This window comes from Mesoplodon bidens (assembly GCF_964165515.1).
Source record: "Mesoplodon bidens genome assembly, chromosome: 4".
In the NCBI taxonomy this organism is placed as follows: Eukaryota; Metazoa; Chordata; class Mammalia; order Artiodactyla; family Ziphiidae; genus Mesoplodon; species Mesoplodon bidens.
The window spans coordinates 111,280,922-111,517,234 of record NC_138160.1 but is presented as its reverse complement, the minus strand read 5'-3'; the positions used below and the strand labels follow the sequence as shown (position 1 = coordinate 111,517,234).

Sequence of the window (236,313 nt, the reverse complement as noted above, 5' to 3'; positions counted from 1 at the left end):
TAGTTGCAGTGCACGGGCTTAGTTGCTCCGCAGCATGTGGGATCTTCCCGGACCAGGGCTCAAACCCGTGTCCCCTGCACTGACAGGCGGGTTCTTAACCATTGCGCCACCAGGGAAGTCCTAACATATATTCTTTTGAGTTAAAGTGTAGTAACCAAAAAATATGGTATATTCTTACATTTGACCTAATCTTCACAATGACAAATTGAAATTTTCTTTAAATGCTTTCGTGAAAACAAACTGAATATCAATCATTTAAAACTAGAAGAAGCCATGTAAACTTGTCAGGAACATTGTATCTAATTAAAATTACTACTGACTTTATTATTTTATTTATTTAATTTTGGCTGCATTGGGTCTTCGTTGATGCGCATGGGCTATCTCTAGTTGCAGCAAGTAGGGGCTACTCTTTGTTGAGGTGCGCGGGCTTCTCATTGCCTTGAGAAGGCAATGAGAAAATAGCTTCTCTTGTGCGGAGCACAGGCTCTAGGCGTGCGGGCTTCAGTAGTTGTAGCACATGTAGTAGTTGTGGCTCGCAGGCTCTAGAGTGCAGGCTCAGTAGTTGTGGCGCACGGGCTTAGCTGCTCCGCGGCATGTGGCATCTTCCCAGACCAGGGCTTGAACCCGTGTCCCCTGCATTGGCAGGCAGATTCTTAACCACTGTGCCACCAGGGAAGCCCCTGACTTTAAAATTAAACAAAAAATTGGCCTGTTGGTTTGGGTTCTAATCCCGTTCTGTTCATGGATTTGCATGTCCCTTTGAGCAAGTCTGTCGTCTTCATCTGCATTGTAGGGAAGTCACCTCTTCCATCAGTCCTTAGCGCCTGCTCTGCAGCAGTGATTCAACCCTGAGTAGGCTGTTGGGAAGGTGCCTTACTCAGGTTGGGTTGATTTGGGCAGAGTTACGCTAGGAGGCAGGATTAGGCCAGGGGCTTTTTGCAGTGCCTGTTTTTATATTATTTTACATTTATCATTCTTACATTTGACTGAAGAGACTAAGTGCACTGTTTTAAAGCAGAAAGGAAGTATCAAGTATTTGGGAAGCATTTATCAGATATTTTAGAGGTTTATAATTACCTGAGTTTATATGTGCTGTCCTCTGATAAAAATTTAAAGAAATCTTGCAACATTTCTGAGAAGCATAGATTCTGCTAATGAGAAACTGAAATACAGAGAATTTAATCTGAGGTCATATAGTCTTTCCTGTCTCAGAACAGAATGTTTCCAACTAGGATGTGGTGACAGATGTGTTGTAAAGATACCTGAGATTTCTTTGTCTTTGCCATTGTAGGAGGTGTAGGGGTGGGATGGCAAGTGGGACCAAACATGAGCTGAAGGTGCACTGGGGGCTGGGGAATTGTAACTCTGAGTGAGAAGGACTTAGGCAGATAGAAAAGGGGGAAGTTGGAGACTGTAATGCTTCCTGTCCTTGCTTTATAGTGCAGACTGTAGACTTGGCCATGTTTGCTGTAGAGTTAAGATTTGAAACTTCGCTAAAGAAAAGAAAATACAGGCAATCCAAAAGAGAGTTTTAAAGAATTTTCTTTTAAATTTTTTAAAAGAAATTTTTAGCAAGAGATTTTTAAATGGATGAAATTTCCATCGATTATCTTTTCAGGAGAACTTCTGGTCTTAAAGCATATGCTTGGGTCAGGGGCTTCTTTCTTGTCAGCACTCCAGGATTTGGTCCCCTTATAACGTTTCCTTTAAAAGGGACACTCCTTTTCATAAAAGTATGAGCCTAGACCTATCCCTTCATCAGGTTGCAGACAGCTCTCTGCCCAGAGATCTGATTAGACCTCCCCTAGGTATAACTGTATTTAAGGAGAGTATTAAGTTGAAGAGGCTGAAGATTCCTTCCTTTCCAAGTGACCATTGTAACAAGGACAGTCCCAAAACATGTCTTTATATTCACCTCAACACTCAAAGTAAAATTATTGATAAAAGCAGTGTTACCTAAATTGTCTCAAAGGGAATAACATTGTTGAAGTGTTGTTGTGTAAATATAAAGAAGATATTATTTCCTCAAGAAACTTGTGATGCCACTTTTGTGTCATACATTTGCTTCCATCACTCACAAGTCAATACCCTTCACTGTTTTGGAATTAAGATGGGTCAGACTAGTCCAAAACCTGAGTTAGTTTAAAGTAGTTTTCAAACCTGGTTGCCTATTAGGAACACCTAGATAGTGTTTGGAAAGTATTAATTCCTAGACCCCACACTCAAAGATTCTTATTCAGTGACAGAAATTGGGCCAGAAAGTGCTCTTAGTTTTCAACTAGTAGCGACTCAGTTTCCCAGCATACTCCAAATCTGAATTCCTTACTCCATTCCAGGTGCTATTAAAACCAGTGCTCTTAACTTCAGTCTTTTGATGGTTTGCTGTTGTTCTGCAAAGATGGCCATATGATTGTGTGTGCCTAATGAGTATTCAGTTTTGCATAATAGAATAGTTGTCTAGCCAGATATCTTTCTTTGCCATTGGAAAGCAATCAAGTGTCTATCTTTTTAACAGCAAAATCCCCTCTTAATCCCTTAGTCCTTAGATAGATCAATTTGTTCATTTAGCAAATATTGATTGAGCACCTGTTATGTGCTGGGCACGGGTCTGGGTGCCAGGGATAAGTCAGTAAATAACACACACTTTCTCATGAAGTTTACATATTTCCTGCTGGTGGAGGAGATAGACAAAGATATTATGCTGTCAGGTTGTGGTAAGTATAATGACAAAAATTAAGGTAGGGTAAGTAGTTAAGCTACTTTTTTTAAAAAGACTTAACCATCTTTTTGTTTTCCTATAATTTAGTAAATTACTTGCATTCAGAACCATTACTCTTTTGTTTCAGATATGTGTTAATGTTGGTGAATCCTATCGTAGAGGTTGGCTTTTCTCTGAAAATAGCTATTAGAGCTCTCACTACCTCCTCACTTTTTTCAACATACCAAAGCACAATACAGGTTAGTAAAGGACAAGATAGATTTTGAAAATATGCTTAAATTTAGGTGTGTATACTTACTGTGGATATTAATATACTGTTTTTACTGTTGCTGTCTTATAAGGTCTATATTAGTAAGTTACTTTTATAGACTTAATTTTTCCTTATCAAAGATTATATAAAATTAATAAGTGTACACTAATGTAACCATCACTTAGGTCAAGTAGTAAATCATTTTCAGTAATTCAGGATCTCCACCCCTCCTCCATGTGCCCTCCTCCTGATCATAATACTCTCCCTTCTCATTTTTGTAAATTCCAACCTGATTTTCGTGAACATTTCCTTGCTCTCTTTTAATAGTTTTGTGTATGCATCCCTAAGTGATATACTTTAGTTTTGCTTGTTTGAACTTTGTGTAATTATACCCCATATTTTGTTTTGCTTTTTTTCTATCAACATTATGTTGGAGATTCATTCATGTGCTATGTAGGTGGTATTTCACTGAATGAATATACAGCAATTTACCCATTCTATAGTTGATGGACAATTGGGTTATTTCCAATTTTTGGCTAATATGAACAGTGACCATTTTTGTTCATCTTTTCTGGGTATTCTTTAGGATATATGTCAAGGAGTGGGCTTGCTATCAAAAGGTATGTTAAGTTTCAGCTTTACTAGATACTTCTTTTTCTAACTGGTTTCCCAATAGACACTTAACTGGCAGTTTGTGAGAGTTCCTGTTGCTCCACATCTTCATGAATACTTAAATGTGTTTCTTAATAGTTCTAATGAAAAAAAAAGCAGTAAAGGAAAAACCTATCCAATTCTTCAAATTTGAATGTATGCTTTAGAGAAATCACTTCCTAGAGGTAAAGTAATAGAAATAATAAAGAGTGCCTGGATTGTTCAGGCAACATCCTAAATGTTTCACATAAATTATCTCATGTAATCTTAAGAAAATTCCAAAGCAATAGGTCTTTTACTTGTTCCCATTTTACGGTTAAGGAAACTGAAGTTTAGAAATATCAAATAACTAAGTCATTTAACTAGAAATGGCCTATTAAAGACAAATACAGATGTTTGCCCCTAAAGTCCAAGCTCGTGGTCATCATGCTTTAATGCCTTTTCCCTCTTTTCAAAATATTGATGTGGCTTTGGAAACATGCTTCAAAAATGGAAGGGATAACCGTTGTGATCTTATGCAGACTTTTGAGAGGATATGTTTATACACAAAAAAATGACGGAAGTGACAATGTCACAATTGTGATCAACTGAAAATTTCTTTCCAGAGTGGCTGAGTCATAACTTCCCTGGTAAGGTTTTTGTCCTATACTTAAAAACGAAATGTGCTAATATTATGTTGTAAACTTCAAGTTTGGGCAAGGTGAATGACCAACGGAAAACAAAACCCTTATTAACATCAGCCATCATTACTAGGTGCCTGAAACGGTGAATGTTGCAGACTGAACTCTCCTTTCCCTTTTGTTACTCTAAAATATAATTTTCTTACTACCATGTCATTAAAAATTAATGTGAATAACGTCATAATCTTAAATCGCTTCGAGTTAGTGAACCATGTCAATTGCTGTAAGAAATACTAAGATGTATTCAGTGAAAAGGACATGCTTATGAGGCTCCAAAGTAAGGAACTGTGTAACCTGTACGGCTTATCTGTACGCTGACATAGGACTGTTTAGAACGATGGATTCTGGAATTCTGTCAGTGACCTTAAGGCAGAAACAGCCTCTGCAGGTGTGTGGCTGCCGCAGAGAGTAGTCGAGATGTTTTTCTTACCAAGGGACTAGTAAATAAACGTTAATTTGCCTTATTTGGCCTGTTGGGAAACAGACTAGTATGTAAAGTGTAGTGAGAGAGCGGTCACTCCTGAGCCAGGCAACCCTAAGGCCCGCTCGCTGCCTGAGAAGGGGTTGGGCGGAGGGAAGGCTGTCCTGGGCATAGGTTACGTGAACGTAGTCTAGACTGACTTCGCGAACCAGCAGTAACCCTTGAGCTGGCTGCAGGCACGGTGGCTGCCCACCCCCTGCTCAAGGCCACGAAACTTCGGTTCCTCTGCCCTGATGTCAGGGAGTCCGTCTTGGACAAGGCAGGTACTTCTCGGCGGGCCCCTTCCACAAGAGATTCGTTTTATTAGTAGACAGTGAAGAGAAGGTATGAACTTCCTTGTTTGCCGAATGGCCGCTTCTACTTCCGCACGCTCTCGGAGCGGTGTCGGAGTTGCAGAGCTGGAGCTCCGCCCCGGGCTTGGCCGTGCCCTGAGCTTCCGGATTTTGGCACAAACAGAATTCTCCACCCAGAACACCTGCCGCACGGGTTCGCGCCCCAACACACTGTTCTCGTCCAGTGGGGCACAGCGCGTTTTCAGCCCCCCCACCGGAAACTGGAGCGGCGGAAACCCCAACTCCGAGGCGGATCCTGTGACGGGCTTGGGTGATGTCTCGCGACGTTTCTTCAAATCTCACGAAGAAGGGTTGGAGGAGGCTTCACTGCACCGCCCCAGTTTTTACGTCATTGCAGAGTCACGCCCTTAGGCGCCCGTTTGCGCGCTTGCGCGTGCTGCGCACGCGCACTCGCCTTTCCTCCGCCCCCGCGCGGGCTTCCCTCTGGCCAGTCGCGCGTGGGCTGAGGCCCTGGGCGGGCCGTGTGAAGGCTTGTTTGCCAAAGCGGGGTCCCCGTCGCAGTTCGGAGCTCCCTTCTTCAGGGGAGGGGGTAAAGGGTGTAGCCCCCCTACCTAGGGTGAATGGGCTGTCGCGTGGGCTGCTAAGGGCAGGCTGGGGAGCACGGGGGCCGGGGACGCGACCATGAACTCACCCGTGGACCCCGAAGCTAGGCAGGCGCTGAAGAAGAAGCCGCCCGAGCGAACGCCCGAGGTAAGGCCAGCCGGCCCGGCGCGCCTCCCGCTGTCCAAAGGACAGCATCCCTCTGTCGGTCCGAAACTTGCGGCGACTGTCCCCTTGCCAGAGCCTCGCACCTGCTGCCAAGGTATCTGTTCTCTGAGTCCCCGGCCGGGCCCTTGTCGCGGGCGAGTGACGACCGTCTTTCCTGCTCGCTGTGCCGCCTTCCCCGCACACCCGTTCTTGCCGGTGACTTCCCAGTGTTTTCGATAAAAAAAAAAAAAAGCACCATTACTAAGTCGTATTTTCTCAGGGTAAAATGTGGGGCTCGGAATGAGATTGTCCCGTAGGTAGGTAGACTCTGAAAAATTGTAAGTGAACTATAACAGCCGTGTTATTAAGAAATAACTTCTCTTAAAGTTCTTTGAAATGCTTTTCAATTGCCTAAAGAAAGATAAAGTTTTCAAGATAGTTTAAAAGTTTGCATCCAGTCAGATGAATTCTGGTGGAGAATTATGCGTATCTGAAGATAAGTTCTGGGGAGGTAGTTTTTCAGACTGTGTCACTGGGAAATGTTACAGTATTTTGTGCTTGGATCCAAAACCTGCTGTATTGAGTTAAATGATTTTCACTTGAGCTGAAGGCTGGTGTTTGGGCAAATAACTAAAACCTGTTAACCTTGGCAATCCCTATAGAGGCTTAAATTGGGGGTGGGGGGGAGGTTTTCCTTGGTTTGGAGAAGTTTCCATAATAAGTGGTATGTTTCCTAAACCAAAAAGCAAAAACTAGCAACAATGTGAATGGATTGTTGGATTGTCTTGTGTGTAATTGCAATAAATAAAAAGAAGTGCTTTGGCTAGTTCTTCCTAAGTCACTTTTGTGTTTTTCAGATTTATAATGTTTTGCATAGTAAGTCTCAGTAATTTGGGCTGACCTTTTGTGACATGATATTAGTCAAGGTGTAATTGTAGCTGCTGGGTCAAACTTTGTTATTGGAAATCCTGATCTTTGCATAGAAACAAAGCAAATTCTACCACTTTCCACGGTCCTCTTTTTGAGACTTGCGTTTGTAATCCCATGTGTCTTAATTTTCCTCTGATAATCCTTGAGGTCATTGTGAGTTAATTGAAAGCATTCACTTTGAACAGGTGAATCTACTATAGTTTTTTTTTTTTTAATTATTTATTTATTTATGGCTGTGTTGGCTCTTCGTTTCTGTGCGAGGGCTTTCTCTAGTTGCGGCAGGTGGGGGCCCCTCCTCATCGCGGTGCACGGGCCTCTCACTATCGCGGCCTCTCGTTGCGGAGCACAGGCTCCAGACGCACAGGCTCAGTATTTGTGGCTCAGGGGGCTAGTTGCTCCGCGGCATGTGGGATCTTCCCAGACCAGGGCTCAAACCCCTGTCCCCTGCATTGGCAGGCAGATTCTCAACCACTGCGCCACCAGGGAAGCCCCTACTATAGTTTTTATATCATTAGAAAGTATCATACAAGGCTTACAATGTATAATGTAGGTTTTACTTTTAAGTATTACTTATGATAAAATCACATTTTAATGGGAAGATCCTAATTTTCTTTAATAACAGAATGATCTACTTTGAAATTGCTTATTTTTGAGCTTTAGGAAATTTTCTAAACTGTTCACAAAGTTATGGTGGCCAGTGTGTGCTGTGTAAGTACTTTATCTTGTTTTACTGGAACAGCAGCGTTGTTTAAGGAAATGCTAAACAACTGCCCACAGTACACAGACTGGAGCTCTGACATCTAGCAGCATAACTTGTTAACTGCTTGAATCACTGGCAGTGCTTTTTAAACTTTTATTTATTGATTTATTGATTGATTGATTGCCACGCCACGTGGCTTGTGGGATCTTAGTTCCCCCACCAGGGATTGAACCTGGGCCCTTGGCAGTGAAAGCGTGGAGTCCTAACTCCTGGACCGCCAGGGATGTCCCATCATTGGCAGTGCTTTTGAATGAGTGTAGAATTTGTTTGGGGTACAGAAGTATCAATAAAGAAGTGATAAATTGAATCCTAGTGTTGAGCTATTTGTGATAAATAATTTGATGAAATTCTCATAGGGTCATGTCTGCTTTCAGAAGATCCTTATTCTTTTTAGTGGACTCTTAAGGGTCTATTATAAATATATTCACTCAACAATTACTTGTTGAAAGCTTACCAGTTCAAGGCGCTATTTTGTGCACTAGGATGTATCAGTGAACAAAACAGGCATGCCCTATTGTTTACATTCTAACAGAAGGGGGAGGGGGAGTAGGCAGATAAATGTAATAAACAAGTATGTTACATAATATGTTAGCTGATAATTGCTAGTTAAAGAAAGAGCAGGATAAAGGAATTGGAAGTAAGAGACAAGGACTGGGTGCAATTTAAGGTAGTCGGTGTCCTGGTTGAGATGAATTTTGATTAAAGTCTGATTCATGTGATAGAGTTAGCCGTGGTGATATATGGGGAAATAGCTTTCCAAATAGAATAGTCATTGCAAAAGTTCTAAGATGAGAACATGTCTGGTGCATTCAAGGAATAGCAAGGAGCTCTGAGTGACTGGAGAAGAGTGGTAAGAGATGAGGTCAGAGAGGTGATGGTGGTGGTATAGGATGGAGCTTATCATGCAGGACTTTCTAAATTGTAAATTCTTTGACTTTTACTTTGAGTGAAAGAGGGTTTTGTTTTCCACCGAAATGTTTTGAAGCAGAGGAACGATGTTATCCTAGTTTTTAAAGCATCCCCTGGCTGCTTGCTGGGTTGAGAATAAACTGTGGGAGCAAGGGTAGAAAGAAACAGGAACATCAGTTAGAAGTTATCACATTAAAGCAGGGAAGAGATCATAACTCAGACTAAAGTGATAGTAATGCTGGTGGTGAGTAGTAGTCAATTAAGGAAACAGGATTTAGCCAACAGGATTTGCTAATGGATTAGATTGTGCTTTGAGGAAAAGAAAAAAATCGAAATGATTTCAAGGTTTTTGGCCTGAATAACTGGAGTGTTGGAGTTACCACTGAAGAGAGTTTGAGCTGCCATCAAAGAGACTGGGAAAGCTGCAGGAGGAGTAGTTTTGGGGAGGGGAGTGGATCAGAAATTCAGTTTTGAACATGTCACATTTGAAATGTCTGTTAGAAATGTCAAGTAAGGAGTTGCATATACAATTTATAATTATTTCTAAAGAGAAGGCTGGGTTGGAAATAGACATTTTATAGTTATTAGCTTACAGATAATGTGGAAAGTCACGAGACTAGATGAAATTACCCAAGTAGTGAGTGTACACGGGAATAAAAGAGGACCAAAGACAGTGCCCTGGGGCACTTGATCACTTACAGGGTCAGGGGAGAAGAGCAGAAACCAGCAAAGGAGAAGGCATGGGAGCAAACAGTGCAGGAGAAGAAAAACTAGGATAGAGTGGTGCTGTCCTGGAAGCTAAGCCAATAAAGTGGGTAATATAGAAGGGGATAAAGCATTCATTCAGCTTATTTTTCCTTGAATACGTACTGGATACAAAGCATTATGAAAAAATATACAAATAGATAAGAATCAGTGTCTTATAATCTTGTAATCAGACGTTTACATCATATAATTAATGAATAAAGAACTCTTCTGTTTGTTTCTGGGACAAAATTAACGGTTCTTTTATTTTGACCCATCTGTTTTCCTTACATGAAACTATCAACTCAAGCATAGTCCTAGTGAGCCAGACACTGAGAATGGAAACTTTTGTCATGTATGCCATTTAGAACTGTGTTCTTAACACAGTTTTTACTTTTCTGGCCATTTCTCCTTCTGTGTAGATTCAGCTTCCACAGCACATTTCATTGTCTTTCCTGAGCTAGTTCTCTGATTTCCTTTCCCACCTTACAAAGATCTTTTTTTTTTTTTAATGGAAAATTTTAGACTTAAATACTCTGGGGGAAGCTAAGTGCTCTAAAGCAAGAAAAGCTGTTAAGGTACTCACTTTGAGTTGTTATGCCAAAATTAAAGATGCCACAGTCAAAACTGAGACCTTGAATTTGGCTTTTTCTTAACTCAGTCCATATTCAATGCCATTCTTTCTCTGTAATCTTTCTTTTTTACCTCGGAGTGAACACCTTATTTCTCTTATATTTCTGTCTCTAAGTGCTTAATACCATGTTTTGTGCATGTTAAATGATCAATAAATATGTTAAACAGAACAAAATTTAGAATTAATTTTGTAAAGTTCTCGTGTTAAAAAGATAATACTTCTGTTCATTAGAATTGCTGATTTTGTACATCCTGGGTGGTCTCATTCTGCACCGTGACTTCAGTTAATTTTTATAGGCTGACACCTAGGTCTGTATAGCGCATGTTACCCCCTTCCATGTGCTTCAGATATATATATCTAACCAGTAAATTGTCCTCCAGGTTCTTCAATCACTAGTCTCAAATTGAAACCATCATCATTCCTCCTTTTTAATATTCTGCTGGTGACTGCCCCAGTTGCTCAATCCAGAAATTAGTGTTTTTACTCTTTTTTTTTTTTTTTTTTTTTTTTTTTTTTGCGGTACGCGGGCCTCTCACTGTTGTGGCCTCTCCCGTTGCGGAGCACAGGCTCCGGACGCGCAGGCCCAGCGGCCATGGCTCGCGGGCCCAGCGACTCCGCGGCACGCGGGATCCTCCCACACCGGGCACGAACCCGCGCCCCCTGCATCGGCAGGCGGACTCTCAACTACTGCGCCACTAGGGAAGCCCAGTGTTTCTACTCTTGATTCCCCCTGCTGTCTTCCTCTCTATATCTAACTGGTCACTAAACCTTGTTTGATTTTACATCTTGAATCTCTCTCTACCTCTTCCTATCCAGCTGTACTACCCTAGTTCACACTTTTATCGTTTCACCCCTGAATTTTTGCTTGAGTCTTTTTATTTATTGTCCTGTTATTGCTAGAGTGATCTTTCTAATACTCGGATCTGATCATCTTCTATTCTTGCTCAGAATTTAATTACTTTCCACTGCCTAGATAGGTTAGCAATATAAGTTATCATCCAGATCATTTTTGAGAATTAAAAGAGGTGGGTTAATATTTATACCAAGAAAACAGATTAAAGGTCTGTCTCCAGCAAATTGAGATGTATGGTTACCTCACGCAGATGATAACATTAATTTATCCATTCAGTTAACAGATGATATGTTAGGCACAATACTAAAAGCCAAGGTTGTAGAGAGAAATTGGACATGGTCCCTATTCCTTAGTGACTTAGGAGACTGACATGAAAACATTAGTAAAATGTTAAGGTTACTAGTGACAAAGGTACGGATAGGGCACTTTACAGCTGCAACTGGGGAAAGGACAGGCTTCTTGGAGGAGCCTTAAATTAAAGCTTAGACATCGTGAATAGCTGTCTGGATGATATCCAGAAGGGAGGTCATTCCAGGCAGAGAGCAGCAGGAGCAAAGGCACTAATGGTGACAAGCCAGGTACATTTGTAGAACAAGAAGCCAGTCTGTAAGGCTAGAGCATGCATTCCCAATGGGGATGATGTCATCCCCAAAGGGACAAAAATTGGGTCCTCTGGGGGGGGAGTGAAAAAAAAATCTTAGATATTACTGTGGTTTGTGTAGTAATATCTACACAAAACTCATCCCTACCTGACAAAGTCTTATTCCTTAATATTTAATTGGAGATGGGGTGGCAATTATGAAAAATACTCTTTGGAGGGATGTGATAATGAAAAAAGGTTGCAGAACACTGGGCTAATTAGTGTATGGGGTGTTTGTGTGTGTAAGGGGATGGTACATGGTGGTAGATGTTAAATGTTGAAGCTGGGTATAATAGTGGGATTGGATCATTTCAGGGATTTGGACTGGATGTTGTAAATAAAGGAGAACTATTGGAGGGTTTAAAGCCCAGAAATAAGATCAGTTTTACAAAGATTACTCTGTGGGCATTGTTGAAGATGTAGAGGGGGGAGCAGGGGGTGGGTCGGGAAGGGCACAGGCTGGCTACCTTAGAGGCAGTGTGGTTTACAGTAGGATGAACAAATAACATTTTGTCCAAACCACGATATTTTTCTGTGTGAAAGGCAAGACTGTTAATGATTATATCAGGATAACCGGGGAAATCAGGAGATACGGATCAGGTTATAGGAAACAAATGCAGTAGTTCAGGAGTGAGATAAGGTAGCAGAATATTTGATAGTGGAATAGTGAGGAAGTAAAATTGGCCCAACATGGTCACTGGTTGAAACGGGAATTTGTACATCCCACCAGAGTGTTTTTTTTTTTCTTTTAACTTTGAAATTGACTGTAATACACATACAGTAAAGTCCACATGCTTATAAGTATAAGCCAGCTTAATTTTCACAAATATATTTAGCTGCCCTCCAAATCATGATATAGAATATTACCAGCACTCCAGAAACTCCCCCTTTGCCCCTCCCAATCAGTACCCTTTCCCAAAGGGAAACTGTTCTGACATCTTTCACCATAAATTAGTTCTGCCTGTTTTTGAATTTCATTTGAGTGGAATCATACAGTATGTATTCTTTACAGCAACCAAGAGGACTATGAAACTATCTTGGTTCTTTGCATTTTATCTCTGGACTGGACTTTGAAGCTCCTCCCTTGGCTTTCCTTGATCTTCATGTACTTATCCTTTTTTATACCGTGACTCACCTACCCTTTTGGATTGGCCACCTCATTCTGTCCAAGCCTACTCTTGCGGTAACCGCCTCAAACCCCAGATGCTGCACTTGAGGCAAAGATATACTCTGTCCTTATATTCTTCTCAAGTGTCTGCAATCGCTCTGGGGCAAATCTGGCAAAACTTTTCTGTCTTTTCCATGTTGGGACAGACTTGGGTTGGGTCCATTCAGAGCAATGCAAAAGTTCAGATAATTTCTGAATTTCTCATTTGGGTAACTGTGTATAAGAGTACGTTATTAAAGAGCAGAATTAGGCTAGAAAGAGAATTCAGTTTTGGAAAGGGTTTGAGACTCTCTACAGGAGACACAGATAGAGATGTTCAGTAAGCATTTGGAGCTTCAGGTCAAACCAGGTTATGGGTCTGAGTTGGTCTGAGAGTCTACAGCATATGGGTCATAGGTGAAGTCATGGGATTGGTAGGAATACTCAGAGTGAGAAAACTAAGTGAGAATAGAAGGGCAGACCCTTTGGGTGCTCTAATATTAAAGGGATGGGGGAAGGAAAAGAAAACTGCCAAAGAGAATGAAAAGAAATTGTTTATAGAGGTAGAAGCAGAACAGAAAAGTGGTGTTACAGGAGGACATTTCAGAAGGAAATCCCTAATCATTAATATCAGGTACTATAGAGAGTTCAAGAAAGGTGAGGACCCATAAATTCTTCGGGTTGCGTCCATCAGAATGGTTTCAGTGGACTGAAAACAGAGCCTGACTGCAGTGGATTAAAGTGAGAATCAGACCCAAGAAAGTGAAGGCAGCAAGTGTACTGTTTGTGAGTTTGGCTCTGAGGGGAATGGGAAAGATGTAAAGTTCTCCATTATCTTCTGCCTAGCACTCTAGCCTTATCGCCCCCCACCCCCAAACACATGCATTTTAAACTACTTATATAAATATCCTAACACAGTACTTTTTAAAAAATTTTTTTATTGGAGTTAAGTTGCTTTACAGTGTTGTGTTTCTGCTGTATAGCGAAGTGAATCAGTTATATGTATACATATATCCCTTCTGTTTTAGATTTCCATCCCATTTAAGTGACCACAGAGCATTGGGTAGAGTTCCCAATGCTATATACGTAGTAGTGTATGTATGTCAATCCCAATCTCCCAGTTCATCCTACCCTCCCCCTTCCTCCCTTGGTATCCACAAGTTCTCTACATCCGTGTCTCTACTTCTGCTTTGCAAATAAGTTCATCTGTACCATTTTTCTAGATTCCACATATAAGCGATATTATACGATATTTTTTTTTCTTTCTGACTTACTCTGTATGACAGTCTCTAGGTCTATCCACGTCTCTGGAAATGGCACTATTTCATTCCTTTTTTATGGCTGAGTAATATTCCATTGTATATATGTACCACATCTTCTGTATCTTTTTTTTTTTTTTTTTTTTTGCTGTACGCGGGCCTCTCACTGCTGTGGCCTCTCCCGTTGCGGAGCACAGGCTCCGGACACACAGGCTCCGCGGCCATGGCTCGCGGGCCCAGCCGCTGCGCGGCATGTGGGATCTTCCGGGATAGGGGCACGAACCCGTGTCCCCTGCATCGGCAGGCGGACTCTCAACCACTGCGCCACCAGGGAAGCCCTTCTGTATCTTTTTGAATTATGGTTTTCTCTGGGTATGTGCCCAGGAGTGGGATTGCTGCGTTAATATGGTAGTTCTATTTTTAGTTTTTAAGGAGCCACCATACTGTTCTCCATAGTGGCTGTACCAATTTACATTCCCACCAACGGTGTAGAAGGGTTCCCTTTTCTCCACACTCTCTCCAGCATTTATTGTTTGTAGATTTTTTGATGATGGCCATTCTGCCTGGTGTGAGGTGATACTTCATAGTAGTTAAGATCAATGGAACAGGATAGAAAGTCCAGAGATAAACCCACGCACCTCTGGTCACCTAATCTATGACAAAGGAAGCAAGAATATACAGTGGAGAAAAGACAGTCTCTTCTATAAGTCGTGCTGGGAAAACTGGACAGCTACATGTAGAAGTACAAAATTAAAACACTCCCTAACACCGTACACAAAAATAAACTTAAAATGGATTAAAGACCCAAATGTAAGGCCAGACACTATAAAACTCTTAGAGGAAAACATAGGCAGAACATTCTTTGACATAAATCGCAGCCAGCAAGATCTTTTTGACCCACCTCCTAGAGTAATGAAAATTAAAAATAAATAAATGGGACCTAATTAAACTTAAAAGCTTTTTCACAGCAAAGGAAACCATAAATGAAATGAAAAGACAACCCTCAGAATGGGACAAAATATTGGCAAACGAAGAGACCGACAAGGGAATAATCTCCAAAATATACAAACAGCTCATGCAGTGCAATATCAAAAAACAACCCACTGGAAAAATGGGTGGAAGACGTAAATAGACATTTCTCCAAAGAAGACATAGAGATGGCCAACAAACACATGAAAAGATGCTTAATATCACTAATTATTAGAGAAATGTAAATATCCTAACACAGTACTTTTCAACCTGGGCTACGTATGTTTTTCAACCTGGGGAATTTTTTTTTAATGCCCAGGCCCACCCTTCATTTCTTGAATTAGAACCTTCTGGAATGGAGTGTCAAGCATTGTTATTTATAGAAGTCTCCTTAAGTAATTCTAATATATAGACAGCGATTAGAAGCATTGTCCATTGTGCCATATTCTTTCTGTGTGCTTTATATAGCGTGGGAAAGTGTTTAGGGCCCTGGAATTTGGATTTGGACAAACCTACTTCAGATCTGTGCTCTAGCACTGAGAATTTGAGTGACCCTAGGAAAGTTACCTAACTTTAAGATTGAATATCTTTGGGGGATTGTCACGTGGACTGAATGAGATAATATATGTAAGTTTTTATTTAGCAAAGTGCCAATCATAATGAGCCCTCAATAAATGTAGCCATACATATTAGTTTGCTGTTTCCTTTGTCTAGAACACCATCCTCTCACTTGACAAATCCAGACTCCTCACTGAAGTCTCATCTCCCACTCCTTCTCTGTGTCCCTTCCTCTGCCATAGCAATTACTGTACTGTGTTATGATTACTGGCATGTTTGTCTCTCTGGCTGGAGTGTAAGCTCCTTGAAGACAGTGACTATATCCTTATCTCCCAGTTTCCATCATGCAATACTTGTTACATAGTAGGTAGCCAAATATTTGTAGTGTAAATGACTTTAAAGAGAAAAGGAATCTGAAAAATACTGTTCCCCTATTTTTCTAGTAGTGATTTTTGTTGGTCTGTTACTTGAAGTGCTGGGGAGAAAAGACTGATGAAGTTTGGCACAATGGCAAAATTTGCCATTAATATCCTCTTATTAAAATATGAATAATGTACAGTTACCATAAAGAAACTATGTGTTTTACCTGGCAGTTCTTCAGAGACAATTCAGATAGAGGAACTTAAGTCATACCTTGAAACAGGAACTTCTTTTTTATATGGCTTTGAAACACATTTCCAGTTTTAACTGCAATGCCAGTTTTAACTTTTCATGTGTTTTTAACCAGGTGGCTTAAAACTTTTGCTGGGCAAATATTTTATGCTCAGCTAGATGTTAATGTAATTGCCTATTTACAATCCAGAAAAGGGTTTTGTTAAAAAACAAAAAAATAGCTTATTTTTGTTACCAAATGTTAAAGAGGGAACTTGGACTGAAAGAATGTAAACTTTAGTATTCTTGTAATTATTTGTTAATCTATTTCAGAATTTAGAGTAATGGTTTTTAAATGTACACTTGTAGAGATTTTTTCTTAATTGGCGAAAGAGCACCATTGTACTTGGAGTCGTTTTTGAGTGAGTCACTGTGTGCATCCTTGAGGGTGGCAGAACAAAGATTCTATTGTGCTTTTCTACAGCAGATGCACATTCAGAGGTTTCCTTGGAAAATAAGAGAACTTATTTATGCTTCTGGGCCCCTCTGACCTTCATTTGTAAGCTAAACTGTATAGAAAGGGAATACTAGATCTAGATGGGGCCTTTATTAGAGAGTTCTTTTGCATGACACCTCATTTTACATGTATTGGAGATTTCCAACTTGAGAAAAAAACTGTGGCCATTCAGGAGTTTAGACACCATAAAATCTTGTTTTTGAGAGATGAGGAGCTTCCCTGAGAGAGAATTCTGCAAAGAGGAGGAGCAGCCAGCCATGGTGAACTTAACTGACAATGTCATGTTCTTTGAAAGGGATGTAGGATTGTGAGCTCTGTAACATTGTAGTTATCATTTGGCTTTACCTTGAACTGGCCTGTATAAACTGAGGTCTTGCTGTAAATAAAAACTGAATGAGCCACTTTATTAAGAACTTGAGGTTATGGAGGCATAAGCAGCCCCCATGTGATGTTCACTACTACCAGACATTCTTCACTACTTTGCCCCTAACTGAAATTTTGGCAGCCTTAGGGCTTCTGGCTTTGACATGTGGCAGAGGCAGTGGGACTCGTTGGACAGGACACTTAGTACATAGCAGAAGTAGCAGCACCACCTAGCATGTATTTGTGAACGTATGTATATGTAGCTCTTCCAAAAATACTTTAGCTGATGGTTCAAGAGCTAGTGAAATGGGTTGCATACAGATAAAGGAACTGAACTTGAGAGAGGTAAAATGTCTTGCTCAAGGTCACATGATTCATCAGTCACTTCCTCAGTCCAGTAGTGCCCCACTGCTTTCTCTTTATCAGTGAACTTCAGGTTACATTTTAAGCTTTGAACTGTGTTTTTTTTACTGACATCTATATAGAGGCCTAATATTTTCCTAAGTAAATGTCTCTCATTTAATCAGGACTGTACTGTATGAAGTATAATACTTTAAGGTGCCTGTGTCAATTTAATGGAAGTTTATAATTCTCAAGTTTTATGTAGAATGAAAACAGGTGTGCTTGATATGTGATTTTTTTTTTAATACTATTCTGTTTTATAACTTGTTTTCAGAGGATGGTAGCCTGTTCTAGTTTGGTTTCTTAAAAGCATTCATTTAATATGAGAAGGCTTCATCATAGTATATTTTTTAGAAAAGAGTTTATAAGTGTCACAAGTGGCAACTGAAGTTTGGATTGCTTATGAGCTCCTTAAATGACTCTCTGAGGCAGAGTTGAACGCATACTTTTTTTGTGGAAGACTGCCTGATGAATGTTTGTGTGGTAAATATTTTTAGAGTCCTGTTTTTAAGTGCTAGGGATAAAAGATTAAAGTTCTTAGGGGAGGAGATGGGCAAGTACACAGACAAAATACAGCCTGTTTAAGTACTGTGATAGTTGCACATATCAGGTGCTCAGGAGTTTTGTAGGAGGACTGTTGGGAGACAGGAGTAAAGGGTAGGCAGGTGTCATTCAAATTGTTTTAGAAAAGGGAACCCTGACATGAGTATAGATTTGAATATATAAAAGTTAGGTGACGAAGGAACAATGTGTGTTTCCTGAAAAGGGAACAGCATTTTCCAAGGCCACAAGATGAGCTGGGTATGAACGTGCAAGTTGCCTACGTAGCTGGAACATTGGGACAAGAATAAGTAGTAAAATAGGTGAGGCTGCAGGCATGGTCAAGATCCAGAACATGAAGGACTGTGTTCTCCTTGTTAAGGAGTTTGTATTTTCTTTTTAGAAAGATCACTCTGGCAGCACTCTGAAGAATGGATTACAGGGGGCCAGACTAGAGGCAAGAAGGCTGTTTTCTGTTATCCAGTAAGAAATAATGAATCCCTAAATTGCTCCAGTTGGTGAGGTGGTGAGCAGAGATGTTTAGAAAGTAGGATTGATAGATTTCTTACCAGAGCCATTGAAGGTGAGTACTGTCACCTAAATCAGGGAACCGAGGAGCAAGACACAGCTAGGGGTACAGGTAATCAGTTTAACTTTGGATATTTGCACTTGAGATGCTGAGGGGTCACCCAGGTGAAAGTGTTCAGTGTGCAGTAGAAAGTGTAGGTTGTTTATTACTTCCCATTAATTAGCTGGTATTCTGTATAGGAGAACTTGCCCCACTTGCCCCTCTCCTCCTTCTCTAAAAAAAAAAAATCACTGAATTCAAAGATTATTTTTGTATTTTTAATATTGTCATTATTCTTTTTGATTCTTAGGTTGCCCCAACTTTAGCCACTGGGAGCCCTTTTCTAAGTCAGCTCCTGTGTCCTTTTGGCATGACCCAGTAGTCTTTAAATAATACCTTACTTTCTGGCCCAAAAAGGTGTTCCAGGCTTTTACTTTCCTTACTCTACTACTGAAATCAGCCATTTATGGGGTTGGCCAAAAAGTTCATTCGGTGTTTTCCGTAAGATGGCTCGCTTAGTTGTCTTTATCTTCATGTGAAACAATCTTGTTAGATTGTATTGTGATAGCTGTCATGTCAGCGTGCATTTAAAAAAAATCAAAATTGGTGAATTTTTGTGTAGCCATTTAAATATTGAAGATGGAAGAAAAAAGCAACATTTTGGCATATTATGCTTTATTATTTAAAGAACAGTAAAAACGCAACTGAAACACAAAAAGATTTGTTCAGTGTATGGAGAAGGTGCTGTGGCTGATCGAACATGTCAAAAGTGGTTTGCAAAGTTTGGTGCTGGAGATTTCTTGCTGGACGATGCTCCACGGTCAGGTAGACCAGTTGAAGTTGATAGCGATCAAATCGAGACATTAATTGAGAACAATCAACGTTATACCACGGTGGAGATAGCCGACATATTCAAGATATCCAGATCTTAAGCACTGAAAATCATTTGCACCAGCTTGGTTATGTGAATCACTTTGATGTTCCACATATAAGTTAAGCGAAAAAAATCTTCATGACTGTATTACCGCATGCGATTCTCTACTTAAGCATAATGAAAATGTTCCGTTTTTAAAACAAATTGTGACAGGAGATGAAAAGCGGATACTGTACAATAATGTGGAGCAGAACAGATCGTGGGGCAAGCTAAATGAACCACCACCAACCACACCAGAGGCCGGTCTTCATCCAAAGAAGGTGATGTTGTGCATATGGTGGGATTGAAAGGGAGTCCTCTCTTATGAGCTCCTTCCAGGAAACCAGACGATTAATTCCAACAAGTACTGCTCCCAGTTAGACCAACTGAAAGCGGCACTCGACGAAAAGCGTCCAGAATTAGTCAACAGAAAACGCATTATCTTCCATCAGGATACCACGAGACCACATGATTTTTTTTATGACCAGGTAAGAACTGTTATAGCTTGGCTGGGAAGTTCTGATTCATCTGCCGTATTCACCAGACATGGCACCTTCAGATTTCCATTTACTTCGGTCTTTACAACATTCTCTTAATGGAAAAAATTTCCATTTCCTGGAAGACTGTAAAAGGCACCTGGAACAGTTCTTTGCTCAAAAAGATAAAAAGTTTTTGAAAGATGGAATTATGAAGTTGCCTGAAAAATGGCAGAAGGCAGTGGAACAAAACAGTGAATACATAGTTCAACAAAGTTCTTGGTGAAAATGAAAAATGTGTATTTTATTTTTACTTAAAAGCCGAAGGAACTTTTTGGCCAACCGAATATCTGAGGAACCTGGGTTCCTTTTAGTAGGAAATGGTATTTAGAATCCATGGTCTGGGCTCCATGTGTGGTAAGTGTTATATAGCCCTTTATTGCCATTTTGCAGAATATATTTACACCTTCACGGATGATAAAACCAATGGAATGGAATTCTGTGCTTAATGTATGGGCTTGTTAACTTGGAGATATTGTTGAAAATCTTTAAAATAATTGTCTGCTGAACATAATTTAACCTTTGTTTTGTAATTTTATAATACACATTTGTTACCATGTGATAGTGTCCATGCTACACATTTAATAGGTATTTTATTTTATGTTTAAAAGGAAGCAGTTTGTCATTTCTATTGTACAAAAAATAAATGTTAAGCAAATTATCCAATGTTACATGGTTAGTAACTGATAGAGGCAGAATTTGAAACCACAGCTGTCTCCACAGTCCAAGTTTTTAACCACATTGTTAGGCTGAAGGCAGCCTAATGATAATTTGGGGAAGATTCTTCAGCATAAGTTTTGATTATACAACTACAGCTGTAGAATATGTATATCTTGGGATTGAATCTGTACTAACCATAGAGATCCATCCTGAGAGTTTTATTATTGTTAAAATTGCTGGGATAACGAGTAAAATATGTTGGTTAATGAGTGTTTTAGATACTTGATGTTGTATTGAAAGTTGTATGAGATGACTTAAGCCTATCATAGGTAAGAAATAAACTGGTTTTAGACTTTGAGAAACAAAAAATTCAGAATTGCTCTAAGCATTCCACTTTGAGTTTTCCAAGTTTTGGTTGGTTTTATAAGCATGTGTAGAGCAGCAGTCAGCTGAATTGAGAGATGGAGTTGCTGAGAGAAGCGTACTGCTTGGTACAGCGTTGACGAAGGGGATAGAAATCCCAAAGTGCTTAATTAGAAGTGTATACTTAGCAGAATTATTAATTCCTCATACATACAGAGCTGCAAATATGAATTGAATATTTCATTTAACAGTGAAATTGAAAAGTCATAGAATATGCCTACAGTGAATGCATTAGGTATGGATCATTTGAAGGGCAGTTTGTAGGATGGCAGTGGTCTCACCCACCTCACCTTGCCCACCTTCACTCGTGTAACTGACTGGCTGAGAGGGTATGGCTGATATGTTTTAGGAAGCGCTGACTCATCACCACTTCCTCACCTTCTTTTTGCCCAAGTGGAACTTATTATTTTTATTCCCTAATCCTGAGTTGGTATTTGTTCTTCTAATACACCTGGATGATTTCTGCAGTATTTTGTAGTTACAGAACCAGTGGTTGATCTAGGTGTTACTGATCTGGAATGTCATAAATTCTGAGTTTTTTCATCTTCCTCATGATTTCCCTCTTTCATGTTGAGTAGAGCAGCTTTCAAGTGCACACTAAATAATTAACATCACTTTGAATATAGCATTTAATTTTTTTATTACCAAGAAATATCTGTAAGACTTCCAGTCTGCCTCTGTCAGGGTTGTTTGTTTGTTTTGGCTTTCTGTAATAGCTTTTATTGATCTTGGACATACCAAAAGCCTAACAGATAGTGCAGTACGTTTAGCCTGTCTCAGAGATAATTGGTACAGAAACCACAAGAAACCCCTTTCTTTTTTTTTTTTTCCAGGCAGGAATTAACACTTTTTTTTTTTTACATCTTTACTGGAGTATAATTGCTTTACAATGGTGTGTTAGTTTCTGCTGTATAACAGAGTGAATCAGCTATACGTATACATATATCCCCATATCCCCTCCCTCTTGCGTCTCCCTCCCACCCTCCCTATCCCACCCCTCCAGGTGGTCACAAAGCACCGAGTTGATCTCCCTGTGCTACGTGGCTGCTTCCCACTAGCTATCTATTTTACGTTTGGTAGTGTATATATGTCCATGCCACTCTCTCACTTCGTCCCAGCTTACCCTTCCCCCTCCCCGTGTCCTCAAGTCCATTCTCTACGTCTGTGTCTTTATTCCTGTCCTGCCCATAGGTTCTTCAGAACCATTTTTTTTTAAGATTCCATATATATGTGTTAGCATATGGTATTTGTTTTTCTCCTTCTGACTTACCTCACTCTGTATGACAGTCTCTAGGTCCATCCACCTCACTACAAATAACTCAATTTTGAAGAAACCCCTTTCTAAGACCAGCATTACACAGTCAACAACTATCAATACTTGCTGTCCTGCGTAAACCAAAACCTTAACCACTCACATCATATGAGAGAATTAATCAGTTTGCTACTACAACCATCCTTTGTTCTGGGAGATTATTTTCTGTCCTTTCATAAATGCTTAACATCTTGTGACCCTAAAACCAGGTGCACAGGATTTACTAGGCATCTCAGTGCTTGCGTTCCTCCTCATTAATAGGTTATCAGCCAGATAACCCGAGTGGCATAGATCCTACCAATAAGCCACTTGTTCTAAACTTTCTGTGCATCAGAACCACCTGTAGGGCTCATTAAACCACAGATAGCTAGGTCCTACTCCCAGAGATTCTGATTCACTAGGTCTGGGATGGAATCTGAGAATTTGCATTTTTGCCAAGTTCCCAAGTGATGCTGATGGTGCTACTATAAGAGTCTTTCAGGGTTGTTACTTACATGTAGTGGAACCCAATTCTGGTCAATTTAAAGAAAAGGAATTTATTAAAAGGATAGTGGGTAGCTACAGAATTGTTGGGAGTGCTGGAGAAACAGACTTGGGGCTAGACAACTATGATCCATACTCTTTATCACGTATTTGGTAAAGATACTACTGCTGCTAGCACTGAACACAGTGGATACCACAACTTGCACTGCTGAACATCTATACTGTACACTGCATGTGTTCACAGATCCTTCAACCACTAGCTGCCAAAGTGGATTCCGGATAGTTCTTCCTTCTCGGTATCACTAGATTAACAGTTTATGATGGGTATATGTGATTGGTAGTGCTTGGGTCATTTGCCTTTGCCATAGTTTTATGGAAGGTTGGAAAAGTGAAAATAGACTCAGTTTCCACCAAAACTCATTAGTTGAGGTATTTGCTAAAGAGGTATTTATTCATGGCTTGACTTCTTTGTTAGATATTGTTGACCATATGCATTAGGAGTTGACAGAGTATTGCCTGGGAACCAAATTAGCCTACCAACTATTTTATAAATAAAGGTTTATTGGAATGTGCCCACACCCATTCATTTACTTTTTTTTTTTTTTTGGTTGTTTTCATGCTACAAAGGCAAAGTGGATTAGTACTTGTGACAAAAACCATATGACCCAGAAAACCTAGAATATTTATTATCTGACCCTTTATAGAAAAGTTTGCCAACCCCGGATAGGAGTAATCCTAATACTTCTATTCAAATCCATGCAGTCACCATTTATAGATGCTGTTGGAGAACTGTGTGTAAAATGGCCAAATTGTCAAAAATTGGAGAAAAATAAAGGGCAAACTTTTAGATAATTTGAAGGACTTTTAGAATCTAAAGTGCATCACTTTGTCAGACTTTCTTCAGGCAGAGAACTGGAGAACCACGTGTATATTTCAAAACTTGTAAATTATGTTCTCACTTAGACTTTAAAATTGAAAAGTGAATTCCTAATTCTTTGTCAGCTATTCATGGCATCATCAGTGATGTACCAGAGATGTCCTCTGACTTGAAAACAGAGGAAATGCTATGACATAATTCAGTTGAGGATCTCAGGAAATTCTGGGACTCCTGGACTCTAGCCTACCCTCATTGGGCAGGTCAAGTTATGGACTTCTAATTCTGTTTGCCATGACATAACAGTTTTCAGACCTTGTTTGCCACTAAAACAAAATTGTCTTGACGTTAGAAAATAACACGCACATTTCCATGGGATAGGCATTTTGTGGGTGTCCTACCAGGTTATGATGACTCTTAATTCAAAGGGTGGGGCCCCAGCAGCTGTGTTTGTAGTATATGACTACACCTACCAACCACTGTTTTGGAAGTTCTAGCTCATGCATTAAAGCTAGAGGGAAAAAAAAAGTACGTATATACATAGATTGGGGAGGAAATACTAGTGTTCTTGTTCACAGGAGATGTTACTGTATATGTAGAAAATCCAAAAGAATCTACAAACTGTGAAATTTATTAAGGTTTATAGTATACATCTTAAACTTATCACAATCAACCTTCAAGTGATATTATACTATTTCTTATATAAGAACCATACAATACTATACTTCCATTTTTACCTTCTGGCCTTTGTGCTGTTGTGATGCATTTTACTTGTACACATAAATAAACCTCATAATACATAGTTGTCATTGTTGCTGTTTCCTGAAATAGTCAACTGTCTTTTAAATAATTAGAAAAAAGATTTATATTTACCCATGTAGTTACCATTTTCCAGTTTTCTTCATTCCTTTGTGTAGCTCCAGATTTCCATCTTGTATCGTGTTCCTCTTTTATGAATGACTTTTAACATTTTTTGTAGAGCAGGTGTGCTGGTGATTGACTGACTCAACCTTTGTATATATGAAAAATATTTTGCCTTCCTCTTTGAAAGGTATTTTTACTGGGAATAGTATTCTAGATTGATAGTTTTTTTCTTTTGTGACTTTAAAGGTGTTACTACAGTGTTGTCTGGATTGCATTGTTTCTGACTAGAAGTGTTCTGTATTCTAATGATCTCGCTGTGTAATTTATCTTCTTTCTCTAGCTGCTTTTATAATTTTATCATTTTTTAAGCAATTTGATTATGATCTTTGCTGTTGTTTATTTCATGTTTCTTGTGCTTGAGTTTTGTTGAGCTTCATGGATGTGCAAGTTTATAGTTTTTATCAAATATGGAAGATTTTCCACCATTCTCCAAATTGTTTTTTTGTTCTTTGTCTCCTTCACAGTGACTCCAGTTATACTTCTGTTAGGCCTGCTTAAAGTTGATGCCTATCTTACTGTTCACATTTTTGTGCTCTGTTCATATTTTTCCATCTTTTCTCCCTGTGTTTTATTTATTTATATTTTTAAATTGAAGTATAGTTGATTTACAATATTATGCAGTGTTAGATCATACATACAACATAGCAATTCAGTATTTTTGTAGATTATACTCCATTTAAAGTTATTATAAAATATTGGTTGTATTCCCTGTGCTGTACATTACATCTTTGTATCTTATTTATTTTATATTTAGTAGTTTGTACCTTTTAATCTCCTACCCCTATCTTGCCTCTCTCCCCACTGGTAACAACTAGTTTGTTTATATCCATGAGTCTGTTTCTGTTTTGTTATATGTATTCATTTGTTTTACTTTTTAGATTCTACATGTAAGTGATAACATGCAGTATTTGTCTTTCTCTGTCTGATTTATTTCACTAAGCATAATACCCTCCAGGTCCATCCATGTTATTACAAATGGCAAAATTTCATTCCTTTTCATGGCTGAGAAGTATTCCATTGTGTGTGTATATGTGTGTGTGTGTGAGCGCACACATACGTACACATGCTACGTCGTCTTTATCCGTTCATCTGTTGATGGAAACTTAGTTGCTTCCGTATCTTGGCTGTTGTAAATAATGCTGCTATGAACATTGGGTGCATGTACCTCTTTGAATTAGTGTTTTAATTTTCTTCAGATGTATACCTAGAAGTGGAATTGCTGGATCTTACGGTAGTTCTATTGTTAGTTTTTGAAGGAACCTCCATACTGTTTTCCATAGTGGCTGCACCAATTTATATTCCCTTTCCTTACTAGGGCTCCCTTTTTCCCACATCCTCGCCAAGATTTGTTATTTGTGATCATTCTGCTGATAGCTGTTCTGACAGGAATGAGGTGGTATATAATTATGGTTTTGATTTGCATTTCTCTGGTAATTAGTGATGTTGAGCATCTTTTCATATGCCTCTTGGCCATCTGTATATCTTCTTTGGAAAAATGTCTTTCATGTCTTTTTCTTCTGCCCATTTTCTCATTGGGTTGTTTCTTTGATACTGAATTATATGAGCTGTTTATATATTTTGGATATTAACCCCTTGTTGGTCATATCATTTGTAGATATTTTCTTTCATTCAGCAGTCAATTGTCTTTTTGTTTTGTCGATGGTTTCCTTTGCTGTGCAAAAGCTCTTATGTCTAATTAGGTCCCATTTGTTTATTTTTGCTTATGTTTCTGTTGCCTTAGGATACAAAAAAAATATTGCTGTGATTTATGTCAGAGTGTTCTGCCTATGTTCTCTTCTAGGAGTTTATGGTTTCAGGTCTTACAGTTAGGTCTTTAATCCATTTTGAGTTTATTTTTGTATATGGTGTGAGGAAATGTCCTAATCTCATTCTTTTACATGTAGCTGTCCAGTTTTCTCAGCATGACTTACTGAAGAGATTGTCTTTTCCCCATTGAATATTCTTGCCCCCTTTGACTTAGATTAATTGACCATAGGTATGTGGGTTTATTTTTGGGCTCTCTATTCCATTTCATTGATCTATGTGTCCTTTTTTTGAGCCAGTATCATCCTGTTTTGATTACTGTTACTTTATAGTATAATCTGAAGTGAGGGAGCATGATACCTCAAGCTTTGTTCTTTTTCTCAAGGTTGCTTTGGCTATTCAGGTTTTTTTGTGGTTCCATATAAGTTTTAGGATTATTTGTTCTAGTTCTGTGAAAAATGTCATCGGTATTTTGATAGGGATTGTATTAAATCTGTAGATTGCTTTGGGCAGTATGGACATTTTAACAATATTAATTTTTCCAGTCCATGAGTACAGGATATCTTTCCATTTCTTTATATCATCTTCAGTTTCCTTTATCAGTGTTATAGTTTTCAGCGTATGGGTCTTTCACCTCCTTGGTCAAGTTTATTCTTAGATATTTTATTCTTTTCATGCAGTTTCAAATGCAATTGTTTTCTTGCTTTCTCTTTCTGATAGTTCATTATTATTAGTATATAGAAAATCCACAGATTTCTGTATATTAATCTTATATTCTGCAACTCTATTGAATTCATTTATTCTAATAGTTTTTTAGTGGAAATTTTATAGAGTTTTCTATATAAAATATGACATCATCTGCAAATAGTGACAGTTTTTCTTCTCTTCCAATTTAGATGCCTTTTATGTCTTTTTTTCTTGTCTGATTGCTGTGACTACGACTTCCAGTACTATGTTAAATACAAGTGTCAGGAATTGGCATCCTTGTCCCAAGTTTCCAAGGTTCGAGAGCAGAAGTCATGAAGGTTAGGTCTGAGCTGGTTCCATTTTCTCTAAGTGTATGCTCAGCGCCCCCCCCACCCAGCAACCTCGGCATTTTCGCCCCCAGAGGGTAGCAGTGCTGGACCATGAGAGGCCAGAGTGGGCAGTCGATGTGGTTCAAGGTGCACACTGGGGCAGTCCCAGCACACTGGAGTTCCAGACTGCTTCTGATCTGCTGTCCCCACGAATGCCAGTAATGGTTGCCCTCACCCCATTCAGATGCAGTGCTGGGTCTGAGCTGGCTCTGTCTGCCACAGCTGTCTACTCTACTTGACTATGGCAGCCTTCACCCTAGTGGGGAGCTGTGCCATGGAGCAAGAGGGGCTGAAGCGGCCCTCAGCATGAGCCAGGGTGCACGTTTGGGCAGATGCAGGAAGCCAGCTAGAGTACCTGGCATTTTCAGTTGCTTTCTCCACCCTGTTTTGAGAGAAACCAAGCATGTGGGTGCTCTTCACTAGCAACGTCTAGATTTCTCACAGCCCCCTTGCTAGTCCCAGTGGTCTTCAAGTCAGCCAAGAGGACTTATCTTTCTGGTGTTGGACCCCAGGGCTGGGTTTCCTAATATGTGGTTCACACCCCTCACTGTTTGGGGAGGGTCTCTGAGCCCATGCAGTCCCCCTCCTCTGCTGTGTCCCCTCCTAGGGGCACAGGTCCTCACCTGATTGCTTCTCCTCTTTTCTTACCTGATTTCATGTGGATCTTTCATTACAGCCTTGGTTGTATAAGAGCCTTTCTGCCAGTCTCCAGTTTGTTTTCAGTGAGAGTTGCTCCACACGTACAATAGATGTATTTTTGATGTGCTCATTGGAGGAGGTGAGCTCTGAATCCTCCTACTCCACCATCTTGATCTCCTTCCCCCATGTATTTTATTTTTTATTTCTATTTTTGTGTCTTTAAGTTTTTAAATTTTTTCTTCTACAATGTCTTAATGTGCCACTTATCCCATCCAGTGTGTTTTACATCTCAGTGTTGTTTTCATCTCTGGAATTTGTTTTTAGTGCCCCTTCTTATATAGTTAATCTTTTCTATATTTTCTTGAACACATGGAATACAGTTTCAATAAGTTTTTAAATGTCTTTTTGTACTAATTCTGTTATCTGGTAATTACTGAGTTGGTTTTGATTTTTTCTCTTCTCCTTATGGGTCATTTTTCCTGTTTCTTTTCACGCCTGGTGATTTTTAATGGAGTACCAGAGATTGTGAATTTTACTTTTTTATGTGCTGGGTATATTTTATTTCCTGTAAATATTCTTCTGGGACACAGGTAATTTGGAAATCATGTGACCCTTTGGGGCTCTTTTTTGAGCTATGCTACGTAGCACCAGAGTAGCATTTAGTGCAGTGTTAATTTTGCCCAGTACTGAATCCAAAGGCTTTTGAGTACTCTACTAAATGCATTCTGAATTATGAGATTTTTCCACTCTCCCTGGTGGGAATAATAACTCTTCTGGTCCCTGTGTGAGTTTTGGGTATTGTTCCCTTTAATCCAAGAAGTTTAAACCTCAAAACTGTTGATGTTTTGGCCCAGAGAATCCTTTATTCTGGGGGCTTGTCTTGGGCATCATAGGATATTTAGTAGCATCTCTGGCTTATAGTCACATGATGCTAGTATTGCCCCGCCTTCCCCTCTGAAAATTATGACAACCCCAAATGTCTCCAGATATCACTATGTCACCCAGGGGGCAAAATCAGTCTTGATTGAGGACCACTACTCTAATCTTTTCAGATGGTTCCTTCCCTGAGTTCAGGTATTTCTTCATGTACATGGAAAGATCAGTACTCAACCTAGACTCAAGTGAGACCTTCTGTAGGTTTTCAGAACATTCTTTTCTGTGTAGTATGCGCTCTCTTTGTCCGGCTCTGCAAACTTGAGCTACCTTCTACTCTGCAGGTGGCCAGCTACTTCTTCTCAAGATACCACCAGGCAGTAAGGTGTGATAATTATATGAATCACCTAATTCGTTTCCCCTCTCTCAAATGCCACTGTCTTTTTTTCGTAATGTCTTACCTGTTGGAAAATGTTTCATTTATTTATTATGATTTTTAGTTGTTTTAGATGGAAGGTAAGTCCAGTCCCTCTTATTCCATCTTGAATGAAAGCTGAAGTCTCAAAAGTTTGTCTTTTACTTTGGAAGGGATGTTTTGTAATGCTCCTGACACTGCACCCCTGAAAACGTTAAAATGGCAAGTCTTTGAGCCCTCATAGAGTTAATATCTCACTTCCAGGAGTTCAAGTGTGTTACCCAAGACTCCAGGGTACCAGCCACTCCTTGCTCATTCTCTTGTTCATTCTGTTCAGTCAGCAAAATACATATGTATTGTGTCAGGTGGTCTAGATGGCTTCAGGTTATATTATGGTAGAGACTGAGAAAGTTGCAATAGCCCTTAGGCAAAACTGTAAGTTAATATTGTCCTGCACAACTGCCAACTGTTTCTTGTATTTTTTACTTTAGTAACTGGAATGGCAAAGAATACATTCACCAAATCAATACCTGAAGCTTAATTAATCATTCCTTCAACAATATTGTGTCTGGGACTTGCAGCTGTGCCCAGAGCTAAAATTTGGTTAAGTCTGTGACAGTCTGTAGTCATTTTCTAGGATCCGTCTGATTTTTGCAGATGATGCATGAGAAGGGCTGTCACCCCTGCATACCTTTTTTTTTTTTTTTTTTTTTTTTTTTTTGCAGTACGCAGGCCTCTCACTGTTGTGGCCTCTCCCATTGCGGAGCACAGGCTCCGGACGTGCAGGCTCAGCGGCCGTGGCTCATGGGCCTAGCCGCTCCGCGGCATGTGGGATCTTCCCAGACCAGGGCACGAACCCGTGTCCCCTGCATCGGCAGGCTCACTCTCAACCACTGCGCCACCAGGGAAGCCCATCCCCTGCATACTTTTAAGCCTTTACTGGCGGCCCTAGTCTTTGCTTCTTTGCCTCTTTGGAAAAGCAATATTGTCTTTTATTTAGTATCTTGTTCTGGGGAATGGGGCAATTTCAGAGGTTTCCACTTGACTTTTTCCACTATGACAGCTTTTACCACATAGGTTCCTTTGTGGGAGTTATTCTAACTGCCAGATAAATAAATTCTAGTTATAAACTTGGGGAGTGGAGAGAGACAAGACTATTAGGTGGGTCTGCAGGCTCAATGAGTTCACTATGAGCCAGACTTTTTCCAGGACTCTGTTTCTGACCTCAACTCAAAGTTTTGGCTAGGAGGTTGTTTCTTTTGCCCCACAGAACCTCGACTTGGATCATTCTCTTAGTTCCATTCAGCTGGTAGCTGGTCTGGTCTAAGAAGGAATCACATATCCGGTTCCTTGGTGCTGTTTCATGTGGCCTTTCTCTTTCAATGAGGCTATTTTGGGCTTCCTCACAACATTGGTACTCTCAGGGTATTTGAATCTTAGAAGTTACATGACCTCACTTTTGGCACATTCTTTTGGTCAGAACAAATCACAGGACCAACCCAGAGCCATGCGGAGGGCACCTAGATTCCTAACTTTTGATGAGGGAGTGACAAGGTCTCATTGCAAAAGAGCATATGGCATAAGACATATCATTGTAGCCCTCTCTGGAAGTACAGTTTATCATATCACTGCTCCATTTGCTGTCTTATAGAATTTTATAGACCATTTTTAGGTCTATAGACTCATTTGCTGTGGTTTCCTCTTTTAATCTATTCATTTCTTTATATATATATACTTAAAAATCTTTTTCCCCCTTATTTTGGTAAGGATTTAGCAGAGATGTGTGTGGTCATTGAATCCATCATGGTTAATTGGCAGTTGTAAGCTTTGGAATCAGAGATTATTTCTTTTTTTCTTAGAGCTTCCTTGTTGTCTTAGTAGCATATTGGAGAAAAAGGTTGTCTTATGTGTCTTTTCTTTTTTTCTCTCTGTCATTTGGTAATTCTCTTGTTATATATCAAAGAGAGTAGTGTTTGGGAGCAGTCGGTCCTGGTATAAAGGCATTACTCCTTGTAAGAGAATAAGGAGGTAAATTTTACATAGAGAATTTAAGCTTCTTTATAATCACCGTGCACCAACATTCTGTGGTAAAATACTTTTTTCTGTCAGGAATGTTCCTTGCTTCCACATTTTCCTTTTGCTATGCCATTGCTCTTAGCTGAGGTTATACTATGCTACTATACTTTATTAACCTGGGTTTATTAATATCTAATTATCTGAATGAGGGCTAGAGAAATGTTCCCCACTCCCCAGAGAGTGAACAATAGCATTGTCCCATTGGACGTCAGTTTTGTTTAGTGGTAGATTAATACCACCTTGAGTCTGTTTGAAAAGAGTTTTTTTTAGAAAATCATATTTTAAGAGGAATATTGACAAACAGAATCATCTCCAGAGGAGATCAGTTAGGATGCCTAAAGATCTGGAACCTGCAAATATTTAGACTTTGTTATCTGGAGGGAAAAAAAAAAGACTTATAAGAAGAGAAGATAACTGTTTTCAAATATTTGGAGGTCACTAAAGAAGAAAGATTGTATCTGTTTAGAAATGAAATAGACTTTTATATGAAATAATGAGTTTTTGATTTCTGGCATTGTTTGAGTGGAGGTTGTCAGCCATGCTGAGGAGGGGTTCCTGTGTGGGTTGAGGAAACTCTTCTAAACCTTTTCAGATCTATTGTAATTCAGAGATTTTGTGACTCTTCTGTAGTTAACAGTTGTGTCATAAATGGTTGTTTGCTTAAAATCAGAATTGTGGGATATCATTATATTTTAAAAAGTATATTTGAAAATTAATCTAAAATCTTTTCTGTTCTACAGGACTTAAATACTATTTATTCTTATCTTCATGGAATGGAAATATTATCAAATCTCAGGGAACATCAGCTTAGGTAAGTGTGATGCTGTATTTAAGAGCATGTGCTAAGGAGTTATTCAAATGAGTTTGGATAGATAGTTGCAGGGACCAAATCATTTAGGGGCTTTTTATAGGATATGCAAAGAAATGGGCCTTTCTCATTCCAGTTTTCCTTAGCCCTGGGACTTTGAGCAAGTCTTAACATCTAAGCTGCAGTTTTGTCTTCCATAAAATAGGGATAAAAAGATTACCTTTGTTACAGCATTTTGAGGATTAAATGAGAATATTTAAGGCAAAGTGCAGTGCTAGCTAGTGAAAACAGAACTTTCTCTTTGTAGTTTGTATTGATATTTATTGTATCAAATGCTTGAGATGGACATGGTATGATGTAGTGTTACATTAAAGTGGAAGGAGCAAGACTCTTGATTTGGCATAAGCTCCTATGGACAGTACCCATAAGCTTTCCGAACCTCATTTTTCTATTCTGTAAAATGAGTTTTCTCTCCTGCTACCTTGTATCATTGTGATTATATTTGTAAAAATACTTTTGAGTGCTATAAGCACTAACTATTATAACTTTGCATAATATTTTAATTAAACTGTGTTTTTCTTCCATGACCAGCTTACTCATCACTTTTTCTGGCTATTCTTTAAGTTTCTGGCTATGGACCAGATTCTAAATATAATTGTTTGGAATTTATTATTTTCTGTTTTCTGTGTAACATAATTTAGATATTAGTATATGTCAAGTAAGTGTATCAAGAAGAAAGAAAAAACTAGAGCATTAGTAGTAAAGTATTTTTAAATGCAAGCAAATTTATATTCAACAGATTTGTGTGTGTGTGATTATATTTTTAAACTCTAGTGAAAAATTTAGTGATAGATCTGATCATTTTCTGTTGTAATTATAACAATTTTTGAAACAATTCAAATAAAATAATTTAAAAAATTTTTACTTTTTAAAAAATATTTTAGATTAATGTCTGCAAGAGCACGCTATGAGAGATACAGTGGCAATCAAGTTCTTTTTTGGTAAGTATTTCCATAATTAGCTTAAATTAATGTTTAAAATTTAGATTGTTAGCATTGAAATTCATTTGATTCTGGAACAGTTTCTGTAGAGGAGATTGAAATATATTCCTAAACTGTGAAATATAATATACATAGGGCTCACAGAAGTTGTACAGTGCAACGAAGTTTAATAAATATGTACACCTGTGTAACTACTATGCAGTGAATATGTAGAACATATCAGCTCTTCAGAAGGCTCTAGTCAGCTGTCTTGGAAAGGTAATCTAGTTCTGATGTCTGTCACCTTAGATTAGTTTTGTCTCTGTGAATTTCATATAGATAAAATCTGTTGGTCAGGCTTTTTATACTTCACAAATGTTGGAGATTCTTCCATGTTTTTGCATTCATTCTTTTTCAGTGTTTTACAGTATACAGTTATGTGAAAATAACATAATTTGTTTATCCTTCCCACTATTAAATAATTTGGGTTGTTTCCAGTTTTTCCCTATTATGAATAGTAAGTTTCTATGACTATTTTATTCATGTGTCTTTGTACCTCTATTTACTCATTCTTCTTGGGAATATTCTTAGGAATAAAAGCATTGGAAATGCACATGCTCAAATTTAGGAGATTTTTTTAAAATAAATTTATTTATTTTATTTATTTAGTTTTGGCAGCGTTGGGTCTTCGTTGCTGAGTGCAGGCCCTCTCTAGTTGCAGCAAGCAGGGGCTACTCTTTGTTGCGGTGTGTGGGCTTCTCATTGTGGTGGCCTCTCTTTTTGCGGAGCATGGGCTCTAGACACGCGGGCTTCAGTAGTTGTGGCTCATGGTCTCTAGAGCTCAGGCCCAGTAGCTGTGGCGCACGGGCTTAGTTGCTCTGCGGCATGTGGGATCTTGCTGGACCAGGGATCGAACCCGTGTCGTCTTCATTGGCAGGCGGACTTTCAACCACTGTGCCACTAGGGAAGTCCCAGGAGATTTTAACATTAGAATCTAAAATATTTATTTCATTTTATCTCGTGATTTTGTTTTTTGTTTACCTGCTTACTAATGATGATGAATGATTTTCATGTTTTTATAGGCTATTTGGATAGCTCTTTTATGATCTCCTGATTCAAGTTTTTGACCATTTTTTAGTTGGACTATCTTATTTCTATTGATTTGTAGAAAATTTTTGTGAATTCTATATCTGAGTCCTTTGTTGGGTACATAAGTTGTGAATATCTTCTCCCACTGTGTGGCTTGCTTTTTTTACTCTATTAATGGCATCTTTTGAAGAGAAGAAATTTCTTACTTTCTCAATTTTTCCGCTTGTGATTAGTGCTTCTCATGTCCTGTTTAAAAAAACAAAATCTTTCCCTTCCTCAAGATTATGAAGATATTCTTCTCTGTTTTTCTTCCAAAAATTTTGGCAACAGTGATCTCTTTTATTATATATATGAAGCTGGTATAGAGAAATGGTATTAACTTCAGTGTTTCATTGCACCCTGCGTTTGTCATTATTTCTAAGTATTTACTGGATTCATGGATTTTAATAGCTTTATTTGTTCATTTGTTGATTCATTCACTTACTATTAAATGTTTGTCTGCTATACACTATGCTTAGCCTGTTGTAGAGTGGTGGGAAGACACGGGATTTGTCCTTATGAGTTTATTGTATAGTGGGGGAGAGAAAGTTAATTAAAATAGCTACACATATTTAAGTGCTATCAAGGAAAAGTATAGATTTATAGATAAGTGGAACAGAATTGAGAACCCATAAATAAACCCTTATATTTATAAACAGTTTCTGTGTGTGTGTTTTTTTAATGGCCTTGTAGCTGTGTAGCTAAGATGTGCACACAATGTGGGTATAACACAACTGAGTATTAAAAAGGAACCACCAGTGAACAGTTTATTTTTGATGAAGGTACTAAAGCATTTCAATTGGGAAAGCATAGTTTTTTCAACAAATGGTGCTGGGTTGATTGAGTATTTATATGCAGAAACTTAATTTAGATTTTTATCTTACACCACACACAAAAATTAATGAGATATTCACTTTACACCCATAATAGCTACAGTGGCAGGTGTGCGAAATGGGTAGAGGGGATCACCTGTATGGAAATGGATGGAAACTAAATTTTTGATAGTGAGCATGCTATAGGTTATACAGAAGTAGAAATATAATGTTGTACATATGAAACATACGTTGTAAACCAGTGTTACTTCAATTAAAAATATATTTTAAAAAGTAGCTGCAGTCAAGGGTAAAGAAGATGTGGCACATATATACAATGGAATATTGCTCAGCCATAAAAAGAAACAAAATTGAGTTATTTGTAGTGAGGTGGATGGACCCTAGAGTCTGTCGTACAGAGTGAAGTAAGTCAGAAAGAGAAAAACAAATACTGTATGCTAACACATATATGTGGAATCTAAAAAAAAAAAAAAAGGTCCTGAAGAACCTAGGGGCAGGACAGGAATAAAGATGCAGATGTAGAGAATGGACTTGAGGACATGGGAGGGGGAAGTGTATGCTGGGACGAAGTGAGAGAGTGGCATGGACATGTATACACTACCAAATGTAAAATAGATAGCTAGTGGGAAGCAGCCGCGTAGCATAGGGAGATCAGCCCGGTGCTTTGTGTCCACCTAGAGTGGTGGAATAGAGAGGGTGAGAGATGCAAGAGGGAGGAGATATGGGGAAATATGTATAGCTAATTCACTTTGTTATAAAGTGGAAACTAACACACCATTGTAAAGCAATTATACTCCAATAAAGATGTTAAAAAAAAAAGTATCTGCAGTCTAAAAGTTAGACATAACAAGTGTTGGTGAGGATATGGTGACACCTGGAATCGTCATATATTTGTGGTACAGATGTAAATATAGCCACTTTAGGAAACGGTTGGCAGTTTCTTAAAATTTTACCATATGACCCAGTAATTCCACTTTTACATATTTACCCAAGAGAAATGAAAACACGTGCAGAGACTGTACATAGATGTTCTTAGTAGCACTATTCATACTAGCCTAAAACTCGAAATAATTAAATTGTTCAGTGAATAGATAGATAAAATGCTCTGCATCTATATAGTGGAATACTATTTGGCAATAAAAGGGAATAAAATGCTGCTACACACTACAACATGGACAAACCTCAAACATATTATGCTAAACGGAAGAAGCAAGATAGAAACATCACATATTACATGATTCCATTTATACGAACTGTCCAGGAAAGACAAATCTATAGAGACAGAGCAGGTTATTGGTTACCTGGGGCAGGGATTGACTGCAAACGAGGCATAAGAGATCTCTTTGTGATGTTTGCACAGTTCTTTTCAATATCATAAAAGTCATTGAATTGTGCACTTAAAATGAGTGAGTTTGTGGTATATTGATTATACCTCAGTTAAGCTGTTTAAAAATTAATATAAAGAGTTACCCAAATCTGTATTTGGCTAATCATAAACAAAGGAATTTCTAAAAAATGAATGTGGAAGTTAATTAAGTAAAGAGTTTAAATTCAGAGATTAGTGGAAGCAGAGAAAAGAATGTGTATAGTTGATCTTAACTGGGAAGCATGATGATAGAAAGATTGAAAATAAACCACTGTGTTCAGTGCCATGAGCAGAGAGGAAGAAACAGGAAGAGAGGGGTGTGGAGAGCCAGGTGGAGACCACCTTAATAGTTTTTGTTCTTTATTTTAGGAGGAGTGTGAAGCCTTTGAAAGGAGTAAGATCTGACAAGATTAAATATGCCACTCTTCTCTAGGCTAGATTATTCTTAGATTCATTTGCTTGCAAAGAGAAAGGAGATAGCCGCATGTTAAAAGACTTTCACTTTCCTTATGTTTACTCATCAGATGCATTGCCAAACTGTGCTCTGAGAGTGGAATTCTCTGCAAAGTTTGAACAGTTTCTGATTCGTGAGCTGTCATGGCTCTCTTGGTGGTAGGAGTGAATTTCAGGATTTCTCCTCCGTTGGTAGTAGAATTTACTGACAACTTTGTGACTGTTTCAGCAAAGTGAGATAAAAATTAGAGGCTTATGGTAGCATCCAATCATAACTTTCTTCTGTCTTGATTTTGGGCAGAATTTTCTTTTACTGATTTTATTCCTTCTTGTACAAAAGTCATGTTTCAAAAGAATTAGAAAGTAAAATTTCCAAACAAAGAACCTTAAGTAGGAGATTTTCAGCCATTTGTATCTTCCTTCTGTGAAGATGGAAGGGATGGATATAAAGAACTTTAAAGTATCTTCTGGAAACTTGATGATACTTTTTTCTTATGGTAGGCAATAGGATTCACCCAGAAAGCTCATCCTGGGTGCTATGTAGAGTGGTTTGGAGGCTTAGTTTTCTGGGTGGAGGATGGTACTATTCATTGAGAACAAAAAAAATGAAGCTTGAAAGAAATGATAGGTCGATTTTGAACATGTTGAGGTTGAATTGTGTGTTAGATATACAAGCTAACATGTCAAGTCGATAGCCAGAGAGATGTACAGTTCTCCAGCTCAGAGGAAATGTTTATTTTATAAAATTAAAATTGTCTACATATTGGAATTAATTGAAGTTTTAGGTATGGTAAATTAAAAATACTTGAGAGAAAGAGAAAAAGATTAGATTATAAAGTAACATCTAACAAGATTCTCAGTTTCCATTGGAGATTTAACTGAACTAAAAATGATGATGGACTTAAGTCATCTGATATTCTTTTATCCCTCAAACACACGTAAAGTGAAAGATTGGGTAGGCATTTAATGTATTTCTGTCAATAAAATTTAAGAGAAAGAGGTAGACCCAAATTATAGTTGAACGTGAAGATGGAACATCGATAAACTTGTGAATTCCAAACATTATTGTCTTTAATATACAGTAAACTTGTAATATACATAAAAGTTACCAGAAATAGAATTTTTTAATATGCACATGTAGTACAATATTTAAGTTAATCTTCATCAAATGTGGTGATCCAGTACACAAAAATGAGGAATGGGAAGTTACTGATATAAATTAATAAGATAGAGCTAATAAACATACATTTCTGAAGCCTATATCTTAAGCTAGTGATTATGTAAGATATGAACATGGTCTGTATGAAACCTTAGGCAACAGGCAAAATTTCCAAGGAGAGTTAATTTTTAATGATTTATGATATTAGAATATTTTTCATGTTTTGTATTTTGTACTGAATCCATATACATGTGAATGTGTGTATTTATTTACTCATCTATTTACTTATTCATTTAAACAGTTCAGAAACTATTGCCAGATGTTGGTATATCCTGCTTTCTGGATCTGTGCTTATGAAAGACTCCATGGTTTTGCCTCCTTGCAGGTATGTTTACATTTGCTGCTTAGTGTATGTGGTAGGCAAAGTTACATTACAACTAGTTATTTTATTTCTTACGTTAAACTATTTTTATGTAGATGTGTATTTTCTCTTAGTAGGTGATACATTTTAGAAATGTCCTTGCTTTTTGGTACTATTTGAAGTACTTAGCAGGAATCAACTGATATTTCATATTTCTTGGGGGTATAATCTATAGTTTACACCATGGCATATTATACTGCTATTTGATCTTTAGTTGTATGTGAGATTTGATCTCATTTATCTGATGGTTTTGCATTCATTGCTGTTAGTTATAGGGAGGCAATATATCTTTATAGTTAAGAAATCGGTTTTTAGAGTAATGCGAACTAGGCTAGTATCCTGATTTTGTCACTTATTAGTTTTATGACTTTGGACAAATTATAGTTTTCTTGTATGTAAGAGGATAATAATAGAACCTATTTAAGTGCCTTATGAGGTTATAGCAAGCTACTACTCAAAGTTCTCAATGGAACTCTGTAAAAGTTGACATTCTAGAGCCAGACTGCTTGAGTTCACGTCTTTGCTCTACTGTATAATACTTCTTGGACAAATTACTTAATCCCCTTGTGCCTCGGTTTCCTCATTTGTAAAATAGGGACAATAATAAGATGTATTTCGTAGGCCAGCTTTGAGTAATAAATGAGTTTATATATATATAGAGAGAGAGTTCTTAGAACAGTGCCTGGCTGTTACAAGTAATTGTTAATTATCACCATCAGAATTATTAGGTAAAAGAAGAGTGGTGGGAAAGATGATCAGATATACTATTCTTAGAGAATTTGGTCTGTTAGTAATTCTTAAGATTTTGGGGCCTCAAATTATAATTTGGTGACATAAAAATGTAATTTTTTGGTGATTTTCCCAATAATGCTGAGAAGAGATTTTTAGGCTTTTAAGGTAAGACTTCTAATTGCAGCTAAATTAATTTAGTTGCAAAAGTATTAAATTTAAGTATCAAGGTACATTCTACTTGACAGATGGTACGAGACATCTCAGTTTTGATGCCATTTTTTTTTTTTTTTTTTTAAATTTTATTTATTTATTTATTTATGGCTGTGTTGGCTCTTCGCTTCTGTACGAGGGCCCTCTCTAGTTGTGGCAAGTGGGGGCCACTCCTCATCGCGGTGCGCAGGCCTCTCACTATCGCGGCCTCTCTTGTTGCAGAGCACAGGCTCTAGACGCGCAGGCTCAGTAATTGTGGCTCACGGGGCTAGTTGCTCCGCGGCATGTGGGATCTTCCCAGACCAGGGCTCGAACCCATGTTCCCTGCATTGGCAGGCAGATTCTCAACCACTGCGCCACCAGGGAAGCCCTGATGCCATTTTTAAAGCCATGTCTTTATTCTTAAAACTTTATATCATCAACTTTTGGTTAAATGAAATCTATACTTCTTGATTAGTAGTATAAAGCATATTGTTGACTGTTTTTACAAATGAAATACATAATAGTTCTTGGTTATTTAAGCCTTTTGGGTATTGTTCCTTTCCACTGTTTCTGAAAGTCACTTTAGTGATTTGTAATGAGTTAGCTACTGACACAGAATAAGCTGGGCTGATACTGACTACAGTTATATTTTAAGATTATTAGTATTCTTGTGAATACTTTATCACCCTTTTCTGCTGTTAGGAATAGTCAAGGACTTTATGTAGCCATTAATCAGCCACAATAATTCACCATGAGTTTGTGATCGAGACAATGAAGTTTATCTTTTAAATAATTGATAGTATGAGTTTTTTTTTGTTTTGTTTTTTCTTTTTTTGAGCTGTACCACTCAGCTTGTGGGATCTTAGTTCCCCGACCAGGGATTGAACCTAGGCCCACGGCAGTGAAAGCACCAAGTCCTAACAACTGGACTGCCAGGGAACTCCTGATAGTATGAGATTTTAAAACAATAAAGTCATGGAATGCTTTACTGTAACCATCATGAACTTCACAGCAAACATGATTGTAGAAGTCTATTTAATCGTTATTTAGAGAGCAGTTCCTAGGTAGGAGATTTATATTTTGTGTTGGAGAGATACTTGTAATAGGTTATTGTTAGGATTAAATGAGTCAATACAAATAAAATACGTAGAATAATGCTTAGCATATATTAAGCATCAAATAATTTTTGGCTTCTGTTCATTATAATAGCGTTGGGATATGATCATTATGGTAATCAACAGATATGAGCACTACCTAGTATAAGACAAGGAATAATAGTGGTTTTCTAGGTTATAAAAATACAGCCTATTTCTCTAGATATTAAGGTATTTGTTACTCCCTTATCAGTGAGTAGACAGAAACCAAACAGTAATTTGAACAGGGACAGTTTAAAGAATTATTAACTACTTTAAGAAGTTAGGTACTAAGAAGGATAAAGGAACTAAGGGAGAGAGTACCCAAGGAAGGAACAAACTTGAAAGGGGAGCCCTCTCCCCAAAACTGAAATTCAGAACTTGTTGGTGAATATGTTACTTGTAGCCCAATAGCTAATGGAGAAGTTCACTTGGTTGCCCTGGGCCAGAGCTGTCCACAGTTATTGAGTCAGGGCTGGCAGGAAGAGATCCTCTGACCAGGACTGGTAAGCAATAAAATCCTCCCTCACCCCCACCCGGCCCAGGGTGCAGATGGGCCCTGAGGCTGGAGATAGGACCTCCCTTTGCTCACATACCCCACAGAGCGAAGAATACTTTCCTACTGCGGTGTCCCTGTACTAGCACCCTTTACTGACAGAGCTTTAACATTTCCAGCTGGCCAAAGGAGAATCTTGACTAAATCCAGATGCTTTATTACAAAGTAAATTTGAAACTGAGAGCAAATACATTTGAACTTGAGAGGCAATAAATAAATGGTACAGTCCACTCTCTTGGTTACTCAGTTTTCATTCTGAACACATTTGAGCTTCCATCCAACTCTGTTTCCACCTAACAAGATGTAGCTATCATTCATATAAGTAAAGAAGTTCCTACTCTCTCCCCAAAATAAGGAGATGCACAGTTCCAACAGTCATTACTCGCTGTTTATTACATATTCCATCACAGTACTCTGAATATTCTATTAACTACAAACTACTTTGTAAAGTTCACCTCCAACAACTTATATATAAAGTAAATAGGGGGAAGAGAAGGAAGAAGAAAATGGTTAACATTTACAGAACTCCAGACATATACACAATATATAGTCCTTGTTTCTGTAACTGGTCACAAGCCCGTAGTTGGTATCTCTCGCTTCCTTTTTTTCACCACCCATTCAGTACTTCCAGCCTCAGCCAGAATTTCAGCTGTTCTGCGTTCTTTACTTGATGATGAGCACAAAACTTTCATTTCTGAAGGATCGTTAATTATCCTGCCCACCCTACCCACCCCGTCTTTGGTTGCCGTTAGTTTTCCATTAACCTTTAACAGCGGACTTGAAAGTACTACAAGGAGCCTAAATGAAACCCCTGGGCTTCAGATGTAGTTCTCCTGGCCCCCATTGTATGCAGCAACTCAGTTTCTCCTTGGTGATTGGGATCAATCACTCAGGCCAGTAGAATAACCCCTTTTCCTGCCTTTTGGTTCAGCGGCCAGGTGGAAGTCTCTAATTCAGTGGAACCGTTGCTGTGTTTCCATAGCTAGACATAATCTAAGACTAAGAATCAAAACCAGCAGAGCTCACAGTTTTAGGGAGGGGAAGTAAAAATTCTGTGAATGAATTATTAAGTATAACAGTGAGAAGAGCCGCTCCTATTTCCACGCCTTGAATATCAGACCCATGTATTCTGGCTGTTGGGGGAGACAAACCATTGCTGTACTTCTGCTGCTGCAAAATGAGTACCTTGATTGAAAATGATGCTGTCTGGAGTGCCGAGGCAATAGATAGGCATTTTGTGAGCCTGTGGATAGTGGTGCTGACAGAAGCATTATGGGCAGGAAAGGCAGATCATTTCCAGAATATATGCCTGTTCCAGTGAGGACAAATATAGTCCTTCTCCATGATAGAAAAGGTTCAGTGTAAATAATTTGCCTCTAGCTGACTAAATAGTCCTCCTGAGGAATGCTTCCATATCAGAGACTCAGTATTGGTTTCTGCTCTTGGCAGATTAGGTACCCAGCAGTAGCATTGGCCGCTGCATATTTTCCATCTCTGTCACAATAGCCACTTCATTTGTGGGCCCATTGAACAAGCACTGACTGGGGAGAAAGAGTTTGATTGACATCCATAGAGCATGTTATTTTGTTTACCTCTACAGTGGATGCCCTGTGTGCATTCACAGGGGACACAGGTATCTTCAAAGTCTGTATCCATTTTGAAAGAGGTCCTTCCATATACCTCTTCCCAGACTTCCTTGTTACCAGTCTTCCAGTCCTTTTCCTTCCAGGTCTCTGACTATCCAACCAAACCATTAGTAACTGCCCCCATGAATGTTTAGATATTGATCTAATAATTCTGGCCTCTCTCAATCCAGATAAAATGGACAGCCAAATGTATTGCTTGAAGTTCTATTCCCTAGAAGGATTTTCCTTCACTACCTTCCTTCAGGGTCACCTTTGAGTGGGGCTGTCCACTTTGGGGTAGTACTAGCATGTTGTGCAGACTCATCTGTGAAACAGGCTCAGGTTTTTTCTTCTTCAGTCACTTGGTCATAATGGACTCCCTGGGTGGGCATAGGCACAGGTTGAGGTGGAGGAGGCAATGCAACAGGAATTGGTATTGAAGGAGTCTGAGCTACCTGCTCATGCAACTTATTCTGGACCTGGGTAAACTTGATCTCTTATATACCATATTTATTTGATAATAGATTGCTACTGCTCATGCCCAACCCTTACGGCTAGCAATGCAGTTCATGATAGGAAGTTCAGGCTGCATTGTCACCTGATGTCCCATGGTTAGGCATTCAGCCTCTACCAATGCCCAGTAGCAAGCCAGAAATTGTTTCTGGAAAGTAGAATATTATTTGCAGAAGAGAACATGGATATTTCAGAAATTCTAGAGACCTGCACTGTCATTCTTATATTAGTGCTTGTCAGACACTCCCTAGAATATCACTATTTGCCGTGAACACTAAATAATCCATCATTGGATATGCTGGATCATAAGGCCCAAGTAGTAGAGTGGCTTCTACGGTGTCCTGAACTTGGCGGCAGCCTTATGGGCAACTCTGAAGATGGGTCAAAGTAGCACACTTTATGTTACCTCCAGAATCTGAGAAAACTAACCAAACATTGTGCCTCTTCTTTTGTGCTAGATGGTATGAGGTGCAGCAACTTGTATTTCACCTACACCTTGTAGGTGATATGTTGTCATGCCCCAAATTATGGAACTCCCAGAAATTTGACTGAGGGGGCAGGTCCTTGAATTTTTGTAGCATTTATCACCTAAACTCTAGTTTGCATATATTTTAATGAAGCATCTAAAGTGCAGCCCCTTATCTTGTAATGAAGTTTTATATGTAATTTAAACTAATAAAATATATTTTAGGGCTTCCCTGGTGGCGCAGTGGTTGAGAGTCCGCCTGCCGATGCAGGGGACACGGGTTCGTTCCCCGGTCTGGGAAGATCCCACATGCCGCGGAGCGGCTGGCCCCGTGAGCCATGGCCGCTGAGCCTGCGCGTCCGGAGCCTGTGCTCCGCAACGGGAGAGGCCACAACAGTGAGAGGCCCGCATACTGCAAAAAAAAAAAAAAAAAAAAAAAAAAAAAAAAATATATATATTTTACAGTTTACAATAAACAAAGGAGAAAAGGAATAAATCAAATCTGAAATATCATTGTCTTTCTTTTGAAACGGATTTAGTGTTTTCTAGAATTGAGTCCATTTTCTATTTGTCACCGTAAATTTTCAGTGTAGCTCAATAAAACAAGGACTTCATTACTGTGATTTTTATTTATTTATTTATTTTAAATAAATTTATTTTTTAAATTTTTGGCTGCGTTGGGTCTTCGTTGCTGTGTGTGGGCTTTCTCTCGTTGTGGTGGGGGGGGGCTACTCATCGTTGTGGTGCGTGGGCTTCTTGTTGCGATGGCTTCTTTTGTTGCGGAGCATGGGCTCTAGGCGCCCGGGCTTCAGTAGTTGTGGCATGCAGGCTCAGTAGTTGTGGCTCACGGGCCCTAGAGCGCCGGCTCAGTAGTTGTGGCTCATGGGCTTATTCGCTCCGCATTATGTGGGATCTTCCCGGACCAGGGCTCGAACCCGTGTCCCCTGCATTGGCAGGCAGCTTCTTAACCACTGCGCCATCAGGGAAGTCCCATACTGTGATTTTTAAATAAAATTTAATGCGTGTGTTGATTGAAACATTCATTTATGCAGCAAATAAGCATTGATCGTCATCTCCATGTAAGACACTGGCATTAAGAAAAAAAGACTGACTTAACTTGGTGGAATGGGATGACTGCTTTGTTTTTTAAAAAGGGCCCTTGTTGTGTGACACTAGAAGAAAACTTTATTGGGGAGGCAACTGTGGAAATGGATTCTACAGATAAGCAGGATTAGGTCGGCAAAGAAGGAGGGAACAGGTATTTCAGTCAGAATATCTCAAGCACTGAGAGATAATTCATTTAGAAAATATTTATTGAGTGCCTGCATGTGTCAGGCACTCTTCTGGTCATTGAGGTTGGGAAGGGTTAATCACCTTTCACCAGCACTGTAAATAGCATTGTCCTTTTTCTACAGACGTAATTTTTAGAATAATTTTTTTTGACAAAGTAATGAATTTGTACTGTTCGAAAGTCAAAACAGTATAACAAGTTGTACTTTAAGAAGTATTATTCCCACTTTTATTATTATCCATGCCATTCAACCCACCTGTGTAGAAAGCTAGCCACTTTTATTAATGTCTTACATATCTTTCTAGATATTTTAAATATATATGAACAAAAACAAATACATATTCTTATTTTTCCTATTTCTGACCCAAGTAGGAACTTTATTCAGTAGTTTTAACTCCTTTATTGTGAAATAAATGGGGGAAAGTGCAGATAACCTAAATGTACATGTTAATGCATCAGTATAAATTGAACATTTGCCTAATCACTACTCTCAGATCAAGAAATTGAAATTTGTCAGCACCCTGGAAGGATCCTTGCTTGTCGTTTCTCAAATCAACTCTCTTGCTTTCCCCTCAAAGATCATCATTTTCCTAAATCTTAATCAATCTTGAATAGCTATAGAATTTTAGCCTGAGGATATGTATTGTAGTTTAGTTTTGGTTACTTTTGAACTTAATAGGAATATACTCTTCCATTCTTTTTATATGCCTTCTTTGGCCTAATGTTATGTTTATGAGATTCATCTGTGTTATGCATGTAGTTAGTTCATTCTCATAGAGTATTTCATTGTTTCCATAGTTGAGGGCTATTAAAAGCAAAGCAGCTGTGAACATTCTTGTACATTAGATGCACATGTTACATTTCTGTAGGTATACCTATCAGAAAATTGTTGGCTTATAGGATGTGCCTGTTTTCAGCTTTAATTGTTCATTGCAAGTTGCATTCCAAAGTGGATGTACCAGTTTACACACCCAGGAGCAGTGCATGAGAATTCCTATTGTTCCACATCCTTAACAACACTTAGTATTGTCATTCTTTTTATTTTTTTTGACTGCTTAATTTCAGTTATTCTGTTGAGTGTGTTGTGTGTGTGTGTGTGTGTGTGTATGTGTGTATCTCTTAGTTTTGCTTTGCATATTACTGCTTGTTGATGAGTGAGTACATTTTCATTTAAATAACCTCTTTTGTAAAGTGCTTCTTCAAGTCTGTTCCTCATTTTTCTAATGCATTGTATTTTTGTTATTGAGATGTGGAAATTCTTTGTGTATTCTGAATAAAAATTCTTGCTTGATTATTTATATTACACATTTCTTTTCCCTACTCTGTGCCTTGTATTATTCTTTTAGTAATGTCTTTGGGTGAGCACAAGTTCTTAACTCTAAATAGAGCAATTCAGTCTTTTCCTTTTTGTCTTCTTTGCTTAAAAAATATTTCTGTAGCTGAGATCATGAAGGTATTTTCCTTTTTTACTTTCTAGAATTTTTCTCGTTTTCCTTTCACATTTAGAACTGTAGTCTACTTAGAATTGGTTTTTGAGTATGGCATAGTGTTGCATGATTTTCCATGTGGATTCCTGTATGTTCTTCTCCCACTCTCATTCAGTGCCACCTTTTTCAAAAATATCCACATATTTGTGTACCTATTTCTGGGCTCCTATTCCATTAGGTTTTGTTTATCCTGCTTGAATACCACATTGTTGTAATTATCATAGCTTTATGATGTGTCTTGAAGTTTAATAGAGAAACTATTAGTGAGAAACTGCTGAACTGTGTTTCACAGTGGTTGTACCATTCTAGACTTCTGCCAGCAATGTATAAGAGTTCTGTTCCTATTTTTACATAGTCATCAACATGTGGTGTCCTCAGTCTTAGTTTAGCTATTCTAGTCACTGTGAAGTAGTTTTAATTTTCATTTTCCTGCTCAATAATGATATTGAGCACTTTTCCTTGTGCTTATTGGCCATTGCTTGCCCTATATTCTTTTGTGAAGTATCTCTTTAAGTTTGTGTGTGTGTGTGTGCACGTGCGTGTGCCTGTTTTAAGGTTGAGTTATTGGTCTTTATTATTTTGTAGAAATCTTGGAATACATTCATGATGCAAGCTGACAGGTATTGCATGCATTTTTATCTCATTTGATTTGCGTTTTCAGTTTCTTAAGTCTGTCCTATTTAACAACTTTATTAAGGTATAATTGACATAAACTAAACTGCACATATTTAAAGTTATAATTTGATAAATTTGACATATGTATACACCGATAAAACTACCATGTCCAACCCCCTCAAAGTTTCCTCAGGTCTCTTCGTAAACCTTGCTCATCCTTCCTTGCTCTGTCCCTTCATCCCCAGAGGTCACTGAATCACTGAGATTTTTTTTGGGGGGGGGTCACTATAAATCAGTTTACATTTTTTATAATTTTATACAAGGTGAAGCATATAATATGTACTCTTCTCTGGTTTCTTACACTCAATAAAATCATGTTGAGGTTTATCCATGTTATGCATATCAATATTTAACTTTTATTGCAGTATCCTTTTTTTTTGGATATATCACTATTTGTTTAGCATTCAACTACTGGTGGACATTTAGGTTTTATCCTATTTTTAACTAGTGTTACTATGAACATTTGTGTCCAAGTCTTTATATGGACATATGCTTCCATTTCTCTTGAGTAAATTTTTAGCAATGGAATAACTGGGTTAGAAGTCTTCATGTGGACACATACTTTGATTTATTTTGAGTATATACCTAGGAATAGCTAGTGATGTAGTGGATGTTTAACCTTTTAAGAAAGTTCCATACTCTTTTCCAAAGTTGTTGTGCCACTTTATACTCCCACCAGCAGTGCATGAGAGTTCCAGCTGTTCCGCATCATATCCTTACTAACACTAGATATGGTCAGTATTTTTAAGTTAACATATCCTAATTTGTATGTGGTGATATCTGATTGTGATTTAAATTTGCATTTTCCTAAAGACTAATGATGGTGGGCATCTTTTCATGTGCTTATTTGTCAATCATATATCTTTTGTGAAGTGTCCTTTTGAATCTGGCCCATTTGGGGAAGGGTGGCTTGTGTGTGGGGGGTGTTGGGGGGTTGGCAGAGTTGTTTAATTTCTTATTTTTGAGTTTCAGAAGTTCTTTATATATGCTATATACAAGTCCTTTAACAGGTGTGTAACTTGCAAATATTTTCTGCCAGTCTGTGGATTGTGTTTTTCATCTGTTAATTGTTTTTCAAAGTGCTGAAGAACTTAATTTTGATGAAGTGCAGTTTATCAAATTTTTTTTTTCTTTAATGAACTGTGCTTTTGTTGTATGTAAGAAATCTTTTATTAACCCAAGGTCACTAAGAATTATCTTCTATAATTTCTTCTGCAAGTTTTATAGTTTTAGATTTTACTATAATCTGTTTATGTCTGTGATCTACTTAGAGCTAGTTTTTTTACATGGTGTGATATATGGGTCTAATTTCAGTTTTTTACCTATGCATATTCAATTAGTCCAGCAGTATGTGTTGACAAAACTATCCTTTCTCTGAATTACCTTTGCATATTTGTTAAAAAAATTTTTTTTGGTGTGAACTCTTTTTTTTTTGAATTTTATTTACTTTTTTATACAGCAGGTTCTTATTAGTTATCCATTTTATGCATATTAGTGTATATATGTCAATCCCAATCTCCCAGTTCATCCCACCACCAACACCACCCCCACGCCAGTTTCTCCCATTGGTGTCCATACGTTTGTTCTCTACATCTGTGTCTCTATTTCTGCCCTGCAAACCAGTGAGCTCAACTTTTTATTTTATATTTGTTTAAATTTAATTGATTTATTTTTCTACCTGGTGCCAGTACCACATTATCCTGACAACTGTACCTTTATCATAAATCACAAAATAAGGTAGTATGGGTCCTCCAACTTCGCCAAGTTGTTTTGGTTACTATAGGTTTTTTATAATTCCTTATGAATTTTGGAATCAGTTTGTTAATTAAAAAAAAAAAAAAAAGCCTGGGATTTTGTTTGGGAATGCATTGAATCTTTAGACCAGTTTGGGGAATGTTGACATTTTAACAGTCAACTCTTGAACCATGAACAAGATGCATCACTCTTATTAACTTAGGTCTTCTTAAATTTCTCATGGCAATGTTCTGTATTATTCAGTGTTCAGGTGTTGCATATGTTGATCTTATATTTTGTATCCTTACTAAATTCATATATGAGTTCCAGTAGCTGTTTTATAGGTTTTTAGGATTTTCTAAATAAGTGATTTTGTCATCTGTGAATAGACAGTTTTGCTTCTTTCTTTTCGTAATGTGAATGCCTGCCCCCTCTCCCCCACCTGTTTTCCTGCCTTGTTGCACTGGGAAGAAACTACAGTACAATGTTGAAGAGACATAGTAAAAGTAGCCATCTTTTACTTGTTCTCAGTCCAAAAGGGGAGTTGGTGATGGAAAGGTGGAAACATTGAGTTTTTCGCCAAGTATAATCATAACTCTAAAATTTTCGTAGATGTCCTTTATCTAGTTCTCTGTTTGTAATCTCTACTTTCCTGCACTCTCATCATTAGGCAACCACTGCTCTGCTTTCTGGCATATAGATCAGTTCACGTTTCCGACTATTTTATATAATTGGAATAATATGTTGTATAGTTTTTAATAGCTAAGTTGTTTTTTTGTTTGTTTGTTTTTTTGTGGTACGCGGGCCTCTCACTGTCGTGGCCTCTCCCATCGCGGAGCACAGGCTCCGGATGCGCAGGCTTAGCGGCCATGGCTCACGGGCCCAGCCGCTCCGCAGCATGTGAGATCTTCCCAGACCGGGGCACAAACCTGTGTCCCCTGCATCGGCAGGTGGACTCTCAACCACTGCACCACCAGGGAAGCCCTATAGCTAAGATTTTTCACTTAGCATAATGTTTTGGGGATTCCTTCATGTTGCTGTGTATACCAGTAGCTCATTTTGTAAATTTGCTCAGTATATTCCATTGTGTGGATATACCACAAGGTATTTATCCTTTCATCTATCGAAAGACATGAAGTTTGTTTCCAATTTTTGGCTGTTACAAATAAAGCACCTGTGAACATTTATGTACAAATCTTTGTGTGAATAGGTGCTTTTGTTTTTCTTAAGTAAATACCTAGAAGTACAGTGGCTGAGTTGTATCGTAGATATGTTTAACTTTTTAAAAAAACTGCCAAAATGTTTTGTTGAGTGGTTTTATCATTTACATTCCCACTACCAGTTTTGGAGAATTCCATTTGCTCAACATCCTCTTCAGCACTTGAAATGATAGTCAGTCTTCTAATTTTAGCTATTCTGGTGTGTATGTAATGGGATCTCATTTTGGTATAAATTTTCATTTCCATGATAACTAATCCTATTTAGCATTTTTGCATGTAGTTATTGACCACTCATGTATCTTTTGTGGAAAGTTAACTCAATTCTTTTGAGGTGGTCTTTTTATTTTTGAGTTATAGTAGTTATTTATATATCATATATAAAAGTCCTTTGTGAGTTATGTGTATTGCAGATATTTTTCCCAGATTGTGTCTTGCCTTTTTATTTTTCAGTGGTAACTTCTTAAATGTGATAAAGTCCAAAGGATGATTTTTTTCTTTTTACTTGAAGTACTTATGTGTTTTAACTAATCTTTGCCTACTCCAAGTTTGTAAATATTCTCTTTTGTATATTCCTAGTTTTCTTTTTTTTTAAATAAGAGTTTTATTTATTTATTTATTTTTGGTTGCGTTGGGTCTTTGTTGCTGAGTGTAGGCTTTCTCTAGTTGCATCAAGTGGGGGCTACTCTTCGTTGTGGTGCACGGGCTTCTCATTGCGGTGGCTTCTCTTGTTGCGGAGCACAGGCTCTAGGTGCGTGGGCTTCAGTAGTTGCGGCATGCAGACTCAGTAGTTGTGGCTCATGGGCTCTAGAGTACAGGCCCAGTAGTTGTGGTGCGCGGGCTTAGTTCCTCCGCGGCATGTGGGATCTTCCCGGACCAGAGATCGAACCCATCCATGTCCCCTGCATTGGCAGGCAGATTCTTAACCGCTGCATCATGAGGGAAGTCCCAGACAGTTTTCTTAAAATAGCTTTACTGGTGTATAATTTACATAGCATAAAATTCACCCATCGTGGGCTTCCCTGGTGGCGCAGTGGTTGAGAGTGCGCCTGCCAATGCAGGCGACACGGGTTCGTGCCCCGGTCCGGGAGGATCCCACATGCTGCGGAGCGGCTGGGCCCGTGAGCCATGGCCACTGAGCCTGAGCATCCGGAGCCTGTGCTCCACAACGGGAGAGGCCACAGCAGTGAGAGGCCTGCGTACTGCAAAAAAAAAAAAAAAAAAAAAAATTCACCCATCATAAGTTTACAGTTTAATACTTTGTAATTAATGTATACATTGGTGCACCACAGTTTTAGAAGACTTCCATTACCTGAAAAAGTTCCTCATGCTCTTTTGCAGTTAATCTGATACACTTTCTGTCTCAATATCTACCTCCTGCAAATATTTAAAAGTGGTATTTTGTTTGACTTTTTTCACTTAGCATAATGTTTTTGAGGTTTATCCCTGTTTTAGCCCATAACAGGTGTAGCTTTTCCTTTTTTAAAAATTGTTAAATTGTATTTTATTCTATAAAGTTTCACATTTTGTCTAGCCATTCATGAGAAGATGAAAATTTTGAAAATTTTTATTGTTTTATTTTAGGGGCTTTTATGAATAATGCTGCTATAAAGATGCACATACAAGGCTTTATATGGGCTGTGTATTTTTGTTTCTTTTGTAGATATCCAGGATTGGAACTGCTGTGTCATATAAATATATATTTAAGTTTTGAGGAAAGGGGCAAATTGCTTAAAAGATGACTATCATTTTACATACTGACCAGGAACATATCATGGATCTAGTTTTTCTACATCCTCTCCATCACTTGATATTGACAGCCTTTTGATTATTGCCATTCTAGTATGTGTTTAACAGTATCTCAGTGATTTTAACTTGTGTTTCAGTAGTGACTAGTATTGTTGAGGATATTTTCATGTGCTTATGAAGCATTCCTATACCTCTGTTGAAATATCTGTTCAAAGTGTTTCTCCATTTTTCGTTTATATTGTTTGTCTTATCAAGTTGTAGGAAATTTATATGCTTTGGATACAAGTTTTTTATGAGATGTATGATTTTTAATTGTTTTTTTTTGGTCTTATCAAGTTTTAAGAACTTAGATGTTTTGGATACAAGTTCTTTATCAGATGTATGATTTGTGTATATTTTTTCTGTGGCTTGTCTTTTCCTTCAGAGTATCTTTTGAAGCACAAATATTTTGCATTTTGATGAAATTCAGTTTATTGTTTTTTCTTTTGAGGATTGAGGTTTTGGTGTCATATCTACGAAATCTTTGTTTAACCTAATCCCACAATTATTTTCTCTTACGATTCTTTTCTAGAAGGTTTTCAGTTTCAGCTGTTATATTTTGGCCTGTGTCTATTATAACTTCATTTTTGGTTTTGGTTTTGGTTTTGTTTCTGTTTCTTTTTGTCTTTGCTTAAGGATAGCCAGTTGACCCAGTGCCATTTGATGAAGAGGCATTGAATTGCCTTGGTACCTTTGTTGAAAATTAGTAGACCGTATATATGTTTGTTTATTCTGAGCTAATATTTACTCTGTTCCATTTAACTATTTTTCTATCTTGGTACCAATCTGCTGTCTTAATTATTGTGGCTTGTTGTAAGTTGTCAAATCAGTATTGTAAGTCTCACAACTTTGATCATTTTTAGAATGGTTTTCATTATTTTATGTCCTTTGTTTTTCCATATAGATACAAGGATCTGCTTGTTGATTTATAAATCCTGATGGGATTTTCATAAGAAATGATTTATTGTTTATTTCAAAATAGGCTGTGTTTTTTACAGCAATTTTAGGTTTACAGCATGGAACAGAAGGTATGGAGATTTTTCATATACTCTCTGCCCCTACTCATGCATAGCCTACACCATTATGAACTTCTCTCACCAAGGTGGTACATTTGTTATGGTTGATGAACCTGTATTGCCACATCATTATCACCCAAGTACATAGTTTATGTTAGGGTTCACTCTTGGTATTGTACATTCTGTGTGTTTGGACAAATATATTTCCACCATTATATTGGGTTGGCCAAAAGTTTCATTCATTTTTTTCCCATAAGATGGCTCTAGTAGCACTTAGTTGTCTTAAACTTCATTCAAAGCAATTTTGTTAGATTGTGTGTGACAGCTGTCATGTCAGCGTGCATTTTTAAAAAACTTATCAAAATTGGTGAATTTTTGTGCAACCATTTTAATATTGAAGATGGAAGAAAAAAGCAACATTTTTGGTCATATTATGCTTTATTATTTCAAGAAAGGTAAAGATACAACTGAAACACACAAAAAGATTTGTGCAGTGTTTGGAGGAGGTGCTGTGACTGATTGAACATGTCAAAAGTGGGTTGTGAAGTTTGATGCTGGAGATTCCTTGCTGGATGATGCTCCACGGTCAGGTAGACCAGTTGAAGTTGATAGTGATCAAATCGAGACATTAATTGAGAACAGTCAACATTATACCTCGCAGGAGATAGCCAACATATTGAAAATATCCAAATCAAGTTTTGAAAATCATTTGCACCTGCTCAGTTAGGTTAATCGCTTTGATGTTTGGGTTCCACATACGTTAAGCAAAAAAACCCTTCTTGACCGTATTTCCGCCTGTGATTCTCTACTTAAACGTAATGAAAACGTTCCATTTTTAAAACACATTGTGATGGGAGATGAAAGCGGATACTGTACAATAATGTGGAACAGAAGAGATCGTGAGGCAAGCAAAATGAACCACCACCAACCACACCAAAGGCCTTTCGTCATCCAAAGAAGGTGATGTTGTGTATATGGTGGGATTGGAAAGGAGTCCTCTATTAATGAGCTCCTTCCGGAAAATGAAACGATTAATTCCAATTAGTACTGCTGCCAATTAGACCAACTGAAAGCAGCACTTGATGAAAAATGTCCAGAATTAGTCAACAGAAAACGCATAATCTTCCATCAGGATACCACAAGACAGCATGTTTTTTTTTATGACCAGGCAAGAACTGTTACAGCTTGGCAGGGAAGTTCTGATTCATCCGCTGCATTCACCAGACATGGTACCTCCTGATTTCCATTTATTTTGGTCTTTACAAAATTTTCTTAATGGAAAATATTTCCATTTCCTGGAAGACTATAAAAGGCACCTGGAACAGTTCTTTCCTCAAAAAGATAAAAAGTTTTGGGAAGATGGAATTATGAAGTTGCCTGAAAAATGTCAGAAGGTAGTGGAACAAAACAGTGAATATGTTGTTCAGTAAAGTTTTTGGCGAGAATGAAAAATGTGTCTTTTATTTTTACTTAAAAGCTGAAGGCACTTTCTGACCAACCCAATAGTATCGTGCAGAGTAGTTTCCCAGCCCTAAAATTCCTCTGCGTTCTACCTGTTAATTCCTCCCTTCCGCCAACCCCTGGCAACCACTGCCTTTTATTGTATTCATAGTTTTGCATTTTCCACAGTGTCATATAGTTGAAATCATACCCATATGTAGTGTTTTCAGATTCGGTTCTTTCACTTAGAAATATACATATAAGTTTCCTCCATGTCTTTTCATAGCTTAACAGCTCATTTCTTTTAGCACTGAATAATAGTCTGTCATCTGAATGTACCATAGTTTATTTATCCATTCACATGCTGAAGGATATCTTGGTTGCTTCCAAGTTTTTGCAGTTATGAATAAAGTTGCTGAAACATACAGGTGCAAGTGTTTCTGTGGACATAAATTTTCAACTCCTTTGGGTAAATACCCAGGGAACATAATTACTGTCATGTGGTAAGAATATTTTTAGTTGTGTAAGAAATTGCCAAGCTGTTTTCCAAGGTGGCTGTACCATTTTGCATTGTTAGCAGCAGTGAATGAGAGTTCTTGTTGATCCACATCCTAGCCAGCATTTGGTGTTGTCAGTGTTCTGGATTTTGGCCATTCTCATAAGGCGTAGTGGTATCTTGTTGCTTTAATTTGCACTTCCGTAATGACATATGATAAGGAACATTATTTCATGTGCTTACTTGTCATCTGTATATCTTCTTTGGTGGAGTGTCTGTTAAGGTCTTTGGCCCATTTTTTAATTATGTTGTTTGTTTTCTTATTGTTGTTTTAAGAGTTATTTGTATGTTTTAGATAACAGTCCTTTATAGTAAGTCCCCTACATGTGAATGAGTTCTGGTCCAAGAGTGCATTCGTAAGTCCAGTTTGTTCTTAAGTCCAACAAAGTTAGCCTAGGTACCCAACTAACACAATCAGCTATATAGTACTGTACTGTAATAGGTTTATAATACTTTTCACACAAATAATACATAAAAATCAAACACAAAAAGTAAAACATTTTTAATCTTACAGTACAGTACCTTGAAAAGTACAGTAGTACAGTACAACAGCTGGTGCTTCTTAGCAGTACCAGCTACATCACTGCTGCTTTTACACTTGCTTCTGGACATCCTGGGCTTGAAATAAAGATACTGTACTACTGTACTCTGTACGTACTGTACAGTAAAGTACACAAAAGCACAGCCACTTGTAGAGGATGCATGCACGTGACAGTGTATGCCAGACAGGTGAACTAACTTACGTGACTGGACATGCAGACACATGTTCGCATCTTTGAAAGTTCACAACTTGACGGTCCATATGTAGGAGGACTTATTGTATCAGAATTACCTTTTCAAATATTTTCTCCCAGTCTGTGGCTTGTGTTACTCTTTTAACTGTGTCTTTTGTAGAGCAGAAGTTTTTAATTTTAATGAAGTTCAGCTTCTCTATTACTACTTTATGTATCATGCCTTTAGTATTTTATTTACAAAAGTCATTGCTATAGCCAGAGTCATCTAGGTTTTCTCCTGTGTTATCTTCTAGAATTTTATAGTTTTGCATTTTCCATTTAGGTCTGTGGTCCATTTTGAGTTAATTTTTGTGAAGTGTGTGTCTAAATTATTTTTTTACATGTGGATATCCAGTTGTTTCAGCATCATTTGTTAAAAAGACTAACTTGGCTCCAGTGTGCTGCCTTTGCTCCTTTGTCGAAGATCAGTTGACTATATTTATTGAGGTTTATTCCCGGGCTCTCTATTTCTGTTCCATTTATGTATTTATTTTTTCACCATTACCACACTGTCTTGATTACTATAGCTTTGTGGTAAATCTAGAAGTCTGGTAACATCAGCCCTTTATTTTGTTCTTCTCTTTCAATGTTGTGTTGACTATTTATCCACAAAATAACTGTCTGGAATTCTGACTGGGATTGTGTTAGGTCTATAAATCAAGTGGGAAGTACTGACATCTTCACAACATTGAGTCTTCCTGTCCATGAACATGGACTATCTCTTCATTTATTTATTTCTTTGATATTTTTATCTGAGTTTTGTAATTTTTGTCATACAGATTTTATGTAGATTTTGTTAGATTTTTACCATAGTACAGTTGACCCTTGGAGAACACTGGTTTGAACTACACAGGTCCACTTACACGTAGATACTTTGCACTAAATTCTACAGTACTACAGGATTCGAGGTTGGTTGCATTAGCAGACGTGGAACTGCCGGTATGGAGGGCTGACTGTAAAATTATACTCAGATTTTTGACTGAGGAAGGTTTGGCACCCCTAACCCCTGTGTTGTTCAAGGGTCAACTATTTCATTTTGGGGGGATACTAATGCGGATGGCATTGTGTTTTTTATTTCAAATTTTACATGTTCTTGCTGGTATATAGGAAAGCAGTTAACTTTTGTATATTAACCTTGTATCCTGCAGCCGTGCTATAATGACTTATTAGTTTTAGGAGTTTTCTTGGTAAGTTTTTTCAGGTTTTCTCCATAGATGATCATGTCATCTGAGAACAAGGACAGTTTTATGTCTTCCTTCCCATCTGTATACCTTTTATTTCCTTATCTTATTATATTAGCTAGGACTTCCAATGCCATCTTGAAAACAGTGGTTGAGAGGGAGCATCATTACTAAGTTCCTGTTCTTGGTAAAGCATTGAGTTTCTCACCATTAAGTGCGATACTAGCTGTTGGTGCTTTGTTGATAGTCATTGTCAAGTTGAGGAAGTTCCCCTCCATTCCTGGTTTATTGAGAGTTTTATCATGAATGGGTGTTACTTATGGAATGGGAAGGAAGAAATAAAACTGCCTTTACCGGTTTCTGTATGTAGAAAACTTTAAGGACCTACAAACTTAACTACTAGAACTTAGAGTATATCAGGGTCACAGGATATAAGATCAATGTATAAAAACCAATTGTATTTCTTTATACTAGCAATGAATAAAATAAAAATAAAATTAAGGAAACAGTGCCATTCAGAATAGCATCAAAAAGAAAAAATATTAAGTAATTTAACAATTAATTAAAATTTCATTAATTTTATAAAGTGTAAAACTTATACAGTAAGTCTCCTACATACGAACGAGTTCCATTCTGAGAGTTTGTTTGTAAGTCCAACAAAGTTAGCCTAGGTACCCAACTAACACAGTCAGCTATATTGTACTGTACTGTAATACGTTTATAATACTTTTCACACAAATAATACACAAAAAACAAAAAATAAAACATTTTTAATTTTCAGTACAGTACCTTGAAAAGTATAGTAGTACAGTACCAGCTACATCACCGCTGCTTTTACGCCTACTTCCAGACATCCTGGGCTTGAAATAAAGATACTGTACTACTGTACTTTATACAGTACTATACAGTAAAGTACACAAAAGCACAACCACTTGTAGAGGATGCACACACATGACAGTGTATGCCAGGCATGTAAACTAACTTATGTGATTGGACATGCAAACCCATGTTCCCATCTTTGAAATTTCACAACTTGAAGGTTTGTACGTAGAGGACTTACTGTACAATGAAAAATGTAAAATATTACTAAGTGAAATTAAAGAAGATATAAATATATGTAGAAACAATCCATGTTCATACACTGGAAGATGAAATATTATTAAGTGCAAGTCTCCCCAAATTAATCTGTAGATTCAAAATATTCCTGGACTTCCAGTTTCCACTAGGCCATGTAAGAATCTTGGAAATTGCCACTCCGTCTTAATAACAAGTAAAAAGTTGAACTGAAAAATCAGTAACCTTTCTTAGATCCATAAGGTAAGTGAGGTAACAAGGGCAAACTGCTGTCCCCAAATTAGAATGACAGACAAATACAGAAAATCAAAATTTAAAGCAGCAATCTCTGAGGGAGCTAGTGCCAGGGTAGGGAAAATTGAACTGTAATTGGTTTTTTGTTTTGTTTTGTTTTGTTTTTGCGGTACGCGGTCCTCTCACTGTTGTGGGCTCTCCTGTTGCGGAGCACAGGCTCCGGACACACAGGCTCAGCGGCCATGGCTCACGGGCCCAGCTGCTCCGCGGCATGTGGGATCTTCCCGGACCAGGGCACGAACCCATGTCCCCTGCATCGGCAGGCGGACTCTCAACCATTGCGCCACCAGGGAAGCCCCAATTGAACTGTAATTGATGAACTGCTGGAAGCTCAGTATGGACTACTCTGAGAGTTAAAAAATCCAGGAAGACAGTGCCATTGAAGGGATCTCCACACTTTGAGTTTTACCTCACAGATCTCTGCCAGGTTCTCATGGTGAATAACAGAGAAAAAGCCCATGTGCTCCTGGCAGGGGGAAGGTAAAAGGAAACATTTTGAAATATGCCACAGCATTCTTCTTAAGAATGTCTGCTGTTAGGAGAAACTATTCCAGCAGAGCCTAACAGACCTGCAGAAAGGGAATACCCAACTCATGTTGACTCTAGCTTTTCGTATAAAGAAAGGGAAGTAACTCAGTGCTAGCCCACTCTAGCAATCCTGTCCCACCTAAAAGAAGGAAAGTAACTGAGAAACGTGTGAAGTTCACAATCCACAAGCAAAGGCTCACCAAAGATGAGACCTAATCATAGAACTATAAAATGCTTCCCCTTCCCTCACACCTTACTGGCATATGACTAAAGGCCTAATAACAGCAATTCTTTTTATCCAGTACATCATGTCTGACTAGCAAGAAAAAATTACAAGGACTTCTGAAGGGCAAAAAACACAGTTGGAAGAGACAGAGCAAACATAAGAATCAGAATGAGATATGGTAGAAATGAATAAAAAGAAATGCACACTGTAACCAAGTGGGATTTAACTCAGGTATACAAGGCTGGTTCAACAGTCAAAAATCAATTAATTCATCGTATCAACGGACTAAAGGAAAATCGCATAATCATATCAACAGTTATGGCTGAGATTTGAAAACTCTACTCTCAGTAAGTGATAGAATTGCTAGACTGAAAAATTAATAAAGATAAAACTTAAATATTATTAACCACTTTGATCTGATACGTAATTTTTTTTAGACTTAAGAGATCATTCTCCAATATAGAGCATATTCTAGGCCATAAAACAAGTCTCAGTAAATTAAAAAGGATTGAAATCATACAGAGTTTGTCCTCTGAGTATGTTGGAGTTGAATTATAAATATCAGAGTAGAATGTGGGAATTGAAACAGTGCCTTTGTAAATGACCCATAGGTCGGGGAAGAGTTGACAACAGAAATTAGAAAATATTTTGAAATGAATGAAGATGAACATGCATCGTAATTGATGGAATTCAACTGAAGGACCTAGAGGGAAATTTATAGCACTTTTATGAGAAACATATGGTCTCAATTCAATCATCTTAAGTTTCCAGCTTAACAATAAGAATAACAAAGTAAACTCAAAGTGAACAGAAGTAAAGTTTGAGTAGAGATCAGTGAAATAAAAAACAGAAAAACAGTAGAGGGAAATTAATGAAATGAAAAGCTAGTTCTTTGAAAAGATCAACAAAATTGTTAAACCTTGCGTTAGACTGATCTTTTAAAAAAGAAGACACAGATTATTAAAATCAGGCATTGAAAGGGGATATTACCATCCTACAGAAATTGATAGTATTGTTAGGGGATTTTATGAGCCAGTGTATACCAAAAAATAGGGCAAATCTTAAAAAGATTACTGTAAATGCACTCAAAAAGAATTAGAAACTTTGAATATACTTATAAAAAATAAAATAATTAATAATTATATATATTCCCACAGCGAAATGCCTAGGCCCAGATGGCTTTACTGCTTGTGTTTTCAAATATTTAATGAAGAAATAGGGGAAGAAAGAACATTTTCGATCTCTTTTATGAGTATAGTATTGTCCTGATGATGTAGTATCATAAGAAAACTGCAAATTGTTATTTCTCCTGAATATACATGCAGAAATCATTAACAAAATAACAGCAAATCAAATCCAGGAATATATTAAAAGTATTAGACATTGTGACCAAGTTGGGTTTATCCTAGGAGTGCAAGGAATTTTAACATCCATAAAACAATTAATGCAGTATTCTCCATTAGTAAAGAAAATAGGCAAAAACTACATAATCTTTTCAGTAAACAGAAAAACAGATTGATAAAACCCAAAACCCATTCATGATAAAATTTTTAAAATATTAGATATATGGAAGGAAGCTTCCTAACCCTTGTCTAGGACATGTACAAAAAGTCTGTTGCGATGAGAATTTTATAATTTCCATTGTTTCATTTATATTCTCTGATCCATTTCTAATTTTTGTTTATGGTATTAAGATCTTTTTTAAGATCTTTTTTTCTGTATTGATATCTGGTTGTTTCATCACCATTTATAGAAAATAATATCTTTTCCCCCATTGAATTACCTTGGCACTTTTTTCAAAAACTCAGTTGAACTTATATATATGGGTCTGATTTTGTTTTCTCTCCTGTTTTTATTGATCTATAAGTTAATCTGATGCCATACTATCTTGAGTATTCTAGCTTTATAAAAGTATATCTTGAAATATAAAATATTCCACCTTTGTTCTTGTTTTCCAGAATTGGTTTAGCTATTTTAGGTCTTTTACATTTTTATGTAAATAGAATCATCGTGTCAATTTCTCTAAGGCAACTTGTTGATTATATTGAATTTGTAGAATATTTCAGTCCATAAACAGGATATATCTTATTTTATTTGGGACATCTTTAATTTTCTTGGCAATGTTTTATAGTGTTTTAGTTGGCAGTTTTGTACAGGTCTTATGCACGTTTTGGTAAATTTATCTCAAGTTTTCTGTGTTTTTATTCTGCCTTTAATGGAATTAAAAGATTTCAGATTGTTCATTGCTATCATACAGTAAAAGGGTTAACTTTTGGATATTAAGCTTGTATCCTTCAATCTTGGTAAATTCACTTATTTCTTTCCTTTTAATACTTTACTTTGTTTCATTTTGGCCACGCCATGCTGCTTGCAGGATCTTAGTTCCCTGACCAGGGATCAACCCAGGCCACATCAGTGAAAGCACCAAGTCCTAACCACTGGACTGCCAGGGAATTCCCTAAAAACAGAATGTATAGAATTTACTTAATACACAATCATGTCATCTCCATTGCAGCTTTTCTCATGCCTTTCTTGTGTAAATTATTGTACCAGGAACTCAAATAGTTGATGAGGGAGTGTGTTTCTTTCTTTTTTTTTTTTTAATATTTATTTATTTATTGGCTGCTTCGGGTCTTAGTTGCGGCACACGGGTTTCTCTAGTTGAGGTGCGAGGGCTCAGTGGTTGTGGTGCGCAGGCTCTAGTTGTGGTGCACAAGGGAGTGTTTCTTTATATCAGTACTCTAGCTGATAAATTCAGTAGGAATATGGTATTTGTTTTTCTGTTTCTGACTTCACTCTATATGACAGGCTCTAGGTCCATCCATCTCACTGCAAATAACCCAATTTCACTTCTTTTTATGGCTGAGTAATATTCCATTGTATATATGTGCCACATCTTCTTTATCCATCTGTCTGTTGATTGACACTTAAGTTGCTTCCATGTCCTGGCTATTGTAAATAGTGCTGCAGTGAACATTGTGGTACACGACTCTTTTTGAATTATGGTTTTCTCTAGGTATATGCCCAATAGTGGGATTTCTGGGTCATATGGTAGTTCTATTTTTAGTTTTTTAAGGAACCTCCATACTGTATGCTAACACATATATATGGAATAAAAAAAAATGGTTCTGAAGAACCTAGGAGCAGGACAGGAATAAAGACACAGACGTAGAGAATGGACTTGAGGACATGAGGAGGGGGAAGGGTAAGCTGGGGCAAAGTGAGAGAGTGGCATGGACATATATACACTACCAAATGTATAATAGATAGCTAGTGGGAAGCAGCTGCATAGCACAGGGAGAGCAGATCGGTGCTTTGGCCACTTAGAGAGGTGGGATAGGGAGGGTGGGAGGGGGACGCAAGAGGGAGGAGATATGGGGATATATGTATATGTATAGCTGATTCACTTTGTTGTACAGCAGAAACTAATACACCATTGTAAAGCAATTATACTCCAATAAAGATGTTAAAAAAATTCAGTAGGAATAATTAGAATTATAAAATACCTTTTTCAGTAGCCCCTAATAACACTTTAGGTCTAGTCACTGATCAAAAATGGATGCGAAAACTAATAGATGGAAAATTGAGAGGAAACTTTATAATGGACATATCAAGTTGACACTGTCTGAAACCACTCACGATTATTTATTTATTTATTTGTTTTTGACTGCGTTGGGTTTTCGTTGCTGTGCGCGGGCTTTCTCTAGTTGTGGCCAGTCCCTGTTATTCCATCTTGAATGAAAGCAAACTTCTGCAAATTTCCTTTTCATTGTTTTATGTATTAGATGAGGTAGGAATATTTTGGGGAAAATACAAAAACAATACAGCCTACTGCTTAAGAAAAAACAGCAGTGACTTTTTTGTTATGTTCAAAAGTAAGTTCATTTGGATTTTGATTAGGATTTGGCTATAAACTAGTATTTGTATGTAACCTTATACTTTGTGGAGAATTGACATTTTTATAATATTGAGTTTCTTTGTAAGTGTATGTTTTATCACTTCTTTTATTAAGCCCTATTTTCAGTCCATCAATAAAATTGTGTAGTTGTTTTTTATAAATGACTTCTGTATTTCTTTATTAAGTTTATTTTTTTAAGTTTTGCTTGTGTTATTGGAATTTTAAAATTATTTTTGTAATAATATTAATATATTTTATAATTAGCCATGGTACTTAATTTCCATTTTGTAATATTTTAGAGTGCTTTTATAATTTCTTTTATGTACACTCTGCGTATTAAGTATGTTGACCTTCTGTGTCTCTAGTATTTTTTTCATATCCCACCTTTTAAAAAACTTCAGTTTGTCTTTTGAAATGAAAACATCAATTTTTTCCTTTATGAGTGCTTTCTTTTTTGATTTGCTTAGAAATTTTTCTCTCAGACAAATAACATGAAAGTACTCAAATTTTCTTTTAGTACTACTGCAGTTTTAATTTTTTCCAAAGAGCTAGGCAGTGGCTCCAACACTGATTTTTTTTTTTTTTTGCGGTACGCGGACCTCTCACTGCTGTGGCCTCTCCCATTGCGGAGCACAGGCTCCAGACGAGCAGGCTCAGCGGCCATGGCTCACGGGCCCAGCCGCCCCACGGCATGTGGGATCTTCCCGGACTGGGGCAGGAACCTGTGTCCCCTGCATCGGCAGGCGGACTCTCAACCACTGTGCCACCAGGGAAGCCCTCCAACACTGTTTTTTAAAAATAAACCACTTCTATATCTCACTACATTTTTTAGTATATTCAAGTGTAAGTATTTTTAAAGTTTTTTTTCTATCTGTTATCTAATATCACTCTCAAAAATTTACTTTTTAAAAATATTCCATAATTGTGGCTTCACTCTTTAGTAAGTGTGGTTTTACCTGAATTCAACACATATTAATAGATGTTCAGAATTTGGGATTAGGCAGATATCTTTTATAATCAGTTTTAGAGACTAGTTACAGGCAGAATTTTAAAAATAATTATCACACAACTGTGTATTGAGACCACTTATATATATCTTGGCAAGTAAAAGGAAGTTTTTGTTTTGTTTTTTAAAAAAATCTTATTAGTGTACCTGATAAGATCAGAATTTCTTGGTTAACATGTAGGTTTTTTTGGTTCATTTTTTCTATATTGATGCATTTTATTTATAACCTTTGCTAAAGAAATTATTTTTCTGTTTTTATAGTTTTGGTAAGCAGTTTGGAGGAAAAAGAGGATGTGATTGTCTTGTATTAGAGCCTTCAGAAATGATTGTGGTAAGAATTTTAAAGAATACTGAAATTGTTATTTGATATGCTTCATTTTCAACTTTAAATGTAGTAGGCTTTTAAACACTCAAGGAGGTTCCATTACTGTGACTTTTTAAATATTTTACTAAGTAGCATCAAACTATATACCAAGTTGGATACATTTTCATCCACTTTAAAGTTTTTTCTGATCCTTGAAAGGGATGCAATTATATATAAAATGTTGCAAATTTAGTAATTTCTTTTACTACTTCTATCAGAAATTTTAAATAAGAGCTCTGAAAGGGGATCCTGATTTTCCTATTCAATTTAGTTAATAATCTTTGAGCATCCTTGTTCTGTACCCTGGACTTGAGGGAAAGAGGTAAAAAAAAGAGATACAGTTATATCCAAGTAAGAAATGGTTTAGATCTTAATAGTTTTACTTTAAGAGTGTATTTAAGGAATAATTCTTTACTTTTTCCTGAGAAAGCTAGGTAGTTGATGTAAATATAGAAAATAAGACTTTTTTTCCTTACCATTTGAAGAATCCAGAACACAGCAAGCACCCTTTTGCCTTGTTCTGAGATGACCTTACTAGAAAATAGTTAATACTGAATGGACTCTTTGTCCTACTAGCATCTCATGTAAATGATCATGTCATCTGATTTGATTTAAACTTGAGAAACGAGGTTGAATTCTTAATGAAGTCTTTTAATATGAGGGCTCAAAACTAAACCACTTTTCCATTTCATGGTGTTACAGTCAGATTGACATCTTCAGGTAGATTCTGTTTTCTCTTCCCTAAACTGGGTCATCTACGTTATCGTGAGCTTAGTGTCCTAAATTTCATATAAACCACTGGATTTTAAGCTCCTAAAAGGCAAAGATTATTTCTTGTTCTGTTTGTGTCTTCTATAGTATTGCAGAGTGCTCTCTGCATAGTAAATATTCAGTGAATGTTATTTGTTTTCAAGTTTGTTCAAGGCTTAGACTATGTATTGTTTTACATTTACTTTCTTTAAGTGTTGGTATACATGGCATATCTGTTAAGGTCTCAGAACCCTTTCCTCTAAATAAATGCATTGAGGGACATGGCAAGAAAACTGCCTCAGGCAGTACTGTTTTCTGAGTTATTTGTCAGTTGATGTATTTTATATTTCTCATACTTTATGGGAAAAAATAGTGCTTTTGCCATAGTGTTCTCATATACAGTTGACCCTTAAACAACATGAATTTGAACTGCTCAGTACACTTACATTCAGATATTTTTCAGTAGTAAATACTACAGTACTACACAGTCTGTGGTTGGTTGAATCTATGAATACAAAGGGTGGACTATAAATTATATGTGGATTAAGCTCCATCCACCTTGTACATTGTTTTTTTGTCTTGTTTTATTGTGGTAAAATACACTTAACATGAAATTTACCATTTTAGCCATTTTTAAGTGTACAGTTTAAGATATTAAATTAATTACTAAATTTATTAACAATTAAATTAATCTTCCTCTTAGATTAAAGGGAGGAGTTGGACTTTTCTTGCCCCAAACCGGGAGTTAGCCTTTTCTGTTTCTAAAGCAGTATTTAGAAACCAAGATCTGGCAGCCAACTGTTTTCATTGCTCCAGGTGCTTCATTGCTTGTAGGGCCTTTCACTGAACAGAGCTAGAAAATATACATACATACACACATATATACACCTCTGTATTTATTTCTTTGTTTCTGTGTACCTGTGTTTAAAATCTAGAGTTTATTCTGTTTTTCTCATTTTGCTTATTTGTACCTCCTTTCACTAACAGTGAGAAACTTGGTTTCCATCATCATCAAAACATTTACTTACACCTAAGACAGTTTTAAAATTGCTTGCTCATAACAATGTAGAAAGCACTACTAGCTAGAGTATTAACATACACATATACACATATTTTAAGTGTACAATTTATTGATATTACAAATGTATGCCACTTAAAACCTTCCTCTGTCAAAATATGAAATACTTCCATCACCTACCTTATAAAGTAAGGAAATATTCAGAGAATTATAGGGACCTGGCAAAAGGACAGAGGAACCAGATTGAAGGGACTCCCATTGGCCAAATGCTGGGACAGTTTGAGAATCCAAATAAAAATGTATAGTGATTGATGGTACCCTACTGTATAATAAAGAATTTGTTAATTTCTAATGATATGAGTGAATGAAAAGGAAGAGTTCTTCCTGATAGTTAAATGCCCAACTAGTAAGTCTAGAAGGAATGATCAAGTTAGAAAATTGTTGATAAATGCCAAAACTTGTGACTAATGTTCGTTGAGAAACAGGATACTTACGTAGTCTCATTGTATCTCCCCACAAATCATTTATGAAAGGAAAAATTACCAAATTTCTGGTGGGGAAACACGGAGGAAACCACTATAACAAAAATTATTGCTACCACCATCAATATAGGCATAAAGTGATACACTACTCCTGATATGATGCACTGAGGAGGACAGAACATCACCTCTGAGATATATTCCTGCCAGAAATGCCTGCCTGCAGCTGATCAGTAGTAAATAGCTGACAAACCAAATGGAAGATATTCTAAAAATTGAGGTCCTATACTCTTTAAATATCCCAGTGTCAAGAAACATCACAGAAAGACTGAGGAACTGTTTCATACTAAAGGAGAAAAAAAAGAGATATAACTAAATACAATGCTTTTTATCTTGCATTAAATCTTGGAGGCAGGAGAGGGGAGTAACTATAAATGATAATGTTGGCACAGTTGGTGAAATTTGAACATGGACTGTGGTTTAGATAATACTGAATTTACTGATTTTGATTATTGTAGTGGGGTTATGTAAGACAAAATTCTTGTTCTTAGGAAATACATGTTGACATATTTTAGGGTCAAGAATCACTCTCTCTTCAATTTATACCCAAATGTTTTGGGAAAAAAAGTATGTGTATATACAAAATTTTTAAAATCACCCCAAATAATCACATCAAGTGTATATATTTATGATTGGTAATTTTAAAATTCCAAAACAGTATTTTATTGATGATCAGCATAGTTAAAAATGCTTTATGAGTTATAGGAGAAAATAATCTAAAATAATTTTAAGATTTTTGTTCCTGAAGTTTCTGAGGATTTTGTTTTTATTCCACCATATTGATGAATCTTGATTTTTTTCACTATTATTACATCCTTTGAAATACAAAATTGTACTGAACATTTTGTAATAGCATAAATCTTTGATACTTAAGTGTATTTTTTAGGTGAAATTATTTAGAATTCATAAAAATGCTTGGTCCAAGTATACATGTTTATAAGTAATGTTTACTATTTTGATAAGTTCTATCAAATACGTTTATTATGTATGTATTTCTACAAATTTGAGTAACCGCTGGTGATTGGGAACACCTGTTTCTAAACACCTTGCTCATCACCTGATAGGTTAGTCATCTTAATCTGACACATTATAATGAAATCTCGTTTTAAGTTACCTGTGCATGTTCTCATATGCTTTATGGAGGGTTTATATTTCTTATTATTATCCGTGTCTCTTGCCCATTTTTCTACTTGGATTATTCCTTATTTGTTCATGAGAGCTTTTTATTACTAGGTAAATGAACCCTTTTGTTATAAAAGCTGTATATCATTTTTTAACTTTAGTCTGAAGTAAATTTTATGTCAGTTATAATTTTTTTAAATCTGTTGAGTTTTTTTCCTCTTACAACTTTTTGAAGTCATGCTTATTAGAAAGACCTTCCCATGACAAGATTATTGAACTTTTAAAATCTGTATTGCTTTATAGAATTTTATTAGTTCATTGTTTTAATTAAACTTTTAAATCTTTCTTCTTCTGGGTAGCTGAAGACAGTGGTAACCACTTAACTACCTGTCTCCCAATATTTCCTCTAGAAACAGTGTAGAACTACAAGAAGGGTATAAGAAATCTATACACAAACCATGCTCACTGCATAACTTGAAGACAGAGGATACTCAAACTTGAAAATAATTGTAAATAAAAAGAGAGAAATCACCATTTCCCAGCATGTTATTTCTCACACTCCATCTCTACTCCCAACCCTTATCAAGGGTTTGTGATGAGCAAAGGCCAACCAAGCAGATCTGTAGAAAACACAGAAAATGGAAGCTAGCAAATGGACCTAGGGTTGACCTGTACTGACCTGTACTGTTGGAAAGACTAATTCCACGCTAAGTTTAAAATTAAATATGTGTGGGGCTTCCCTGGTGGCGCAGTGGTTGAGAGTCCGCTTGCTGATGCAGGGGACACGGGTTTGTGCCCCGGTCCGGGAAGATCCCACATGCCGCGGAGCGGCTGGGCCCGTGAGCCATGGCTGCTGAGCCTGTGCGTCCGGAGCCTGTGCTCCACAACCGGAGAGGCCACAGCAGTGAGAGGCCTGCGTACCGCAAAAAAAAAAAAAAAAAAAAAATTAAATATGGGTGTGTACGTATGCATATGATAGATCAGAACAGAGACTACAGTGAAGTTTTTTAATATTATGAATAATTTTCAGAGTAGTCATCTAAATGTGTAGCTTCAGGGTTAATATAAAAGGTAAAAAGGAAACAAGCTCTCTTTGGCATTTAAGAGGTGAAGAAGCAGCACGTGGGTAAGTTTTAGGTGCTTACAAGCCAAAGTGAACACAAAATCAAAGTCTTAAAACCTCTCCTTCCACTAGCAAAACAAAAAGAGAAAAGTATCTTAAAACATGTGGACTTCAAAGTATTTGGCAAAAAAGGTGCTGTTAAACTAGGAGTTTTGTAAGAAATCGTAATACCACAAAAAGGTAAAAAGGGGAACTTGATAAATCCATATGTAGGTATTATAAAAATAAAAGAAAATGAAAATTATGAGAAAAAAATTCCTCCCCACCCCAGAAAAACCATCATGCAGATGAAGAGTGTGGCCACACTCCAGAGTTAAATATATTCGATCAACCAGTTGAGGACATTGAAAAACAAAAACAAAAAATATGTAGAATCAGTAATTTAAAAACCAGGAAAAGAAAATCCGCCCCCCCCCAAAAAAAGGAGTAAAAAGAATATGAACTTAGTAAAGGAATGGAAAACAAAGAAAAAAAACATTTTAGTAATAAATAAATTATAAGGTCCCTGGGGGGGAATAGAGTCAAATGAAAATTTAATAAGGTGCATTGAAGAAAAGCAGGAAAAGAACCAAGTGAATGAAAATGACACAAGAATGAAGTAAAAGTGTCAGAATTACTGTGTTACATACTTGAAAGTCGCTAAGAGAACAGATCTTAAACCATCTCACTGCAAAAATGGTAACTGTGACGTGATGGAGATGTTAGCTAAAGTTATGGTGGTAATCATCTTGTAATACGTAAATGTGTCAACACTGTTGTATACCTTAAGCTTATACATTGTTCTGTGCAGTCTTAAAGTTGGAAAAAGTGTCAGAGAAAATAGTGGAAATTAAAGACAGGCAATGGAGGGATAACATTCATAATTTTAGAGTCCCAAGAAAGAAAAATCAGTGAAAAAGAACTAATATTTAAAGCTATATTCAAAGAAAATTCTCCAGAAATTGAAAAAGATTCTCATCTATACATTGAAAGGGTCCACTGGATACTGGGGAAAGATAAAAAAATCCTTATGCTTCCAAGCAAAAGCATTACATAACTTCTAAAGGCAAAAGAACTGCACTGGTTCAGACATTTTAAATTTCACTGAGGCAACCAAAACAAGGCAACAGTGGAGCAGCATTTAAAAAAAAAACTCCAAGAAAAAGTATGAACCAAAGTTTTTATATTCAGCCACATTCTGTTAGATATCAAGGTTGAGGAAAAACAGCTTTCAGTATGTAAGTTTTAGGGAATTAGGTACTCTTGAGCTGTTTTTTAAGGAATCTCCTGGAGGTTATTATATCCAGTTGAGAGATAACTGGGAATACCTCAGCAAAAGAAGTGAAGACGAGCATTTAAAATACATGGATGTACTGCTAAGACTAAAACAAAGGTAGGGATGTGAGGGGAAGACTACTGGACATACGTTATATGTTGTGACAAAGTAGAAATAATACAAATAAAAAAGGAAAAGGGAGAGTGAAATAGGAAAAAATAATCTTACTGATCGTTGTCTGTTGCATAAACAAAATGGAAGAGAGTTAAAATACCAATAAAAACTGCTAAATTAGATAATATCCAGTCTAACATTTGATTTTACTATATTTAAAAGCTAACAGTTTACTAGTTATTTCATGGATGTTGGCAGAAGACATGAGACCAAAACATGTCTTGGGTCAGAGACAGAGTTCCATTACTCATGGTATAGTGAGCAGCATAATAATTAGCATATTTCTGTAGGTTCCCCTTGTTCCCTAGGTCTTGTGTAGGTTATGCTGGATGGCCCAGGTGGATGCCTCACATATAGTAGGTTTGCACTGCAGCTAAGAAACACTGAGCTTGATGAATAAATATGGTGCTTTTATAGTAAGCGGGCTTTTTCTTTTTCCAGTAGGAAACATTACTTCATCCTTCAAGATTGCTTGCTACAAACACGACTCTGAGAAATGGCCCACATAATGAGTGGTTAGGATTTTCATTCTTGGCAAACCCAGCAAAATGTGTAGAAACACAAGAGGCCCAATGAAGATTCTTTGCCAACACATAGTAAAAGGGTAATAATAAGACAGGTGGACAGTAACAGGTATTGGCAAGGGTGTATAGAAATCAGTCTTCATACATTGCTGGTAGAAATGTAAAATGGTGAAACCACTTTGCAGAATAGTTTGACAACTCCTCAAACAGTTAAAAATAGAATTATCATTGACCCATCAAGTATATACCCAAGAGAATTGAAAACATTTGTTCACATAAAATCTTGAACACTAGTGTTCATAGCATTATTTATAATATCTAAAAAACTGGAAAAAACCAAATATTCATCACCTTGATAAGTGAATAGACAAAATGTTATATGTGCACATGATGCAATATTATTCTGTGGTAAAAAGGAATCTAATATCAATACATGCTACAACATGGATGAACCTTGGAAACATTATTCTAAGTAAAAGAAGCCAGACAGCAAAAGCCATATATTGTATGATTCTGTTCATATGAAATATTCAGAACAGGTAAATCCATAGAGAGAAAAAGTAGTTGCTAATGGGTGGGTATGAGGTTCCTTTTTGGGATGTTGAAAATGTTGTGGAATAGATAATGGTAATGACTGTATAACTTCGTGAGTATATCAAAAATCACTGAATTGTGTACTTTAAAAGGGTGAACTTTATGGTATGTGAATTATATCTCAATTTTTAAAAATTGTATGAGAAAAAGGAAAAGAATACAAGGGCAAAGGGCATTTAAACGGTTTAAGTACAGAAGTAATCACTAAAACAAAAATACAGGTCTTCCTAAGTACCACAAAATTTTTTTTAATTAAAAAACAAAGAATACATGTTTCTTAGAGAAATAAGTATAGTAAAATACACATAATTATAAAATGTTATCACAGAACTGAGACTGAAAATATTAGTCATACCAGTAAATGTGAATGTGCTTCATCCACGTATTATTAGGAAAAGATTCTCAATTTGGCTCACAAAAGGAGACCCAACAACTATATACTGTTTATAAGAGACACTTCTGTGATTCCTGAATCAAATGATTCAGTGGACAATGGTATATTAAACAAGTGAAAATAAAAAGGGGGCAGATACAGTAATCTTAATACCAAAGTAGAATTCAATCCAAAAAGCATTAACTGTACATAGAAGGGAGCATATTTTTGGATGCTAAAACACATGAATTTCTATGCAGCACATTACACAAACCTGTATAAAGCAAAAATTATAGGAGATTCAGTGAGACAGAAATATGCTACAAAATAGAATATAATTCTCTGTTCTTAGTATAAAATAGATCAGGTAGACAAAAAATGAGATAGAAGACCTAAACAGAATAAACAGTAAGGTGGATTTTATGAATATATGTTGTATTCTACAGCATTATACTACACCATCTCAGGTGTCCAATGCACATTCACAAAAATTGATCATATGTTCACCAAAAAAAAAAAATCAGTGATTTCCATAAAGTAGATATACTGAAAACACTTTCTGATTATATGCAATGAAACTTTACTAATAACAAAAAATATATAGGCTACACCTTAAAAATTTTAAACCTATCAAACAACTTTGTCAAAGGGTAAGTAAATACATACTGAAATTACAGAATTTGCAAAATAACAATAGTGAAAATATACTACATATCAGAATTTATGGAATACATCTAAAAGTGGTCAGAAACTAAAGAGAATAAAAAGCAGACAATACGAACAAACTCACAGGAGATCCCAATATATCAGAGATAACATATACACATTTCAGTAGATTGGAAACTATAAAATGAAAGAATTATTCCCAAATTCTACAACTAGAAACATCTATAACTGAAAATAAAATCTCAGATAGATTAAACAAGGTAAAACTTATCTGAATAGAGACTTAGGGAATTGAATGATAAGCGGGAAGAAAATAGAGTGGCCCCTTTGAACAACACTGGTTTGAACTCGGCAGGTCTTACACACAGGTTTTTTTGTTTGTTTTTTTAATATTTATTTACTTATTTGGCTGCACCAGGTCCCAGTTGCAGTATGTGGGACCTTTAGTTGCAGTATGTGGGATCTGTAGTTGCAGCATGCGAACTCTTAGTTGTGGCATGTGGGATCTAGTTCCCTGACCAGGGATTGAACCCAAGCCCTCTGCATTCGGAGCACGGAGTCTTAGCCACTGGACCACCAGGGAAGTCCCACATCCGGGTTTTTTAAAAATACGTACTACAGTACTACACGATCCACAGTTGATTGAATCTGCAGATGTGGAACTATGGATACAGAGGGCCAACTGTAAAGTTATACACACATTTTAAACTGCATGGAGGGTCAAGCACCCCTAACCCCCACATTGTTGAAGGGTCAACTGTAGACAGATCCAAGGAAAAATCAAATATGATGGAGGGTAGGAGACAGGGAATAGAGTGAAGAGGTCTTTTCTTACTTCTTCAAATTTTATTTTTTTTTTCTGGGCTGATTTCTTTTTTATTGAAGTATAGTTGATTTATAATTATGGCTGTATGGCAAAGTGACTCAGTTATACATATATGCATTCTTTTTCATACTCTTTTTCCGTTATGGTTTATCACAAGATATTGAATATAGTTCCCTGCACTGTACAGTAGGACCTTGTTGTTTATCCATTCTATATATACCCGTTTACATCTGCTAATCCCAAACTCCCAATCCATCCCTCTCCCACCACCTCCCCCTTGGCAACCACCAGTCTGTTCTCTACGTCTGCGATTCTGTTTCTCTTTCATAGATAAGTTCATTTGTGTCATATTTTAGATTCCACATATAAATGATATCATTTAGTAGTATTTGTCTTTCTCTTTCTGACTTACTTCACTTAGTATGATAATCTCTGTTTGCATCCATGTTGCTGCAAATCACATTATTTTGTTCTTTTTTATGGCCGAGTAGTATTCCATTGTATATGCATACTACATCTTCTTTATCCATTCATCTGTCAGTAGACATTTAGGTTGCTTTCATGCCTTGGCTATGGTGAATAGTGCTGCTATGAACACAGGGATGTATGTGTCTTTTTGAATTATAGTTTTGTCTGGATAGATACCCAGGAGTGGGATTGCTGGATCATATGGTAATTCTGTATTTTCTGAGGAACGACCGTGCTGTTTTCCATAGTGGTACACCAACTTAAATTCCCACCAATGTAGGCGGGTTCCTCTTTCTCTGCACCCTCTCCAGCATTTGTTATTTGTAGACTTTTTATTTTTTTTTTTGCGGTACGCGGGCCTCTCACTGCCGCGGCCTCTCCTGTTGCGGAGCACAGGCTCCGGACGCGCACGCTCAGCGGCCATGGCTCACGGGCCCAGCCGCTCCGCAGCACGTGGGATCCTCCCGGACCGGGGCACAAACCTGTGTCCCCTGCATCGGCAGGCGGGCTCTCAACCACTGCGCCACCAGGGAAGCCCTGTAGACTTTTTAATGATGACCATTCTGACTGGTGTGAGGTGGTACCTCATTGTAGTTTTGATTTGCATTTCTCTAATAATTAGCGATTTTGAGCATCTTTTCATGTGCCTGTTGGCCATCTGTATGTCTTCTTTGGAGAAATATCTCTTTAGGTCTCCTGCCCATTTTTCGATGGGTTTTTTTGTTGTTGTTGTCGAGTTGTACGAGCTGTTTGTATATTTTGGAAATTAATCCCCTGTCAGTCACATCACTTGCATATATTTTCTCCCATTCTGTATGTTGTCTTTTAGTTTTGTTTATGGTTTCCTTTGCTGTGCAAAAGCTTGTAAGTTTGATTAGGTCCCAGTTGTTTATTTTCATTTTTATTTCTATTGCCTTGGGAGACTGAGAGTGAAAAGATCTTATCTATGTGTAATTGGAGTCACAGAAGGGCAGGAGAGAATGACCGTATTATTAGAAAAGGTAAGAGAATTTTCCAGAAGTAAAAAGATGTCAACTCACAGATTTTATAGTTGGCCAAAAAGTTCATTCAGGTTTTTCTGTATGATGTTACAAACTCAAAGCAGGATAAACACAAAGAAACTTAATGCATAAACACATCATAGTAAAACTACTGAGAACCAAAAGTAAAGGGAAAGTCATAAAACTAGTAATACAGAAAAAAACCATTACTTCTAAAGGAGCAACAGTAAAACACAGCAGTAATTTTACCTTCATTAGTTAAGGAATTTAAAGATTTTCACACAAAAGCTAAGAAAATTTTTCATCAGTAGACCAGTACTCAGTTTACTAAAATAATTTTTCAGGCAGGAGAGGATCTCAGATGGAAGCACAGAGATGTGGAGCAAAGGACAATGGAAAGAATAACTATATGGGTTTATCTAAATACATGTTGACTACAGGCACACTTTGTTTTATTGCACCTTACAAATACTTTTTTTTTTGAACAAATCAAAGGTTTGTAGCAATTCTACATCAAGCAAGTCTGTTGGTGCCATTTTTTATTATTATATTTGTTACAGTGATCTCTGATGTTACTATTATAATTGTTTTGATGCATCATGAACCACACCCATATAAGATGGTCGGTAAATGTTGTATGTGTTTTGACTGCTCCACTGACTGGCTGCTCCCCCATCGCTCTTCCTATCCCAGGCTTCCCTATTCCTTGAGACACAACAGTATTGAAATTAGGCTAGTTAATAACTCTACAATGGCCTCTAAGTGCTCAAGTGAAAGGAAGAGTTGCACATCTCTCAATTTAAATCAAAAGCTAGAAATGATTAAGCTTAGTGAGGAAGGCATGTTGAAAGCTGAGATAGGCCGAAAACTAGGCCTCTTGTGCCAAACACTTAACCAAGTTGTGATTGCAAAGGATATGTTTTTGAAGGAAATTAAAAGTGTTATGACAGTGAACACACGAATGGTAAGGAAGTGAAACAGCCTTATTGCCCAAAGGGTGAAAGTTTTAGTGGTCTGGATTAGAATATCAAACCAGCCATGACATTCCCTTAAGCCAAAACCCAATCTAGTGCAAGGTCCTAATGGTCTTCAATTCTGTGAAGGCTGAAAGAAGTGAGAAAGCTGCAGAAGATAAGTTTGAAGCTAGCAGAGGTTGGTTCATGAGGTTTAAGGAAACAGCACTCTGCCTAATAGACATGTAGAGAACACTATATTCATCAGTAGTAGAATACATCTGCTTTTCAAGTGCACATGGAATATTTTTAAAAGTTGACCATAGGCAGGACATAAAGCTCAAAAAAGAAAAGATTTTAAATTTTACAATTTATAGTTTTTGACCACCATGGAATTAATTAAAAAAAAAACAATTACAAAAACATAACTGGAACAAAATGCAGCTTTTGAAATTCAGGAGTATATGTTAAATCACTTGTCAAAGAAGAGTCACTATGAAAATGAGAAAATATTTTGAACTGAATGAAGATGGCATATCAAAACATGAAATTCATTTTAAGCCTTTCTTGCTGAGCAATTTAAGCCTTAATGCTGTTAGAATGAAAGGCTGACATTAGATGAGTTAAGTATCCACATCAGGAAATTCAAAAGCAAACTATACCAACAGAAATTAGAAGCCAAGCAATAATAAAGATAAATATAAAAATCAGTGGCATGTCAAGCAAACTTAAGAAGAATCAGCAAAGGCAAAAGTTTGTTCTCAGAAAAGAATAATAAAATTGATAAATCCCTGCCAAAAATAATCAAGAATGAAACAGATACTACATAACCAATGTCAGTAGTGAGAAAGGATACAGTACTCTATGGATCTAATGAACTTTAAAAAAAGTAACAAAAGAAAGGATATTATGAAAATTTTAAATAAGTTTGAGATTTTATAGAGTCAAATTCCTTGAAATACACAGCTTACCAGAACTGGCACACACCCTCACATAAACAGAAAATCTGCACAATCCAATATATAGAAAGAAAGTGAACCTGTAATTACAGACCTTCCATTTAGAAATTCAGACCCACATGGTTTCAGTGGTGAATTTTTCCAAACATTTAAAGAAGAAATACATAAAGTCTAACTGGAAACAGAAAAAAAATTGAATATGTTCCCTTAATGAGCCCAGTTTTTTAAAATTGAGATACTAGTGACATATAACATTGTATAAGAGCCCAGTTTAATTTTGAGAGCAAAACCTAACAAGGATATTACCCAAAAGCAGTATTACTGGTCATTTTTTAAATGAAAATAGATTTTAAAATCTTCAAATATTAGGAAATCAAATCCGAGTGATATATAAAGAGGATAAAATATCATGACAAAGTTGAATTTATTTCCATAGTTGCAAGATGGTTTTAGTATTTGAAAATCAGTGTGATTCATTATATATATATATATTTTTATATAAATTTATTTATTTACTTTTGGCTCTGTTGGGTCTTCGCTGCTGCACGCAGGCTTTCTCTAGTTGCGGCGAGCGGGGTGCTACTCTTCGTTGCAGTGCGCGGGCTTCTCACTGCGGTGGCCTGTCTCTCTGGAGCACGAGCTCTAGGCGTGCAGGCTTCAGCAGTTGTGGCACGTGGGCTCAGCAGCTGTGGCCTCCGGGCTCCAGAACACAGGCTCAGCAGCTGTGGCTCACAGGCTCAGTCGCTTCGCGGCATGTGGGATCCTCCCAGACCAAGGATCAAACCTGTATCCCCTGCATTGGCAGGCGGACTCTCAACCACTGCGCCACCAGGGAAGCCGTGATTCATTATATTAATATAATTAGAGAAAGAAGTCAAATGATCATCTCTATAGATACAAAAAAAAAAAGCATTTGATAATACTCAAAACCCATTCATGAGGATTTTTAAAACTTTTAGCAAGCTAGGAAAAGAGGGAAACTTTCATAATATTATTAAAGGTATCTGCACAAACCTTACAATAAACATTGAAAACCTTTTCCAGGCATTAGGGAATATGTCAAAGCTCACTCCAAACCCAATGTCTAAAAAGTCCTATATAGTGCATTTAGGCAAGGGGAAAAAGATAGATTAGAAATGAAAATATAAAACTGTCACAAATGACGTGATGTGCATATAGAAAATCCAAAAATAACTACATGTGAACTTTTAGAATTAATAAGAAATCATTTCAGCAATGTCACTCGGTACTTGTTCATATACAGAAATCAATTGTATTTATATTTATGAGCAACAAAATGTTAGAAAAATAGAATTTAGTAAGCAAACCATTTATAAATGTCAGAAACATCCATATACATCAGAATAAATCTAACAAAAGTTATAGGAGACCCCCTACACAGAAAACCATAAAAAAATTTTGAACTCTTCCTCAGCTCTAGATCAGTTGAAAGAATCAATATTTTTAAGATATAAATTGTCTCCAAATTGATTAAAAATTAAGTGTAATCCCCATGAAAATCCCAGCAGATTTTCTTATGGAGATCAAGAAATTGACCTGTGACATAAATAAGTGTCATATAGGAGAATATATTTACAATAACTACATAAAATACTTTAGCATAAACTTAACAAATTTGCAAAGACATTGTTTTTAAATGCTCTGCAAAAATATCAAATACAGCTTGAACAAAAAATAAGATATACCATGTTCTCAACTAAGGAGTTATCATAAAGGTATTCATTTTCCTTAGATTATCTTGTGAATTTAATGAGGTTCCAATGAAAAATACCATCAGAATGGTGGTTGTTTTGTGCCTAATACATTTGGAACAGTAAAAAAAAAAAAAAAAAAGCAAGAAGAGCCCGAAAAAACTTGAGAAAGATGAGCTGCTTAGTGGAGCCAAGTAAAGTTTTAAAATACTTAAAATAATTCAAAAAGGAGAAAAATGTCTCTTTAAAAAAGTGAATTTATTATATGTAAAATTGTTGATTTAATTCTGAGGAGTTTTTATTTCTGGTGACTTTAAGAACAATTTTTATTTATTTATTTTTAAATTAATTTATTTATTTTTGCTGTGTTGGGTCTTCGTTTCTGTGCGAGGGCTTTCTCTAGTTGTGGCAAGCGGGGGCCACTCTTCATCACGGTGCGCGGGCCTCTCCCTATCGCGGCCTCTCCCGTTGCGGAGTACAGGCTCCAGACGCGCAGGCTCAGTAGTTGTGGCTCACGGACCTAGTTGCTCCACAGCATGTGGGATCTTCCCAGACCAGGGCTCGAACCCGAGTCCCCTGCGTTAGCAGGCAGATTCTCAACCGCTGCGCCAACAGGGAAACCCTATTTATTTATTTTTTGGCTGCGTTGGGTCTTCGTTGCAGTGCAGTGGCTTCTCTTGTTGTGGAGCACAGGCTCTAGGTGTGCGGGCTTCAGTATTTGTCGCTCATGGCTCAGTAGTTGTGGCTCTCAGGCTCTAGAGTGCAGGCTCAGTAGTTGTGGCGCATGAGCTTAGTTGCTTCGCGGCATGTGGGATCTTCCTGGACCAGGGATCGAATCCATGTTCCCTGCATTGGCAGGCAGATTCTTAACCACTGCGCCACCAGGGGAGCCCTCTGGTGACTTTAAAAGACAGTATTTTGTCTTTGCATTTTTAATGGGGTATCTCATGAGGACAGAAAGGGTCAGTAGTTTCATTTTTAGTAGTAATGACAGTATTTTAAAAGTTTTATGTAGACGTGTGTGTGTGTGTGTGTGTGTAGACACATTACATATACTTACATGTATGTAACTTATGTAATGATAATTAATATATACTTACATATATAATCTTGTATACATAAATCATTAGGAACCGATTATGTAGTATCAGGATGTTGGTTGTAACGTTGATACTGTTAAAGCTATTATATATGTATATATAACATACATGTGTATAGCTAACCTAAGTGTATAAAGATAAATTTTTTGTTATTAAGGTACATTTAATTTAATTGGATGTAATTAAATTTAATTTACAATGATTATAATTAATATAATGTAGTTAATAATATATGTATATATTATTGTCATTAGGAATCATTTTTCCCCAATATAAAAGAAAAAGAGTTGTACAAAATAAAAGATATTAAGTAAAACTCTAGTCCAAAATTTGAATAGGATATGTCAGCATTTGTCTTAAAAATATTTCCCAAGTTGATTCACTTTATGAAAAAAATGTATTTCTTAGGGCTATTCATTGCAAAAGCTTAGAAGCAGCAACAAAAAAGTAGTTTTAGTGATTACTAGTGTTTATAAGAGCCCAGATTATGGTGAGTAAATAGTATTTCCCCACTCAAACGATATAAGCCTCCATAAAATAATAGCTTACATCACATGTGGAGCAGGAAATGTATTAGACTAGGATTTCTTGTGTCAGAAAGCAAAGAAATATCAAAAAACTATTGGGGGTCTCTCAAAAGTTCATAACTTAAAATGGTATCTTGAGTATCAAAAAGTAGTATTAAAAATTTTTATCAGGAAAGGTTACTGAAATTGATTAAAAACTTTTTTTCTGCCTTTGTCACAGAGATCTGTGCCCTTTTCTCCTTTGGTCTTTTAATATGATTTATATTAATAGATTTTTGTAATATTAAACGACCCTTACATTCCCAGTAAATGCTCAGCCTGAGTTATTATATTTTTCTGAGTTTCTAGGCTTAATTTGATAATTGAGTTTAGGATTCTTGCATTCATTATTTCTTAGTGAGATGTTAGCTCGTAATTTAATTTCTAGTACTCTTTTGTCATCTTTGTATCTGGATTCTGTGGGCCTCAGTAGTTGAAGGCTGTTAACTAACTCTTTTTCTGCATTTGGTATAAGATTTTTTTTTTTTTAACCTGAGAAGATTCTTCTGTTTACATTCTTTGTGGTTTCTGACAGGTTTGGATTTACTTTTACTTTTTGGATTTACTTTTATGTGCTTTGTATATATTTTACTTTTTTTTCCTCTTGTTATTTTTACTCTCTCTATATAATATAGTAAGTTCTTTTTTTCCACTCTCAACTCCCTCCCCCAGTACTCCCTTAGATACTGTATTTGGTCTATTCTTTTCTTGCTAATTCCAGGTTACTTAAAAATAACCCAAGTTAATAAGTAGTAAAGTTGATAAAAGTTTAATGCTGGTCACTACATCCAAATGTAATTGCTCTTGACCAGTATTTTAGTTCTACTTACTTATTCCACAAATTTTGTCTTACTTTATTGTTTTATGCAGTTGTTGTTTGCTCAGATTTAACCATGTATTTAGCATTTCTTTGCTTTTAGTTATTTCTTGGATTTGAGACCTTACTTATGGGACAATTTGTGTTATATCTGAGGCACACTCTTTAAATTTTTCTTTAATAAAGGGGTTTTGTTGGTAAACATTTCAACTGGGTGTATTGTCCTTTTTCTTAATTCTGCCTGAAAATAGCTTTATTTTGTATTATTCTTAAGGATTGTTTTGCTATTAATGCAATTTTAGGAGAAAAATCCTTTTTTTCTCAACAGTTCGTACATTCTGTTTTGTGGCATCTGTTGTTTTTTGAGAGGTCAATTATTAATTTAATGTCCTTCCTTTATAGCTGATCTATCGTTTCCTTCTGGCTGCGTTGAAAGTCTTCCGTTTATCTTTTCTGTGTGGATTTGTAGTTGTAGTTTTTAAGTATCCTGATTTGGATTTGTTGGAGAGCTTCGGGCTGTCTTTTTTTTTTTTTTCTTCGGTACGCGGGCCTCTCACTGTCGTGGCCTCTCCTGTTGCGGAGCACAGGCTCCGGACGCACAGGCCCAGTGGCCATGGCTCACGGGCTTAGCCGCTCCGCGGCATGAGGGATCCTCCCGGACCGGGGCACAAACCGGTGTCCCCTGCATTGGCAGGCGGATGCTCAACCGGTGCGCCACCAGGGAAGCCCTGTCTTTTTTTTTTTTAACTAAAAAAATCTCATTTTCTCTTCGGACATTGTCTTCATTTTTCTATTATCATTTTCTTGAACCTTGTTTAAATATATGTTAAATATTTTCAGCTTATTCTCTATATATCTTTTTCTTAATAAATTTATTTATTTTATTTTTGGGGGCTGTGTTGGGTCTTCGTTGCTGTGCGTGGACTTTCTCTAGTTGTGGTGAGCGGGGCTACTCTTCATTGTGGTATGTGGGCCTCTCATTGTGGTGGCTTCTCTTATTGCGGAGCGTGGGCTCTAGGCACGTGGGCTTCAGTAGTTGTGGCTTGTGGGCTCTAGAGTGCAGTCTCAGTAGTTGGGGCGCATGGGCTTAGTTGCTCCAAGGCATGTGGAATCTTCCCAGACCAGGGCTTGAACCCATGTCCCCTGCATTGGCAGGCGGATTCTTAACCAATGCACCACCAGGAAAGTCCTATTCTCTATATTTCTTAAGATTTTTTTCTTGTTTTTCATTTCATCCTGACTTTGTGGTACATACTCTTTTATTTTTTTTAGCTCTGTTTTCCCAATTCACTAATCCTCTTTTTAGTTATATCTTAATACACCATTTAATTCCTTCATTTTTCTTTTTTACTTTCTCTCTCTTCCTCTCTCCCTGCCCCTCTTTCGTTTTGGGTAATTTCTGTTGACCTATGTTTAAGTTCATTGATTCTTAACTTGATTGTATCCGGTCTACTGATGAGCTCATCAAAGGCATTCTTCATCTTTAGTACCATGTTTTTTGTTTCTGACATTTTCTCTTTACTCTAATACTTTTCTTATGTCTGCTCCATCTGTCTAGTTATATTGTCCACCTTTTCCGCTGAACCATTACCATATTATAGTTGTTTTAAATTCTGTCTGATATTCATCTGGGTCATCTCTTAATTTTCAGGGATTGCTCTGTTGATTGCTTTGTCTCTTGGCAGTGGATTGGGTTTTTTTTTTTAAATCCTTTTTATTTTTATGTGAGTCGTTATTTTGTATTTGATACTAGATACTGTATGTAGAGCAATAAAGACAGAGGGTAGACAGTGTTTAGGCCTGGAGATGAACACACCTCTTCTGCTAGAATTGAGTTAGGTTTGGATTTTTGTTGTTGTTATTGGTACCTTCAGCGCACCATCAAATTCCTGTAGTGTTACTTTGTGCTTAGGGGTGGGACTGGTTTTTTGGAAGATTTTTCTAAGTGTTCCTGTTCCACCCTCAGTTTTAGGCCTTCTCTGTGCTCTTGTGTTTCAGACAGGATATATTTCCATGTTCTCATCCCTCTTTCGAAGGTAGATGGCTCTTGTTACTGTCTCTTTGCTAGCCTGGCAGTGCGGGGGGAGGGCACTTGGGGAGGAATTTTTTTTTTTTTTTTTTGTCCTCGTGAATCCTTACCTGTTTGGTTGCTATTTATAATCTCTGGCTCATTTTCAAGTTTCTTTTTGTTTAAAGTTTTTTTTTATTATAGCTTTATATTTTCTGATACTTCCAATATTGGAATATTTGCAGGTGTGATTCTGCTACCGTTTTTCTGTCCATTATTGCTCATTATGTCTCTCGTGATTGGGTTTTGTTGTTGGGGTTTTTGGTTTTTTGTTTTGGGTTTTTTGTGGGGTTTTTTTGGTATATTTGTACATGACTTCATATGTGTTGAACTTTGGGTGTGGGAATTCCTTGAGGTTTGGGTTAAAGTTGCATTCTTGCAGAGAGGTTTTAGATTTGTTTTTGCCAGTTGCATGTATGTTTTTAGTCCTGAACTTCTTTAAATTTTTTTATGTGCTTAAGGTACTATGAATTAAAACTACAGACCTGCATGAAGGATGGCTTCTGTTTTGAATTCCCTCCACCCCCAGCAGTCCTTTTCTCAGTGTTAAGCAAGTTTTCTTCCTCTCCCTTCTGCAGGATGGGCTTAAACCTTGCAGTGAGGGTGTAGCTCTTTGGAATGAGTAAGTCTCCTTTGGATTCCCTGCCTTTGTTGGATTCTCTATTTTATTTCCTATCTCTCTCATTCCCTACAACCATGAAAGTGGAAGGTCTTGTCTCTAAAGTTGAGAAATCATCTGCTAGATTGGGGCTTTGTTGCTAGCCAGCTTCCTGGCATTTTGTTTTCACTTCTTTCTTTGCATTTGGATTCCTTATTTTTCTGCCATTTCAGTATGTGTTTGTGAGGTTTCATTTTTAAAACTCACATTTCAGTTGTAATGAGCGGGAGCTTTACTAAAGGTGCTTAATCCTTTATCCATTGTTTGGTTTTTCCTTTCATTTGGTACTTTTCCCCACATTTTTAAGGCTAGAAACTCCTTTCCTAAATTTAATTTACTACTGTTTCTATTTTGAAAAACCTTTATTGTTTAAATCTCTGCTTTGAAAGATCTAAGAATATGGATATGATACTGGAATTTTACCTAAAGTAAATAATCTAGTTAATCCTGTGGGATAGGGCAGTATGAAGGAGATGAACTTCTTAGTCACTATTGTTGTTTTTTTAAAAACATTCATTCATTCATTCATTCATTCATTCATTTATTTTTGGCTGCACTGGGCCTTAGTTGTGGCAGGTGGGATCTTCGTTGCAGCATGTGGGATCTAGTTCCCCAACCAAGGATCGAACCTGGGCCCCCTGCTTTGAGAGTGCAGAGTCTTAGCCACTGGACCACCAGGGAAGTCCCCACACTTGGTTTTTGAATTGTTACTCACACACTTCTGTGTAATACTTAAGTTTTATGAGACTCTGCACCATCCGTTAACACAGAAAGAGTAGCTATGTTGTGAGCCTTAAAGGACATAAGTAATAGTTCCTGGTACTTGTCCTAGCATAGTGATTTAGAAAATACAATGGTTCTCCCATCATTTTTTAGAAAAGGAAATTGAATCTCAAGGAGGTGACACGTATTTGCTACCTATACAAAATTCTGTAGTTTTAAGTTGGAAATCAAGCCCCTGTCTCTTCTGGATTTTACTTTTCAGAAGAGTAGTATTCAGTAACTTATTCTGCCTGCCTGTATATTTCTTGAGTATCTTATACATACTTCCAAGGGCTTAAGATATTTGGGGAGAAAGAAAGAATTTAATGTAATGCCCATTTTGGCAAATGTTTTGAATAAGTGAACAAAGATGAATGTAAATACAATGCACTTCCTATACTAGGTAGCTTGTAGTGAGGTAGGCTTTTCTAATAATTATGGGCCAGTATGTTTAGTGCTATAGAAGGGGTAGAACCTACCTCTTGAGGCAGAGATAGGGTTGTTTGAACTGGGTCATGACGTATGTGTAGGATGCTGAGATGTTAGCAAAGGAGGCATGGGCTTTTAGGCAGAAATAACGCATATGTATGTAAAGGCCTGAAGGCAGTCCTGTTTACGAGAAGTCCAGGTTGTGTGCACACGGTAAAGCAGTCAAAAGGAATGTCTCTTGTGGTTATGGAAGAGATGGCGGTTGAGATGTGTCTTAAATGATTGGTAGTGTTTCAGCATATGAAGATAACATGGATAGGATAACAGAAATTGAGGAAATAAATAGTTACTTAGCAGAATGTAAGTTATTTATGTATAGGGACCCATGAATAGTCACATTGACTTGGCTGCCACTTACTCTTGAACTCTCAAACCTACAGAACAGCTTAGACATCACCTCTTTCCGAGAAATCATCAGGAAGTTGGGCTTATCTCATTAGAGCTTTTATGTGAGAGGATTTTTTGTGGGGAGGAGGATACGGGAGCGGTTTTTCCAGGCTTCCATGTATAAGATAAAGTGATAAAAATATTTTGGGAATGGAGCATGTATGACTTGGAATATCAAATATAATAGTTTAAAATTTATTTGGTAACCATTAGAGGTCCATTGTAGCATTTTGAACAGGAAACCTGACATAATGATGATGTATCTGACCATGCCTGATGGAATTGGAGAGGAACATGACAGAAGCAGCAAGTTCAGGACTGAAGTGATTAAGACTTTAATAAAGAATGGTGGTAATGGGAATGAAAGAAAAGGCATTGTGAAAGGGATTTCTAAACAAAGATTTCACAGGTTCTTAGAAATGATTGAAGATAAGATATGGAAGACAAGCAGGGGAATTGGAAATGTTGGAATTTCATACTTGGGTGACTAGGAAATTTTTGATATCAGCAAGAGATATGACATTAGCAGGAAAAGTAGTTGAGGGAAAAAGCTTGAAATTACCATTTGTTATTTATTGGATGTGAGGTTAATTATAAAGTCTACTTTAGAGCATGTCAATATTCCTTTGTAAAAGTAATTTCTAAAAATTATGTTATAATCTGTCATTAGATAGGAAAGGTAGTCTTTTTTTTTCTTCTAGTTTTATTGAGATATAATTTACATACAGCACTGTATCAGTTTAAGGCATAATGGTTTGACTTACATACATCATGAAGTGATAAATCACAGTAAGTTAGTGACCAACAATCATCTCATATAGATAGAAAATTAAAGAAATAGAAAAAAATTATTTTTCTTGTCTTGAGAACGCTTAGGATTTGCCCTCTTAACAACTTTCATATATAACATATGACAGTGTTAAGTATATTTATCATGTTGACATTACATCCCTAGTACTTATTTGTCTTATACCTGGAAGTTCGTACCTTCTGACTGCCTTCATCCAATTCCTGCTCCCCTCAGCCCCCACCTCTGGGAACCATAAATCTGATCTCTCTTTCTATAAGTTTCTTTGTTTTTGAAGTGTAATTGACCCAGTACACTATGTTAGTTCCTTTTACTTAAAGTAGTGATTTGGTATTTCTGTACATTTCAAAATGATCACCACAATAAGTCCAGTTACCATCTGTGATCATACAAAGATATTGATATTACATAACTATTGACTGTATTCCTCATGCTGTATATTTCATATCCATGACTCATTTATTTTACAGCTGGAAGTTTGCACCTGTTAATCTCCCTCACCTATTTCTTTCCTCCCCCTCCCCACCTCCCCTGGCAATGTAGTCTTGTATCAGTAGCATAGGTTTTGGAAACAGCCCTGTATGCTAGGTCACCTTTTAATAAGTATCACTGTTGTGAGACTGAAAAGTCGCTGATGTTTTTGGATTTTACTTTGTTCATGTATAAACTAGAAATAGTAATACCTGATTACAGGGCTGTTGTGTAAACTAAATAGTATAATATATATCCATGCTGTCCTATTATAAGCCCTCAATAAATGTTAGTTTTCCCTTCTTCCTTAGAAGATGCCAGCCTTATTTATTCTTGACTATTTTCACACATTAAGATGGACATCAAAAAATAATGCATAAAGCATTTTTGTTTCACGGTTTAGCAATTCACTGGTCATAACCATGATTGTTTGCTAAATAAAATATGTGTATAATCAGGCAGTTTTTAATTAGACTAACTCAGAAGTTGTAATTATTGAATGTGTAGGTGTAGTTAACAGCCTTCATTTCTGGTAAATGACTTTACTTAGAGGATGTATGTTTATGTGAGCAAGAGGGACTATTTCCTGGAAGGAAACTGTGGTCTCCAAATCTTTATAATAACGTCACCTTTAGTCTTTTTGAAGTCATGAGCATTGTCCTATACAGACTGTTTTCTTGAGGCAGTTTCGTGCAGGTAGTAAATGAAGCCTCCTTATGCGCCTGTTAAAAACTCCATAGACTGTCAGTAATATGGAAAAATTGGATGTTTAATCAGGAATGTGAACATGTGTTTCAGGTAGAGAATTCCAAAGATAATGAAGATAGTATTCTACAAAGAGAAATTCCTGCCAGACAGTCTCGACGAAGGTTTCGGAAAATTAACTGTAAAGGAGAACGCCAAACTATTACTGATGATGTGGACATTAACAGCTATCTTTCTGTGAGTATATTTAGGAACATTTCATGTGTATTTCTTAGTTCATATGCAGTATACTTAATTTACATATATATATATATATATTAACATCTTTATTGGAGTATAATTGCTTTACAATGGGGTGTTAGTTTCTGCTTTATGACAAAGTGAATCAGCTATACATATACTTATATCCCCGTATCTCCTCCCTCTTGCTTCTCCCTCCCATCCGCCTTATCCCATCTCTCTAGGTGGTCACAAAGCACTGAGCTGATCTCCCTGTGCTATGTGGCTGCTTCCCACTAGCTATCTGTTTTACATTTGGTATCATATATATGTCCATGCCACGTCCATGCCACTCTCTCACTTCATCCCAGCATACCCTTCCCCCTCGCCGTGTCCTCAAGTCCATTCTGTACGTCTGTGTCTTTATTCCTGTCCTCAGAACCTTTTTTTTTTTTTAAACATTCCATATATATGTGTTAGCATACAGTATTTGTTTTTCTCTTTCTGACTTACTTCACTCTGTATAACAGACTCTAGGTCCATTCACCTCACTACAAATGACTCAATTCTGTTTCTTTCTTTTTCTTTTTCTTTTTTTTTTTTTTTTGTGGTACGCGGGCCTCTCACTGTTGTGGCCTCTCCCGTTGCGGAGCACAGGCTCCAGACGCACAGGCTCAGCGGCCATGGCTCACGGGCCCAACTGCTCCACGGCATGTGGGATCTTCCCAGACCGGGGCATGAACCCGTGTCCCCTGCATTGGCAGGCGGACTCTCAACCACTGTGCCACTAGGGAAGCCCCGATTTTGTTTCTTTTTATGGCTGAGTCATATTCCATTGTATATTTGTGCCACATCTTCTTTATCCATTCATCTGTTGATGGACACTTACGTTGCTTCCATGACCTGGCTATTGTAAATAGAGCTGCAGTGAACATTGTGGTACATGACTCTTTGAATTATGGTTTTCTCAGGGTATATGCCCAGTAGTGGAATTGCTGGGTCATATGGCAGTTCTATTCTTAGTTTTTTTAAGGAACCTCCATACTGTTCTCCATAGTGACTGTATCAATTTATATTCCACCAACAGTGCAAGAGGGTTCCCTTTTCTCCACACCCTCTCCAGCATTTATTGTTTGTAGATTTTTTGATGATGGCCATCCTGACTGGTGTGAGGTGATACCTCATTTAGTTTGTTTTTTTTTTTTTTTCTGTACGCGGGCCTCTCACTGCTGTGGCCTCTCCCGTTGCGGAGCACAGGCTCCGGACACACAGGCTCCGCGGCCATGGCTCGCGGGCCCAGCCGCTCTGCGGCATGTGGGATCTTCCGGGATAGGGGCACGAACCCGTGACCCCTGCATCGGCAGGCGGACTCTCAACCACTGCGCCACCAGGGAAGCCCCCTCATTTAGTTTTGATTTGCATTTCTCTAATGATTAGTGATGTTGAGCATCCTTTCATGTGTTTGTTGGCAATGTGTATACCTTCTTTGGAGAAATGTCTATTTAGATCTTCCGCCCATTTTTGGATTGGGTTGTTTGTCTTTTTGATATTGAGCTGCCTGTAAATTTTGGAGAGTAATCTTTTGTCAGTTGCTTCATTTGCAAATATTTTCTCCCATTCTGAGGGTTGTCTTTTGGTCTTGTTTATGGTTTCCTTTGCTGTGCAAAAGCTTTGAAGTTTCATTAGGTCCCATTTGTCTATTTTTGTTTTTATTTCCATTTCTCTAGGAGTTGGGTCAAAAAGGATCTTGCTGTGATTTATGTCATAGACTGTTTTGTCTATATTTTCCTCTAAGAGTTTTAGAGTGTCTGGCCTTAGGTCTTTAATCCATTTGGAGTTTATTTTTGTGTATGGTGTTAGGGACTGTTCTGATTTCATTCTTTTACATGTAGCTGTCCAGTTTTCCCAGCACCACTTACTGAAGAGGCTGTCTTTTCTCCATTGTATATTCATGCATCCTTTATCAAAGATAAGGCAATCATATGTGCGTGGGTTTATTTCTGGGCTTTCTATCCTGTTCCATTGATCTATATTTCTGTTTTTGTGCCAGTGCCATACTGTCTTGATTACTGTAGCTTTGTAGTATAGTCTGAAGTCTGGGAGCCTGATTCCTCCAGCTCCATTTTTCCTTCTCAAGATTGCTTTGGCTACTTGTTGTCTTTTGTGTTTCCATACAAACTAAAATTTTTCGTTCTAGTTCTGTGAAAAATGCCATTGGTAGTTTGATAGGGATTGCAATGAATCTGTAGATTGCTTTGGGTAGTATAGTCCTTTCACAGTGTTGATTCCTCCAGTCCAAGAACATGGTATATCTCTCCATCTGTTTGTATCATCTTTAATTTCTTTTATCAGTGTCTTATAGTTTTCTGCATACAGGTCTTTTTTCTCCTTAGGTAGGTTTATTCCTAGGTATTTTATTCTTTTTGTTGCAATGGTAAATGGGAGTGTTTCCTTAATTTCTGTTTCAGATTTTTCATCATTAGTGTATAGGAATGCAAGTGATTTCTGTGAATTAATTTTGTATCCTGCTACTTTACCGGGTTCATTGATTAGCTCTAGTAGTTTTCTGGTACCATCTTTAGGATTCTCTGTGTATAGTACCATGTCATCTTCAAACAGTGAGAGCTTTACTTCTTCTTTTCCAATTTGGATTCCTTTATTTCTTTTTCTTCTCTGATTGCTGTGGCTAAAACTTCCAAACGTCTGTTGAATAATAGTGGTGAGAGTTGAAAACCTTATCTTGTTCCTGATCTTAGAGGCAATAGTTTCAGTTTTTCACCATTGAAAACGATGTTGGCTGTGGATTTGTCATATACGGCCTTTATTATGTTGAGGTAAGTTCCCTCTATGCCTGCTTTCTGGATGGTTTTTATCATAAATGGGTGTTGAATTTTGTTAAAAGCTTTTTCTGCATCTATTGAGATGATCGTATGGTTTTTCTCCTTCAATTTGTTACTATGGTGTATCACATTGATTGATATGCATATATTGAAGAATCCTTGCATTCTAGGATAAAACCCACTTGATCGTGGTGAATGATTTTTTTAATGTGCTGTTGGATTCTGTTTGCTAGTATTTTGTTGAGGATTTTTACTATGTTCATCAGTGACATTGGCCTGTAGTTTTCTTTCTTTGTGACATCTTTCTCTGGTTTGGCTATCAGGGTGATGGTAGCCTTGTAGAATGAGTTTGGGAGTGTTCCTCTCTCTGCTATATTTCGGAGGAGTTTGAGAAGGATAACTGTTAACTTGTCTCTAAATGTTTGATAGAATTCGCCTGTGAAGTCATCTGGTTCTGGGCTTTTGTTTTGTCGAAGATTTTTAATTACAGTCTCAATTTCAGTGCTTGTGATTGGTCTGCTTATATTTTGTTTCTTCTTGGTTCAATCTCGGAAGGTTGTGCTTTTTTAAGAACTTGTCCATTTCTTCCACGTTGTCCATTTTATTCGCATAGAGTTGCTTGTAGTAATCTCTCATGATCTTTTGTATTTCTGCAGTGTCAGTTGTTACTTCTCCTTTTTCATTGCTAATTCTGTTGATTTAATTCTTCTGCCTTTTTTTCTTGATGAGTCTGGCTAATGGTTTATCAATTTTGTTTATCTTCTCAAAGAACCAGCTTTTAGTTTTATTGATCTTTGCTATTTCCTTCATTTCTTTTTCATTTATTTCTGATCTGATCTTTATGATTTCTCTCCTTCTGCTAACTTTGGGGTATTTTTGTTCTTCTTTCTCTAATTGCTTTAGGTGTAAGGTTAGGTTGTTTATTTGAGATGTTTCTTGAGGTAGGATTGTATTGCTATAAACTTCCCTCTTAGAACTGCTTTTGCTGCATGCCATAGGTTTTGGGTTGTCGTGTTTCCATTGTCATTTGTTTCTAGGTAGTTTTTTATTTCCTCCTTGATTCCTTCAGTGATCTCTTGGTTATTTAGTGTATTGTTTAGCCTCCATGTGTTATATAGTTTTTACAGATTTTTTCCTTCGGTTGACATCTAGTCTCATAGCGTTGTGGTCGGAAAAGATACTTGATACGATTTCAATTTTCTTAAATTTACCAAGGCTTGATTTGTGACACAAGATATGATCTATTCCTGGAGAATGTTCCATGAGCACTTGAGAAGAAAGTATATTCTGTTGTTTTTGGATGGAATGTCCTATAAATATCAGTTAAGTCCATCTTGCTTAATGTATCATTTAAAGCTGTGTTTTCTTATTTATTTTCCTTTTGCATGATCTGTCCATTGGTGAAAGTGGGGTGTTAAAGTCCCCTACTATGATTGTGTTACTGTCGATTTCCCCTTTTATGGCTGTTAGCATTTGCCTTATGTATTGAGGTGCTCCTATGTTGGGAGCATAAAAATTTACAATTGTTATATCTTCTTGGATTTATCATTATGTGGTGTCCTCCTTTTTTCTTGTACTAGTCTTGATTTTAAAGTCTATTTTGTCCGATATGAGAATTGCTACTCCAGCTTTCTTTTGATTTCCATTTGCATGGACTACCTTTTTGCATTTCCTCACTTTCGGTCTGTATGTATCCCTAGGTCTGAAGGATGTCTCTTGTAGGCAGCATATATACAGGTCTTGTTTCTGTGCCCATTCAGCCAGTGTGTGTCTTTTGGTTGGAGCATTTAATCCATTTACATTTAAGGTAGTTATCGATCTGTATGTTCCTTTTACCATTTTCTAAATTGTTTTGGGTTTGTTATTGTAGGTGTTTTTCTTCTCTTGTGTTTCCTGCCTAGAGAAGTTCCGTTAGCATTTGTTGTAAAGCTGGTTTGGTGGTACTGAATTCTCTTAGCTTTTGAGTGTCTGTAAAGGTTTTAACTTCTCCTTCAAATCTAATGAGATCCTTGCTGGGTAGAGTAATCTTGGTTGTAGGTTTTTCCCTTTCATCTCTTTAAATATGTCCTGCCACTCCCTTCTGGCTTGCACAGTTTCTGCTGAAAGATCAGCTGTTAAACTTATGGGGATTCCCTTGTATGTTATTTGTTGTTTTTCCCTTGTTGCTTTTAGTATTTTTTCTTTTCATTTAATTTTTGATAGTTTCATTAATGTGTGTCTTGATGTGTTTCTCCTTGGATTTATCCTGTGTGGGACTCTGCTTCCTGGACTTGATTGACTCTTTCCTTTCCCATGTTCGGGAAGTTTTCAACTATAATCTCCTCACATATTTTCTCAGTCCCTTTCTTTTTCTCTTCTTTTGGGACCCCTATAATTCGAATGTTAGTGCATTTAATGTTGTCCCAGAGGTCTCTGAGACTGTCCTCAATTCTTTTCATTCTTTTTTCTTTATTCTGCTCTGCAGCTATTTCCACTGCTTTATCTTCCAGGTCACTTATCTGTTCTTCTGCCTCAGTTATTCTCCTATTGATCCCTTCTAGAGAATTTTTAATTTCAGTTGTTGTGTTGTTCATCATTGTTTGTTTGCTCTTTAGTTCTTCTGGGTCCTTGTTAAACATTTCTTGTATTTTCTCCATTCTATTTCCAATATTTTGGACCATCTTTACTATCATTACTCTGAATTATTTTTCAGGTAAACTGCCTGTTTCCTCTTCATTTGTTTGGTCTGGTGGGTTTTAACCTTGCTCCTTCATCTTCTATGTGTTTCTCTGTCTTCTCATTTTGCTTAACTTAATGTGTTTGGGGTCTCCTTTTCGCAGGTTGCAGGTTTGTAGTCCCCATTTTTTTTCGTGTCTGCTCCCAGTGGCTAAGGTTGGTTCAGTGGGTTGTGTAGGCTTCCTGGTGGAGGAGATTGGTGCCTGTGTTCTGGTGGACGAGGCTGGATCTTGTCTTCCTGGTGGGCAGGACCACGTCCGCTGGTGTGTTTTGGGGTGTCTTGACCTTATTATGATTTTAGACAGCCTCTCTGCTAATGGGTGGGGTTGTGTTTCTGTCGTGCCAGTTGTTTGGTGTAGGGTGTCCGGCACTGTAGCTTGCTGGTGGTGGAGTTGAGTTGAGTTGGGTCTCAGTGTTGAGATGGAGTACTCTGGGAGAGCTTTCGCCATTTGACATTACGTGGAGCCAGGAGTTCTCTGGTGGACCAGTGTCCTGAACTCGGCTCTCCCACCTCAGAGGCATTGGCCTGACCCCTGGCTGGAGCACCAAGACCCTGATAGCCACACGGCTCAGAAGAAAAGGGATAAAAATAGAAAGAAGGACAGAGAGAGAGAGAGAGAGAGAGAGAGAGAGAGAGAGAGAGAGAGAGAGAGAGAGAGAGAGGGAGGGAGGGAGGAAGAAAGAAAAAGAAAGAAAAGAATAAAATAGTTATTAAAATAAAAATTTTAAAGTAATTAAAGAAAAAGAAGGAGAGAAAGAAGAGAACAATGAAACTGAAAAACAAGGGAGGGAGGGAGGGAGGGTGAAAGAAAAGGAAAGAAAGAAAGAAAAGAATAAAATAAAGTTATTAAAATAAAATTTTAGGGCTTCCTTGGTGGCGCAGTGGTTGAGTCCGCCTGCCGATTCAGTGGACACAGGTTCGTGCCCTGGTCTGGGAAGATCCCACATGCCGTGGAGCGGCTGGGCCCGTGAGTCGTGGCCGCTGAGCCAGCGCGTCTGGAGCCTGTGCTCTGCAAAGGGAGAGGCCACAACAGTGAGAGGCATGCATGCATGCATGCATGCATGCATACATACATACATACATACATACATACATACATACATACATAAAATTTTAAAGTAATTTAAAAAAAGAAGGAAAGAAAGAAGAGAATAACCAAACTGAAAAACAAATCCAACAATGATAGCAAGTGCTAAAAAGTATACTAAGAAAAGGACAGACAGACAGATCCCTGGGACAGATGGTAAATGCAGTACAAAGCTATACAAACAAAATCACACAAAGAAGCATACACATACACACTCACAAAAAGAGAAAAAGGAAAAAAAAATATATATCTTTTGGGAAGTCTGAGGTCTTCTGCTTGCGTTCAGTAGGTGTTCTGTAGGAGTTGTTCCACATGTAGATGTATTTCTTATGTATTTGTGGGGAGGGAGGTGATCTCCACGTCTTACTCCTCTGCCATCTTGAAGATCTACATATATTTTTGATAATGTCAGCACTTGGGGCTCTACATGTAAAATCTGGGGCAGGTAAGTATATCTATAAAATTTTTTTAAATGCTTCTGCTATGTTGAGTTGGGTAGAAATACTTCTTCAGAAGTCTTTTTTTCTTTTTTTTTTTTTTAACACACACACTGTATTTTATTTTTAGAAGAGATAAAGTGACTCCAAGCATTGTAAATGGATGACCACAACAAAGGCAACAATGGTTGCAATTATCAAACACGAAACACACTCATACTATATCATAATATTGACTTTCAGTCCAGTAATTCTCCACTGTAACAGCTCCTTTACTTTGAAGTGAAAATTGATTTGTATAATTTTTGCCTCTGAGTCCTTGTGAGATTTTTTTTTAATTCAAACAGAAAGTAACAAAAATTATAATCATCCTCATCAGTTCACTCAGTCCCATGTAATTAGTTTTTTTTCATCTTGATCTTTTGTTAGCACTTTTATGAATTCATCAGTTTTCCATTAGAGTTCTGAAAATGCTTATTCAGTTTAGCAGTACGGTCAGTTACCAGAAACCTGTACTTGTCAGAGTCTTTTACATTAATTCCTTGAAGATGAAACCCTTTTATAGGAACATTTTTGCAAAAGCATCAGAGTACACCCAGAACTGTCTGTAAATGACAAAAGACTTAAAAATGACCACAGTTAAAGATTTGATGAAAGTTCATAATAATGCAATTGACAAGGAAATTTAGTTATTTCTGAGATATACATTTTAAAGTAATAACTAGAATTATGACTTATAACATTATACCAGAACATATAAGATTTTTAGAAATTTCATGTAATGTTTGAAACATTTATATTAACATATTTCCATACAAATAACCCAAGGAAAGTTTAGTATTAGTTGTGTTTTTTGTTTGTTTTTTTTATACTGCAAGTTCTTGTTAGTCACCAATTTTATACACATCAGTGTATACATGTCAATCCCAATCGCCCAATTCAGCACACCAGCATCCCCACCCCACCGCGGTTCCCCCCCACCCCTTGGTGTCCATACGTTCTCTACATCTGTGTCCCAACTTCTGCCCTGCAGACTGGTTCATCTGTACCATTTTTCTAGGTTCCACATACATGCGTTAATATACGATATTTGTTTTTCTCTTTCTGACTTACTTCACTCTGTATGACAGTCTCTAGATCCATCCACATCTCAACAAATGACTCAATTTCATTCTTTTTTATGGCTGAGTATTATTCCATTGCATATATGTACCACAACTTCTTTATCCATTTGTCTGTCGATGGGCATTTAGGTTGCTTCCATGACCTGGCTTTTGTAAATAGTGCTGCAATGAACATTGGGGTGCATGTGTCTTTTTGAATTATGATTTCCTCTGGGTATATGCCCAGTAGTGGGATTTCTGGATCATATGGTAATTCTATTTTTAGTTTTTTAAGGAATCTCCATACTATTCTCCATAGTGGCTGTATCAATTTACATTCCCACCAACAGTGCCAGAGGGTTCCCTTTTCTCCACACCCTCTCCAGCATTTGTTGTTTGTAGATTTTCTGATGATGCCCATTCTAACTGGTGTGAGGTGATACCTCACTGTACTTTTGACTTGCATTTCTCTAATAATTAGTGATGTGGAGCAGCTTTTCATGTGCTTCTTGGCCATCTGTATGTCTTCTTTGGAGAAATGTCTATTTAGGTGTTCTGCCTCTTCAGAAGTCTTTAATTTTGTAATTCAACTACTGAGAAGTAGAAGTAGTTGAATCAAGAAGTAAGGATAGGCTAAGAAAGAATAAATTCAGGTGTATTTTATAAGTTTTCAAAGGAGTCATGATCACCCAAAATATAAAAAGTGTCTAGAGATTGATGGCAGCCAAATTCCCAAGGGTATGTTTAGTTCTGTTGTTTGTCAGAAAGAGAAATTCATTCATTCCATGTTAGGAATAAGGAGGATTATTTAGGGAGTTGTTTGTATTAGAATAAGTGTTAAATTTAAGCAGCTCTTAGGAGTTTGTTCCATTTGCCTAATTTCATTGATTGAGCACATTCTGTTTCTGACATGAAACAATAACATATGACATGGTCCTCAAATTTTTAATTACATAAAGTTCATTTTCTGTTTTTATTATTTAATGATTTCTTTATTTTTTTGGCCATGCTATGAGGCTTGTGGGATCTTAGTTCCCTGGCCAGGGATTGAACCCAGGCCAATGGCAGTGAAAGTGCCAAGTCCTAACCACTGGAGTGTCAGGGAATTCCCACTTTTTCTTTTTATATAGTAAATTTCCCTGTCACTAATTAATTTAAGCTAATTTAAGTTTTGCCTTATTACACAAATGAAACTTGTCTATTTTTGAAAAACTAAAAGTTGGTTAGTTCCATCACTCAGTTATGTAACCACTGATGACATTTTGTATATTCTTGGATAAAATGATTTTCAACATGTAGGTAGATATGTGAGCTTTTTGGCTAACTTCATGAAGCTTAAGTATATGATCTGATTTGTAACTTTTAAAAACTTATGTATATAATGTGAACATCTTTGAATGTTACTTTTTTTTAACAACATTATTCTCAATAGTGTTGTGGTACTCCATTGTAAGAATTGCCATAATTTATTTACTCGGTTCCCAGTATTTGGTCATGTAGATTTTCCTAGTTTTTTATTTTTTTTAAATAAAGTGCTAAGTAATTTTGTGGTTATATATGCCCTTATCTTGGTTTATTTAGAAAAAATTCTAAGTTGAATTGCTTAATTAAAGTATCTTTAATTGGACTATTTGGTTCTCCTTGTATGAGGCAGAATGCATAGTTTGTGTGTGTGTATTGATTACTTGCTTACTCTAGTCTCAACTGTAGTGTGTTCTTTTCTCAAATTTTTTTACTGTCACGTTGTGAAGTCTAGAGAGATTCCGTATTTTCTCTTGGTAGCTGTGGGTTGTCCTCTCTAGGATATACTGGTTTCCTGATTGGACCAGAAAGCAATAGGCACACTGCTTGGTATTCTGTCCATTTGATGACTCTGAGTTTGGCATTTTCACATGTAAAGACTTGTTTAGCTAGTTTTAAGTGGTTATCTTACTGAATACTGTCAGAGATTTGGCAGCTCATGGGAAGGGGAGGACTAAGTTGATTCCACTTAGACAAAACTGACTTTTTAACTATTAGACTGCGTTAAAGAATGATATTTGGTCATGTTACTTGCATATGCTATTTCTTAAAGTAATAGCGTTTTGTTTTGTTTTTTTCTAAAATGGATATGTTTCAGGCAACTCAGAAAATGCAGTATTAAGACGTTTTACTTTACTTTTAAATGAAACCTATGTATCTGGCCAAATTTCTACATATTGATAGTTGATCTAGATAAGGTAGTATAGCAAAAATCTTTTTCTTTTTTTCATTTATTTTATACTATGTTAGTTTCAGGTGTACAGCAGAGTGATTCAGTTATTTTTTTCAGATTATATTCCATTATAGGTTATTACAAGATAGTGAGTATAATTCCCTGTTCTATACAGTAAATCCTGTTGCTTATCTGTTTTATGTAGAGTAGTTGTATCTGTTACTCATACTACTAATTTGTTCCTCCCTTGACCCAGGGCCCCAGCCCCTTTGGTAACCTTAAATTTGTTTTCTGTGTCTATGAGTCTGTTTCTGTTTTGCCTATAGATTCATTTGTATTATTTTTAGATTCCACATGTAAGTGATATCATTTAATATTTGTCTTTCTCTGACTTACTTCACTCAGTATAATATTCTATAGGTCCATCCCTGTTGCTGCAAATAGCAATACTTCATTCCTTTTTATGACTGAGTAATATTCTCTTTTTATATCTATCTATCTCACATCTTCTTAACCAGTCATCTGTTGATGGCTACTTGGGTTGTTTCCATGTCTTGGCTCTTGTAAGTAGTGCTGCTATGAACATTAGGGTGCATATATCTTTTAAAATTAGAGTTTTTGTCCTTTCTAGATATATGCCCAGGAGTGGGATTTCAGGATCATATGGTAGCTCTATTTTTAGTTTTTTAAGGAACCTCCATATTGTTTTCCATAGTGGCTGCACCAATTTACATTCCCACCAACTGAGTACTAGGGTTCCCTTTTCTCTACACCCTTTCCAGCATTTATTATTTGTAGACTTGTTCAGAATAGCCATTCTGACTGGTGTGAGGTGATACTTCATTGTAGTTTTTCTTTTTTTTCTTCTTCTATTTCTTTCTTTCTTTATTTTTTTTTTTGGCTGTGTTGGGTCTTTGTTGCTGCATGTGGGCTTTCTCTAGTTGCAGCAAGTGGGAGCTACCCTTTGCTGTGGTGCGCGGGCTTCTCATTGTGCTGGCTTCTCTTGTGGAGTACTGGCCCTGGGCGCTTGGGCTTCTGTAGTTGGAGCACACGAGCTCAGTAGTTGTGGCTTGCCTGCTCTAGAGCACAGGCTCAGTAGTTGTGGCACATGGGCTTAATTGCTCTGTGGCATGTGGGATCTTCCCGGACCAGGGCACAAACCTGTGTCCCCTGCATTGACAGGCGGATTCTTAACCGCTGCGCCACCAGGGAAGCCCTTCATTGTAGTTTTGATTTGCGTTTCTCTAATAATCAGCAATGTTGAGCACCTTTTCATGTGCCTGTTGGCCATCTGTATGTCTTGTTTGGAGAAATATCTGTTTAGGTTTTCTGCCCATGTTTTGATTTTTTTTTTTTCCATACTGAGTTGTATGAGCTGTTTGTATATTTTGGACATTAACCCCTTGTTGGTCACATCATTTGCAGATATTTTTCTCCCATTCCGTAAATTGTCTTTTTGTTTTGTTGATGGCTTCCTTTGCTGTGCAAAAGCTTTTGTGTTTAATTAGGTTTCATTTGTTTATTTTTGCTTTTATTTCTTTTGCCTTTGGAGTTTGATCTAAGTGAATATTGCTATGATTATGTCACAGAATGTTCTGCCTATATTCTCTTCTGGGAGTTTCATGGTGTCATGTCTTACAAGGTCTTTAAACCATTTTGAGTTAGTTTTTGCATATGATGTGAGGGAATGTTCTGATTTCACTGATATACTTGTAGCTATCCAGCTTTTCTCTTCACCTCTTGCTGAAGAGACTGTCTTTTCTCCATTGTATATTCTTGCCTCCTTTATTGTAGATTAATTGACCATAGTTGTGTGGGTTTATTTCTGGGTACTCAGTTCTGTTCCATTGATCTATATGTCTCTTTTTGTGCCAACACCATGCTGTTTTTATTACTACAGCTTTGTAGTATAGTCTGAAGTCTGGAAGGGTTATGCCTCCAGCTTTGTTCTTTTTCCTCAGGATTGCTTTGTCATTTTGCATCTTCTTTGTTTCCATATAAATTTTAGGATTATTTGTTCTAGTTCTGTGAAAAATGTCATAGGTATTTTGATAGGGATTGCATTAAATCTGTAGATTGCTTTGGATAGTATGGCCATTTTAACAGTTTTAGTTCTTCCAATCTAAGAGCACGGGATATCTTTCCATTTCTTTGTATCATCTTCAGTTTCCTTTGTCAGTGTTGTATAGTTTTCAGTGTATATGTCTTTCACCTCCTTGGTTAAGTCTTAAGTATTTTACTTTTTTTGACACGACTTTAAACAGGATTTTTTTTTAAGTTTCTGATATTTCATTATTAGCATAAAGAAATGCAACAAATTTCTGTATATTAATCTTGTATCCAGCTACCTTGCCGAATTCATTTATTAGTTATAATAGGGTTTGTGTGTGGAGAGTTCAGGGTTCTTTATAGAGAGTATCATGTCATCGGCAAATAGTGACTGTTTTACCTCTTTCCTTCCAATTTGGATACGTTTTATTTCTTTTTCTTGTCTCATTGCTGTGGCTAGGACTTCCAGTAGTATGTTGACGAGAAGGGGTGAATGGGCATCCTTGTCTTATTCCTGAATTTAGTGGGAAGGCTTTCAGCTCTTCACCGTTGAGTATGATGTTGTCTGTGGGTTTGTTGTAAATGGCTTTTATTATGTTGATATATTCCATCTGTACCCACTTTGGTGAGTTTTTTCATGAATGGATGTTGAATTTTGTCAAATGCTTTTTTTTTTTTTTTTTTTTTTGCGGTACACGGGCCTCTCACAGTTGTGGCCTCTCCCGTTGCAGAACACAGGCTCCGGACGCGCAGGCTCAGCAGCCATGGCTCACGGGCCCAGCCGCTACATGGCATGTGGGATCTTCCCAGACCGGGGCACGAACCCGTGTCCCCTGCATCGGCAGGCGGACTCCCAACCACTGCGCCACCAAGGAAGCCCGTCAAATGCTTTTTCTGCATCAATTGAGATGATCATGTGGTTTCTGTCTCTCCTTTTTTTAATGTGGTGTATCACATTGATTGATTTGTGTGTATTGAATCATCCTTGAAACCCTGGAATGAATCCAACTTGATCGTTGTGTATGATCCTTTTTATGTATTTTTGGATTTGATTTGCTAATATTTTGTTGAGGATTTTTACATTTGTATTCATCAAAGATATTGGCCTGTAATTTTCTTTTTTTATGGCGTCTGTATCTGGTTTTGAATCAGCATGACGGTGGCTTAATACAGTGAATTTGGGCATGTTCCTTCCTCTTCTGTTTTGGAATAGTTAGAGAAGGATGGGTATAAGTTCTAGTAGCAAAAATCTTAAGTAGTACTTGTGAAAACATGCAGTAGATAATTGGTTTTATGACTACTATAAGGATCTTTATTTCTTTCATTCTACTGTCTTGTTTTGTTTTTGTTTTTGTTTATTTTTGGCTGCATTGGGTCTTCATTACTGTACGCGGGCTTTCTCTAGTTGCTGTGAGCAGGGGCTACTCTTTGTTGCAGTACGCGGGCTTCTCCTTGCGGTGGTTTCTCTTGTTGCGGAGCACGGGCTCTAGGCATGCGGGCTTCAGTAGTTGTGGCTCATGGGCTCTAGAGCACAAGGTCAGTAGTTGTGGTGCACGGGCTTAGTTGCTCCGCGGCATGTAGGATCTTCCCGGACCAGGGCTCGAACCCATGTCTCCTGCATTGGCAGGCAGATTCTTAACCACTGTGCCACCAGGCAAGTCCCTCATTTTACTGTCAGCAGTTCAGAGAGATCAGGAGAATCATTACTTTAGATAGCAGTGGAAATCTGACATTTTCTTTTTTCATTTGGAACCCATCATCAACTTTTTCTTGCTAGAATGCTGAAAGTCAAAAAATTCTTAAAGATGTACAAAATATTTCATAAATGTAATTTTCTTTATCTTAATTATTATTAATCCAAACCTGTACATCAAGATTTTGTGAACATTAAAATCTTTGCATGTTTTTCAGTTACTTTCTAAGTGAATGCCTAGAACGATTGAAAAAAATGATTTATTCTTATCAAATATTTTCATAGTTTTGTCATATACATTGCTTTGTATAAAGATGAGAACCACAGTCTCAATGTGAAAGTTTTTTTTTTAATTGTTAAAAAGAGCAGTTCTACTGTATAACAGTAATAACATTCTTGAAACTCCTTTGGGTATTGCTCTCAGAGCTGGCAACAGATTTAAATGTCTTTGAATATTCTCTGTGATTTCAGAGTTTTGATCTTTGGGGAAGATGTATTTGATATTTCAAAATAGCATAAAGGTGATAGGGAGCAATATTCAGTGAATAGGATGGGTAATTAAGCCAAGTAAAAATAGTCTAGTATTTAGATGAGCCATCTGTCTAAATCCTTCCTTCACTTACTCTGTGACTGGGATATTTCACCTAAACAATCAGTGCTTTGGTTGCTTTACCTCTAAAAATTGAGGATGGTAATATTGCGTCTGCCTGTCTTCCATGATGGTTGCTGATAGAACATGTGTGCACAGTCAAGGTCTAATCAGTTAATGATATCTATAGAGTCTTCCACTCAAATGTTTGTGCCCTCCTCTCAATTTCCCCACGTCATTTCCTTAGTGTTCACTGCCATTCTTTTTAGAAATGTTGTAATAGCATCTCCCACACTCCCAGCCAGCTTTCATTGTAAAAGCAATATTTTTTCATTTTAAGAACTTTGGAGAATATTTTTAATTGAAAAGTGTTATATGATCTCTACATTTAAAAATATCTGCTTAATCATTTTATTTGATTTTAAGATTTGTGTTTCTCTTCTCTCTGATGTCTCTACTCCTTTTCCTTACATCTTATTCCTTACATCTTCCCCTATCCGTTGCCTCCAGCTAATTCATTCATTTTACTTCTGTCAGTCCTAAAAGAATCTTTTAACAATGTTACTTCTTTTTTTGTGTGTGTGTGTGTGGCATGCGGGCCTCTCACTGCTGTGGCCTCTCCCGTTGCGGAGCACAGGCTCCGGACGTGCAGGCTCAGCGGCCATGGCTCACGGGCCCAGCCGCTCCACGGCATGTGGGATCCTCCCGGACCGTGGCACGAACCCGTGTCCCGCGCATTGGCAGGCGGACTCTCAAGCACTGCGCCACCAGGGAAGCCCAGTGTTACTTCTTTTATGCTCTTAAATCTTTTCATTGCCAAACACCACCTATCAGAAATTCTGATGATCTAGCATATTTATCTGGCATATAGTCGAAACCAGTTCCGTCCAATAGAACTTGCTACAGTGATGGAAATGTTTTATGTCTGTGGTTTCCAAATGATAGTAACCAGGCACACGTGGCTACTGAGCACTTAAAATGTGGCTGGTATGACTTAAGGATTTTAATTTAAAATTAAAAATGTTAATTTAAATAATTTACATCAACTCATGGGAGGAATCTATGATTTTTTCTTGGTAGGGTTAGGTACACATCTCTACATTCCTGTAATATCCCATGCATATACCTGTGACTATTCGTTATATTACATTGTAATTTTTTATTCAAATGTCTGTCTCTCTCATCAGAGTGTACATGCCTTGAAAATGTGAACCATCATCCGTTTATCCTCAGAGCGTATTGCCTGTTAAAGAAGATAGAGTGCCTGTTTTTTTATAAGCTTGTTTAGGTTCTTGTGTAACTTTGGGCAAGTTGTGTGACATTTCTAAGTTTGTTTTATATATATAAAAGGCTCTGCTCGGTGTTTGGTGCCTTGAAAAAACATCCAGTAATGTCAGCAGCTTCTGTTCCTGTTGTTGTTATTGAAAATACTCAAAAAAAACCTTTGTTCCTCTTGCTAACAAAATAATTTTATTATTTATCTATTTCTGGTTATTAAAACGTGTTTACCACAATATGTGTATATGTTAAGATAATTGAAAAATGTAAGCTAAAGAATCAGACAAAGGGAGAATAAAGGTAGGAATGATAAAATCAAGCAGGCAACAATCAGCCAACTATGCCCTTCCCAATTTTCTTGTAGCCTATACTCACAATGGCTCACTTTAAACAAAGCAGTTTCTTTGTTCAACCCTACAAGATAAGAGTGGTTATAAAATGTATATGAAAGTCACTGAATGAGTTGCTTTACTATATATAATAATAAGTGACTAGAAGCCAGTTAAATGACAGGAGATGTCTTCCAGAAACTGATGACTGGTTTTGGAATTATTGCCTTGAAGACCTTCTTTCTTTTAGTAATTAGCAAGGTCAGTAGTTTAGCTCAGGTGTCTTAAAATGTAGTTTGCAAACAGTCTACAAGGCATGGGAAGAAAATAGTATAGTTTATATGTACTGTTATCTTTTTAAGTTTCTGTGGATTTTTGTGTGTATTTCGTAATGAACACAAAATACTTTTACTGGTAGTACATGTATTAATTTATAAATAAATTATCTTAGAAATACAGCTCAGAAATATTTAGTTTTTAAAGTATTGAGATTACATGATATATAAATCCCTTTGTCATCTGGCCCCAGTCTACCTGTTCACCCTTCTGGCCCCATAATTTTGTTGGTTGTCCCTTCCTTTGGTTCTTCTCTCTCCCTGGAAGGTTCTTGCAGGCTTCGTTACCTAATATAATTCTGTCCTTTGATGATTCAGTTTGAATCTTAACTTGCTATTTGCTCCTTTTATCCAGAATGGTCTCCTGTCATGTCCTCCTGACAAAGTCCTGCTGAATTCCTAAGAGTCCATTCATCCATGAACTCTTTGGAGAAGCCTCCCCTAACACTTCCTGTTTGTAGAGTGCTCTTCTCATTGGTCCCATAAGATGTCACACATACTTACATGCAGTGTGCTCATATAATCATGCTCTGTTCTGAAGATAGCAGAAAACAAAATTAGAAGTTTACTTAAGAATTTCTTAAATGTCTGTATTTTTTATAGAAAGTTGACTTGTGTTTTAAATAGCCTACAATGGTGAACATTTTTCATATGTAGTGAGCTGAATTTTTAATATTGGTATATACGTAAGGTTAAATGGTAAAAATAAGCCAGGACCAGTAAGGGGGAAGTGTTTTGGTTTTACAAAGGTCAGGCAACAAGTATGCCTTTATTTAACTTGAAATGCATCTCTAGATTATCAGACAACATTCATTCTTGGTCATTTTATAGAAACATTATTGATCCAAATATAAATCTGGACATTCTTTAAAGGTTTAAAAAATATTGTTGGTGTTTGGATACTTCAGTTATGAAATTATAGTTCTTCTCATTGATTTCTTCTTTCTTCTTCTGCTATATATATATTTTTAAATAAATTTATTTATTTATTTTTGGCTGTGTTGGGTCTTCGTTTCTGTGCGAGGGCTTTCTCTAGTTGTGGCAAGCGGGGGCCACTCTTCATCGCGGTGTGGGGGCCGCTCTTCATCACAGTGCATGGGCCTCTCACTGTCGCGGCCTCTCTTGTTGCAGAGCACAGGCTCCAGACGTACAGGCTCAGTAGTTGTGGCTCACGGGCCCAGTTGCTCCGTGGCATGTGGGATCTTCCCAGACCAGGGCTCGAACCCGTGTCCCCTGCATTGGCAGGCAGATTCTTAACCACTGCGCCACCAGGGAAGCCCCTTCTGCTATATTTTTGAACAACAAACAGTCTGGGTGTTTGATGTGCTGTTATTGGCTCTTAATTAGATCCCACATTCCTCAGTAGACTAAATCTTAATTTTTTTTTCTTGTTCCTTACGTCACCTATGGTGCTTTTTACATTCTCAAGCACAGGATAATCTACTACCCTTCTTCCTCTTTTTCTCCATCATAGCACCTGCACAGAAGTGGAGCCAGCCAACTCTTCCCAAGGGACACCGGGAAAGAGGGATTTCCATGGCAGCATCATGGGTCATGATTTTAAATTTGGAGGGCTTCCTTTTGCTCACCCTTCTTTACATGTATTCTTCCTACACAGTTCATTGTTCTGGCATAGTATGGCAGGTGGTAAGCATGGTGTGACACTCTAGAATCTACTGTTTCATTTTAGGCTCACAAATTACTAATGCAACAGGCATCTCTTTCTCTTTGCTTCTTCTGTGATTGTGCCTTATGTTCCCTGCTCTCCTCCAGTACTCCATGTTTTGTTTGGATTTAGCACGTACAGAGAGAGATTAAGACGTTTGTCTGTATAGCTGAGTAAGAATTCAAGTGTGGTTGCCGAAATCACCTCATGGGTCATATCTTAGTCCGTTCAGGCTGCTCTAACAAAGTACCACAGACCAAGTGGCTTATAAACAACAGAACTTTTATTTCTCACAGTTCTGTAGTCTAGAAGGCCAAGATCATGGTACCAGCAGCCAGCATGCCTCAGGTTCTGGTAAAGGCCCTCTTCTGGATTGTAGACTGCTTACCTCTTGCTGTCTGCTCACATGGTGGAAAGGACTAGGGAGCTCTGTGGAGCCTCTTTTATAAGGGCACTAATCCCAGTCATGAGAGCTCCTTCCTTATGACCTGATCACCTTCCATAGGCCCCACCTTCTAATCACCTTGGGGATTAGAATTTCAACATACGAATTTGGCAGGAACACAGACCTTCATAGCAGCATCTCAACATTTGTCTCAGGACAACCCATTTGGACTTCCAAAGAAACTAGGTGCAAATAAGTTAAATCCTTGATACGGGCAGGTTTATAAGAGCCAGATTCCTCAGTTTGATGTGATAGAGTAGACATTAAACTAGGAATCAGATGATACGCGTTCCTTTTCTATTTCAAGTGCTAATTTGCAATGTTAAGGAATATTTAAGACCCTCAGTCCCTGCATCATGTGGGGGAGTTGAACTAGCTACCAAGTCCCTTTTAACTGTGGACTGCCGACCCCCTGCTGTGTCCACATGATAGAACAGGGCTAGGAAGCTCTCTGGGGCATTTTTTATATGGGCATTTTAATCCCAGTACCAGAGCCCTCATGACCTAATCACCTCCCAAAGGCCCCACCTCCTAATACCATCATTTTGCAGTTTAGATTTTAACATAGGAATTTTGGGGGTGGTGGGGGGGACACAAACCTTCAGACCATAGCAGACCACCAGTAAGCAAATAATTTAAACATTTATTCAAGTCAAAATGGAGGAGGTGTGCACACTCTTGTTGCATATATTGTCAGAATTTCAAGTTTGGACTGCTACAGTCATAGTTACTGATTGATAAACCGTCAACAGTGTGAACTTTATTTGTGCACTTGATGGATCCTGATTATTTTTAATTATATTTTGTGTCTGATAAATACTTGTAGAATGAAAGGTTAGTGAGTAAACAATCTTTTATTACTTCTAAAGTAAAGAAGATTGTGTATCTGGAACCTTTGCCAATCTTATTTGTGTATAAGACAGTGAGTGTTGATCAGACTGCTACTGAGAAATTTGGAGGCCAGCCTCTGAGAATCTGCAGCTTTTCAGTATTGCTTGTCCTCTCACCCTATTTACAAGCCATAGTGCTCTGGACAGATATGTTCTTTATTGTGCTTTATACCTTAAAAACAGAAGAGAACTTTTCTCCTTTTATTCATGTGTGTCTAGCGTCTCCTAGGAGAATTCTTCTCCTTTGTCTTCTGGGAAATAATTTAGAATTCTCAATAGAAGGTTCTTGTACCTAGTTACAGGGTCATGAGTCCGAAAATGGACAGAGAAAAAGCAAAGGGGTGTAATTGTAAACAATCTAAGTAGGACAAATGCCTGCCTAGAGCAGATTAAAAAAATTTTTGTGTGTGGAAAAAAAATGTTCCTATAGTAATGTAGAAAAATATAGAAGAATATTAAGAAGGAAATGCTGTAATCCTCAAAACCAGAGATAGCTAATGATTTTTAAATGCATGTATCTAGATTAAATCATTGAGATCTTTTTTAATTTAGATAATGCTGAATATTTATTTATCCTGCCTTTCTACTTCTCATGCAGTTAAATTTTTCCCTGAACATTATTTTTAATATTAATATTATAACAAAGTATTCTCATGCAGCTTCCAATTTATCTCCTATTACAACTTATATGAATATATCTGTACGTGACTTTGATTTTTTTCCTTAAGATTGATCCCTAGGGTGTGAAAATTATTTTTCATAAGGTATGAAAATTATTTTTAACGCTCTACATAAGTACTGCTAACTTCTAAGTAGTCATCTTTAAAAATTGTTTTTATCATTCACTCTGTGTGAGCTTCAGGAGTGTTGGGAAGAGGGCAGGGGCATGCCCTCTGGTTGTCTGGGACGATTCTCCCTCGCTTAGACGATTCTCCCTCGCTTAAAGGTGACACTGATTCATATGGATCTGCCCAGGGAACCAGAATAGGAAAGATTTTTATCATACGTGAAACACTTTACAGAAAGCTCTTTTGAAGATCGTTTGAAACAACTCTGATAGTAATGTATATACCAGTGGCCTAAGACAGTGATTTTTGAGAGCATTCCAGTTGGAAGGGGAATAACTACTCAAACATTTCAAACAGATTAATGCTGATTGTTACTGCCTTTTAATTTGATTGGTTATCTGTTCAGTAACTAGGCATTTAGCTTTTATAGTACTAGAAAATGCACTGTTTAAAATCAGAGAAGGGATACAAAGGTAATCTCTAATATAATCCAGGAATTTACAGATGGAGACAGTATTCTCAATAGTTTAATTTTTTTAGTGAGGTTTCTTTTTTCGGTCATGTTTATATATAGATACAGGTATTTATTTTAATTATTGGGCAAATCTTGTTTTTTGTAGAGAAGAATACATTATATTAAAACTACATTAACTTTGCATATAGTATGTAGCATACTTGACTGCTTACTATATATGCAAAGTGTATTTTTTTGTTTGTGTGTGAGTGAAAAATGCTTGCTACAACTGCACTGTGTAGTGGAAAGTAGAAGCATGGTGGTGCCTTTTTATTGTTGCTTCGGTTTCACTGATTCTAATTATAGAAGCTTACATCACCTTAGTTGATGATGAAGGCTTCCCTCTTTCTCTTTGCTTTTTCTTCCTCCATCACTCCCTAAGGAAGGATCATATTTCATAGTGCATATGTGTCCCACTGGTGGCTCTGATAAGGTTTTCAACAGCGTGGTGCTGGTCATTTAGTGGACATAGATGACAGTGTGCTGAAGCACACTGTTTCTTACAGAATAGGAGGAGAGTGTTGGTACTCTGGCTTTCTTCAGAAAGACTGAGAAATAGATAGGATGCAGTTTGAAAGCAGGAATTCCTGAGGGGCACCAGTAATTAGAGTTAACCATGTCTGGTAACTACAGAGATTCATTTCAGATGTTCAAGTTAAGCAAGGGGCAGGAGGGGGGCAGGGAGTAGGAAAGCTTACTGTGATCCTTTAAAAGGGCTTGTATGTTACCTCATATATTATGGTAGTGTCATTTATTCATTCATTTTCCAAAAGGAATAAAGTGTTTTTACTATATAAATCAGTACATTTAACAGTTTATATTTTAAAGGCCAAATGCTTACAGCAAAAACACAGAAATGAGTGGCCTGTTTGTTTTATTTTGTAAAACTACATAATTTTTCTTTGGTCTCACCTCCCTTTGAGTTTGGCTTCTGTACATTGTGATTATAACATTTCACTGTGCAGATGGGGAATAAAGTGTATGACTGTGCCTGAGATTACTATAAACCTGATTTTTGTTAATGTTGGTTTTTTTGTTTTTCATAACGTCTAGAGTGTAAATTCTTTGATAACTTACCTTTATCCATGATTACCTTTTTTTTCTCCTTTTCAGTGTTGTTACCTATTGACATAAAAGGTATATTTATAGGTTAGTAACTATTAGAGCCTCATATTTGGCTTTCTATACAATATGATTTCAAATGTTCTGCTTCGTATTTTTGTTTAGAAATAGTTTATATAGTTAATGTATTTTATATTAGTTTATACAGTTTATAATGTGTTCATAAAATAATTTATAATATGAATATATAAAATTTATATCATGAATATATAAGATAATTTATAATATTTATATTGTGAATATATAAAATAATTTAATTATTAACTATATAACATTTACATTTTTATAAGACTATTTTATAATGGTTTGAAGTTTTGCGAAGGCATACATTGATTGCTTTATTCGGTAGTAGTTTGAAAGACCTTTTTAAAGCTAAAGATTTCATCAGTGTGGCTTAGCATCATGACATTTCATATGCAGGGGAAATGTATTCTTAAATGGTTATCCTGTGGTTATGATTCCTAGACAATGTGTAGATCAGGGCATTCTCCCTTTCTGCAGTTACTTCATTTGAATTGGTGAGGTAATGGAATGAGATCATGGTAAAATTTTTAAAGTAATAGAAGTGAAAAATCATTTATTCACCTAATCATATATTTTAATTATTTGATAAATTACTGACTTTTCAAAAGATGTTTATAGTTTTATTCAGTAATTGAGAGTAAGTCATTCTTACTGAAGAAACAGTGTGGTATAGTGTATCATCAGAGTGGTGGTGGGTTCACATGCTGAATATAGAATTTGGCCTGTTTGTTTCTTTCATGGTATTGTTGCACAGGGAGATTTTTCATGCCAGGCTCACCGTACAGTTGCCTAGAATGGCAGATACTATGAGATGATTGGTAGAACAAGGAAAAGGATGATGTCATCTTCACTTCCAGGCCAAACTAAAGGAAAAGAGAGTTGTTCCTTTATTGAGCTGGTGTTTACTACAGTTGTTCTAACATATGGTATTAGTGGATTGCATTTCATACACAGGGCAGAGTGTTTTTTAAAGTAGTTAAGAGATGGCTGTCTCCCTTGCTCAGCTTGAAGTCCTTTGTGTGCTATCAGCGTGATTTATAAAAAGGAGGAAAGGTGCCCTTTGATTTGGTTGTAATTTATCCTGTTGGTTCTGTACATGAATATAATTACTGTCTTGCATTGAAACTGAAATGTTCTTCCGTCACGTTAATGTTTGCATACAGGATATCTTTTAGAAATTTATCTTTAGGAAATGTTTGGCTTCATTTACATACAACGTGCCTACTATCATTTTTCTATTTTTAAAAATGAGTGTTAAAATTAGATTTTAGTTAATTTATTCTTAAATACTTAACATTTTGTTGAAATTCCAACTCATAGGTTATTTAAATTAATTGAGTTGAAAAAATACATTGGTGCTTGAAAATCAGCCTGTACATAATTTCCATGTTTTAGGGTTAGAAAACTAGAGTCATGTTTATTTGTTAGATTTAGTTTTATATTTAAATGTAAATTTTGTGTGTTCTTTTGAAATTTTTTTAGAAAACAAATAATTCTTAAGTTTTATGGAAATCCAGATTCATAAATGGTCACTTATTGTGAAAGCATGACTTGTCTTTATTTAGAATAACACCTAGTTTTACTAAAGTCAGTTCTAGTCTTATAAGTAGCAGCGTAGTTCAGATTGGCAGCATAGTGTTGTTCAGAAAGTGACTTATAGTTTGCTCAGGTGTATTGAAGAACTCTTTGTTTGTTTGCTTATTTGTTTGTTTTTGGCTAGTAACAAGGTGTTCATCTCTTGACAGTAAAGTCCTTTGTAATAACACCTGTCTCTCAGGTAATAATTTCTCTTAGGTTGCACACCTCTTCCCTCAAAATGGTGGTAGGTAAATAAAGCAAGATAGTTCAGTTATTTTGATTTATTCATTGATGTTATTCTCATAATTTTGCTGCCTGGAGTGGTATTAACTGTATTTTACCATTGGAAACTGTGTCTTACTTTGGCCATTGGGAGGCACCATTGCAGCCTTTAGTGCAAACTCTTTGTGGTAGTATCTGCACTAGATGCCTTGTGGCAGAATCTTGAAGAATAGGGTGGGTACTAGAGGAATTGTGTTTTCAGATTGGAGAAGGTGTGGCAAGAATTAAATTTTTTCTATAATTTTTATAGAAAAATATTTCCTTTTAGTTCAAGCTCAATTTGGAAGCAGGTTGAATCATTTTCTTTTCTGATTCCTTCCGAGTTTTACTTGCTTCTGGTCTCTTTCTAGGAATTTAGCCTTGGGCTGTAGGAAAGTACCATATTGCATAGATTATTCTTCCTCAGAGGGGTTGGTGAATGCCGCACGTCAGCTCTTGTGCCTGTGATTTTTTTTTTTCAGCTTTTCCTTTGGAAAATGAAATTCTGTTTCCATTTAAATGTACTATTTACATACAAATCCTAGTACCAGTTTTGATATTTTTAATGTTAATTTAGAGTGGTCTTGAAGGTTATACCTTTCAGAACAGTTATTTGATAAATAGGAAGTTTTGCAAGCAGAATACATATGTGACATCTGAGAACTAGGCTGCCTTCTGTATTTGCAATGCAAGAGTATCTTACCAGAGCTAATTATTTTCCCTTGGGAGGACAATACTGTGTTAAATTTGAATAGTAATATGGCTTCCCAAATAAAGCTGTGTATCAATGCACAGAATTAAAAATCAAAATGGATTTTTAAGACTGAAACAGAGATGCTTTAGCCAGTTTTTTTCTTACAGAATTTAGCTTGCTGACACGTTTCACGGAAGGGTGTGTGTGTGTTTTCAATAAATTGCTCTTTGGGCTACATCTGCAGATACAGTAGCCAATTGATCTAATGCAGTTTCTGAAGGCTTTCTATACAGGTGATGTCATCCTTTTAGCTCTATTCTCCTCCCACTCTCTTTCCTTCTTATTAGATATTTCATCTTACTGCAGAGCATAGAATCAATAGGAGCTTCTCCTTAGGGAGCTGCTGTGAAACAGGCAAGGACAGTAGGAATTAAAACACTAACATACAGTCTTGCTTTAGCAGAAGATGTAGTGTTTTTGTACCATATCATATATAAAATTTCAACCAGAAAGCCAGACTTAGATCCACAGTACTATCTTACTGATGCATTAGAACAAGGAGCAATGCTGCAGAGCCGTAAATAGTGCATGTGAAAAGAGAAATTTTTAATTTTTGAGATTCTCAAACATTCTACAGGACAAGCCTGTTAGAGCATATATCTTCTGACTACCACTTGCTCAATGGTTGATTTTTTTTTTTTTAAACCTCTGGTGGTTAACAATATAAAGAAGAAACTTTCATCTTAAGGATACAGTGTTCTGGTTTGCTTCTGATGCAGAAGAATTACTGCAGTGCTTACTCTACAGAATGAAATAAGTTGAAGAAAAGACAAAGCTGTCTTTGGAAAGGTTTCTCAGAATCTAGCAACACGGATTTGGTGCATGTTGCCTTATTTGCTTTGATTGATACAGTATTAACTGTTCAGTTACCACTGTGCATGTCTGTGCCAGGTGCCTGAGGAAGGATGTGTCTGTATGTTTTGAGCCAGAAATCTAAACATCTTGATTTACTGTGATTTGCTTGTTAAAAGTGAACATTTTTATGAAAAGTATTCCAGTTATTTAGAGGCTAAATTCTAAGCTATTGAAAGCTCTTGATATCAGTTTGAAAGGGATTTGGAGAAGCTGTCTTTACACTGCAATTTACACTGCAAATGGTATATGATTTATAAGAAAGAAACTTAAAAGAATTTTGTCAACATACTCATCGGTGTGGCTCTGTTTTGAAAAGGAAACTATCCTTTGCAGCTCAGGAAATGGCTTTTCTTGTTCGCTGTTATGCCAACTGTCTTCAGCCATGGGCCTCCAAAGTAAGTAATTACTTTCTTTGAGATTGATATAATCTACCTATTACATTTAAATTCTACCTATTGTGAATTGTAAATGAGCTGTATTGTACTATTATATTTTCCAAACTTTAAAAAAATAAGAACTACAAAGCAGTCTAAACTCATTCACATGGCCATTTTGTTTTTCAACTTAAAGGGATCTCTAAAATATTCTAATATACCTCTAAGAGGATTTGAAAAATACTTTCTTAATTAATCTGTAGACTTAAAATGCAATGCATTTGAAGTATACTGTTTTCAGACTGAATCATCATTTGTTTATGCCTATTTCTGTACTTCTCTGTGATCATACTCTAACTTGAATGTATTGTATTTCCTCATTTCCTTAAAGGGTTGATGTATTTGGCTATGTTAGTCTAATTTATAGTCTGTGTTATACAGCATTTAGTAAACACTTTAATTGTAACAATGACTGTTAAGATTGCTTTATGGTTGTGTTGAACTAGAGACAGGCACAATAGAAGCATCTCTTAGGATGATCCGAAATCATGTCTTTGTTTAAAGGTTGTCCTATTGATGGTGACTAAGGAAGAAATACTATGGTAGCATCATGGTGTAATGTTTTATCTGAAAGATAGCTCGTTCGATATCTCTCTTAAAGGCAGCTTCTGGAAGGACATTTAAATTCACTGTCCATTTGGCAAAGAGCTGATTGAAATGTAAAGAGATGGAAAGATGCCTAGGTACACAGTTCATTTGTACTATTATCTGGTAAGTCATGGATGGTCTCTTTAGTGCAAATGCCACCTGTGGGGCCCATGCATTGCTGAGGCTTGGCACTGAGGTTTAAAATGACACATAGAAGGGAAATGGATGAGACCAGGTGAAAAAGATTCAAACAAAAGAATGAGATATAGGGGTTATTCTTCAGAATACCTACAAAAAATAGCCTTTTGGGGTACTGGTAACCAACTTTCAGTGTAAGACTTAACAAGTATAGAAGAGGCAAAGAGCATTGTAAAGATTAGATTGTAAGGTTTCATTAAACGACACCAAATATTATCTGAACAGGATTTCATGAGTGGTACTTTACTATGTAAATTAAGTGTTTATGATAGAGTACATCTCTCCTATCGCCCCCCACCCACCTACCCCAACTCTCATGTTATTATTGATGGAATATTAACTGGATTGTGATTAAACACGTTAAACTTGTGGTTAAGTTTTCATACTTGCTACTTTTGGTTTTCTAAAACATTTTACTCATTTTTATTAATTCATGTATTTTGCCCATTCTGCTACTCAGATTCAGTACTTCTGAGTTGATTTATTTTCTTGATCAAATAAATAGTTCTAGCAACAATGTTCAAAATGCTTTCCTTTATATTTACCCTTCAAATATTTGCTTATTTGTATATAAAATAATAAATCTCAAGTCTTTTTCCCTTTAGCATTATTTGCTTTGTTTTGTTTTATTTTTTATCCTTGATACCATAAAGTTTTACCATGGATTATCTAATTTTTTGTTTTGTTTTGTTTCCCCTTTTTGGCACTTGAAAGTCTTCCTCAAGCTGAAGATTCCCATTTGTCTTCACTTGTGGGAAATTTATTATTTTTTGAAAACTGCAACTCTTTTTTCTCTTGTCACTCCATATGTTGGAACTCTAGATCTATCCATAATGTCTCTCAACATTTGTTTCATACTTTATTCTCACTCTGTGCATTCCCAGTTTGATATTCTAGCTCATTAACTAATTCTCCACTTGTGACTAATTTCTGTCCTGCTATTTACCTTTTAAATTTCTAAATTTAATTATTATGTTATTGATACCTGAAATCTCTTAAGTGATGCTTTTTTACAGCCACCCTTGTTTAATAACTTGTTTTCATTTTGTGGATGCTATTCTTTTTTCTTGATTGTCTTAGCTCTTTCTTCAAGTTCAGATTTTTCTTAGTTGAGTTTTTTGTTGTTTTCTTTCAGGGGGTTGACTTTTCTTGATTGATTCTTATTTGAGAGCTCATCATCTGGTCTGTTACAGTTGCTTGCCCCAAGTGACTGTCTACTAGATGGAGGAGGCATTACTACTTTTACTTCCATCTTCCTTAGGTAGCTCCTACAGTCACTGGTCTAGGAAGTGCTTCCATTCTCACTTTTATACACAGCTAAATCTATAGGTTATTTCTTGACCCTTCCCTAGCTTTACCTATCTGCAGCATTTGACACAGTTGATCACTTCCTCCTGCTTGACATTCTTTCTTCAGAGTAAAAGTTAACCATGACTTGCCAGACAGTATGTGATCTCTCTTCCCCTCATCTTCCCCTACACTCCTCCTTGTTACACTACTCCAACTACTCTGGTTTCCTTATGTGTCCTCAAACTTGTTAGGCACTCTTAAACTGATTTCCTGTTTTCTCAAGAATTCTATTTGCACTTTTAACAAACCCACTGTTAAGTGCAAATATTGATTGAACACTGCTCTGTGGTTTTAAAAATGTTAAAAAGTGGGGAGAAATATGTGTCTTAGAGTTAAAAAAAAAAACCTCTAATATTTATTGAGTTATTTAACAGTGCACCCCCCCCCATCCTCATCTTTCAGGAAAAATAATGAGTTAGGAATGCAATTTCCACGCGTCAGGCACAGTGCTGCTGTATATATGCAAGGCTGCTATGATTAGTTATAGCTGTTTCCTTTAGGGCTTTTGGGAAATTTAGACTGTTTCCATTAAACAGGCTCTAGACTGCTTTGGGAGCCTTAGGATCTGTTTTTAACCCTCCCTCTCACTGTCAGCTGACACTTCTTTGATATGTCACTCTGTCTAGCCCTAGAAAGTACTTTATAATTCTGGTGGCTTGCTTTTAATTTCATAAGGCCTCTATCTTCTTGTGCCTTGACGAATGTTTCCTGTCTCCCATATGTATGCTTTTCTTCCATTTCATCTTCTATGCTTCCAGAGTAATGTGTTCTAAAGGTATATTTCTTATAGTCATTTTCTTGCTTAAAACTCTTTAGTAGGTCTTTTCTAAGACAAGGAATCTAAGCATCCCAAAACGCTATGTCTGGCCCTTCATCTCTTGTGTCTTCCTATAGTATACATCTCTACCTGAGCTACACTGGTTTGCTTACTGTTTCCTGAATGCATCATGCTCATTCAAGTCTCTGGCCTAATATTGTTCAACAGAAATACAATGTGAATTACATATGTAATTTTAAACCTTCTGGTAGCCTTATTTTTTTAAAAAACTTTGTAAGGTGAAATTAATGTAATAATATATCCTGTAGAGTTTTAAAAATATGTAATAAAAATAGAGTATTAGTGAGATATTTCCTTTTTTTGTTTGTTTTTACTGAATTCAAATTTGCATTGTATACTTACAGCATGTATCAGTTTGACTAGCCACACTTCCAAGTGCTCAGTAGCCATGTGTGACTTAGGGCTACCACATTGGACATTGTGATTCTGGGTCTTTGTCAGGACTCTTCAGTACATTTAGTCTGCTCTCTACCCCTAGTGAGAATGAGATCTTTCTCTCTAAGTTGCATTTGTTATTTTATTTGTTACTTATTCTAATTTTTTATGTCTTTATTGGAGTATAATTGCTTTACAATGTGGTGTTAGTTTCTGCTGTACACAAAGTGAATCAGCTATATGTATACATATATCCCCATATGCCCTCCCTCTTGAGCATCCCTCCCACCCTCCCTATCCCACCCCTCTAGGTCATCACAAAGCATCAAGCTGATCTCCCTGTGTTATGCAGCAGCTTCCCACTAGCCATCCGTTTTACATTTGGTAGTGTACATATGTCACTGCTACACTCTCCTTCATCCCAGCTTCCCCTTACCCCACCGCGTCCTCAAGCCCATTCTCTACGTCTGCGTCTTTATTCCTGCCCTGCCACTAGGTTCATCAGTACGGTTTTTTAGATTCCATATATGTGCGTTAGCATACGGTATTTGTTTTTCTCTTTCTGCCTTACTTTAGTCTGTATGACAGACTCTAGGTCCATCCACCTCACTACAAATAACTCAATTTCATTTCTTTTTCTGGCTGAGTAATATTCCGTTGTATATATGTGCCACATCTTCTTTATCCATTCATCTGTTGATGGACATTTAGGTTGCTTCCATGTCCTGGTTACTGTAAGTAGTGCTGCAATGAACATTGTGGTACATGTATCTTTTTGAATTATTTAATTGTTTTTTAAAATCTCCCCAAACCCATGATATCTATCACTGTTATGACTAGCACCAGGTATACACTAAGTGCTCTTTATTGAGTAACTGGGAAATTAGACCACCAAGCTTGTTAGAAATTTATTTATATATATAGTTAATGGGTATGTGTTTCTGAAATGTCTTACTGTGAGTAGCATACAGGAACTTACAGACTTTGTGATGTGCCCAAAAATCATCTTTATTCTTTGATAGTTTTAAGGTTAATGGATAAGTGACTTCTGGGTAGGCACAGTTCCTCTGTATCAGGTGGCTATGCTTTAAAAAGAAAGTTCTAACAATGCAGTTTGGAATTTAATAGTGAACTTTGAGGAATGCTGTTCTGTTGGGGAATTGTGTAGTTTTTAAACATTATTTTTAGGGTTAATAATAGATATTTTTCATACTTTAGAGCCCTTTGAGTAACCTTCATTTAAATGAAATAATGCTTGGCTATGAATTATAAGGGGCAAAAAGTTTCAGATAGCAAACTTATTTAAGGATACATTTCCCTACTATCATTCTTAGTTTTGGCAGGTTATTCTTGAAGACTAAGTTTTTTAACTATGAATTAGAATCTTGAACATTTGTGTAATATTACACTTATGCTATACTTGCCTGCATTCATGCCAATTTAGATTGAAGGAGATCTCTGCCACTGCTCCCCCCCAAACTAATTGTCCTATAAATGTTTCTTGGATAGATGGATGGGTTTGTCCCAAAGCATTATTTCTTACATTGACAGGATGTTAATAAGAATATTGGGGGAAAAAGAAAATGAAAATGCTGGGTGAAACAGATTTCTTTTTTGTGGGACTTCTTGGACCCTCCATAAATATGCTTATGCTTGTTGTAAAGAGTTAAGGGGGCATATGGTATAGCATTATTTGCTAGTTTATTCAGCCGTCAACCCCCTCCCCCCAATATATCCACGAGTTTTGTCTTCTGAAACAGTATTCCGGCATATACAGTTTAGGAAATGCTACTCACCCTGAAATACTGAATGTGTCTGTGCTAAGGCTTTATCTGTTCAGGTATCCGTGGAAACCCTCCGAGTGACAGTGTTCAGAAGTCAGATATTCACTCAGTTTCTCTTTTTTGGGGGAATAAATTTATTTTATTTATTTTTGGCTACGTTGGGTCTTTCTTGCTGTGCATGGGCTTTCTCTAGTTGCGGCCAGCGGGGCTACTCTTCATTGCGGTGCGTGGGCTTCTCATTGTGATGGCTTCTCTTGTTGCGGAGCACAGGATCTAGGCACACGGGCTTCAGTAGTTGTGGCACACGGGCTCAGTAGATGTGGCTAGCGGGCTCTAGAGCTCAGGCTTAGTAGTTGTGGCACGTGGGTTTAGTTGCTTCACAGCAAGTGGGATCTTCCCAGACCATGGCTGGAACCCGTGTCCCCTGCATTGGCAGGCAGATTCTTAACCACTGCGCCGCCAGGGAAGTCCCCCACTCAGTTGTTCTTAATGAGCAGGTGTTGTATGTGGGGTAGGCATCACTATGGTAGGCTTTCATTAGGTAGTAAAAGTGAAATATAAATTATATAACAATATATTTATGTTTATGTATATAATATACAATGGGAATATAAAGAGTGTGAGTGCTGCATTCAAAGGAGTGAAGTTAAAACGCACTCCTTTTTCACTTCCCATTCATTTCTCAGCTTCCTTATGTTGGGAGCTTTTGTTGTTAATGTAATTTTATATCACTTTCTACTCTGTTTCCAGTGCTTATAAGGTAAATGTTCATTGTTGGCTCTAGTTTAAATCAAGTGTATCAGTATTTGTCATGTTCTCACAAGGCATTCTAATAAAATTCATCTTTGGATCTTAATATTTTCAACATTATAAAAAGTCAGAATGTATACTGTGTATATAGCAACCCCTAGTTGCTAAGAGGTACAGAATTTCAGCACATTCCAGTGTTTGTGGACACTTTTAAATGGGAAGGAAGAAAATTGCCCTCACATACATGTGTATATATTTGTTTTCAGTTCTGAAAATTTTCAAATAGTTTATTTTTAGAAGTAATAGGGGGATTCTTTCTCCATATGGAAGTATAACATCTCAGCTAGATATTGCAAATAAAGCTAAAATTCCTTTTGGACCACCAGCCCCGATCTTTCACCTTCACTATAGAGTGCTACTGTTGGTTATCTAGTGTATGTTCCTCCAAGTTTTTTCCCCCAAACCTAGATAATTATATACCCAGAAAATACGTGGTATTATTTTTATGTTTTTTTAAAAAATGAGTCACATCTTTCACATTTATCACGAAACTTGGTTTTTCAGTCAGTAAATCTGAGAAAACTATCTAGGTTTAAACATACAGATCTGTTTTATACCTTGAACTGTTGCATTGTAGTCCATAATGAGCTATATAACAATTTAGCTCTTCTCCCTGCGATACTTGTTTATCTTTTAAACTATTACAAACATTATAATGAATGTCCTTGTACATTCCCCCTTGTACACCTGTATGCTTCTTTAGGGTAGGTACCCAAAGAGGAGTTGTTGAGTCATAAGGTTTATATATTTTAAATGTAATAAATCTTACATTTGCTCCCTCAGAGTGGCTACTCCCCAAATCACTGTCCAGAGTAGCTGTATCAATTCATAACTCCCTTTAGCAATTTATAAAAGTATTGTTTTCCTCCATTGCCTTGCCCATACTTTGTATTATGAAATTATCTTTTTGCCAGTCTGATGGGGAAAAAAGTTATTTGTATTAATTTTTATTTCTGTGATTGCTGGCAATGTTTAGCAGTCTCTTCCAGCCGTTTTTTCTCCTGCTGCTATTACTTAAGTGGCCTCATGTTAAGATGGCAGAGCCAAGAGACCAAAGCAGCCTGGATATCTGAGTCTCTGCATGTGAAACAGTTGCCCCAAAAAGTTGCCTGGACCTATAGGGTACTTCGAGTTGGCAAAATACACACTTTGCTGGGTTAAGCCTGTGTGAGACATACAGTGTTGATCTTATGTCGCTGCCCTTCCCAGAAACCTACAGTAGTTCTCTATTGCAGGAATCAATTTCAAAATACCTAGCTTAACATTTTTTATTACGTTCTACCTCTTCTTAATACATCTCTTTCCCTTTACATGTATACATAGTCTTCAAGAAACTATGTACTTTCATAATCTGTGTCTGTATTTAAGCCATTAGCCTTCCCAGCCTCCAAATAAAACTTTGACACTAGTCTTCATGGATAGGTGAACTCCAACAGAGCTCAGAAGTTCAGGTATAGGAAATGGGTTTGGAAAATAGGAAATTTTGCCAGACCTGGTAGGCTGGAAGATGATGGGGTAAGTGAATTGAGGTTGCTGATGAAAAGTCAGCTATTAAATCCTGTCTGGGGTCAGGAAAGGAAAAAGGGCAGATGAGCTGAAAGACAGTGGAGAAGTTTTAAGAAATCAAGAATTCCTATTGGAAGAAAACCTTTTCCTTTATGTTTTCTTGGTTTTAAAGAAAATAGTAAGTACCGGGTGTTATGAACTCCCAACTTAATATCAGGAAACAACTTCGTAGGAAAGAACAACAGATTTATAGTCAGGCAGCCTAGGTTTCAGATTTCAATACCCCTGCTTCCTAGCTGTGTGACCATGGGCAACCTTTATAACTTCTCTGGGTGCTGGGTTCCTAATCTGTAAATCGGGTAAAATAATAACATCTACCTATTAATTCATTTAATTGGAGGAGCAACCCTAGCCCTAATAAGCATTAGTCCTACTACAGCCTTCATTACATTTATCATTCTTATTTTACTCGCTATTCTGGAATTTGCAGTAGCCCTTACTCAAATTAGATAATCTATATAAAAAGCATGTAGAAGGATATATTTGCTGTAGTATACCTATTTGGTAAATATAGTGAGCACTCAGATGTTAGTTTCAATCATCATCATCATTATTCCCATCAGATAGCTAGGCTGAGAGGATTCCTATATGAAGATCTAAGTTTTCTTCATGACTTAGAAATCAGATCTATATACTTTTAACTCTTTGTGTTCTCTCCACTATTAGACTGAGCTCCTTGATGGTAGGACCCATCTGTTTTCATCTTCTCTAGCAGAGTTCCTGGCATAAAGTAGAGTATAGCAGAGTACTGAAATCAGGTGAACCTGGGTTTGAATTTCAACTCCACTGCTACGTGAGTGTGAGATCTAGGGCAAATTGCTTAGTCTGATTGCCTCAGTTCTTCATCAGTAAGGTAGGGATGATAATAATAATGCTTGCCATTTAGGGTCTAGTAAGGATGACGATTACTCAGTACGTTGTAAGTATCATTCCCAAGCCAGTTTATAGATATGCTCTTGTGGCTTTGGTTCACTGTGTTACTTTTATGGTTGACCTCCTTTTCCTTGGTCTTACCTCTGTAGTAATCTTGGAATATACAATATCTTCCTCATCCCAATACCCCAACCAGACATTTGTCATTTTAAAATTATATTCAGTCTTTGCCTTTCTATTTACTTCATTACTAGATGAGATTTTTTTCTTTGTATCTAAACAGTAGACACTAAGTAAGAGGAACATCTTTGAGCTGGAACATACTCCTCTATCTTCTGTATTATTGAAACCAGTTATTGGTAGCTCTTTGATTTTCTGCTTCCTTTTTTAGTACTCATAATAGAGCTATAAAATGGCCTCTAAGTATGGCTTTAGCTTATTCCACAGGTTTTGATATATAGCATTTTAATTTTTAATCTGTTTAAATATTTTCTAATTTCTAATGTGACTTCATTGACCTGTGGGCTATTTAGAGGTTTGTTTTATAATTTCCCAAATACATAATAGTTTTCTAGTTATCTTTTTATTACTTATTTCTACCTTATTTGCACTGTAATCATAGGATAGTCTCTGTGTAATATTTTTTTCAGTTGCTCTCAAGAAATTTTATTTATTTATTAAAAAAATTTTTTTTATTAGTTTCTGCTTTATAACAAAGTGAATCAGTTATACATATACATCTGTTCCCATATCCCTTCCCTCTTGCGTCTCCCTCCCTCCCACCCTCCCTATCCCACCCCCCTCTAGGTGGTCACAAAGCACCGAGCTGATCTCCCTGTGTTATGCGGCTGCTTCCCACTAGCTATCTACCTTACGTTTGGTAGTGTATATATGTCCATGCCTCTCTCTCGCTTTGTCACAGCTTACCCTTCCCCCGTCTCTCTGTGTAATTTTAACCTTTTGAATTTTGTCGAGGCCTGCCTTACTATCAGTGTTTATAAATGTTTATGTATATACCCTAAAATAATGTATTCTATAGTTTTTTTAAATAAATTTATTTATTTTATTTATTTATTTTTGGCTGTGTTGGGTCTTTGTTGCTGCGCGTCTTCGTTGCTGGGCTTTCTCTAGTTTTGGCGAGCGAGGGCTACTCTTCGTTGAGGTGCGCGGGCTCCTCATTGCGGTGGCTTCTCTCGTGGAGCATGGGCTCTAGGCGCGCAGGCTTCAGTAGTTGCGGCACACGGGCTCGGTAGTTGTGGCTCACGGGCTCTAGAGCACAGGCTCAGTAGTTGTGACGCACGGACTTAGTTGCTCCACGGCATGTGGGATCTTCCCGGACCAGTGATTGAACCCATGTCCCCTACGTTGGCAGGCAGATTCTCAACCACTGTGCCACCATAGAAGCCCGAGAATGTATTCTATAGTTGTTGATTGCAGTGTTCTGTGTGTTGATATATACACTTCAGGTCAGATTTGTTAATTATGTTCATATCTTCTGTATCTACATTTGTTAATTTGCTTATTCTGTCCCTGAGAGATGGGTGGTAAAAGTTTCATGGCATAATTGTAGATTCATCTAGTTCTCCTTTTATTGTTGTCATTTTTTTACCTAATACAGTTTGAGGCTGTGTTACTAGGTGCAAATCTATTTAGTGTTGAACTTGTTACCATTATGAAATGTCCCCTTTTGCATCTATTAATGCCTTTGCCTCAAAGTCTACTTCATCTGACATTAATATAACTAAATAACCTTTCTTTTGGTTTGTGTTACTATTTTATATAGTCAATATTCATGTTGATTTACTCACACATTTCCAATTTTCATTGGTTTTCCTTCTTTCCTTCATCTAGAAGCTTTCATTTGGAATCATTTTCTGTCTCCCAGTGGATTTTCTTCACTGTAGATCAGCCGTGGGAGTATTTCTCTTCATTTTTGTTTCTCTGAAAATGACTGTTTTGCCCATTTTGAGGACTGTTTTTACTGGGTGTAGAATTCTAGCTCTTAGAGATAACACTCCATTGTCTTCTGGCTTCCAAGTTGAGAAGTCAGCCATCAGTTTAATTTTGCTCTTGTCAAAGCAATCTCTTTTTTTCCAGACTGCTCTTAAGACTTTTCTCTTTGTTTCTTTCCCCAACACTTCTACCCTGGTGTGCATAGGTATGGGTTGGCTTTTATTTATCTTGACAGTAATTCTTAAAGCTACTTAGTCTGTGACTTTGTATCTTTTGTTAACTTTGAAAAATGCTTAGCCATCATTTCTATGCCTTAAGTGCTGTTCTGTTTCTATGACTCCGGTTATTCAGATGTTACCTTCTCACTGTATATCCTTTGGCTCTTGGCCCTTCTCTCCTAGCTTCATTCTTTTTACTATCCATGCTTCATTCTAGATATTTTTTCAGACCAATGTTTATTTTTCTGTTTCTTTTCTTAGCTCTGTCAAATTTGTTACAGAATCCATCTGTTTACTTTCTTTTTTAAAAGTATTTATTTATTTATTTTTAATACCTTTATTGGAGTATAACTGCTTTACAGTGGTGTGTTAGTTTCTCCTTTATAACAAAGTAAATCAACTATACGTATACATATATCCCCATATCTCCTCCCTGTTGCATCTCCCTCCCACCCTCCCTATCCCACCCCTCTAGGTGGTCAAGAAGCACCTAGCTGATATCCCTGCGCTATGCAGCTTCTTCCCACTAGCTATCTATTTTACAGTTGGTAGTGTATATATGTCCATGCCACTCTCTCACTTCGTCCCAGCATACACTTCCCCCTCCCCATGTCCTCAAGTCCATTCTCTACATCTGCATCTTTATTCCTGTCCTGGCCCTAGGTTGTTCTTTTTTTATTTTTTAATTCCATATATATGTGTTAGCATATGGTATTTGTTTTTCTCTTTCTGACTTACTTCACTCTGTATGACAAACTCTAGGTCCATCCACCTCACTACAAATAACTCAATTTCGTTTCTTTTTATGACTGAGTAATATTCCATTGTATATATGTGCCACATCTTCTTTATCCATCTGTCTGTTGATGGACACTTAGGTTGCTTCCATGTCCTGGCTATTGTAAATAGTGCTGCAGTGAACATTGTGGTACATGACTCTTTTTGAATTATGGTTTTCTGAGGGTATATGCCCAGTAGTGGGATTGCTGGGTCATAAGGTAGTTCTATTTTTAGTTTTTTAAGGAACCCTCCATACTGTTCTCCATAGTGACTGTATCAACTTACATTCCCACCAACAGTGCAAAAGGGTTCCCATTTCTCCATACCCTCTGCAGCATTTATTGTTTGTAGATTTTTTTGATGATAGCCATTCTGACTGGTGTGAGGTGATACCTCATTGTAGTTTTGATTTGCATCTCTCTAATGATTAGTGATGTTGAGCATTCTTTCATGTGTTTGTTGGCAATCTGTATATCTTCTTTGGAGAAATGTCTATTTAGGTCTTCTGCCCATTTTTGGATTGGGTTGTTTGTTTTTTTTATATTGAGCTGCATGAGCTGCTTGTATATTTTGGAGATTAATCCTTTGTCAGTTGTTTTGCTTGCAAATATTTTCTCCCATTCTGAGGGTTGTCTTTTCGTCTTGTTTATGGTTTCCTTTGCTGTGCAAAAGCTTTTAAGTTTATTTAGGTCCCATTTGTTTATTTTGGTTTTATTTCCATTTCTGTAGGAGGTGGGTCAAAAAAGATGTTGCTGTTATTTATGTCAAAGAGTGTTCTTCCTATGTTTTTTCCTCTAAGTGTCTGGCCTTACATTTAGGTCTTTAATCCATTTTGAGTTGATTTTTGTGTATGGTGTTAGGGAGTGTTCTAATTTTATTCTTCTACGTGTAGCTGTCCAGTTTTCCCAGCACCGCTTATTGAAGAGGCTGTCTTTTCTCCATTGTATATTCTTGCCTCCTTTGTCAAAGATGAGGTGACCATATGAGCATGAGTTTATCTCTGGGCTTTCTATCCTGTTTTTTTGCTAAAATTCTTAGTGTTGTCTTTCTCTGTGCATGTCATGATCAATAAACTGGACGAAATATGGCCAGTGAGCTGTATGACTTGTGAGCTAAGAATGACTTTTACATTTTTAAAAGGTTATTTAAAAATTTTTTCAAAGAAAAAAAAAGTAATACCATAGAGATTGTATGTGTCCTGCAAAAGCCTAAAGTGTATACTCTTTGGTCCTGTGAGGAAAATGTTTTCCAACCACTGGTATAAATTAAATATAGTTATTTTAGAATCTGTATCTGATAACTCCATTTTTGGGAAGTTTTTCTTCACTGGTTTCTAGAGTTTATTATTTCCCTTAGTTTTCATGAATGCCATCTTGTCTTGTAATGTGCCTGGTTTTATTTGAGCAATGGATATTGTGTATGAAATTTTTTTTTAGTATTTTGAGGCCTAGGATGATTTGTTTTTTTTTCTGTGGTGAAGTTTTGTGTTTGCTTTCAGAAGCTGACTGGAAGCATTAGTAATCCTGTATAACTTTAATCCAAAATCAGGGATTGAGATGATTCTAAAATGAGCATCAGTTTACTTTTGGATCACACTTATTTACTAGGGTATAATGTACTTTCCAGGGTCCAAATCCAAAGCATGGCCCTTCCATGCTAGGCCTTGGAATATAACTTTTGTCTCTCTAACCAGGGGCTATCAGAAGTGCTTCTCAACCTGTTTGCCTTCTCTTTAGGAATCAGAAAATACTCTTAAGAGAAAAGCACCTTCAAGGATCAGATTGTGTGTGTTACTGTTTTTCTGTATATCTGAGTTACAGGATTCGTCTGAATTACCTATCCCAGCAGGGGAAGTTTGTGATGTAGTTTTTTTCATGTAAATTTTTATAATTACCATGACTTCCTCTTGAGATAATATAATTCAGGCTTGGACGTTTTCTCCTTTAGAGTATATTTAGTTTCCACTGTTATGCATGTGTTTCTATAACATTTTCCTATAATAAAGTAATGTGAAACCCTGCTCTAAAAAGTAAATAGATTTCTCTCAGTAGTCCTGAATAGCTAGTTGCAGAGAAATTATTTGGAATATACATCATCATATTGCCTTTGTAAAATTTTCTCTCACCGCTTTGGAGCACAGTGGTTTGTATCTTGTCTCAATTCCTGTAGCATTTATTTTGTAAAATTTTTTTAAGTTATATGGTGTGAATTATATTGTACAACTTGTATCACTGACCATATTAAAGATGAGGTGGTGGAATCATTTCCTTCTGCATCTCTTTTATCCATATACCTAGCATAGACGTTCATTAAATAATTATGATTACTAACAGATTTTTTAGGGGCCAACTATAAGCTAATACAATATTAAATGAAAAGAGGCTTACTAAATTTTTGGAATATTGAATGCAGTCAACTGTTAGTTTTCTTAAGTCTTCGTGCCAGATGCTGTACTTTAATCCAAGATTTTGCTGTTTTGTTCTGAATTTAGCAACCATTTTGTGTTAGTGAGGTGTGTGTTGTGTGTGTATCTGTGTGTGTGTATGAGAGAGAGAGAGAGAGAGAGAAGGGAAGGAGGGAGGGAGCGAGCGAGCATTCCTACCTTTTACAGTAGCAACAGCTGATATTTTTATTTGAGGAAAGGCCAGTTTTTTCCTCTGAAATACCATTATTCATGGTAATGTCTTTTGAAAACTGCTAAGTGGGCTTCCACTGTAGGCTTGCCTAAAAGTCAGAATGCTGATTTGGTTCTTATCACTTTCTAAGATTTTTCCCAAGAATGGAGAATTTAGATTAGAAATTAGGTTGCACAGAAATGTACGTAAAACAAAATGTTGTTGCAGAAGTTACAGTGTGTCAAGAACTCTTTAAAGGTAATGCTTGATATTCAGATTATCTTAAATTATTTTTTCTTTTTCAGCTTCCAGCCGATCTTACCAAGATGCACATTGCAGACAACCCTCATCCACAGGTGACTCATGTGTCTTCTAGTCAGTCTGGTTGTAGCATTGCCAGTGACTCTGGGAGCAGCAGTTTATCAGATATCTATCAGGTAATACATTAGGAGTTTGTTCGCTGTGCATATGCCTTTTTTTATTCTGCCAAATACCTTGTGCATGTGCCTTAGGTGGTCATGTATCTTTTAACTAGGGTGTGAAATTTAGACATAAGGTCTTTGAGAAACTATGCTTTGTTTACTGTGTCAAATTTACAAGCCTAATGAAAGAGGTGATCTATCTTTTGAGAGTGATTAAATATGGTCCAGCAGTGCATGAATATAGTGTTCTTTTTAATTTCTTTTACCCAAGTGAATCTATATTAATATATAATATTTGCTTGCATTAGAAAATGGTTCTTGAAACAACTGAACTTAAATTTATAAAAAGGCAATTTTTATTATATTCAATAGTTGATTAGTTAAGTCTTATATAAATAAAGTCATGAAGAAGATTAGACTTGCCTTTGTATTATAAAGACTTAAATTTTCCAGTGGCCACATTTAAAAATTAAAAGGAAACAGGTAAAAATAATTTTAATAATATATTTTATTTAGCACAGTATATTCAAATATTATTTCAACATGTAATCAGTGTTTAAAAATTATGAATGAGTTATTTTTTTCATACTAAGTCTTCAAAAGGCAAAGTTTAATATTAACTTATGGCACATCTCAATTCAGACAAGACACATTTTTCAAGTACCACATGCAGCTAGTGGCTACCATAGAGTACTGATTTGTTGAAATAGAATCATTGTTGTCTGAGGAAAACAGTTTAGACTGTGGTTCTGTTGAGTTGCACAGATTTAGCTGTTTTATGAAAATCAGCATTCCTCTGTTACGGGAAGTTTGCAGGCAGGTGCAAAACGGAAAAAAGTCTCCATTTTTGGTTTATGTGAGGCTTTTTTCTACAAAGATTGTTGCTGTGGACATGCCATCTAAATCCCCCTGTTTGGCATTTTATAGTAGAGAGAACAAGGAATTCTCCTTCTTCACCATACTTTAGTAGATAGAACAGGGAGTTTTTAAAAAGTAAAGTTAAAAACAGTGCAGTGGTTCTGGGGCCACTTACTGTGTTCATCGAGTTATTGGGCTTCATGCATTCTACCCCTCCGCAAAAGAAGTATCTTGTGGATTAAGTTAGAGTTGTTGCATACCTAAAAGTCAAAGTACAGCTGTGCTTCTCTGGACTCTGTGTTCTTCCTAGGGAAGAACACTGAGGAAGATTGACCCTGGATTAATGAAGTTCAGGGATGTGGCTTTAGATTTTTCTCAAGATAAGTGGGAATGTCTGGACCTTGCAAAGAGAGACAGTAAAGCAGAGATGTAATGTTGATGAACTATAGGTACCTGAACTCACTAGTATATCCATCTCTAAGCCAGATGTGATCACCTTTTTGGAGCAAGGAGCAGAGCTCCCGATGGTTGTGAGAAAAGGGACAAGAAGATAGTGCAGAGATTGAGGTTCAAGGTCACTTGGAAAGGCCGTGCTTTACCCTGAACTAATAGATGGGCTGTACACAGTGGGGTCCTGATTCTTTGGCAAGATCCTGGAGGAGCTTCTGAAGAATTGCACTTACATTAGCATCCACAGGATGTTCACCTACTGGATGACCCACCTGAAGCTGGAGCTCGAGCCTACCTGCTGGTATAGTTGGAGGTCTTCTCCTGTAGGACCATGACCATGTATGTGACTGCCCTGCGCCAACCTTTTGTATGTTTTCCTTCCTCAGTAACACTTTCCACAGTTCATTCTACCTTTTAAGAGATTCATTTTAACATAGCATAACATGTGGACAGGTATCCTTGCCAGCTTTCCTGCACATCAAAAAAGTCCCTTCATTACAAAATAAACAAGATACCTTTTCATACCCCCAGAAACCTGAAGGTTACCATTGGCCCTCCTCCCCTGATCATGATAATTCACTGTTAAGTCATATCAGTTCTGCTTCCTATGTCATTGTGTTTGTGTGTTTGTATGTATATGTTTGATGCTGAGATGTAATTTACAAATAATAAAATTTACCCTCTTTAGTATAGCTTACATGAAGACAGAATATTTCTATCACCTCAAAAAGGGCTTTGTGTGCTCCTTTTTAGTCAGTTCCTTCTTCTTATCCCCAGCTGCTGGCAGCCACCAATCTGTTTTCTGCCCTTTTGGTTTTACGTTTTCCAGAAGGTCACATAAATGAAAACATATAGTTAAAAGATGATGCTGTGAAATGTGTCAACTAACCAACAAGATAAAATAAGTTTTAATGAATTTAGGGAGAGTAAACAGATGAGCAAAAACAATGAAATTCAAGAACCAAAACAGAAATTCAGAAATTTAAAGGAGAAAACTATTATAATACTAAAGTCAAATATGCAAAAACGTAAGATAAACTCTTTAAAGCGCAGCCAAAGAAGGTAAAAGTCCCCAAACTCAGACTTCGGTTAAGCCTAGGACACTAGCCAAAGGATATAAACAGAATAAAGGTTAAAACAAAACAAATATACAAAGATAAAAACTGAAGGAAAAGAAATCAGAATCTTAAAGTAAATAAATACATACGTATATGTCTTATACTGTATACATGGAATGTATATATGAATTCAAGACATGTGTTACCAAATAGTAACAGTTTTTCTGCTGATGGTAGGATTGTGGGTAGTTTTTATTATGTTCCTTCAGCTTGTCTTATGTTTTTCTCAATGGACATTATTATTTCTACATTTAAAAAATTTTAAAGAGGACATAGAGTGTATAGTTAAAAATAAAAGTTGAATAAAATTGTGGGAAAGGATTAAAGGAATTATTACTAGAGGGTAAAAGGAATATGAACAGAATAATAATAGACTGATAAACTATATCTCCTATAATGTAGAATTTCTAGACCTACAATTTAACAAATTAAAAAAACAAAAACTATGGATAAGGTAAATAATACCAACTAAATTGTGTGTGTGTATCCAATTGGGTCCTCAGGACTAAAAGAGAAGAAGAGAGCTTAGAGTTAAATATCAATACTGGACCTTCAGTCTCTCCCTTAACCTCAGGCCTCCTTTTAGTACTTGTGAAAGCTGTGAATATACTCTTTGGTTAACAGACATTTGGTCCACACCAAAAGGTCCTTGGTGTTTGATCTTGTCCCAGACCATTTGGCATGGACCAAATATGCTCATGGACATTTTGGACAGGACCAAACATCCTTCAAGGCACCTTTTAGTTACAGATGTATGTTGCCAGTGTATATACCTTGACTAGCAACATTTGAAGTAGTTTTCCTGGTTATCCAAATTTCAACATTTGAGAGGTTTTAAAAGTGAATACCTAACCCAGTCATGGCCTAAAACAGTATAAGCAGAGCCTTACAAAATATGCGAGTACATTTAACTCTTGAACAAAATAGGTTTGAACTGCACGGGTCCACTTATATGTGGATTTTTTCCCCAATAAATACATACTACAGTACTACACGTACAGAACCGCACTTACAGAGGGCTGACTGTAAAGTTATATGTGGATTTTCAACTGTGGCGGGGGAAGGGGGTTGGTGTCACTAACACCAATGGTTTTCAAGGGTGAACTGTATTTTTAATTTGGAGGATTGGAGGGGAAAGAGAAGAGAGACATCCTAACAGCAGTTTGTAACAGGAATATAGTTTACAGTACCATTTTATATGGCCAAATGTATGACTATGCTCCTATGTATTTCCTTCTTGAGAGCTTTCCTGTGTTCTGGTTTAAAAGTAAAAGCTCTTGGATCTCAAAGAAAGTTCAAAATAAAGCATTTATCACAGTTTAGAAAAAATGCAAGTAATTGTTTCAGTATGAATATGTTTCTAATCAGATTAGCTTAAAATTTAGCTAAGAGTATGCATTAAGATGTTAGAATGTTCTTGGATAGAATATTTTATGTATCTTCAAAGAATACTCAAGAGAAATAAGGAGGGTTGCTTTCTGGATTCCTTTTCCAAGAGCTGGAGGATTGTAAAATGTAAAATGTTAATTATTGAACCTAAAGCAGTTGTCTTGTCATTAACTTATTTTTAAATAACCTCAGGCACCCATTCATCCCCCACCTGTCTTTTTTGGTTTTTATATAGGAAGTAAATGTGATCCTAAAAATCCCACCTCATGGCAGCATGATTCCTTAACTCAGTGCTCTACTGCCAGTGTCTCCAAAACTCTGGTGCCATGTTTCCACCTGGATGTTCTTTTGATACTTCAACTAGCTTTTTGCCCTGCTACATGTTTTCTTCCACTTGTCTTTAATATTTCTGTTAAGAATATCATGTCTCCTAGTCAAAGTCTCAGTTATCTTTGCCTATTTCCATTTTTTAAACTTCTGCTTTCATTACAAGAATGACTTTCCTTCTCTTTAAAAATCTTCAGTACTTCACCATTATCTAATTTACACTCTTCATTTCAAATTTATATTCAAATTCCAAGCCTTTCATTTCTAACCATAATCTGCAAATCTGGTTTTATATTCCACTGTTTCCCACTTAACACATTCTAGATTCTGGTCCATGACAAATACGTATGCTATTCCCTGAACATGTTTGTCTTTTTCTAGCCCTGTTTTGGTAATGCTGTTCTTCCTGCAGCTCCACCTGGATGACATTTTCATATTGCCTCTCACATGTTGGAACCTACAGCAGTTTTTCTGTGGCTCTTATCACTTTTTTTCACTCTGCTTTTTAGTGTGGTTACTTTTAAACTTGAGCTTTTTCGTCATCATGGTAAATTTGTAGTGTGCAGAGTTTGTTTCTTCCTTTTGTTATCTCATGCTGAGTTAAGCACAGTGTTGACACTTAGGAAGCAATCTAGAATTCTTTTTAGTTGAATTACATTTGAAAGTAGAAATCAATATTTCCAGGGAAAATGCAGAGGATCACTACTAACTAATTGATGATCCAGAGCAAGGGAGGCATTACTTTGACCACCTGTCCTGTTGTAGAGATAATGGAATGGCCAGCCTGGACAGCATTATTGTGAAGGATTAATTTCACAGGGTTCTTGCCCTGACTAGAAAAACAGAGAGGAAACATAAGGACTAAGTGATCCATGAAAAAGGTTGAATGAAATATTAAAAATGGGAATTCAGGAAAGATAAGCACTGAAAGTCTAAGATTCTGGCTTAATATTTGCTCTAAATTTGAGGATGTGGCTTCTATAAGCTTGTATAACTTCTCATTCTAACCTCTAGTTCCCCTCATCATACCTTCATGTTTACATAGATGAAAACAGGAAAAGGAAATCCACTGGTGGTTTATTTGGAGAAGGCCAAGTCAACAGAAAATCACCTCAGACTGTCTGCCTCACCAAATTATATTTACACATATACACAGAGACACATTCATACTGTGGGAAAAAGAAAAATGCAAGAAGTTTAATACTTGTCTTGTTAGCCCTTTCACCAACATACTTTTTTTTTTTTTTTCTGGGCTTAATGCATTTATCATAATCTTTCTGAGGGTCTTCTGTATTCCAACTGCTGGGTTAAAATAGTTGAAAGGCCAGGGCTCCGATCTTTTTCGAACCCTACCTTAATGAATGTGGCATATCTTTTGACCTACTTTTTTCTAATAACTTTGATATTATGTGAGTCTCTGAGGCTCTGTTAAATTTTCTTGTTGGCTTTTTTCCTCTCTTTCCTTCAGTTTGGGTAGTTTTTATTGCCCTTCTTCAAGTTTACTCTTCTTGCAGTTTACATTTCTTTATTGGTATTTCCCATTTTACCCTTAATTATGTTTGTACTTTCTTTTGAATCCTTGAATTTGCTTATAATAAATGTCAAAAATTCATGTCTCCTAATTTGATCATTCCTTCATCTCTTTATATTGATTGATTTTTCTCCTGATTATTGGTCACATTTCCATGCTTCTTCATCTGTCTAGTAATTTTATATTGTATGCTGGATATTGTGGATACTCAGCAGCATCATATAGTGACTGCGAGTCCTGGTGGTCCTCATATCTACCTTTACCTTAAAGACCTGGCTTGCCTTTGTTTAGTCAAGGATTTATATATATTTTTAAAATTTTATTTATTTATGTATGTATGTATGTATGTATGTATGTATGTATTTATTTATTTATTTATTTATGGCTGCATTGGGTCTTCGTCACTGCTTGCAAGCTTTCTCTCATTGCAGCAAGTGGGGGCTACTTTTCGTTGCAGTGCAGGGCTCCCCACTGTGGTGGCTTCTCTTGTTGTGGAGCACGGACTCTAGGCGCGTGGGCTTCAGTAGGTGTGGCACATGGGCTCAATAGTTGTGGCTCTCAGGCTCTAGAGCACAGGCTCAGTAGTTGTGGTGCATGGGCTTAGTTGCTCCGCAGCATGTGGGACCTTCCCGGACCAGGGCTGGAACCTGTGTACCCTGCATTGGCAGGCGGATTCTTAACCACTGCGCCACCAGGGAAGCCCTGGTCAAGGTTTTAGACCTTGGACTCTATGTAGCACATTTTATTTACGTTTTTTAAAATCCTTTGTAATTTTTTAGCATGTTTCTGGCCACTCTTTCATATTTTTATTTATTTTTTAAGCTGTACATATTTTAAATTTATTTATTTATTTATTTTAGGCTGCATTGGGTCTTCATTGCTGTGCGTGGGCTTTCTCTAGTTTCAGTGAGCGAGGACTACTCTTCGTTGCAGTGTGCAGGCTTCTCATTGTGGTGGCATCTCTTTGTTGCAGAGCACGGGCTCTAGGTGCGCAGGCCTCAGTAGTTGTGGCACGCAGTCTCAGTAGTTATGGCTTGCAGGCTCTAGAGCACAGGCTCAGTAGTTGTGGCGCACAGGCTTAGTTGTTCCGCAGCATGTGGGATCTTCCTGAGCCTGAGCTCGAACCCGTGTCCCCTGCATTGGCAGGTGGATTCTTAGCCACTGCGCCACCAGGGAAGTCCCCATATTTTTATTCTTCATTATTATTTTACCACCTTATCCCTTTTGTAGGCTCTTAACATTTTAGCAGTTGAGTATGTTCTCTTAAAACTAATTTTATTCATCCTTTTTCTTTTATCCTACTTTGAAAAAAGTACAGGTAAAAGAGGACAATGGTAAGAAGAGATTATATTCTTTCCTTTGCAGATGGCCTTAGAAAGTTCCTAAAAGGGTTCTTTTAGTAGTCATCTCCCAGTCACTACCCATGATTTTCATTCTACCTAAAGAGTTATTTTCTTAAAATATCTTCACTTTTCATGCAGATGACAGTAAGCCTTCCCTATTATACACATAACTTAATTGCATCTTGCCTTTTTAAAAAAAAATTTTATTGCAGTATAGTTGCTTTACAATGTTGTGTTAGTTTCTACTGTACAGCAAAGTGAATCAGCTATACATATACATATATCCCCTCTTTTTTGGATTTCCTTCCCATTTAGGTCACCACAGAGCACTGATTAGAGTTCCCTGTGCTATATACAGTAGGTTCTCATGGTTATCTATTTTATACATAGTATCAATAGTGTATATATGTCAATCCCATTCTCCCAATTCATCCCACCCCCACCCCTCTTTGCATCTTGCCTTTTTTTTTTTTTTTTTGCGGTACGCGGGCCTCTCACTGTTGTGGCCTCTTCAGTTGTGGAGCACAGGCTCCGGACGCGCAGGCTCAGCGGCCATGGCTCACGGGCCCAGCCGCTCTGTGGCATGTGGATCTTCCCAGACCGGGGCATGAATCCGTGTCCCCTGCATCGGCAGGCGGACTCTCAACCACTGTGCCACCAGGGAAGCCCTTGCCTTTTTTTTATGTTGTGAGTTATCCATCTTTTTATCAGACATAATCTAAAAGGTCAGAATGAGACTAGGTTGAAATAGTCTTGGTCAGGGGATGAAAACCTGAGATTGAGATGAGGACAGGGTAGTTTAAAAACTCAGATTTAAGGTAGCTTGTCCTTAAAATTTGATAAAAGAGAAAAAGGCTGTTACTCCAGAGGTGAGCATCTATATTCTGAAAAATTAACTTGTGTAGGGCTTCCCTGGTGGCGCAGTGGTTGAGAGTGCGGCGCGCCTGCCGATGCAGGGGACGCAGGTTCGTGCCCCGGTCCTGGAGGATCCCACATGCCGTGGAGTGGCTGGGCCCGTGAGCCATGGCCTCTGGGCCTGCGTGTCCGGGGCCTGTGCCCCGCAGCGGGAGAGGCCACAACAGTGGGAGGCCCGCATACCGCAAAAAAAAAAAAAAAAAAAAAAAAATGTGTAAAAAATATTGATCCAATGTTTTTAACACTCATTTCTTAGATTAAAATCAGTGTTTGTAGATAAATTGGGTTTTGGAAAAGTCATTTTAGTATCTACACATTTAAATTAAAACTACTTATCTTTGAAAAGAGATTGTAACTTGTTAGCAAGTTTTTAGTTCCAAAGGTATATTATTCAGAAATGCACTCTGCTTAAACCCTAAAGTTTCATAACCAAAATAAGTCAGGAGAGCATGCTAGTCATAAGATAGGATTGCCCCTATAAGATCCTTAAGAACCAGCTTATCTAATCTTAAAGATTTCAAGTTGGGTGTTTAATCTAGTTTGTTAACTATTGATTAAAGCTCTTACTTAAAGCGGTGCAGAAGTCCAAAGGAAGTATAGAACCTGGTCTTACAAAACAAATCAGAACTCTTTCAGTTGCAGGTATCAGAGCCTTAACTTGAATTAACTAAAGCCAGAACAGATAAGTTATTGACCCCCAGAGAAAGCAGAGGCAGCTCTGGCCTCAAGGAACCTGGATGCTTGCAAGTGTGTCTGCCCCTGTTTGCCTGTCTCTCTAGTTCTTTGACTCCTTGTTGCTTGATTGCTCTTCCTCCCTCTCTCTCTGTGACACTTTCTGTCACAGGTCATCTTTGTTGCACATGCTGTGTTCTTTCCATCTCTGTCCTGCATGATATATTTTTGATTTTTTGCTCTGTGTCTGTCTGTCTCGATCTCTTTCTGTGTCTGTTCTATTGTTCAATGTCCTTCCTCTGCATTCCCCTGCCCTTTACTCTGTCAGTTGATTCCATTTTCTCCCACCACAGAAAGGCATTCCCATGTGGCTGTAGGCTGTTCTGCGTCACATTCTTCCAATTCATCAACCAGAGGAGAAAGGATGCTCTGCCCTCCAGCTCCAGTTATAAAAATCCAGAGGAAAGGACTTTCTCCCTTAGCTTCCCTAGCCAGGAACAGGGCACTGTTTCCCTTTGAAATCTCTGGGTTAAGTTGGAGAGGAACGTCAACTCCCTAAAAGAAGGAAGAACCTCTTCTGGGCAGACAAAATAGTAAATGTTCAACATAGGAGATGAGACTTAAATATTTGAATGAAGATTCCATAGTTTTCAGTAATCCTCATGTATGAGTGCTTATTTATTATGAAATTTCTGTATGTTCTACTCATTTTTTTTCCATATCTGCTTCAGTATTCATGCTTTTTCATTTATTATAATATGAATCAACTGAGTATAATATTTAGAAATATTGCCTAATAATCCACTTCAGGACAATTTTATTTTGTCCTGAAGTACAAAAAGTAAAAAATACAAAGTACGAAAAGTAAATAAATAATTTTATTTATTTTATTGTTTTCTATGAGTAACATTTAAATTCACAGTTTTTTTTAAATCTGCCAGTTCTTTTACAAGTATCTGAGACTAGTATGTTTGCAAAGTTCAGGTTGTAAGTATAAGTTTATTTTTTTAGGATTGCTTAGAGCAGTGGTCCCCAACCTTTTTGGCACCAGGGACTGGTTCCTTGGAAGACAGTTTTTCCACAGACGGGGGTGGGGGGGTTGGGGATGGATCAGGTGGTAATGCGAGAGATGGGGAGCGATGGCGGGGGCGGCAGCTCACCTCCTGCTGTGCAGCCTGGTTCCTAACAGGCCACAGACCAGAACCCGTCTGCCGCCGGGGGGTTGGGGGCCCCTGGTAGAGTAACCTTGGCTCTTCTTTGCTTACTGTTAGATTCAACAATAAGGTATTGGAAAGAGATAAGTATTTGTTCAGTCCTTCACAGTTGTTGAATTTTAGCACTTTTCAGTACTACTCTTTACCTGTTTTATACTTCTGTTCTTAATTTACATGACTGTCTACCCTACTAGACTCTAGACGTAGTGCTGAAAGGATAATACCTTATTTATAACACCCAGCATATACTAACAAGGTACTCCTAAAATGATTGTTGGTAAACTGTCTTTCTCTTTCTTGCACTTAATATTTTAGGAAATGTACTTTTAAGGAATACAAGTGTTTGTTGGAAAGCAGGTATTAATACATTTAGTGATGTTTGAGTCTCTTGACCATTTTATACATACTGGCTCAGATTTGTCAATTTAGATGTCACACTGAAATGATGACTTGTATTTTAGGCAGAGAGAAACGTTTTATAAATAAGTAGCATTTTGTTTTTGATACAGCATACAGTGTTGCCTAATTCTTGATAATATTTGGTGAGAGGGGTAGTTTTGCTTCATTCAGATTGTGACATAATTTTTATAACATGAAATGGTAAGTGATCAAGATTTCTTTCTGTAGGCTACGGAAAGTGAGGTAGGAGATGTAGATTTAACACGTCTTCCAGAAGGACCTGTTGATTCTGAAGATGAAGAAGAGGAAGATGAAGAGATTGATCGAACAGATCCACTGCAGGGGCGAGATCTTGTTCGAGAATGTCTTGAAAAAGAACCTGCAGACAAAACTGATGATGACATTGGTAAGAAATACATCTGTTCACATTAGGAATTTTATAGTTCAATTTATATATAGATACCTATTGATGCATAACAAATTACCCCCAAGAAGGTTTTGTGGGTCAAGAATTCAGGAGCAGCCAACCTGAGTCGTTCTGGCTCATTGTCTCTCGTGAGGTTGTAGTCAGAATGTGGCAGGGGTTACAGTCACTGGGCTAAGCTGGAGGATCTGCTTCCAAGGTGGCTGCTCACATGGCTTTTGGCATAGAACCTCAGTTCCTCTCCACACGGGCTTCTCCAGAGGTTGTTTAAATGTCCTCACCACATGGCAGTTGGTTTCCCCCAAAGCCAGTAATTCAGGGGAGAATAAGGCAGATGCCATAGTATATTTTATGATCTGGCCTCAGGAATGATACATCATTGCTTCTTCCCAATTCTGTTTGTCATATAGAGCAACCCTCATGCAGTATGGGAGGGGACTGCACGAGGACATGAATATCAAGAGGCAAGAATTGTTTTGGGCCGTCTTTGAGGCTAGCTGCCCCAATATTAGAGCTTGTTTTGGAGGTTCTAGCAGTGGAACACAGCTGCTCATATATCCGTAAGCAAAGGACAGTACTCCTTTCTCAGGGAAGGTTCTCCTCTATCAGGACAGGCTGTCCTCTTTGACTAAGTGTACAGCTTCAAGACGGATGCATGTGTGGAGTGGTGAAGGGAGGAAGGGGACACCTGCCTAGACAGCCAGATCAGCTGAATCAACCCTGGCCATCATTAGGGTGATGGATGTTGCAGCCAGATAGTCCTCACATTCTGGCTGCCCCAATTTATAAAACAATAGCTTTGATTTCAGTAAAGTGATTTCCCCCTCCATGTCCATAAGACATGTAAAACACAGTGCGTCAGTGTTCAATGTCTATGAATTCAAAAAAATTTCAAATGTTATCAAAAATCATAGTTTTGCCTCTAGCTTGAAAAAATAATGTATGTGTATATTTTTTGGTTCAAATTTTTTTTCCTTTATCTTTATTGCTCATGTATCTATACCAGGGACTGGCCTGAGGCAGGTATTCAAACATTTGTTGGTTAAATTAAAGAGAGTTACCTTGTAGTTGCTTTGACAAATCTTAAACTAGTATTCACATTTGTTGTCCCTGATTTAATTACTTACTGACATTTATTAATAACTGTTGAAAAACTCTAGCCCAGAAAGAAACAGACAAAAGCCTTTTTCACTAATTAGATCAAAGGACATCACTAAACGTAACCACCATGGAATAGCATCTTGTGCTAGGAAAATTAGCTAAACTCTCCAGCCTCATCTGAATCTGTGTAGTTTCCTGGTTCTCTCTGGAGGTTGTGAATTCTGGTGTCTTCTATTATGCCTGTATTTTCATGTGAGTCTGAATATATCTGTTAACCGAATAACTGAATTTTTTTAAAGCAACAGTCATCTTGTGTCTTGGTTTCTCTAGTTTAGCAGCATGAATTCCTAAGTTGATTAGAAAATTGGGTATTGGATTCTAGATTTTATTGTATCTTTAAACTGTAGTCCTTGATGGTCACTAAACTAGAATTTCTGTTTTTTAACAGAACAATTACTGGAGTTTATGCACCAGCTTCCTGCTTTTGCAAACATGACCATGTCTGTAAGGAGAGAACTCTGCTCAGTGATGATTTTTGAAGTGGTGGAGCAGGCTGGAGCTATTATTCTTGAAGATGGGCAAGAGGTAGGTTAGCAAATAGATGTTACACATTACTTGGTTATAGCAGCTAATTTTTAGAATAATTTTCATAAACTTGTGCAGATCTTGACTTTTAAAATTTGTACAATTTTTTAAATGACTGCTGAGTTTGGGGTAGTTATAATTTCTGAAAATATAAGTTTTGTTTTTGCTTTATTTTGTCTTAATTTTGATTTCCTGGCAGTGGACCTTGCACAGAATAGATGTTCAGTAATTAATATTCATTGGACCAAATTTGTTTTTACTTCTCAAATTAAATTATAAGACTTGTAAAAATTTTTCTTAATTATTGTTCTTTGTTTAGTTTATTAATTTATTTTTTCTTATTAGTCATCCATTTTATACACATCAGTGTATACATTTCAATAATTATTGTTATATTAGTATATTTATAACATTATTATTAAAATGTTTTTCAAGTATATAATCTCCTTATCCCTTTTTTATATTACACAGTTTTTTTTAAATGAAGGAAATATATTGGTACCTGTGCCTCCTAGTAGACTGCTGTCAGTTGAGACATTTATGTGGCAATTCTATTTTCAAAAATGCTTGGATGGCAACTTGCGGATGGGCAGAGGGAGGGAGGATTCAGAGGAATTGAAAAGTGTTACTGCTGTTAGGTAGCACTTCACTGGCTTTCTTATCAAACTGATAAAAATTAATGGTGAGATGTCAGTCAGTGCACACTGTCATATACTGCTAGTGGGAATATAAACAGTATTTCTGGAAAATCATTTAGAAATTTTTAACATGGGCTTCAAAGTATTAACAGCCTCTAACCCATTATTCCCCTTTTGAATGTCTTTCCTCCAGACACAATATAAAACTCAAAGAGTTATTGCCAAAAGATATTCATTGCAGGATATGTATAATAGTAAAAATTGGAAATGACCAAAATATATCCCCCCGAAAAAACAGTGGTTAACTAAATTATTATGTAGCCACAGGTTATAATATTATATAGGTTTTCAAGTTATTTTAAAATACCATAGATATCTTTGAGGGCAGGGGCCTTAGCTCTAGCTTTGTCTACATGCTTTCTCCCTGTATCCTAGAAATCGTTTGGCACATAGGATATACTAAAAAAAGTTTGATGAACAAATAAATATAGTATTAAATTTTTTTTAAAGGACAGGATAGTCTAAATAGTTCAACAGTATGAAATAATATAAACATGGGAGAAAAATACTAAACTTTTGATGACAACTGTATAAATAATGGGATTTTGAATAACTTTACTTTTCCACAAATTTTGTCTTCTTATAATATTCCACGGTTCTGTCGGCAAAAATTCGTTGTGTGCCTACTTTGTGCTAGGTACACAGTGAGGATAGTGGTGGAAGACCCCAACACAACCCCTGTCCTCAAGTAATTTGTGTAATCCACAAATTCCACAATGAGTGTATTTTATATTTGAAATAACTAAAAAAGAAAAAACACAGTTTTGAAAAAATATTTCTTGTTGCCAGTAATTCTCCTTCAGAACTGATAATCCAGATTTCCTTAAATCACATTAAAACTGATTCACATTAAAATTGAAAGTTTAGGCTAATAAAAGGGATACCACATGAGAACAAGTAGTCTTTCACTGATATACAATAGGCCTTAGAATATGTCTCCTTAGAGCATTAAATACTTTGGTATAAATTGAGAGCAGTATTTTCTTAACATTAGGAGAAATTTTCAATATTTTTTAAGATATGCCTTAAAATTCAGGCTTTTATTAGTTTTTCTGAATTAATCACTAGCTCCCTTTTTTTTTCTTTCTTTCTTTTGAACGTTTGCTATGTGCCAGACACTATTCTAGTCACTTGGTTTGTATTAAACTTATTTTTAATGGACACAGAAGTCCTGTGATAGGTAATGTTGTTATGCCCATTTTAGCAGTAAAGAAACTGAAGCCTAGGAGGTTAAATAACTTGCCCAGAGTCACTCAGCTAGTCAGTGGCAGATTCTGGATTCAAATTCCAAGAGCTGGTGGTCTTTTTTTTTTTTTTTTTTTTTTTGTATTAATGGGACTGTGCCGTTTGTAGCCTTTTATTATTTTATTTTATTTTATTTTTGGCTGCCTTGGGTCTTCGTTGCTGCACGTGGGCTTTCTCTAGTTGCAGTGAGCAGGGCTGCTCTTCGTTGCAGTGCACAGGTGTCTCACTGCGGTGGCTTCTCTTGTTGTGGAGCACAGGCTCTAGGCGCGGGGGCTTCAGGAGTTGTGGCTCACGGGCTCTAGAGCACAGGCTCAGTAGTTGTGGCACACGAGCTTAGTTGCTCCACAGCATGTGGGATCTTCCCGGACCAGGGCTTGAACCCATAGTCCCCTGCATTAGCAGGTGGATTCTTAGCCACTGCACCACCAGGGAAGCCCAGAGCTGGTGGTCTTAACCATAACAGTTACTTAGAGTCCCTGATTTCATTTGGTGACTAAAAGAAGAAAGAGTAAAATAAACTTTAGTGGTTGGCTTAACAGGAATAGGGTGTTACTGACAGAGTATTTAGTAATATAATCAGATCTTTTTTCTTTTTTAAATTATACGAGTTCTATATATTGATTGATTATTTTTCAAAGTTAACATGTAACCCTCTTTTCCCAAAGGTTCTTAAAGCCTATATTTTTCTCTATAGCTTGACTCATGGTATGTTATTTTAAACGGCACTGTAGAAATTAGTCATCCAGATGGAAAAGTTGAAAATCTCTTTATGGGAAATAGTTTTGGAATTACACCCACTCTGGATAAGCAGTACACGCATGGAGTTGTTCGGACTAAAGTAGACGATTGTCAGGTAAGCTTATCTCTGCTCGTGTACTCTTGTTTCTTGATTTTAAATGGCTGAGCTTTTTTTTCCTTCCCCAAAATAAAATAGCTTGATTTGAGAATTGGGAGTTTGAAAAGCTCACAGTTAATAAAGGAAACTAGATTTTATATCGGACTCAAATATTTGTGGAATTGAACAAACTATACATATTTTAAAGAGAATATATCTAATAAATGTTGGTTTGTTAAATTTCTATCTGATATTAGCCAGCTCAGTCTCTTTTTTTTTTTTTTTAATAGAGGAGGAAATAGGAACTTCTGAGTTGTTTGTTTCTAACTTACTCCTGCTTCATGTTTTCTTTGCATAGTGTCAGTTTTGAGAGAAGTAGATGCTCACTTCTCCTTTTAGAGCAGAATTCACATGGATTTAATTTCTTTGGTCTCTTTGTGCATGAATTATTTATTTTATCTTGATTTTTGTTAAGGAATGAAGGGGTGAAATAAAAAAGAACTTGCCACTTGAGTTCTCACCTTTGTGCTCTGCCTTGGTGCATAGTGATATATTTATGTATTATAGGTTCACTAATTGTCCCCATGTTGTTCTCGGACAGTTTGTCTGCATAGCCCAGCAGGATTATTGGAGAATTTTAAATCATGTGGAAAAAAATACCCATAAAGTTGAGGAAGAGGGAGAAATTGTTATGGTACATGAGCACCGTGAACTAGATCGCAGTGGAACCAGGAAAGGACACATTGTAATCAAGGTGGGTATTTTTTACTTATTTTTCTTATTATTGATAGAATAAAGCTTTCATCTTAAAAGATTTTGAACCACTTTTTGAGTAGTGCAAGATAATTCATTAACTTTGGGATCTAGTGTAAATTAATGTGTTAATTCTTTTGACTTTTTCTAAGTTGGTTTTTACACATTTTATTGAGGAAGAGTAACATTGCCATTTAATATCAGTATGGAAGGATATTATTTAGAATATACCAGTCAAAATTTTCCTTCTCAAATTTATTGTATGATCCATTGATAATGGGAATTAATTTCATCAAAGACAGCAATATTTAGAAACAAAACAGAAATTGAAAGGACCAACCGTAAATGCATAAAGAATCCTAGATGAGTGCTTACTAGATCTCTGTGGCATTGAAATAGACATTAACTTCTCTGAACCTCAATTTTCATATCTGAAAATGGAGATGCTATGGCAGGGCTTTATTAGGGCTAAATGTGGCAAATCAAAAGCCTTAGCATGCTATAGAATCTGAGTATTACTACCCATATTGTTTTCCCTTCTCTAATTCCCTCTCTCCCCTATTCCTTGGCCCCTTGCTTTCTACTCTCCCATCTCCCTGTCTCTTTAATGACATGTAGATGTAAAATAGAGCAATTCTAGTTGCAAGAGAGGAAGTAAATGCATGACCTTTTTTTCTTTTCAAGCAAGTCTTGGTTGCAAAATAAGTATATGTGTTATTTTTCATTATAAGTGCAGAAGCTTTATTTAACAATAAGAGGGACTGGTGTCAGATAAGATATTCCTCAGGAGTCAGGCTATTCCTCAACACTGTCTTTTTCTTTTCCTAAGTTGATAGGCGTAAGCTTTCTGTGTAGAAAAAAATGAGTATATATGTGGACTGTTATAGACTATCTTTTTATGAAGGCTCATGGTGAGCCTTATATTTTTATAATTTCTTTTTTCTTTTTTTTACAAATTTATTTATTTATTTTTGGCTGCATTGGGTCTTTGTTGCTGCACACGTGCTTTTCTCTAGTCGAGGCGAGCAGGGGCTACTCTTTGTTGTGGTGGCTTCTCATTGCGGTGGCTTCTCTTGTTGTGGAGCACGGGCTCTAGGCTCACGGGCTTCAGTAGTTGTGGCACGCGGGCTCAGTAGTTGTGGCTTGCAGGCTCTAGAGCACAGGCTCAGTAGTTGTGGCACACGGGCTTAGTTGCTCTGCAGCATGTGGGATCTTCCTGGACCAGGGCTCAAACCCGTGTCTCCTACATTGGCAGGCGGATTCTTAACCACTGCACCACCAGGGAAGCCCTGTAATTTCAAACTTACAGAAGAGTTGCAAGAACAGTACAGAGAACACCCTGACTCAGATGCCCCATATGTTAACATTTCACTGCATTTTCTCCATTATCATCAGTCTTTTTCAACCGTTTGAGAGCAATCTGCAAATGTGATGCCTCCTCACTCCTAAATGTTTCATGTGTATTTCCTAAAAGCAAGAACAGTCTCCTGTATAAACACCATAGAAACCTTCAAGTTAGGAAATGTACATTGATAAATTAAAACCATTCAGTCCACAGATGCTATTTAGATTTTAACCAACTATCCCAACAATGGCTCTTTTTTCCTTTTTGGTTCAGAATCTCATCCAGGCACACAGTTGCATTTAGTTGTCATGTCACTTAAGTCTACGCCAGGAACAGTCTTTCCCTATTCACGTTCTCAGCAGTTTTAAAGAATACAGCCCTTATAGTCTGTAGTATGACCCTCAGACGAGATCTATCTGGTGTTGCCTAATGCCCAGACTACAGTCATGCTTTCCAGGCAGGAATTCCACAGAAATAATGTTGTGCTGTTCTCAGTGCATCATTTCAGGGAGCGTACAATGTCAACCTATCTCACCACCAATGAAGTTAACCTTAATCACCTGGTCCTCTTGGTGTCTGTCTGGCAAGTTTCTTCACTTAGAGCCACCATTTTACCCTTTGTAATTGATGAGCATTTGGAGCATTGATGTTCTGGGATAGTGTCAGTATGTCTTACAAACCTCTATCCACCAGTCTTTACTTCGATTGACTACTCCTGCCTGTAATGGTGATTTTCTATTTCCATTATTTCTTCTACATTTATTGTCATTCTACTGTAAGAATGAGCATTCTCCCCTCTTTTTTTTTTTTTTTTTTTTGTGGTACGTGGGCCTCTCACTGTTGTGGCCTCTCCCATTGTGGAGCACAGGCTCCGGACGCGCAGGCTCAGCGGCCATGGCTCACGGGCCCAGCCGCTCCACGGCATGTGGGATCCTCCCGACCGGGGCACGAACCCGCGTCCCCTGCATCGGCAGGCGGACCCTCAACCACTGCGCCACCAGGGAAGCCCCTCCCCTCTTTAATTATATTGTTATGGTGTCATGTATTGTATTCCCTTACCATCAGTGTTGTTCTGATCGTCAGATTGTCCCAGATTTGGCCAGTGGGGCTCTCTTAAGGCTGATTCCTGTATCCTTTTGACATCTCCCCATCATTTTTTGAGAGCTTCATTATTATCTGGCAAAACGAGATGTTCCAGGCTCATCTTTTACTGCTCCTGCTTTGGAATCAGACATTTCTCCAGAGAGCCCTGGATCCTTCTAGTAGAGAACAGCATTAAAAAACCAAGATCTGGGCACTCTGTTCACTGCTACTGTGGTGTCATTGCTTCTAGAACTTTTCATCAGACAGAGGTCGGAAATATATGTATTTATTTACTATAAATTCATACAAACCTATATCTTCTTATATGTCTCTGTCTATTGATAACAGTCAAGAGTTCATACCAGTACTCCCAGTTCCAGTACTATACCACAAAGTTTTTGGTAGCCTTTTCCTTCCCCTACTTGTAAATACTTTATCCAACAGTGGCTCTTGTTATACTCTGTATATTTACTTATTTGCTCATTATAACCAACGTCTACCATGCCAGCCATCTCCTTCACCTGCCCACTCTGCATACCCTGTCACCCAGCATCCACCTTATTAGATGCTAGTGAGCAGTTTGGTAACATGCCTCTGCATGACAATGGGACTTGTCTTTTTTTTTTTTAAGATTTATTTATTATTTATTTATTTTATTTATTTTTGGCTGCGTCGGGTCTTAATTGCGGCACGTGGTATCTTCTTGTGGTGCATGGACCTCTCTCTAGTTGTGGTGTGCGGGTTTTCTCTTCTCTGGTTGTGGCGCACAGGCTCCAGCACACATGGGCTCTGCAGTTTGTGGCACGTGGGCTCGGTAGCTGAGGTGTGCAAGCTCAGTAGTTGTGGTGCACGGGCTTAGTTGCCAGGAGGTATGTGGGGTCTTAATTCCCTAACCAGGGATCAAACTCGAGTCTCCTGCATTGTAAGGTGGATTCTTTACTACTGAACCACCAGGGAAGTCCCAGGGACTTGTCTTTAAATACAGTTTTGAATCTATGGCCTAGTCTCCACAGAGATCCTGCCTCAGTGATTTAGCTAATCAGAATAATGGCCTTTCTTTAACATGTTGATCATTTCCACCCCTGACTTAGCTATATATGATCTAAGAACCGCATTTAAGTGAACTCAGATTGTGATTTGCCTTAATGATAGACCCAATTTGGTATTCTTGGAGTGTTTTGGAGGGTGGGAGAATAGGAATGACCTGTGGTTGTCTTGTCCCTTAAATAGGTAATTCAAAGAGCCTTTCCTCTGACTTCCTTCTAGAGAAATGATTTACATACCTTATTAGCAGTGGGGTACCCTTTTTTATTCTTTAATAAATTCTTAAATAAGAACACTGTTAGTATTAATCTATGTTTGCCATGCAATAATTCTGGCCAGTGAAATTCTTTGGATGAATACAACAAATTGAAATTTGAGGTTAGGGGCAACAGTTGGTTTTTATATTTGGCTTAACATCTGGTTTATTTCTGTATTTGTTTTGTGTACCCATTTTTGAAAATGCTGCTAAGGTAATAAAGTTTAACATTGATTCAGAAGCTCAAGAAGGAGCAGTAGATAAATGTTGTTTGCATTCCTTTTTATAAATTGGGAAACAGACAAGGAGTTAAACTCTGAGTTAATGTAAAAACTATCTATAGAACTTCTGGTTCCTCTGGTGAACTAGAATGAAGAAACCATAGAAGACGAAACCTCTATTCCCAGAAGTAACAACAATAAAACAAGCTATCTTGAGCTGCTGTGTTGTTCCTATAGCCTGGGACAGAAGAGAATTTAAGGATGATTAAATTTGGAAGAAAACTTTATTTATTTACTTCTTTAATTTAACTCTTACCTCTTCCTTCTCTTTACTCGCGACAATCATTACATTATCCCCCCATTCCTATGATGAAATGCCAATAAAAACAGTTACGGCCGAGTAAATGCTGTTGTGCATGTTTATTCCTCTGCCTTTTCTCTCTCTCAACCTCTGGGTGATGGTGGACTACCTGTCTCTAGAGGGACTACCTACTCCCAGTGCTGAGGGTTTTAAAGGTGAAACTTTACTTCAAGGACTTTGTAATAGAGTGGCTACAAAAGGAAGTAATCAATAGGAGTTCTTTGGTTCCTGAGCTACTTGTTTATTTTCTAATTCTTCCTATATTTTTCTTTTTTAGGCAACACCTGAGCGTCTCATCATGCATTTAATAGAAGAGCATTCCATTGTGGACCCAACTTATATAGAAGATTTCCTATTAACTTATAGAACATTTCTTGAAAGTCCTTTGGATGTTGGGACCAAACTATTGGAATGGTTTAAAATTGACAGCTTAAGGGATAAGGTTGGTTTTATAATTATAAAAGGCATGAAAGTGATTTTAATTTTTAAATTTTATTCCCCCAAAACCTTTTGCAACTGACAAATTAAATGTTTATTTTGATAAGATTCAATTCGCCTAAAAAGTTAGTGAATCAGTATAGACATATCTCTGCTTGGTTACTTTTATGACAGAATAAAATGTTAAAAGTGGATATTTTGCCTTTTAAAAGGCAAAAACTGAAAGCAGGCTGTGGTGTAGCTATAAATTCAGAAGATGGATGATAATATTTTTACACTTTGTCAAAATACTTGGTGGTTACTGAGGAGATCAGTAAAACATTTAAAAGACATTTAATAGTTTAGAAAGAATATTCACCAAGTAAATTTTTTCAAGAGGGCTTAGAAACAATCTAAAAAGAATTAGAAATACATTGATTTTTTTTCTTTCTTTCTTTTTTTTTTTTTTTTCGGTACGCGGGCCTCTCACTGTTGTGGCCTCTCCCGTCGCGGAGCACAGGCTCCGGACGCGCAGGCTCAGCGGCCATGGCTCACGGGCCCAGCCGCTCCGCGGCATGTGGGATCTTCCCGGACCGGGACACGAACCCGTGTCTCCTGCATTGGCAGGCGGACTCTCAACCACTGTGCCACCAGGGAAGCCCAGAAATACATTGATTTTTGAGTTAAAGACTTTATAATCATTTTAAAACAGTTTATCTTTTTGACCTTAATTTATCACTGCTGTAACTTATTTTAATCTACCTTTGAGTTTTGTTGTTGTTTTTTTTGCATTAAACATTGTTTGCTGTTATAAATAGATTATCTTACCTTATTTTATGGGGTGTTTGTACTTCTCATGGAAAGAATAGTGATACCTCAGCTACTGGTACATTACTACCAGTAAACCACCTCAGTAACAGGTAGGAAGTTAGTCATTTTAAGGAAAATAAAAGTAGGCCCATAATAATTAATAATAATTGCCTGGTATATCTTTCTGAGTTATACTTCAAGGGAAATAAGTTAGATGTAGTTGGACTGTGGATTTCTATCGTCTAGGAAACTCAAGTGTCCAAAACTACAGGCTTGCCTTCCCCCTGATTTTGAAATTATATATAGTTACTTAGGTTGCTGAGGAAATAAAGGCATGCTAGAGAATGAACAAAAATATGATTTAGGGACAACTAAATATTCATGTGTAAAAAATGAAGTTTGACGTTTATACCATATTCAGTATTAACTCAAAATGGATCAGAGACCTAATATTAGAGCTAAAACTATAATACTCTTCAAAGAAAAGAAAGGGTGAAAAAAAATCATGACCTTGGATTAGGCAATGGTTTCTTAGGTATGATACCCAAAGCACAACCTTGAACAATGGAAAAAATAGATATATTGAACTTCATCAAAATTAAAACCTTTTCTACATTAAAGGTACTATCAGGAAAAACAGGACAACACATGGAATAGGAGAATATATTTGTAAATCATATGTCTGATAAGAGTCTAGTATCCAGAATGTATAAAGAACTCTTACAACTCAACACCAAAAAGACAATACAATTTAAAATGGACAAAGGACTTGAATAGACATTTCTCCCAAGAAGATATGTAAATGACCAGCAGTCACATGAAAAAGATGTTCAATGTCATTAGGGAAATTGCAAATCAAAACCACAATGATGGTTTTGATCACTTCACACCTACTAAGATGACTTAAAAAAAGGAAAGGAAGTAACAAGCATTTTAAGGGTGTTGATGTGGAGAAAATGGAATTCCCATACTTGCTTATAGTAATGTAAAATGGTGTAGCTGCTGTGGAAAACAGCTTAGTGGTTCTTCAAAAAATTAAACATAGGGCTTCCCTGGTGGCGCAGTGGTTGAGAGTCCGCCTGCCAATGCAGGGGACACGGGTTCGTGCCCCGGTCCGGGAAGATCCCACATGCCGCGGAACGGCTGGGCCCGTGAGCCATGGCCACTGAGCCTGCGCGTCCGGAGCCTGTGCTCCACAAAGGGACAGGCCACGACAGTGAGAGGCCCGCATACCACAAAAAAAAAAAAAAAGTTAAACATAGAATTATCGTATAACCCAGTAGTTCTACTCCTGAAGCATATATCCAAAAGAGCTAATAGGTGTGCAAACAAAAGTTTGTAAGCAGTGTTCATACCAGCACTATTGATGATGGCCAAAAAGTGGAAACAACCCATATGTCCATCAACTGATGAATGGATAAACAAAATATGGTATACCATATAATGAAATATTATTCAGCCATTCAAAAAAATGAAATACTGATACATGCTGCAACATGCATAAACCTTGAAAATATTATGGTAAGACAAAGAAGCCAGTCTTAAAAGATCACATATTGTATGAGGTATCCAGGTAGACAAATCACGGAGACAGAAAAGCAAGTAAGTAGTGGCTGTTAGGGGCTGGAAGAAGGGTAGAATGGGAGGTGACTGCTTATTGGGAATGGGGTTTTCTTTTGGGGTGATGAAAATGTTCTAGAACTAATAGTGGGGACGGTTGTACACAATTTTGAATGTGCTAAATGCCACTGAATTGTACACTTTAAAGTGGTTAAAATGATGGATTTTATGTATATTTTACCACAATTTTAAAAGTATATGACTTAAATTACTTACATTGTTAGGCACTTCTTTTTTCCCTTTTTTTTTTTTTTTAGATTTTGGAAAATTCTCTGACTTATTTCTTTTGATCTTATTTTGGCTCCTGTGTCTTTTCTTAATATTCAGAAGCTTTTTATTATTATTAATATTTATTGGAGTGTAGTTGCTTTGCAATTTTGTATTTCTGCTGTACAGCAAAGTGAATCAGGCATACGTATACATATATCCCCTCTTTTTTGGATTTCCTTTGCATTTAGGTCACCACAAAGCACTGAGTAGAGTTCCCTGTAGACACATTATTTAATTCAACCTCCATTTGTTAGTTTTTAACTTTTCTGTTAATCTGTGGCACAAAGTAATAAATCAGTTCACAACTTTGAAAATATACAGTGTTTACGAAGGAAGTTTCAGATTTTTATTATAATTTTGGTGAAACATGTTCTCAGCTAAAGAAACACTTTTGACATTTGCCTGCTCTTGGCAGCCTGCAGGTTAAGATACTGTCCAAAATATACATCCCATGTACTTCTTACATGTTAGTATACAGGCTTGTTTTTTCAGTGAAGGTAGAGTCTTGGCTTTCTCTGTTACTTGTGTACGTAAGGAAGCAAAAGCTCAAACTAAAACATGCCTCTCTGTTAGAATGAGCCTTTTGTGGGTGAGCAGGTGGGCAAAGGGATTAGCCATAAAGCTCAATTCCCCCTGGGTTTAAGACATGCTTTTGGAACCTACTTTTGCAGAAAGAATGCCTCTCGTATAATCGTATGCTGCCTCTTCCATGTTTCCGCAGGTAACACGGATTGTATTATTATGGGTAAATAATCATTTTAATGATTTTGAAGGTGATCCTGCTATGACTCGATTTCTGGAGGAATTTGAAAAAAATCTGGAAGATACAGTAAGGCTCAGAAGAATTTTATCTTCTTCAGAGTTTAGGGATTCTTACCAACCTCTCACCCCACCCCCGAAGAATAGCAACTCAGAACAGCTTTCATCTTCTCCTGTGTCTTGATTGCCTGTTCTGAGAACTTCTAAATCTGTATTCTAGACTTCTGTTCATCCTCTGCTACTTCAGCCCAAACAAAAATCATGCTTCTTCCACAGTCTTCACTGATTTAGGCATACAAATACACATACTTTATCAGATCTACTTTAGACTTTCTAAGTCTCCCTTCTGCATGTGATTTTCACTTGTTATTAATATACAACACCTACAATTAATACCCTCAAGGTCTTCTTAACTTTCGTGGTAGCTATTTATAAATCCATTTTATTCTCCCTGTTAGATATAAAACTTTGAACTACAACTGGTTTGTCTGCTCCAAGAAACTTGAAATTTTAGGAAGTAAATAATAATGCAGCTCAGGAGTCAGATTGCCTGAATTAACATTCAGACTTCACCACTTGGTGCATATGTGAACTTGGAAAAGTTGTCCAACCTTATATGCCTCAGTTGTCTTATTTTATAGACAGTAGCCTCTAGATTGTTGAGATTGTTGTGAGGATTTTAGTGAGTTAATAAACATAAGAATCTGCCAGCAAAACCTGGCACATAGCAAATTTTCAAGAACCATTGTTATTACTCATATAGTACAAGTGGATTAAGTTGAATAAAGAGGGGGAAATTGGCAGATTTTTTTGTGCCTTTCCTTACCTCTTGGTTCCTGTAGCCTTTTCAGCAGCACATCTGCTCTATGTGAAATGGGGGGAATGAACAGGGAACTTGATTAAGAGATCCATAGAGGCTCTTCCAGTGCTGGCTATGTAAGTATTCAAGGGGCTTATGGAAAATAGAAACTGCCTTACAATCATGGGATTTTTTTCCGCAGTAATCAAGTCAGTCATCAAGTATTTATTGAATTCTACTTTATACTCCAAGCTGTTATATAGGATCACAACAGGTGTAAGACTTGGTTCCTACCCTGAAAAAAATTTAGCTTCTTGTTATAGACATGAGATTTACTTGGTACACTATTTGAGAATAGTTAAATATTAAACTGATATTAGAACCTGAAAGTTAGAATATTACTAAGTTTAAGGAAGATCTAAAATAATATAGGAAGATCTAAAATAATATAAGAATAATATTTCTAGAAGAGATGGAGACTTGAATGTGTCTTTGAATGTTAGACAATGTTGGGAAGGTGGTTCAAGTCCTTTAAGGTTTTAAATAAAGGTTTAAAAAGATTCTGGTTTTATGTAACAGCCAGGAGATAAGCAAGATGGTAATAACAGATTGTGTATTAGTAAGGTTCAGAAAATGAAGAAGGAATTTTTTTTGTCATCCCTCTCTAAATGAGACATCACTTTGAAATCTTTTCTAACCTTTTCTAGAAACTTTTAAAAAATCATATTAAGAGATCTTATTCTTGAGAGTGCTCTAGGGTGGAATGTTTCCCTCCTTCAGTTTTATTTACCCCTATTTATATTTTATTTCCTCTATATTTTAAATATAGCTCTAATTCTAATAATTTTAGGTGATTTTTAAAAGCCTATAGGAATAAATATATTCACTTATATATACCTTACCCCTTTCTACTTTCTAGAAAATGCATGGTCATCTCCGGTTATTGAATATTGCCTGTGCTGCAAAGGCTAAGTGGAGACAGGTTGTGCTGCAAAAGGCATCCCGGGAGTCCCCTCTGCATTTCAGCCTAAATGGAGGAAGTGAGAAGGCATTTGGTATTTTTGTTGAAGGTGTAGAACCTGGTAGCAAAGCTGCTGATGCAGGACTGAAACGTGGTGATCAGGTAAGTAAATAACAACCACTTAAAGCCTTTTTATAAGTAATAGGTGTGCTTCTTTTTTCCTCATCTGATATTTCTTCAAGTAAGCATGGTAAAATTTAGGAAGTATTTTTTAAGCTTCTTTTTAGAGGTAGTATTTTTTAAATCGTTTATTTTTAAAATGTCTTTGTCATATATCCATTCCTTTTAATGGTAAATTTGATATAGTATGTCCAGAAACAGCATGGTAGTCTGGCCACTATCAACCTGAATGGTCTTGCATATCCTCCAAGGATTAGGACCTCTATCAGTTGGCAACTTCACAGTATTCCAGAAAGGTCCATATGAGAATTAGCACCCTACCCTTGCATGTTGTAAAGGAGTAAGCACTTCTATCCCTACTGTAAGTGGCCTAAGATTACCATAAATGATGGTTTTGGTTTAAATAATGTTCATATGGTAACAGAACTACATCCATAAGCAGAGTGAGCTGGCTGAGGGACTAGGAGAAGGAAGGAGACACTGGGAGTAAGTTGATAGGGATTTATTCTTTCCATGTAGGCATTAGTTAACTATAGAACAATATATTTCAAAAATGAGATTATGGACAACCTTTTTACTAAAAAATACAATTCCTAGACCCACCTTGGTCTTAGTAATCATATTAATCACATTCCGCAGAGATGAAGACTGGAAATCTGTATTTTGAACAAAGCTCTCTAGATAATTCTCATGCACACCAAAGAGTCTAGATAATTCTCATGTACACCAAAGAGTGGTTTCTCATCTAGCTGAATCACTTGGGAAGCTGAATTTGTTCCACTTAAAAATTTTGGTTTGTTCATACATTGATTTAGAATGTGACTTTATTTTACTTTTAACCAAACCATACTGTCATTTTTTTAAATTAAGAGGGCATTCACAGGGACTTCCCTGGTCGTTCAGTGGGTAAGAGTCCATGCTTCCACTGCAACGGGCACAGGTTCGATCCCTGGTCAAGGAACTAAGATCCCGCATGCCACGAGGCCAACAAAAAGAGCGCATTCACATTATGAAAAGGTGTACACTTCAGGACGGTGGCTCTCAACCAGCAGTAATTTTGTCACCCAGGAGACATTTGGTGATGTCTGGAGTTATTTTTGATTGTCATGACTTGGGAATTACTACTGGCATCTAGTGGACAGAGGCCAGGGATACTGCTAAAGAGCCTACAACACCCCGTGACAAATCAGCCACCACAACAGAGTTATCCAGACCAAATATTAATAGTGCAAGGGGTTAAGAAACTCTCACATAATAAGTAAAATGTATATCGTAATAAAATATTTTTAAATTTAGAAAATGATGTAATTTTAGAAAAGAAACTCTGATACAAAGTTTTAACGATACCCTTCTTCCCCTAAGGGAGTTTTATAGAATAGAGATTTCTGGACCTTACTCAGACTACTCATTAAGAATATCTAGTAGCAAGGAACCTGGAGTCATTATATTTATTGTTCTAGTATTTTGTGGTAAACATATTTAAGAATCTCGTTCTTCACAGGAAGAAAAAAAAAAAAAAGAAAAATCCAGTGATTTCATTCCTGACAGAGGAGAGAAATTTATCATGTTTTTACTTCTTCCCTCAGTCCTCCCAAGTATGGTTGAAATTATCTGAGATTTTAGATCTAGATTATAAGTCATTTTTTAACATTATGGATGTTCTCTTTTTTTTTTTTTTTTTTTTTTTTTCTTTTTGCGGTATGCGGGCCTCTCACTGCTGCGGCCTCTCCCGCTGCGGAGCACAGGCTCCGGACGCGCAGGCCCAGCGGCCATGGCTCACGGGCCCAGCCGCTCCGCGGCACACGGGATCCTCCCAGACCGGGGCACGAACCCGCATCCCCTGCATCGGCAGGCGGACTCTCAACCACTGCGCCACCAGGGAGGCCCTGGATGTTCTCTTTTAAGAGTACTTTGACATTTGCATTAAGTTTCATAAGCTTATTATTAACAATCATTTAGATATTTACACCTGCCTTACTGATTTCATTGATCACCTCCACTTCATCTGTGCCCATATGTCCCCATTATTTTATCTCACGATTGTCTTATAATACTTCTAGTACCTTTTCTAGTACTTTTTTCAAAAAGGGTAAATGAGTAGTATAACTTTATGTGTCCTTACATGTCTTGATGATACTTTTTTGTTCAATGGAGTGTAAAAATCTTTTATCACAGTCATTCTTCCCTCAGAACATTGAAGTCACAGAAAAGTATCACATCACTTAGTGTGGCCCAAAAGAAGTGCAAACCACCCTTTATTTTTCTTTTCTAGGTACCTCTGGTTCTCCTCCCCACCACCCCCAACTCCCACAGTGATCCTTTGTTCTAAGTCTTTGTTCTAAGTCTTTGGAATTCAGAATTTTCATGGGATCTTTTTTTTTTTTTAATCTCTTTATTTATTTATTTTTTTGCCTGGTACTAGATGATCCATTTCAGTATGTAGACTGAAGACTTTTTTGAACTCTGGGGATTTTACTTCTGTGTTTTTTTTTTCTTTTTCTTTTCCTAATATTTTGTTTCTCACTCTTTTTTATCCTTTTGAAATCTTTGTGTCAATCCTTGAGATCTGTCCTCTGTGCTGCCATTTTTTTCTCATTGTGTTTATCTCTTTATCCTTTTTCCTTGGAATTAGTACTTTTTGAATAAGCTTCCTGATGATTCTGAGGTGCAGCCAAGTTTGTGAAGCCCTGATGTGAGTGATCAGCAGTGTCAAATGGAACAAGACCCCATCACAGTTGTGCTTGTTGCTTTTTTTTTTGTTGTTTTTTGTTTTTTGCGGTTCGTGGGCCTCTCGCTGTTGTGGCCTCTCCCGTAGCGGAGCACAGGCTCCGGACTTGCAGGCTCAGCGGCCATGGCTCACGGACCCAGCTGCTCCGCGGCATGTGGGATCTTCCCGGACCGGGGCATGAACCTGTGTCCCCTGCAATGGCAGGCGGACTCTCAACCACTGTGCCACCAGGGAAGCCCTGCTTGTTGCTCTTTGATTGCCTGATTCAGTCGGCGGCAGGAAATGATATTAGATGTATTTACCACTTTTAAATGAATTTATCTCTCTTTCAAATGCAGTAAATTTGCATTTAGAATACTTCACTAAAATTTGTACATACACACACAGGTGGTAATTTTTATGAGCTGATCTGACAATTAAAATTTTTCCTTCATATATAAAGCATTATGGTTTAAAAAAATTTTTTTCTAGTATGATCCCAGAGGGAATGAACTTTTTTTTTGTTTTTTATTGTAGTACACAGGCGTCTCACTGTTGTGGCCTCTCCCATTGTGGAGCACAGGCTCAGCGGCCATGGCTCACGGGCCCAGCCGCTCTGCGGCATGTGGGATCTTCCCGGACCGGGGTATGAACCCGTGTCCCCTGCAACGGCAGGCGGACTCTCAACCACTGCGCCACCAGGGAATCCCGGGAATGAACTTTAAAAAAAAAATGTTTGTAGTAGAGATTTAGGAAAATACCACAATACAGAGAAAAAAAATTAGATAGTAATTCCACTACTCATAGAGATAACCATTGTTCACACATAGGTGCATTTTATTTAAGTTTTATTTTTTCACCATTAAACTTAAGATTGCAGAAATAACTAATACTGTTTTTGTCTTAATTTGTATTTTTCAAACACTTTTCTCAAGATAATGGAAGTAAATGGACAAAACTTTGAGAATATAACGTTTGTGAAGGCCCTCGAAATTCTGAGGAATAATACTCATCTTGCACTTACTGTAAAGACCAACATTTTTGGTGAGTTTTGTTGTCAAAAACTATCTGAGCCCTTTTGTTTGGTGATACAAAAGAAAAGAATCACTACAGTGAAAGGGAGGATAATAAAAATACTTAAAACATGTTTCTATCTAAGCTTTTTGAACATTTTTAGGATCTTTAGTGCTGAGATATAGTATTCTGTATTCTAGAATTTTTATTTGTATTTAATTACTTTGAAATCTTAGTTTTAAAATAGGTGTACAACTACACTTAGTCATTTATGAAATGTCTACTGAGTATCTGTTATGTACTGTACTTTGCCTGGAGATACTGAATGAAACTTAGATTGATCTGAATGAAACTGAGAAGTCATAGTCAGGCTTTTTTTCTCCCTGCTAATGTGCAAATCAGTCTACTTCTAATGTTTTAGCTAGCTTTCTCAAATAATAATATGAATGCCAGATTAGCTGTTTCATGGAAATAAATTGAGTAAAACATTGAATTAATTAGTGAGTTGCTGATTTTTAATAACAGTATACCTTTCTTTGTAAAAATATTGATTACTGTTCCGATAGTATGTTTTGATCATGTTACTATTTGAATGAAGCAAGGAATAAGCTTGTACTTTTAACTTAACTACTATTTGGGTTTTTGTTTTTGTTTTTTTAACTTTTGGAAGACTGTGACTTAGTTTGATTAGATTTCATAGGATTTTCTCTGAAATTCTGAGAAGGGCAACAGTAAAAAAAAAAGTGTAGCAATTAAAAACTATCAAAGAAAATTTAAGAGTCCTTATAAAGTAGGAAGGAAAAAAATTTCTCTACATCATTTAGGTTGAAATTTGAGGAATAAGAGTTGAATTTTAAAACTGTGCCTATGGAAAAGGACGTGTGTGTGTGTGTGTTTTCCCCCCACTTTGACTCCTCCTTATCCTGCACTTAGTCATAATGAAAAATGAAACATTTGGTGTTTTTCCTCTTTTCACTTGAGTCCCTTTCGCTGAATTACATCATGCTAAATCTGGCATATAACAGTCTATTGGCAATTTCCAAATATTATATAAGTTTAGCAAAGAATAATTAAACCTTAACAGTTTTTGGATTTCCTAGACTTTGGACTAGTATCTAGAAGTATCAACTTCTGGGTTAAAATAAAAGGATTCTGATTTTGAAAAATATGAAAGCAGAGGTTGCTCTGACACTTAAAGCATATTGTTTAGTCTCTATTCAGTTTCTCCAGCTCTGTTTCATAGGGTTCTTTTTTTTATTATTATTTTTTGGCTGCGTTGGGTCTTCATTGCTGTGCATGGGCTTTCTCTAGTTGCAGCGAGCAGGGGCTACTCCTCATTGCGGTGTGCAGGCTTCTCATTGCAGTGGCTTCTCTTGTTGTGGAACACAGGCTCTAGGTGCGCAGGCTTCAGTAGTTGTGGCACACGGGCTTAGTTGCTCTGTGGCATGTGTGATCTTCCCAAACCAGGGCTCGAACCCATGTCCCCCGCAGTGGCAGGCGGATTCTTTACCAGTGCGCCAGCAGGGAAGTCCTTGTAGGGTACTTATAAGCATCAGTACCTTTAAACTTTTTTTGTTCCTGGCACATAATAATTACTAGTATCAAATGTGGTTGTGTATAAAAACATAGAGGTAGTATAATGTAGTGGTTACCAACATGGACCCTGGGAGACAAAATTGATCTGAAGGCTGCAAGAGGAAGAGAAACCACAACCTCTGAACTCTTTGGATGGTGAGAAGCAGTTGCCCAACAGAACCCTAGATTGGATGTTGCAGAGTGTGGGAGTTACGTGGTGCTACAGAAGGTGGCCTGTACCCTCAAGACCTCCTTCCTTGCCCCAGCCAGAGTGTAATCAGCCAACATTCTCCCCATGCAAAAAAACACCAAAGAGTATTTCAAAGAAATATTAGTAGAAAATTTGTTGAAATGGAGCATTTTAGTCTAGATGTGGTGCCTGGAATAAAGTCCCAGTAACTCTGGCATTATCATGAAGCAAAGTTGAGCGGTTAGGTCATCCTGCATGGAATTCACAGTCAGAACACCTACAAAAAGACAAGCTGTGACCAGAAAACAGATTTGTTTAGATGATACTGGGTACTTGGTCATTTTGTGTTAATTAGAACTGACAGCAAGGGATCACCAGTTATAAGAGAGCCAGGATTTTTGAGGGGTGATGGTAAAGAACCTAGTAAGTGAGCTTACAGATTTTGGAGAAAATAGTTAATCTGAGGAGGAGAAGAAAACCATTTCTGGAACTCTGCACAGAAAGATTTAAAAATTCATTCCTTAAAACAAGAACAGGATATTTGGAAAATAGACAGTCACTGAGAAAAATACCTCTTGGGGTTATTTTAAATATGCAAAGACATATTTTAGTAGAAAAGACAGAAACATACAGTAGAAGGAATAGGTAACTTGAGAAAATCAACTTTATAGAGCAAAAAAAGACAATGCAATTGAGCACTATTCCAAGAGATCTAAAAGAAAAAGTGAAGAAGAAAGTATTTAGGAAACAGTGGCAGAGGCCATTCCAGAATGAAAGAAAGATGTGACTCCCAATTCAAAGGACCACCTATATAATCTGAGCAAAATTAGTTTGAAAAACTTGTCTTCTGTTTTTAGTATTGACTGAGAACAGCTAAAGGAGCTGGCTAGTGAAGAGCTACCTGCCATTGAACAGAGAAGTTAGACCTTAAAGAGGTAAACTGGAGCCATATCTGCCCTGGAGCATTTACCAGTACAGAAAAAGCAACTGAGAGACTGAGCTTTTTTTTGGCAATAGGCTTCCAGGAAAAGGTGAAAGAGTTGGAATCCTGCACCTGTTAAGAGCACAAACTCTGGATGTGTCAAATCCCTTACCACTCATCCTGAGACCGTACCCCTCCAAAGGATGTTTTTTTTCCCCAGGGCTATTTTCCCATCCATAGAATGTAGCTGAGAGAAGGAGCTGCTGAGAGAAGGTTTGTAGTGTAGAGCCTACCAAAGGCCAGAACACTCTATCATAACAACATTTGTTCCTGATTGAGAACTTGAGTATCTAACTCTGAAGAGAATGTGGACTGTACTCTAGACAACTCAGAAGAACCTCAAGTTTTGACCTGGCCCTAGGTCTCCAGTACCTGGCAAAAGAAAATAGAAATCCTCTTTAGAAGATGCTAGCAGCAGCCTATTATTTGTAAAAAATAAGTTTCCAAATATGGAGTCAAACAATCAAACTTTGTGAGACCCTCTGAAAAATCATTTTAAGCCACAACCAATAGAAACAGAACTGTAGGAGCTCCAGAATATCAAACACAGACTTAAAGGTGCTATTTGATATGTCCTTATGTCCCTGAAGATAAAAAGCAAATTAAGGATTCTAGTTCCAGTTAAGATGGAGTAAACACATGCTACCCTTCATTTCCCACTGAACTCAACAATAAAACTTAAACAAAAATCATGATCCATCTGTTTGAGAACTCAGAGAATTCAAAGTACCACCACCAGAAGTGAATTTACCATTTTTTTTCACTCCAGTATCCCCTGGACTGGACTCAAGGCAACATGAAACCTGGATGTGAATATTATGGTGCAGACCTAGAAGGACCCTGAAGCAGCCTGACTTAAGGAATGGGAAAGGAAACTCCTAAAGCTCAGACAGAGGGGGATTCCCACAGATTTTTTTTTTCACTCTTGTTTTCTCCATATTCTCAGGCCCCAGCCTCCAAGCAATCCAGTGGCATTGAGTGACAAAATGTTCCTCACCCTTTAGTGAAGCAGTGGCTCCAAGACAACAAAGCCAGTGTCACTGCTTTTTTCCCCCACTCTCTCTGTCCCCCTCTGCTTGACCCCTAAGGCACTGCAGTGGACAGTTTCCCTCTAGAGGTCCGAAAAAGGAGGCCTAAGGAACTAGAAAGTACCAGGTTGATAACTAAGATGGAGAAAACAACCCCATAAAATTGTTTATGAAATCCTGGGCTCACCCCCATCCTGTAGCTGCATGAATCTGATCCTATTTAGCATATCAGACTTTGAGAACTGGCCCAAGTAGACCTCTACTTAGGTCCCAGACTGACCACTAGGTGGTACAAAGTGGACAAATCTGTATAGCACTGCAGAGGCTTTGAAAATTGAACACTGGAACCACAATCCGCAGAAGGCTAAACAAAAATACTAGCATTTCCCATAGGATGCAAATACGACTCACAGCAATTTTAACTGTAACAAGGATTCGTCACAGTTTTCTTTGTATTTATTTTGTATGGGGTTTGCTCAGCATTTGAATTTGTGCATTGTTGTTTGCTTATCAGTTTTCAGAATTTCATGGCCATTATCAATTACTACTGCCCCTTTTTCTTTCCCTCCCATGTGGGAAATCAGTTACTTATATGCTAGAAGATTTGCATCCCATCTATCTCTCACATTCTGTTCTATTCTTTCCAATTTTTTCTTTCTTTCAGTTTGGGTATTTTGTAATGACCTGTGTTTAAGAAAGTAATCCTATTTTCTGCTGTATCCAGTCCACTGATAAATGCATGCACTGAATTTAATTTTAGCTATTTTTCAGTTCTGGAATATCCACTTGAATCTCCAGTTCTCTGTTGCACTTCTTCATCTTTTTCTTCATTTTTTCATCCATTTTATCTCTTTTCCTCTGTGTTCTTTAATATATTTATAATGGTCATTATAAAGTCCTTATGTGTTAACTGTAACATTTGGATTATCTTTTATTCTGTTTTTCCCTCTGGCTATTTTCTTTGTGAGTCTTAAAATTTTTATTGTATGCTGTACTTTGTATATAAAGGAACCTTAGTAGTGAAATTAGTATTTTCTCACAGATAGGATTTGCCATTTCCTCTGTTTAATCACATAGGGTAAGGAGAATTGAGCTGGGTCAGGCTGGGTTGCAGAATTACTTACTTAGACTGTGTCCATTGGGTTTCAAGTTGAGAGACTTGTCATGTGCATGATGTAGGCCCCTCCTCTAATGGAACTTTGTCTCTAACCACTGAGAGATTGTGGGAAATTTCACTCTGCTTATTCAACCTTGCCCTCCTACCTCCTCCCCCACCTCCAGTCCCTTGATTCAGAATCTGGTACCTTTCTGTCTCCTTTTTTTGTAAGTTTTTCCCTTCAGAGATTTTGAGCTTAGCTCTTTAGCCTCCCACCCCGAGCAGATAAATCTGTTGTGTGTTTGTTGGAAGTCTCTCTCTGTTGTGTGACTTTGTCTCCTGAGTACTATGAGATTCTAAGAAATTTCCAGCCTCATGCCTTGTCTTACTAATAGAGATATCTCATGAAGAAAAGTGACACTGCTTTGGTGCCTCTCTGTATTCCAATTTTCTTGGCAGTACTTGCAGCCATCAAAACTTCTCTTTCCTCTAGTAGAGTCCTTCTACCTCAGCCTCACCTTCTGTTTATATTTAGATCAGCAAATGTCCCCAGAGAAGAAAACAACTGGCAATCTCAGTTTACCCTCTTCCTGCTCTGGAGTTTTTATTCATCCATTCGTCTTACTTTTCACAACTTCCTAACATCTTTAAAAATCCCACCACTCAGATAATTTTATTATTAGCATTTTAATTGTTTAATAAAAGTAATACATGCATGTTTTGCAAATTACAATACTAAAGAAAGACACTCAGTGGGACCATATTGTGTACAATATTCTATACCTTTCCACAGCAGTTCATACAGGTTTACTTCTTGTGTAATTGTTATTGCATCGAATTCCATCACACTATTATCATAATCTATTGATCTGATGTCATATTGATGGATGTTTTAGGTTGTTTATAGTTTTTGCTATTTACAATGATGTAATAATCCTTTGTACTTATCTTTTATGTTTATATAGATATAGCTATAAGATAAATTCCTCACAGTGGAATTACTTTTATAGTTACTGTGGTTTTACTTTCTAAAAGTTTCCCCATCTATGTACGCTTCATTCATCAATGTATAAGAATGCCTCTGCAGTGGGTATAATCAACTTTACAGTTTCTGATATGAAGTCTTTAATAATGAAGGAAGTTGAGCACTTTTTTTATGTGCGAACATTTCTTCTTTATGAACAGTCTTCATTTGTCCATTTTCATGTTGAGTTACTCATCTTTTATTGATTTGTTTGAATGCCTTATAAATAAATAACAGTATCTCTTGGTGTTAAGGGTTGCAAATTTTTTCCCCAGGTGTCTTTTTTTTTTTTTTTTTTTTTTTGCGGTATGCGGGCCTCTCACTGTTGTGGCCTCTCCCACTGTGGAGCACAGGCTCTGGACACGCAGGCTCAGTGGCCATGGCTCACGGGCCCAGCCGCTCCGCGGCATGTGGGACCTTCCCGGACCGGGGCATGAACCTGTGTCCCCTGCATCGGCAGGCGGACTCTCAGCCACTGCGCCACCAGGGAAGCCCCCCAGTTGTCTTTTGACTTTCCTTGTTTGTTCATTTGTTTTGGGTTGTGTGTGTAAATACATATACACACATACATATATGTAGAGAGAGAAATCTTTAATCTTTGTGTAGTCAAATTTATTAAACATTTCTTTTATTAATTCTTGGACAGCTTCATTTTTGGTTCATATATTATATCTGATATTGATGTTTAATGGTATTATAATTATATTTGCTTACCGACATTAATTTTTGTCCCTAACTATTTTTTTTTAGTTTAACACCATCATTTCTTTATCTACAAATCACAAGTTCTGCAGATTTTTACTTATATACACAAGTCCAGTGAAGATATAAACTACTTTTTACACTCTTGAGTCACCTTACATACACACTGCAGCCAGGGATATCTGCTGCCCAGAGATTTCCTGTTGCTCTTAACAGAAAATTCAGACACCTTACCCCATAGCATTATCAAGCCCTTTCTCTACCTTGTTCTTCAGTTGTCTTCATTTTCTTGAATTTTCCTTCTACCACAGGTACTTTAAACTTGAGATTTCCTCTACCTAGAATTAATCCTTCTTCTCCCTTTGCCTAGTTAAAATCAACTCACTCCGGGCTTCCCTGGTGGCACAGTGGTTGAGAGTCTGCCTGCCGATGCAGGGGATATGGGTTCGTGCCCTGGTCCGGGAAAATCCCACATGCCGCAGAGAGGCTAGGCCCGTGAGCCATGGACGCTGAGCCTGCGCGTCCGGCGCCTGTTGCTCCGCAACGGGAGAGGCCACAACAGTGAGAGGCCCGCATACCGCAAAAAAATAAAAAATAAAAAAATAAGCTCACTTTACTGATCTCTTCTTAACACAGTGACTTAATGAAGGACAATTTTCCCTTTCTTGCTCTCTTAACTAGTTCCTCGCGTTATGTTCTCTCCATACCATATATCTTTGACTGACTATGTTTCACAACAGGAGGAATCTGCAAACATCTAGCATAGTGCTTGACGTGTTCATAGGTCAGTAAATATTTTTTGATTGGATGAGTATCTTGATTTTAACTCAAAAAAGCATTTTTATTTTTACCACGTGGCTTAAAATAGTGAAAAATTTTAAGACGACTGAAAAGAATTTACTATATTTTAATCAAGCAAGGTAGCTTTGAAAGGTGACTCCCAAAGATTTCCATTATCTTGAAGACAGAAACTGTGCTTTTCTTTTTTTTGTGTGTGTGTGGTACACGGGCCTCTCACTGTTGTGGCCTCTCCCGTTGCGGAGCACAGGCTCCAGACGCGCAGGCTCAGCAGCCATGGCTCACGGGCCCAGCCGCTCAGCGGCATGTGGGATCTTCCTGGACCGGGGCACAAACCCGTGTCCCCTGCATCGGCAGGCGGACTCTCAACCACTGCGCCACCAGGGAAGCCCAGAAACTGTGCTTTTCATAAGCTTGCCTGGATCTAGGCAAAGAGATTGCTGGAAAGGCAAATGCCCCACTGTGCTTGCACTTTCCTTAAGGATGAAGTATAACTCACCAGACTTAGGATTGATAGAAAGTTATCTACAAACGCTTGGTTTTTTACTTCAGACCACTGTAGTGAATGCTTAGTGGCTTTCACTCTACAGAATTAAGTCTCACAGATGTTACTTTGAGGAAGTTGTCATATATTACAAAATTTAGTACTATTTGTTTCTGGTAAAAGCGGGTCCAGCAGAGCTCTTCCCATTTTGTTGATGGCTAAATTTTACAAAACAGGGCCTGACTTATAGTATTTATATCTAATCTCAAATGATGAGGGATAACATATAAATAATAGAATCTAAATATCTATTTCTGTAAAATCTGGGTTGATTAGCAATTATATTATACTGCTTATTACCTATATAGGAACCTTGGGCTTTTGAAACATGCTGGCAATCTGCCTGCTTCATTTCTTTTTTCCCCAGTGAATTTCTTTTATCACTATTGGACAACATCATAAGTACAGTCAGGTATAAAAGCTGAAAAATGGATATAGCTGATTAATAAAGGGTGAGTATAAATTTCGTAATGAAATGAGTTTTAATGGATGAGGCTGTGAAAGGCCCAGTGATAGAAAGCAACTATGTTTATTTTTTAAATTTGTTGTGGATAAAAAAACTTTCTAATGAGAAGAAAAGAAATGACAGTTTTATTTATTTATTTCCACAGTGTTCAAAGAGTTACTTACTAGGACCGAACAAGAGAAATCTGGTGTTCCTCATATTCCCAAAATTGCTGAAAAAAAAAGTAATCGCCACTCAATCCAGGATGTACCAGGAGATATTGAACAGACATCACAGGAGAAAGGAAACAAGAAAATAAAAGCAAATACTGTTTCAGGTGGAAGAAACAAAATCAGGAAAATTTTGGATAAAACACGATTTAGTATCTTGCCTCCAAAACTGTTTAGGTAGGTAACAGCAATCTTAGACATGTAGGCATTTTCCTATTGACTGTAAAGATTTTTGTGGGAGAAGGGACGTTTTGGGTCAGTTTTGTTTTTTATACAACTATTGCATCATAAAATCGATAAGCAATCCATAAATAAGTAAGTGTAAATTCTAAATGTCTCCTCATCACTTCCAAGAAGTTACCATTGTTAGATTATGTATTCTTCCATTAGCCTTGTTTTGAATTTTAGAAAAGATTGCTCGTTTTATTCTATGAAATCTTTTTTTGTATATTTTTGGTCCAGTATCAGTCCCTTGATCTACAAATTTGAATACCTTAAAACTTGGGACATATTCACTGATACTATTTTTTTGCCTTTTTTAAAAAAATTATTTTATTTATTTTTGGCTGCATTGGGTCTTTGTTGCTGCGTGTGGGCTTTCTCTAGTTGTGACGAGCGGGGGCCACTCTTTGTTGCAGTGCGTGGGCTTCTCATTGCGGTGGCTTCTCTTGTTGTGGAGCACGGGCTCTAGGCATGCGGGCTTCAGTAGTTGTGGCATGCGGGCTCAGTAGTTGTGGCTCGTGGGCTCTAGAGTGCACGCTCAGTAGTTGTGGTGCACGGGCTTAGTTGCTCCATGGCATGTGGGATCTTCCCGGACCAGGGCTCGAACCCATATCTCCTGCATTGGCTGGTGGATTCTTAACCACTGTGCCACCAGGGAAGCCCTGTTTTTTTGCCTTTTAAATCATCTTTCTCTTATTGCACTATTTATTCCCTCCTGAATTCTAAAGCTGACCTTTTTAATCAAATTTATTTCTATTTTCAAAATGAAATGTCACCAAAACTGAGTAAAACTTCAGGAACTTAAATGTAAATTAAGGCCTGTAAAATGCTGATAAAATGAATACAGGGTCATGACTTGGAATTACTCTAGTATATATTATATCTGTGTATATTTTATATTATCTACTTTCTAAAGTAATCACAAACGTTCTAATCAAATACAGTACTTAGCACATAGTAGTCACTCAGTATTTGTTGAATTAAGATGGTGGATCAGTGGGAAAAAAAAAAAAAAGAAAGCATATTCAAAGAAAATACTTAATTTGGGGCTCCTGAGAGTTTTTGACACTGTTCCAGATGATAATTATAGAGCTGGAAAGAGGTAAGTTCCTGCCTTCAAGGAATTCATAGCAGGAACCCTTTATTCTTCACACATTTATTATAAAATAGGCACAATATCCAGAGACAGAAATACTGAAAGTAGAACAAGTTTCTTGCCCTGCATGAGTTGATCATCTAAAAGGGAAAACTAGGCAAGTGGTCCATTACAGGGTGATAAATGTTTTGATGTGTACAAAGGCAGGAGCAAGCTTGGTAGGTTTGAGTAGACTGTGTTTCTCAGTGCACACCTAAAGATGAAGCATGATAGATAAGTAAGTGAAGGATTTTGAATATTATGCTAAAGATATGGACTTCATGTCATAATAGGGAGCCATCAAAGGCATATGATGTGGTAAGATCTTTTAGGAAGATCTCTCTTTTAGCTGTGTTAGTGATTTGGGGTTGAAGGTGGAGCACAATGTAGCAGTAATAGCAAGACAATTAATTAGAAGGCAACTTGGAACAAGGTGGATGTCAGCTCTCATCTTTTAATTAAAGATCTCAAGAATTTCCTGATCAGAAAATGCTCTTCTTCATGAGTTTTTATTTTCAATTCAGGGAAACACGTTTGTTCTTCATTAATTTGGGGCTCACAGAGGATTGAAACATCCTGAGCTGTATTCATAACGTCTCCCGTTTCTAGAAAGTTTATTACTCATTCCTTTTTGAGTGAACTGTTCTCCTTGAGGTTTGTAAAATATCATAACTTTAAAATAGCAAGATTCTTTTAATATAGAGCATACTGTAGTACGACAGCATCATGGCAAACACTGTAAGAATAGACTTGTTCTCACAAATGAGAATTGAATAAGGAAAATATTAGAGGGACCAGCTCACACTGAAGAGATTGGGGACAGTTTTGGATGACAGGAAGGCTGCGTGAAGGCACTGAGGAAGAGAGAAAGGAATGGAGGACCAGAAGGCAGAAAAGAGTTCACAAGGGGAGTTCCTCAGGAGGTAATGCTCTGAGTTCCATTTCCAGAAAACCTTGGGTGTTTGGTCTGGAATACACGATCTCCCTTAACAGGGTCTCATTTTGAACACATTGTGGCACAGTTGTGACATGTGTCATGAAAAGCCAGAGAACACTGTGATTGCAACTCACTTTAGGTTGTTCGTGTCACGTTTCACCCAGCTATATTCAAGTGTCGGGCATCTAAATCAATATCTCATCTCTATAATGTTGCCCTCAGGAAGTAGAAATTGGTTACTCCAGTTGGATTCTATCTTTGCTTACAGCAGGAGGCAGGAAATTGAGGTAGCCAGGAGCAATTAAATTTTCACGCATTATTTCTTTATATTAGGACCTCCCAAAATGAAAGATCTAATAAAAATTGTTTTACTTAAACTCAGAGGGATTTTTTTGTTGTTGTTGTTAGCAAGCATTTATTGTCTCCTTTGTGCCAGCAGGAGGCTGTTGGCTGTGAATACAAATATGAATAAAATGCTGCCCTTTGGGAGTTAATATTAAACTGGTTATCTCTTCTAAACATAATGCTAATAATTTTATAAATTATATTTTATATAAATACCCCAAAAAACAAATTATATTACTGTTTTCTACTGGACCCTATTTTGCGGAGAGAACGAATTTGTCATTTTACAGTTCAGGCTGACTACTTTGCATTTTTGACAATGTGTGTTATTTCTTGGCACTAAATCATTACAAATAAATTCACACAATCCCTTTTGCTACACACACACACACATCACTAGAAGTTCAGTAGAAAAACAGGCAGAGAACATGAATCAGATGTTCTGAATCAATAATAATCCAGGATAAGGAATTCCCTGGCCGTTCAGTGGTTAGGACTCAGTGCTTTCACTGCCCTGGGCCCAGATTCAATCCCTGGATGGGGAACTAAGATCCCGCAAGCTGTGCAGCAAGGCCAAAAATTAAAATAATAATAATAATCAAGGATACACAGTTTTAAATGGAATATTGTTTGTTTCACCACAGGTTGTTAGAATAGTCAGTTTCTGAATTGATAACCCAAGAGGGATAATAAGCTCAGATTACTGTGGGAACATAAAATGATGCAACCTTTCTATAAAGCATTTGGGCATTTTTTTTAAAGAGCTTTAAAAATGTTCATATTTTTGATTCAGTAATTCAGTTTCTGATAATAATTGGATGAAGATTTATATACAGATGTTCTTAGTAATATTATTCATAATAAAACAAAATTGGAAAACCCTAAATGTCCAATTGCAAAAGATTGGTTAAATAAATTGTGCTATTTACCATGAAATGACTAGAAGGAAGAAGGTTGATTGTGGTTTTCTCTAAGAAGCTTTATCGGTAAATTTTCCATTTCTTGCTTGCTTGCTTGTTTTTTGTTTTTTTTAAATTTTTTGGTTTGAATATTTTTTAATTGCGAATTTTTTTTTTTTTTTTTGCGGTACGCGGGCCTCTCACTGTTGTGGACTCTCCCGTTGCGGAGCAACAGGCTCCGGACGCGCAGGCTCAGTGGCCATGGCTCACGGGCCCAGCCGCTCCGCGGCATGTGGGATCTTCCCGGACCGGGGCACAAACCCGTGTGCCCTGCATCGGCAGGTGGACTCTCAACCACTGCACCACCAGGGAACCCTGAGAAAAATTTTTTATGAGTTTAATTCCACAATTTCTCAATGGCTCCTATGTGTCAGGACTCTTTGGAAGGGGTACTTGGCTCTGCCTTTTGCAGCACCCACTTTAAGAGTACGGCATGAGTTGTCATAGAAATACTGTAAGAGAGAATGTCCACATCTGTGAGAGGAGTAAAGAAAATGAATGTAAGGAAGGAACAAATAGTTGAGATAAGAATAGGTAATTCCCCAAATCCCTAACCATGACATAATTTTAAAATGAAAGAATACTCCTGAAAATTAGAAGTGAAAAAAAAAAACTAATTGATTTGAATAACGTGTAAATTAAGACATAGCAATGTGGATTTACTTGACCTGGAAATATTTCACAATTCAGGAAATCTGAATCATAGCTTTTGTTTTCTTTCATCATAGATTGTCTAAGTATCTAATTCATTGTAACAGTCCCAGAAGTAGACTGCCTTGTTTGCTTATTAGGAATTATTTTTTTCTTTCCATTTCTTGTCAGCATTCTTTCCTTGTTTGCTTTTAATATTGGGATTATTTTTTATTTGCATATTGATGATACTTATGCAGCCTTTTTAGTTTCATGTAATGAAACTAAAATATACTTTTATTCTAAGTAGATTCAGTATCAGGAATTATTGAGGAATTTTTCAAAACTATCTTGTTTCTGTTAGTGCATCACCTTGTTAGGAGACTGTTTTGGTAAGAAATGACATAATTATTTGCAAATAGGCTTTATAAATTCAGCTTCCAAGCAAGCATGGATATTTTGTCAATTAGATTATTTCATTAATGTCATAGCAGGGGTTGTACATAACATTAGTATAGTTTTCATTTATATATGTTCTCACCTTAATTACCATGAATTTGTAACCAGCTTTATATTATTTTAACTGTGCAGTGTCATAGCTATTGCTGATTAAAAAGCAGAGGTAATGCTAAATAACATCAGTAAGAGAGGTAAAGACATTTAGTATTTCATGCACTTCTGAGTCTCTGTAGTAAATTCCAGATTATTGCAAGTGACAGCCAGTTCTCTTTAACATTGTTAAGGTTGTTTCAACTTTGGTTATTAGTAGGACCACATAATCTTTTTAACAGTTTGCTTCCTTGGATTTATTTACCTGACTCTCTGTGTCCAAAAACTAACTGGCAGGTTTGTTTTCAAAAATAAAAGAAAGACTTGCATTTTTAAAAATCTTTATTTTTTATGTAATATGAATTGTTGCCAAAATACTTACAAAGCTATAAATAAAATATGTGTGAAAGCCCCCCTCCTTTTTTTCTCTTACCTAATCTTAAAACATTTAGCACTGACCTTTAGGAATACACACCTAATTATAAGGAACCGGGACTTCCCTGGCAGTCCAGTGGTTAAGACTTCGCCTTCCAATGCAGGGAGTGCGGGTTCGGTCCCTGGTCGGGGAATTAAGATCCCCCATGCCTCTCGGCCAAAACACCAAAACATAAAACAGAAGCAATATTGTAACAAATTCAATAAAGACTTTAAAAATGGTCCACATCAAAAAAATCTTTTAAAAAAATTATAAGGAACAAACAGCATAAATAAAAATTTCTTGTCAAATAAAATATTCCCTTTGTTTTATCTGTAAGATTAGACTGCATTTTCTCCCCCAGGAAAACGTTTCCTCTTTCTGTAGTGCCTTTACCTGTTGTACCCACCCTGCCCCCACTCTGTTTCTCAGTGTGAATTGTGTAAAATCCTTCCTAGGTATTTTTATTCTATTTTTTTAATATACATAAATTTATTTTATTTTTGGTTGCGTTGGGTCTTCGTTGCTGCACGTGGGCTTTCTCTAGTTGCGGCGAGCGGGGCTACTCCTTGTTGTGGTGTACAGGCTTCTCATTGCAGTGGCTTCTCTTGTTGTGGAGCACAGGCTGTAGGCACGCGGACTTCAGTAGTTGTGGCTCACGGGCTCTAGAGTGCATGCTCAGTAGTTGTGGTGCACGGGCTTAGTTGCTCCACAGAATGTGGGATCTTCCCAGACCAGGGCTCTAACCCGTGTCCCCTGCATTGGCAGGCAGATTCTTAACCACTGTGCCACCAGCGAAGTCCCTGTATTATTCTATTTTAATTTCAGTAAAAGTACTACTATCTTCTTAAAAGTAGGAATCCTGTTTTCCTCTGTGCCAAAATGCTCACCTACATTACCTAATTTAATCTTTGCCATAGTCCTGGGGGATCGATAGTATTATTCACAATTCTGGAGGTAACCAAGGTTCAGAAACAGAAAGAAATTTCCCTGAGGTCACACAGCTAATAACCCAGGTCTGTCTGACATAGCTTGCTCTTGACACACTTACCTTTGCTTTCTTCCATGTCTTCATGCTTCTCCCTGACTTCTCTCTCTCTCTCTTGTCCTGGCTCTCATCCTTGTCTGGCTCCTAACTGTCCTTTAGCTGTTTATTTAACAGTCCTCTAAACTCCATCTTACATAGTTTCCTAATCTGCCTGCATCTTATTTTTAACTCCTAACATATTCAGGAAGTATCCCATATCACTCAGACCTTATTAATCCATCCCAAGATAATAGGTAAGTATTCTGTGATAACTGTTTGTATATGTAGCAAATACTGGGTAGAATGCTACACTGAAAAAAATATAGATGGGAATTAATATTAACCTAAAGCATTGGTTTTAACCAGTTAAAACCAGTGCTTAGAACTAAGTGGTATTTTGGTTGTTGATGCTGATGGAAGTCTTCATTGCTGTCCTATGTTTGATTAGGACTGTTTTGCTTATCCCATGTTTTATAGAACTTTTGGGGATATCTAAACCTTAAGTGACAGGGTTACATTTATTTGTTGTTATTTTTTCCCTTAAATGGTTTTAGAATTGCCTATTTAACACCTCTAAAATATTTTAAAGAAAATATTATATTTGCTTAAATATGGCCATTTAATTGATACTTGTTTTTGAAACCTTTACAGGCAGTTAACTTTCGATGACTTGCTTTCTGCTTTGGTTTTGATGTTCTCATCTAGGGAACAGCCAAACAACTAGACTTGAGAAATCACACAAGAAATAATATAACCTTAGAATAAACTAGACACTGTAAAATTCTTTTTCTTCTATTTTCATTTTTGGTCTGCTTTTTCCTTCTCCTTTCTGTTTGTCACATATTGTTCTTGTTGTTTGTTGCTATTTTCTATGTCGTCTTCCTTTTTTCTTTTCTCTGTACTTGCTGGTTTGAGCAGTTCCCAAGTTACTCATATGTTTAAAGACCTGTCTTATTTTGTCACTTGAACCTGGCCCCATTGTTTTCTACAACCTGCCATATTTTTGGCTTGGGTTCACACCCAACTCCATCCTTTGCCTAGAAGGTTGCCAAGCTTTTCGGTCAAGAGGATGAACCTTGCTGCAGCCCTGTGCATTGTTGGGTATATTATATTAGTGTCTAGTGAAACTGGCAGACCTCAAGGACTCCCCGCTCAGGTTCATTTTCTCTACCAAAACCAGCAGAAACTAAATATGAAATACAAACATTACGATGTACATTCCACCCTTGAACAATGCAGGGGTTAATTCATGTAAAATTTATAGTTGGCCCTACATGTCTGTGGTTCCTCACATCTGTGGATTCAACCAACTATGGACCATGTACTGTAGTATTTACTCCTATTGAGAAATATCCATGCATAAGTGGACCTGCTTAGTTCAACCTGCGTTGTTCAAGGGTCAACTGTAGTAGAATTACCTAGATGTGTAAGTTAAATTTTATTTGAGTGTAAGTGTTAAAAAACACTTTATTGCCATTTTCATTATTACACTTGTCCTATTTTTTAAATTGCTGTACTATTTTAAAATCATTACTTTGAATTGGTCCTATTATGCCTTAGTGCACAGAGAATAGAAATGTTTACTATTAAGACCCCTCAAATACTTTTAAGTGATATGTTACATTCTTTTGAAGTGATGTAGGCCTGAGCCAATCACAGGACGACAGCATTGTGGGAACGAGACACTGTAGGCACAGTTTGGCCATAATGCCTATCCCTGGAACACTCTCATCCAGCAGCCCTGATCTCCTGCAGCCTACCACCAGCATGTTGGATTTTTCTAATCCCTCAGGTAATTTTTGTTTATTTTATTCAGCCATGTTGGTACCAGATAGATAAATAGGTGGTTGAGCCTTGTGCAACAAATACTGGATTTGCTTGCAGTCCTCTTTTCTCACCTCTATATTTTGACTTAATGCAAAAAAGCTAAAGAGAACATTATGTCTTTTTGTCTAAACTGGAGTGGTGGTACTTCCATTATGAAAGAGAAGTACATTATCTGTTGGTAACCCTAATCAGAGCAATGGAATGAAAGCAGAGATACTTCTTCTCGGTCAAGAGACATGTTACCCAGAATGTGGAAAGGAATAAGACAGATTATTTTAGTCTGTGTTGTCTCACTTACCTTCCTCTGTGATGTACAGAAAAATGTGTTAGTAGTTTTCTAGAAACACTGATTTTTCTCTCCACCACCTGAAGCTAAAGTTGTTTTTGTTATATACAATATTGTTAATTAAAGTACTATATCATCTTTTTTCATTGGTGTTCAGACTTTCATTGTGGGACATTGTTTATTTTTCTGCATCTGTTCATACTCAGAGGCAGAAATTGTCATCTAACTATGGAACTTCAAAGGAACACTTTGAAGAATTATTTATATATCCACCATTTGAATGGATTTGAGATGGCTTTAAGTAAAAGACACATACAGTTAAAAACTGAAATATATACTTGGGTCCAATGAGAGGAGGGAAAAAAACACCTCTACAAAAATGTGTCCATTTGCTTAATCTTTTGTTAGGTTTTCTGTTACATGCAGCTAAGCCCATTTCTACTTGATAAAATTGTCAAAAGATTATAAGCCAAATTTCTTGCTGTGGTAAGTGAGAGCTTTCATAAACTCACCACTACTTATATCTCCAGTCTCAGGTTTCAACATTTTAACCAATCCATTATCCAAATTTTATAACAATATAAAAGGTTCTCTTATAAAATTAAAAAAAAAAACCTCTACAAAGATGGGCATAGTTGTGATTCAGCTTCAGTTTTGATGCTAAATCTCTATCAGCTAGTGGGAAAAGGGAAGAACTCAATTATATAAATCTCAATATTAGATAGGAAGAAGTATAAATGTAGTAGTAAAGTTTATGTTTTAATACAGCAACATAAATTTAAAATGTAAGGCATAACATAAAAGCACAGTAGAAAGTTGTTCTGCACATTGTTTCTTCCTTTTTATTTCAGTTGCTTCTTCCCCTCTTTAGAGAGATTCCTAAACCCAATAATCTGTCTTTGATACACCCTACCCTCTACGTGACTACCAGTGTTATTTCTAGAATGAAGGTTTTGATGAGTCTTTACTTGGCTTAGAAATTTCTAGTGATTTCTGTTAGTTCCAGCTTCAAGCCATGCGATAGAAACCACTCCATATGTTTAATATCAGAAATTGTTACCAAGTATAAAGTAAAGTGTTCTGTGTAAAAAGGTAAAAAAGCAAGCACTAAGGCATCACAGGAAACTGCAAACTGGATTCAGCTTCTGGCACTTGAAAGAAATGCCACTACCAGGGTGAAGGAGTGTTGCATGAGTGATACTAGAGCCAAATACCCACAAGTAAGAACATAAAGCAGCAAGTCTCTTCTTCCTCTAACCTTGCAGTCTACCTCTGGTGCCCTTTTTTGGCAGAACCTAAGAGGGAGACAGTTGGCAAAGAAGAAATGTGGTTTGCAGAGTCCCAGCCCCATTGTGGCAGGGCAGCATGGGTTTGGAGCCTAAAGACAATAACTTAATAACTGTTGGTATCCAATTTTTAAAGCATAATTATCAACCCCTTTTCTAGCCTCCTGTTCTGCCATTCTCCCCACTGTTACCTCTTCTGTCTTTCCTGAGTATGGCATGTACCTTCAGAACTCTCTTTGCCCATGTTGTCTGCCACCTTTGGTGTTTTCTCCCTGCATATCCCATGAAACGTTTCTTATTCCTCAATGCTGAACTCAGTTGTTACCTCATCTAGGAATCACAGGTCCCTCTGACGCAGAATCAGTATCTCTTTTTCCAGAAATCTCTAGCACATTTTCATTGTCTCTCTTACATTGCTTGTCATGTGGTAGCATGGGAATTTATTTCTGTGTCTGTGTGTATGTGTTCCACAGCAGTACTTCTTACACTGTGTTCACAAACAAAACATTTAAGCACTACAAAAGCACAAACTAAATATGCATCTATACTTTCGTAAGACAAGTATTTAGGGATATATGATTTATAGATTGATTGACTTATGATTATTGATTTATGGCTGTATTTTTGCCACTGGCATATTTAGAAGTGTGGCTGGGTTGCGGGGTGGGTAAGGGATGGGTAGAAGGGAGAGGAGAGAGAAGAAGTTGGGGATTTAGCTGGGGGAGCGAAAGGAAGAGAGAGGTTGGAATTACTAAAATTCAGAAACTGTAAGCCCCATGGCACTGAAATTCTTATCTCTGAAGAGGATGTACTACTCAACTTGATTTCAGATTGATTGCATAATTCTCTCAATGAAAACATGTTGAAAGGGCTGAAGATGCCCTTTTAAAATCTATTCAGAGAAGGTCAGTCTGCAAAGCTCAGTATGTAGCCTTTGTCCATATGAGCAATATAAATGAACACACACAAGATAGGAATTTAACTTAAAATTATATTTTTAAACCCCCAAATGAGCAACTTTACAAAAGGCCTTCTGCCATGCTATTTGTATTTATGTTGAATAAAATATTTATTACCAATTAATTCCAAATTCAGCTCCGTAAATCATATATGGCAGCACTGAATTTTAGATTAGCTGTGTACATCACGTTTGTATTATTGTAGTACATGTGTCACATCAGCCAAGTTTGACTAACTTTTATCAGTCTACATCTCAGTTATATTTTTGCTGCATGTTTTAAATTGTTATTAGAAAGTAAGGACAAAGCTACAGAACTGTTTAATAGTTTGCTTTTGATTGCTGACTTTTTTATGGTTTTGCTTTGTTTTTGCTGCCTACAGCTGTTGGTTTTTACTGTAAGTATCTTGAAGACTACGGTATTTTATTGCTTATGTTTGTATGCAGTATTTTACTATATTTTTAAAAGTCAAATAATACAGAATTGAATGAAATAGGAAGCAGAACTTTTCTATACACTTACAAGGTTGCCAGTGTAAACTGGCGTGTATTCTTTCAGTCATTTTCTTTGAATATATATGTTTTTATACTCATAGAATTAGAGTATACGTGCTATTCTGTAACTTGTGAAAAGTGTTTTCAGAATTTTTGAACTTAATGTGAGATGAGGCCTAAAAGAAGAATTCAGAGTATAGCTAAAAGGATTTTAAAACTGAATTTTTTTTTCTGAGTCTTCATATGGAACTTTTTGCTTACTCTTTTTTATTTAATAGCACAAACATTTTATTTGACTTTGTTAATATTTAGTAAACTTCAGATTCTTTTTGCATTGCAAGTATTTTAACTAATTTTTAATTATAAAGGAACATATATTAAAGTTTTTATTTGCAGAGAGAAGATAAAATATAAAAGTCTCCGCTTTCCAGAATTAACAATTGTTCATTTACTCCTATATCCTTCCAGAAATTTCAGAGCACATAAAATGTGTGTATCGTTTCCTTCACGCCAAATGATATAATTTTTTTCCACTTAGCCCATTTCACTTAGTAATATACCGTGAATACCTTTCTGTATCAGAATGTATTCTACCACAATTTTTTGAACAGCTGATAGCGTTGTTTAACCAGTCCCCTTTTAGTGGATGTTTGCAGTGTTGCCTAAACCTCTGTGTTTACATATCTTTACATGTTGTAGGTTTGCATTATTGATATATTTTTAATTTTGTCAAGAATTTTGTGGAAATTTGCTTTCTTGTTATATAAGTATCTATGAAATATTATCTGTTTTGCCTCTTGGCCTGCAGAACATAAAATATTTGCTGTTTGACCCTTTGTAGAACAAGTTTGCCAATCCTTAATCCATACCATTATACCACTACCCTGTGTTTGCTTTGTGAACTTTTCACTATGCAGATTGTCTTATTTACTTGATTATTGTGTGTCTTTCCTTGAACCACCACTTACTCTCTTGAATATAAGCAAATCTCTGCAAGCAGAGACTTTGTCAATCTAATTTATTACTTCATCTTCATCACCTAGAACACTAATGATGTATAACTGGCACTCCATAAATATTTGTACAGTGATTAACAATTTAAAGCAGAATGAAGAGGCAGTCTTCTGCTTTTGTTAAATGATCATCTTAAATACCTAAAAAGTTCTTCTATTTTTAGTGTAATCTCGGGGTCAAAACATGTATCCTTCACTTATCTCATTTTTTAATTTTATTTATGAGAGGTAGTTAACACTCTAGAAATTTTGCCCTTGGGTTGGAAGTCCAGGTATCTGAATTTCAGTTCTTGAATTCATTTACCTATTATGTAAGAATTTTATTATGGAATATGAATCATAAGACTGATAAATGCTGTATTGCTTCAAGATTCTTTTTAAATGTCTGTTTTGCTTACAGGATTATATTTTTATATGCATTCTAGCTTTGTGCCTAAAATTTGAAATGTTTAGATCATTTTTTCTTCTTGATTCAACTTTATTCTAACTTCATATTTACCATTCATCTAAACAGTTAACATTTGAGTGTCTGCCATGTGCCAAGTATTATGTTTGGCATGTATGATGTTCTCCTGCTAACACACATGTTTGTAAAGAAAATATATGTGTTACACAGCTAGCAATTCTAAAATGGAAAAAGAGGTTTACATTGACACTGATATCTGTGTGGATAAATTTTTTTCCTCCAGTGTCTCTGAAAATGTGCTGAAAATGTGCTCTGAAATGGTTTTCCAATTTGGCATTTATTATCTTGGTGAATTCACCAGGTTTGGGTTATGGAGTACCGTTTGGATAATTCCATTTGCAGATCTGTTCTAGAGCTACCCATTTATGATGCCTGAATCCCACTTACATGACTGTATGACAGTTTGTCCTTTGCATGTGAAACAAGTGGTTTTAACAGAGTATGAATTTAACAGAGTGTAACAGAGTACAGTGTTTAGCAGGATACACAAGATACAGACATCTGTTCCTTCCCAGATGTTATAGTATGTTAGCAGCAAGAGAAATGTATGCAGATTCCCCACCTGTCTTTGTGAACAAATTTCTCTGAAGAAATTAATAAAAGGGATCAGAACATCTCCCCATTCCTTCCAGGTCAGCCAGCTCTGCTGGCTGAGGCTCAGCCCCCAAAGACCTAGTAAACAAATCCAACTCTAGAGTCCTGGACAACTGAGACCTATTTTTGTGAAGAGGGTAGGAACAATACAGATAATAATAGTAGTTGTTTGACACCTTTTATTGAGTTAAAAGGGATAATGAAACTGTTCTGTCCAGTATCTTTCTTTTGGAAAACTGAAATTTCCAACTTCTTCCATTTTCTAGCCCAGAGTAGAGAAGCATCTCATTCGCATGGATTAAGACCCTACATTATGCCTTGTAGACTTAGAAACCTGACAATGTCAGCAACATGCTGAGGATTGACTCATTTGCAAAGAAATAGGAACAAGAGGTGTTTGGTGACTCAGATCTTTGCATACCTTAAGAAAAGGCAGTTTGGTGCGTGCATCTTACGAAGGGGACCTGAGTAGATGAAGTATTCTGCTTCCAATTTGACAGTAGACCCAGAACATTCAAGATATCTGTTGGCTAAGAATCCTTCTTCCTGGAATTGTATTTATGTATATTCAGTTGACTCTTCCAGTCCTGGGAGTCAGTCTCTGTCTTTTTGTGTCCTCAGCCTCACCGCATACTTTATTCTGTGAAATTATTTCCTCCCGCATCTATTTCATTATTCTTCTCTTTCCTTTAGCTAGGATTATACCTCAGGTGGTTTTGAGACAAATTTGTAATTTTTCTTTTCCTCTTAATCTTACAATGTATACAATGCTAAGAAGGAGGTAATGCTAGGCAAAGAATATACCATTACTTAAGCCACCAAAATATCCCCAGCCCACCCCCACTACACACATGACAAAAATATCCACAATAATACATTTTTCCTGATTTAAAATGAAAGAAATTTTTGTAACAATTTATTATCATAAGGAAAAACTTAACAGTTTTTCATGTTACATCTCTTTTCACTTAATTATTTTTAATTATGTAGTAAATTATGTAATAAAAATGTAATTATATTAAAAAATTGGCCCACTATTGTCATATTGATCATTATTCAGGAAGTTTTAGCCAATGCCATATATGAAGAAAAAGAAATATGATAGAGTAAGAGGGAAAAATACCATTATTTACATGTACATAATATATGAACATTTATCTTAAAGTAGGACTTATTTACTAATAGCAGAAATCACAAAGGCAAAGACTGAGATTTAACCACATGAATATTTAAATTTTTCCTGTGTTAAAGTATATAAATATAAAATCTGAGAAGACATTTGCCACTTTATAGTAGACTGTGTTGGTATTTAGTATCATTCAGTAGGAAAAAACATGAAGAATACCAAAAAGTATTTTTAAAAAGGAATAATAATGCTTCATTAAACCAGTGAGTCTCACCAGTAACCAAAAAAGTGAAACATAAAATAATGACACATTTTTGGAGGGCAGAAATGCAATAGGGCTTTCAAAATGGAAAAAAAAAGTTTTAATAAACAGTTTTGATAAGTGTGACTAAAATTGCTCTCTTTATACGCTAGGATGATAAAATATTATAACTGTCCTGGAGAACAGTTCAGAAGTATATTTCAAAAACCTTAACAATATGCATGCCCTCTAACTCAGCATTTCTCTTTTTTTGGATTTTCCCTGAGGAAATAATCAGCTTGCCTGCAAAGGTTTATCTACAGGGAGAGTTTGGGGTGGGGGGAATTATTTATCTTACTGTTACTTATAATAAAGGAAAGTGATATGCAAGGTAAATGTCTGTGATTAAGGGTTTGGATAATTTCAAATTATAAAATACATATTGTGAAGTCCTGTGCCTCCATTAAAAAATGTTTTGTTGAAGAATATTTAATGGCATAAAAATGTTTATAATAAACAAAAATTTTGTGGCTTCCAAATCGTATGCATAGTATGACTCTAATCTTTTTCTTGGTGTTTTCCTGTGAACATATATTAATATTTTGTCATCTGAAAAGATACATTTATTTATTAATAAATGTAGCAATGATTTCTCTTAACCTCCTGAAACAGAGATGTATATATTACTGTTCAGAGAGATCATTGTCTTCCAAATTGTTTTTTGAAGAGTTTAAAAACCATTTTCTGGAAAATAACAGGACATATTTTTGTATTTATACAGATATTCCTGATCAAGTTATAAGAGTTTTCAAAGCAGATCAACAAAGTTGCTACATTATCATCTGTAAAGATACTACAGCTAAAGAAGTTGTTTGTCAAGCTATTCATGAATTTGGTTTGACTGGTGCATCTGACACATATTCTCTCTGTGAAGTTTCTGTTACTCCTGAGGGTGTCATAAAACAGAGAAGACTTCCGGACCAGTTCTCCAAATTAGCTGATAGAATTCAGCTCAATGGAAGGTGAATGTGCTTATTAATGAATGTACTTATTTCTACATGTGTTTTTGAAGATTCCATGCTAAAAGAGATACTTTAATTAGGAACATCATGTTTTTAGGTCCACTGAGTTCTTTCTGAAATTAACATGTATTTCTCTTTTGTTAGCTTTCTGTTGTCTCTGTAATTATATATAATAGAATCTTAGACTGTTAGCACTAATAAGTGCTACCCAAAAGTGGGAGAAGGAGAGGGAGGATAGTGTTCTAAAATATTTTAGCCCTCCTGCTAAAATGAAGTCTTAAAACCACTGGTGTAGTCCAATCCCTGTTTTTTAGAGGGGGAAACTAGATGATCCATATCTTTATATGTATGAGTGTATATATGTTAATTTATAAATTTGCTTTTTAAATGACCAGTATGTACTTTGGGCAGAAGAAGTCATAGTTTTCATAATTCTTTTTCTTAGTAGTTTTCCTTTTATGAATATACAGGAAAACTTTTAAAAAATGTTTTTAATGTGCTCTGTAAATTATTTGATCAACTAGAAGATAGTTTTAGTACTACCTTTGTTCTTTACTCTGGTGATTTTCTCTGACAATAATGCAATCTTTTTAGTGAGCCCAGATTCATATGTAGGATGAGATCCTTGGAAACCTTAAAATGACTATCCATCATGGTTGCTGTTAAGAAAGAGTGGGTTAACGCTGCTTTGCTGCCTTTACATGGTGGTTAAGAGCATGGACCCTGGAGCCAGACTGCCCAAATTCAAATCCCTGGTCTGGCTTTGTGACCTTGAGCAAGCTATTTAGTTTCTCTGTGCCTGAATTTTCTCATCATAAAATGGGATGACAGTAGTGGAACCTACCTCAGAGGAATGTTATGAGAATTAAATGAGTTAATAAGCATAACATACTTTAAATGTTAGATATAATTTTATTATCTATAATATGAGTTTCAACACTTATTTATGGTAATCTCTTAGGCATGTGCACAGTTTAAAGGAAGAAGAAAAAGAAATATAGTTCCTTGACAATAAAACATAGATGGACACAAACTTAGGCTTAGATCAAGTTGTATGTTAGAAAAGAATGAAGTAAAAACTACATGTGATACAATACGTAACCTCTTCTGCGGCAACAGCCCTGTATATTTCCCAATTGTGAATTCTTTACTTAACCCATCTCTTAGCTTTTAAGTGCCATAAAATTGTTCATCTAAAAAGGTGAAAGGCAAATGAAGACCTTTTTTATGGTTACTGGTCAGTGCCATTTGCTGGAATGAGGTTTTGGATTTATCAAAGGAGAAATCACTAGTGGAAGTTTCCCTTCTTTATGGGATTTATTCTTCTTTGCTTCTCTCGGAAATTTAGAGTTAAGAAGGAAATGAGTGCAGCAACAACTTCTGAGTAGAGACGTGAACAGTCTTGATTCAGGAGTTTATTCATGCTGTCCATGAACAAGTATTTGTATAGTACCTATTATGTGTCCTATATCCTTATAGAGCCCTCACAAAGCTTTTGTTCTTAAGAATATACACGTGATTCTTCACGTCATGTGAGTAGTTTCTTAAAATGATTAAGTTCACAGCATAATCAACATTATTTTTACACTTTAAAATAATAGATGTTAAATGGTGGAATAAGAGGAAAACTTCTTCAAAGTCTTCTCATTTAAAATATTAATTTTCCATTTTATCTTTTTAAAAAATATTTATTTATTTATTATTTAGTTGCACTGGGTCTTAGTTGCAGGCGGTGGCCTCCTTAGTTGCCACATGTGGGATCTAGTTCCCTGACCAGGGATTGAACCCATGCCCCCTGCATTGGGAGCGCGGAGCCTTAACCACTGTGCCACCAGGGAAGCCTGGCAAAACTTTTCTGGCAAAAAGTTATTAACAGTATAATGATATTTTGATAACAGTGATAAAGAGGGAAAGTGTTCTTATAAATGTGAAATCACTTATAAAAACAGTTTTTTTCCTTTTAGGTATTATTTAAAAAATAACATGGAAACAGAAACCCTGTGTTCAGATGAAGATGCTCAAGAACTAATTAAGGAAAGCCAACTATCCATGCTGCAGCTCAGTACTATTGAGGTGGCCACTCAGCTGTCAATGAGGGACTTTGATTTATTTCGTAATATTGAGCCTACTGAATATATTGATGACCTTTTTAAGTTAGATTCAAAAACAGGAAATACTCACTTGAAAGAATTTGAAGATATTGTAAACCAAGAGACATTCTGGGTGGCCTCAGAGATTTTAACTGAATCAAATCAGCTCAAACGAATGAAGATGATTAAACATTTTATTAAAATTGCACTTCATTGTCGAGAATGTAAGAACTTCAATTCCATGTTTGCAATAATAAGGTAAATTTGTACAAATATTTCTTTATGTTTTTGTCATGATACTGGACATGAAGCTGATTTTCTTCTTAGGTATTAAATGGCTAGGAGAAGAAAAGTTGAATTAATATGTGTTTATATAAATATTGTTAGATTTAATATATTTTCCATTCTGGTGAGACTGGTTTTTTTCTCTTTTTGTTTCTTCCATCTTTCAGTCACTTAAACATTTTTTTGGTAAGTATAGGTGATTGCCTTCCCAATTTTCTTCCTTTCTCCCCCTTTGAGGTATTATACCCTCTTGGATGTATGCCCAATAGCTGTCTTTATCATCAGACTTCTGTGCAACAGGCAGTACCTGCCTCACCATGATTTGACACTGAAAAATTAATGCACTAAAAATTAATGGTATTAATGCACTAACTTACAACTGCTATCTTGAAGTGACAACAGCAGCAACAGTAATAACAACAGCAGCCATTTGGTGACCTCTTCCTGTTTCCCACCGACTATACAAGGTATCAGTGAATGTGTTACCACTCAGACAAAAGCTGGGCCATAAGAATCGTAAAAATCCTTCAGTTTATAAGCCCAGGAAGTGTGGATGGTTACATGAGCTCCTGGGAATCTTCTTCCTTCTCTTCACTTATTATGAGAATCTAGGTCTAGGTAATTTATTTTCTGACCCTCATCCAGCACAATGCTGACCAACAGAGGGATTCCTCTTAAAGCAAGTCTGATTTTAATGGTGGAGGGTAGTAGTAGTTTGTTCTATTTATAAGGCCATGTGCTTGTATATGGCAGCATAATAGCTACCTTTACTAATTCCATCTATGCACACCCTCCAAAAAATTAATTATGATTTGTTCCTAATACTCACAGATAAAATTAGAATCTTTATAGGAACTTTTTAATCATAGATCTGTTATAGTAATAGAAAACTCCTTTATGAAATTTACCAGTGGATGCAATTGAACTAGGCACTGTGGAGGAAGTATTGAATAGAGATTAATAGCGTGACCTTTAGAACCAACTGCACCTGTACTTGAATCTTGCCTCTCACATGTCAAGGGAAAACTGAAGACCGGTTTCTCATCTGTGAAATTTAGGAATTACCACACAGTTTTTAACAGCTGGGTCTAAAACAAGAGAACAGAGATGCCATTGATAAACACTTAGAAGGCTAGAAATTGAAACCCTTTGTATAGGAAGCATGGAGTAAAGAATCTGAGAGTTATAATCTCAGTTTCAGAGTATTCCATTAAAAAAAAAATTGACACCAGAAGAGATCTCTGTGTCCAGAGAAAATGGTAAAGGGCTAAAAACCATACCTTAGAGACCATCCTCAGGGTGGAGGTAAAGAAGAGAGTGCAGCCAAAGAAATAGAGGATCAATACAAGAAACAGTAGGAGAGCACAATTTTGATAGTGTCATTAAAGCCAAGGAAATAGAATGATTTGAGAGAGGGTGGTAGACAGCAGCCCCAAGATGGGCATAAGAAAGGCCTGTGATTTGGTTAAGAGGCTTTGCTTTGGTTAGGAGGTTTGTTTTGTTATGAAGAACATTTTATTATATACATTTTCGATAGTTCATGTAAAGTTAATTGCTTTGTATTCTTACATTTTATATTAAAATACATTACAGAATATAAAGGATATATTGACTTTTCAGCAGAGATGACACAGGCAAATCAATCACTTATGGCTGGAATTAAATAACAGATTTTATTTATTTCTCTTTTTTTAAGTCTAGCCAAAGGTTTGTCAGTTTTGTTTATTATTTCAGAAAACCTGTTCTTAGTTTCATTGATCTTTTCTATTGCTTTTCTGGTCTCTTATTTATTTCTGCTTTGATTTTTGTTATTTCCCAAGGGGCTTAGTTTCTTCTTTTTCTAATTCTGGTTACATATGTTAGGTAATTTATTTGAGGTCTTTGTTAATATAATTATTTATCATTATAAACTTCTGTCTTGGAACTGCTTTTGAAGCGTCCACCAAATTTTGGTATGTTGTATATCCATTTTCCTTTGTTTAGAGGCATTTTTAAATTTCCCCTTTGATTTCTTTGACCCATTGGTTGTTCAGGGGTGTGTTGCTTAATTTCCATATACTTGTAGATTTTCCATTTTTCCTCTCACTGTTTCACACACTCTAGTCAGAAAAGATATTTGGTATGATTTGGGTCTTCTTAAATTTGCTAAGACTTGTTTTGTGGCTTACATGACCTATCCTGGAAGATGTTCTGTGCATGCTTGAGAAGAATGTGTATTCTGCTGATGTTGGATGGAATGTCCTGTATATATCTGTTAGGTCCATTGATCTAAAGTATGTTGGTGTTTGCTTAATATACTTAGGTGCTGTGCTGTTGGGTGCATACATATTTACAATTGTTATGTCTTCTTGCTGAGTTGACCCCTTTATCATTATATAATGACCTTCTTTGTCTCTTATTACCATTTTTGACTTAAAGTCTATTTTGTCTGACATAAATAACTCTATTCTCTTTTGGTTTCCACTTGCATGGAATATCTTTTTCCATCCATTCACTTTGAGCCTGTCTGTATCCTTTAGGCTGAGTTGAGTAGGCAGTATATAGTGAGATCTGTTTTTTTTTATCCACCAGTAACTGTGCCATTGGATTGGAAAATTCAGTCCATTTACCTTTAGCATAATTATTGATATGTAAGGACTTAACCACTGCCATCTAACTGTTTTCTGGACGTTTTTTAATTCCCTTGTTAACTTTTTGACTCTGTTGCTGTGTTCCTGTGTGAATTGGTGCTTTTCCATGGTGGTATGCTCTGATTCCCTTTTCATCTTTTGTGAGTCCACTATAGGTTTTTGCTTTGTGGTTACCATGAGACTTACATGAAGCATCTTATAGATATAACAGTCTATTTGACACTGATAAAATTTCAGTGACATACAAAACTCTACCCCCTCTTTTATGTTTATAATGTCACAATTTGCCTTTTTTTTTTTTTTTTTTTTTTGCGGTAGGCGGGCCTCTCACTGTTGTGGCCTCTCCCCTTGCAGAGCACAGGCTCCGGACGCGCAGGCTCAGCAGCCATGGCTCACGGGCCTAGCCGCTCTGCGGCATGTGGGATCTTCCCAGACTGGGGCACGAACCCGTGTCCCCTGCATCGGCAGGCAGACTCTCAACCACTGCGCCACCAGGGAAGCCCACAATTTGCCTTTTTATATTGTGTATTCATTCACAAATCCTAGTAGCTAGAGTTATTTTTGACACTCTTGTCCTTTAACCTTTATACTCTAGTTAACATCCCATCATATTTCAGTGTTGAGAGTTTTTTAAATTTCACTGTATACTTACCTTTATCAGAGTGTTGTATATTTTTATATGTTTTCATGTTACTAGTTAGCATCATTTCATTTCATTTGAAGAACTTCTTTTAGCATTTCTTATAAGGCACATCTAGTGATGGTGAATTTCTCAGCTCTTGTTTTTCTGGGAAAGACCTCCATTCCTCTAGGATAACTTTGCCAGACAGAGTAATCTTGACTGTTAGACCACTCTCTCCTGGCCTGTAAGGTTTCTGCTAAGAAATCTGCTGATAGCCTAATGGGGTTTCCTTTGTAAGTTACAATCTTTTTTTTCTCTTGCTGCCTTTATTATAATGTGTCTTGGAGAAAGTTGTTTTAGATCGAAATAATGGAGTGACCAATTAGCTTCGTGAGCTTGGATGTCTAGATCTCTTGTCAGGTTTGGGAAGTTCTTAGCCATACTTCTTTAAATAGTCTTTTTGCCCCCTTTTCCCTTACTTCTCCCTCTGGAACTCCAGTGGTTTGTATATTGTGGCTTTTTTTTTTTATGGTTTCCCAACTTTCTTCATTCTTTTTTCTCCTCAGACTGAGTTATTTCAAAGTTCCTGTCCTCTATCTCATTGATTTTTCCTTCTCTTTGGTCTACTGGATGTTGATGCTCTCTAGTGCATTTTTTTCATTTCATTCACTGAATTCTTCAGCTCCAGAATATTCATTTGGTTCTTTCTTGTGATGTCTATATCTTTTTTAAATTTCTCATTTGGATCATATAGTTTTCCTGATTTCGTTGAATTGTCTTTGTTTTCTTATAGCTGATTGAGTTTTCTTAGAACACCTATTTTGAATTCTTTGTTAGGTAAATTATAGATCGCCATGTCTTTGGGTTTGATTACTGGAAGATTACTGTGAACTTTTGGTGATGTCGTGTTTCCTTCACTTTTCATGTTACTTGGAGTTTTGCATTGCTCTTTTTGCATTTGAAATACCATTCACCTTCTCTGAGTTTTATGAGTTGCCTTCAGATAAAAAACCTTTCATCATTCTTGATATATTGATAGATTCTGAAGCTTTCTCAGGCATTGTGTGGATACATCTGCTCCATGCTTCTTTTCCCTCTTGTGGCAGAATTCTGAAGCTTGTATGTCTTCTCTGTATCCTAGGATGTACTATGTCAGCTGCTGATATAGTGTCTCTTTTGTTTTCCTAAAGGTAGTGCTACAGCTCAGGTTTGTGGTTTCTTCTTTACCCACAGACTCTGGCCTGTTTCCTGTGTGTGTTTCCTCTCTACCAGAGCTTTCTCTTGGGACCTTGCACAAGGAGCCAGTAGCAGAGTGGGGGAGGTGTGGGTTTGTGCATGTTGAGCTGCAGGTGCTCTTGGGTACGTTGGGGGGTTTACAAGTGAGGTTCTTCCTGTGGCTCCTGGATGGACTTCCTGTTGGAATCCAGAAGCATTTAGCAGGAAATGCATCCCTTTAATACCTCTTGGAATCTTATATGCTGCTCTTCTGATCTGTTCGCTCCCCCCAGTCATGGAGCTCCCACTTTAGTGCTCTGGATGCTACAAGACAGAATGAGTGTCTTTGGCAGCATCCTACACTGCTAGGGCAGCCAAGCATTCACTCACTGGCTCTCCCTTTCCCCTGTGGGAGAAATCATGGGCCGTCTAGTTTAGGCTTAAGCTATGCTTTCCTTGATGCCAGCAAAGTCAAGCTATTTCTATTCCAGTGCATCTGCACTCTTTTTTTCTGTTCTGTTATATTCCAGCAGAGTGCTTGAACTTCTCCTATGGAAACCTGGACTTCACAAAGGCTCTCTTGTCTGTAGCTGACCACCCAAGTCAGTGTTCTCCATGTGTCCCCAGACCACAGCTAAGAGAGGCCAGAGCCATTTCATAGTCTCCTGTAGGTTCTACAGCCAGTACCCAAATCTGCCTGCTTGTTACCCAGTACACCAGTGGGTGAGACTCCTCTCAGGTCCCTTGGTCTGTGATTCTGGGTCTCACAACTCCCACAGAGGCACTACTTACTGTTCATGGATAGATGCTGAATTTTCATTGTTGGGGCAGGGGGTAAAATGAGGGTCGTCTTATGACAGTATAATGCTGACATCACTCTCTCCAGTCATCTCCTGGTTGAAGTTTGTTTTCTAGTCATTTCTTGCACAAGGGCCTATGGGAATTATATATCCTGAGCATATTCAGAGTGTTTTTCTGTTGCCTTTGAACTTCAGTGTCAGTTTATCTGCCTTTAAAATTCTTGTCTAACATGTAATTTCTTGGGAACCTCATAGATAATGGCTCTACAACTAGCATTTTGTATAGTTGTTCAAATTTCTGAGTTTACTCTCCATATTATTTCCTTATCTCTGAAGTCATTTACCTTTAAATGGGTGTTTCCACATCTCATTTAATTTTGTATCAGGTTCTCTGGAACTGTGGTATCTATTCTATAGATTCAGTTCTTTTGTTTCTGAATAGTTTTCTCAAATTGTACTTTTGAATATTTTTTCAGTTCCATTATTTTCGTTTCCTTCTTCAAGGATACCAATTATATATATTTTAGATCTCCTTTGTCTTCCATATCCATTATTTTCTCTCTTGTTCTTTTCAGCTCTGTCCATTTCCATTGATTGCTTTTGTTTATCCTTTCTTTTAAGTCACTTGCCTAAGGTTTTAGCAGTGTCTTTTTTTTCTTTATGTAGGTTCCAGTGTTGCCTTCATTTCTCTGTTGGTTGCATTTTTTCTTCCATTCTTTTCTAAACTTTACTTAACTTTTTTATCAACTTATATATTTTTTCCCTAAACTCTTATATCACTGCATTACTCTTTGTTTACTTTATTAGTTCATTTGAAATCATGGCTGGAGTCATTAGTCCCAGTTTTTATTGTATTGTAGGAACATTTTCCTGCTTTATGATCTTTAAGTCTTTGTTTTTCCTTGTAGCAGCATGTTATAGGTCTGGCATTCATTCCTTCTTTTTGAATGACATGAGTTTTCCTATACCATCTATCTGCAGGAGATTCACGTGGGAGAAAAGCCAGGGCAGTGTCCCAGGCTAGCAGAAATAGAGCTTGTATGTGAATAGTTTTACCCTTTACTTCTCTCCAGCAAATGAAAATTGGCAGTTTTATGCCTGCTTACAACTCAGTTTCTCCCTTCTTTCTTGTGTCACTGTTAAATTCCTTCTTGCCAAGATGTTATATCACTGTGTGTACTGTGTTAATCTTGCTTTCCCTGACACTCTCTGGTAAAGAACAGAGTCCAGCCCCCTCCGAATTCTGTCAGCCTATGGACTCTGTTGTGTTGTTCCAAATAGGGGATTCCTGGTTTGCCTTCTGGGTGAGTTACCTGCTTCAGAGAGCTGTGCTTTACCAGCTTTCATTGACATCTTCAGCTGCAGGCATTCTTTTTCAGTATTTTGCATACTCAAAGTTGACCTTGACTATTTTTTGACAGCCTTTCTAATGTGTTTAGGAGTTACAGATATCTCTTAGTTTTGGTGGAGATGAAATTTGCATTCCTGTTATTCATCCTTGTAGTTGTTTAGGATGATTTCTGAGAAGCAGAGGAAACAAAGATACCTTAACTCCACACTTTAAAATCAGAAGTCAAGAGAACATTTTAAATACCATAGTATTGGTAAAAGTCAGGTGGCTGAGAACCAAAGAGGGATTAACTGGTAAGAAAATTGCACTATTCATTCAGCAGCATACCTATGAGTTGGCAGTATAGAGGTAAGGGATAGGGAGGAGGAGTCGTAGCCTAATTGGCATGCATTATTTTTAAAGTTAGGACTATCTGAGTTTGTTTAAAATCCTATAGAGAGGAGACATTGAATATACGAAGGCCTGAGGGACAACAGAATTAGAATCTAGGGATATGGAAGTATTGGAATCAGGGACATGAGTGGCCAAAATCTCAAGGAAAGGTTTTCAGCCCCAGAACTTGCCTTCTTATATAACGCTTGTTATTACTTACACCACTTTCAAATAGATAATGTGTCCATAAAGTTATTTCTAAGCAAATAACAAAACATTGTGATACTTGAAGTTTATTTTTTTAATTTTTTTATTTTTATTTTTTTTGCGGTACGCGGGCCTCTCACTGTTGTGGCCTCTCCCGCTGCGGAGCACAGGCTCCGGACGCGCAGGCTCAGCGGCCATGGCTCACGGGACCAGCCGCTCCACGGCATGTGGGATCCTCCCGACCGGGGCACGAACCCGTGCCCCTGCATCAGCAAGCGGACTCAACCACTGCGCCACCAGGGAAGCCCTTGAAGTTTATTTTTAAGTTAAATGCCTATTTTATGGAATTACTAAATTTGTGATTTACATGCAGACTACAAAATAAAGGCTATTGGTATACAACCATAGGCAAGTAATGTAGTTCCTTTGAAGGAAGTTTTCCTTAAGATCAAGGAGTCCCTTTTATTTATTTATTTTTTCATGGTTCTCCTGTTTATTTCAACACATTGAAATTTGTCCCTGCTTATTTTACCTTTATTAGAAAAGATTGGTTTATACACTTTCCTGACCTGAATCCTTTCTCTCCCACAAGTCCCTTGCTAATGTTTTTATTCTCATCTTCGGCAGTGGCTTGAACCTGGCATCTGTAGCACGACTCAGAGGCACTTGGGAAAAGTTACCAAGCAAGTATGAGAAACACCTCCAAGATCTACAAGACCTTTTTGATCCATCTAGAAACATGGCAAAATATAGAAATATTCTTAGTAGTCAAAGCATGCAGCCTCCAATTATTCCACTCTTCCCCGTTGTCAAGAAAGATATGACATTTCTACATGAAGGTATTTAAAAGTTATTTGAAAATTAGCATATTTAGCTTCAGCTAATTCTCCATAATTGTGATGTATTTAATGTATTTTCCAGTCTATTGATTAAAAGTCACTAAAGCTTTACCCAGTCAAATGCAGCAAATCTTAGGAACCAAAACCCACATTATTGACAAGAACAAATGTAGATGTTTACCCAATGCATTCAAACTTAAAGTTGACTTACAACCAAGATCAGACTTTTGATCTTATTTATTGTTTTGTTTAGTAATATTTTTCCTTCCAACTTGATTTTTTAATTACTAAGCACATACAGAAAAGTACCCAGAACAAGTGAAGAACTCAATGAATTATGACAAAGCAAACACCCATGCAACCAACATCCAAAGAAATAAAATATTGCCTACCTCCCAGCACCCCGACTCATGCCCTTTCCTAGTTACCACCTTTATCTTCCCCAAAGATAACTAAGATCTTGACTTCTAATACTGTGGTTTAGTTTCACCTGTTCTTGAACTTTATATAATCACAGAGTATGTTTATTTTTTTAGTTTTGGTTTAGCTTCTGGATTATTTTGGTCAACATTAGACTTTTGAGATGAGATTCTTCCATGTTTTTGAGTGTAACTGTACTTCATTTTGAAAACTATTTAGCATTCATTCCATTACATAAATGCAATACAGTGGATTCATCCAATCCATTGATGAGCATTTGATAGTTTCCACTGTTTACAAATAATGCTGCTATGAATATTCTTTCACATATCTCGTAGCGCACGTGCATTTTTGTTCAGTATAATTCACAGTGAAATTTATGGGTCCTGATATTCATATAATCAACTTTGGAAAGCAGTTTGAGGTTAATCTACTAAAGTGGAACACTGGCAGTGTTATTAGCGTTCTTGTTGTTCCTCATTCTCACCAACACGTGATAAATTGATCCTTTTTATTTTTACCCAGTCCAGTAGGTGTGTAATTGTATCTTGATGTGGTTTATTTTGCATTTCTCTGATTACTAATGAGGCTGAACACCCTTTTGTATATTTATTCGTCCTCTTTTGACAATTATCAGTTCAGTGTCCTGCTTATTTTTTATAAGGTTCTGTTTTTCTAATATACTTTTTAAGAATTTTGTGTAAGTCCTGTATATAGCATGACTTGCCTTTTGACTCTCTTAAGGATGTCTTTTGATGAACAGTAAGTTCTTAGTTTTAAAAACCTAATTTATTAACCTTTTGCCATGTGGTTTATCTGCAATCCCCTTAATTGATTTTTGTGAATGGTATTTGTCCTCCATTAACTTGCTGACTATAGAATGTTTTACTAATTTTCTAGTGTTACACTAGACATTATACTGGATTGGCCAAAAAGTTCGTTCGGTTTTTTCCGTAAGGTGGCTCTAGTAGCTCTTAGTTGTCTTTCACTTCATTCGAAACCATTTTGTTAGATTGTATCGTGACAGCTGTCATGTCAGTGTGCATTTTTTAAAAACTTATCAAAATTGGTGGATTTTTGTGTAGCCATTTTAATATTGAAGATAGAAGAAAAACAACATTTTTGGCATATTATACTTTATTATTTAAAGAAACGTAAAAATGAAACTGAAACACACAAAAGGATTTGTGTGGTGTATGGAGCAGGTGCTGTGACTGCTTGAACGTGTCAAAAGTGGTTTGTGAAGTTTCGTGCTGGAGATTTCTCGCTGGACATTGCTCCACGGTCAGGTAGACCAGTTGAAGTTGATAGCAATCAAATTGAAACATTAATTGAGAACAATCAACATTATACCATGCTGGAGATAGCCAACATACTCAAAATACCCAAATCAAGCATTGAAAATCATTTGCACCAGCTTTGTATGTTAATTGCTTTAATGTTTGGGTTCCACATAAGTTAAGCGAAAAAAATCCTTCTTGAACATATTTCTGCATGTGATTGTATACTTAAACGTAACGAAAACGTTTCGTTTTTAAAACAAATTGTGACCTGTGATGAAAAGTGGATTACTGCACAATAATGTGGAACAGAAGAGATCGTGGGGCAAGCGAAATGAACCACCACCAACCACACCAAAGGCCGATCTTCATCCAAAGAAGGTGATGGACGTTGTGTATATGGTGGGATTGGAAGGGAGTGAGTCTTCTATTATGAACTCCTTCCAGAAAACCCAATGATTAATTCTAACAAGTACTGCTCCCAATTAGACCAACTGAAAGCGGCACTCGACCTAAAGCATTCAGAATTAGTCAACAGAAAATGCATAATCTTCTATCAGGATAACGGAAGACCGCATGTTTCTTTTATGACCAAGCAAGAACTGTTACAGCTTGGCTGGGAAGTTCTGATTCATCTGCCATATTCACCAGAGATTGCACTTTTGGATTTCCATTTATTTCCGTCTTTACAAAATTCTCTTAATGGAAAAAATTTCCATTTCCTGGAAGACTGTAAAAGGCACCTGGAACAGTTCTTTTCTCAAAGAGATAAAAAGTTTTGGGAAGATGGAATTATGAAGTTACCTGGAAAATGGCAGAAGGTAGTGGAACAAAAAGGTGCATACGTTGTTCAATAAAGTTCTTGGTGAAAATGAAAAATGTGTTTTAGTTTTACTTAAAAACCAAAGGAACCTTTTGGCCAACCCAATATATTTATACTTGTTGATATTAATTCAAGTAATACTCATTAGTACTTTCCTGTGTGTCAGGCAGTGCAAGAAGTTAGACCATTTAAATTCCCATTTACTTACCTCCCGACATATACAGTTGTTTCCATGCCTTTAAATGCCACACGATACTATTGTTGTTTACTAAAGTCAGTACTTATTTAGCTTTACCTGCATGATGATATTGTTACTGTTCCTGCATTTCAAAGTTTTCATATGGTTGGGTTTTTTTTCTCCTGTAGAACACTGATTATTATTCCCTTATGCGCAAGTCTGCTGGTGATGAAATCTCTTACTTTTTGTTTATTTGAAAAATGTCTTTAATTAATATTCATTCTTAAGGCATAACTTTGGTTGCCACTTACCTTTCAACATTTTGAGATAGCAAAACTGTCTCCTGGCTTCCATTGTTATTGTTGAGAAATCAAGTGTCAGTCTTATTTGTTGTTCCTTTGACAATAATCTACCCTTTTTCTAATAGCTGCTTTATCATTTTCTCTTCTCTCTATCTCTGCTTTTCTCTAGTTTTGCTATGATGTGACTAGGTGTAGCATTTGGTTTTCTCTGACGTGGATATTTTTATTCATTCTGGAATTTTCTCCCAGCTTAATGTCCAATTTTTAAGTCATTTCTTCAACTATGTCTAATTTACTGTTAAATCCAGCAGCAAATTCCTTATTTCAGTTATTGGGTTTTTTTTTTCCAGTTTTACAATTTAAATTCATTTTTTATCTTCATGTTCTCTGCCAAAGTTTTCAGTGTTGTTTTTTATAACCTTGCACATATTTACCAGTTACTATTATGTTTATCTCCAATAACTCCATAATCTAGATCCTTTATGAGTCTTTTTGTTGTCTTTTTTTTTTCCTTGCATTTCAATCATATTGAATTTTCTCCTGATGTACCTGGTTATTTTTGACCAAATGGATGTTGTGTATAAAGAAATTACAGAAATAATCTAGGGTTTCAGACAATATTACATTCCTCCAGAGAGAATTAAAGCTTGCTTCTGCCAGGCAGCTAGGGGCACTAGCAATCCAAAAATCACCTTAAACCATTTTCATATTTTGAGATAATTTAACACTCAACTTTTATCCCAGTCTACATTTAGTTTATCTTTAGTCTGAGGTTATATTATAGGCCTTCAAAATCCCAACCCAAAACATTGAAGATTTATCTAGACTTAAGTTGTTCTTCTCTAACTTCAAAGGTCATGGTGCCACTACTCAGTTTTTCAGCTCATCATCCACTTTTCTAAAATCAGCAGATGCTGGGTCAAGCACTGGGAAATGCTAACTTGCCACAGATCTTCATTATTGCTTCAGATCTTCACAGCCTTGATAGTTTTTTGATTACTTAAAACATTTTTTTTCTATTTTGTCCAACTTTTCTAACTGTTCTTAGCAGACGTGTTGTGCCAATTAACTAGTTGTACTGCCCCCACTTTCATTATCACTCCTTTTTCATAAGAAAATATCATTATAGGCTTCAAGTATATTTTTCTGACATGCTCCCTCAAAACATGTTTATGTGACTTGAAAGTATTTTGGGTTATCATTTTGTTTTCAACTCATGTTGAGACCCTGAACCATTGATATGTCCAATGGATAGGTGCCATTTACTACAAAAAGGGAGCCCACTGTGTGTTCCAGACCCATGTGGTTCTCAAACTTGGCTTCAGGGACTTGGAATTGCACAGACACCTCGGGGGCTATGTGGAAAATAAATAGGGTCACACCAACTGTTAAAGACAGGTGTGAGAAAAAGACAGATTACCCTTTGAACATATAATTTTTTGCCTTGTAGCTTGAACTGGGTAAGCCAACATATGGGGTAAGTCTGGTCTCATTCCTGTTCTCGTCAAAGAAAAGTAGACCATTTTGAGAGGTGTATGAGTTTTTTTCCTCAGAGAACTACTTGGTGAAACAGAAACAAAAACCATAGAACTTATGAACAAGCAAATTTGTGTTTAATGATTAAAGTCATGATTGTAAATTCAAATCCTGGGGAAGAGAAGATGCATGGCAGACTAGAAGATGTCTACCCCTACGAGCCAGCCACCTCTTAATTTTAACTAATTATTACCACTTGGTAAACAGACATATCAATACTTATTATTTAATCCGCCACCTACCCACCCCACTTTTTTTCTTCGAGAGAAGTCAGAAATTCTTGCTTTCTTGGGATGTCTTCCACTTCTTAAGTGTTGACAGCTCATTTTACATTTTTTTAAAGTACTGTAAACCATAGAAACCTTACTGGATTAGTTAAACCAAAGGTCACTCCTTGTGACCTCTGGCTAAAACCTAAGTTTTCAAGTGCTCTCCTCTGCTGCCCAATAAAACAGATGCACGTACTTGCCTGAGAGTTGGCTGGGCATCTGGAGAATTAGATTTGAGGAGCTGTATTTTTTACTAGGTGTGCCTACAGCATAATGAAATGGCTTTTAGAAGCTGTGCAGTTTCTCACTTTCTAATAATCATAATCATTACTTCCGTAGGAATAGAATTTCTCCCATTAGCTCATTCCCTGGGAGCAGGATTAAACCATCTATGGGTTTATCAGTTCTTGAAAACAAAAGTGACAGTTTGATAAAGAAGGTTCTCATTTGTGCCTCCAACAATAATAACTTGACTTCTGCTACCTTTATATAGATATTTTAATTTTGGAAGTTAAAAAAAGTTACTTTTATTCTATAGGAAATGATTCCAAAGTAGATGGTTTAGTAAATTTTGAGAAGCTCAGAATGATTGCCAAGGAAATTCGTCAAGTTGTTCGAATGACTTCTGCTAACATGGACCCAGCTATGATGTTCCGACAGAGGTATGTCTTTGAAGTGTGTAAGTGTTACAGAGTGGCAATGAGCATGATATAATAGTTTTCATTTATTGACCATCTGCCATTTGTTACGCAGTGTACTAAGTGCTTTACAGATGTCACTCTCAAGTAATCGTTTGTCACTATAACCTTTAAAAGTTGGTAGTAGTATTGGCCTGCCTTTTACATATGAAGAAACTGAAGCTCAGGGCAGTTAGGTAATGTGTCCAGGATTACATAAATTGCTGAGATTTGATCCCTAGTTCTCTATTACTTTTTTGAGTACATGGATAGTTCTGTATTGTTATTGTTAATTAAAATGTCATGTAACTTAAATGTAAGTAAGTTGCTGATCTTTACTGAAGTTATCACAGAGGACAGATGCTTACATCTGGTTTCTAACCAAATGTATGAAGTATTAGTCTTTTATTTTTACTGAATATGTCTTTTATTTTTATTGAATATTTTTAAAGTTCTATTTCTGCCTAAATTCTACTTTATTCTTCTAAAATATATTCCTTGGTTTCAAGTCATGGTACTGCTGTTTATTTGTATGTAAATTCTTTAACGCAGTTTAGAAAGTGCAAATTTAAGGATGCTCCCTCTTTAATAAAAATGAAATAAAAATTGCATTCAATATTAACTTGATCTTCTAAGAATGCTTTTTAAAATTCATTTTTAATGTAATAACAAATGCCTTCTCAAATTATTTAAAACATAAAGTATGTTGTCAAGCTGTTCCCAGTAATTTCTGTAATTTTTAGGGTAAAAAGATATTAGGGTTTTCATTTTTGGTCTGATTTTCTTCTGGGCCTTTGTGTATAGCTTCAGTACCTAAGAGCTTTAAAAATGAAATGTTTACCCAGACAGACACAATTCTTGTGGCTTGAAAGAAATATAGCCTACTAAGGAAACAAAAATACTTGGTTTTTTAAAAGTTAGAGATGGAGTTTTTGTAACCAAACAGAATCAGTGTGTGTCAGGATTGGTTTTTTTATTTTTGTTTTGTTTTGTCTAAATCACTGTTCAGGAGTCTTTGTTTTTATACGTAGTTGACCTGATCGTTGCTCTAGTGTAGAAATTCTCAAAGTATCGAGGAAGGGGTATATCATATCTCCTCTTCCCAACCCATCCCACTTCTGTCCCTGAGAATCACTACATGTAATGAGGGGTATCATTGCTCAGCAGTGTAGAAGCAGAAAATAGTACAAACCAGGGACCAAAGCAGACCTGGAGGATTTGTTTGTTTCTTTGTTTTTAAGTTTTTGTTTTTGTTATATGTCCCTGTACAGTGGCCCCACCACGCCCTGTTGTCTTACACAGACATCCATCTACTCATGTATTTTAGCACCCTCATTCCTCAAGACGATAATGACTTTGTGAGCCTGCCAGACCAGTTGATAATATTTTAAGTACAATGCCTCAGAAATGAGCAAAGGAGGAAGAAACTGAGGATGAAATCAGTAAACTTGGCTGTTTCCTTGGGAATGGCCTAGGCTAGAGTAGAGTGCAGTATAGGAAAAAATAAAACATAATTGGATTAGACTGAAGTTTTCCTGAATCAATTGTATTTGTCAGCTAGTACTGAAATGTACTAGCTTTCTTTAAGCAAGTAATTGTCCAGTTTGGTGGTGTATAATATCTTGTGTAGACAAAGTAGCCCCTTTTATTTTAACAGTAGTCAGTGTGCTAACTGAAAAACAGAATTTTGGGCTGGGCAGAGCTGGAGCTTATTGGATACAAGCCAGGGATATAATGAGACCAGTTGGGACTGGGGGGAAAGGGCAGAAAAATAAATGAGAATAAAAGTTTTAAAAAGAATCTTGATTCAGCCCAATTGTAGTGTAAGGAGATACAGGATCATAAAGATTTTGATGATATGTTTGTACTTACATTTTAAGTTGGATTTGCTTGTCAAAATTTCTTGTTAATACACATTGTAAGAGAAATTCCTGCACTTAAACAAAATTATAAATCTTTGTTTCTTGTAATTTCATCCTCGCTTAAATGTATGGCTCAAAAATCCTTTTTAAAAAAAAAAAGTTCAAAAGATCATATTCCTTAATTTAAGGTTTCCCTGAAAACTTTGAATTCAAAATTCATAGTAAATGTTTTCCCTTAAGCTTCTTATTAACATAAGCCTCTAAATGAATTAGGTATTAAAAATATAATTGGTCTAAAAGCATACTTTTAAATGGTGTGGAGTTTTTTGGCTTTCAGTACATATCATAATTCATTTTACCCCCTTGTATTCCATTAAAGTCATTTTACTGTTAAGCTACCATTTTTTTCTAGTAAAATTTTTCTGTTCTGTCTCCATAGTTTCTCTGACTCACGACTGTTGTCTTTTTTCTGTGCTTTCCTATTCAAACATATGCTTCAATGTTTGTGGCTCTTGCTTACAGGAAGAAGAGGTGGCGGAGTCTGGGGTAAGTGTAGAGATGAATGCAACTGGAATGAAGGTTGTTAACTGTTAACATATACTGCATCCTTTTCATTAATGCACGCACGTAAAATAGCATGTGTTCTATTAACCCTGTCAACCTACATTCCTGACAAATAAATGCCTTTTGCTAACAAGGTTAAAATAGTGTTAGAACTAGCTTTTTTTCCCTTTTCTTTTCCATTGTTGACGTCCCATAAAGTCCCTTTTAGATTTTATTTATCAGGGTCAGTTAGATGATGATGATGACAGCATATATTTGTTGTGTGCTTCCTATGTGCCATATACTTCTCTGTGCACTTTATATGAATTATTTAATTCTCCAGCCACTCTATGAAATAGGTAATGTTATTCCCATGGTACAGATGGGGAAGATAGAGTTGTCCAAATTCCTAGAGCTCACTAATGGTGGATTCTGATTCACTAATGGTGGTAGTCTGATTCCAGAGTCCACACTATTTTCTTTTATTCACATGCCATATTTTATAAAAATAAATGTTTAAGTATATTAAAATGGGTAAAAGGGTTGTTTATAAAGGTTACATTTTTCCATCAGTTTTCCAAAAGGGTGCAGCCTTTATCCAAACGATACTGTAATATTGAGTTAGTAAATAATTGAAATAGAGGATAATTTTAATTGTTCAGATCCACTAATACCATGAGACATATAGCATTGAGTTTTAAATTCCTACCAATTTAATTAAAGACTCCCTTATCTCTCTTAAAACTGAAATAGAATCAGAACTAACAACACCTTTTGTTGTTCAAGTAGGTTCAGATCTCTGCTTACAGATCTGTAATAGATAGCTAGGTATCCATGTAGAATCATAGAATGTTTGGGATCTTATAAATCATCTATCTGGTCCTTTCATTTTTAGTTGAAGAAAAAGATGGATTTTGTGGATGAGGGGATTAAATAAGAAGAATTTTGCTCTTTTAAGATTATAGTGAATCATGAAGTTAGATGCTTTTATATTACATATAAGAAGGATTTTTTGTGAGCCACTTACTTTGAGTCTTGTCTTATTTGTGGTCTTTTGCTTTCTGTTGAAGCTTGGTGAACTTGAATTCCCTTCTGCTTTCTTCCTTCTCTGTGTTTCTCCTGTGTTTTCTTCTATACTTTACATTTATGTCTTGGTCTTCTCTGGTTCTTCTCATTGAAGATAGAAATTGATTCCTAACGTTACTGTTATGAAGAAGAATACTTGAACAGTATATCTTAGTGGGGATTTTGGGGTGTTTGAATGACTTATGTAACACATTCACTGTTTATTCAGCTTTAGGGTTGCTTTGTATGATGTTTGCAGACACTAGATATTTTTGTTTTTACATCAAAGCATTTTGAAAGTAGCTTAGAAGACATTGCCATTTATCATGATATTTTCACTTATTAAAATTTTGTATGTATCCTAGATTTCTGGACACTTTTTTATATCAACTTACATAAAATTATTAAATACTTGTATTCAAATTTGCTCCTAAATGTTGGGACTTGATTTTACTGCATTTCTTTGAATCTGAGACATCATCAGTTGTTGGGATCACTGTTGTTTTATGTACCACGAAGAAAAATCACTGCAGTACCTTCTTAACACTGAGAATTTTTTAACTTTATACTTGTTAAAAGAGCTCTTGTATAAACTTAGGTATGTGTTTTTATCACATAACACCTTTTTGCATTCACAAAAAGGAAAATATAAAATATAAATTGGTTTAGGTCTTTCTAAAACTTCTTCGTATTTAGAATATGAATTTTCTGAATCACCTTTAGAGTTACTAGTTTCTGGGGGGTTTTTTTCCTCACACAGTATTGCCTTTTGTGCCGTCAAATATGTTGGTAATGCCACACTTCTTAAAACAAGCCATAAAAGAACAAAAAGCTGCTGGTGCTGGGCTCTTAGGTTGGCTTTGCAGATATTTAGGGCTAACATCCTTTTGACACCTGCTTTGGGAATGTTATTGAACTTGTTAGGTTCACTACATCCTTATAATCATTTGGTTCCTGGAGGTTAAGGGAGTAATTCACTAATGCCACTGGATTTTTTCCAAACCACTCTGAAAGTTTAGGAGTTTCTGCGTATGTAAGTAGCAACAACCACATCACAGTTTCTGCCTGACCAGTAACAATTGAAAGTTGCCATCAAATGTAAGACACACTCTTTTAAAGATCTTAAAATTGCAAAAGAAAAGTAACATTTTTTACAACTTGATTTCACTTAATTTACAATGAAAACATTAGGATTTTAGTTGTTTGTTTTAAATGGGATATGTGAGCACAGAAAAAAACAAATTGTTGTATGGTTGTGGTATGTGTATTTAGAATATCTTTGGGTAATTGGGAGGTTAACTTAGAAGAGCCATAGATACCTTTATTATTTTAGAATGGCAACTGCCTTTAAAATAAAAATTGTCTAGAACCTTGTGTTTGCTATCCTTGTTACACAGGACAAATAGCATTGCAGTTCCTGTTTTCCAGTGGTTCTAGATGTGGTTATTGTAGAAAGAAGTCTGCCAAAAAGAGTACAGTTGGATGTGAAGCTATAGCTTGTTTCAATTGTAGTTTTTCCTATCCAGCTTGTAGTTTCATCACATTTAGAGGCATTGCAAAAGAAAGATCCCATATCCCCAGTACAGAAGCCACATATTGCCCAACCATTTCATATGTGAGTGGAAGCATTGAGTAGCTTTTTATTGCATTTCTGGTCTCTGACTATATTGAATTGAGTATAAATGGTGTTATTTTTCTTACCGGTTGTTCTATTTGAATTTTCATCAAAATCTGGTTACTGGTAAAATCGGTGAGCATGCTCGGAATGGGCCAGCTATATACAGGAATGGTGATGGCGATAGCATGTCCAAAGCAGCACGTACAAGCAAAGCTGCTCTAGAAACTCCCCTGCTGAAAAATCCTGGTGCAGAGATCTGGCTCAAGGTGGACTTGTCCTGAACTAGGCTCTCGCCATATGTTCAGAGTGTGGATGGCCATAGGGCCAAAGGAATGCTTATACTTGTCACAGTTGTGCCATGGGTTGCAAAGGCACCAAACACAGGTCTGATGGAATTTGTTGCTTTAGGGGGAATTGTTAACTTATTCTTTTGAATTCTGAACTTTGCTGAATCTGAAAACTCAGAATGTTGCCATATGTGCCATATTACTTTGCATTAATGCTCTTCATCTTTTAACTCATTTGCATCAGCATGCAGTTGCATTAACAGAACAGAATTCTTTTAATCTTCAATCTGCCATAGTTAATTTTCATCTTTACAGCCCCTTATGGTGATCTCCATCTTCTTACAGGTCACTGAGTCAAGGCAGCACAAATTCAAACATGCTGGATGTTCAGGGAGGTGCTCACAAAAAAAAGGCACGCCGTAGCTCTCTGCTTAATGCTAAGAAGCTGTACGAAGATGCCCAAATGGCAAGGAAAGTGAAGCAATATCTCTCCAGTCTGGATGTAGAAACAGATGAGGAGAAGTTCCAGATGATGTCATTGCAGTGGGAGCCTGCATATGGTACCTGTAAGTATAAGTTTTCACTTACATGACACTAAACAGCACAACAAAATAGAAATTTATTGCTCTAGTATTATCCTGAAGTCCCAAGAAAATTAACTTTCACTCACAAAAGTTTACTGACATACCTCAAGCATCATGTGATCATGTTAATCAGATACTGAATTCTCATCCATTCCTGATGATTACTCTGTGCAAGAAATGGAGTGATATAGTTCTTTAAAAAGCATTTTAAAGTCTTCTTATAAAAAGTGAAACATTATAGAGGAGCCCTTCTCTTTGAGAATGTTCTTATCTTCATCCCTAAATGAAGAGTAAAATAAGTGAAAAATTTCTCTTTCCTAAAAATTTTACAGATAATATCATTTACCAACCGAAAAAATACAATAACTTTAATTAATATACTGTTAGAGATAATAGGTGTGTTATAGGCATCAGTAAATAAGGTAAAACAAGAAAAATTAGACGTATTCTAATATTTATAAATATAAAATATGATGAACAAAATAGAGCCTATTCTCAATACTTTTTTTTTTAATTAAGTACAAACAATAGAATGTGTGTGTCTCTGGGTCAAGGAAATCATGAGTTGTAAAAGCAGAGATCAAAGATGGTAAAATATATTGTGTTTGTTGTAATAACAAAATAAAGATGATTGTACTTCCATTATAAGTGAGTATTATCTATCTATCTATATGATTAAATATTACACCAGTAAAAATCCCAATGTGATGTATAGAACTTGATTAAATGTTGACAGAATATATGAGGGGGAAGGTTCAGTTTTTCTATTTCTGTGTTCCTAATTGATAGGGGGAAATTGTAATTATCATGGGTTGACCCTGAAATTGATAAATGATATAGTATTTACATAGTAATCGAAAAAGTATGTCAATAGAGTAGAAAAGATAAAATGGAAATACAACCAAGTATTGATTTTAAAATTCAGATTCACAGTGAATTTTAAAATGTAGGGTAATGAGCCATTCAGTAAGTGTTGTTATAAAAACAGTATCTTGAACACTTTTACCAATAGGAAAATGAATGGGGTGTGATGAAAAGAACGCCTACTAAAGGATGGAGACAGAGTTTGGGTCTCATTTATTACCATTTGAACAAGTTTCTCTTCATCTTAGATCTCTTGTTTGCCTAAATGTAAAACTCAAGCAAGTATTGGTACTATGTTTTATCTCAGATTCTTTCTACATCAAACCTATTAAATTAAGAGAAACAAATAAAATAATGAAAGCTAACAATTACTGAGTGCTCTCTATATGCCAGCAACCATGCTAAACACTTTTATAAACATTGCCATTTACTCCTCCTCACAGCAGTCTGTGAGGTGTCCAGTATTGGGATTGTGCAGCATGTATTACAATGGAAAAAACTCACACAGATACCAAAATGCTGGAGAATAGTTAAGTACACTGCTTCCTTATCAATACAAAGAATGATATATGGCTGTTAAAAATAATATATATAGACTTGGAAAGTATCTGGAAAAATTTCTTACCACCTGGTGGGATATCAAGAAGTGTTTGCTATGAGAAAATGGTACATGTCAAAAGTAAAGACTGAAAAAGTATATAGAATCTTCAAATTTTATTCATGTTTTAAAGTTCAAAGCCATATACACATCTATTAAATATCTCTGACGTTGCTTTGAATGATCATCAAAATTATTTTTTCCCAAGTAATGCAATATAGACTTCATCATCTTGTGGTTACTGAATGCAATTTATTATTCTTGCTTTTGTCTGATAAAAGGTTGTTTATTTTATCTTTTGTTTTCACTATCTGCTTTTCTTTGTTCCCTAAATATGATTTGGGATATTCAGAAGCATAGAAACCTTTTTTTTTTCTTTTTTTTTTTTTGCGGTATGCGGGCCTCTCACTGTTGTGGCGTCTCCCATTGCGGAGCACAGACTCCAGACATGCAGGCTCAGCGGCCATGGCTCACGGGCCCAGCCGCTCCACAGCATGTGGGATCTTCCCGGACCAGGGCACGAACCCGTGTCCCCTGCATCGGCAGGCAGACTCTCAACCACTGCGCCACCAGGGAAGCCTGAAACCTTTTTTATGCTTTGCTCATTGTTAAAATTTTGAGGCCTAGGGACTTCCCTGATGGTCCAGTGGTTAAGACTCTGCTCCCAATGCCGGGGGCCTGGGTTCGATCTCTGGTTAGGGAAGTAGATCCCACATGCATGCCGCAACTAATGCCGCAATGAAGATCCTGCACAAAGATCCTACACGCGACAACGAAGATCCCGTGTGCTGCAACTAAGACCCGGCGCAGCCAAATGACTAATTAATTAATTTAAAAACTTTTTTGACTCCTAGAAAGATCCCACATACCAACCTCTGCGTTCTCTCTCTCCTCCCCCCACCACGCATTCACACACACCTGCGATACCTTTCTCCTCTCACACCCACCCTAGACTTATCTACTTCTTTTTTCATAACACTAAATGGTGTCTCACTACCATTGATTTTAATACTGATTTAAAATGAGAAAACCTGTGGGTCTTTCTTAAACTGAAAGTTAAATTGTTTTGTGAAAATTTAATTCAATTCATGTTCCTTTATTTTAGTTTGAGAGTCTTTGATTTTTATTGCATCATTGATTTTTAAATGTTTAAATAAATTCCAAACCCAAACAATAGTTGATTGGCAAACATAGAATTTGGTTCTTCGTAATAAGTATATATGTGTGAGTTTTGGCACTCACCTGTGACCTCTTTTTTTATATTCAAAGTAGTCTCTTGATTTTTTTCTTTGTACTATGGCAACTATTAAAATAAGATGTCAGTATGGAATTGATTAGTGTTGGGGGGAAAATGTTTCATGGCTCTAACCAAAAGTTGGTAACATTTTGGATTCAGTCAGTTGATGCTCTACTGCCTATTATCCCCCAGGAGCACTTTGCTTTGACTTTCTGAGATATTCCCTAATCCTTTTTTTTTTTTTTAGAAGATGTTGGGGGTAGGAGTTTTATTAATTATTTTTTATTTATTTTTGCTGTGTTGGGTCTTCATTTCTGTGCGAGGGCTTTCTCTAGTTGTGGCAAGTGGGGGCCACTCTTCATCGCGGTGCACGGGCCTCTCTTGTTGCAGAGCACAGGCTCCAGACGTGCAGGCTCAGTAGTTGTGGCTCACGGGCCTAGTTGCTCTGTGGCATGTGGGATCCTCCCAGACCAGGGCTCGAACCCATGTCCCCTGCATTAGCAGGCAGATTCTCAACCACTGCGCCACCAGGGAAGCCCCTTCCCTAATTCTTATCACCCAAAATATTCTCTAGGTTCTGATAATAAAAGCATAGTAGCTGACTATTGTAGCTGTGCTGGGACAGGTTAAACACTTTTATCTTGGTGTTTAAAACAAAAATATCATGGAGTATTGAGGTTGGACCTGAATTAAAACCACCCTGAATAACTGCCTGAAGAATTAAAAGTACTAAAAATACTACCTGAAGGAAGAAGTTTTTTTCTTTGGACTATAGTATTGATTTTATACAGAGGAGGCAGCTTTTTGTTTCTTAAGTCAGAGTTCTTAGTTGTTTTTTTTTTTTTTTGTGGTACGCGGGCCTCTCACCGCCGTGGCCTCTCCCGTTGCGGAGCACAGGCCCCGGACACGCAGGCCCAGCGGCCATGACTCACGGGCCCAGCCACTCTGTGGCATGTGGGATCCTCCCGGACCGGGGCACGAACCTGTGTCCCCTGCATCGGCAGGTGGACTCCCAACCACTGCGCCACCAGGGAAGCCCAAGAGTTCTTAGTTTTTAATTCTGATGTTCATCTTCAAGTATACTAACCATCTACTTATAAATATCTCTGGTATTCCCATGTATAGCTGTTGAAATAATTTCACTTATTCAACAACTACCTGTTAAGCCTCTGTTTTCTATCCATCACTGGACACACAGGGATATAGTAGTGAACAAAGTAAACAGTCTTTACAATCATGTTAGTTATAGCCTTGTGGGGGGAAGAGACATTAATTGATTAATCTCACAGACAATTGTATCGTTACAGTTATCAATGCTGTGAAGGAAGGATACAGGATGCCTTGAGAACATAAAACGGGACCTAATCTAGTAGCTGCAGAGTGTGGGTTATTAGGGAAGCTGGATCATGCAGGGTCTAATAGACCTTGTTTTAGGGATTTGTGTCTTTATCCTGAGAGCAGTGGCAAGTCATCTGAAAGTTTGTGTAGGGCATTTGGAGAAGGAAAGTGGCACGATAGGGCTTCCCTGGTGGCGCAGTGGTTAACAATCCGCCTGCCAATGCAGGTGACACAGGTTCGAGCCCTGGTCCGGGAAGATCCCACATGCCGCGGAACAACTAAGCACACGCGCCACAACTACTGAGCCTGTGCTCTAGAGCCCTCAAGCCACAACTACTGAGCCCACACACCACAACCACTGAAGCCCACATGCCTAGAGCCCATGCTCTGCAACAAGAGAAGCCACCACAGTGAGAAGCCCATGCACCACAACGAACAGTAGTCCCCCCAGCTCACCACAACTAGAGAAAGCCAGAGTGCAGCAACGAAGACCCAGCGCAGCCAAAAATAAGTAAATTTTAAAAAGAAAATGGCATGAACAGATTTTCATGATGGAAGAGTCATTGCACTCTTGTATGGAGAATGACTTCAAGGCATGCTAGAATTGATACAGTGAGGGGAGTATTTCAGTAGTATAAATGAGAGGATGCTAGCTCTTCGGGTTCCAAGTGCTTTGGGGCTTTGGTGCACACATGGCCAAGTTCAGGAACCACACCATAAACAGCAAGTCCCATACATGGCACAGAAATGGCATCAAGAAACCCTGATCACAAAGCTTTGAATCTCTGAAGGGGGTGGAATCCAAGTTCCTGAGGAACATTAGGTTTGCCAAGAGGCATGACAAGAAGTACCTGAGGAAGATGCCAGCCAAAAACACCAAGGCCATGCGTGTACCTGCCAAGGCTATATAGGCTCTTATAAAGCCCAAGGAGGTCGAGCCCAGATTGCAAAGGGCAGCAGCCACAAGCTCAGTTGACTTGACTACATCGCTCACCCCAGGCTCAGGGAAATGCTCATTCTCACATCACCAAGGGTCTCAGGCTCCGCTGGCCAGAGGCCAAGGCTCAAATCAGGGCACAGGGTGCAGCTGCGACTCTGGTTCTGGCTTTCAAAGGTTGCCTAGGCACCAAGAAAGGCTCTTCTGTCACCGATACGAAGACAGAAGGACTGATGTGACCCCTGGGGTGTTGTCTGCTTGGGACGGGTGTCATCCTGTGTTATTTGTAGAAATAAACCTGAGGCAGGATCTGTCAAAAAAAAAATAATATAGATGAGAGGATGTTAACTTGGCCATTAGGATGATGGTGCAGATGGAGCTAATTAAGTCTATTATCTTAATTTAGGGAGTAAAATTAACTTAATTCTACAAAATTTTTGAAATACATGAAATTTTTGTTAGGAAAATTAATCTTCTTTGTGTTAAAAATAGGTGGTTTTAATGAGCTGTGTACTATTGTCAGTGGTAACAACCTTGCCTTAAATGCAGAATTATGTATTTCTTACTCTCTTCTATTAGTGACCAAGAATCTAAGTGAGAAAAGATCAGTCAGGTCGTCAGAAATGTCTCCAGTGCCTGTGAGGTCAGCTGGCCAAGCAGCTAAAGCCCATTTGCATCAGTCCCACAGAGTGAGCCAGGTGCTTCAGGTGCCAGCTGTAAATTTGCACCCCATCAGGAAGAAGGGACAAGCAAAAGACCCTGCCACACTGAGTGAGTATTCACAGTTAATATTGCATTCATTTAATTGAAATTTTCAGGCGAGTTAGAATGGAAAATAATTACAAATATAAATGCTTTGGAGATCAGCTATTGTAGTTTGTGTAATATAATCAGCACTCATGAGTCAAAAAATGCTTCATTTTGCCTATAGGCGCCTAATGCTTCATTTTGCTGTATTCAATGACTGCATACATATTTTAAATATTGATGTTGGAATTCCTATAATCATATCAGCCAGAAACGTACAGCAGTATATTTGGGTACCAACCAACGGCTTACTGCATTTACTGGTGCATTTACTCAATTATCTAATGCAGATGCAGCCTATGAAATTGCTGCATCTAAAAATAATGAAATTGGTTCTTTCTAAAAAAGACGGTTTGTTGGTTTTTCATTAATGACCACTTCTGAAAACCTAGCTTGGGGACAAGAAGCAAATGTAAAATATATAAGTATAGACCATGCTTTTTTTCCTTGTTAGGCCATGTAGATGTTGTCCAAATTACTTTCATTTGTTGTTTTAACAGTATCACTATTTTAGCTTTCAAATGCGAAGCTAGATTAGATTTGGTCCCTAACATTATTATTTAGTTCATGCATTATACATAGGACATATTCAGTAGAACCTTGTGAATTTACTTTGATACTGTTTTGAAATCCAAAGTTGAATAAGAAATGCCCCTTCCTTTGCCAGAATTTCAGTCTGGTGTTACAGACATTCACACAAATAGATAACTTCAGTATATGTAACGGCTCACTATTATGCCAGGAGCATGTACATAACATATAAAAGAACAAAAGAGGGAGGGCTTTTAGGGTAGACAGAGGTAAGATAGTGCTCCAGAGAAGGCCTTTTGGAGATAACACCTAAGCAGAGTCTTAAAGGTTGATTAGGAAGGAGGTAATTAGGCAAAAATTCCAGAGAATTTGCTTCAGGCAGAAGAATTTGATATCTACAAGGAGCTACAGGCTGTTTGCTGCCTCTGAGTACAAAGCTGTAGGGTGTTGAGAGACAATAATAATTAATGCTAACACTTACGGAGCACTTACTGAATGCCAGACACGGTTCTAAGTGTTTTACTAACTTTATATATTATGTTCATTTAATCTTCATAATAACCCTAAATATAGATAATACTCTCATTCTACATAGGAACCATAGAAGGTCTAAGTAACTTATACACCATGAGTAAGAGATGGAGCTGGGAGTTGAGCCCAGGTTAACTGGCTCAAAATCCTTACTTTTAACACAGTACTAAACAGTGTCCCAGGATGAGGAGAAGTGAAGTTATAGACATGCCAAAATTATAACATGACATGCTAGAGGAAAGTTGTCAGTGGGCAACTATTAAAGCAGTTTGAGCAAGGCAAGATTATGGTCCAGTTTATGTTGGAGGAGGTCTGTAGTAGGAAGGGCTGTGAGATTGGAGTTAGGGAACCTTAGTGGAAACCTGATGTAGCAACGGGAAGTTGCCCAGAGCCTGATCTAGTTTGGTGTCTGTGGAAATGAGTAGAGAATTGGATGCAAAATGGGTGAAGTTGATTTTTGTGGTAGGAGTGAGACATGGGACAAGCCTAGCTCTGATTTCTTACTTGGATGTCATCACTTGAGAGCAGTGTTATTTGTACCAGGTAGCCCTCTTCCCTCTTGCTCTAATATGACTATTATTTATGTGATAAATATATTTATATTAAAATGGCACTTAATTAAGAGTAGTGTTTGTATACTGTGTTTTAAATTTTTTCAGTATCAAAGGGCTGCTTGTTACTATGCTGAGTACTCATCAAAGCTGGGCTTACTTTACTGGTTAAAAACAGTGTCAGTACCTCTTTGACATTTTTTTCGAGAGGATGTATGTAAAAATACCAGTGTACTTGAAAGCATTGCTAAGTTTGAAGTATGCTTAAAAGGACCAGCTATTGGACAAGAGTGATGATAGAACTTTGCAGGAATGTTTCCAGTGGGCTCCATACTATTTTTCTATAAATTCATGATTCTATCTGTTGTCTACTTCTCTTCTGTAGTGTGAATTTAGTGCTCTTGAAAAGGGCTGGACTGGCAGCCCTGCAGCTTCTGTATACCCACAGCACAGATGCACCACAGGTAGTGACAGTGCCAACATCCCTACACTGCCCCTGCCACATGCCTCGCCCTGACTTGGAGAGGCCACCTCTAGAGGGGAGGGAAGAGCTTGAATCCATTCCTTCTCTATTAAGATTTCCAATAAGTGTGTCAGTTGTGTGGGGTGGGACACTGTACTCAGACTGTTAAATCAATATCCCTTATGCCACAAAACAAACAAAAAGCTATTATAATCTGATCTGTGCTGACTGGCTGAATGTGAACAAATAACCTGGAGGTGAGAATCTCTGTATGCTGTTACCCAGTAATTTAGTCCCCGCTTGTCATTTATACATTTCAGTTAACTACACTAGCCATTGTGCATCATGGCTTTAGTTATGTAGTAATTTAGGCAATTGCAGACATTTTAATTGTGAAGTGATACTTATTTGCTTCTTTGATTTTATTTTTAGATACAAGTTTACCTCAGAAAGTTTTAGGAGCAACTGAAGAAATAAGTGGTAAGAAACATACAGAAGACACTATTTCTATGGCATCATCCTTACATTCTAGTCCTCCTGCATCTCCTCAAGGTTCCCCTCGCAAAGGTAAGATAAAATAGTTCAGGCTAGTTCTTGTTAAAGCAAACAACACTACGTGGCACATATTTTGCTTTTGGTCTATGGTAATAATAGAAAATGTGAAGAAAAGTGTAACTGGTAATACTTCCTGAATTTTCATGTTTTAGATTGTTATTTATTTGGTTTTCAGATGTTATGCATCATGGAGTTAGGACTCCTGCATTCAAAGTGTGGTCCTTCTTTGGTGGAGGACAAGTATAGATAAGAATGAAGGCAGAACTCACAGTTGTTTTGGTCTGTGCAAATTCTTGATGTTATTCAAATTACCAATTAATTCAAACAGTTCTATGGAGTATTTTAAAATAAGAATGTCTACAAGAAATTGTTTTTAACCAACTATAAGATTTAGGAAATGAAACAAATATTTAGGATGATACATTCCTTTCTTTAGTAATGGAGTGTTACTACCTTTTATTAATCAGGATTTATAATAACCTATACAGCACCCTTTTGGATTTTTACATTCATGCTAATGTAGAACCTTTTGAATTAAAACATCTGAAATTGCTCTTCTTTATTTATCTATGTTTTCATAATTCAGAGTGAAGCTCTTCTTTTTTTGACTAGCCTGGGTAGTATGCATGTAAGATGCCATTTCATGTCAGCTGCAAATGTAGCATTCTAAATAATGTGTGTGTTTCTTACACTGGCCCTCCACATTCTCCGTGTACCCTGGCGAAAAAGACTCCTTAGTCATGGCATTTCACAGATGTAAAAAAATTACATCCTTGAGTAAACACAGTACAGAATGGTACATGGTCAGAGAGAAGACAAGTGAATGAATTCTAGCAGGAAGGAGAAGCTTCCAGAGCTTTCCTCAGCTCCTGTGTTCTAAGTTCCCCTCACTTTTGAGGGTTCTTTTTTATTTTTGCTGACTATGTGACAGCAGAGTGGTACAGTGATGCCAGACCTTAGTTTGAATCCTGACTCTGTCCCTGGTGACGGCTGTGTTATTACAAGCAACTGATTGATAAGGTCAGGTCTCCTGTCTATAAGATGGGTTAGGGACCACCTATTTTAGGACCTTATTTAAGGATTAAATGAAATAATATCTGTAACTCTTGAGACGTGGCGAGTGTTTAGTAAATCGGAGCTTCTCTTCTTCTTCCCTGCTGCCACTGCAGGGCAGTATAACTCCATTACTGACCCTCTTCACTTAGCTGAGACTGGCTAGAATTTTCATTCAGGTTTTACTAAGAAAAGCTTAGTAAAAATCGCATAGGACATATAAAAGTATACATAATAGATGTGTTTGTAAAACACAGGTTTCTGTTCCTGTTGTATACAGCTCATATATGATTTGGGAAGACACACAGATATCTTTCATCTCTTTACTATGTATGTATCCTATCCAGAGTACCCTTTATCAGGTCCCAAGGATTGGGGCTAGGAACAGTGCCTATTCACACAGATGGTCCAGATGAACAATGTCCATATGCTCTTAATGCTCTTTCAGGAACATCTTTACACCCTCCAGAGGTCCCATTATAGACAGTTCTCTAACCAGGAAACTAGTTGAATTGGATTTGGTGTTTTATGGGTCAGTGTGACTTGTGGGAAGAGGTGTTAGGAACAGGAATTTCCCCATTGCTCTTATTCCAAACAAATGCATTTTAACCACTGGAATAGAGAAGTCTTTTCTCTATTGTGTCTTTCAGTATGTGGCCAACAGTTCACCATGATGTTTATAGATTTGTGAGCCTGTCATAGTCATGTTTTGAATCCTTAGAAATCTGACAAAATTCTTTTCTTCAAAACTATTTCTGCTTGTTTATTTCCATAGACAGGTTTTTACCAGTGGTCCGTGATTGAACAAAAATGTCATTAAACTAATTATGTTATTAGAATCTGTTTCTAGTTCTTGCTATACTTTGGAATAGTTCTTTGTTTTCTAACAGTTAAGAAAATAAGCCTACGTTCGCGATTTTTAAAAGGAGAATTTAAACAAAAAAGAACTGAAAAAGTGAGACATCGAGAGGCCTTAACCTTTATCTTCCCCAGTGCTTCAGGCAGGCAACTTCTCTACCTTGTAGAGAAAATAGGATCAGAAATTGTGCTTTATAAATACATCTATTGTATATACTATTTATATGTCCTATCTGATTTTTGCTAAGCTTTTTCTTAGTAGAATCTACCTGAAAATTCTAGACATAGTTACTTTGAGAAATAATTCTGGTTATTTGATACTCTTGTCATATTTTGGCTTATGATTTTACCAGCTTGGGTTACTTTCAGCAATTTTTTATTACCAGCTTATTCTGATCAAGGTAAGCTTTCTCCTGTGTTCTGTCTTGTTTATGCTATATAGTAGAGTCTCCATGCATTAAAAAAATATGTTGCTAGATTTCAATTTTTCAGATATTGTCAAGATGTTAGAATTTTTTAATAGTGAAATGTTATAAAACCAGGCTAATTGTGATTCATTGGAAAGAATTAATTGACCATGACAGGGTTTTTGCATCTCTCCCTCCAGTTGGCAGTATCATATCTGATCACAGCATCCTGCTGCGCCTCTCAGGGTCTTCCTCATCCCCTCCCCGTGAGTCCAGCACCAAGATCAGTGGCCACAGCTGCCCCGGAATAGGTGGGGTTTACTTGCAAAAGAAAATCCAACAGATTACCAGGAGCACAGCCAAAAGAACAGACAGGACCGAGAAGGCCACTGAGGAGAATAGAGACAGGACAAGTTGTGAGAACACAGCCAGAAAAAGAATGACATCCCCGTTTAGAAGATTTAGGGAAAGAACTCTTTCAAGGGAGAGACTAGCCAACAGCAAAAAAGAGGACGCAGATCTCAATCAAGCTACAGAAAGCTGTGAGAAAGTGAAGGATGTTGGAAGCAACATCAAAGATGAGAAAGGGAATGACATCTTCAATTCAAATAGCCGAGGCAACAGTAACACTTTAAACTGCTTCTGTACGCGATTCAAGTCTAAAAGGAGAAAGACACTCTGATGAAGTTCCTTACTTTATTTTAGTGTGAAATTTGTTTTCATTTATTAATGGAAATGTAGCTTAAATTAAGTCATTTGTCAAATAAGGCTCAGACAGACGACTTACTAAAATACTATTTATGAGCATTTTATGATTAGTGTTACAGGTCCTCCAACAACAAAATCATATCCGTTTAAAGTGCCTTATTTGTACACATGTTATTTTGCTAATGTTAGTAAACTTAATACTCTTGTTTTCTGTAGTTGGCTTTATTTCCTGCTGGTAGCAGTTGGGTCTGTGAGTGCAATAAGTAGAGGAGGCTTTTTAGGAACCAGTGTTTACTTTTACATTAAATCCCCCAGTAACAATCTGATCAGAACCTTTGCCTTAGATAATTGTGTTGCTATCTTATTACTGCAACTACTTTACAAGCTAAAGTGAAGTGTTTGGAAGGCAAGAAACTGTATCTTGTCCACATAAACTTTTTTATATCATCCACTTTTCATATATACTCTGATCAGAGGAGAGAGGAGATAGTCTAACATAGCAGGTTCAAAAACATCTAGGAAACTTGTTAAAAACTTACTGTGTCCCACTGCAGACCTTGTAAATTTGAATTGCCAGAAATAGGCCCGAGAATGTGTATTTTAATAAGCCTTCCAGGTGATTGTTAGAGTTAATTATATTTGACAAGTACTGATCTAACAGACATAAGAATGAAATTATTTTTAAAACAGTAAAGCAAGTCTATCCCCCAGGATAAAAGAACAATGACTTTTTCTTTTGAGGAGGAATTTTTTTATTTTTTTTAGTTTATTTACCACACCCATTTTCTTGGTTCTCTTGAAAATTGACCGATCACTTCATGAAGGGCCCTGAGAAATAGCAGTGATCCCAAGATCAGAGAACTGGGGTAGGAGTCAAGAGACTGACTTGCCTTGGCTTGTCCTGTGCCTGGCACAAAAGCCAAATGCAGATCACACATTTTCTGAGTCTTAATTTTTGTTTTTGAAATAGTTAATGACACTAATTTTATTCAACAATTTTTTTGTAATAACTTGAGCTATATGTGAGTCTAAAGCCTATAGTTCTTCTTGAGATTTCTAGGAATGGACCCAAAGGTCATGCACCTAATCAACCTCATTCTTCTCTCAGTGAACAAGAAGATAATTGTTTACTTCTTTGAGACCTACTCCTTGCTGGGATTACTACAGCATTTTCTTTATTTCTCAACAAAAGAAGTTTGGTTACTTTTCTAACAGTTACCCAAACAGACGATTGTGTACATTAGCTATCATGCTGCAGATTTGTTTTTGGAACCTTCCACCTTACTCCATCTCCACCCCTTCATTCCAGAGAATGCTAAAGAAAATCTCTCTAACTATATCTGCTGTGCAGGTAGATGCTGGGTTTTTTCATGTTACATTCTTGTAAATCTGTCAGTTCAGCTGTTTAATGTAATGTTCTGCTAAATTGGTGAAGAAAAAGGAAACTAGGTATAAGAGTAAGTCCAAATCTAAAACAATTTATTTAAAAATACTAAAACAATGGCTTTTAACTTGGGGCAAGACTTCTTAGGTGACAGAAGCAAAATATCTAGGGTATTTGCAGTTTGAAAAAACAAAAATAAAATTCTTTCCCTTGAGTCCTGACTCCCCTTACATACCCCTGCCTCGAGGTAGTGTTTTGGACACTCAGGTCAGGCCTTGAAATATTTATATTAATCAAAGGGGAGGGGACATAGGGTTAAAAAGAAGTTGAGAAGTTCAAGATGTCTGTTTATTAATGTTTTGTAATATATTTAATGCCTCTTGTTTTATTAAATGCTTGTAGCTATGTGAGAGCCTGGGACAGATTTACCTTTGAACTAGTTTTCTCAGTAATACTGGGCTTTGACTTTCTATTTCTTGAATTTGGAATTAGATTGGTGCCGTGTGGGTAGGTAGGTGAATGGATATGTAAAGGAACATGTACAGAAAATCGGCACCATTACATCTACATAGATGGAAATTGACATTGATACTCACTTCATGTTTTGTTCTTTTTATATTTTTCTTTGTCCTCTCCCTGACCCTCCCCACTCCCGTTCCCTTGTTTTGTAGTTTGATCAGTTGTCTTCTTTCATTCAGGTTATACACTTATACCATCAGCTAAATCTGACAACTTGTCTGACTCCAGTCATAGTGAGATTTCTTCACGGTCCAGCATTGTGAGCAATTGCTCTGTTGACTCCATGTCTGCAGCTCTACAGGATGAACGGTGTTCCTCCCAGGCTGTGGCAGTCCCTGAATCCACTGGAGCATTTGAAAAGACAGAGCACTCCTCAGGGATAGGAGACCATAGTCAGCCTGGCCCTGGGTAAACATCCTTGCCTGTGTTCACATCACAAAACCCAAGCCGAGTGGCCACTGCAAGCAGTGCTCCCTAATGTGAGCCTAAAACCACCCCCACCAAAGGGGTAGTTGAAAGAACAGGAGAACCAAGCATGTATTCTCTATACTGAATCTGCAAATAAGTACTATTTTGAAAGCTATATGGGTGCTCATTTTTTAAGTGTTACTGGATTCAAGTAACTTACATCATGTATCTTTTCGATCAATAAGAACTCAAAGTGAAGATGCTATTGGTAGGTGGGAAGTAGTTCTTGCATTCTAGCTATAAGGTTAGAGATTGCTCAAAAAGAGTGTGTAATGGGAAGTACCCTCAGTGCTATACAAGTTGTAGACAGATTGGGAGAGTAGGACTAGTCTTTGATCGTTACTCTCTCTAAGTATGATTTGGAGAGTAAGAATTATCAGCTAGCAAAAAGTCAATTAAAAAAAAGTTAACTCTAAATTTCTATTTAGAATCAAACAAAATGGAAATCTACAGAAAGCACTGAGAAAGTTGATTCTAAACTGATACTGTTAAATGTGGTACACTTTAATATGAAAAATTTAAGATATAGTGAAGTATTATCACCATACTTGTAAGGGTTTCTAAACTATGGTTCTCTAGACCAGGAGTCAGCAAACGTTTTCTGTGAAAGTTAGATAGTAAATACTGTAGGCGTAGCTGGCTGTAAGCTCTCTGTTGCAATTGCTCAAACCTGCTATTGTTGTACCAAAACAGCCTTAGACAATTTGTAAACAAATGGGCATGCTGTGTCCCAATAAAACTTTATTTACAAAACAGGTAGAGGGCTGGGTTTGCCCTTGGGCTCTAGTTTGCTGATCCCCGCTCTGTATGCTCTGTACTACGAATCAGGGAGTCACAAACCTTTTGGGGGGTAGGCAGGTAAAGGCCCATTTAAAGGAGTACATATTTTAGGCTTTGCAGGCTGCATATGATCTCTGTCTCAAAATCTTTGGAGTATTTTGTTCCATTTTGTTTAAACCCTTTAAAATGTAAAAACCATGCTTTGCTCAAGACCATCAAAAAACAGGCTGTTCGCTTGATGTGGTCCATGAAACTAAGTTTGAGAACCCTTGCTATAAATGATAGAATTCATTTAGTAGTAGGTAATTGGGGAAGTTGCTGTTTTCCTTGGTACCTCAGAGACACTGAAAAATAAAACATGGTTCCTGTAATTGAGGATTCTTAATTCTGTGTGCATGGAGAGAATCTAGTGTTGCATTATGTTGACCAAGAATGAAAATGTATACTTAATTTTATTCATTTCAAACCTCATCCTTCATAATAATTCAAGAAAAATTCTGAGGAAGCCTTTTAAGTATTTGAGTTTCTTCAGTGTATGTTTCGAGCTAAGTATTAACATTAATGCTAGTACAAGTTTAGTGATGATTGATTACAGTGTCATTTTTTTCCACAAGGTTATGTTGGCATTAAACACTTGTGATGCATGTTCTGTAGTCTCTTGTAGGCAGTAATACTTGCAATGGACTGAAGAAAATTTTTCCGTTAAGCCAAAAAGTTACTTTTAATTGTGTATCTCCAATTTTAGGTGGACACTCTCAAAGCCATCACTAATCAAGAATTTAGCTGTCTCATCATCTGTGAGCAGTGACGAGATTTCTCATGAGCATATCATTATAGAAGCAGCTGATAGTGGTCGTGGAAGTTGGACTTCCTGTTCAAGCAGCTCCCATGACAACTTCCAAAGCCTTCCAAACCCAAAAGGCTGGGATTTTTTGAACTCTTATCGACATACCCATTTGGATGGTCCCATAGCTGAAGTTGAACCCACTGACTGTGAGCCCTGTACCTGTCCTAAAGGCTGCTCTCGAACTTGTGGTCAGTGTAAAGGAAGCCTAGAGACTAATCAGATGAGGCAGAGTTGGGCTTCCTCTAGTTCTCTGTCTGATACATATGAACCAAACTATGGGACAGTTAAACGGAGAGTGTTGGAGAGCACCCCATCTGAGTCATCTGAAGGCTTAGACCACAAGGACGGCATCGACCCTGTTTATAAAACTGTTACTTCGAGTACAGAAAAGGGCTTGATTGGTAAGTTGTGTGTTCTTTGTCATATCTGTGGCATTTAGAATTTAAGTGGTAAAGTGATCTTGGCCCAGAACTTTATTCTTGGAAAATTCCCTTCTCTTACTCTAATCTCTCTTTCCTCCCTCCACATGCAAATTATTTTCCAAAAGTTTCTGATTTCTCAAGGGCTTTGGGGCAGATATTCAAGCCATTTAAAATGAAAAAGCTGACATGCAGGAATTTAATAAGGGGGACAGGTTTATATGTCTTGTTTTGCTTTTGAGATCTTTTTGGTTTTATTAAAATATTATTGCATTACTGTGCAGTAGTAATAAAGGGATTATTCTCTTTGCCACCTCATAAATTGTTTGGACCCTACTTGCTTTGCATACATGGTAGAAACTTTGAATCTGATACTACTTTTAGGTAGTACAAGTGATGGAAAAAGTGTGATAAAGAAGTCCAAAATAGGGACTTCCCTGGCAGTCCAGTGGTTAAGACTCTGCGCTTCCACTGCAGGGGGCACGGGTTTGATCCCTGGTAAGGGAACCAAGATCCCACATGCTACGCGATGCAGCCAAAAAATAAATAAATAAAAAAGACCCAAACATTTTTCATTATACCCTCCTAGCACATATCATAGGTGTGCCAGCTTCTGTTTGTGGATTCTGTTCTAACCATGCACAGCTTTCTTGGTGTATCCTTTTAGTATTTGGCCGTCAAATACATTTTTTTCCTTATTCTTGAGTTTATATAAGTACCTAGATATAATAGCACCTGTGTTTTTTTTTTCATGTGGAGTGACTGTACTTTGAGTCAGTATTATCATAATCAACTCTTTATACTATATTCGTGATGTCAATTTAAACTACTAAACATATGAAAGACACGTGCTTTTTTAGCATATTTATTTTTTACTTGTCAAATTTCATTATAGGTTGGATTTTTTAGTTCATTCATTTTTTTCCAAGGATTTTTTATTAAAACCTTTTAGGTAACTGTTATATGGATATACAAGCATGTGTGTGCAAGGATGTAAAATCTTTCTCTTCTTATCCATTTGGGAAAATAGATTAAAAAAATTTTTTTTGTTCATTTCTAGATGACTCTGGGCAAATCACTTAACATTCTTCATTCTTGTCTTCTTTTCACAACCTCTCCACCCGCTCCCCACTCTATTCTCCTCAGATGGGAATGGAAATCCTTTCTGACCTTGATACTACATGCAGATTTTACTGGTAGAGTTGTACAAATTTCAACATGGGCAAACTTGATTCTCTAAGGGGAGAATTTAATGATCCTTTTAAATTTATTCTTCTTGTATATAGATAGTGTTTGTATTTTAAAAGTTACTTACATGATCAAGATGCTCAGAGCCATTTGTCCTGTGAGTCTTGTGGATTGGTCTTAATTTCATGGAACTTCCTTTTTAACTTATTTCTGATGCTTTTTGAAGCTTTGCCTTAGACCCAGGGTGTACAAACTTAGGGCAAAAGATTTTAAGTCACCATTGTTTTTAATGTCCACTGAAAATCAGAGAAACTTAATTTAAGATGGATTTCCTAAAATTATGGCTTTTCTTCTCACTTAATCACAGAGCAGAGGTTAAGAATAAGGTCCTTGAAGGAATTAGTTCCTCTTTAAAGTTGTTTATATGCCAGCACTGACGTGAAATAGCCCTTAAGTAGAGGGCCTAAACGTCATTTCTATGAAAGCCCCCCCATTTAATAGAGTATAGATGTTCAGGGTGAATTCTTAAATGTCTCTGGCTCATTCACCTTTGGGGCTGGTATTCCTTGAGGAATTTGTCACACACTTTTGTGATTTGTGGTCTGACCTGTGAAAGGAGGAAGCTTGTCATCAGTGTCATCTCCTTCAACTGTCTCATTCTATTTAATGTTTGTAAAACCCAATGTAATTTATGTATTTTAAAAACAAGTTTAAATATCAAGTTTATTACGCTTATTAAAAGTGTTTTTAACCTGCTGCCATTGTGTTCAAATATATTCACTGTGTCAGTTTTTAAGTTCTATTTTGTCATTGTAATAAGTTTCAGTATGTTTTTTTTTCATTTCTTATATTTTTCATTAACATTTCCATTGCTTATTTTTCATGCCAGTGTACTGTGTCACCTCACCCAAGAAGGAGGATAGGTATAGGGAGCCACCTCCCACTCCTCCAGGATACATGGGGATTTCTTTAGCAGACCTAAAGGAAGGACCCCACCTACACCTAAAACCTCCAGATTATAGTGTGGCAGTGCAGAGGTCAAAGATGATGCATAACAGCCTCTCTAGACTGCCACCAGCTTCTCTCAGTAGCAACCCTGTGGCCTGTGTTCCATCGAAGATCGTAACTCAGCCTCAGAGGCATAATTTGCAGCCATCCCATCCTAAACTAGCAGATGTGACTGACGCAGATAGCGAAGCAGATGGTATGTTGACAAACTACCTTAATGGCTCTTAAATGAATTGCTAAACACACTGAATGGTCTTTGCTCTGGTATTTCACATAATCAGAAATGTTTTCTTTAACTGCTTTAGAAATCTCTGTTAAAAAAGAAATGCCTAAATACGATGGTGTGTTTTTTGTAAATGGAGAGGGCAAGCTGATTGTATTTAATAGCTCAGCATAAAAGGATAATTTTAAGAGGAGGCACTTGGCATTGGTAGAGTTGTTTTACACTAATGCACGGACACTTGAAACTCCAAGTATCAAAATGTCAAATTATCTGAAATCATGCTAATCCTCTTATTAGCAGAACTCTTGACCAACTTTGCAGTTTGGGCAATAAATGAATTTTATCCTTTTAAACAATCTAGTAATAAAGTGGTTAAAAAGCAGTTCTGAATTCCAGTTGATTGTCAGCCTTCAGTGTGATCAGAACTCAAAAATGTCATTACAATAAAATCTGGCCTTTGATGGGATATTTGAGAGGATTTCTTTGTTGAAATTGACTAATTTTTTAAACAGATAACTAGATTGTTAGTTGATCTTCATTAATATGCTGACCTACCACTTAACTGTGTTTCTTTTATTTTCAGAAAATGAACAGGTTTCAGCAGTGTAGCCTTTGGATTGACCTGACTGAAGTCTACAGAGAGTCACGGAGGAAGGAGTGGGCAGAACCAGCTCACAATTCTGCAGGCTGTTGCCAACAAATAGCTCGCTGCTCCTGCTGCTAACCCAGAGGTTTTAATCCCTGTACTCTGAGCAATGAGATAGCCCAGAATCATGCTTCCTTTCATTTAATCCCTGCAGATGCCTAGTTTCCTCAGCTATGGATGTTGTGCCTGGATTACCAGTCTTCGCTTTGCACACCAGACCTGCCTTGGGACCACAGTTACTAGAACAAATTCAAACTCGAGTCCTCCCCATATATATCACTATAGATTTTCTTTAACATGTTATTTTTAAGATAGTAGTAGTGGTAGTATTTTCAAGCCATAGCTTGGGTTAACAGACAAATTCAGAATGTCTGCCAATACCAAGGATATTTTTATGTATTTGAAAAGTAACTTATTATTTGAAGTTTTGTGGTTTTGTTTGTATTTGGGAGCTCTTGTTAATTGATGTTCATGTTTGAGGCCATAAAACTGTCTCTGATCTGACCAAACTGAAGCCATCTTTACAGGATGATATGTCTGATCTATACAGAGAGGTAACCATCTATAGCACCAACGAAACGTAGGGTCTCGGTTTGAGTGGAACAGGAATCCCTTTGCTGTTGAGGTGTTAGGAAGGAGAATACTGCCATCTGCTGGTCAGGATTTGGAAAGCCAAATGAAGCTACCACAGGGTCCTAGCAGTCTCTTGGGAAAAGGAAGGGGTATGATGGGGTGTGTAGCAACCCTAATTTCCAAAGAATGAAATGTTTATCTTACATAACATGTATACCAATTCTTTCTGAAGTGAAAGTCATTCTCTAACTGTAGCTATAAGTATAAATCCAGTAAATAGAGAATGAGTTCTAGACAGTTCTACTCTGTAGAAACCCATACCTAAAATTTTTCACAACTCAAATATGGAGTTTTTTTAAAGGACATGTTATCTTTGGCGGTATAGTCATGAAGAGCAATTTAGCTTTATGCGGTGTTCTGCAGCACCCACCACCAACCCCCATCTCACAGCACAAGGCTGTTTTTAATCTTCATAAACCCTGCAGCTCCCAGTTGCCTGCAGGTAAAGCTCATTAGCACACCAAGGTCTATAACTGGTTGAAAATGTTGTGGGGGAAAGAGGAGCTAGAATTATGGAAGTGATTATTTCTTGGTTTTCACTTTAGGCCTTGAGAGGAAGGAGATATATATATAACAGCCTGTTGGGCGTGGCACTCTTAAGTATTTAATTAAAATTTCAGTGACTGTTTACTGGATGAGGTAGACTTTCCGCATTTAAAAAAGATTAAGTATGATGTTTTCTACATCTTAAGTTTACATTTTTTCATTTGTTTTTTAGTGTAAAGGCAAGTGAAAGGTTAATAAACTTCTGTGACTACCAAAAAAAAAAAAAAAAGCCAAAGCCATTAATGTGTACTACCCAAATCAACTTGGAGCCAAAAATAGGTTTACTTCTGAATGGTTATCCATATGTGAATTTATAGGATTTAGTTGGCTTACTACTTCCTTTTGAAAAGTTCTCATTTTTTCCTAGCTCTCTCTTCTCTCTATCATCCTCCTATTTCCTTCATTTTAAAATCATAAATCAGTGCCAACTGGTAAATGGCAGTAGTCCATCTTTTCTATCAAAATGATAATTTCTTCATTTTAGGAAAAATCGCATGTCTGAAAAATTCCCATGGGCAAAAAACTGTAAATATGAAACTTAAGCCTTAGAAATTAACCCCAGGTATGTTAGAATGAGGCTAGTTGGCTCCATAGCTTTCTTGGCCCATTGAAATGGAAAGTAACCTGGATCAAAAATCCTGGTTTGAAAGTCACACTGTAAAGGTTTGATCTATAAACAGTGGTCCTGTGATCATAAATTTTTCTTTCACTGATTTAGACAATATTATTTTCATGTCCAGAGCAAAACGAAGTGAAAGATATTTTTGCTACAACCATCTTTTTATCCAGTTTGGGTATTTATTCTCACCATTTTATATCCACTCCCCGGAAAAATGTGCTGTTTGCACAGTATCTGTTTTTTTAGCAGGTCTTTCAAACCAGATGGGAGCCTTCTCCATCGCTGTCCTTAATGTTGTGGATAATATCTTGCACAGAGAGTCAGAGGCTTGTGGTTTTGGACTTGCACCTTGTAGCTGCCTTTGTTTCCTGTAGCTTGAAATGTGAGTGTTTGGATCAGCTGATCACATTGATCAAGAACTAAAGCCAAATGCTTTCTAGTTTGATATGTATTTATCCCTTAAAAAATTGTGGCGTTTTGATCTTTATATTCTAATTTACGGTACATTCCTGCCTTCTCTTAGTTTGTCATGCGACTAGAACAAGAGAAGCCTTAACCTATACTTGCTCCAATTCAAAATGCCCGTTTGTTTTTATTTTATAAGTTTATAAGTATACTGAAGAGATCTATGCCCTCATTGTACCACAACTCTGAATCTGCCAGGGCTATTGAAGCAGTAAATCCTCACTGCAAACTTTTGCCAAATAATAAGTTTCAACAAAAAAAATCTCTGCATAATGAAAGATTTGGAGAATTAGTAAATCCAATATATACTTCCATAAAGGTTTATTGTAATTTAATAGAGTCTTACTTTCTCCAAATGGTTACTTGCAGTATGATATTTGGGGAGAAAAAGTCTTTAAATGGTTTTTCTTGAGGGTGATGTCACATTGTCATTATCTGCATAACCACCTTGAGAATCTCTCCTAGGCTTGAAATGTGACAGTAATCATGGAGATATCCAAGAACAATTCTAATTTTTATAAAGTGTTTTCTCCCCTTTAAAAAGAAGGGGAGAAAGTTTCCTTGTATATTTAAGACTCCGAATATTATTTTGATACATACGTTTCTAAAAAATGTGATATTAAAGTAGATGTATCCCTTTAGTATTACCGTAAATGTGATATAGCAAAGGGATAAATCTTCAAAACAGTGTCACAGTACATTTTCAAATTTAAACTTGAACCCCCGTTCATCTTTAATTTCTGTTGTGCTTAAGGCTTCTTTACTTTTGATACACAGAATACAGTTGTACTTAACCTTTTAAAATTAAAACGTGAGCTGATCAGCAAAGGACAAAAACAAAACTGCACAGTCATAATAATCAAATAGCAATTATACTGCACAATTCAGTGATTGTAAAGTGTCCTGTAACAAGCAATGTTTGTCTCCTATTTTTTGATACCTCTTAAACTTATGTCTTTTAGAAAGACAGTGCCTCTGTATGCTTTTTGTATTTTTATTGAGTGTAAATATTTGTTATATTTTTGGTTAAGAGAATGTAAAAGTACCATTTATTATTATCATATCTACTAATACATTGGTGGAATCAATAAAGAATCTAATTAACCTTCTCTGCACTTTATGGCTAATGTATGGGAGCAGGTTATATACCCAGTCATTCAAGAGGACCAGTCTGGGACCTGAATGGTGTGAAGGCATTTTTTGTTAAGTCTCCAGAGAAATTGGAATTGTCCAATTATGGTTGACATTATGGTATCTGTGAAACACCTAGCTATTGTTTTGTTTGGTTTTTTAAAAGTGTATTCGACTACAAGCCAAGTTTAACAGTGGCTTAAACCCTATTGGATTGTTTTTCTTTTATAACAGAAAAGTCTACTGGCAGACTGTTTGGGGCTGGTACGGGGATTCTACAGTTCTATTGTGGTCTCAGGGATTCTGACGCTTACACCTGAGGGCATCACCGCAGTGCTTCAAGAAGGAAGGGTTTTCAGGAAAGGTGCAAATGTGTATCCCTTTTATTAGCAAAACAACAGCTTTTCTAGAACTCCACTTGCATAATTCTGCTTACCTCCCACTAGTCAAAACTGTCACACAACCAGTGGCTACAAGGAAACCTGGGAAATGAACTCTTGTAGCTGAGCAGTGGATGGCTCCAAATAAAAGTGGTATTCTTTTCAGTGAAGAAGGAAAGAATGGATATTGAATGGGCAGCTAGCTCAATCTACCACAGCATGCCTATTGCCCACTCCTTCAGGAAGTGCATTTACATGTAAGTGCAGTAATTTATTTATTGGGATCAGATCCTAGGACCCTGGCAGAGAAGGGGGAAATTCTCCTTTAGTACTCCTTTGTAAAGTTTCCCAGTCGCTCCTGTGTACCCGGAGAATATTACTCCCCTGCTAGGTAAGGCTTCTACCTCCTCCCAGTTTACCCCCTCCCAACACACACACACCAAGGTTTCCTCAGGGCCACTCCTTCCCCTGATCTCTCCACAGTTACTAGTTTATTCCTTTATTTCAAAAATATTAAATACAGGTGTAGTAGGTTGAATAATAACTACTTAAAAATATCAGGCTCTAATCCCTGGAACTTTAAAGGTTACTGAAAAGGGTCTTTGCAGATTTAATTAAAATTAAGCATTCTGAGATGAGGCAATTACTTTGGATTCTCTGGGTGGGCCCTAAATGCTTTCACAGGTGTCCTTAGAGGGGCAAAGGACGATAACACAGAGGAGAAGGCACTGTGAAGCTGGCAAGAGAGTTGTACCTGTGGGCAGCAGAATGCTAACAGCCACCAGGAACTAGAAGATACAAGGAAGAGCTCCTTGCTTAGAGCCTCCAGAGGAAGTGCCACCCTGCCAACATCTTGATTTTGGTCTTCTCACCTGTTGTTTCAACCACCCCACTTTTGGTAATGTGTTAACAGCAGCCCTAGGAAACTTATTTAATACATGCTACTGTTTTTGTCTGACCTTGAGGACCCAGAACCTGCGATTAAAGGATATAGTGGTCCATAAGTACACCACGGGAACTGTGAGCCCTGTCTCACTACCTTCAAGAAGAATTTGTTAAACCAAGGTAAGAGAGGCCCAGAGGCCTCCGCTCCAGCAGCCTGGTCAGCCTATTGTTTTTCCAAGTGTTCACAGAAGGGACATTCCTATCATCCTTGCCACACTTGATATTTTTCATTTTTCTCATTTCAGGCATTCTGGTGAGTATGTACTGGTATCTTTATGTGGTTTTAATTTTAATTTCTATAATTACTAATAATGCTAAGCATCTTTTCAAATGCTTACTGGCCATTTGGATACTGTCTTTTATGAAGTGTCTTTTTAGGTCTTTTGTTTTTTATTTGTCGCTAGAGTATTAAAATACAGTTGTTTTATAATGACTTGTATATAACAACCTTGCTCAATTCATTTATTAATCCCAACAGGTTTTAGAATCTTCTGAATTCTCCATATTCTCCTGGAAATTTTCTCCAGGCAGTGAGCTGGGGCCATGGTGTAGGGCTCACCCTTTTGTTTCTTACGCTCTCAAGGATTATTATCTTTCAGTGCCTGGTGTCCAGGGTATTAAGTGGCATTGTTTTATACGTTTTGTCTAGTTTTTTAGTTGTTTCAGGCAGGAGGGTAAAATGGTAGCTTCTCCATCTTGACCAGAAGCAGAAATCCACATATAAAATTTTAATACAACTCTCAGTAAATGAGAGCATACACCCACATTCTCCCTGCCCCACCCCCAAATCAGTAAGGATATAGAAGATTGGAACAACACAACTAACACACTTAATCTAATGAACCTGTATAAAACACTGAATTAACAACAACTGCAAGATACACATTACTTCTAGGTGATCATGGAGCATTTATCAAAGTTAACTATATATTGGGCCATAAAAAACTATTAACAAATTTCAAAGGGTTGGACTCATATAGAGAAGGCTGTCTGCAACAGAATTAAATGAGAAATTAGTAACAAAAATTACAAAATTTGGAAGTTAAAGAATATACCTCCCAGTAACCTGTTGGAAGGTAGAAATTATTTTGAACTGAATGAAAATAGGAATATCAAAACCTTTTGGATTTGATTAAAAGGAATTGTATAGCCTTAAGTGCATATATTAGAAAAATAGAAAGGCTAAAAATGAATTAGGTAAACATTCTTCTCAAGAAACCAGAATAATAGCAAATTAAATTCAAATAGATGGAAGAAAATAATAGCAGAAATATGTAACACGTAAAAAAAAAGGATTAGCAAAGCAGTATATATTCTTTTAAAAGACTAATGCTAAACTCTTGGTGAGGATGATCAAGGAAAAAGAAAAATGGCAAAACTAACCAATGTTAGAAACATAAAACAGTCATTATTATTATAGTCATTAAAGAGATAGACACTTTGAATAATTAAAATGTGGATGAAATAAACATAGAAAAACAAAACTTACCAAAACTGAAATAAGAAGGAAAATTTAGTTGTTTTATAACTGTTAAAGAAGTTGAGTCTGTCATTTAAAAACCTTTCCATAAAGAAAACTTGTCCTGGATGGCCTTATCTGTGTTATACCAAAATTTTATAGAAGTAATAACACTAATACTATATAACAAAATCTCAGCAGTAGTAGGGATTTGTTAAATAAGATCCTCATAAGAAAACACTAAAAATAAAGGAAATGATTGGTATATTCAACTGTCTTAAAATTAAAAACATGTTCATCCAAAAAATACAGTTTAAAAGAACAAAAGGCTATAGAGTTGTAAAATATATTGTAATTTATATACCCTTCAAAGCACAGGTATCCAGAATATACAAAGTACTTCTTTCCATCAAAAGAAAAAGAGCACCCAGGGCTTCCCTGGTGGCGCAGTGGTTAAGAATCCGCCTGCCAATGCAGGGGACACGGGTTCAAGACCCGGTCTGGGGAGATCCCACATGCCGAGGAGCAACTAAGCCCGTGCGCCACAACTACTGAACCTGCGCACTAGAGCCCGCAAACCACAACTACTGAGTCCACGTGCTACAACTAATGAAGCCCGCGTGCCTAGAGCCCATGCTCTGCAACAAGAGAAGCCACTGCAGTGAGAAGCCTGTTCATTGCCACGAAGCATAGCCCCCCACTCGCTGCAACTAGAGAAAGCCCGTGTGCAGCAACAAAGACCCATCCGCCCAAAAATAAATAAATTTAAAAAAAAAAAAGGAAAAAGAGCACCCAATAGAAAAATGGGTAAAAGAATTAAAGAAGAGAGGGCTCTCCAGGCGAAAGCACTGTAGGCGCCATTATTCTCTGTTTCTCTGCTGCACCAACCTCAACGTCTTGCCTACTTCCCGGTTATTTGCGGCCTATAGGCTACTGCAGCACTAGGGTGTCAGTTGGTCCCGTCCAGAACACTTCAATTCTGCCCTGCAAGGATATATTTAATAACTGATTGGTGTGTCCCTTTAATACAAGAAAATGGAAACTGAACAGCCAGAGGAAACCTTTCCCAACACCGAAACCAATGGCGAATTTGGTAAACGCCCCGCTGAAGATATGGAAGAGGAACAAGCTTTTAAAAGATCTAGAAACACTGATGAGATGGTTGAATTACGCATTCTGCTTCAGAGCAAGAATGCTGGGGCAGTGATTGGAAAAGGAGGCAAGAATATTAAGGCTCTCCGTACAGATTACAATGCCAGTGTTTCAGTCCCAGACAGCAGTGGCCCCGAGCGCATATTGAGTATCAGTGCTGATATTGAAACAATTGGAGAAATTCTGAAGAAAATCATCCCTACCTTGGAAGAGGGCCTGCAGTTGCCATCACCCACTGCAACCAGCCAGCTCCCGCTCGAATCTGATGCTGTGGAATGCTTAAATTACCAACACTATAAAGGAAGCGACTTTGACTGCGAGTTGAGACTGTTGATTCATCAGAGTCTGGCAGGAGGAATTATTGGGGTCAAAGGTGCTAAAATCAAAGAACTTCGAGAGAACACTCAGACAACAATCAAGCTTTTCCAGGAATGTTGTCCTCAATCCACTGACAGAGTCGTTCTTATTGGAGGAAAACCTGATAGGGTTGTAGAGTGCATAAAGATCATCCTTGATCTTATATCAGAGTCTCCCATTAAAGGACGTGCTCAGCCTTATGATCCCAATTTTTACAATGAAACCTATGATTATGGTGGTTTTACAATGATGTTTGATGACCGCCGTGGACGTCCTGTGGGATTTCCCATGCGGGGAAGAGGTGGTTTTGACAGAATGCCTCCTGGTCGGGGTGGGCGTCCTATGCCTCCATCCAGAAGAGATTATGATGATATGAGCCCTCGTCGAGGACCTCTTCCACCTCCTCCTGGACGAGGTGGCCGGGGTGGTAGCAGAGCTCGGAATCTTCCTCTTCCTCCACCACCACCACCTAGAGGGGGAGATCTAATGGCCTATGACAGAAGAGGAAGACCTGGAGACCGTTATGATGGCATGGTTGGTTTCAGTGCTGATGAAACCTGGGACTCTGCAATAGATACATGGAGCCCATCAGAGTGGCAGATGGCTTATGAACCACAGGGTGGCTCTGGATATGATTATTCCTATGCAGGGGGTCGTGGCTCATATGGTGATCTTGGTGGACCTATTATTACTACACAAGTAACTATTCCCAAAGATCTGGCTGGATCTATTATTGGCAAAGGTGGTCAGCGGATTAAACAAATCCGTCATGAGTCAGGAGCATCGATAAAAATTGATGAGCCTTTAGAAGGGTCCAAAGACCGGATCATTACCATTACAGGAACACAGGACCAGACACAGAATGCACAGTACTTGCTGCAGAACAGTGTGAAGCAGTATGCAGATGTTGAAGGATTCTAATGCAAGATATTTTTTCTTTTTTATAGTGTGAAGCAGTATTCTGGAAAGTTTTTCTAAGACTAGTGAAGAACTGAAGGAGTCCTGCATCTTTTTTTTTTTTTATCTGCTTCTGTTTAAAAAGCCAACATTCCTCTGCTTCATAGGTGTTCTGCATTTGAGGTGTAGTGAAATCTTTGCTGTTCACCAGATGTAATGTTTTAGTTCCTTACAAACGGGTGGGGGTGGGGGAGGGTGTGCAAAAACTAACATTGAAATTTTGAAACAGCAGCAGAGTGAGTGAATTTTAATTTTTGTTCATTGTTGGTGGTTTAAAAAAAAACCCCCCATGTAATTATTGTGAACACTTTACTTTGTGATCACTAACATTTGGGGGGGTGGGACAGGGAGGAAAAGTAACAATAGTCCATATGTCCCTGGCATCTATTCAGAGCAGTGTGCAGAATGTAATGCTCTTTTGTAAGAAACGTTTTATGATTTTTAAAATAAATTTAGTGAACCTAAAAAAAAAAAAAAGAATTAAAGAAGCACTTCATAAAAGGGGAAACTGTCCAATAAACATGAAATGTGCCTAATCTCATTATTAAAAACCTCTACGTAAGTTTAGATTTGATGATGAGGGATGTGTTAGCTGTGCTACCTTCTATTTGGAGTGTGGTGGCAGATGGTCAAGGGTCAAAAGCTATCTTTTGGAAGAAGCAAGAACAGGGCTAAATTTGGAGGAAGCTGTCGTTTAAAAATGCACTGGAGGGCCTCCCTGGTGGCGCAGTGGTTGAGAGTCCGCCTGCCGATGCAGGGGATACGGGTTCGTGCCCCGGTCTGGGAGGATCCCATATGCCGCGGAGCGGCTGGGCCCGTGAGCCATGGCCGCTGGGCCTGCGCATCCGGAGCCTGTGCTCCGCAACGGGAGAGGCCACAACAGTGAGAGGCCCACATACCGCAAAAAAAAAGAAAAAAAAAAAAAAAAAAAGCACTGGAACTGCCAGATGGTGCCACGCTACAGTGTGACCCTTCCTGGGATCTTTGTCTTTTTTTTTTTAATCTTTTTTGGAGTATAATTGCTTCACAATACTGTGTTAGTTTCTGTTGCACAACAAAGGGAATCAGCCATATGCATACACATGTCTTCATATGCCCTCCCTCTTGAGCCTCCCTCCCATCCTCCCTATCCCACCCTTGTAGGTCATCACAAAGCACCGAGCCTATCTCCCTGTTCTATGCTGCTGCTACCCACCAGCCAACTATTTTACATTCTTTAGTGTATGTATGTCAATGCTTCTCTCACTTTGCCCCAGCTTCCCCCTCCCACCCCACGTCCTCAAGTCCATTCTCTATGTCTGCCTCTTTATTCTTGCCCTGCACCTAGGTTCATCAGTACCATTTTTTTTTAAGATTCCATATATATTCATTAGCATACAGATATGTTTTTGTCTTTCTGACTTCACTCTACGACAGACTGTAGGTCCATCCACCTCAACACAATAACTCAATTTCGTTTCTTTTTATGGCTGAGTAATATTTCATTGTATCTGTGTGCTACATCTTCTTTATCCATTCATCTGTCGATGGACATTTTGGTTGGTTCTGTGTCCTGGCTATTGTAAATAGTACTGCGGTGAACATTATGATGGTACATGTCTCTTTTTGAACTATGGTTTTCTCAGGGTATATGCCCAGTAGTGGGATTGCTGGGTCATATGGTAGTTCTATTTTTAGTTTTTTTTAAGGAACCTCCATACTGTTCTCCATAGTGGCTGTATCAATTTACATTCCCACCAACAGTGCAAGAGGGTTCCCTTTTCTCCACACCCTCTCCAGCATTTATTGTTTGTAGAGTTTTTTGATGATAGCCATTCTGACTGGTGTGAGGTGATACCTCACTCTAGTTTTGATTTGCATTTCTCTAATGATTAGTGATGTTGAGCATCTTCGTGTGTTTGTTGGCAATCTGTATATCTTTTTTGGAGACATGTCTATTTAGGGCTTCTGCCCATTTTTGGATTGGGTTGTTTGTTTTTTTGATATTGAGCTGCATGAGCTGTTTGTATATTTTGGAGATTAATCCTTTGTCAGTTGCTTTGTTTGCAGATATTTTCTCCCATTCTGAGAGTTGTGTTTTCGTCTTGTTTATGGTCTCCTTTGCTGTGCAATTAGGTCCCATTTGTTTATTTTGGTTTCTATTTCTGTTACTCTAGGAGGTGGGTCAAAAAAGATCTTGCTGTGGTTTATGTCAAAGAGTGTTTTTCCAGTGTTTTCCTCTAAAAGTTTTTTAGTGTCTGGTCTTACATTTAAGTCTTTTATCCATTTGGAGTTTATTTTTGTGTATGGTGTTCGGTAGTGTTTTAATTTCATTCTTTTACATGTAGCTGTCCAGTTTTCCCAGCACCACTTACTGAAGAGGCTGTCTTTTCTCCATTGTATGTTCTTGCCTCCTTTGTCATAAATTAGGTGCCCATATATTTATGGGTTTATCTCTGGGCATTCTATCCTGTACCATTGCTCTATATTTCTGTTTTTGTGCCAGTACCATACTGTCTTGATTACTGTAGCTTTGTGGTACAGTTCGAAGTTGGGGAGCCTGATTCCTCCACCTCTGTTTTTCTTTCTCAAGGTTGCTTTGGCTATTCTGGGTCTTTTGTGTTTCCATACGAATTGTAAGATTTTTTTTTTTTTTTTTACTAATTCTGTGAAGAATGCCATGGGTAGTTTGATAGGGATTGCATGGAATCTGTAGATTGCTTTGGGTAGTGTAGTCATTTTCACAATATTGATTCTTCCAATCTAAGAACATGGTATATTTCGAGTACAAGTCTTTTGCCTTCTTAGGCAGGTTTTTTCCTAGGTATTTTATTCTTTTTGTTACAGTGGTAAATGGGAGTGTTTCCTTAATTTCTCTTTCTGATTTTTCGTTGTTGGTGTATAGGAATGGCAGAGATTTCAGTGTATTAATTTTGTATCCTGCAACCTTACCAAATTCATTGGTTGGTTCTAGTGGTTTTCTGGTAGCATCTTTAGGATTTTCTATGTATAGTGTCCTGTCATCGGCAAACAGTGACAGTTTTACTTCTTCTTTCCAATTTGTATTCCTTTTATTTCTTTTTCTTCTGATTGCCGTGGCTAGGACTTCCAAAACTATGTTGAATAAGAGTGGTGAGAGTGGACATCCTTGTCTTGTTCCTGATCTTAGTGGAAATGCTTTCAGTTTTTCACCATTGAGTATGATGCTTGCTGTGGGTTTGTCATATATGGCCTTTATTATGTTGAGGTAGGTTCCCTCTATGCCCATTTTCTGGAGACTTTTTATCATAAATGGGTGTTGAATTTTGTCAAAAGCTTTTTCTGCATCTATTGAGATGATCATATGGATTTTATTCCTTAATTTGTTAATGTGGTGTATCATATTGATTGATTTGCATATATTAAAGAATCCTTGCATCCCTAGGGTAAATCCCACTTGATCATGGTGTATGATCCTTTTAATGTGCTGTTGGATTCTGTTTGCTAGTATTTTGTTCAGGATTTTTGCATCTATGTTCATCAGTGATACTGGTTTATAATTTTCTTTTTTGGTATCTTTTTCTGGTTTTGGTGTCAGGGTGACGGTGGCTTCGTAGAATGAATCTGGGAGTGTTTCTCCCTCTGAAATTTTTTGGAGGAGTTTGAGAAGGATCAGTGTTAGCTCTTCTCTAAATGTTTGATGGAATTCGCCTGTGAACTCATCTGGTCCTGGACTTTTGTTTGTTGGAAGATTTTTAATTACGGTTTCAATTTCATTACTTGTGATAGGTCTGTTTATATTTTCTAATTCTTCCTGGTTCAGTCTTAGAAAACTGTACCTTTCCAAGAATTTGTCCATTTGTTCATGGCTGTCCATTTTATTGGAATACAGTGTTTGTAGTAGGCTCTTATAATCCTTTGTATTTCTGCAGTGTCAGTTGTGATTTCTCCTTTATCATTTCTAATTTTATTGATTAGCGTCCTCTCCCTTTCTTTCTTGGTGAGTCTGGGTAAGGGTTTATCAATTTTGTTTATCTTCTCAAAGAAACAGCTTTTAATTTTATTGATCTTTGCTATTGTTTTCTTCATTCCTATTTCATTTATTTCTGCTCTGATCTTTATGGTTTCTTTCCTTCTACTGACTTTGGGTTTTCTTTGCTCTTCTTACTCTAGTTGTTTTAAGTGTAAGGTTACATTGTTTATTTGAGATTTTTCTTGTTTCTTGAGGTGACATTGAATTGCTATGAACTTCATTCTTAGAACTGCTTTTGCTGCATCCCATAGGTTTTGGGTCGTCATGTTTTCATTGTCATTTGTTTCTATGTATTTTTTTTATTTCTTTGATTTCTTCAGTGATCTCTTGCTTATTTAGTAGCGCACTGTTTAGCCTCCATGTATTTGTGTTTTTTACAGTTTTTTTTCCTGCAATTGATTTCCAATCTCATAGCATTGTGCACAGTAAAGTTGCTTGATACGATTTAAATTTTCTGAGGCTTGATTTGTAATCATTCGAGGCTTGATTTGTACATCTTGATTTGACCCAAGATGTAATCTATCCTGGAAAATGTTCCGTGTGCACTTGAGAAGAAAGTGTATTCTGCCATTTTTGGATGGAATGTTCTATACATATCAATTAAATATCTGATCTATTGTGTCATTTAAAGCTTGTGTTTCCTTATTTATTTTCTGTTTGGATGATCTGTCTGTTGGTGTAAGTGGGGTGTTCAAATCCCCTATATAATTGTGTTACTGTCTGTTTCTCCTTTCATGGTTGTTAGCATTTGCCTTATGTTATTGAGGTGCTCCTGTGTTGGGTGCATAAACATTTATAATTGTTATATCTTTTTCTTGGATTGATCCTTTGATCATTATGTAGTATCCCTCCTTATCTCTTATAACAATCTTTATTTTAAAGTCTATTTTATCTGATATAAGTATTGCTACTCCAGCTTTCTTTTGATTTCCATTTGCATAGAATATCTTTTTCCATCCTTTCACTTTCAGTCTGTATGTGTCCCTAGGTCTGAAGTGGGTCTCCTGTAGATAGCATATACATGGGTCTTGTTTTTGTATCCATTCAGCCAGTCTGTGTCTTTTGGTTGGGACATTTAATCCATTTACATTCAAGGTTATTATTGATACGTATGTTCGTATTACCATTTTCTTAATTGTTTTGGGTTTGTTTTTGTGTGTCTTTTTCTTCTCTTGTGTTTCCCTCCTAGAGAAGTTTCTTTAGCATTTGTTGTAAAGCTGGTTTGGTGGTGCTGAATTCTCTTAGCTTTTGCTTGTTTGAAAAGCTTTTGATTTCTCCATTGAATCTGAATGAGATCCTTGCTGGGTAACCTTGGTTGTAGGTTTTTGTCTTTCATCACATTAAGTATATCCTGACACTGCCTTCTGTCCTGAAGAGTTTCCACTGAAAAATCAGCTGATAACTTTATGGGGATTACTTTGTATGTTATCTTTTGTTTTTCCCTTGCTGCTTTAAATATTTTTTCTTTGACTTTAATTTTTGTGTGTTTGATTAATATGTGTCTTGGT

The 236,313-nt window shown here is 37.1% G+C and overlaps 2 protein-coding genes across 8 annotated transcripts; both read left to right on the top strand.

Annotated features, from left to right (window-relative positions):
- Window positions 1-5,555: 5,555 nt before the first annotated feature.
- On the top strand, window positions 5,556-225,542 carry RAPGEF6 (Rap guanine nucleotide exchange factor 6; the record flags this gene model as incomplete). 7 transcript variants are annotated; one of them, XM_081232759.1, is made up of 29 exons in its annotated part: window positions 5,556-5,824; window positions 31,914-31,984; window positions 32,926-32,982; window positions 38,202-38,285; window positions 63,984-64,053; window positions 87,068-87,211; window positions 127,428-127,559; window positions 137,989-138,166; window positions 139,734-139,870; window positions 142,508-142,666; window positions 143,250-143,402; window positions 147,989-148,153; window positions 151,550-151,657; window positions 153,306-153,509; window positions 157,170-157,278; window positions 165,799-166,039; window positions 173,716-173,873; window positions 181,155-181,395; window positions 183,360-183,743; window positions 191,595-191,806; window positions 197,153-197,276; window positions 199,676-199,699; window positions 203,012-203,232; window positions 208,804-208,995; window positions 211,540-211,674; window positions 216,771-216,999; window positions 218,585-219,087; window positions 221,183-221,497; window positions 222,108-225,542. In XM_081232759.1, the coding sequence occupies exons 1-29, from the start codon at window positions 5,756-5,758 to the stop codon at window positions 222,131-222,133; spliced, it is 4,845 nt and encodes a 1,614-aa protein (XP_081088885.1). In that variant the 5' UTR covers window positions 5,556-5,755. The 7 variants fall into 7 exon arrangements, with proteins under 7 accessions (XP_081088885.1, XP_081088886.1, XP_081088888.1 ...); XM_081232761.1 differs by lacking the exon at window positions 5,556-5,824 and adding an exon at window positions 5,832-5,936; XM_081232760.1 differs by lacking the exon at window positions 199,676-199,699.
- Window positions 225,543-229,170: 3,628 nt separating this feature from the next.
- On the top strand, window positions 229,171-231,113 carry LOC308615952 (heterogeneous nuclear ribonucleoprotein K-like). The gene has a single exon (XM_081231865.1). It carries the CDS (start codon window positions 229,384-229,386, stop codon window positions 230,776-230,778), a length of 1,395 nt encoding a protein of 464 aa, XP_081087991.1. The 5' UTR covers window positions 229,171-229,383; the 3' UTR covers window positions 230,779-231,113.
- Window positions 231,114-236,313: the final 5,200 nt, after the last annotated feature.

What these genes read in the sequence shown, in the direction of transcription:
- LOC308615952 (XM_081231865.1), top strand. Translation starts at nt 229,384, where the DNA reads ATGGAAACTGAACAGCCAGAGGAAACCTTTCCCAACACCGAAACCAAT.